General features: G+C 41.1%; 13 protein-coding genes across 16 annotated transcripts in view; 6 read left to right on the top strand and 7 right to left on the bottom strand.

The window, feature by feature from the left end:
- Positions 1–4,155: 4,155 nt before the first annotated feature.
- On the bottom strand, positions 4,156–30,913 carry LOC310958209 (unconventional myosin-VIIb-like; the record flags this gene model as incomplete). The annotated part of the gene is made up of 48 exons (XM_083929057.1): positions 30,818–30,913; positions 30,546–30,698; positions 28,563–28,631; positions 28,366–28,481; positions 28,134–28,261; positions 26,809–26,951; positions 26,427–26,540; positions 26,166–26,319; positions 24,680–24,756; positions 24,470–24,589; positions 23,991–24,133; positions 23,249–23,459; positions 22,976–23,111; positions 22,728–22,894; positions 22,461–22,601; positions 20,612–20,770; positions 20,313–20,405; positions 18,924–19,018; positions 18,661–18,745; positions 18,446–18,547; positions 18,054–18,170; positions 17,746–17,937; positions 17,381–17,650; positions 16,515–16,670; positions 16,343–16,408; positions 16,110–16,234; positions 14,519–14,645; positions 13,795–13,914; positions 13,489–13,662; positions 13,066–13,293; positions 12,028–12,195; positions 11,710–11,827; positions 11,239–11,362; positions 10,963–11,123; positions 10,684–10,865; positions 9,942–10,051; positions 9,686–9,840; positions 8,760–8,913; positions 8,513–8,668; positions 6,464–6,569; positions 5,728–5,841; positions 5,544–5,634; positions 5,359–5,465; positions 5,078–5,263; positions 4,835–4,951; positions 4,658–4,741; positions 4,385–4,504; positions 4,156–4,248 (listed from the first exon to the last, which is right to left on the bottom strand). Exons 2-48 carry the CDS (start codon positions 30,654–30,656, stop codon positions 4,156–4,158), a joined length of 6,285 nt encoding a protein of 2,094 aa, XP_083785183.1. The 5' UTR covers positions 30,657–30,698; positions 30,818–30,913.
- A 3,164-nt stretch (positions 30,914–34,077) lies between these two features.
- Positions 34,078–45,520, bottom strand: dis3l2 (DIS3 like 3'-5' exoribonuclease 2). The gene is made up of 21 exons (XM_083928842.1): positions 45,451–45,520; positions 42,998–43,731; positions 42,414–42,544; positions 42,263–42,316; positions 41,932–42,033; positions 41,609–41,768; positions 41,369–41,433; positions 40,795–41,024; positions 40,526–40,699; positions 40,296–40,375; positions 40,074–40,186; positions 39,853–39,960; positions 39,484–39,717; positions 39,191–39,270; positions 38,840–39,023; positions 38,488–38,574; positions 38,119–38,266; positions 37,654–37,784; positions 37,200–37,304; positions 36,846–36,950; positions 34,078–36,505 (listed from the first exon to the last, which is right to left on the bottom strand). The coding sequence occupies exons 2-21, from the start codon at positions 43,704–43,706 to the stop codon at positions 36,407–36,409; spliced, it is 3,099 nt and encodes a 1,032-aa protein (XP_083784968.1). The 5' UTR covers positions 43,707–43,731; positions 45,451–45,520; the 3' UTR covers positions 34,078–36,406.
- A 9,645-nt stretch (positions 45,521–55,165) lies between these two features.
- On the top strand, positions 55,166–116,877 carry gpr158b (G protein-coupled receptor 158b; the record flags this gene model as incomplete). Its single annotated transcript, XM_083928945.1, has 13 exons — positions 55,166–56,022; positions 62,914–63,019; positions 85,569–85,671; positions 89,775–89,986; positions 91,511–91,579; positions 97,552–97,661; positions 100,445–100,683; positions 106,481–106,619; positions 111,300–111,405; positions 114,175–114,321; positions 114,466–114,709; positions 115,258–115,814; positions 115,918–116,877. The coding sequence occupies 13 exons, from the start codon at positions 55,166–55,168 to the stop codon at positions 116,875–116,877; spliced, it is 3,849 nt and encodes a 1,282-aa protein (XP_083785071.1).
- A 4,978-nt stretch (positions 116,878–121,855) lies between these two features.
- On the top strand, positions 121,856–132,293 carry LOC310958267 (annexin A13-like). Of its 2 annotated transcripts, none has more exons than XM_083929122.1 (11): positions 121,856–121,978; positions 123,584–123,659; positions 124,244–124,338; positions 124,474–124,641; positions 126,139–126,172; positions 126,493–126,572; positions 128,341–128,409; positions 130,102–130,203; positions 130,317–130,392; positions 130,710–130,822; positions 131,017–132,293. In XM_083929122.1, exons 1-11 carry the CDS (start codon positions 121,964–121,966, stop codon positions 131,134–131,136), a joined length of 948 nt encoding a protein of 315 aa, XP_083785248.1. In that variant the 5' UTR covers positions 121,856–121,963; the 3' UTR covers positions 131,137–132,293. The 2 variants fall into 2 exon arrangements, with proteins under 2 accessions (XP_083785248.1, XP_083785247.1); XM_083929121.1 differs by having other exon boundaries at positions 124,471–124,641.
- A 4,716-nt stretch (positions 132,294–137,009) lies between these two features.
- On the bottom strand, positions 137,010–143,174 carry LOC310957377 (uncharacterized protein). The gene is made up of 6 exons (XM_083927919.1): positions 142,325–143,174; positions 141,998–142,203; positions 141,477–141,647; positions 141,021–141,173; positions 140,012–140,078; positions 137,010–139,733 (listed from the first exon to the last, which is right to left on the bottom strand). The coding sequence occupies exons 1-6, from the start codon at positions 142,992–142,994 to the stop codon at positions 138,130–138,132; spliced, it is 2,871 nt and encodes a 956-aa protein (XP_083784045.1). The 5' UTR covers positions 142,995–143,174; the 3' UTR covers positions 137,010–138,129.
- A 7,008-nt stretch (positions 143,175–150,182) lies between these two features.
- Positions 150,183–161,777, top strand: LOC310958208 (amyloid beta A4 precursor protein-binding family B member 1-interacting protein-like; the record flags this gene model as incomplete). The annotated part of the gene is made up of 12 exons (XM_083929056.1): positions 150,183–150,242; positions 151,932–152,007; positions 152,663–152,841; positions 152,936–153,007; positions 153,094–153,253; positions 153,375–153,496; positions 153,591–153,665; positions 154,605–154,748; positions 156,420–156,530; positions 159,776–159,874; positions 160,142–160,226; positions 161,635–161,777. 12 exons carry the CDS (start codon positions 150,183–150,185, stop codon positions 161,775–161,777), a joined length of 1,326 nt encoding a protein of 441 aa, XP_083785182.1.
- A 2,019-nt stretch (positions 161,778–163,796) lies between these two features.
- LOC310958286 (abl interactor 1-like) lies at positions 163,797–187,278 on the bottom strand. 2 transcript variants are annotated; one of them, XM_083929166.1, is made up of 10 exons: positions 187,148–187,278; positions 181,237–181,404; positions 176,977–177,153; positions 172,662–172,765; positions 172,227–172,367; positions 171,128–171,234; positions 169,831–170,046; positions 168,068–168,157; positions 164,712–164,897; positions 163,797–164,632 (listed from the first exon to the last, which is right to left on the bottom strand). In XM_083929166.1, exons 1-10 carry the CDS (start codon positions 187,262–187,264, stop codon positions 164,457–164,459), a joined length of 1,482 nt encoding a protein of 493 aa, XP_083785292.1. In that variant the 5' UTR covers positions 187,265–187,278; the 3' UTR covers positions 163,797–164,456. The 2 variants fall into 2 exon arrangements, with proteins under 2 accessions (XP_083785292.1, XP_083785291.1); XM_083929165.1 differs by lacking the exon at positions 168,068–168,157.
- A 1,418-nt stretch (positions 187,279–188,696) lies between these two features.
- Positions 188,697–194,556, top strand: LOC310957946 (acyl-CoA-binding domain-containing protein 5-B-like; the record flags this gene model as incomplete). Its single annotated transcript, XM_083928711.1, has 11 exons — positions 188,697–188,778; positions 189,076–189,199; positions 189,597–189,669; positions 190,364–190,523; positions 190,992–191,240; positions 192,649–192,858; positions 193,085–193,179; positions 193,681–193,867; positions 193,977–194,185; positions 194,293–194,343; positions 194,437–194,556. 11 exons carry the CDS (start codon positions 188,697–188,699, stop codon positions 194,554–194,556), a joined length of 1,560 nt encoding a protein of 519 aa, XP_083784837.1.
- A 3,140-nt stretch (positions 194,557–197,696) lies between these two features.
- On the top strand, positions 197,697–206,469 carry LOC310957983 (ATP-dependent zinc metalloprotease YME1L1-like). 2 transcript variants are annotated; one of them, XM_083928754.1, is made up of 18 exons: positions 197,697–197,859; positions 199,012–199,173; positions 199,314–199,491; positions 200,363–200,452; positions 200,752–200,861; positions 201,023–201,173; positions 201,272–201,355; positions 201,715–201,867; positions 201,988–202,140; positions 202,320–202,452; positions 202,747–202,809; positions 203,017–203,129; positions 203,370–203,525; positions 203,755–203,906; positions 204,003–204,129; positions 204,266–204,339; positions 204,462–204,548; positions 204,660–206,469. In XM_083928754.1, the coding sequence occupies exons 1-18, from the start codon at positions 197,827–197,829 to the stop codon at positions 204,801–204,803; spliced, it is 2,163 nt and encodes a 720-aa protein (XP_083784880.1). In that variant the 5' UTR covers positions 197,697–197,826; the 3' UTR covers positions 204,804–206,469. The 2 variants fall into 2 exon arrangements, with proteins under 2 accessions (XP_083784880.1, XP_083784879.1); XM_083928753.1 differs by having other exon boundaries at positions 201,694–201,867.
- Positions 206,470–207,384: 915 nt separating this feature from the next.
- On the bottom strand, positions 207,385–210,417 carry ptchd3b (patched domain containing 3b; the record flags this gene model as incomplete). The annotated part of the gene is made up of 4 exons (XM_083929055.1): positions 207,385–208,904; positions 209,052–209,197; positions 209,277–209,398; positions 209,698–210,417. 4 exons carry the CDS (start codon positions 210,415–210,417, stop codon positions 207,385–207,387), a joined length of 2,508 nt encoding a protein of 835 aa, XP_083785181.1.
- A 1,290-nt stretch (positions 210,418–211,707) lies between these two features.
- Positions 211,708–216,859, top strand: LOC310957609 (ras-related protein Rab-18-B-like). The gene is made up of 7 exons (XM_083928249.1): positions 211,708–211,887; positions 212,491–212,546; positions 212,870–212,931; positions 213,701–213,773; positions 213,992–214,110; positions 214,453–214,519; positions 215,388–216,859. Exons 1-7 carry the CDS (start codon positions 211,820–211,822, stop codon positions 215,558–215,560), a joined length of 618 nt encoding a protein of 205 aa, XP_083784375.1. The 5' UTR covers positions 211,708–211,819; the 3' UTR covers positions 215,561–216,859.
- A 2,570-nt stretch (positions 216,860–219,429) lies between these two features.
- Positions 219,430–227,383, bottom strand: LOC310957658 (homeobox protein Mohawk-like; the record flags this gene model as incomplete). Its single annotated transcript, XM_083928331.1, has 6 exons — positions 227,072–227,383; positions 226,625–226,784; positions 226,353–226,506; positions 225,361–225,699; positions 220,039–220,072; positions 219,430–219,769 (listed from the first exon to the last, which is right to left on the bottom strand). The coding sequence occupies exons 1-6, from the start codon at positions 227,326–227,328 to the stop codon at positions 219,430–219,432; spliced, it is 1,284 nt and encodes a 427-aa protein (XP_083784457.1). The 5' UTR covers positions 227,329–227,383.
- A 4,320-nt stretch (positions 227,384–231,703) lies between these two features.
- LOC310957976 (MAGUK p55 subfamily member 7-like) overlaps positions 231,704–244,175 on the bottom strand; it is a gene marked incomplete at both ends in the record, with an annotated part of 20,851 nt that continues 8,379 nt past the window's right edge. Inside the window, 12 exons of the mRNA XM_083928744.1 lie at positions 231,704–231,934; positions 233,077–233,220; positions 234,167–234,275; positions 234,452–234,545; positions 234,651–234,731; positions 237,055–237,228; positions 240,416–240,460; positions 241,128–241,186; positions 241,309–241,505; positions 242,145–242,219; positions 243,282–243,367; positions 243,506–243,587. Coding sequence (XP_083784870.1) covers positions 231,704–231,934; positions 233,077–233,220; positions 234,167–234,275; positions 234,452–234,545; positions 234,651–234,731; positions 237,055–237,228; positions 240,416–240,460; positions 241,128–241,186; positions 241,309–241,505; positions 242,145–242,219; positions 243,282–243,367; positions 243,506–243,587 — 1,377 coding nt within the window. The remainder of the gene's footprint in view (positions 231,935–233,076; positions 233,221–234,166; positions 234,276–234,451; positions 234,546–234,650; positions 234,732–237,054; positions 237,229–240,415; positions 240,461–241,127; positions 241,187–241,308; positions 241,506–242,144; positions 242,220–243,281; positions 243,368–243,505; positions 243,588–244,175) is intronic.

Below are 244,175 nucleotides of genomic sequence, written 5' to 3'. Positions count from 1 at the left end.
TGTAATTTGATACATTCATATTTTCAAAGTGATTCAAGTAGTTAAATTACATTTTTGGCATTTGTTTTGTTAACTACTTAAACTACCATTGGTTCATAAAAGGTCTCATCTCATCTTCAGCCGCTTATCCGAGGTCGGGTCGCGGGGGCAGCAGCTCTAGCAGGGGACCCCAAACTGCCCTTTCCCGGGCCACATTAACCAGCTCTAACTGGGGGATCCCGAAGCGTTCCCAGGCCAGTGTGGAGATCTAATCTCTCCACCTAGTCCTGGGTCTTCCCCGAGGCCTCCTCCCAGCTGGACGTGCCTGGAACAGCTCCCTAGGGAGGGAGACCACCTCAACTGGCTTCTTTCAACGCAACGAAGCAGCGGCTCAACTCCGAGTTCCTCACGGATGCTGAACTTCTCACCCTCTCTCTAAGGGAGACTCCAGCCACCCTCCTGAGAAAACCCATTTCAGCCGCTTGTACCCGCGACCTCGTTCTTTCGGTCACGACCCAGCTTTCATGACCATAGGTGAGGGTAGGAACGAAGATTGACCAGTAGATCGAAGCTTTGCCTTCCGGCTCTCATAAAAGGTTCCCCTCAAAATTAGAAGTTACCTGGCTAACAAAGTGCTCCTGTTTGGATGATGACATTCCTGGCACTTTCCCATGAATAGTGAGGTATTTCATCTTACTGGTTCATGTATAACCTGTGAAAAAGTCGGCCTGTTTTGTTGTAAATTAAGTGCCATTTTTTGCACGTATTTGACTTATTTCTTATTCAATTCAATTTCAATTAAATTTTATTTCTAGTGCCAAATCATAACAAAAGTGATCTCTGGACACTTTACAAACTAGGTATAGACCACACTCTATGACTTATTAATGATAAACATAGACCCAACAATTCCCCCGTAGAGTACAGTGGCAACGAAAACCTTCCCTATAACAGGCAGGAACGTCTGACAGACCCAGCTCTGTGGAGGACGGACATCTGTCTGCACCGGTTAGGGAGGAAGAAAAGGAGAGAGAGAGAGAAAAGACAGACAGATGGACAGAGAGAGACAAAGACAGACACAAAGACAGAGACAGACACACTTCCAGTAACTATAATAATATCTATAGTAATGTGAATATGACTTATATGTTATGGCAGTTAATACAGCAGAAAAGTAGAAACAAGCACAGCTAAGGTGATAGAATATGACAATGATAATAATTATGGTGGCAAACATGATCAATGATGAGCAGCGGCAACAGCAGCTCAACACAGCGATACATACCACTGATGGTGTTTTTATGGCTACAAATACAAAGACTAGTGATAGTATATATGACTCATATCTAAATAGTAGCAGGAAGCGTCATGCAGGACCACGGCAGCAGGCAGCACCACTTATATATTTTGTCATTTTGCATCACATGTACATTGTCAGTTTGATCTTTTTTTTAAATTTACAAAGTTACCCAAACTATATTTGTCCCATTGGTAGCTTTGCTGTAGCATAACTTCTTCCAGTGTGATGTAATTTGCTTTCATAGTAGTGTCCCCACAACACTGAAGACATGTAAACATTAATTTGTACTATTTTGACACCATTTGATAAGTAATAGACCCTCTCCACAGCAAACAGCTTGATGTGTCATAGCAAGCAAAGCACAGCTGCAATTAATCACATTAATTACATCTCTGTTCCATTTAGATGTCCCAGTAAACCGTACGAGCAGGCCCAGATCCAGAGCAAGGCAGCCTGGACGTGGCACAGCTGAATGGATTGCAGCCATAATCCATGTTATCAGTAACACCTGTGTGTTTCTTCAGCATGCCAAAATGTCTGCTGTGAAAAGGACGTATGCTCCACCTGACTCCTTTCTTTGTTTGCCGTCGACTGCTCCATTTTCCTGAACGGATTAACTGGAGAGGAAAACACTCCACTTTTAAAATAGATATTAAAATTCAGTTTGGCACATCTCACTTCACAGGGACTGGGACAGAATCCACATTCACTGGCAGACTCTCAATACAAACCATATTCTCTTCTGCCCTAGCATCCACGGCTCAACAGCACAAGTTAGAGAATCCAAATGTGTTAAAGAACCAAAGCAGTTGGTTCATATTTATGTATTTATCAGTGTATTTGTCAGGGACAATTAAAAAAACACTAACAGGGGACAATAACATGATACAGATGTGTTGCATATAGAAACTCTTAAAGGTTAATTTGCGCCCCCTGTCTCTGGTTAGGCTTTTCTGCTTATAAATGATATAACATATTATTACTACCAAAAGTTCATTAGTTAAATTGTGCACATTATAAATAGAAAATCTCATACATGATCATATAAAAATGACTTTATTTACATCACATTACAATCGTTTTATGCCTGTATGTGTTGTATGTGTGCATTCATGGCAGTATGTGTGTGTGTGCATCATTGGTGTGTCTGTGTTCATGCATGCACATAGTCTTTATGAGAGAGAGAGTGTGTGTGTGTGTGTGTGTGTGTGTGTGTCTGTGTTTATGCAGGCACGTAGTCTTTATGAGAGAGTGTGTGTGTGTGTGTGTGTGTGTGTGTGTGTGTCTGTGTTTATGCATGCACGTAGTCTTTATGAGTGTGTGTGTGTGGATGTGTGTGTGTGTTCATGCATGCACGTAGTCTTTATGAGTGGGTTTATCTGATTGTATCTGTTCCTCCATCTGTGTGTACGTGTGTTTGTGTGTGTGTGTGTGTGTGTGTGCATGGACATGGTCTTGATTTCAGCCAGCATTTCATCTTTTCATTAAACCTTTTCAGTTTATTTTTATTTCTGCTCGTCGTTCTAAAAAATGTTTTTTTACTGAAAAACATGTCTGAGCGAAAGTGCGCTGCTACACTTCAGTTGTCATTTGCCGATTGGCGTTTGCTTTGGGGGAAATATGGACAGAGTACATCTGGGACAAAATCTGTCACTAACTGGCATCACAACTGACACTCACTGTATTTTTGTAAATAATATACTGTGTAGACACCAAATACAGCACGCCTATTATTTTGTTTTCAAAACATGCATGTGTGAAAATTTGTCCATTATTTTTTTCAATTTCCTTTGAGGACATTAAGATAAGCACAATAGGTATTAATTATAGATAGTATAAACATTCAGGAGTGAATTGCGACTCGTCTTTTAGTATTGCAGGCTAACTTTCTCAGTGAAACATAATAACATTTTGTTGTAGAGGTGTAGTTGTGGAGCTGGATGAACATTTTTCTTTCAAATGATGACTGAACATGCATGTATTTTGACTAAATTAAAGCATGTTAAGAAAATGGTCCATTAACATGAATTTCATGTCTCTGAATACAATTATAAAAGGAGGACTCATATTTCTAGAAGAAAAAAAGAGTAAAAATGTAAATGAATGCAGTGTAAAGGGCACTATGGGACTAAATTCATGCATTTATGTCTTGAAAACACTGCAAAAATATAAGTATCATTGCGAGTGAGTGAGTGGTTTAAATGCAAACCAGTCAAATTAAGAAGAAACAGCAGCTTAACCTACTGTAGCTAAATGCAGGATCTGGAAAATGTATCAGCTCCTCTGGGACTGAGATATTCATCATTCATTCATCTTCAACCGCTTGTCCCTGTCGAGGTGGCGTGGGGCTAGAGTCGATCCCAGCTGACACCTCATCGGCGTGAGGCGGGGTCCACCCTGGACAGGACGCCAGTCTATCGCAGGGCACAACCATTCACACCTACGGGCAATTTAGAGTCATCAATTAACCTAACACAGGCATGTCTTTGGACTGTGGGAGGAAAGCAGAGAACCCGGAGAAAACCCACGCAGACACAGGGAGAACATGCAAACTCCACACAGAAGATTTGAATCAGGAACCCTCTTGCTGTGAGGCGACATTGCTAACCACCACACCACTGTGTTGATAAATCACTGTTTAATATATTAAGATAAATTACATTAATCTCAATTCATGTTTTTTTCACATGTAGGAACTGCAGTCAAGACATAAAAAGACGACAACATGACATTTTAAACTTTAATATTACTATCTTGTTTAGTTGAACTAGTCTGTATTCGGGACAATTTTGCTATTTAAAGTACACAAATACATGTATTGATCAAGAGTTCATGGGAATCACAGCAGCTCCGTCTATTCTTTCGCCCTCCAAGCTTCAGGAAAACATGAGGTTCTTTGGTCGAAAGGCCATTATCTGCCTCTCGTACATGGTGACGTACGATCTGAGAAGGTCCTCAATTGTGTCGGCCTAAAAAAAAAGAAGAGGAAATTCATTTCAAAATCTTTTCTCACACACGAACTCGTTTATAGAATAATAACGTGTATTGGCTCGCTCTGCAAGAAACATAAGAACAGCATGACATTTTAAAAAGGCAGCCGCTCACCTGTGTGGTTTCAAAGACAAAGGTGTAGCCCTTCACCAGGGTGCCGATGGTCATTTCGAAGTAGCCGTCTTCGCCCTGGTACTCTCCGATGCGGCTGAACGGGTGCATGACCAGCAGCTCCTAATTAAGATTGATCAAGATGCATTGACATGGGATGGTTTGATACCAGAAAACACAAACCCCGATCATAAAAACATCATAAACAGACTGAACATATACTGACACTAATAAGGAAGGGGTTACGTGTAACAATATACATCATATAAAACTCACCTTTGTTTCTGGGTCTATAAAGCTGACGCCTTGCTTGCTGATGGCGATCAAAAGTGCATACGGGTAGCTAGATTCGCACGTTTGCTGCAAAGTCAAATGCAAATGAAATCATTATGTGTCAAAACAGTTTTTCCCTCAAATTGCCAACGGTGCCGTCACTTCGTCCTGATGACTCACTTTAACGTCAAAGAAGGCGCAGCCGAAGGTTGGCCAACTGGCAATGGCTCTCAGGAAGGCGATTTTGGCCTCCTCCAGTGTGATGCCACTCTGCTTGTTGTAGGCGGAGATGATGTGCTGCAAGTGGAGCAAAGAGTGGGCACAGCTGTATAAAAGCTCCTGGTACCCCGCCCAAAGATCTATTCTTTTTTAAAGGATTGATATGTCATAATGTGCCCTGTTTCTGCACATTCCTTCCTTTACCTTCTTCCATTCCTCAGGGGACATGATTTTTAACTGGTCCGCAGGAACCAGCTCCTTCAGCATTCTGGGGATCATGACAAACTGCGACCTGTCTGAATCCACGTTGGCTCTGAAGAGCAGCCCGCCCAGGTTGATCATGTCCTCTTTCGTGCAGTTGTGGTATCCACGCAGGTACCTCGGCAGCTCCTGTATGAAAGCAAAAAAGAAAAAGGGGTCATGTGTCGTGATAACTGTGCGTGTTGAAAAAAACACCCTGCTGAATAAAGAGTATGAGTGAGTACCTGTGGGAAATGGAAAGTGAGGTCTGCAACCAGGTCTTTCCCCGGGCTCACGTTGAACCAAAGCTTCCTCTTAAAGATCACCAGATAGGGCACGTTGGCCGGGTTGCCTGGGAAACAAAACCCCCAGTTATAAATATGGAGAATCACAGACTATAAAACCTAAAGGAGGCAGTATGAAGCATTACCTTCTTTCGCTTTTTTCCCTTTCTTCTGAGGAATCTCTGAAGTCTGTCTTAAACTGTCAAAAAAATATTTCTGCTCCTCCAAACTTATGACCTATAATTAAAAACAGTGTAACATCAGTGTGTTAAACAGGGGCAGAAACACAGCCTTGGTTATTTCAGTCAGTGGAATATTACCCGGCCCCACCTTGTTTGGTATTTTCAGGTAAAGGCCGTATCCATCAGCTGAGCTCAGTTTGAGCTGAGAGGCAATACTGCAGCACAGGTCTTCGATTGTGGTCGTCGATTTCACCTCAAATATCTGTAAGTATATAAAACTAAATCTAAATTAACTGTAATGATCTCATCTCATCTCATCTTCAACCGTTTATCCGGGGTCGGGTCGCGGGGGCAGCAGCTTTAGCAGGGGACCCCAAACTTCCCTTTCCCTTTCCACATTAACCAGCTCTAACTGGGGGATCCCGAGGCGTTCCCAGGCCAATGTGGAGATATAATCTCTCCACCTAGTCCTGGGTCTTTCCCGAGGCCTCCTCCCAGCTGGACGTGCCAGGAACAGCTCCCTAGGGAGGCGCCCAGGGTTCATCCTTACAAGATGCCCGTACCACCTCAACTGGCTCCTTTCAACGCAAAGGAGCAGCGGCTCTACTCTTCTCACCCTATCTCTAAGGGAGACTTGTACCCGTGTAAATCTAAATAAACTGTTATGATATATTAACTAATTTCATATTAAAAATGCACATAGGTTTCCTTATATACCAAAGATGGACACCCTTAATAATAAAATAACCCATAACAGACAGAAATAGAGGAACGTTCAAACTTCCTTCCATTAGAAAAACAGTTAATATCATCATGACCAATGGACACGGTGGACTCTAATGGACGCTTCATCGAGGTGTTTAGGGGGAAGTGTTGTGTCTTACCCCACTTGTGTCATTTGGGAAGTGGACTTTATGGAAGATCTGGGTGCTGTTCTGTTGGATGGCGTCCACTTCTGCCATGTGGGGAGGAAGCTTCCTGGGCTCCTTACTGAGGGCACAAAAGCACTCTGATGAATGTATCGCACACGCACAAATAAACATGGTCAGAATACTTGAAATGAATCGTGCAACAATATCATAGCTGAGTCCTATTCCGTTTTACAGAAAAGACAGATTTCTGTTTTTAAAGTGGTGAACACGCTTGTGAAAATGTGATTTACTGCAGTGCACTGGTGATTTCTATTACTTATCATGACTAATACAGTAATGAACTGACATGAAGGAACTTTACAGCAAGTCTCTTTAATCCCTACTCATCCACTTTCTTTTCTTTTATTTCTATGGAAGAAAATAATTGACTCAGTGACCGAATACCAAATTTCAAATGTAGGTATTCTGTAAATAATTATGGCAGTTGTTTCCTTTAATATACACACTTTGAGGTTGAGAAATATCATGTTATTCCACCCTATCCATCAGAATATACTGCATTATATTGTATAGCAACATGTTTGTACTATCCGTTAAAGCTGCGATGTGAATGAAATGTTCAAACCCGGGGCTTCGTGTTTTTACGGCAGCACTATTCCATCAAATGTGGCTTTGAAATGACTGATTCAACAATGTCAGGGTGCTGGTTGTTAAAGGGAAAGCAATATGATGTACTGAGATGCACTGTAAACACTATAAATTGCAGGCAAAATTGCTTTGATAACTGCAGTTTGCACACATAAAGTGTAGTTTACTAGCCATAAGAAATACGACTCACCCTGTGAAAAAAAGACGGATAATATCTTCTGGTTTTACCCTGAAAGACACCCTGAAGCTGCATTATGTTAACTGTAGAATCCAGCATTTTTGCAGTTTGACCAAGCAGCAATTTCTGGGGCTGAAAAATGAAGCTAATACAAAACGTGCCAAAAAAATGCAGCTCCTTGAATGGCCACTTGAGGCTTGCTCCCAAAGCGAGTCGAACCCCATAGACCCCCGTGTTAAAAAGTCAAACTTTACAGCAGAAATTAACATATTTGCAGCTGCTGAGTTTGGTCTTTAGAGGCAATTTCCTCGTTCATGGCTACTGTACTGGGTGAATTCTTTTATACAACTCAACCGTTTAAATTATATTAAAGTGGTATTCCGGGTATTTTGGGCACGTACATACATCAAATAAGCCCTCGGAGAAAACAGCCGGACAGTTGGTAAGTCTCTAAAACACTCTTTTAATAAACTCTGGGTTCACTAACTACGTTGTTCATCCTTTTTTCTGTGTAGGGACTCTTCTCATGCTGCAGCAGAGGTTTGGTGTTATTTTGAGCAGTATTAGTGGTTAAAAAAGACGTTTGAATGCCTTCACCTCGCTGCCCCGAGCTAATCAGTGGTAGCCACATCCGGTTGTTAGCGACTCTCCCAGATTTCTCCGTTAATAGTTCATACAAGAAAAAAACTGTCTCGATGACTTATTTGATGTATGTGAGTGCCAAAAAAGACCATGAGATGATTTTGCACTGGAATTACACTTAAAGGCTTAAAGTTCTGCATAATTAAAGGAATGACGCTTTGAGGTACGTGTGACTAGTAGTAGGCGTCATTCGGCCCACATCAGGTCCATCCCCGCTCAGTCAGGCACTTCCAAGATGGCTGAAGCCGCACGCACTGATCTTCACAACCGCTCCTCAGTAACCTACGGATGAATTCACGGAGACTACGTCCATGTTTTATACCATCTATGAGTAAAAGTTAGGCTATTTCTACATCTGCTTTATCAATTTCAACCATTGTTTTTTAAAACATCACTTGTGAGTCCAAAACTAAATATCAATATATATATAATATAAAGACTAAATATATACATTTGAAGCTTCACATGGTGATTATACATTCTGGATTCTCAACCCAATACGAGTAACCGACCCTTTGTCCAGGATGTTGCTTTGTTATCTTGTTACATGTGATCATATTATTTCTCATTTCCGTTTCAAACTCCAGGCTGACCTGCGCATCCCCTTCACCCTCTGCAGACAGCCAGCAGCCAGCTGGTCTCTGGTCCGCGTCTGCAGGAAGCGCTGAGTGTGTCTCATCAAATTCGGACTGGGCGGGAACAAGCCTGAACAAAGCCACATGAGCTGCCAGCCACGCTCCATGCTCAACCTGAGAGGGAGAAAAAAAGGGAGAAAAAAGTATTGGATACGTTGGCTCTGGATTGCGTGTGAATGCTTTAACATGCACACCGAGGGAGCACCTGTTTGTGTTGTTGGTCATTTGTCTCATAATCTGGCAGTAGATCTCGTCCTGCAGAGCTTCATGCTGGGTGGCTGGACCGAAGATCTGGTTAGTCAGCTCCATAGGACTGCGAGCGTGCTTGATGGGGTAGTCGCCCATGTACTTGAGGATAGGTAGCAGCCGAGGTTAAGGATTGACACGGACTGTGATGAAACTAGACAATGGTCTGATCACATATAGTCCCTTTATGTGTTCAATACAGAGGGGATCTTAAGATACAAGGTACAGATTACAGACAGTTCATTGTGTGGGATCAATAATAAGTGGGTAAATATAACATTATTATCCGATTAAGAATCTGTGCTTTTCACATGGTTAAAGTGAAATTCTGGCGCAAAATCATCCTATGGTCTTTTTCATCACTTACATACATCAAATAAGCCATACACATAAAACGAAGCATCAGTGGGCTCCTTCCTTTTGGATTGCATTTGGTAATCGACTTGAATGGACTTTACTATGAGAGGAGCTGGTACCTGGGCCAGTTGGTAAGTCTTTCAAAACACTCTTTTAATAAACTCCGGGTTCACTAACTACATTTTTGGTGCTTTGTTTTCTGTGTCAGGACTCTTCTCATGCTACTGCAGAGGTTTGGTGTTATTTTGATCAGTATTGGTGGTTAAAAAAGACGTTTGAATGCCTTCACCGCACTGCCCCGAGCTAATCAGTGTTAGCCACGTCCAGCTGTTAGCGACTCTCCCGTATTTCTCCGTCAATAGTTGTTACAGAACTGTCTCGATGGCTTATTTGATGTATGTAAGTGCCGAAAAAGACCATGGGATGATTTTGCGCTAGAGTAAGTATCAGCGTTTTCCAACTTGAGTAAACTGTTACTGAAACAGGGATGCCCAAACTTGCGCTCATCTCCATCAGTTTCAAGGATATCAATGAAGGCGTTGCAGGCCTGGTGGCTGAGGTCAGTGTTGCCGACGAGGCTCCTCATCAGCGGCTGTTTGAGGGGTTCTCTGGAACTGGCCCACAGCCTCTCCCTGCTGACCCCTTTGGACGCCCCGTGTCGGCCAACATCTTTACCTGCAGGCCTGCGACAGGGAGGAAACAGCGCAAGTGCATCAGTGATATTGTCCTGTTTGCTACAACCTGACACTCATATAAAAGTTTAAAAAAGTGACTCGTGTGATACCTGAAGTGCTCAAATGCAAACTCCTTTAAAGAGACAGGAGCCACTGTTTCGTCTCGTTGTGTGGTATTTTGTGTTAATGAAATTTTCCTCTGCTGTGGACTGAGCAGTTCCTGATGGGTCAGAAGCAGATCATTAGTTACACCACAAGGGGGGCATGTACAAAACATCACTGCTGCAATCATAGACCTGTATTATTGTGAAATTGCCTCATTAGTTTTTGAAACATTGTTATTTAAAGGCTATATTATATATGGCTCACATATGGACTACCTAACATATTTATGTAAACTAATTTAAAAATGTTTTATACTCACTCTCTTTCTTATTGTATAGGAGGGCTCAACACTAACTTTTAAAAGTGGTTTTCAGGTTTCAGGTAACCAGGCATCAGACTTTTGGTTGCCAAAACTGGAAATATGGTTTCCATTTTTAGTCATTTTTAAAATTACAAATGTGTTTTTTGTTCAGGTTCAGCTGGTTCTTTGTCAGCTGAATCAATTTGCACATTTGTTTGTGATGTTAACCTCGCCATTGTCTCTAAAACTGACGTCTATTTAAATATCACTAACACCACAAATCTTAAAAATGTATTGATTTTGGGGTGCACTTTCTGCACTTTGCTGGTGGTTGCCAATTTCTAGAAACAACTTATACTGTTTATGTTTAAGTTTAATTCTACTGAAACATATTAATTATGCAACAAAAGATAACTAAAAGGTATGACATGTAAAGGTAACCCTACCAGCATGTCCTCGGTGGGCTTTTCAAGAGTGGGCAGAAACTGCATTACATCCTTATAGACCGCACCGCTGGCGCCCGTCCGCTGGTTTGTTGCTTTAATCCAGTTCTTATCAGGAGAACTCTCTTCATTGTTCTCCAGCAGCAGCAGGTCCCCTCGTTTAAGAACCAGGAACATGGGGTCATCTGCAGAAGGAACGAGAGAATCAGAGAGGCATGCGTTTTTTTATGTGCAGGAGATAAAAAAGACTTCATATGTGCAAGTGTGTTAGAATCTTCTTACCTGGTTTACTGGCATCCTGCTGAGCCAGTGCGTACACTGAGCGCTGTCTCAGCCCTTCCAGGTTTTTCTCTATATGCGCGGCCATGTCCGTAGCTTCCGCAGACTTCAGGACAAACTCTCCTCTGACTGTGGCCAAACTCATTGACTGAGAATGGGTGTCACTAGACAGGTTATAAACATAGTTTTTTATTAATTTGATACTTTCCAAAACGCACCTGAAAATGTTTTGCAAAGGGATTAGATTAAAACAAAGATAATTTACGAAGTTATTCATACATCATGTGTACATCCTTTACTTCTAGGTAAGGAATATCAAGGAGTCTCTTGTCCCTTCCTTCCATGAAGACGATGCCGCTCCAGTTTACAGCCACAACAAACCTGCTTATGGGCAAAGGAGGTCCTGTGGACAGATATGAGATTGCAAATGTTTCAGAAGGGTTGTAAGTAGGGATGCACCCTAAATGAGTAATTTACAGGAATATAGAAGAGTGTGATTGGCAAAACATACATATTTCACAGATACATGACATTAAATGGTGACATTGGTCTGCAGTAAGCCCAGGAATAAGATCTTTACCCTTTTAAAAATGTTGAAATTGTTTTTTATAAACAATAAATCCAAAGCATTTTAGGTCATACCAGCACACAGACATCGAATTATATCGAGACCTCCGTGGGTGTTGAGGAGCACCTGTACAGTATTGCATGTTAAATAGTGCGTGTAATATAAGCTTCATGTTGACTGACCTGACATCATTGAAACTTCATAAAACTTGGAGAAGTTCAGGGGCCATTGGTGTTGGGAGTCGCTGACCAGTTCTCCTTTAACAGCGTCTGTCTCCTGCTTCCCGTTGACATACGGACCCTGCAGGTTCAGAATGGAAGAATTATCCTAAGGTCACTTAATCTTATTTTGCCCATGTGACAAATTAAAAGAAATAAAAAAGTAAAGAAATAAAATAAAATAAAGATAATCTAGAACATATCAAATGCCAAACACACATTAGTTTCAGGCTCCAGTACAGTATCTCCTCTTGTCCGTTTGTCGGACTGCGTGCACTTTACCTGTAAGTGTGCTGCGCTGATGAGTTGGACCCATTTTGTCATTGATTTGTTCTCGATGAGTGTGGTGGCGATGCACTCCTCGACCACTTTCTGGACGTTGTCTTTGTTGTATGAAGAGCCAAACTTGATGTAATAATGCTTCGTTGCCATCTGGACGTACTCATCCTCCTGAGAGATGCAATACATTTTTTTACACAAACGGGTTTATTTGTATTTGTTGCTTACTTTGGACTAGACATTGATATAATTGATTATGCAAATCATGCTGCAATAGGAAAGATGCTGAGTAAAGCAAACATATCATAGTGGATGGCAACTCTGCTCTCTTTAAGATAATAAGTACCACTGGTATTTATGATTGCACATACTCTTTTCCTTAAAGCCCCTTTATTTTTAGGTTCATACTTGTATTTTGGGTTTCTACTAAAACATATGCTTTAACATAAAAAAAAATGTATTCTTTCTAATATTGCCTCTCTGTATTTGTATTCCCCCTCTGTCTGAAACGCTTTGTTTAACACCTGTCTCTTTAAGGCCTTTACTGGAAATTCACTGCCCTATTTAGTTAGCATTACCAGGTCTTCTGCATCTGCGCTTTGGCGTCCCCGCACCATCATTGCAGCTGGAGACAACTTTAACATTAATTTGGAGTCTGGTTTCAGGCTACATGACAAATGTTAGTTTAATATTCATTCTCCTTTTAGCTCTGTTTCGGTCTCCACCAACCCCCCGGGGAAACATCTGTCTCTTTAGCTACTAAAATGCTCCACTATGTTCACCAATGAGTTGCTAACGCTTACTTAACTTAACTGCCGTTTAGTGCTGGGAAGGTAGCGAACAGTTGGCTGCCTGCCACTGCTGTAAACAATGCTGATAAGAGCAGTCAGTGACATTAAACCAAAAAAAGGGCTGAAAAAGGCTAATACACGTGGAAGAGCTGACGGTGATAATGCTCTATGGGTTTGTCACTACGAGTGACTCATTTCATATTACACTTTTTACCCATTGTTAAACGTCCTCTCACTCACTGAGCCTCACCTTGTCACTGGTGTACTCTCCCGACTTGATTCCCATGATGACCTGTCTGTAGATTAGATCTGTGCTGATCGGGTCCACTGAGGAGTCATGCCAGGGTCTGAACAGTTCCTTACGAATGGACAGCGTCCAGGGGGCGTCCTTCTCCGCCTGGCCCTGCCTCCTCGCCTCTTGCTCGCACTGAGAGACTGCATCCAACACATGCTTCCCACAGCTGCCCAGGGACCACATCTGGAGACGAAAGACCAACAAGACATGAGTGAGTGTGGTTCCTGCCCAATCTTTGTGCTGTAAATTTAGCACTGATTAAAAACAAACATCCGGAAACTGGATTCACTCTAAGGGATAACCAAAGACATGTGCACATTTGTGTGGGGAAGGTGTGAAGGGATATGACGAGAGGAGAGAAAAGGAAGAAGAGCTCACCTTGTCATAGAGACTCATGTACAGGGAGAATCCATATGTGTCCTGAAGACCGATCTTGTCAGCCACAGCTTGACAGACTTCAGCAGAGGTGGAGGCCGAGTCCAGTTGTAGACTGACAGTTTGGTCATCCAGTAGAGTCACAGACACATTTACGGGCTCCTTGGACTTAGCAGCCTGACGGTGGGGAGAAGGAAGATGAGAAACCATCCAGCAATATGAAGAAAAGAAAATACGGTCAAGAGATGATGCAGATAAAAAAATTTAAAAAATCACAATAAGACCAAAATGTGATTCAGTGTTTTTTACCTGCTGCTCTATCCAACAGGGCAACTCTTTTCTTTCTCCGTTGGCTATTATACGACGCAGGCGCTCAGAACAGTATTCTCCGTAACCATTTGGCCCTCTGCAGACAAAACTCTCCAAATACTGTGGAACAGAGTAGTATATAACAGGTTAAATTAAACACACTGCTAAATGAAGAATGATAACAATGTTGGGATGGGATCACACCAGACACAACGCCAAATTGGGCCAAGGGCGTACCGGCCCCTTCCCTCTTTCCTCCCCCTCTACTTCTGGCACCCTCGCTCGGACCGCACCCATATTCAAACTTGGCCTTTCTTTTGATCGCAACAGCACAACTGTAAATATTTATGACTGTAGCTTGCACAGCTGTGACACTATTGCAATGACAAATTCTGGCCACAGACAGACACACGTATAAACACCTGGCAAAATATTCAAAACCAATTCTGATGAAGTTCCCGCCACATAATTAACTTGAGCTTTTATTCCATAATTGACTCTTTTACATTTTACAATATTCATCCAGTGCTTTTGATGTTGTATTATTTGACTTCTTTGATCATATCAACACAGCGGGAGAGTGTGAACTTCAAAGAGATAGTTACAATTATTAGCGAAGAAATCCTTGACCACGACAGTTAATAATAAAAGAGTTACCAGAGGGGAATACCCTTAAAATGCACAGGAAGCTGCTGCATTACTGAATGACCTGCTGCAGACTGACCTTCATGAAGAGGTCTGTCGGGGGGAAGATGCCAAGACAGATGGAGAGAAGGTTCCAGCCTTGCATACAGCTCCTCCTGTTCTTATTGTTCACCAGCTGCTTACAGATCTGGCAGTAAATCTCATCCCTGCACAGGCAGAAAACATGCATGTAACAGCGGTGCACAGATACAGATACAGTAGAGGAACTGAACAACGAGAGCAACAAGTTTCAGGAGTACGGTCTGACAGAAATGGGTTTTTTGAGACAATTTTAGAGCAGAAAAGTTTGAAAAAGGCGGCTGATTCATTGAATTTTTGAGCTGGCATGAAAATAAACCTTTTTTACACAGGTAGATCAAAGGTAGCCTTCTTTTCTAAACAAATAATTGAATTGAATATTTAAAATGTTTATACATTATACATATAAATGCATTTCTTTGTCAACCAATTCTAGAAATGAACTCTGAGAAAATAAAGAATAAATGAATAAAATAAACTGCTAAATAAACATGATGGTCAGTATTAGTCACTTGCTGACAATTTGAATTAAGAAATGAATTAATAAATACATTTAATAGCTAAATAGCACTGTATATTCAGTATCAGTCAATTTCCAAACATTTAATTGAAGACAATCAAAATAAAATGAATAACTGGGGTGGCTCGTGGCAAAGTGGTTAGAGCAGTCGCCCCATGTAAAGAGGATGAACAACGTGGTCTCATGGGAGGGCGTATAAATAGCACGCCACTTTTCATAACTTGCATGACTTTTCGCGTGCATGTCTACGCATATTAAGCTTTTCGCGTGTCATTTAACGCCCGTAGTTCCCCAGGGTTAGGGTTAGGGTTAGGGTCAGGGTTAGGGTAAGGGTTAGGGTTAGGGTTAGGGTTAGGGCATTTCACGCCCGTTATTTCAGCCATCCTTCACATGAAATATTGATTTAAAAACAACCCTCTGACAGAAAGCTCCACCGCTTCGTATTTCTCCGGAAAGTAGCAGAGAAATACGAACACATGGGTTTTCCCTCAATGACATTTGTGCGTGAAATGACAACGCCATCTCTGCACTATACAAGTCAATTGAGACTACATGGCGTGAAATGACACGCAAAAAACATGACATGCGTTGTAATTATACGCGAGATGGCTTGAGAGATATAGCGTGTCATTCACACGCCTTTTGGTGAGACCAGGCTGGGATGAAGGTCTGGCAGCGGCCGTGAGTTCAACTCCGACCCGAGTCCTTTGCTGCATGTCTCCCCCCCCACTCCATTTCCTGTCCGTCTATCTAATAAAAGGCTTGAAATAACTGCCAAAAAATGATCTTTAAAAAATATAATCAATAACTATATGTCCTAATTTCTAAAGCACCCCAAGTATTATTTACTGCATTAAATGTTTAGTAAAAAAAGGTTTTCATATCGGCACATATCGCAAAAAATATAGGCCGATACTAATAAATACTGATATGTCTTTGAAAGGCCAATATCAGCCAATAATATCAGCTGACTGATACATTGGTCTGGTTAAAAAGTTAATGACGAAAAACTAAACAGATGTGTATCTATGTTTGTTTTCCCCTATCATGTGAACAATCATCCCATTTTCACCTTATGTCTCGTCTCGACAGAGCGTATCCGATGATGATGTGTAGTTTTTCCACAGATGTAAGTGGCCTATCCAGTGCCGGACCCTCTCCGATCATAATGTCCTCGTCCTCTGTCAAGTTCTCTGGCTGGTAAAGACGACAACATCAAGAAGAACAGTTTAGCCCAGATGCACGTAATGAGCCCGTGCAGGAATAATGCATGACTGAGTGATGAATATCATCGACAGTGCTGACCTCCTCAGGGATAACAGAAGCTTTTCTGTTTCCACCAAACTTTTTCTTGTTCTTCCTCAGGATTTTCTATTCAGAAAACACGTGATAATTAGAGACAAGACGAATGACTGACAGTGAAGCTGATCTTTTATATCATACAGTTGCAGAAAAGAAGCTGTTTGTGATGTGTCACCTGGTCCAGTCCCACTAGGCTACTCAGCCTCCTGCCCTGCCTATGAGGCAGGTGACGCGAGATGGTGCTGGACGCTTGAGACAACGCGTCCGCAGGTTTTGGTTCTGGCATGTCCCCCATGTAACGCAATATAATCCACCACACAGTCAGACACGCCTGGAGGAAAAAGTTAGAAAACAGAGAAAACTTTGTACTTTATCCTTTATCCCTTATTTGGATCCCCATCAGCTTTCACAAAGTGGTCTTCCAGGGGTCTAAAATAAAATCACACTATATCAATGAAACAAAAACAAAAACAAGGTAGCTATATTCACAAAACTAAAACAAACAACAAAACAAAAAAACAAAACAAACTCAGCCTAATAAATAAACATTTTAGTTTAGTTTATTAGGATCCCCATTAGCTGCAGCAAATGCTTTGAATACTATACTATACTATTCTTCCTGGGGTCCGACACATGCATACAATTATAATACTGCATTATCAACAAGCACAATTACTGTAGATCTAAAAGTGATTAATTCATTTATGTTTAAGTAACTTTTTAAAAGAGGGTCTGTGTTTCCTGTGTCTAACGCTGACGGGGAGCTTATTCTACGCAGAAGATGCTCTACAAAGAACGGTTCTCATCATTAAAGTTGCCCGTGCACCAGATGACCAGTACTCACTTGACGTGTGATTTGTTCATGACAAAAACCTGCGTAAATAAGCTCTTCACAAAGAAAATGTGGTGAAGTGTTCAAAATAACATTATGCATAAATAACAGGAGACATATATGTAATTTATCCTCAGCCACGATAATCGTTTATGCATCGCGCACACGTTAGCACATTTGTTGCCCCTCTCTCCTCTCTGTCCACTCACCAGCACGTCGCCCTCGTCGTCGTGGGGCAGGAGAGGCTGCTTGAGTCTCTGGTTGAAGTGTGTGTGGCCGATGTTGCTCTGGAAGTTGAGGATGCTGAACTTGAAGAATGAAAACTCGTCGCTGCCGTCGTCAAACTCGTCGTCTTCCTCCTCCTCCAGCGACGGCGTCGGGGTTGTTGAGACCGAAGCTGGAGCTGTGATTTCCACCTCTGGTGTCTCGACTGAGGTTTCCTCCACCGGCTCTGGCATGTTCCTCCTCATCTTTAAAGTCTACATTAAATCAGCCAATACATGAGTTATAAATGAGAAAAAGTCAAAGGAGAAACATTTATTAATTAGATTACGCATCTGACATATTGGCTGACCACAAACGTATCCGATTCTGGTGCTTTCTGTTCCACCACTTCCACAGGAGGCGTTGGCTGGAGATCATAGGTGTTCTCCTCTGACTCCTTTTCAGCGACTGGCTCAGGCTCCTCCTCAGCTGGCTGCGACATGGCGATAACTTTAAGCCGCTGACGAAGCTCTGAAGCAATCCGCTCTTGGTTCTCTTTCTCCTGGCGTAAAAGGGAAGCCTTTGAGGGGGTTGGTGGTGGGAGGAGAGAAGATATGGAAAATCTGAATTCAACACACTTCTTTCTTGATATTCATTCTGTTATTTCTGATTTCTTACCTCCTCCCTCATATTTTGAGCTATTCTTCTGGCCAGGGCTCCTCTGCTGTGAGCCTGCAGCAGTATGACGGCCTCTCTCTTCTTCTTCCAGTCCTTCCTCACCCAGTAGCCTCGAACCTAGAGTTCATCAGAAACTATTAATCATCTTGTTTAATAACTCATTAATATTCTTATCAATACTAATATGGTTTTGTGTTGCAAATGGACCTAATGAGGAGTAGGCTTTACTTCTCTGCAATCATAATAAGAATAGCAGTACAATTTAAAAAGCATTTCAAATATAAAAAAGAAGTGAAAAATGTCTCCCAAAAAACATAAAAAAAAATGCATTTGAAGCATGTTAAAAAAATAAAAATCTATACATTTAAATATATATACTTTAGAGTACATGCCTGGCTTTGTATGGTGAGGGCCGCATCGCGTTGTTTTTTGTACTGACACTGAAGCTTTCGACCACGGATCTTTGATATCAGACGTTCAAATCCCTGCTGGATCTGTACGGAGCGAAATTAGAACAAAGGACGAGGTCACCGGACGTGAGATGAGTTATGGCAAACATCCAGGAGAGAGGATGATGCCAGCTGTCAAAGGATATTGAGCATCAGACCTTTCTTCGCAGTTTCTCCTGTCTGTAAGCTCTCCAGTGTTTCTGCAGCACCACAGCTGCCCTCCGCTTCTTCAGGAAAGACTTTCTGCAAAAAGAAACACAATCCTTAATCACCCACTGTCACAACATAACATCTCGTAATGGACTTTTTATGACACTCAATGTATTAATAAAAGTATAGAAATAAACAGACAAATATTGTACCCATGACCTTATTCAGTTCTGAGGGTGATTTCCCCTTTTACTCTTCTAAGAATCTGCACCTGTCTTTGTGTCCCAGCATGACCCTCTGGATCACCAGAGCTATGGTGCTGAGGCTTTGTTCCCTCAGTCGTTCCAGGACGGCGTCGTGAGCGTCCTGAAATAAAGTGAAAAAGACAAATTTCTTCTTTCTGATATCTCTAGAAATTCCTTGCAATTAGGGCGCAAAATGAACCTTTTTGTCCACCACCCACATGGCTAATTATTTTGATTGATTTATATAATATAAATCCAGCGCAAATTCATCCCATGGTCCTTGTCAGCACTTACATACATCAAATAAGCCATCGAGACAGCTTTTTTGGTGTAACAACTATTAGCACCATCCGCTAGTCATACGCGGGTAAAATATGCAAGTGGCTATTAGATTTGCTTCTCTCATTGAGTGGCTGGTCAAATTTGAACATCAAAGTGTAATTCCCGCGTAATATCCTCCCATGGTCTTTTTCGGCACTTACATATATTAATGAGTCAATTCAGCCAAATCAGACAGGTTTTTTTTGTGTATGAACTATTAACGGATAAATCTAGCAGAGTCGCTAACAGTTGGACGTGGCTATCACTGATTAGCTCGGGGCAGTGCGGTGAAGGCATTAAACGTCTTTTTTAACCACTAATACTGCTCAAAATAACACCAAACCTCTGCAGCAGCATGAGAAGAGTCCTTACACATAAAACAAAGCACCAACAACGTAGTATGTGAACCCAGAGTTTATTAAAAGAGTGTTTGAAAGACTTACCTTCTGGCTCCTGTACCTGCTCCTCTCATAGTAAAGTCCATTCAAGTCGATTACCAAAGTAAATCCAAAAGGAAGGAGCCCATTGGTGCTTTGTTTTATGTGTAAGGACTCTTCTCATGCTACTCTACTGGATTTCTCTGTTAATAGTTCATACACAAAAAAACCCTGTCTGATTTGGCTGAATTGGCTCATTAATGTATGTAAGTGCCGAAAAAGACCATGGGATGATATTGCGTGGGACTCACACTTTGATGTTCAAATTTGAACAGCCACTCAATCGATTACCATGTTTTTTTTGGGCTGGTGAGAGAAGCAAATCGAATAGCCACTTGCATATTTTACCCGCATGTGACTAGCGGATGGTGCTAATTTTGTACCGACCTTGCAATCAGATTCAATAATGATCCAAGATTAAGTCAAACGTTATGAAAAGCAACTAAATCAAGTCAACTGCAGCTTACAGTAATGATTGAATAGTGCACAAATGACCTAAGAAAGAACATAACATCAACGGCAGATGCTATTTCATATTACTGATGCTACTTTACGAGTTAATACTGTTACTGTTAAAACTGCAGTAATGTTCTGCTGTGTCAGAGAAATTGAGAAAAGCTGTGGTACAATATGGTTTGAGTTATAAGTTTTCCTCACCCTCAGGAAGATCTTGGTCCGGCCTATTTTCCACTCGTCCTCTCCTTCGATCATTGTCTTGCAGATGGCTTCACAACAGGCAGCAGCTGTCTCCTGGAGAGACAATAAAGACGCTGACGAGAAACTGATGACAGCCCAGAAATTCCTCCGGAGGGGAAAGACGATGAGGTGAGTAAACCATCTTTGTGTGCAGTTTTATCTTCACTGACATTTAGCAAGAACATTTTTGGATTTCAACAAATATGACACTGATTTGATGAAATCAACACTGTAAAGTGTAAGACTATATGGTGACTGACAGTTTTGGGGTCACAGACGGTCGTCTTCAGGAGCACCCTGTAGCGCTTCAGGAATTCATCAAAGGTGTGGCGGATTGGGTATCCCAGCTTCCGGATGCGGATGGTGTCCATCATGCCGGAGTATCTCAGCTGACGCATACACAGCTCTCTGTCAAACGCCTGGAGGGGAACACATTCAAGTGGTTGTGAATATTCTGCCTACGAGGGCCTAAGCAGCATGTCTGTCTCCTTCACAGCAAACAAGTCCACTGTTTGTCTTACATTAATATTATTGTTATAATATTACAGGCAACCTGCTTCAGGCAATCAATCAGGCAATTATTTCAGGCAAATTACATATACATGCAACAAGCTGGCGTTTAACAGGCTCTGTATAATGTTTACCATGTTCGCCATTGTATTCTAGTGTGTTAGCATGCTATCATCTTGTCTTTAACACTAAATTAGTACAGCGGAGGCTCGACATATCCTTGGTTTTGCAGGTATTAAACCAAACAACTGCACAAATAGATAAGTGATTACAAATTAATTTGAGGGGAACATTGACGTGTTTACCAAATTTCATTGCAATCCATGTAAAAATAGTTGTTTTACTGAAAACAATTGTTGTGACATTTTACTGAAAATGACAAGTTTCAACCTCATGGTGGTGGTAGAGGAAAAGTCAGAGGACCACCAAATTGATTTGGATTCATCATCCAGGGACGAATATTTTAGAAAGAAAAAAGATGTTGAAAAATGTCGCTGCACAAGTGAAAACGTTGACCTGCTAGTGGCACAATAAGAAATTTGTCCTCTGGGGATCATGAATGTTTGCACAGAACTGCTTGGTAAATGTAGTGGAAATATTCCTGTCTGAACCAAAGAGGTGGACCGACACATTGACACTTACACGGCTGAAAAAGTAATGGTGAAGGAACCTGAACTGTACTAAAAAACGTTTCCAGTTAGTACTTTATGTTTATTAGCAGGTTATATTTTACGGTAAAACAGGAAGAGATTGTTTATCCAGTGCAAGGGCAGATGGAAAAATGAATTTGATCCTCATTAGGGGCGACACTACAGGTGAACAGGGCAATAGATAATAATAGATATCCCCATGAATCATTCCCAGTTAATTATTTGCATTAAGGTAAATATTTTTCTGTGATTGTATTTTTAAATACACCAATGAGTCATTATTTTATTTTACAGAGGGGATTTTGGACATGTCTTTTTATCACTCTATAAATCAGATAATACTGACAACAGCAATAAAATAAAATACAATACATAATCCAGTTTCATCATGTTTTCAGGAATTAAATGTTCTATAAATCAGGCTATAACTGATAAATGAGCAAACTCTTGTGCAAAAAACTGGAGCGTGTGGTGTACGTAAGTGCTGCTGAAGTGAAGAAAAAAAACTAATTTTGAGAAAATTACCTGAAGAGATACATAATGTAAAATCCCAAATATTACACTGCAGGTGAAAAGGCTAAAAAAAAATATACCATGCAACTTCCCCCAGATGAATACTTACATTAAGACAATCAAGCAAATAAATCCTAATCTAGTACATTATGGTGAATTTAGGAAAAATCGACTCAATCAGTAGTAAACTAAACACCTAAATGTGTATTTTTGATGTTTTCTTCCCACTAGTCTGAAAGAAGACGTGCCCTTTATCTCAAAATTGACCTGTACCTCACGCCAAAGGCGAAAGAAACAAATGCAGACGGGGAAAGTCGACTCACCGCGTCAGCTTTGCTATGTCAAGACACAACGGGTTTGAGCGGAAATGTCTTAATTTTGCACAAACACCACTAACATCCATCTATACAGCAATAGTTGCTCTTGTGTCGTTCACCTCAGACTGCTTCTCATTGTTGGGTTTGAAGCAGCGAATGAAGAAAGGCTGGCAGGCAGACAGAGCCTTCATGAGGGAGTCCAGAGACTGACGGAACTGACCGCTCAGCGTCACCACTTGTTTCCGGTTGTCAGCCTGGGCCTGCACGGGTCGCAGAGAGGAGACCAAAATCAGAAATACCGTGGTAACATTCACACCAATGTCAGAGTTTAACTATGTACGGACAAGTAGATCATATATGCAGCACAATGGAAGTAAATGACATACCCGCAGAGAGCTCTTAGGTGTCATGATAACCTTCTTGTTGTTACTGATCTTCACTCCATTGGTCGAAAGTTCACTCTCAAATATCTGACGGAGCAGCTTATTGGTGGTCATTTCAACCATCTTGATTATGTCGAAACTTACGGCATCTCTGTTCTTTTCCAGAAACCCTTAACGAAAAGATGAATAAAACATTAGTGACCTCACGGCGGACCTTTAGTCTTAACTTTTTTTGCATTTTGCTTTTGTACCTTTGGAGTCGTAGTAAACCACGCCAGCATAGTGGCGAATCCCAAAGTCTGTGTCGCGTTCACTTTTGGAGGCGATGTAGGTCTTGTTCCCTTGGTGTTGCGCGTTCATCTTGTTCAGCATGGTGACGTCTGTGCCCTGTGTCGCACCGAACAATACTTTGAATTAGACATGAGCAGAAATATTCGACCGAACCGGCAGATTTTACAGTAAAGGCTTAAATAATGTTTTGAGGGTAAATGGATTAAAAAAGCAACACAGTTTAGCACCATCACCTTTGGAAAATGGCTTTCTTCGTCGATCAGAGCCAGCAGGTTACAGGGTTTCACAGCCAGGACGTCCAGTATGTTTTGATTGTCACTGAATTTGATGTTATTCCACACAATGTCCTCTTTCAGGTACTCCTTCTGCTCCAGCTTGAAGATGTGGCCCACGAAGAACTGCTGCAGCTTCTCATTGGCAAAATTAATGCACAGCTGCTCGAAGCTGTGAAAAGACATAATGGCATGAATTTTTAAAGGTCCCATTTTTCCAGGTTTTTTTTGGATTATAAGGCAGGTTCAGGTGAAATATACATACTGTGGAAGTATCAAAACCCTCCACAGAGAAATGCACACAGCCTGTATTCAGAAACTGTCTTTAAACGAACTGTCAAGACTCCTGTACGATTGTGATGTCATAACTACACTATACTATATATAGGTGCTGCTACAGTGCCGTTACAGTCATTCCCCGACTGCAATGACAGTGCAAAGAAATCTGAGAGTGCAGATGTGGAAGACCTGGAAACATGGACCTGGTAGAAACATAAAATACAAGTATGAACCTGACAATTATCATAATGTTGCTTTTAAGCAACCGTAGAGTTGTGCTAATCTCTGAAGTGTGTGTGTGCGTGCGTGCTTGCGTTCGTGCGTGAAGGCGTGCGTGCGTGCGTGCATGCGTGTGTGTGTGTGTGAGTGCGTGTGTGCGTTCGTGCATGTGCGTGTGTGTGTGTGAGAGAAGAAATGTCCTGACCTGTTTGTGTAGAAGTTCTCAAAGCCAAAGATATCGAGCAGGCCGACAGACAAGTAGGAGGATTTGGAGCTTTTGGTCAACCTCTTATAGATGATGCCGTTGATTTTCTTGACGATCCATATGAACAGCTTATTGTAGATTGCCTGAAAGATCGGCCACAAAAATAACAGTTAAATTTGATCTTCTAAGCATGAACAATCGCTCCAACTATACCCAGAATATTAAGCACTGAAGTGTATTTGTGAGTGGATAGTTGCTTGTCCCGCACCCTCCCAACATTGGCTGTATCTGAAAGCTCTCCTCGTTCATTATCTCTCTGCAGTCAAAAGGTAAAACCACCTCATGCTGTTTAATTAGGGCACTTCCTTATAACATGTAGTACGTAACATTTATAATGTGATATCCTTTCATCCAGGGTCAGGATCCAATAAGGAAGAAGGGGGCATTCAGGTTTACTGTCACTGGGTCAGCTTCATTACCTTGACAAAGGCATCTCTACAGTCAGAGGCCTGTTCGCAGCTGAGGGGTTTGGTTACCCTCTCTCTGTTGGTCATAAAGGACCGATGGGTCAAACTCGCCGCCAGGGCAGACTTATGGACCTGAGGAAAACAGACAAGAACTCCATCGTTTTATTGCTGAGGAATGACGATCTGTTAAAGGCAGGTTCGCGTGTTGTGGCGACTGCTCACCTCCAGCATTGACGCTGCGATGCTGAAATGTTCTGACCTGCTGATATCACTGGTTTCCAAGTTGTTGTGTGTGTTGGCTGTTGGGAAAATCAAATGTTAGACCAACAACTAAAAAAACAGCAGCTCATAGTGCTGCAAAGGCAGACGAGGTCACATCTAGTGTCATTAAAGTGTAAAGTGTAAGCATTAAAGTGTAAAGTGTAAGCATTAAAGTATAATTCTGCCTCAAAATTATCCCATGGTCTTTTTCAGCACTTATAAATCAAATAAGCGTAGTAACAACTATTAACGGAAAAATCCGGGAGAGTGGCTAACACTGACACTAACACACTAACACTAGGCCAATAGCCAATTTAATTACATTTTAAGATAGGCCCCTACGGTTTCTGTGGTAACAAAATCACGCAAATATACAAATATTATAACGCAGACTCCATGGGGCCCTACATTTAGTCAGCCACCCAACTGTAGTTTAAAAAAAGTGTTATAAATACATTGAAAACCCTGATGCTTAGGCCCAGTGGGACTTCTACTGCATCACCTATCAGATTTTATTTTATTTTTATTATGAATTTAAAAGCGCAATAATTCAGTTGAGTATTATGTGACAATAATCCCAGAGGAGAGCACTTAAAAGCATTATTAAAAACACTTATTTCCACAGTCGTCCTCGATGGAAACAAGCAAATCACAACAAATCAGAACATAAACTGGCTAGTCCCCTTTGTAACTCCACCCCCGTATTTTCAGTCTTAAAGGTGAACCATCAACTTTCCCCACAGAGCCACCTTAACTTTTGTTTTAAATGGAGCTAGAGTCGTACTTTAACTATGCTACATTAATTTAACAGCTATAATTACTTTGCAGATAAAGTTATCATCTCCAAGCTTATGCAATACAATGCATTGGTTTATTAGTGTTGTTGCTTAATCCACCGAACACTATATAAATTAAAATGAGTTTAACCTCAACCAGCTCAAGAAAATGCTGTTTGCACCAGAATAAATAAGATGTAGATGATAAAAACTGACAGTAGCGCTTTTTCATATTACATTATTTTTCATTTTTGTGCTTTTGATACTTTAAGAAGCTTTTATTGCAATTCAATTCAATTAAATTTTATTTATAGTGCCAAATCATAACAAAAGTTATCTCAGGGCACTTTACAGAGTAGTTATAGACCACATTGACCTATTTATGATTTACATAGACCCAACAATTCCCCCGTAGAGTACGGTGGCAACGGCAGGAACGTGGAGCAGACCCAGCTCTGTGGACCTTTACTCCTATTGTGGTCCTGCTTCTTTGCATTGTGCACTTTTTACTGTGTTTTTATTTGCTTTTGATATTGGATCATGATTTAGCACACAATAAAGTCAGGATTAGAGTGTAGCTGTTATCCTGCTGAACGTATGCTCCCTCTGTTTTATGTTTGTTGAGACAAACCTGACACCAAATATAACTAAACTAATATGTTTGAGCTCACCTTGGAAGCAGACATTTCCCAGGTGTAATATGGCTGCCAGCAGCTTGAGGATTTCCTGAAACTGGCTTTCTGAGAAAGTCAGGATTTTCATCGCAGAACGAATACACTTGTAGTCTCTAGCATCATCCCTGCCCTCACACACGGTAAGGCTGCCCTGCAGATCAATGAGAGGGGAGGATGAAATTATTTGCTGTAGGTACATAATGTGTCATCAGTTTGGGTTAAGGTGACGGGATGAGCTGCAGGTAGCTGTTGTAATACCTTAGAAAGGAATCTGTACTCCCTGGCATCTCCAAGGCTCAAAGTTTTCTTCTCCTCGGCTGTGACTCCTGCCAGCATGCAGTAAAACATGTGGTAGTTTCTCTCCCCCAGAGCCTGAGGCATTGGAGCAGAAACAACACATTTCATTATAACTAAAAGATCTACTAAATATGTTTGAAAGGTGTCACTTGCACTTGGCTTCAAGGTTTTTCCTTTCAGTACAGTGAGTGAGAGCGATGACAGGCAGCATGGAAATAACTACTTACTCTACAGAGAGCTTGTTGCCCATGATAACGACATGTTTATCCAACCAGCCCTGCTTTTATAGGTCATAAATCCGCACCCTGACAGATAAGAAGTGCTTTAGACTGAGCTACCTCACCTGATGGCAGACACGAGACTTTTCCAAAAGATACTGCTCCACGCGAGCACCTTCAATCACTCCCTTTTCGTTGAAGAAGATCTCCAAATATTTCCCAAAGCGACTGGAATTGTCATTGCGGATTGTTTTTGCATTTCCAAACGCTGTATGGGGCAGAAGAGAGACGTTTGAGCACTGATTGTTTCTTAACTTATCCCTAAACAGACTCAGTCATTGGTACATCTTTATTTCATCTCATCTCATCTCATCTTCAGCCTCTTATCCGGGGTCTGGTCACGGGGGCAGCAGCTTTAGCAGGGGACCCCAAACTTTCCTTTACCGGGGCACATTAACCAGCTCTAACTGGGGGATCCTGAGGCGTTCCCAGGCCAGTGTGGAGATATAAATATATAAATATATAAATAGATATTAATCTAGATATAGATAAATATCTTTATCTATCCGGAAATTCTCAATTCTGCTCCAATACAACCTATGTGTACAACCTTCAAACCCCTTTTAAGACCCTTATCAGGTATTTTAAGACCTCATCACCACTTCAAGTTCTAACGGGTTACATCAAGGACACACTTTAATTTAAAATGTATTATATATTGGTGTAAAGGGACCTTTGTGTAACTTTATCAAGCAGCCGTCAGTCGGTGGGGTCAGTGAGCGAGCCTGCTAATGGTTGTCCTTTTCAGACGACGTCATATCCAGCAGATTTCCATAAATAAATTACACAGAATCCCTGTACACGGCCACGCAATGATGAAATCCATGCAAACTTTGGCGTACAACCTCTCTGCAGAAATATACATATTGGAGCCTCAAAATGGGGTTTAATTCTTTTTAATAATAATTTAAGGGTGTCAATTATTGCTCAATTGATTTGTCAGCTTTTATGCATCATTCTTTCATGCAGTAAAGTGCTAGACAACACCCTGTGTGTTTCCGGGACTTGTTTTTATGCTTTCTGTCCCAAATACCCGTACACAAATTGGAAAAGGGAATTTGTGTACTGGACTTGATACTCAGGATAGATGTTTTTAAGTCCAAAATGAAAGATGTGGAGAGCAGTTTCATTGTGTCTGGTATTGTGACTGATTCTTTTACTTCTCTGATGTAAGTTCCCTTGGCTTAATCATTTGCTTCCAATGGATTGTGTCTCTTTTTGTGTTTTCTGGCAATAACTGTGTGTTTGTATTTTTGCTGCTGCCCGTCGTCTTGGCCAGCTGTCCCTTGAAAAATATATTCTTAATCTCAATGGGACTGTCTCCATTCAATAAAGGCTAAACAGAAATTGAATAAATAAACAGTAAAGTCCAGTTGTGCTGATGTATTACCTTCTAGTATTGGATTAGACTCCAGGATCTGATGTTCAATCTGCTGTTCCGAGAGCTCACCACTGACCGCCGCCAAGTACTGCAAGATCAGCTTAGTGCTCTCTGTCTTCCCTGCCCCTGACTCCCCACTGAGGAAAAGATAGAAGAAACTAAGGAGTGATCAAAAACATTTACTGTCTTCAAGATTGCTTATCGACGACAGTGCCCAGGTGAGAGATTTTGAGATTCTGACCTGATGATGCAGCACTGGTTCCTGCGGTGGCGCATCATGTTACAGTAGCAGGCTTCAGCGATGGCGAAGATGTGCGGAGGGAGTTCCCCCAGCTTTCGACCATGGTACAACTTCACCTGAAGGACAACAGGATGCACGCATGAAACACTGTAATCTGTGATAAAAGGGAAACTGATCTAATACCTCACCGGCCTCACCTGGTCAACTGAATATAGAGGAAAATCCTTGTATGGGTTCACCGCCACCAGCACAGAGCCTGTGTAGGTCTGCAGTCAGAAAAAAAAATCAGCTGAGTAAGACATGTAGGATATAGGGCTGTTCACTTAGTGTTGATTTCCCCAGATCATGAGATCCAAGCGTCTTTTTGCCATCACCCCAATACATTAATGGAGGTGATCGATAGGAAGATGCAGAAATGTTATTATGAGTTTTATGTGTGAACTCTGGCTGTGTTCATTGTTTTGTGTTCCACTGTTTTCACACAGTGCATTCTGAGGAGACGGCAGATTGCTATGGGAAAAGCCAAGATAAGTTACTATGTTTTTCTAAATATGTCACCAGGACAACTGTTAAATGACTTGATTCAGGAGGACATGTTTGAGACACTGATGTTTAAGTGTACTATGTATTCTCTTCTTGTACAAGAATACATTTAATCTTTATTATAACTCCAGTCTGATTCCGAACTGGTCCTTATGTTAACAGTTTTTCATACAGTTATGGGCTTTTTTTAGATGCTCAAGCATTGAAAAAATGATAAATTTGACAGAATCATCAGCAACACGTCTTCCATTTCTATCCTCCAACGTATGGTGGAATTGTCTCTATTTGTGCAAGGGAAAACACACAAATGACAATTTAAAATAGCACCTAAATTATGGAACGCTCTGCCTGTGTTGTTAAAATCTGCGGATTTTTTGGATTATTTTAAAAGTCAGGTTGGTATAGACCAGGGGTCTGCAACCTTTACTATCAAAAGAGCCATTTTGCCCCCTCTTCACCAAGTAAAATTTGTCTGGGGCCGCAAAACACATTTGTTCTCACACCTAATAAAGTTGTATATATAGTTATATATACAAAAAAAACTACAGTTTGTTGCATTTAGGAAATTATAGAACAAAAACTGAAAACTGTTGACCTATTATTCCTATTCCTATTATGATTATTATTACCTGTTATAAAAATAAATTGTTGTTCGTTAATTTCTCACCACATATGAAGCATACAGGTAAGCCATCAATGAAGTGAAAGCAAATGTATCTCTCCACGCAACACTCTCTTCTCCTCCGATCATTTTTTTTGGGGGGGGATTTATCCACGGTTAGCGTACTGACAGTGCAGGTCAGAAACTCAAGATTAGCAGGGAAAGGTGCTGAGCTATAGCCATAGCATGTGACGCATATTTTAGTTTCACATAATATTTTTTTTAAATCACCTTGAACTCCAAGATTACAGGTGTTTCCTTTGAAAGATTGTCCACTGTGCAAAAAACACAATATTTATTTCCATGTTATTTTTTAGCAAAGCTAAAGGGAGCCACTGAAAAGGGGCTAAAGAGCTGCATTAGGCCCAAGAGCCGCGGGTTGCAGACCCCTGGTACAGACTAATCTGTGTTGACAGGCATTTATGTATGCACCTGGTCAATTAGATGCCTACACTGTAAGTCTTAATTATATTATACTAAATAAATACTGTAATATGTCTCAAAACAACCTTTTTTGTTATGACTTAATACTCAATATCTTAGATTATTTTATTCGTGTCCCTAATACTCTGTTGTTGACTAGAATTTCGGCCTTTTAGTTATTATCCTCGCTCTAATTTTCAGATGTATTTCAGCAGCATTGGCGTGTTTATTTAGCCTCAACATCGCTTCTTATTCATTCTGTTTCATGGAAGAATAGAGAGAGACTATCAGCATGGCAAAATAAATAGGATACCAACAAGGGCAAGTAGGGTAAACCTGCTATTTTGTCATTTATGTAAACCAGCCCTTTAATAATTAATGTAATAAATAGCCTGAGATCATTTAGCTTTTGTAGTTCAATTCAAGACTCATGTCAGCAAAACATTTAAGAGGGAAAGTGGACTTGCAAAAGTCAAATGTATTCACCCGAGTGGCAGGTTGATCACTTTTGAACCAAGACACAGTTTGTGTGTTACGCGTGCGCCTTACGTACGTAGATGATGCCTTGTTTGTGTCGGAGCAGCAGGTTCCTGAGGAGGCAGGCCTCGGTCATGTCTCCCAGCTTGATCATGTCATCCACGCCCTCCACTGATGTCGGGTGCATGATCCTGAGAGAGGCCTCCTGCTCCTGGGACAGACTCTGCTCCTTAGGGGGGTCAAAGCAAGGAATAAAAATGACACTTTTAAGGTCTGGTAATGTTTTTATGACACTTGGTGTGAACAGACACACATTACTGTTTATCTAAGCCAGCTAAGGGTGTTTACCTTTCCCTCATCGTCCACCAGTAACCGCTGACCAGATGGTGTTACTTTGACCCTTGCTCCGATGGGTACCCCGATGTTAGAGTCCACCCAGACCCACTCCCCCTGAAAATACACAGCACAATAAACATGTTATAGTTGTGTTTTACTGCCCTTTGGAATATTATGCTGGGACTACCTTTTATTGGTTTACAGTATTTCCTTGAATGACTGACTGCAGAGAATTGTGACGTTACATCCAGGAAGAACTGACACATAGTGCTTTCTGGTAAGCGGTATCCTTAATCATAAAATCCGTACTCATAACTTAATGTTTCAGCCTCACCTTTCTCAGCATCACCAGTTTGAAGCGTTCCTACGACCTACAAAAAGAAATCCATATGATGTGTTGCAGTTTCAAACAAAAAAGGCAAAATCGATCCCATCAAATCAAAACTTCATCTGAAGGTCGGGTTAAACAGTGTTCATTACAAAGCCCACTGTTGTGCTGAAGGTGTACACAGGTAACAGAACAACAAAGCATTTACTTTAACCCCGTGAATGTTCTCATTTGTCCAGGTCATCGTTATCCTCAAAGCAATTTCAGTTAAAAGCAACTGGACAAATAACCAAGTCCAGTTGCTTTTGACTGAAATTGCTTTGAGGATTTACTTTAACATACACGAAACAAGTAAGAGGTCTACCTAACAGTCCTTTTTATCCGTGATCTTCATTAATCCCAACTCTTTCGGCCTGCTGTGGAGCCTCTTCAATCCGTCTCAGTATGAAGGAGGAAAAGCAGCTGTCCTTCGACTGGCAGATTGATTTTTATGGCACTTTGACTTTGAACTTGCTGTGACGTAAAAGGAAGAGGTAAAGAAACTGATATTACACGGAGGTTCATGTGTGTCACATTGATCCTCGTTTATTTATTCTTTTCTGAGGGGGAAAGCTGAAATTCAATCGTCTGGAGAAGTCTGATCTGATTAATCATGTCATATGTTCAAATACAATTCTGATGCTATTTTAGAGCAACAGTTCTGTGTTGATATTAATCAACACTTTACATGAATGGCCTTTACGTAGAGGGAGTGTTGTAATGAATTTATGTGCAGCCTTTGGACTCTCAGAGGAGAGACACTGCTGGGCTTCTCACAGACTGTCACTGCAATAAAGATGTAAATAGGAGATTAAACTAACTATCTTTCGGATTGAAGGAGGATCAGCTTTAGTTATCTGTGGTGGTCATATTCTACCTTACATACTGTAGGGACGCCGTGGTTGTGGATAAGTCATTGTCTCCTGATTTCCGCCAAATTGAATTTCTATAAACTTCACATTTCCCTGCCAGCTATCGGTCTGTGTCAGGTTAGAAGTTGGACTTTAAGGGAAACATCCCTCTAACAAACAAAGTTAAGCTGCACTTCTATAAGATTAATGTGAGTTTCATGAGATGGGAGTCAGGGTGGGGGAGTCGCTGGCGTCAGTGCGCTCAACTCTGATAAGGAATTCTCCGCAGGGTAGTCAGAGAGGAAAATAAAAACCTGTAAATGACACCGCTATAACACGTGCTACTGTTCCAAAGGTACTCCACCACTCGTAGTGACCGAATGTGGCGGTGGTAAAATGTTCTTTATACACGACTGTTTGTTTATGATAAAAAGATTAGCTTTCTGTTTTCAACTCATCAGCAGGATCTTTTACTGACGTTTGACTTATGGCGCCTGAAGATAACAGCAGGGGACACTGAGCAGCGTTTGACAAACAAAAAAAACCAACACTTTTTCCTACAGAAAAAAAAAAACACAGAAAAAAGCTGAATTTGCAACCAAAAAAAATAACCTTTGCTTGAGAGTGTGGTCTATACCTACTCTGTAAAGGGTCCTGAGATAACCTTTGTTATGATTTGGCACTGTAAATAACATTGAATTGAATTGAATTGAATTGATTGACAATTCGGGGGCGGCAGGAGCTCAGTCCATAGGTGACTCGGCTGGGAACCTGAGGGTCGCCAGTTCGACTCGGCTGGGAACCGGAAGGTCGCCAGTTCAAGTCCCTGTGTGGACCATGAATGGAGCGTGGACTGGTGGCTGGAGAAGTATCAGTTCATCTCCTGGGTACTGCCGAGGTGCTGTTGAGCAAGGCACCGAACGCCCAACTGCTGGGGGCGCTGATCCCCCTCACTCTTACATCTCTCCTGTTTGTGCATGTGTGTATTTCGGGCCTGTGTGTGTGTAACATGAATAACATAACAGAGTAAAAAACTGAATTTCCCTTGCGGGGTAAATAAAGGAATTCTTCAGTATTTTTACTGCTAAACACACAAACATGAAAACAATTTCCACCTAAAAGAAATGATTTTTTTGGCCGCTTGGGGTCAGCAGAAACAAGCTGTGAATGCAACACTGACATATTATCACTGGACATGTTAGCAAAGAGTTGCGTCGGGCCATTAGAAGAAACACAGTCATTTTTGTGTCTTTTAGCTCTATCCTACCGGAAAGCCCTGATTTTTCAGCAGCTAATTAAATGCTTCACTTGTTCACTAGCTAGTAGCTAACTGTGCTTGCAGTTTGACAGGTAGCGTACGTCAAGTTTAATCAGAGCTTTTCAGTTGTCAACAGTGACAAAAAGTAGGCTACAAAAGCAGTGGCGCTGAAGCAAAATTGTTGAGCTGCGGGCTGTTTGAGTAAAAAGATGCTTTAAATCAGTCATCACCTGTTTCTCAATACAAATTCGACCCTTTCATACAAAAGAAGTCATGCGATCCATTGTTATGATAATAAAAAAAGATTATAGCAGCTTTAAGTAGGCTTCAAATTTCAAAGACAATATGAAAAAGTCATCTAGTAATAAACTAAAAAGTAAATTGTATGTAATATTATTATATTAAATGTAAATTTGATGTATTATTAAAATCTTTCCTGTAAAAAACAAAAATGCTTTCATTTCACGGGGCATTAAAGGCACGGCCATTACCTGTCTCCTCTCTATCTCCTTTACGCTGGTTCAGTGAGTAAAACTCAGATTATCAGTGTTTATTCACAATATAATGTAAACAGAAAAGGGTAGTAACAACGTTGTAGTTGATTCGGGGTCATCGGTGTGTCACTGGCAGCACACGAAACTACTTTAAGTTTGAGCCAAAGTTTTTCCTCCTCATCTTCAGTGATTCTACAATCACCACTAAAATGTAGTTATGTTACTTCTCTGAAGAAAAAGATCAAACGAACACAGTTTGAGTCATTCATGTATATATTTATTCCCCTAGAGACAAGGAGGACTACCATCTACTGGTGTATCATGGTAGAAATAAGAACACTTTGAACAGATGCAAAAGACAGAAATTGTACTTTTTGAATTTTCTTTTGACTTAACTGCATTCTTTTCAAATGTTAGCAAGTTTTATCATTACTTCTCTACTCATCCAATAGTTGTTTTGCATGAACACCTTCGAGGAGCAGTGTGTAGGATTAAGGGTGGATCTACTGGAAAAACAATATATTTTAATGTTTTCATTAGTGTATAATAATAACAACCTGAAACTAAGAATCATTGTGTTTCTGATAGTGAGGGTTAGGGCCCCCCTCCCACAGAGCCTGTCATGTTTCTACAGTAGCCCAGAAGGGACAAACCAAACTTGGCTCTAGAGAGGGCCTTTACCGTTTTCATGTAACCAGAAGTTCTGCTACATGCTCTGAAAGGGAGGGATGACGTCTGTTAAGCTATAATAACTGTTGAAGTTTGTCGCGAACCGGTTAGAAATTAAAGCAGCCTTAAAAAGTCTGCAAATTTATTACATTTAACTTCAGAGTAAAAGAAAGGATGGGGAATTCTGTTGGTTGCAATCTACATCCTCACCACTAGATGTCACTAAGTCTCACACACTACTCCTTTAAGTGTCTGGTTTAAAATACATTTAAAGCTCACATCACAAACTGTCAGTCCAAAATAACTTAAAAAACATTAGCTAAAGGTCTTCCCAAAATCTGACAAAAGCCTAATAAGGCAACCTGTCAGATAAGAGACTGATAACCCAAAAGGTAGCAGCTGTTTTACATGACACTATATGGCAGAGATCTACATAGAGGCACATTGTTAAAACAAAAAGGGAAACCCACAACCATTTTAAAATGTGCAGCTTCAGTAAAAACTTGTTTTATCTTTGCTTGAATAAATTAAGGCTGGATTTCACAGTTGATATCAATGAGGTCCATAAACTATTTGTACTGCACAAATCAAATCTGACCCCCAAAAAATCCCACAAACAGCAGTTGGAAGCACACGAGCGAACGTAAAATTCATTAAGATCTCAAGGCCCCCGAACACTTTCAGCAGCAACTCTCATTCAAGTCATTATCATGTTTTGTATTAAAAACAAGAACAATGAGTTTAGAAATGATTACAGGGATACTTCCCTGATTTAAAGCCAGCTATGTGATGGCAATGTGGGGGGAAACCAACCACCGGTCATCTGCACACAACTGGATTTAAATCAGCAAAATATCTCTTCAAGTGTTTGCCCGTCTTGCTCTCTACATGCAGACAACGTTCCTTGGTTTAGACTACAACAACATGTTCGATCTATGAGACCCTCCTTTAAGAATATAAATAAGTGTAAAGTCCTATGAGCTGTACCCCATGACTGTGGCCTTCAGCCCCTTCATTCCCACCCCAGAAGAATATGAAAACTCTTCCTGTATAAAACACTATAAATACATACGACAACGTAAAAACACCAGGATGGCATGTGGTAGCTGTTATTTTGTCTCTATGCAAACGTTAATACACCTGGTCTGTCAATCTGATGTAGTCAAAAGGTTTTTTTTTTTTTTTTGCTATAACTGCTACATTTTGACTTTTTGATCCATGTAGCTTCACTCAGGACACAACAGGTTAAATCACAGACGCCATAGCCCGTCAAAGACAGCTAAATACATAAACTTGAGTAGTGTGGTGTACTCTATTACTACTACTATATTGCTTTGCAAACACAAATATGGGTCTCTCCTCAATCTAAAATCGGGAAACCGATCATTAATATTAAACTAAAAAATCAGCTTTCACACATTAGACTGTGTACAACAGTTATATCACATCGATAATGGTCCTCATAAAGGTCAATAAATCAACAGCAAAATAAAAGTCATTGCTGCTTTGGTTCTTTCACTGTCAGACCAGAGTTCCAGTTCAATTTGAAATCCGTCTATTGAACAGTGCCTTTTACACCTTATATATGGGATGGGTACATGTTGCATGTTTAGAAATGTGGACTTCCATGTACTACGGAATTGGATGGAAACCAAAGAAACGTTGGGAGAAAAGTTCCTTTCCCAGCAAATTAAAAAATAATCTTGGAAAAGGGCAGCAATCATGTACGCGTGTGGGTTATTTACAGTATGTGGACCAACATAAAACACACTGGAATCCTAAAGGTTAAAATTGAAACTTAAATTTTTTTGAATTTCAATTGAAATCGGACTCTGACCTGATCAGTGATTTCCCTGCTTACAGTAATACTGGTTCTTAAACTACTTCTACCAATCAACCAAAGAGAATGTGAAATTCCAAATGTCCATACAAGTGTCGGTGTGCGCCACAGCACATGTTTAATTATTCGCTCTCCTCTGGCCCCTTGAGCACTGCACTGTATTTCATGGGTGCACTGTCCGCTTTGAGCTGTACCTCCACTAATGTGAAGATTGAAATTACCTGCAAAGTGGAAAGAAATATATATTTATTTTCACAGTTTATATTCTGTCAACGTGCGTAGGTAGACACTTTCTAACATCTTAAGCTAACTGGTCCCTCTCTTCAGGGAACGAGTGAGTTATTTTGTTTAATGTTTGTTTAATATTGATATTGTACTCAAGTCATTAGTAGTTTGGCATTTCTTTGTCTCATCACTGTCACTGCTGAAGTTCCTTCAAACATACGATCACACAGTAAAGGACTATAAAGCCTAAAATAAATTTCTCCATTTGTATGTATACTAACTAATATTTCTATTTTCTTACCGACTATACCAGGACAAAAGCATTTTCAGTCTCACCTGCTCCACTGGAGCTTTCTTTGGGTCCTCTGGTGTCCAAACCAGAGTCAGCTCTGATTTCTTCCCCACCTTACGATGGTGGAATGTGTCCAGGCCCGCAATAGACTGAAGGTGGAAACAAATGGTTTCAAATGGTTTTAGATGAAACTGACACTTAATCTACTACCGTGGCATGGACCATTTGAACGGTTTTATTTTGAATTGTCACACCATCGGTCTCTGGACTGTCTAATGTCTCTCTCCTGAATTAACCTAAGTTTGGGGGTAAATACAGTAATAGGGAATAACAAATGGGCAATATCAGTATATTTAGTCTGAAACTGTCCCCTGTGAATGGAGTGTATTGGAGCTGACCTTGCAGTAGATGCGTTTCTGCACTCCGTAACGGAGAACCAGCACATCAAAGGACTGATCCAGCACCCCCATCACCATGGCCTCAGAGTCCAGAGGGCCACACTCCTGTGGAGCACACACCAAGAAAATACATCAGTAAACCGACCTGACATTGAAGAACTGATTTAAGCCCTTGCTAATTTTGCATTTTAGGTATTTCGATGAATGGCTGAGCACTTTTTGTTTTGAAAGGATACCATATCCATAGAGGGTTGTCCCCGACAATATGAACCATAACTGAAATCATAACTGGAATAAATGTATAATGCCAAAGAAAAAAAAACATCTAAAAAGGTTAGTTATTAAATGCATGTGAAGCTACATTTCATGTTAGGTTGACCAAGTATTTAAAGTAAAAGCAAAAGACAAAAATAAACATACAGCTTTGACAGAAGATGAAAAGTATGCATCCCACCTTCACAAACACTCCAAAGAAGAGTTCAGAGCTGAGCTCCTGGACTCTCTTGGACAAAGTCTTCTTGTCATTACAGTGTGATGCCTGTTTTTGCACTTCTTCTGTCGACAGCCCCAACTTAGGCCCACAATCTGCACGCAAACATTCAATGTAGAGACACGAACAAAATGAGTATGAGGGAGAAAAAAAATGATCATACATTAAACTGACTTATAGAGTGGGAGCAGAGGGAATCCGGGACAGCCGAAACAATGACAAAGGAGAAGCACAAACAATGCATCAACTCAATGTGAGATCTGAGGCTGCTTTGTTTTTTTTTTTGTTGCATTTTTCATCATTGACCAGACACGTCCAGCAATACAACCGCAGCACTGTATGAAGCAAACAGCACATTTTATCATTTGTTTAAATGTTTGCGTTTGTATATCTATGTCCAAAGGAGACTTTTGTAGAGAGGGTACGTACTCAGTGAAGAAGCCAACAGCCGGTGGACAATGATGTCCGCGTAGCGCCTGATGGGTGATGTGAAGTGAGTGTACAGAGGAACATTGAGGGCGTAGTGCTTAAATAACTGCTCATCCTTGAGAACACCTGTACAGAAGTACAACGCCATCTGGGAAACACCAATAACCCAATAATTCAGTTTCAATCGCACAAAACAAAATGTTTCTGTAATATGTTAGGATGACATGTTTGTCAATGTAACAGTCTGCATCTCATTTTCCTCAAGACACTGAGGACACACTTGAAAACACTGTCATTCTACGGTTTACAAAAGCAGATGTATTCCACACATACTTAAGAAATGGAAGGTAGAAAAAAGGCAGCTCTGACCTGCATGGGTCTGGAGCACATGTGGGTGAGGACTTCTTTTCTGGCAGCGGTATACTCGTCGTTACCAAGAGTAGTATTGAGACTTTTCTGCATGTTTGAAAAACAAAAAAGAGATTTCAATCATTAATAATGAATTATGAAACTTTTACATCATTTTCAGTAAATCAAAATGACTCAAAGGCATCAGATCCCCTGCGAGAGGGAAATGTCCACATACATCACATTCTTTTATTTGATCACTTCTAAACCGTATCTAAACCTTGTGCCAATGTTGATTATGGCCAAAAAATAATGTCCAGTTTTTCTGAGATGTATGAAACTGGGCTTCATCTGCTGCATTGTGAGTACTGACATGCAACGCTCCTGCAGAGGAGAAATCAAGCTCGATTCCCAACTGGTCGCAAAGCTCCTGCAGCTCATCCACCATTTTGGTCTTGGGTGGAGGGTGGCGTCTGAGCAGGGCCAGCTCAGGGAATCTGCGGTGTAAGTGGTGGGCTGTGGCAATGTTAGCCAGTAACATGAACTCCTCCACCAACCTAGAGAACACAGTTATGGGTGATAGTGTTGTTAAAACCCTCAAACAACAAAAGGAGAAATTATATTTTAAGCACTCCAGACTGATTCACATCAAATAAGGGTTATTTTGGTAAAGAAACAGAAGACATACTGACACGGATGCATCTGAGGTGTGTTTGTTACTCACTTGTTACTGTCTCTGTACTGGTAAACATAGCAGCCTTGAGGCATCATGGTCTCTTTGTCCAGGGTGAAAGACAGTTTCAACTGGAACAAAAACACAAGGCTTGTAAATGAAAGTAATGTCAGAAAGCTGACAAAATGAATAATCATGCTCAAATAATCATCAAAAAATAAAATAAACATGGGTGTAGTGCCAGACCCCTGGCCAGAAGCAACACAGACTTGCCATATTTCCTAATTATGAAGAGAACCCCTACCATAGAGACCAGAGTCAAACACAAGGCAACTAGGACTAACCTGGTCCAGTCTGAGGGCTCCCCCTGAGAAGCGTTGAGACCGGAGGTTCTTGGCAATGGAGTGCAGGTTGAGCACAGCCTGATGGATCTCATCAATGGGGTGCTCAGGATCTGAAGGTGGCAGCTCCTCGGCAGAGAACATCTTATCGGGGGCCTCGATCATGCTCTGAGCATGGTCATAACTCAGCTTCACGCAGGAGCGGATGACTGAGCGACCAAACCACTCACTCAGGATCTGGGGGAAAAATGTCATCTCAATTTCAGCCTCATCAATCAGCCGTCAGACCCTTACCTCCTCATCTCCTGTGAACTTCACATCTCATTGTTTGAGTGCAGCTATGACAGGTCCATGAATTTTAAATGGTCATACCTTCCCCTCCGGTGTGATTTTCCAAATGACAGAGAATGTGAGTCTGTCGGTGAGAGGATTCAGACTGCAAAGCTCCTCACACAGCAGCCTGGGCAACATGGGGATCACCTGGACCAGACACAAGTATAAAAAGGTATGTTTATGAAGCTACAACTGAGAAATTAACAGTCGTGTGAAGTAGCTAATTATATATAGATTGAAAAGTGTCAAGGAGCACTCACCTTTTGAACCATGTACACACTAGTTGCTCTTTGGCTTGCAATCGCATCCAGAGCATTGTCCTCCGCCACAAAATAACTCACATCAGCAATGTGTACTCCCACCTCAAAGTTACCTGTTAAAAACAACATTCTATGACACAACCTTTCCATCCCACAGGAAAAACAGTGTCTATAATAAGAATGCATCACCATCATCATCACTCTGCAGTTAAGTTAGTTTACCATCGGGGAGTTGTTTACAGGACAGAGCATCGTCCAGGTCTCTGGCGGTAGCGGGATCGATGGTGAAGATACACTCCTTCCTACATATGACAAAACAGTGCTTTGTGAGTGACATAAATATTAGGGTTTGGCGATATGGCCAACATCGTATATCCCTATATAGGTCATATTAAGAAAGCAGAAACAAATCAAAAAGCCTACATAAGCATGTAAAGGCTTCACAGTCGTACCTAAGGTCTCTCCTCTTTCCCATCTCCTCAGGTGGGATGGTCCAGGGCAGGTTCTTGGGCAGGCAGTCCAACACCTCATCTGAGAACTCAGAAATATCGACATCGTACTCTATCAGGATGCCCTCTGTCTCCGGCTCGATTTCTCCAGCCTGACCCAGTGTCTTAGCAAGTTGGCTGGAGGAAACATTGGGAGAGAGTCAGGTTGGTTGTTACACTGTTAAAATGGATCCCTGCACTGAACTCTGCTTATAACAGACACACACACACACCCTTCTGCAAAGTTGCTGTCGGCTGCCCAGTTGGTGATCCGACATATGAACAAGGTGTTGGTGTAGTCGCCCGGGCGGGTGGTAAAGTCTTCGGGACAGCCGGGGAGGAAAACGTTAATTCGTGGCACCCGGTGGTCGACGGGGGAGAACATGGCGAAAGGCTTATCTGGTAGAAATTTCAGGAAGCCCGTCACAGCCCTTGAGTGTTTCTTTTCAACAATGTACACCACCTGCCAGAAAAATGAAAATGATTTTGTTTAATATCTTGAGAACAAGTGACATATTTCGGCTGAGGAACAAGTGAAAGACCAAGCAGACCTTTTGTGATCTTAGGATATTGTTAATGCAAAACGTTCTTCTCATGTTGTTGTGGCAACTTAGCATAACTCATTTGGTTTATGATGCAAATAAATCTGCATTTAGTAAAACTGTTTCACTTCAAGGTCAGTGCGTCAGTTTTACATAAAGTTTTTCTTAGGTAAAGGGTTCGGCCTTCAGTGGAGTTTAGATGGATATTAAACTTCCAGGACACACAGTCACATACAGATGTGTGTGTGTGTGTGTGTGCGCTCACTTTAGCCGTCTTCTGGAGTATTTCCCCATTGGGCCGTAGGGTTGAGGTGTCTTCCAGAGGTCCCCCTATATCCATCAGATGAAGGAAAAACTTAGATGTTATAGCTGAACTATTGTTTTTATACGCTCTTCAGGCCAGTAATTAAACATCCAAACACACAGTTTACTGACAACTACTAAATACAAACTATATACTATAATAATAATCATGATTTACAACATCACCACCCCAATACAGTACCTGTGTCCATGAGGGATGCATCCTGGTCACTACACTGGTCTTCCACAGCAGCATCAGGCCTGGGGATGCGCATCGTCTTCTTCTGCGCTGTTTTCACCATGTTTTCTTTCTGGGTCTCTGACTCACTGGTGCCCTCACAGTCAGTATCTGACCTCACAACCTAAACAGACACACACATTCACTACTTGCTGTCCCGTGGAGCTAAAATGGAGGCTGTTATAATAATCAAACTTTGAAAAGAGGATTGTAAAGTTTTAGATCTTGGGCTTGCAAAATTATACTATACACCACATATAAGAAAGGGAAATGTACTTGTAGTCTACCTTCCACTGCTCCCGAGGGAGGATTTGCACCACCACTATGTCTCCGTTCAACGCTCTGTTGCGAGCTACAATCCCATCCAGAAATATATCCCGTGCGTCGACCTGTGAAAATAAAGAGATTGCTCGTTTCCTGCCTTTTCTGTTACTCTGTAAACCTTGACAGATGTTAATCTAATAGCAACCTGACACAACAAACCACATGCTAAGGTATATCAGTTAGTCATACATCATCCCTTAGACAATAGTTTAGCTATAAGAATATTTTCTAAAATCCATTGAACAAGTTGGTGAGGAAGCAAAACCTGTCAAATTATTTCTGGGTTGAACTTACAGGAGATGGGACGAACGCTTCGTGGTATTTCTTTGGGTTGATTCGTAACTGTCCCTGCAGACAAAGCATGTAGAAATGAATCCATCAGTTTATTGCGTTATCCATACTCAGTATAGATTTTTGCTTGGGACCAGTCACGCTGGGTTTGTACCTGTAGGAGCTCTCCTCTTTTAAGGCCATGGGAAACCTCCTCAAATGTCATGTAGGATTCAAACACCTGTTTCTTCGATCCTCTCCCTCCTCTGTTCTTACTCTTGTCAGCAGGAGAATTGGCACTTGAATCTGAAAAGATTTAACTCATTGATTTAAAGGGAAAATTGACCCATTGTAACCCAGGTCTGTGACATGGCAATGTGGGCATTGTGTTCAGATGAATGGTGTCTCGGTGGCGGAAGTCGGAGATTCGTCAAAACCGGTGTTCGGCAGAGCGCGATGAAACAATAAGTTTTGCAGCATTCTGCGGATTTTGACAGATCTCCGATGCTCCGTTCTGCAGGGACTTCTGCAACTGTGACTGCAACTCCAACGCTGTTCATCTGAACACAATGGCCACATTGGCATGAGACAGACCTGGACTAAAATCAGCAAAAAGATTATTCAATTAATAAAATAAAAATATGAATTAATAATAAACTGTCAAATGTGTACAACTACATTATTATACCAAATAAAACAGGTGTACACCTGCTGAGAATTACCATCTTGAAAAATAACCTACAATCACCTACAACCTACCTCTGTGCCTTGACATTTGAGTATCAACCCCAGATTTTAATGTCCCTTTGTGAATTTTCTCCTCCTCTGGGTGCTTAGGCAGATTTTTTTTCTTTGACTTCTTCATCTTCTCTTGCTCCTGTTCACTTGTACTGGCACATCCAACACATGAGTCAGTCTCTTTTGAGGCGACATCTCTGTTAGTGTCCTTGTTTTTCTTCTGCTGCTTCTGGTGTTTCTTTGAGTCGTTCGGTGTTAAAGACCCCAGTTCCTCACCAGACTCCACGTCTCCATCTTGGCTGGTGGCGGTGTCCCTCCTCTGTCCCCATCGTTGCCTGTCAGACACACCCTGCTTCCTTTCACAGTCCTGCTGAGCACTACGGGTGCTTAGTTTCTCCATGTACAGAGACAGTGAACTCTCCTCTCCTCTACTTTTCATGGAGGAGGGGGAGAAGTCACTCGAATCAGAGAAATCATTGGGCACTTGGTCCCTTTTTCGCTGTGGTATGTTCTGCCTGTCACTCTGGGCTTTGAGCTGTGTGCTCGGCCCATTTCCTTCCCTTTGAAATGCTGTGTCCTTTGCATATTGCTCTAGATACAGGCTGAACTTGCTGCTGCAGTGCTGGCTGAGAAGCCTGGCATAGGCATCTTTCTGAGGAGGCGTGCCTGAATGATTCTGGCTGCGCTTCGGCTCTCTATTGTGGTTCTTCGATTGCCGAGGAGGATCCATTAGGCAACCTTTAAAGATGCTGTCTCTGAAAAGGCAAAAAGCATACACTATGAATGCTGCCATTCATGCATGAGTCAGTACACATAACTTTAAAGACAAGATAGCTTAGCAAGGCAACAAAGTTTATAACTCAGTGCACTCAAAATATGCAAAAAAAAATATAGTAGACAATTAATTTGAAAAAATGAAAGCAACTCTTTGCTAGCATTAGCTCATGGCAAGGGGTTTTTACATTTAATAGCTAGACTGTGATATGTATCGCGGATATCTGTAATTCAATTCTTTCTGGTCAAAAACAGCAACTCAGATATCCATAATGACATTCATACTACTCCTAATTACATCACTTTGCCATTCATGTGTATTGGGCTTTCAATTCTAGATATACACTTTAACATTTTAGATATCTAGAATGAAAATTTTGGATATCTAAAACGTACTTCTTACTAGTGAAAAAACTCCCATTTTAGATATATGCAATCTAATTGTTACTAGTCAGAATTTTAATTTTAGATATCCCAAATGAAAAACCATTCCAGATATCCATAATGTAATTTTGACTATCCAAAATACACTCTGACTAGTAAAAATGTCATTTCGGATTTGAACAACTGCAATTTTACTAGTAAGAATTACATTACAGATATGCAAAATGTTTATTCTAGATACCTAAAATGTAATTGTGGATATCTAGAGTTGAATGCTGAATACACATGAATGGTAAAAGTGATGGTATTTGTATTTCTAGTAAGATGTTGTGAATATCTGAAATTATCACTCTGAAGACAGAATTCAATTTTACCTGGAAGAAATGGTATCATGGATATCTAAAATGAAATTACAGATAGGAGGCTGATTTTGTTAAATGTTAAAACTGTTGCAATAACTGTTTTTTCCCCCCAATAGAAATCTACAATCCACAGATAAAGGAATAAAGTATATAAAAATATAATAAATTACAAATATATGAAAATTAAAAAAAATTTAAGGCACTTATTTTTTCTGGGGTAAGTGGAACTGAGTAGCTCAAGTATAAAAGTGTGCATTCACTTGTCTATGACAGGGTTTTTATATAAACATTAAACTCTTCTGTGAAGACATTAAAATTAGGAAGGACTGGGAAAATGTCTTCTTGTGGATGGGTAATTTTCCTATTACTATAAGGAGGTTTATTATAAAGCAAACTGTTTTGTCATGTCGAAATTTTGAAATAATATCTTTGGGTCTAATTGTTATGTATTGTTTAGTTTTGTTGTAGACAACGTTTTCCATGTCTCTCGAAAAAGCAGATGACAATAGTCAAATACAAAACAAATGTAAAATTACTGTTACTAGCTGACTTGTTGCTGGGCGACGTCCACTCATCTTACGTCATACATTAGTTTAGCCATAATTTCAAATGTAAACACAACTGGACGTTAACGTATTTAATTTATTAAAATTACCTAAAATTATATTGGGATGATGACTTCTATGGTCTCAAGACTCCGTATCATCCCATTGTCTTCGGTTTTAACGTCTCGACGAACTCAAATCTCTGCTTAAAAAAATGACCTAAGCTAACGGCTAATTTACCCGTTAACCAACGTTAACTAACAGTTATTAGCATCAGCTAAGCTAACTGCAACAGCAGGTGAAGGTTTAACGTTTACTAGCTACTTGTAATGTCAGACAGAGCCTCACTTCGAAAAAAGACTTTAAACATGGACGGAAAGATTGTCAAACTTCAAATCTTAAACATTACCTTATTGACTGCGTGTAAGTTATATAACTTAGCCGTCGTTTCAAGCAAAATGCTAGCTGATGTATGCACTTCCGTTGTCGTCATGAATGGTAACAGTCATGCTGCCGTTGAGTGCAGTCGGAAATATTAGCATTAGCCGAACGTACAGAAACAAGTAGACTATTATGTTTGTAATTTTGTGTTTTTATGTCTTTTTAATTTTATTTGCAGTGGTTTTTATTTTTACCTGCTCATTTTACTGTTTGGATATTATTTTAATACTTTTATCATGTAAGGTAATTTTGGATTTTGTTTGTAAAAGGTGCTATATCAGATAAACATTAATTCAATTCAATTCAATTTTATTCATAGTGCCAAATCATAACAAAAGTTATCTCAGGACACTTTACAAACTAGGTATAGACCACACTCTATGACTTATTTATGATAAACATAGACCCAACAATTCCCCCGTAGAGTACGGTGGCAACAAAAACCTTCCCTATAACAGACAGGAACGTCAGACAGACCCAGCTCTGTGGAGGACGGACATCTGTCTGCACCGGTTGGGGAGGAAGAAAAGGAGAGAGAGAGAGAAAAGACGGACAGATGGACAGAGAGAGACAAAGACAGACACAAAGACAGAGACAGACACACTTCCGTTTACTATAATAATATCTATAGTAATGTGAATATGACTCATGTGGTGTTATGGCAGTTAATACAGCAGAATAGTAGAAACAAGCACAGCTAAGGTGATAGATTATTACAGTAGCAGGAAGCGTCATGCAGGGCCACAGCAGCAGGCACCACCACCATCAGCAGAGACCTGCGAGACGACAAAACACAAACAACTCCGGGGAAGAAGTTGAATTAGTAACATGCACTGCATTAATATTATTATTATTATTATTATTATTATTATTATTATTATTATTATTACAGAATGGGGAAAGTCACGTTTTCGTGGAAGAAAAATATTATCTGTGATAATATACTAATAACATACGATATAAATGTAGCCCATTTTGCGGTGTCGTCTTATCAAATATTAGTCAAGGACAATGATATTATATAGGTTTTGGATATTTGACTTATTTATCCCTGAAATAGGTTTATAATTAATTTTTTTTTTTTTAAATGGTCCATTCATGAGTCACTCATATTTCTGTGTGTGAATCATCACACCAAAATGAATCAGTATCCTTGTAAATTACCACGAGCCCTGTCATTATTGCAGTATTTACTGAGCAGCTCCAAGACCACAGAATGGGCCTGAAGGGAAACAAAAGAAGGACATAAGCAAGCGACCTCCAGAGGGCAGCAAACACTAAATATTCAACTTATTAGACTGTACAGTGACATATTGCTGTGTGTGTCAGGTGTACAAACAACTTATCCTGTCTGATGACAACGATAGGAAGAAAGTAAACCTAACATTCAGTCAGATGGAAGTGTCAGTGTAACATCTGGGTGTGAGTGTGTGAAGGCAAGGCATGTGTTATTTTACAGTATCACCAGTATATGCAAGGGATTATTTTCTTTCACCTGACAAGCTGATTTCACACCTGTCTGTTCATGCTTGCTTCACTTGCATGGTACAAGACAAGAAGTACACACAAATACACACACGCGTTCTTCAGTATAAGTCCCTGGGGATTGCATGGGTGTGATTTTTGTACAGTCAGATGGTGCTTTCAGACTTCTGAGGATATAATGTAGATGAGGTTGTCGCGTCGCACTTTGAGAGAATCACAGACTTTCTTGCAAAACTCATGCAGAGACACTGACGGATACACGCCTTCATTCGTGGCTGTGATAAAGTTATTTACAGTAGGAGCTTTGCATAATTGAGGAGGATACATATTTGTTTATCTTACCTGTTGCTCATAATCGTCATATGTCACTGAAGTTCACAACAGCGTAAGACTGAATTCGCTTAGCCAGAGGGGTGTAAATGACATTTGGCGAAGTTTACAGGAGAGCCAAAACAAACAAAAAATGACCAGTATTAGCTCTGACTTTTCTGACGTTTATTAAATTATATATTTAATACTTAAACATCAGAAATATCACCCTTATGGTGACAATGGGAAGTCTTTCTTTGAGTGGTGTGTAATCGATTAGGTAACTCTCAAATCAAAATGATTCCTTGTTTCTGTAGTAACGTTAGACAAACCTGGCAACCCGCAATGACCAACGCTATTGGCTGCTACAATGGAAACAGAACATGACAGAAAGTCCTTGTCAAATCCATAAATGAAACCTTTAAAATATTAATTCAGACTAAATTTATGGAAAAGCCATACTTTCATTCTGTACCCCTCAAAACGCCCCCGTGGGTGTATTATTACTTTTAATGTATTATTGTATTCAGTGTCAGGGCTTTTGGTTTTTGATTAATAACTCTGGATTGGTTTTGAATTCACACGTACACTTTTGGTAACAGAGAGATCTCATCAAGAGCTGTAATTTGATAGATATATATAAATAACTGGCAACATCACTAGGCACATATTTTCTGACACCACTCCTCGTCTGTGGAAACTAGTTATAACCCACCTGTGCACAAACACAATTAAGGCTGTAATTGGAATGATTGCATGATTGAATTAAGTCTCAGATGATGTTGTACTATTAAAGATAGAGTAATTGTGTTAAGTGTCATCAGTATATTGGTTGGAAACAGTACTGAAGAAATACTGAATCCAACTTATATGACTATAGGGGGATCATATACTGGTACTGAGGCCAGGAGATATTTCTCTCATATGTTCTCGATGTTGTTTTCTCTCCTCTTTGCAGTGCGTCTTAGTAACTAGTACTGTAGCTGCACATAAGTGGGACCAGTGTAGGTTCTTTCTGTAACTGAGTTTTCCTCCTAACGCTTAAACAACTTAACAAAGTGACACGAACACTGAGCTGTCCACTGGAGTGAATTCCTGGATGAATGTTTTTGTCTATTTGCTGTTTGGCTCGTGATAAACAAACTATCCAACGTTTACACAGGGTCTTGCCAAGTGTGTGCTGGGATAGGCTTCAATTTATTTTGCTTACCATCATCAAGGGGAAAATATGTCTATAGATAAAGAACTATATATTTTTGCCAACAGTTGATAAGATACTGCAACAATACAAATTCAGGCCATTCATTTGGAACATTGTGCTGATATTTGCAGATGAAATAGACTTTCTTTCATCTTCTTTTCTTTTTCATTTGATTGAACTTTCCTTCCGTTGGCAGACTGTATCTAGGGAAATTAACATAGTTACAGTTTTCAGCAGGCTCTGCAGGTAATCTGGCAACAAGAACATTGGTATTTAACATTTAATCATTATTTTGAATCTTGTACTGTTTCCTTACTTTGGATGTTGATACCACCACAAAACTGGTTGATTTGAATCTACGGGCAATTTAGAGTCATCAATTAACCTAACACGTGCATGTCTTTTGGATTGTGGGAGGAAACCGGAGAACCCGGAGAAAACCCACGCATACATGGGGAGAACATGCAAACTCCACACAGAAGGGCCCCAGCCGGATTGCGGACCTGGAACCTTCTCGCTGTGAGGCGACAGTGATAACCACTAAGGGAAAGTTGGAACCAAAATTCAAAAATCCATATTTCTCATCTTACCTGTAGTGCGATTTAGCAATCTAGATTGCACCCTTGATAGATAATACCCATTAAAATCACTAATGAACTGAGATGTTCCAGACCAATAAGCAGCCAGCCCATCAGCCCTTCTCCCCCCACCACCACAATAGAGACTGTAAACCTCCTACCACCACAGGTGCCCCTCCCCAACCCCCTCCACCGACACCTCTGTCTGTCCTTGAGAGAGACGTTAACAGGCTCTTCAATAGACAGAACCCCCACAAAGCTGCTGGACCAGATTCTGTGTCGCCATCCTGCCTGAAGCACTGTGCAGACCAGCTGTCTCCTCTGTTCACGGACATCTTCAACACCTCACTGGAGACATGCCGTGTGCCAGCTTCCTTCAAGGCCTCCACCATCATACCAGTCACCAAAAAACCAGGACCCACCGGATTAAACGATTACAGACCTGTCGCCCTCCTTTGAGCGCCTGGTTTTGTCCCACCTCAAATCAATCACAGACTCACTCCTGGACCCCCTGCAGTTTGCCTACAGAGCCAACAGGTCTGTAGACGATGCTGTTAACATGGCTACACACTTCATCCTCCAGCATCTGGACTCTGCCGGATCCTACGTCAGGATCCTGTTTGTGGACTTCAGCTCTGCATTTAACACAATTATCCCGGCTCGTCTGCAGGACAAGCTGTCTCAACTCAACGTGCCAGACTCCACCTGCAGGTGGATCACTGACTTCCTGACTGACAGGAAGCAGCACGTGAGGCTGGGAAGCCTCACCTCGGACTCCAGGACGATCAGCACCGGCTCTCCGCAGGGCTGTGTTCTTTCTCCCCTGCTCTTCTCCCTGTACACTAACAACTGCACCTCCAGTCACCAGTCCGTCAAGCTCCTTAAGTTCGCGGATGACACCACCCTCATTGGACTCATCTCTGGTGGGGATGAGTCTGCCTACAGATGGGAGATCGACCAACTGGTGACTTGGTGCAGGGAGAACAACCTGGAGCTAAATGCTTCAAAAACAGTGGAGATGACTATAGACTTCAGGAAGAGCACAGCCCCACCCTCCCCCATCATCCTGTGTGACTCTCCAGTGGACACTGTGGAGTCCTTCCGCTTCCTGGGAACCATCATCTCCCAGGACCTCAGGTGGGAGCCAAACATCAGCTCCATCATCAAGAAGGCTCAGCAGAGGATGTACTTCCTGAGGCAGCTGAAGAAGTTCAATCTACCGCGGACAATGCTGGTCCACTTCTATACCGCCATCATCGAGTCCATCCGCACCTCCTCCATCACCGTCTGGCACGCTGCCGCCTCTGCCAAGGACAGGTGAAGACTGCAGCGTATCATACGTTCTGCAGAAAAGGTGATTGGCTGCAACCTCCCTTCTCTCCCAGAAATCTACTCTTCCAGGACCCTGAGGAGAGCAGGGAGGATAGCTGCTGATCCCTCCCACCCTGGACACTACCTGTTTGAACCTCTCCCCTCTGGCCGGAGGCTGCGGTCCATCAGGACCAAAACCTCCCGCCACAAGAACAGTTTCTTCCCCTCTGCCATCAGGCTTTGGAATTCTGCTTAAGACACTTAACGGTCATTCGTTATATTAACGACATCTGGAACTCATACGTTATATTAACGTACCCAAATCACAGGTGTTATATTAACACCCCCCCCCCCCCTTTTTTTTTTTCACTGGACACTTTAACTTGCACATTACCACCTGCACTGGTCATACAAATACAGTCACTTATATTTCATGTATATAATTCAATGCAATATGTTTAGTTTGCTTGTGTTCATGTTTATATTTATGTAGGCACTGTCAAATCAAGTCAAATTCCTTGCAATGAAAATTGTCTGGCAATAAACCTGATTCTGATTCTGATTCTGATTCTGATTTGTGGATTAGTATGGTGATGGCATGCTACCAACAACCATGTCTGTGGATTATCTTGAGTAATCAGGTCATGATTTCTGGAGAGAGATTGTATTACTTGGTGCTTTTAGCACCACGAGCCGAGTGCCATCAAGTCCTGTTATACTCCAGAAAAGGCAGATATCTCTACAGCTGATATTTCCGACTCTGGGTAACTCACACTAAATCAATCTAGATCGATAAATAGCACTACAGGTGAGAGGAAAAATATGTATTTGTAAATTTGGGGGTGAATTGTCCCTTTAAAATGTCTTGTCGTTTTTATTTTATAGTTTCCCCATCATTCTTCTTCATCATTTTCTGTTACTTTCATGATACCCTATTGGCAAGTCTACAGTGGCTATAAAAGGAAAAGTTACAAGGAGCCACATCCATCACTATCAAACTTACTGTATGTTAAACAAAGTCAGTAGGTCTTAATGCACTTCCTTCAGCTGCCCGGCAACTAAAGTGTAAAAATATTTCCCACTTATGGAGCTTTGATGTAATTGACGTCTTCTGTGAGCGCAGATGGAGAGCTGTGGCTGAAAATGAAGCTTTCAACATCAGAAGACGCTGTTATGACAGTAAACTGCTTCACATAAAACACCAAAATTCATACTGAGTGAGTGAAGAGAGATGACTGGAATTTGGAAGTTCTTTTAAGCCTCTGAAAATATGCTTATTTTCTGTCAACTCAAGATTGAAGTCATAAAACACATATCCACACACTTAGAGAACGCTTATGGAAGTCCTACTCAACAAACATATTTTTTGTAAACTTTTCTGTTGAGCCCCGGTCGCCTTCCTATGACAGCAACTTTACTTTACTATACTCAAATATACCTCCATGCATGGGCCGGGTAGATGTAGCAAAAAAAGAAAGAAAGAAAGAAAGAAAAGGCATCAGAGAAAATGTTGCCTATGAGCCCTTTTTTCCTCTCCTTGGTATTTTCTGAAGAAATCTAAAGGAACCTCTGGGAGAACACAGCGTGGGTGAAAGAGCGGCTGGTACAGCAGCCTCTCTACCACTGTTGCGGTTGTACGGACTTGAGTTGTAAAGCATGCAGATGAAGCAGCAAATGCCTATCAAATATTCATTGGGCCAGGGGAGGCAGTGCAGCGTGTAAAAGAAAAGAAAATAGAGGGGGCAGGAGCAGTCGCTTCGTATGGTTTCTCAACTCTTTCCCTCTGATGCTCTCTGTACCTCTGCCTGGTACTGTCTCTATTCCTCCACCGAATTCACCATGTCCACCACGCACACACACCTCTTTTTCACTTACGCAATGAATAAAAGAGTTGCTAATTTAATGTGATTAAAGTACTTTCCATCTCCAGTTATCCATCTGCCTATGAATATCTAATATCCTCACTGTGTCTGAATATAAAGCAGATTTGGCACAGATGGATCGGTATGTGAGTGTGAATGTGCGTGAGAGGTGAATACTGCAGGTCTTATGCTGCAGGGCCAGACAGGCTAGACTTCCTCACCACTGGCTGCAGCGGGCAGCACGGGGAGATCTCTGCGGTCGTCACCTTCCACTGCCATGGCAACGGCCTGCGAGTCACCCCGGGCGGGCTGCACACTGCAACGCCCATTTACAGTCCAGGGCTGTCTCCTGATGAGCCCTGGAGAATGTCAGAGCAGACCGAGATTAAGCAAAGAGCCACTTGAGGTCGTGGTTTACAGGGATTTTAGAACAGCTAAGGGGCATTATTAGGGCACGGTGCGGAGCTAAACACAAACATTTAAAAACGATGCTTTCATGGCTTTTAAAAAATAATTAACGACAGACTCTTCAGGTAAACGCAGACAGGTGGCACAGAGTGGGGTGTCTAACCTCACTCATCAGTGTGAATGAGTAAGAGTAACACGCAAATGTTCATCTCCCTGGTTTTCCCTATTTACATTTTCCTAGATTTGTTTATTTATATCCGTTAACTGTATATAATATATACACTGGATGGGCATCCTTTTGTGTACTTACTTGCGTCCTAGTTCCATCAAAGAAGGGCTTCATTCTACAGCGGGATATTTTAGTTTTGGGAAAGCCTCAAGTCAAAGTTTCATACAAATCCTGTTGGTTTGTAGTATTCAGTTGTATGAAATGTATATTATGGAGCTTCACTCTGTATCTCTGTCTTCTAACTCTCATCCTCGGTCCGTCAGTTTAGGTCTTCATAATGCAATAGAAGCTACAGAGGAGAATTCACACATTCTTCACCTGTAATATGATGCAATATCAACAGCAGCAGCAGCAGCAGCTAGGTTTCTGATCCTGGACATCTCTATCAAACTCCTCCACATCCTGTCACTGTCTTCTCCGCACCAACTAAGCTGAAGGTGACTGCACTTTGTTTGTTTGCCTGAACATTGGTACATTTACAATATCGCCCACTGCTGTGTCTACAAAAGCGTCTCCATCTGATCCCCAGTAATGGAGGACTACATGGCAATACAGTTTATCCTCTGTGCTGCGGACTGAATGAGTGTCTCAGAAGAAGGGTCTGCTATTCTCATAAGCAGCAACATAGACTTCGGTGTATGTCTGCAATATGCACGCTATGGAAGGTGTAGGAGACTTACCAAGAGGGTTTCCCCATCTGTATTCTACTGCCATTTGTATTTTCTACATATTTAAAGGCCCCATACTGTAAATATAGTTTTTTTAAATTATACAACGGGACGAGATGCTATATGAATACTATGAAAGTATCAGCACACTCAATCCACAGAGAAATGCACACAGCCCGTATTCAGAAACTGTGTCTTTAAACGAGCCGTCAGAACTTCAGTACAGTTGTGATGTCACAAATACACAATATAAATGTAGAAAGCTGCAGTGACGCGGCAGAGATGCCGAGAGTGCAGATGTGGAAGACCCGGAAATGCTGACCCATCAGAGCAGACTGGTCTTAAAGAGACAGGTGGGCAAGAGTTTGAAAACTGGTATATTCAGATTTCTTTTTTTTACATTTAAGCATGTAAACATGTTCTAGTGTGAACCTAAAACCTAAAATAAAAGTCTGAACCTTAAAATGAGCAGAATTTGTGCACTTAAAATTTCAAAATGCACATGTTGCTGACTTCAATCGACCAAAAAGTGTGTGTGTGTGTGTGTGCGTGCGTGCGTGCGTGTGCGTGCGTGTGTGCGTGTGTGTGTGTTAGTGCGTGTGTGTGTGTGTTTGTGCGTGTGTGTACAAATGTGCATCTACATTCTGTACAACATAAGACACCCCCTCTATTTGGATAGATTTTGGATTTGGGTAAGCAAAAACTCCCCGAAAGACCCCTTTAACTTGGGGTTCACAGTGACATTACAATATGGGCGATGAGAATAACAGAATGATTGATACTGTAATAAAACCAGAGTTTCATTTTGGTGGGAAAACGTGAGGTTTAGTAAAGTGAGTCTATAGTTTTAGGAAGCAGTTGGTAACTTTGGGTTCATTTCTAGAAATGTGGGGGAAAACTGCACATCCTGGGTTTATTTATCATACACATATGGGCGTAATGTCTAGCTATCCACATACTTTTCGACATAAACTGTACACAGAAGAGTATTTTGTATATTCAGGCTGCTCCTCCATCCTGACACTTATTCATCACCTCCACCACCACCCTCGCTTTCCTTCCTACGGGTGCTACTTTCAGCACCGGACAGCTCCAGTCCGTCCCACGCTCCGCCCACCTCCGACAGACTGACAGCGAGAAACAACCACACGCACCGGTGGGCGACAGTTTGGGTGGCCTATTAGGATTTTACTGGGAGGGACGGAACTTCAAGAACAATTTACTCCGTCCCTCGTCATCCTACTCCTCTGTCTCACATGGATTTCTCGGGAAGGAGTTAAAAAAAAGAGAGACGCTCGGATATAACGTCGCTTCATGTGAATGGATTGCGCACTGATGGGGAGTCAGTGTTGTTTCCTTATGAGTCAAGAGGCTAGAGGTGTTTTTTTTTGGCGACTGTCGATACTGTAAAAACGGAGAAGAAGAGAGGGAAAGTCTGCTCTGCACAGGATGAGAAGTGGAAAGGCTCCGTTTTGATCATGGGGAGGAGATTCGGAACATTCCCTGGTGTGTGCTTCTTAAAGTGTTTCTGATCCCCCGCAGCGGCAGAAGAAAGAGAGTGGCTTTGGTTATGCTCGCCACAGTTTGCCAAGTGCCCACGGTTCCTTCTCTGCGCCTGTAAAACGGAACGACATGGCTCTGCTGGTCGTCCCGCTGCTTCTGCAAACTGGGCTCGTTTTGGGATCAAACTACGGTTATGTGGAGTGGTCTGATAACGAGCGGGAAGAGAAGAACCCCGCGGTTTTCAGCACCCAAAACATCAACAGGGAGCCGCCCCACCACCCGACCTACTACTCGCTACCGTCCACCGAGCGCGCGGTGGTGGCGCACAAAATTGAGGAGGACCTGCCCAGGGTGGTGACGGCGTTCCTGCACACGGGAGACTCCACGGCGCTGAGGCATGTCAACTGTTCGCGGAGGTACGAGCTGAGCAGCCTGCGAGGCGGCCTGCACGTCGCTTCCCACTACTCCCTGCACAGCATCTTGGACACTGTAGCGCACGCCACAAACTTCCTGAACATGATCCTGCAGGCCAACAGGTCCCGGGAGCAAACCCCGCGGAGGGACATCCACTGGTACCACGCGCTGGTCCAGAGCATCCTCGAGGGGGACCCCAAAATCCACAGGGCGGTGGTGATCTTCCACGCGGACGCGCCGACGCAGGGGCCCCACGTTTTCCTCCAGGCGACCAGAACCGAGAAGGAGGTGTTGCTGCAGGACCTGTCCGGCTCTGCGCACCGTCACCTGAGGAGCAGGAGCCCGGAGTCCGACTGGTTTAATGAGTTTAGGGACGGGAGGAGACCACACATGCACAGAAGAGTCCCGGAGGCGTCGGGCACCCAGAGTGGAAGTTACCTTCTGGACAAAAACCAGATTAAGTGGTCGGCACCGTACCTGGAGTGTGAGCACGGGGCGTTTGTGCCATATTGGCTGCTCACTTTGTCTGCTGGCTTCTATGGACTGAAGAGCAACTCTGCGCCAGAGTTCAGGTGAGAGGAAGTGTGTGTGTGTGTGTGTGTGTGTGTGTGTGTGTGTGTGTGTATGTGTGTGTGTAAGAGAGAAAGAGGGTGAATGAAAGCGAAAAAGAAATAACATGTATGTTGTTTGATACGTTTTGTGCACTTTTTGTTCTCAAAATGCATTAAATGTGTATTAAATTACATTTACAATTACATTAAAGGTCATAATGCTCATTTTCAGGTTCATACTTGTATTGTGTGTTTCTAGAACATTATTTTTCTAATACTGTCTGAACACACATATTTATTCACCCTCTGTCCAAACGCTTAGTACCTGCCCCCCTCCAGTCTGCTCTGATCGGTCAGACATGTGACTCAAGTCATTTGGTCCAAGTCTCAACAAGTCCCAAGTCCCAAGTTCAATACCCAACCCTAAACCATCCTAACGGCTTGTTTAAAGGCCCAGATTTTGAATACAGACTGTGTTCATTTCTCTGTGGATTGAGCTACTTTCACTCATCATAATAGCACCTCCACCTGCTTTTATTATCAAAAAATTACATTGAAAACAATTTCTTTTACAATGGGATTTTTTAAAGGTATTCAAGACTTTTTAGGCTACAAATATGCAGCATGTTTATCACTCAGCATCTGGAACTAAACATCCCACATTTGATTGACAATAATGTTCGGAGACTGAGGTAAATATGGATCCTGATTATCTGCAGCCTTGATGCAAGGCGCAGATGGTGTAAAAGAGGCCTCGCATACACAGGTAGACCTTTCTCATTTGATATGCTCGCCTGTCAAAGCACAGCTGTGCGTCTCTACTGCTGCAGCCTACCATTTAATGAACAAGCTTTACACAGTGTGATTGTGAGTGAAGGGATCTATACATGCTGGCATTCGTGCTTTTGTTAAGGGCATAAAATCACCCAAGGATCTCATATTTCAAGGCTCTGGTCCAAGAGTGTCCTTAAAAAAAAAAATCAATGAATTCATGAATAAACAATGAAACAATAAAAACTGCAATATGAAGCCACTCTCAATTTCAGGTGCACTTCATCTTTCTTCCATCCCATTGAGAAAACAATTTTTGGAGCCAATATTCCACCACAAACACACATAAAATCGACCTTTACTGAGACTGGAGAATAAAGTGAGCCATGTACTGTATGAGTGAAACACTTCACTGCAGTTTAGAGTCTTCTACAGTTTCAATTTGCTGTAACAGCTCACATATTTCTGCCCGTTTGTCTCCAAAAATGACTCATTGCCTGTGTGAAACAAAAAAGAGCTGAAAGATCTGCTTGTGTCAGTTGCCCTTAGTGTCAGTCAGTGTTAAGTTTCATTCAATTAATTCAGGAAATTCATTCATAATTAATCAATCGACTATTCAAGCTGAGCCGAGGGTTTTTGAGTGAGCATTGAAATGATTGATGTTTTACCAGTGTAGCTAGTGCATTTAAGTTAGACTTGTCAATTGTAAGTGTCTTTAAATATTTATCAATTACCTTTGGAAATCACATGAACCACCTTGACACCCACCACCACAAGAACAACAACCGGTTTCTTGTTACAAGTAATGTAACATTTAAAAGGTTATTTTTTAAATGGTGTCCCATTGTCAGATGCAGTACTCCGCTGAAAACCCACTGTGACTACATGGCATCACTTAAAGCAAACTTCAAGGTGAACAATGAGAGCAAAACGACATCTATGATCTGTTTTAACTAAATATTCTCTGGATTATTTAGCTGAAAACACAAAAACACAGATCGAACACTACCGAGGCTGTGTGTAACTGGGAGGCTTAAGTTATTTTCACTGACACAGACTTTAGCACTTCAGATAACAGACACAAACATGTGAAGTAACCACAGAGACCTCTGCATCTCTGCAATGAGCCTCTGCAGAATGAAACACTGATTCATTTACTTATTAATTGAAGGTCCCAGGATCGTTCCGGCCCACTTTTACCCCTGTTGATATGCAAATGAACGTATATTATTTTTTTCCAGGGCTCTCATCGGTCTTCATCAGTGGTCTCTGTCACTTTTTAGACTTTTTCTCCAGAGCATTCATGCCTCATTTAAAGTCGAATTGGAAGACAAAGTTCGAAAATGCTACGGATGATATCATAACTGCTACTGAGCTCGCTTGTCAACAGATCGATCTGTCCGACAGCTGACTGAACTGAGCAAATAGGATCTGCTGAAGAAGACTGTGTCATACAGTTGAAAGCTACTGAGTAATGTAAGAAGTGAAGTCAGCAACAGTTGATGTCAGCAGAGGGATCTGAGTCCGAGGGGAACATGAGCGCTTGTTTAAGACCAGAGTGTGTTTCGTGCAAAGGTACAATCCCCAATGGGCTGCTGCAACTACACAACTGGGAGCATGTGGTTGTCCTCCTCACTGTTCTTCTTGTAATGTGAGTGGTGACCAGCAGCTTTTCTGCGTCTTTGTGCACTCAGTCCTGTGACGACATTTCTAAAAATAGAGAATTGGTTGTCTCTGAACAGAAGAGCATCATGGTGCAGATAATGGTTCCAACATGTCTGCTACCTTCTTCCTCAAGGCAACCTCTTTGTCATCTTTCTCCCCTTTTTCCCTTTTCTCACTGTCCTTCACAGACCACATTTAAAGCTCAGTCTGTGGTCAGTGTAGATAGTTCTGGTGATAGCTTTATTACTACAGGACAGAGGCCAAAATGCACGTAACGCAGATTTGAATCAGAACCAAGAGGTAGGGAGGGAGAGCGAGAATGACTAGTTTACATTCAGTACAACTGGTCGAGCAAGTCAAGCTAGGATTTGCAGGTTGCTTTAAACATGCAAAAAGTAACATTTTCTGTAAATTGAAAAAAAAAAAGACAATTTCTATGAATATTCAGCCTCTACCAGCCTCACCTTGAGTTACACAGGAACAGCACAAAACAGAGCACATAAAGCTGATGTTGAAGCTTTCTTTTTTCAATTTATAATAAAAAACAATAAGTCTCCCTTGTTGTTCCTACACTGACCCACAGGGGTGTTTCCTTAACCAGTGTCAGCGAATAAACACATACTCATAATTAAACATATGGCTCACAGTTTTAAATGTGTGGTTAAAGTTGTGAAATGGTTGCAATTTGGTTAGGTTTAGAAAAAAGATCGATGTTTGGGTTAAAATCAGTATGTTTGTTATGTTACTTAACTTACGCACATGATAAAGTTACCTACATGACGTAGAATGTGACCACATATGTAACTTGACTTACAAGTTCACTTATGTACGTCATTTTAAAATAGTTAACGTTGAGAACAAGCAGCTTTGTTACTCTGAGCTATGATATACTGCTCGCAGCAATACTTATTCTTTTCTGTGGCTGGGGGGCGTGTTCATTTGTTTAAAGTGGTAAAAATAGGTCAATATGTCACAGGCATCTTATTGATTGTTTTCGGGTATTATCTGACTGCACTTCGTTGCTAAAAGTAAAACTATTCCCAACTTTTAGTTTGGCCACATGCGAACAGACATCACACGGCAGCTCACCCGTGGCCGCACTTCGCCGCTGCTTGGTTTATTTCCCTGTTAAACTATGTCACATAGAGTGCTTTCAGCTCTGACAAAATGTAGCAGTAATAACAGTTGTGCGTTAAACACCCTGTTGTGTACGCAAGTGCATTGCCTTTTTAATACCTCTTGTTCAAATACATGTTGCTGCTGATTGGGTAACACGTCTGACACATCCACCAAACGGGAGAAAACGTACCTCAAAGCCTATTGCACACTGTTGCACACCGTTTCAAGGCAACACGTCATTCAAACCAGTAGTAAACTGTAATGAACTGTGCACACTGTTCTGAGATTAAATGACTGACTTCCTCCTTTGCTCCCATCATAATAACTATGGGTGCTGCCACTATAAAAGTAAATATGGGTCATAATAAGCTGCCTTTGCTCTCAAAAACTGATACATTTTGATATGATCTTAAAGATTATCAACAACAGCCCCGGATTAAAAATACCATTATTGAGCCTGTCTTCACTCTAGTTTTGCTTTGTGACGCTCAAAAGTTTTGTCTTGTGTTACTTTGCATGGGTCCACGGATGGTTCTCAGATCCGTCATCTATCGCAACTCTCTGCTGTTTCTACTGCTTTAGCATCTATAGAGCCTTAACCTGTAAACAACCTGGAATCTGCACACACACTCACTGTATTTACACATTTCCTCTCTCTCTTTCTGGTTGTGTGCTTGAGGAGAGCTGCCGTCCAAAGCCTCTCTCCATGCTTGTTTGATCCACTCCAGCAGGCAGATGGAAGTGACGAGAGTTAGACCCATCCACCAAACCACAGAAGAGAGAGAGAGAAAGAGAGAGAGAGAGAGAGAGAGAGAGAGAGAGAAAGAGAGAGAGAGAAAGAGAGAGAGAGAGAATTTGAATGTTCAGCCTGTACGATACATGGCAACAGCCGAAATGAACTCCATTGGTTTAAGTCTCAGGTAGTTTTGGTCTAATGCTGTATTGCAGTCACATCCCTGACCAGTATTTAAACCCATTCACTTCACAGTGTGGCTCTGTGACGGCTCACTGCTGCATAGCCCAGCAGTCTCCATGTATTGAACTGCACCAACGTCCTGCAGAGATGTTTGATTCTACGAGCGAAGAGAAAGCATGAAACCCAAAGGCAGATAACACACCGCATGTGCAATTACTATCTTTAAAGGTTAAACACAAAACAAGGAAAGCTTTTTCCAGAACTATTGCACTGGCTGCAGATAACTAAAACAACTAAATCAATGCCTTCAGGGTATGTCTGGTATATATACATCTGAATTATTGTTAACATACAAACATTCTGGGTTATCTTATCTTAATGGATTGTATAGGATAGGCAATAGTAACCCTCTGGCTTCAGCTTAATTTCTTTTTTTCAGCTTATACATTTTTTTATTGAGTTTTTTGACTGAAATAAAACCATTCATTCATTCATTCAACGTCACGAAAACTGACAACTCAACAATCATCATACACACCCTGATAAATCTTTTTCTTCAGTGCGATGGAGCTCCACTGTTTTCCAAAAAACTATCAAGTCACACTGTTTGACTGTGTTACATGTTCCTTCATTATGATGAACGATGAGGGAACACATCTCATCACAGACTGAATGTGTATTAATCCTTAGCTGAAAAAAATCCCCATAGCTGCACTATTTCCTTTGTGTTTAAACACAAAAATGTGCAGTAAACAACAGTGCTCTGCTGGTTTAGGAAATTCTTATTGTTTCTATCATTTTGTCCAACCCATCTACAGTTCATCACTGAGTATCAAGAAGTAAAATATGACTCGTTAGCAGCTAAATGGTAGTTTATCACATTCTGTTTTACATCGATTCAGCCGCCACCATTACGCCGGCCTTGCTGTGTCACACTGAAGCAAACAACACTTGCATAAGGCTGCCCTAGTGTGAGATTTTAGATAGCATGCTGGCATTCCTGCATCAACAAAAGACATAACATGTAACCCTGAGTCTAGCCCACAGACGTCTCAGAAGTGTATTTCACGCGCCCGTCTCACGCGACAGACACACTCTCATTTACTTCAGTTCATCTGTCTGCACCAGCTCCGACAGGCTTGCGTCTCGGCTGCCTCTCACGACCATAAACCTGAAGCGTTTATTTACGCTTCTGAAAAATGTGAGGTTGATGCCCAGTAAAAAGGCTGAATAAATTATTTAGATTTTGCAACGTGGGTGGAGCGGAGCGTGCTGGGGCTTGAGCCAGAGTCAGGGAGCAGCACACTCTGCTCTGGTTTAATACCACACTCTCTCCCTTGACTCTGAGGATCTGACGTACATATTCACAGAGAAAAAGTAACCTACACTGTGCATTTAATGACAGTTTCACTGTCTTTCATTGTCTGCCCTGCTGCTGGACACATTTGTGGAACAGTCAGAGCCAATACAGACCCTCGCTTCAGTGTGGGATAAACACTGTGCCTGCTGTCCCTTTTTACACAGACGAACATTCGACCCATTCGCTGCCTCCCCCCCATTAGGTGTCCGTACCTTTTATACAGAATGGTGAGGCCAGCGTTCCCACCTTGAACAGGCTGTATGAAAGAAACCGCATCCAAATATTGTGCAGTGAGGACTTGATTAATCATCTTGTGTTAGAGAATGAGGATAGAATAATAAAAAAACTCCTTCATATGAGAGTAAACTTTTGTTTCATTAAAAAAGCAAAGTGGGAAGCTTGAGACGTGATGTATTAATGCCCTTTTTAAAAAAAAAAACAATACAATCTTTATACATCTCTTTGAATCTCTAACATCCGACAAGTAGCATAACCTTGTTGTCCAAGTATTTATTGAAAGATCTTTACTTTCATCGCCTCATCTCTCCCTCCCTTCATGTTTCACTTCTATCACGTGAAATTTCTTTCCCACTTTCGATCTATTTCATTCATTCCTCTCCCTTACCACCTTAACTTTCTTCGCTTCGTCCACCATTGGCGCTTACTTCCCCTGAGCATGGCTCTTTCTGTTCTTTCCCTCATCTCCCTCACACCAATTTGCACAACCTTACAATTTTGTCACCTTGACCCTTTCTTTCCCTTTCTCCCATGTCTCATTTCTATATTTCTCAAATTTAATCATCCTTCAATTTCAACTTTTCATTGCATGGAATGTATTTCTTTCTTTTAATTTTTTTCTTCTGCCAATCTACTAAATCTGCATCCTCCATTTTTACTTTGTTTAATTATTTGCCCCCCTTCGTTCTAATTTAATTTTGCCTCTTTATCATGTCCATCCTTCTTTACCTCTTCACTTTCTCTGATTCCTTTCTATATCTATCTCTTTCCTTGCCTTCATTATTTCCTGTAACTCTACTGATCATTCCTTCCCTTTCTCCTGTCCCCTCTTTCTCTGTCGCAGGGGTGTGGTCCGTGTGGATGTGAACCTGCAGGACGTGGACATCAACCAGTGCTCCAACAGTGGCTGGTTCGCTGGGACTCATCGCTGTAATGTCACCAGTATGGAAGTGAGTCTGCTCTACAGTACACTTGTCTTTCAATCAGCAATGACAGAAAATGCTCTTGTTTCACTTCACTTTGTCTATTATGTCGCTCTGTACAGAAGAGGATTAGGGCCACATGTGAAACATTTATTTGAGTTCAGAATGTCTCTCTTGACTGTCAGTTAGAATGAAACACTGTTGTGGTTAAATGTGTTATCTTTAACAGGTTGGTATGATATCTTATGGAAAGTTATGCATCTCTTACGAAGCCATGAAACAGATTGAAACAGATTCTAATGAAATCTTATGTATGACATACTTTGTAAGCTGTGAAACTTCACGGTGTCCGGAAGTGGACTGCAACGATTACATTTAGGCAACAAAAGGTGGCAGTTAGGCATCAAAACAACCTGATTAGGGTTAGAAACAATGTTGTGGTACAGCTTAGTACTTATTAAAGTCCTGTGTTTTGGGACAAATAAGTTGGGATAAATACATGGATTACACACAAATTAAAGTACATCACTTTTTGTAGTTATATATATATAAACAGTGAATAAAAAAATCAACCTGCATGGATGTGTTCCTCGTGGTCTGACATTGCTAGCTTGTGGAGATAAGCTAATAGGTAACTGATGCTAACATTACAGCTCAGCCGAGGAGGATGCCATCAATGTTTACATGAGTGTGTCCACAGTTTGGTAGAAAGAAAATAATTCCCACATGATTCCTATGCTTGATTTATGGAAAGAGACATAGTTTTTAAATGCTGCTTTTGCGCTTTGAGCACTACAAGATACTTTAGTGCCATCTAGTTCCTTTATATTCTAGAGGAGGCCGACATCTCTACGGACAAAATCACGAACACTTGGCAACTCGCGCAAAAACAGTCCAGAGTGATAAATAGTGCTAAAGGAAAGAGAGAAAAAAATATATATATTTATGATTTTCAGGTGAACTGTCACTTTAAATAAGGGGGCATCAGGTGAACTCAATCAGGTAAATATGAGATTACAAGGGTGAAAACAATTGAGCCAGTAAGTGAGGAGGAAAGGAAGTGAGGTAGGCGAGGAAATGTGGAGGAAAAATGAAAATACATAGTTTTTTTACTACAGCCATACACAATGTCAAGCCTTTCAGCAGTTGAAGAGACATCTAGACCAAAGTGGTGGACCAAAAGAGAATGGCCCTTCATGGCTAAAAGGTCACAGGGATTGTTCTTATCATTTCATGGTAAATGGTCCAAAGAGACAAAACCCCAGACAGCAGCCCAGTGTGTGCAGCCATCAGTGAGTGCGCCGCAGCGTGCTCCTCTGTGATGATGAGGGTTGGCGCTGGTGATATGTGTGTGTAAGTGTCTTCTCTGTGGTGTAGTGCTTTTACCTGTGTGACCGCTGTGAAGCAACTGGCAGCAGTCATACATCATGTTTGTATCTATTAGAGCTTCAATGTGCTGTTTGCGTTCGTGCGCGTGTTTGCGTGCGCGTGCCTTTGTCAGCGTGTGGGCTCGCCTGTGCATTTGCTGCCTCGCTCATGTCAGTGCCAATGCGTGAGTTTTATCTGATGTATTGCAGAGCGCCTCTCTCACTCCGGCAGGGGAGAGTAGCTGCTCAGGCTTGCGTGGCATGTCGCTGGCCATACGATGTATAATAAATGCAGTTTAATGGATTGGTGCAAGATGTGGTGAATAATTGACTGTGCTCTTTGTCTGCGTGCCTCCCCCCTTTTCGGTGTGTCTACAGAGGAAACATGTTCGTCTCTGTGTTCATCTTGATCTGTTGTTTCCCCAGTCTGTTGTTTCTCTCATGGTTGCTGTCTGGTTAAAATCTGAATGGTGCTGATTATAGCACTGTAGTTCTTCTCTTCAGATATACTGTATGTGTGTGTGTAGTGTCTCTCTATTATCATCGCAGCTGTGGGCAGAGACGGCCTTTTAGTTACCAAGGCAGCCTGTCCATCTAAGACCACTTTTATGGAAATGCTTTGAACTCTCTGAGGTGTCTCCTGTGTGTGTTTTGATTCCAATTAGGTGCATTAATGTGTATGTGTTCCTTATACCTCTGTGCAAATGTCCGCTTTAAAGCTGCTTATGTTCTGTAAATATAATGAAACCTGAACACAAAGCACAGAGATTTTCAGAGGATCATTACAGAGCTTATCACTCATTACCCTCCTCCTGATGATTCTCCTTTCACACAAACCATATCTGGCCAAGCCGCAGTCAATGATTCAGTGCCATCTTGAATACGGGTTGTGTTATTTGTTTCAAATGTAGGAATGTTAGAAGCAAGAATGAAGAAAACAGCCAAATTAAAACTATAAATTCTATTCATTCATTTGAAATGTTTTGTTTGAGGAGTATTGACCATGAAAATCAGTCATCAGTTTTGCATTTCTATGGATGATTTAATTTAGTAATGTACCAGTTGAAATTCACTCGAATGGGAAAGCGTGTCCAAACTTTTGCCTGGAGCTTTTGCATTTTAAACGCCAAAGCGTGATATAAATCGATGGTCCACATTGCAAAGCGTGCGATTGTCACGTTTTCTTCCACCCATCTAAATGAATGGAGGAATAGCACCAACAGAGGGCGAGCCGTGCTCCCAGCTTTTTGTGAAATGGGAATGCACGAGACGTAGTATAAGACAGCAAGCTGCCGCGAAACACAGGATTTTAAGCCATGGGAGCGAGGTCCAATTCCTGTTCGTACTAAACCAATCCACTGCCTTTTTTCCAATCCTAACCAAGTGTTTTTCATGCCTAACCCTAACTGTCACCTTGTGTTGGCTAAAGCCGTTGTTTGTTGGCTAAAATGGTTGTTTTTTGTGTGTTGTTGCACTTCCGGGTTGGCGATTATTCGCAACCGACTCAGGTCAGTTACGGCTTTTTTTTCTAATCCTAACCGAGTTTTTTTCATGTCTAACCCTAACTGTCATCTTTTGTCGGCTAAAAACGTTGTTTTGTTTGCTAAAATCGTTGTTTTGTTTGCTAAAATAACTAGCAAGGAATATATAAAATGTGACACTCTCACGGTGGGTAGGTGGACCAATGTATTTATTTCAAGCACTGGCGTGATACTGGGTTGGTACAGCTGATGGTCACCCAGCATGCATGTTTAGCGTCTGCGTGATAGGAAATTATGGAAAACTTTCCATACCAGCAGGCGGCGGTAGCCTGTATTTTTAATTCAAAAACTGAAACTGGAAAACCTTCAGGACGGCTTAAGACATTAGTTAGCCAGTTAGTACATTAACAACACCACCACCGGATGTTGAAAGAGATATACGGTCATCTTACCTAATATAACAAGTTTGTTTCTATAGGTGCGTTACCGTTGAATGAGGCGGGTTTATCTCGCCGAAACGCCCCTAATTAGATAAATAGATAGATTTCTTCATTTGTACCTGCAGGTAAATTTGGCTCGCAGTGAGAGATATTCATACAAAACAATAAATAAATAAATAAAAATAAAAAAACAGTAAAATAGTAAAAGCTACGCAATTCGTCATCATCTCCATCACTAATTTGCATGTGAGTCGCTCTAGCTGCTGTTTGTTGTTCCTGTGGGAGAGCAGGGCCGTTTTTCCTGGTTGCGGGATGTGACGTGTGGTAGAACAGACGCCACAACAACACGGCAAAGTAGACACTTTTATCCAGTGGTGTAGTAGAACGCAGCGCAGAAAATGATCTGTTTTACCCTAATGGAAACGCACCTCATCTCACCGCCTTTTGACTTTAGCTGGTTGTTTACTTTCCTCAGTTTCGTTTCTGCAGCTGTGCTTGGTGTGAAAGGGTAACATCAGAGTACTAACATGTTCACAATAACAATGCTAAAATGCTCATGTTTAGCAGTTGTTTGCACATGTATTGCTATTTTGTTTGTTATTTGTTTATCATCATCCTGCTTTGCTTAACGCCATCATGATCGAATATAAAAGTATAATAATAATTCTCAGTTACTTCAAGTGGATCAGCTACCTTAACATTATGTAAGGTGTTTTTTTTGTGTGTGTGTTTTTGTTTATTTACATTTATTTGCATAAATTCAGGAAGTGACAACACACATTCTGTTTAAGACACTTGATGAGAAAAAGGGGTGGGGTATACATAAGATTTGTTCTTCTTCCCGCTCCCATTCAGGCACAAATTTGCATTCAAATGTTGCTGTTTTCTGTGCAAATGCTATTGTAATGAAATGTATGAATAAATGAATGAATGAATGAATGTCTGTACCAAATTCCATGGCAATCAATTGAATAGATGTCCAGACATTTCAGTCTGAAACAAAGTGGTGGCCAACTGACAGGCCGACGCTACCATCCATAGAGCCATGCTTAAAAACACATGAGATAAAGAGCTGAAATAATCTTCACACAAGTGAATCTATGGTCAATTTAATTAAACAACAACACAGTGCTGTATGAAATTTAGATTTTCTTTTAATTTAGGATGTAAAATGTGCAGTGTCTTGTTTCCCCCCCCCCATTATTTGTTGTTGTGTGCTATTTCCATCTCAATAATGCACTCTTTGCATTTCTTTCCCCTGCTTGTTTGTACTGAAATCAACTGCTTATTGCTGTAGTTGAGCCAGCCCATTGCCGGCACTTTGGTGTAGTACTTTTGGGACTTTATCTCAATTTTCTTGTTCAAATCAAAGTCTGAAAACAGTGCAGTCACAGGCTGCCTTAACAGTATCCCAGCGCACCACAAATGCACAATACTACATTTAGGTAAAACTTTACGAAAAAGAAAAGAGAGGCTTGTTATCGCAGAAATATAGAGGAATTGCCTTTTGTCCCAATGTCCCCATTAAAGAACAGTCATTTCTAAATCTCGCTAAATACATTTTTTGGGAAATGGGCTGTGGAGAGTCAGTGAGAGGCTCATTGCTTTCCCCATTGAGAACAAACGCTCCCTAAGGCTCTGTCTCAGAGAAAAAGATAATAACGAGACAGACTCTAGTAATGTGACAGAGCGGAGTATTTCCACATTTTTCTCATTGTTATTATTATGATGTAATGGCTTAGTTTGTGTCTGAACAACTTTTACGTTGACATTCAGTTTTTCACCTATGTTTATTCTGCGATAACAGCTTGTTTTCTCCTCGGCAGTTTAGTGAAACCTGAGGAGGTCAAACTGTATTTCTCACTATAATGAAATATGTTTTATTCACATGCTTATGAGACAGCAATGGTAATTTTTGGCCACCTAGGGGTGACACAACAAGTTGTAAATGGTAAATGGACTTGTACTTATATAGCGCCTTTCTAGTCTTCTCACTACTCAAGGCGCTTCACAGTGTTTGTCACATTCACCCATTCACACTGACATTCACTTTAATGGCAATGGACATCTACATATCATCTAATCTAATCTAACAATTCACACCACATTTACACACCCATGCACAGCACGAGGAGCAATTCTGTGTTCAGTGTCTTGCCCAAGGACACTTCAACATGCGGACCAGGGGAACTGGGGATCGAACCGCCGATCTCTCGAATGGAGGAGGACCCACTCCACTGAGCTACTGTCGCCCCTAAAAGTTGTAAGCTATTCACAACATCAGCATTCATTTGGAGTCATGTCCACCAACTCCTGAGGATAGTATCTGTCTCTTTAGCGTGCTTATAGCTATTTTATATTCACCAGCTAGCATGTTGCTAACTCTGCCTGTCTTTGGGTGCCGGGCAGGTACAGAGTACAATGAGCTTTCCTTCTGCATCTGGAGACTGGTTTCTGTGGGCTGAAAAACCAAAACAATGAGCTATACGTTTATGTTATGTTGTCTAGACTGTCCACACAAACGCCTCCCTCTTGTTGTATTAAATCCTGTTATGGGACAATTTCTGTTGGATGATGTTTTCAGAAATGGTGGGCATTTTGCAAAATTATTTTTATATGTCTGAGGAAAAATTTGATATTCCCAACAGCCTCATCTTTTTCCTCTGTAATGATGACTTAGAACTGATTCAGATGATTGATAAAAGGAACTGTTTGTATCTTGTTTTACTGAAAACGCTACAAATATGTAACTCCACCAAAGCATCTAATTTGGGCTATTCAACGATAACGTGTGAACACTCCCATTCAGAATAACAGGAGGTTTTCCCGTTGTTACAGTAATGCCGATATTGTACAAATGTACTGCAGCTACAGAGCTGAGGAGACATGTAGAGTTGGGTGATAATTCGCTTTGGACCCCTTTCACTGTACAGATTGACATTGGATCAAGTATTGATTAGTGAATCTTTAAGTTGTTATTTTAACTGAAAATATAGGTTGGCATTAAAACCACATTAGGGGGTTTCAGTAAGGAATGCTCCCACACCAATGTATCCATTTAATTATCATGAGTTGTGCTTCAAATTTGCTGTACATGAATAAGCATCCTTTTGCTCAGCTACTTGAGCTCCTTCTTCTTCTACTTCCTCTTTTCTTGGCCTTTTTTCTGGTCTACCCAGATACAGCGAGGCTGTGGAGGAAGGTGAGATGTGTCACCATGAGCCAAATACAAGACTTCATGCATTATGGATAGTCAGTCGTAAGGGAAGTAGCTTACATAAGGAGCCACTGCTTATATAATTAGACGAGGACTTGACAATGATTAGTGTGGGTGATTTGTGACTGATGCATTTGAGTAGGTTTTAATGTTGTTTTTTTTCTTTGCGTGTGCTTTTTAAATGGAAGAAAGCATCAATATGTGTGCAGTGTGTTTGCATATGCATGTGTGTGTGTGTACAGTGTGTGTGTGTGTGTGTGTGTGTGTGTGTGTGTTTTTCTCTCCTCCCTTCCTGTGAAACGTGCCGCTGGAGATAAAGGGCTTCAAAGGCAGAGCTCTGCTAATGAGTGTAAACTGCTGTGACAGCCAAGGAGGGTTACCCTTCAGTCTCTCCCCTCGCTCTCTCTCCTCAATCAGCTACAGTTCCTCTTCCTGCTCTTTTCCACACTCTCTGTTTCCATGGCTATTCACGCTCCTGAATCTCTCTCTCTCTATCTTTGGCTATCACTCCCTCGTCATCTCTCTTTTGCTCTCTTGATTTCCATTTTGCCTTCCTCATCATCCGTACTCCTGTCCCTGCGTCTCCATTTCCTCGAAGCCAATTAACTCATCTGAGGAGGGCAGAAAGATAAGCCAGTAACTATCCCTCCATCTGTCCACACGTCCAGCTCTGCTTTTGCCAGCCTTACACATTCAATCATTATTTGAACTGACCAAGTTATAATTAAAAAATACTCTTCACCTTCTTTTGCTACTTTAAAAGCCGCATTGAGATTCTCGTCACAAATTAGTGAACTCAGTTGTTATCATTGCAGCGTTTTCTTTTTAAAATGTGTGGATTTATCTTAATGTAGACACTGAAACACAGTTTGACAAAGAAAAAAGCAGCAACACTATTATTATTATTTTCTCACTGCAGCTCAGATAGTGTTTATAGTAATTTGTGAGTGTCTCTATCCTGAAAATGAATTACCTGGACACATGTGACCCTTCCCTGCCCTGCTGCAACAAACTAGGCTATGCAGTCTCAGGCTGTACGGGGTGAAATAAGGGACATAAATTAAATATCTATTTCGGCCTCACTGTGTCTTTTTTGCCATCCTTATCGTCTCTGGCACATTGCGGAGAAAGAAGAGGATTTAAGCTTCAAAAGTCTTAAAGTCAGTATAAATACGGCATGTTAGGAAAGGGATATCCAACTGAATGAGACACTACAAAAGCCTGTGCAGAACGTTAGCAGTAATGGATGTTTAGGTTGAAGGAATCTGCTGGATTTGGGTTTTTTTTCTCAGATACGTCATTCTGCATTTGTCAGGAGAGCAGACACTCGATAGACCTGTCTTTTTTACCTGCTTTATCTCTGGTAGATATAAAAGGTGACTTGAGGAGCAGAGGAGACAGAAAATAACCTGTTCTTTTCTGTCTTTTCCTGTTTCACTCACCTCTTTCTGTTTTGTTCTGCCAGAGGCTCTCTGTCTCTCCTCAGGGAGTTGGAAGCTCTCCAGCTGGGGTGACGTGTTTCAAGACTTACTGCATCTGTAACTGGCAATGCATGTGTGTGCTTAAAGTCCTGCTCCGGACATGTTTTAAAGTACTACTCTGCTATGATTTTAGTTTCATTTCCTACATAGAAAGTAAAATAAACTCAGACATGGAGCAGGAAGCACATCTATGGTTTCTCCCTTATTGAGAATTTCTGCATTTGGCCTCGCCCCGCACACCGCTACTGGCACTCGCACTCCTGCGCGTACTTGCGGTAGGTCGAGACTCTTCAGTTACTACTGTAGCTTTTTACCGGTTCTTGACGAGAGTAGCGCGCAAATGGCTTAAGGCTCATTTATGCTCCCATTTTGTGCGCAAATAGAGATGTGCGTTATCACTGCCCTCATGCTTTTATGAATCCTTTATGTTGGAATGGATGTTGAGCAAAACATCCTCTAGAGAGAGTCGCTCAGATTCAAAAGTTACTCCAATAAAGTTTGAAAAAAAAAAGGTTTGTGACAACTACAAGCATGGCGACGACGGAGGAGATAACGATCCTGCGTATATTGAGAAGGAGGCAAAATGGCAGGCAGCAAACTTGCAGCATACATAAGGAAATACGGACGAAATGTACGCAAACTATGGACAGAAGGCTCTGCCCGTATGCGTATCTAGTGTAGAGGATAAATGAGCCTTTATCAAGATGACTAAACACAGCTGGCCTCAGACAGGATGTGTCGGGGGAGCGGAGCCCTGTGGGGGGATCACCGACTCTTGGTGAGTCGGTAACAACTCAAAGGGACCCGAGGGTGGATGGACTGACACAGAGTTCATGCTGCCTGCCCAACTAAGTTATAGTTTCTATAGTTTCGGCGTCAGACCCAAACTCAGATGAGGAATATGTTGTCACTAAATTCGGCAACTAGCCGACATGAATGGTAAGTGTAGTTAGTAGGGGTGGGAATGTTTGCGTGTCTCACGATTCGATATTGATTCTCGATTCAAAATCTAGGTCCAGGTGTGAATGTGAGTGTGAATGGTTGTCTGTCTCTGTTCGTCTCTATGTGCCCTGGGATAGACTGGCGTCCTGTCCAGGGTGTACCCTGCCTCACGCCCGATGTCAGTTGGGATCGGCTCCAGCCCCCCGCGACCCCGATAGGGACAAGCGGTTGAAGATGAATGAATGAATGAATTGTAGTGGAGTAGAAGTATAAAGTAGCATGGAAACAAAAAAAGTAAAGTAAAGTACAAGAGCCTCAAACTTGTACAGCAATTGAGTAAATGTAGTTGGTTACATTTCACCTCTCCTTAACAAGTAATTAAATAAAGATTGGTTTTTGAAAAGGTTGTTGCACTTTGAGTAGGCATTTTACTACTATTTACCTTAGTTAAATAAAGCCAATATATGCACTCCTATGATGTTGTAGTGTTTTACCGTATCTGTAGCTATTAATGTGATGCCCATATTTCATCCCTCATTCCAAACTAGTTTGATTGCCCTGGTTTATGGATTAGTGATGTACCAACTAAAGCTTGACCAGCATACGTTGGACTCTCCTATTGCAGATAAGTGCACAGACACAATGTGAAAACACCTCTTGTGACAAAATTGGTCACATACAAGACGGCAGAGCCAATGTCAGACATTATAGAGGCCATAAGCATAAGAAAAACAATTTTTTTGAGTAGTGGGGCACTTTAAGTACTTATATTTCATTTCTAATCATCAAAGAGATCATTAGTGTTTTTTAAATTCCAAGCTGAATTTTAATTAAAAAGGCCAAACAAAGGTAAACACACTAAAAATAAATGAAGCAAGATTTTTCTGTACAGCTGTGAAGATATGAATATATTCACACATACTTTTCTCTTCTGGGGACTGCAGGGAACAAACAAAATCACATTGTGACATACAGTACCATATCCCTCAAAGTCCATTGCCATCTGGAGAGATCCTATACACTGCCATGACTGTGACACGAGGGGTTTCTTTCCAAATGGGCCCACTCATGCAAAACATGCATGCCACTGCAAGGTGTTTGGAAAGCACCCAACAAAAGGTGAATGTTATAGTTCAGGTCCGTTGGTTGATTTCTTCTTGTACTGCACTTTTACATGTTACAAGACAAATTGAACACACAGTCCAGTTGAAACCTGAGAATGCAACACTATACCCAACCCTGACTCCTAGACAATTATGTTCCCGTTCAACGAAACTGCATTTTCAATTATATTTAGACGGAAGTGTATTTTCCAGAGATTGGCTCCTCACATTGTGAAACAGACGTTTTTAACAATAGGGTTAATGATGTGAATTGAAACTAAACCTCTTGGTTAGGTTTCGGCATGCTTTGAACAAGTCAACCTTGATTTTAATTTCACATAGGACACAAGCAAGAGCCTCTTGGTGAAAGTCCTGTGTTGGTTTGACCCATCCGTTCACCCCGAACTCCTTTTCTGGATGGACTTTTGCTGACTTTGATTAGAAAATTATTTTTGAGACATCAGAGACAAATGTAACCCAACCAAATACATTTCCCTCCAACTGAGAATCCAGTGTTGTTGTTTGGAATTACATTTTATAGGAGACGGTGCAGATTTACCTTGAGAAATGTATTTCTGAGCTTAATATGAAAACCACATCAATAATACAAGACCACATAAGGTTTGGCTTTAAGGTCCGTATGTTGTTCTCAGTACTGGTGCACTGACTATAAACACTTTTTTATTAAAAAGGGAATTTTGCAATATCTTTCCATTCCTTAATAAAACACTGGAAATACACCACAGGCAAATGCATAAACTTTCTTAGCGTCAGTCAATAACTCAAAGTTTACAGACTTGTCTTTGGCGATGACAGTACCGTAATTTCTCTTGTTATCCTATAATATTAAATATTCATTAACTTTTATAAGTTACAAGTTATTGATTGATTGAGACTGTTGCTAGGAAAAAAACACGAATCAATTTTGGACAACTGAAATTCAAATTACTGTAAGAAAACTTTGAAGGGAAATGAACTCATTTACTACATGAATATCAGTTAACTAGTCGTGGGCAGTGCTGCAAACTGCAGTAAAATGCCCTTTGTGTCACCGGAGGTTGTGTGACATTACCAGGGTTATCTCTATTTAAACTTGGAGCCTCATATTTTCCTCAGAAGGCCAGGGATACAAACTGGGGGCATTAAGTAAGAAAGAAACGACAGTGCGATCAGGAGGCATTTTGGGAGATAAAGCCACAGTGACATCCCTCCATATTTACCTGGAGTCCACTCAGTGCAAATTTTGGGATGCAATCTTCCTCAGATCAAAGCACAAGCACATTTCTACCTTATTTCTGTGTTGATGTTCTTACTTTTGATGTACTGTATAATTCTAAGGCTGTGCTCCTGTTAACTCATAAGATACCACATAGCCTTCTCAGGCATTTATTGTGGAATGCCTCAATCCTTTTCACATCAGCTTTCATGTTTTGACGGCATTCAGAATCGTACTGCTGCTGTTTAACAGTAGGCCATATGGACCGTTGTGTTTACGCTGTATTGCTTGCTGCATCCAGATGTTTCAGAGTTGGTAAAACACACACCTGAAACCTGTCTGGAAACTGAAAAGTTACTCTCATAAACTTTCTAAGCTCATTATTTATTAAAACTGGTCCTGGAGGCGGTCTTTTAATGCAGTTTGATTTTCTCTTTCTTTCTTGACAAACCAGGAACTAAAACAACAACAAAACCTCTTTTGCTCCAGTTTCAGTTTCTCGCCTCTTCCGAGTCCCCCCCAACTTCCAAGTTACTAAGTAATGCTGCAGTTTTTCCACTGAATGGTACGACTCTACTCGACTTGCTCTTTTTTGGTTTTCCATTAACAGAAGCAGTTGTGAACAGTACCTGGTACTTTTTTTGGTGCCACCTCAGGTGATACTAAATGTTGCATACCGCTGATTGGTCAGAGAGAATGAGAATCAACTCTAGTGCGACACAAACCACCCAACTGTCAACGTGACTGAATTTTTTTGTCCACCTGAGACAGTTTCTAAAAAATGGCAGCCTGCAAAACTACGGCATACACTGTATCTAACACTAGGGCGTGCACTTGACGAGGTGCAGACGTTCCTCTGCTGCTGGTGAAAGGATTTAGTGGGTGTCACGTTGAAGATGATGTGACGGCAGTTTCACATGGCGATGATATGGGGGTCAGCCACTAAGGGGGTACTATCTGCAGTGGAATGCCAAAATACATAGAAGTAGTGGTATCAAAAAAGTGAGTTACGTTGAGCTGATTATAGGTAGCAAGTGCATGTGCTCTGCAGTATTATCTTGCAAATATGTAATATTTCTCCTTTGATTTTTAAATAGGCTGATGCATGCGTTGTAGCATGAAGTGGGAAAGGAGAGCGGAAGGACAAAGATGCAAATATGGAGAGCAGGGTGGGAGGGATGAGGAGTGACAGCAGAGAGGGGCAGTCGTCTGGGAGGATGCATCGTCCACAGAGAAACACTATTCACTCTCTAATCTGTTGCCTGCAGCTCAGCAGCTGCCACGGCCAAATGTAAGAGCCTGTCGAGTCGGCAGCAGCAGTTGGATCTTAATTGAGTGAGGCTTCCCAGTTGTGTCCACGTAGGGAGCTGGGGACCAACCACCCAGATGTCTGTGTGGGAAAACTGAGGGTTCATCTCATATTTAAAATGCCGTGTGAGACTTGGACATATTTCCTAAGGCTGCACAGCCAATCAGTGGTAACATTTTGAAAATTTCTCCTCTTTAGCTAACTGAAATATAGATCACAGCCCTGAATTTCTGTATTTAAAATCCCATTACCTTTATTCCCCCACCTAATGTCCGTTTAGCATGCAGAGAGACCGGCACCGGCAGCAGCAGCAGCGGCATCACTCAGCTCAGTCCTCCTGGTGACACTATCTCTAGTCCCAGCACTGTAACCTCGACTAGCCACCAATCAATAAGAGGCTATATATCGCATGTTTTTGCCTCTTAACCTGATGGAGAAATTCCAGACAGGCTTAAGCCCAAGGTCTCCTCTCCTCAGACATCCACCATTTCAGTAGTTGGTAGGCTTTTGAAACAGCAGCAGGCAGATTCCATACCCAGGGGACAGAGTGATTGTAATGCTTTTAGGGTTTAATGCTTTCAGTGTATTTATAGATCTCTGAGGGACGCAGAGTGCTCTCTCTTTTTCTCTCCCTGTTTTTTTTCTCTTGCCAACTCCCATCTTGGTGTCGTGTTCACAGCTTTTTATCAAACTGTATGGTGAGAAACCCGAAACGGGGACCCCAGACTGTTGAAACGTGAGGGGCTTAATAGGGAAAGTTACAGGTAATTCATCTTTAGGTTTCACGCTACTGTTCAGTGTGTTTTACACTCTGCGTGATAGTATCAAGAGAGATTATGTTGTGTGTTTGCAGCTCATACACCTGTGGTTTTGTACTCAGTTCGACAGGTAAGCGGGTGCTAACTGTGTTTTGTGGAGCTGTTATGTTGTGATTGTGATTCAATATTTAAGTATTTGTATAGTTTCAGTTTGAAGATTAATTCCTAAACCTTTTCAAGGAGAAAGTCCTCCTCTTTAAAAGCAGTTGGGTCTAATTTGTTGTATTTATTTATTTTGAGTAAAGAGGAGATATGTCCTGCTAATCCACAATAGACTTGCAGAATAATTTAAAAATACACATTATAACTACTCCGTCTCTTTAGAATCAAAGAGCAACCGCTTCTTTCCAGACTCATCAGTCACATTCACTGAGAAAAACGAAGATAAGATGAGAAGTCCGTCCTAGAAAAGCACCCTCATGAGATCATAATGCAACGCAGCCACTACTTTTGTGCTGTGCAAATACAGTAATGCAATTCTGGCTAGATTCTACACCTTTGAATCACTTTCCCAATTTGTTCAGCGACTCAAAAACGTTTCTTCGTGCTGCTGGAGAAAAGATGGGGATGTAATCTTTGTACATCTAGCTGGCTATCTAGTTAATTCAATGAAGAATAGGGACAGAATAGGGCAATACAAATGGCCACAATCACGGATGAGATTGCCATTGTACAGGTTGTTTGTAAGTTCACTTTAAGAACAACTTTTAAATCAGAGTATTTCCTTGATCGTCATGAAAATCGTTGTGAACAACCTCAAAAATTGTCTAATGAATGCAATGTCAGGCTAATTGAATGAAAGAGGGGTGGCAGTAGCTCAGTCTATAGGTGACTTGTCTGGGAACCGGAGGGTTGCTGGTTTGAGTCCCTGTGTGGACTGGTGGCTGGAGAGGTGCCAGTTCATCTCCTGGGCACGAGTTGCTGTTGAGCAAGGCACCGAACCCCCAACTTCCTCTTCTTCGAAAACAAAATGTCAATTCTCTCTGGTTTTCACTGAGCATTTTTCTTTTTGTATGTGCTTGCACCTATTCCAAAGAAAATAGGGCTTATACTTATGTACGTGCAAGCTATATATCATGAGACGACTGCTGTTATACATACATCCTCTTCATTTACAACCACATTATTAAAGTATGCCAGGGTATCTTTCCCTCAAAATGGGCATGTAATGATAAAGTGCTATTTCTAAACTACACAAGGCATGAGAAAATGCAAAGATCAGTTCTCGGCTCTGTAATAAAACCTCCTCTCAGGCCGTCCTCCTTCAAAGATAAGTCTTTTGCACTTTCTCTGATTGACAATGTAACCTTGAACCCTGTCAGCCAAGTACTGAATTGGAAGCCCACACTGCATTCAAAGTAAGGTTCAATTATAAAATACTTTCTCACTTTCAGCCTGCAGTCTGATGAAGGTGATCCATCAAACTGAGACACGTCAAACGACCGTTTCAAAGCCCTTTCATGGTGGCTGAGAAAAAGCGAGGCTGGCCTTGGCATTGCTAAACCCCCTGCCTGTGTGTGTGTGTGTGTGTGTGTGTAAGTAATTTTTCTGGAGAAAGCAGCACTGGTGATAGACGACATATGGACACCATGCTATGAGGCAGTTCAGTTGACTGTGTGACATTGATCTAGTTTTAATGGTGCTTGTCAATCTCTTGTGACAGATACGTGTTTCCTGATCATCAAATCTGAACTTGAACTAGTTCAGAGAGGCGTATGGACTTAATGTAGGTAGGTTAGTATCAACAGTCTTACCTCGCTGGTACGAGGATGAAATTAGTGACACATGCACTTCTTTATTTTATAATTGCTGTGCTTTAAAATGCAATTGGGGACCAAACACTGCTTCCACTATAATACCTCTGACCGGTTTAATAAATGCAGTGATTTGGATGCACTAACGGGCCAATAACGGTCTAAAATAAGCATCATATTTCTTCCTTATACACCTCAGTGTCCCTGGGTATGTCTTATCATAATGAGACTGCACTTCCTTTGGAGTAAGCAGAAAATAATTCATAACGAATACTGGTGGTGTATCTTTTTGTCTGCGTAAATGTGTTTAGTAGGGCAGTTCATCTATCTATCCATCCATCCTGCTCAGCAGATGATGAAAGTTTCAAAGTTGGACTCCAACTGTGTTTGTGTCCCTCGGGGAGGTTGAGTCCTCGGCTCCCTGCCTGCTCCTCCACTCAGAGAGCTAGAAACATCCTGGCCCAGACCCAGATATGTTTGTTGACTTTAATTTCGCAGGTATGTTTATCTCCTGAGAGAGAAGCACACAAGTACACATGCACAGATTTAGTCTAGTCGGTTTCATTTTTTTATTTGAAATGCCAGCTGGGTGCCAGTTCAGGTTTTATATGCAAATTGGGATTCACCTAATAGATAGTTTGCATGGAAATTGCACATTTTATCCGGAGCAGCATCCTATACTGTAATTGTTTAGACACTGGAACTCAGAAACTCAAAAACCATGAAACATGACTCATCTACCGGAGAACAGTAGCATTTATCAAGATGGCAACGAGCAGCAAAGCACCGACCGTTGTATGCGTGCCCAGCTTTCTTCACACTGCTCTCACTACTGTTTTTGAGGCAGTTTGAATTTTTGCTCTATAATTTCTATTCATGACTAATTTCTATTCATGACTTGGCCTTCTGTGGAGAGAGAAGTCATCATACACAATGTGAGAATTTACTTTATTTGCATAAACATAGTGAATCTTCTTTGCTTTGTTAGGGAGGTGAGATACTCCAATCTATCGTAGGTCTATTTTTAGCCACAGCGGTGTGGATAAAAACGTTAGTCTGTTGATCCAGACTGAAATATTTCAACAACTATTGGATGAATTGTGTCCATCTGAATTTGGTGATACCCTGACTTTTCCTTTTGCACCACCAGGAGAAGCTTTACTTTGTTAGTGGTGCTAAAAGAGACAGACATGTTTAATATTACAGTAGCATTGTCATGTGAGCATGTTTGCATGATGATCCATGATGATTACTTTAGCTTTGTCTTTACAAGAGTCATCAAAAGGACGCTAACACTGGTGAATTAGCCGTGCGCTGACCTTGTCCCTGCTCGGACACCCCCATCTCCTTGCTGTAAACACTGGACGCTGCTGGTCATCAACGCTGTCAACACATCCTGGACCGTACTTCAGTCCTTCACAATAAAATGACATGCTTCAGCAACTCCAAAATATGGAGTCAAAACTCTGTAATTTTCATTTTGAGTGAATACATCCACCTGAGCCAAAACGTTCATACTGCTTCCTCTCATCAAAGTCACTTCCTTATACTAATTAGACATGTAAATACCCATGCACGAATACGAAATTTGTGTGCACATTAATTCTACCTGCACTTCGGTGGCAATCACCTAGGAAAAGCACTGCGAAAGACACCGCGGCTATAGACTTAGTCCTGTTTCATTATTGCTCATGAGATGGGTTTATCGTACATTAAACCGCTGATTTAAAATCATGGTTATTAATGGGATGGAAATAATTATGCCACTGTCGTCCAAAGAAGCCTACAGTGCTGTAATGGTTCATATTGGGTGCTTTTACAGTCATTAAAATGCAACAAGTATTTAAAAATTCTCTCACATATCTACTCTCTCTGTGGTTGATTATGGTGCGAAGAATCAGTTTTTTATAAATAGGCATACTGTACAGTAGCGTCACGATGGCTGATTATAAATGTAGAACGTTATACACAGTATCAGCGACCTTATGAAGGTTAAAAAATACAAAACAGATGAAAGACACAAAAAAGTCAGATAGTTTGTACAATGTTCTCCGTTTTTTTTTTGGCCATTTCCTTTTTCTTTTACAGCTAAAACCAAAACACTTTTAAGGATTCCCATCTGACAGTGTTCACAATTCCCATTACTCATAAAAACATGCACGAAAAAAAAAGTCTCCAAGGTGTAAAGCTCACATTCTTTCTTCCAAAAAAGTGGTAACATGCATCATAACTCCCAGACCTGCTTGTCTTCACCGGTGCAACCCTGGAGCACTGATTTACTGTGTCTGCTTTTTCTGCCAACCATTTGCACTTCACTTCAGACATTTATACTCTCTATAGCTCATCCCTCCTGCCGCCGCTTCCCAGTTAAGAGATTTGGGGTTGTTTATCAACTTTGAAAAACAACTGATCCGTGCTCAAGTTCAGTGGGAAGCTACAGCATGAACTCTTCCACTTGAGAAAAATAAAGACATGACAAGACCTGTTTTGTGAAAAGAAATATTTTTTTAAACTATGACATAGAGTTTTCCTTGTGTTACACTGCTGTTAAGCTGCAATTTCCCAGCTTGCGATCAATACAGTATTTCTATTCTATTCTATTTTAAAGCAGAGTATCACTGAAATACCAAACTCAAATATGTTTTACGTTGGATTTATGTTTTAATGTTCACAACTTCTGTCTCCTTTACATGTAAATAGTTTATTCTAGGGTACATCCTGACCTGGAACGGTGTGGAGCTGCCGTGGTGTCTGAGAAGTGTCCTTGTGCGACATGCACTTGGTGTTGCTGCCCACACCTGCTGCACTCTGGCAGTGATCTCTTTACAACCTCGACCATCCCTCAATGAAAACCAGCCCCTAAAGAAAAGTAAAGAACGAAGAAAACAGAGCTAACGATTAGGAATCTCTACAGGAATTGAATTGCAAACTATCATTTTTATAAATTACGCTGACGTTGCTTCCTCAAGCAGACATGACCTTGTCTCATCCATTTGGCAACTTTTATTCACCTCAGTCCTTAGTTATCGTGGTTTTACACCAAGAAAGAAAACTGGCCCTCACCTCAGCACAAAACCAGGGCTGTAAAACACAACGTGACTCCACTGTTGTTTTCCTACGCTCCACCGCGCACATTAATGACATCACTTCTGAACTCTGACCTCTACTAAGTGACATTAATCAGGATTATATTTGGTATATGAACAAAATCAAACTATGGCGAAAAACAAAGAATAGCTTCTGTTTAAACAGATGAACTCTATTTCAGCGTACTGTAATTTAAATAATTAATACGCCAATTCCCAAATAATTCAATCTCGCAACACTGACGGCACAAATGGAGATGTGTTGAGTCTGCTCTGGTTGATAAAGTTTTGGCTCAAAAAAAAAGTTTTGCTAGTTTGGAATGATGTTCTCAATACGGTTCGACTCAGACTGAGGACCTTTATCGGATCTCTCTCTCTGTCTCTGTCATTTCCTGTCATCGCTCTAGTGGCGCTAGAGGCATAAAATGCTCCCAAATATAATAACTTAAATAAAAGTAATCACTTAAGTTAAATTTGTATTTGCAGCAGAGCGTGTCTTTTTGTACTACACAAATGGAAATCCCAAAAAAGCAATCTCCTTTCTGTGTATTTTTGACTTTTTGAGAACTTATTCGCTTTCTTGCCGCAAGGTAAATTAAGGTCGATCAATACCACGCTCATGTCTGTGCGCTGTCATATTGTTCAGAACACGAGCACCCAGTTTGGAAAAGTTTCTGACAGCAAAATCTCACACTTGATGTGACCAAATGACTGCACTTACATCCAACTTACTTAAATAAAATATTTACACTTATAACATCAATTCAGTGCATTTTAAATTACCTGCACATTGTTTTCTTGTATCTGAATTTCACTCTAAATACGTAAACACAGCAAAAGTAGCTAAGATAGGCAAAATAAATGGCTCATAAAAAGATGGACAATGTGTCTCCACTTCCTCCCATGTACAAAAGTGAAGCCCAAATATACCAGATATGGACGTCGCCATGTTGTCATTTTGAAGCCAGAGTCTGCATAGTAGACATCAGGGGTATCGAAGTCCTGCGTGTACACCTGCCTGACCAATCATAGCTGTCAATCAGGATGTTTCACCGTTTTTAGTATCAAAAAACTGATCTAAATCAAACTTATCAGTACTTTGATTTTTGAGTTTGGCCCATGCCCTTCCCCTAACATGGAGGGAACTTATAACCTATACAGCCAGCCCCCAGGGGGCGATCCAGATGTTTTGCCTTCACATTGAGGGAACTGTCCATCATTATATACAGTAAAGCGTGAGCTCTTCGTGTTCTTTTCATTCTGAAGACATTGCATGAATGTAACATAGAACAGTTGGAGGCTGGAACATATTAGCTTAGTGTAGCATAAAGACGGGACAGTGCTAAGCAGCAGTGTCTTTTGAATTGTTTCATACATTTGCAAATAAAGTGTAAAAATAACAAGTTGTTAATTAATAAGCTTTAGAGGTAATTGGGGTAACCCGAGGGCAGTAATGCACGCACACTTTCAATATAGTTCTGTGTACTTTACTGAACCTTGGTACAGCCAGCCATGCCATGCGTTCAGGTGGGGAGCAACCACAAAACCAGTCCCACAGGGTGCAAAACCCGACACAAAGGTGCTGGGTGCAAACCTCTAATAAAGTACTGTCACACAGTTAAGACTATAACAGTGATGATCTTTGAGGAGAGCGGGGTAAGCTGTTTCCCCTGCCTCCAGTCTTCGAGAGTGGTTGAAAATAAACTCTCAGAAAGAAAGCTAAGTGTATTTGCCAACATGTCACGCTATTCTTTCAACATGGGCTCTGTTTTGAATATTAGAAAAATAAAAAGACTCCACAGCAGCTGTCCCGGAGGATATACACAGTTTTTACTGTAAGCATGCATGTAATGCACTATTTATGAACATTCATGTCATATTTATTGCAGCTTTATTTTAGTGCAGTCACACGAGTGCACAGAATCCACACTGGTGCCTGTGTGAGAGTGTCACTGAGTGTGTTTTCGCTCCAGATGGTGTGTAAGCCCATGTAGCTCCCCCAGTTATCAATGCAAACTGGAATTATGCAGACGTGCTTAAATTCTGCAAACAACCCTTAATTCTTAATTTAGATATTAATTAGTTTCCCTGTTACTTGGCAAAGCCTCGTGATTTCCCCTGACACCACGCGTGTTTATAACCGGGGCGTCTCCTGCTTCACGCTGCAGAGGAGCATGTAGACGATGTAGGAGACTCAATAACATGATTGAAGCTGAAATTCATTAACTGAGGTAACCGCGGTGGGCCCGAGGAGGAGCACAATCATCAGCCGGCAGTGAAAACACATAGGAACTGTATTTTATTCAACAGATGATACACTGCATTATATCCAGATTCTTTGATTTCAGTGAAATATGAGTCGTATGTAAAACACTTTACTGTAGGCTTTGTTTAGTCTTTGACGTTATAAATGTTACATCATTCTCCATTAGTAAACTGTTCTGATCTCACTGTTGGGTCCCATGAATCAACAAAACATTACCTGCAAATGCAAATTATATTTACTCAAGAGGCATATTGAAGCATACTGTGGAGCCAGAAAGGCTGTGAATAATAATTTATGAATCCTTTTTATGTCTTTGCAGCAAATATAATTTCTACCTCACATTTACTTGATGTCCGTTGTGGTTAATTTTCATTACTGGATGATGTAATTGGCTGTCCTTATTACTGTAGGGCTGCAACCAACCATTATTTTTGATTAATTCACAGTAATTTCTCGAAGTTGGCCTGTAAAATATCACAAAAAGAATGAACCTCTCCGTAAAAGGTGACTTAGATCAGATCAATTTACAATAATAAACAATCAAATCCTACTTTTTAAAAAATATCCATACAGTGTAAAACACTTTGTTGTTGCTGTGTCCTCTGACATTTCATTCTGCTTCCTGAATAACAGAATTAATTTCACTTTACTCCCGTTTGCTTTTGGACTCAAGAAGCAAAACGAAGCTGCGTTAGCTGAGTCACACGGTGACCCTCCGTACCGTTGTTTCACACTCACATCATTTCCTCTTCAGAGTCTCACTTTTGCCCCCATGAAACATACTCCTGTCGCATTTCATCTTTGTCGAGACACGCTTCATGAAACACTCTTCATCCTCACTTTCTACGCACAGCCGAAGTGTTTCCATTAGTTTATTGGATTAACTGTGTTGAACAAAAGGAAAACATCTATGCACAACTGATAGAAATGACTTTGATTATTATAAATCTCTAATTTTTATGTGTGAAACTCCAACAGATGGGCTAAATGTGAAGTTGTGATTATTTCACTTTGTTTCATACATGTTTCTACTCATATGCTTTCTTTGGTCGCTCGTATGTTTGTTTTAATTTACAGTGTTCTGCATTTCCAAGTTTGAAAAGAAAAGAAACAAGACTCTAGGTCAAATCCAATCCAAAGTACAATAAGAAAATACATTTTTTTAAGTCTGGGTAAAATTCTTTATTGGTTCTTGGGTGAAGAAAGGATGCAGTACAAAAGCCGAGCATAACGAAGGTCTGAATGCTTACTGTCGGTCTTTGATGTCGACAATGTTCATGGGCAGAGAAAGACCTGCACACAAGAAGAACATTAAAAAATGTCTCGCTTATTTCTTTTTTTACAGTATTTCAACAGGGCATTGTGAAGAAAAAAAGTACATATGCAGGGTTCAGCAGGGTTTCTCATTTCATCTTTGCCTTTTTTGGCACAAACTGTAACTAAAGCAGTAAAGCATCAAAAACACAGACATATGGCTTTAACTAAGGCTGATCTGGTTCATATTAATAGCAGTGTAACGTGAGGGTTGGATATGTGGTGGTTGGATCACTCTTTAGGAGAAGAAACAGCAGGATGGAGACGGATAACTTTCTTAAGCAACACTTTACTCTTTTTCCCGTACACAAGTCAACAACAACCCCACTTCCTACTTCCTTGATCACACGTCACTGAACTAACCAATCAGAGTCTAGAAAGGCTTTACCTTAAGTAACTGTGAGGAAAATCACAGAGGCAGATTCAGGAGACTAACATAACTGTCTTGTAGGTTCTAAGGTAAATGTTTAAACCTGTAAATATAAAAATAATAATTGTAAAGATGAATGTGTAAATAGTTACTGTGTACACATACTGTTAAAGCTTACAGCAGTATGTTGTATTGAGTTGTCCATTGTGTAATAATTGAAAGAATATATTGATTGCGCAGAAGTTGTGTTGTTTGATGGAAATATTGGCCATGGATGGATATATGTGTCATTTTGGACTTCCAGTTTAGGTCCGTGTGTGAACTTTTTTAGAAGTGGACCATTGTGTTCATGCAAATGAGGAAAAATCTGTAACGTCCACCTGTCTGTCTCTTCATCTTTTTTCTCTCTCAGTGCACCCCCATCGTCGGCCATGGATTTGTGTTGGACAAGTACAAGTGCCAGTGCCGGAGAGGATTCTACCATCCGAGCCGAGTGGCGCTCAATGGCTTTAAAAGTAGGTTACAAATCCCTCTGTCATATAAAAATACACATTGCAGTGAGCTGTCAGATCAAAACTGTGTCTATTTTCAAAGCAAGCTTTATAGATTTAGGCAAAAAAAAAACAAGAAAACAATTTTTTTTGCAGCTGACAGTAACACATTTAGTTTGAAATCCTTCTTATAACTTTGAACGGGGGTCCTGGGGCCTGTGAGGCATTGAAACCTCAAGCTTCAGATAAAGGATTTCAACTGTTCTTATTGTGGAAATGTCAGCTGTTTCTGTTCTGAGCTCTGGCTGGAGCCACAGGTGGCTTCTGAATCACAGACCTGTTGGATTATAAGGTGGCTGTGTAGACAGAGAACACACTGGTGGAATAGCCTTGAACAAAGGATTAGTCACACTTTAATTGTATGTTCACTAAGCCTCGCAACCCTTAGTTACTGTTGCTATGCCTGCCAAGCTTTGTGTTCTCACGCAGCACATAATACCATTTCAAATTCTTAGTAATTTTTCCATAAAAGGCCAGAACAATCACCTGATCATGGACCAAAGGCTACATCTGACATTTTACAGTTTTTCTCAATCACTTTGGCTCATTTTTGGAAAGTTTTATTCTCAGTGCAGTTGTCACAACTGTTGGCGTGTCTGCAAAAAGGTATAACTCACTCAAAACATTTCATTCATTCTTCAAAAACTAGTCATCGTGTCAGTAAATTGGCCAATGCCCCCAAAATGTTTTTTCCACATTGTAAATGTTTCGTACACTCTAATCTCTGTTTTGTTCTTCCTCGTGTTGACACTAACTGCTCACTGTACTATACAAGAATGTATAGTTAGTTCCACACCAGTTAGTTGGACCAGTCCCAGCCTGGTCAGATGCGTACATGAACTGATGAAGCCTCTTGGATGAGAGGTGAAACGTCTTCCTAGACAAATAACCAAGCATTTGACTGAAATTGCTTTGAGGATACAAGAATGTCAGTTTTGTGTAGCTGAATGCTTTCGAGTATGCTTTTTAGATTCTAATTTCAACAGTAAGTAAAAGTTCACTGGAAAAGTTGCACACTGTAGTACACAGAAAGAAAGATATGCACATTTGTACGTATACAGCAAATGTATTCCTGTAGAAATGTTACGTGTATGGTAAAAAACACAAAATTCACTTTTATCTTTTATGTAAAGAACACAACATTTAGCACAAAAGGACTTTAATGTTAAAAAACATACAAACCTGCAGTAGTTCAGAAAAAAAATCTAGATATTTATGGATTATACATTTATATCTGACATATTCCGATCATCATATGGATCAGTTCTGATCAGCAGCATGTGCAGGTGGTAATTGTAGACAAGTTTAGACAAAAACAACAAAACAACTTGGCTTTGGACCTTTCCTCCATTGATGTTTCTCACTTCAACCTTGCAGTTTTCAAGTCCTGTATATCCTAAACTTTACCTCCCCGCTCGTGCTTTGGATGTGAATGCCTGTAGTCTGACCTCTGAGCTCTGAGCGCCGCAGTGTCCTCGGGCAGAAAGCTTGGCCCTGATGAGCGAAATAATCAAGCAACTGCGGTGGTTTTCATCCCTGACTCCAACAATACAGCGCCCCTAGGGGGGATGATATTCTAAGCTGGAGCTTTATTATAATGCAGCGTGATGAGGCCTGTAGTCAAACAGCTCAGTCTGTGAAGAGACTCATCTTCCAAATCCCATGCAGACCCCGTCATTAAAAATCACTGCAGAGTAGCTGGCGACCCTGATTTCCCCCTCTGGAACCTGTCTGTTATTCTTTGTGCATCCCCGAAAACAGACCGAACTGAAAACTGATTTTTATTGTTCCCTAGCAACGGGCCAAAAGGACCGATATCAAAGGGGAGAAAGGATGGAGGGAGAAAAACGTAGCATGCAATAACAAATTAATTGTTATTGTTCATACGCGGCAGAACCTCATTAAACATGACTTGATTTGAGTGTCACAACCACAGTTTTTGCTGCTAATCTCTGCTTGACAGTTACTAGATGGATAGATTATCTAAATTTGGATAATACACCAACATTTATTTGGTAGCGTTTTCCATCCAAATCCATCAGTGTGCACCTCTATCAGCAGTCAGGAGGGAGGTTTCCTTCTTGAGATGATTCATTCTTCACTTTTACTTTTGTGATTTATGCCGTTTAATGTACAAGCACAACATTTCATGGCCATCTCCACCTCCCCAGTCATTTTGGTGTCCTTGCTACCTCCCGTCTCACTGATGACGTTGCTCGGAAATGTGTCAGGTACAGATATTGAAAACAACCACATTTTTGCAGTTGTTGGCTACGACATGGTACTCAATATCTATACAGAATCATCCGTCTCAAAAGTGCATGCAAAATGGGCCAAGGGAGCTATTCAGATTTTTGTCAAGAGCTTCTGTTTCTCTTTATAAGAGCTGATTTACATCCAGACCTTTGATGGATACACAGCGTTTTACTAAGACTCAGTTTAGACTTTTTTTAAATTGCTTTTAGAACGTGAGGTTCCGGTGAATCACGTTTATTATTTCATTTATTCAGGAACGGTTAAAATATGTTATTTTGTCAGCGGATAAACTTACGTAAGTACTCAAATGAGTATACAATGAAGCACACTGACTGATCTCAAACAGCTTCCAGTGTGAATCACATTTGTTATAATATCACACTAGGTCAGGCGCTGCGGTGTGGTAGTGTCAACAGATTACTTCTCTGTCTTAACGTAGGATTGAGAAGTAAAGGTTGAATGCACAATGTAATGGCTATATAAAAAAATGACACCACTGGCGTTTCCTATAAGTTTCATTGTCACTATGCACTTCCATGATGCCTATTTGTGTGACCTCATGTTTTGAAAGGTAGCAGAGATGCACCTGCAGCTTCCATTACACCACTAAAGAGAAGAAAAAGAACTTTGACCTCCCTTTCCTCCATTTCTGAAATCTGAATACAGATATTTTAGTGTGATAACAGATGCAGATGGTAGCTTTTTTGTGTCACAATCACAAATAGCTAACAACATCCTGGCAACAGTGACTCTCACATTGTGAATGTCGGTGAATGCAGAGAAGACAAACAGCTTAACTGGGATTTACAGCAAAAGAAAAAGTTCAAATACAGTGAGAGGGTAGATCATGAGTCCGTTTGTTTCAGTCACCTCCTTCCCTTCTTTCCTAAATACTTAAACACAGGGAGGCTAACTGGCCAAACAAAAACCACTTTGTGTGATTTCTTGCACCAGTGAGTGTATGATTGCTTGATAAATTGTCCATAATGTCTATTATCATGTCTATAAATGTTCCAGTCAACTCCTAATTAACTTGTTTAATCATTACTTATTGCACATCCTCTTGCAATCAAGCTTTACTGAAGCGCTGTGCAGCTTTAGCACATTGTTTGCATACCGTATGAGCTCTGGGATTTATAGAGGAATTTCTTTCCAGCATCATTTTTTAAGAAGAGCTGCATGCATGTGTGTGTGTGGTGAAAATGGAGGATTTGGTCTAAAGATTGACTACAAATCCTTCCACAGTAGAAACATCTCTGAATGAAGAAATTAGATTTTTGGCACCGCCTGTGCTTTTTTTTTTTTTTTTTACTTGTAATTGATTAAATTTGAGTTTGAAAGGCGCTTTACAGAACACATCCAGTCACGCTTATGTGAACACTCTCAAATGAGGTGGTCAGACTTGATAAACCACATCCAAGTGTGCCGCATGCTGGTATATCAACAATTATGTAGACCGAAGTGATGAAGGGAGCGGTGTCACAGTATTTTATCCTCCTCTCCTTCATTATTCCCTCATCTGCCTAATTAAAGGCTGTATTGTTGTAATTATCACCCCAAGGCCCTGTGATTTATTGGACTGATGATTTCTACTCCTTCAAATTGATTAACTGAGCATTTAATGAGAAGTCAGTGTGTGACAGCTAAAGCAAATGAATTACACTGATAATCCTTGAAAACACTAAATCAGACCCACGTTCGGAGCTGTGATGAAGAGTAAAAATACTTGAGAAAGGCAGGAACATACACGGTGCACATATACCCAACATTTAAAGTTCTGACTGTCAGCTAAAGTGTTCTCACGTCCGCAGGTAAAGAGCAGGGATCGAACAGAGACGAGACTTCGGACGTTTCCAGTAAATGCCTGCCGTGTCGCGATGGCTGTCCCTACTGTCGGGATGACACGCCCTGCCTGGTGCAGGAGGACGGTGCTCTGCGGCTCGCTGTGGCCTCCTTCCAGGGTCTGTGCATGGTGCTGGACCTGGCCAGCATGGTGGTCGTCTACCACTTCAGGAGGAAGAAGGTGAGTGGACACAGAGGTCGAGCGTTTTTGGATCTGGGGTGTGTAGACATTGTCACATTACATGGATGGATTTAATCATGCGTTTAGTGTTTTGGAGCGCTGTCCTGGCTGCTCTGGTGGAATCACAGTGCACCTTTGTTTAACTTTGACCTTCCTTAGGTGCACGGTCTGCCAACAGAAACAATTATGAGCTGTGTTCCCATTAGGACAATATTACATTACCAGACTGCAGTTTTGTGATAGCTCTGCTCAATTCTTTTTATTCTATAACCATAACTTCTGTTTCGAGGCTGAGTACAGGACAATTTCATGCATTCTGCATTATACAGTATGAATTGTAGGAATCTCATCTCATCCTTTGCTGTTTGGATTCTGGAACATTTTTCTCTGTCATTCTTGATTCCCAAACTTCATGAGAATGCAATACTAAATCCCCAGAGTGCTCAGTAGCTGGATATATCTGTGTCTTGCTGCAAATGATTCGCACAAATTTACCTTGTAGAAGATGAAGGGCCTTGGCCACAGGTGAACACAATGACGACCATTGTGCAGTGGCTCACTTGCTAAAATGATCGATAAGTGCCAAAAGCTGTTGAAGACAATGCAACATATTGTACCAGAATTAATTAGAGATGAAAGGCAAACAATCCCGGAGTGCATTGGCTCACACAGTATACGGTTGTAAAAGTTAAGCAGTTCTATTTCACACAGCGGTTCCCAAAAACAAATGAAAACACAAATGATTTCATACCACATGCATTTTACTTCATTAATTTAAGCCAAATTAAAGACAATCCATCTAATCATTTGTTTTTTTCTTAATGAATGACACATTTGACACCACATATTTACCTGAGCTGTTGATTCGAATCCACACAGATTTGTAGCAAAGCTGTTACATAATATTCACTAAAGGGAAATAAATATGAGACCCTCGCGGTGTTGGATAATTACAACCCATCCTCAGGCAAAGTTGAGTTGAATCTTCCCCGGTGTGTTATTTATAGACATGTCTGTTGTTGCCTCAGAATCTTCCATTTCTTCAGTTCACAAGAAATGACTCTGGAGCCCTTTGAATTTACATAAAAACATAGAAAATCCTCTGAGGAAATGTGGGTAATTAAATCCAACCCAGAAAAGGTACAGTCGTCACTTTCATCGCGTCACATTATTTCAGTGAAAGGCAAACCTTTAACAAATACATATGTATTCAATTCCACTTGGTGTTTGTTTGCTTTGAGATAGGCGATGATTTATTATTTGCATTTCTCTGTAATGGCAAAAAAGCTGGAGCTACAGTAGTTCACAATACTCTGTCTAAACAAACCGCAATGTCAGGTTCACTGTAACAGGATTATTTTTATTTGTGTGTGTATGTTGTTGCATTTCACAACATGGTGCCCATTCCCAGCTGAGCAAAGACCTTTAACTGATAACATGAGACACACCAACTCATGTTTTCCATGTCAGTGATTGATTGATTGATGTTTTTTTTCCTGTTGTTTCTCTTTCCCCCATTAACAGAGCATCCGAACATCTGGTCTCATTCTACTGGAAGCCATCTTGTTTGGGGCTTTACTGCTCTACTTCCCAGTAAGTCTGCCTTCTCATCATAAATGTCCCCCACAGTTTACTCAGTCAGACTGTTACTCCTGCTGTTTTGACTTTGCTCACATTAAAGTTTTAATCCTTAAGATTTCGGTCCTGATTACGAATTCAGTCCAGCGATTCCTGGTGGTAACAGCGAGTGTGGTTTGATACTACATGGCCCAGAATCCTGGGGGTGCCAAGCCTCAGCAGCTACGTCTGCAGAAACACAACATCCAAAAACCCGACCAATTGCAGGAAATTAAGTGATGCTCTAAACACTCTAATACAGCTGTTAGAGGGATACAGTGAAAGAAATGCTGGATTATATATGCATTGTTTTTTTTGTCAATCCCTTCTGCATGCAAAGCACCCCGCCACTAACAACAAAAACTACTACATAGAGAGGTAATTACAGAATGAGAATAGAGTGAATGGCTGTTGCAAAAATTAAAAAAATGCTATTGTAAAAGCAGTATGAAAATGGGCTTTGAGTTCATAAAAATCTGAAGAATTATAACTTTAAAATGAGGGAGAGGTCAAGGTCTACATTCCTGTTCGTTATACTGTAGAATACATTACTTTGTGAAGAAAGGAGTAAACCCTGCCTCTGACTTCTTCAGCAGCAGCTAGATGATGTGAGGAGTTATGTTCTTCTGATCACTGTCTGCACAAAAACAAAGCGTTGGACATCACAGTGAGTGTGCATGTACAGTATGAGTGTGTCTTTTTGTGCGTTTGCTTTTGCCAGCCTTTCTGTTGTCGGTATGTGTGAGGAGGTCCAGGTGGAAAGGTGCCAGCGTGCATTGTATAGCACTGCACACAGCCCACAGTGCACCTGGAGTGCTGCGTCAGAAACCCATCTTTAGCATGGAAACAGATGGAAGAAACCTGAGCGCCATGTAACAGGGAGATCAGATGTAACCGGGGAATTTGCTCCCTTCAAATACTTGCACAGGATGCCAACAGTGAGCCAATGCTCTCCTCAAACACGAGGCCCGATGACTGGATGTCAGCCATTTTTAGGAAGGGAAAAAAAAAAATCTGTTGCGAAGAAAATGCTTGAGAGCGCTCGGCTGACTCTTGGGATAAAGGTTTTTGTTCTCCTTCTAAAGTTATTGGAGTGTTACCGTGCGAAATGAATTTGCATTACAATAGAAGGCCTTGTAGTTTTGCTGGAGAAGATAAAGGGCTGCAGGTGTTGTCCTTATGCGACCACTTATTGCGTTTATTCCTGCTGTGCTGCTCAAAATGGAGTTGATTATGCATCTATCCATCCACCCTCTCCACCCTTTCACCCTAAGGATAACTCAAGTACCGAAAAAAGCTTCACAAAAATATCCTGCCACTCTCTTATGTTCACACACACTTGGATACACTCAACGGTCTCCTCCTCCCTCGCCAGTCTTTTTCCTCCCGCATTTCATAGCAACTCGCCTGCCTGTCTCTACCTTTTCCCTGTACCCCCTTCTTCCATGTCTTCCTTTCATTACCCCTCTGCGTGTTCTCTCACCATCTCACCTTTCTGTCTGTCTCCTCTCCCGCAGTCTTTAACGTTTGTTGCTGCTGCTGTTTCTTTGTTGCTGCCACCGCAAGCCTGCTCAGCTAAGCTCGGTGCAGCTGCTCCACTCTGGTGCTTGATGCATTTTTAAACAGTCCATCAAGTTCTAGCACAACTTGTTTTAAAAATACATCCGCTGATTAATTGATGGAGGAGGCATGGGAGGTTGGATCCAAACCAGGAGCGCCACCTTCTCTGCTGGGCGATATAAAAATGTGGCTTTTTATTGTGCACTCCCCTGTGACTTTGTAGTCCACATGGGTAGCACTGCAGAAAGGGTGTGTTTCTGCCTATCTGTGTGTGTGTGTGAGTTTGTGTATGAATGCTGTATATGGGCATGATGGAGTGGCTTTAAATCTTTACATTTCCCTGTGATTATGTGCATTGGCATTTGTGCATGGATTTGCATTTCTGTATTTATATATGTGGGTGTAAGAAACAGCGTGGCCTACTTTTACCACGCATTTGTGGAGGTGATTTATCATTTTTGGTCCGTCATATACCGTAGAGCAGAGAGCTGGAAGGCTGGATGTTTGCTCAGGAAACAAAGATGAAGGGGCCAGAGTGGATGCTAGCATGACAGTGAGACACAGAAAGGCAGAGGAGGAGAGGACACTGAAAGAGTATACAAGTTTAAATGTCTGGTCAATTATTGCACTCTTAAGGGGGGAAACATCTGGTCTGTTTATTGTTATCTCTGTTTTTTCTTCACACTTTTATTTCTTTGTTTGCTTTATTATTTGATTCAGCACCAGCAGTTGCATGATTCAAGCACTATGTTACTTCACCGATGTAATTGTATATTAACAATGGCTTAAATGTGATGTGACAAACACACAGAGACAGACAAAGTTAGTTTCTAGCTGGTGGTGAAGTATTAAAGAGTTGGTGAAGCCAAAACAGAGGTAAAAGGAGTCATGTCAATGCTGTCTTTCACAAAACCCCTCTTGTCTTTGTCTGAAATATGGGGGGGATTCATTTTTTGGTAGAGATTTATTTTCAAAACTGATACAGAGAATGATAGTCTTTAGTACCATCTTAAAACTAACTGATCAGATCCTGAGCCGCAACAGTGACTCACAGATGGTATCGGAGCATTCAAGAGGAACAGCTATAATTCCTGTTCTTGGGTGGACTTGGTTCTCCGCTCCCTTGTGACCAGCATACCAATGACGGACTTTGGCGTTTGAAGCTTTTGATGAGGACTGTGCATAGAAGGAAACTGTTGCTTCTGCGACACGTTTTTAATCAGGAGGTGAGAGAAATGTGTGTTACCCAGAACTTAGAGTAGACAGAAAATAGGGATGACAGTTTAACTGCACACTGATCCACATTCTGGTAGATTAGGGGAGACCGATCTTGTCAATTTTGTATTCAATAATAAAACCAAATATGGCACAATATTGATGATAAAAGCAAGAAAGTACTGCTCATTTTCCTGTGACACTTCACTGTGTGTCATCTTGAGAATCTACTTGAATTGTAACTTCCTGAATAGCTGTTGTCATTTAATCTTTTGGTATTTGTACCATACTATTTACTCTGCTTTTCTATTGGAGGGCACATGGAGGATATGCTATTATCCATATTCCCAAATAAACAATAGTTTCACTTTTCTTTTAAAGACATCTTACAGCCAGACTGCAAATGCCTCAGCGTTAGCTGGTTTCTCAGCTGATATTGCCACAGATGTTTTGCTTCCATGCTGAGGAAAAAAAGGTTACAGGTGCTGGTGTTGCTTAAATTTAATTACCCTGGATAGCTGCTGTCTCCTGAAATGCCAAGGCATCCTAAGAGTTCAAATGAATCACTGGCTGTACTCCACTGGGATGCAGGGATGTGCACAAGGATGGGCTAAAATTGCCTAAGCAACAGCCCATTTGCCCTCTTTGGCTGAGCTGCCTCTGTGGAGGAAATAATAGTTTTTACTTTCTTACCAGGAGTGGCCAACTTCTACTCACAGAAATACAGAATGGTTGCTGATAGATAATGTATATTACTGTAATAGTAATTCATGTTTTATTGGTGAGGGGCAGATTAAACCTGTTTTCAGTTTAACTTCCAAGTTGAGTCTCAAGTCTTTTATTTTGTGTCAAGTCAAGTTGCAAGTCAGCAAAACAGTTACTTGTGGGCCAGTCAGGGCTGCAGCGGCCCTGGTTGGACTCCGACCTGCGGCCCTTTGCTGCATGCCATCCCGCTCTGTCTCTTCCCCCCATTTCCTGTCAGCTAAACTGACTAATAAAGGCATAAAAGATCAAAAAAATTATCTTAAAAAAAACAAAAAAACAGTTGAGTCAACTCAAGACCAAGTCACCAAGTCTCAAGTCCACACCTTTGAAAGAAAGTCTTCCAGATTTATGCTGTGCCTTCATTAAGAGAAAATAAAATAAATAAGAAAAGAAAAGAAAAGTACTGCAAAAGTCAAGACACATGCATAGATTAAAAAAGTGTTCACTAAAAAAACCTACATAATTCTAATACATATAAAAATATATCTGTTTTAAAAAATGAATTGCTTTAAGTGAAGAATGATACAGAGATAATAGTCAAGGTAAGTGGAATAACATGATGTATGATGCGACAGTGATCCAACATGTCTCTCAGTAAAGACGACTATACTTAATTCAGAGGAAATGAAAAAGAATCGAATTGTTTCAACCTGGAACTCTGGCTTTACGAATATTTGAGATCCTGTCAACCGGGAGCTTAAACATCTCTATATAGGTTTCACCTGTAGAATCCATACAGAAAAGTTTTGTTTGGTGCCTCGCTTATCTTCTTGAAATATATATCTTGCTTGTGGCACAGTGATCCCAGCCTGATACAATTATGCAAAGGATTTAGACGTCATAGCCATTTTATGTGTTTGTTATATCAGTCAGATTGCTTGAACACGAACGGATAGTGGAGAACGGGAACTATAACAAAAGAGACAAAGAAAAGATCAACACAAAACAAAACAACATGGAAAGGTAACACCATCATCAAATAGGTAGCCAACCAAACGAGAGACACAAACCAAATAATAGCAATAACGGTCTGGTGCCGGACTTGAGTCACATCCGGCTAGTTATCCAGGCGTTGACAAGGAGACGAGCCACAGCTGGGCGGAACCACGCCTACCAGCTCCAACAGAACAAACACACAGGGAAAGACATAAGCAGGGAGAAACAGACAGAGGGAGACAAACTCATACAAAAGGAAGAGGGAAGGGACCGACAAGACCGGAGTCCTGACATACCTCTCATAATACCCATAATTCACCACGTGACTTACATTTAAACGGCAACACTAGGCTGATTTTGGAAGGAGTCACGCGTTAACATCCTGGATGGTGTGTACTGTATGCATCCACCAGGTGAGTGATGCAGGTTCTCTTTGCTTCAGTGGAAACGAGCAGAGAGTCACTGCACCAGATCTTCAGCTTCATTCGGGTCACAGGAGATTTGACATGTGGCGTCCCGCTGAGTCACACACTAATGAAATGAAACGCAGCTGTAATAGAAGTGCAAATGGAAACTGTGCTCTTCGGCATGTGCGACTCTGGTGCAGCCTCGTCTTAAATAGTAGTTTACCCTTGATAGGTGTGAATAAACCTCACACCAAGCAGGAAATGAAAGGCTGACATTTTATGAGCCACTGGCAAATGACCTGTTTTGTTGCAAATCATACAGAGACAACAATGATAACCGTGTGCTGCACATACAGTACAGTCTCCAAGCAACTTACATACTGTATCTTTTCACTGCAACTTATATTTATGTTTTGTATATGTTTACTTTGCACTAAAATTAGACCGTTTATTTATATTTTTTTGTGTATCTTTTTAGACTGCATTTTATTTTCCTGTTTTGATGTGTCTGTGTGATGTTACTGTGTCTAATGCTGCTGCTACACTGTTATTCCTCAGCTTGGGATCAATAAAGTATATCTATCCATCTATCTTTCTATCTATCTTTGTGCACACACATAGACTTGTGACTGTAAAGACACATGAACATGCAAATATTCAGACTTAGACGTTAAATATCACCAGTGAGATAAGAGCTAACCCTTCAAACGGTCAAATCAAAGTGTTCCTGCTGCTGACATATGAACAACATCCAGTTAAGAGATGTCAGCGGGAGCTCTGGAGGCGGTGGATATCTGTGAGGCCCAATCTGCCTCAATCATTTCTGATTCCTCCTGTGTGAATATATAAGGAGTGTGGAAGTGCAATTTGAGTGGGCTTGTTAGTAAGATATCATTTCCCCCAGAAGTATTCAGCCTACTGTTGTCTCACCCTCTTCTCAGAGTGTTAAAGGTGTTCCTGTGCAATTCACTGCTTGCTTAAAAAAGAAAAAAAATCACAGGAACCTTTATATATAAGCTGTGTAATATTAAGTGTGAACACTGACATTTCTGTACCACTCTGCAGGTGATGATCTTGTACTTCCACCCCAGTGTGTTTCGCTGTATCCTCCTGAGGTGGGTTCGCCTCCTGGGGTTCGCTGTCATGTATGGCACTGTCATCCTCAAGCTATACAGGTACTGTAAACTAAAATCACTTTGAGCAAAAGAGTGGTAATCATCATATGACATGTTCTGCGTGTTCTATACACTATGCATTATTGTTGGGTCTTTTTTCTCGCTCCTTTATGTAGCTATCATTCTGTTTGGGTACTCGAGATGTTTGATATCACATACCATATTATTTCACACATGTATATGTTTATATAATATTATTTATCATTGTGTAATTGTTTTTCTGATTTATTTAAATTGATTTTCTATAAATAGTTAATAAAGTCATGTGTCAGTGTTGGCCTTACAGAAACTCTGGTTAAGCAACAACTGTGTTAGCCAGACAGTTGGCGTGTCCTTGATAAGTTGCTATAAGCCATTGCCATTAATATCTCAAATGGCTGTTCACTCGCCGTCTGTCCATTATCAAAAAATCAGTGTTAGAGCAGCGCATTCTTCCTCAAGAGAAATACAGAATAGTTGCAGTTTGATTTAAAAGGGCTCGTATGATTCACAACGTCAACTTATGTACAAGTAACACAAAAGAAAACACTCCAGCAAAACATTCTGGGCGCTGTAAAAGACAGACAGGCTGTCACCCCGCCTGCAGGACTCTGTGTGTGTGTGTGTGTGTGTGTGTGTGTGTGTGTGTGTGTGTGTGTGTGTGTGTGTGTACGTGCGTGTGCGTGTGTTTGTGCGTGTGTGTGTGTGTGAGAGAGAGAGTGGGAGCATGCAGCAAAGGATGAATTCAACCCGGCACTCATTTAGCAAGCCCGTGCAAAGATGCGCATGCACAGATCATTTTCTGCGCTGCATTGTTCTACACCACTGGATAAAACTGTCTACTCTACTTTGCCATGTTGTTGTGGCATCTGTACTACCACACATCACATCCCGCTGAGAGTTTCATCCAATCAGCAACCGGGCTTCTCTCAGGGGAGAGAAACGGCCCTGCACGAGCGACTCACGTGCAAATTAAGGGTGTACATAGACCCGACTTATTCCGGATATTGGACCCTAATGGAAACACACCTATAGTGACTGAGCTTGAACTGGGTTGTATGAAAATGAGTCTGACTAACTGAGACAAGCCTGGCTTATTTGGTAAGCTCACTTTATTGGAACAATCCCTCTGTCTTGGTGTTTAATCTCAACGTGACTTCCTAGTTTAATAAAGTTCATATATAAATAAAAATAGAAAGAACGTGGATGTCAGTAATAAGTCATGCACTGTATGTCTGTATGACATTTTCACATACTAATTCTGGATAATGTCAGGAGAATAGGGTCCTTAGATAGTCCAGAGCTTCTCTTCACACATGTAGCACACAGCAGGAGATACTCTGTGTCAGATGTGTTCTCACTTTCACCTCCCTCCCTCACTCACACTGGAAATACTTATAAAGCATGTGCATGTGGGAGGACATGACACGGATTACAGGGCGCCTTCAGTCTTTTGCCGTTCCTCGAATTTTGCCTGAAGTTCTTGAATCTCATCGTCTCTCCAGTTAGACATTTTCTTTGCAGTCTTTATGTAAATCACCCTTCTTTTTCCCAAAGGGAGGTTTATTTTGCTATATGTTTGGAGCTTTAGCCGACTGAATTATATATTTGCATTTACGGTTTATGTCTAGATAATTTCAGGTTTGTAGTGTATGTGTGAAAGGGGCACTAGTGGAGTGGAGGGGTTGCAAAAGCAAGAAAAAAGCTTTGTTCCACCTCCTTCTCTCCTCTCCTCTCCTCCTGTTTCCTCTCATCTCCTCTCTTCTCCTCTCATATTAACTTGCCCTATGAGTTTGACTTTCTCAGTTTCAATAATTCAGCTCCCTCTCAGTCTGCTCACACACACACACACACACACACACACACACACACACACACACACACACACACACACACACACACACACACACACACACACACACGCACACACACACACACACACACACACACACACACACACACACACACACGCACGCATGAGTCAATAAGCACATTTGAATTTCACATCAGGTCTGGTCTATCTGCGTCTGCCTGCTGAAGTATCTATTCAGACACACGCACTCACTTCCTGCTCTTCAGCTCCAGTGTTGCCGAGATGGTATAAGGAGGTCAAAGGCCGGCCAGAGTGTTCCCTTGGCAAAATTACCAATTAGATTTTTTCCTGAGCTTGCTGGGTGTGAAGTCTGCCCCGGGGCCAAGCTCTTACGGCCCGGTCGCCATTGAATATAGCAGAGATAAGATAGATTTGTCACAGTCTGGTCCGAAGGGAAGCAGACGAGCACAGTGCGGAGATGATTGTAAACAGAGAAGTGATTGTTTGTGTGACTGGATGGGGATATTTATATAACTCCATGCTATCTTTGTCCCCATATAGCTCTCCTTTCCCAGCATTAGATCACTCTAAAACTATTCGGGCTGATGTGTTGCATTTTTAATTCCCTTCACAGAGGCGGTATTGTCTTGTGGGCATGCCCTGGAAGATACTGTGCAACTTATAAATAAACCGCCTCTGCATGTATTTGGTAATGTCAGTTCTTGTAGCATTTGTTGAACCATCTCCAAGCTGGAGAAACTGACATTCAGTTAAAAAGAAAACACAGAAAATGGTAACCTTTTTTTCCACTCAGACATATCCCTGCCCTCCGTTTATTTCTCCTGTCAGCTTGTGAGAAATTACAACATGAATTAAAAGATTTTCCTTCTGATCCTTTGAATTCAAGTGGGCATGTTAGAAAGATACATTTTCCCCCAGTAGTTCCAAGAGTTCCGGCTACTGTTGTCTCTCTCTCTCCCTCTCTTCCCAGGGTGTTAAAGGTGTTCCTGTCCCGCACGGCCCAGAGGACGCCTTACATGACCAGCTGGCGGGTCCTGTGGCTTCTGGTGGTGATCCTTCTGGTGGTGCTGTGGTTCCTGGTGGCGTGGACCTCCGCCGTGTGCCAGAACCCCGAGCTGAGTCGGGCCCTCATCGCCGCAGGCCTCACCCCCGAGGGTCTGCAATTCAGCATGTGCCTGCTGGACCGATGGGACTACATGATGGCTGTTGGTAAGCGTGTGTTGTTCTGTATTTCTGTACTTACATGTACCCGATTTGTAGTGATGTCTTTACAGGAGTGAGAAAGTTTTGGTCCTACTTACTACTTAACTTTAAGGAGCTTTTGGGCTTATACCTTAGGCTTCATGGGTAATGCTAAAGATGAAGTTTAGTTAGAAATCTTTAGAAAAAGCTGCAGGCAGGGTCAGGTGCCCGGTACCTTGAGTGTCGTTATTAATTTTCCAACATAGTTTTTCTAAACTTTTGTTTGGCTTTGCATTGAATATTCTGTAGATACACACTCATGAAAGATGCTTCAAATACTAGGCTGCTATCTTGAGAGTAAGTCTCTCATTAAAAGAGTAACTTGGAGGCACCCTGGGAGTAACATTTTTGTGAGTGGTTTTAAAGTCTTGAGTCTCCAATACTAGCGTGGATTAAAAACTAAACAGCAACTGATGGACACAGGAAGACAAAATCTGATATAAGACCATATCTGACTCTTTTATTTAGGACGGTAAAGTCCTCTCCTAGGCTTAATAAAAGCTGATGGTACCGACAGCAGAGGGATTGCACACAAATAGAGGGGGCTGTCGGAACATGTAATATGGCATCGAGAAGTCTTAAAGCCCCTGAACACCCACACAGGTGTTTTCAGTTAACTAGTTGATTAGACCTCTTCTCAGAACTGTGTGGGTGTGACTACTGTGATTAATTGACATCTTCCTATGTTAGCTTTGTTTGTTTCACCTGTCAAGGCGGGACAAAGTACACCTCTATCATTCTTGTTGGTAGACGGACATTTATGACCTCATAGGTTCCCATCAAATTCTCATCAAAGCCCAACCCACCAACCCAAGCAGAGGCCGAATCAGCAGAATAACTGAAAACACCTGTGTGGGTGTTCAGTGGCTTTAAGCACAGTGCACCTATTGTAGTTCAAGCGGCAAATCATGTCAGGTAGAAATAAACAGGGGATCTTGCATGAAAGTGATTTCTTGTTGAAGATAAAGAAGAGCCACCTCTTTAATGGAGGCATAAAATGCTCCCAAACATGCTGCCTGCTCGCCAGAAGACATCATCGGGCTGTAATAGGCTTGTTTGTGCACTGCCCTGCCGTCGAAGCACCATTTAAAAAAAAAAAAAAAAAAAAAAAACATCTGCTCGGAACTTGAGGTTAAATAGATGCAGCTGTGAATTCTGATGATAGTGTCCATTTTTTGATTCACCTTTTTCTTGATGGGTTTGCTCCACAAACAGTTTAATGGATGATGCTGTGTATTCAGTCAATGACAGGATGCTCTGATAAACAAGATGGAGTACGCTGTCCCCTCTCTTACAGTGTCTTGGGCTGTCACAAACATTAAAGCAGGGCACCTCCGTCTTGGGGGAAAGACATACCCCCAAGTCCCTCTTTTATTCCTACAGCCCGTCACCACAACCATGTCTCTTAAGGACTTTCCAGAGGACAAGCCTGTCTAGTTTTAACTAGACAATAATCCATCACAGAATAAAATGGTATTATGTATTATGGGATATGATAAAACATATGAAAGCACATCTTAGAATGACAAACTACTCGCCACATTATAGGCTTAATTATCTAAATTGAAGCTAAAGTGTATCTGTCATGTTGTTGCAAATGCAACTTCACCTTGAGAATACAGTGTTAGAAGCCTTTTGCTCACACCACTTTGAGTTCTTTTGATTTACATTTATAGATCATGAATTATATACCTACCTCACCAAGCCATACATAAAACTACAAGTTCTGACCTGCAATACTGTACAGAAAATGATTTGGTGAGCCTTATTTTTGGCTCAGAAAAAACAATCCATTTGTTTTGTACCCTCCGCTTGACTGCGAAATAAATTGCAACACCCCTTTCCCCTAATATCCGAACTCAAGCCTGATTTCAAGCTGAAAATGAAGGAAATTGCACATTAGGAGTGGAATGAGCAATTGCCAAAATTATGGAAAACATGTTGTGTTTACTGAGCATTCAGGAGTGTCGGCATGTTTGTTTATTTAGGATCCTCATTAGCTCCTGCAAAGCACGTGGAGAGTTTTTTCCTCGGGACTAGGTTGCCATGGGAGACATAAAAGGACATAACTATTTTGATGAGAACTATTTAATAACTTTTTTAAATTAATTTGATGTTTTACAGTAATTCTCACTCGAAGAGAATGCAATACATTTTACATATTGTGCGACCCTTACCCTGACAAACGATTTTCTTACAGTCCCTGAAATGACCAGAATCTATAACACTGACAAGCTAACAAGCATTAAGAGTGATTGTACTGGTGCAAAGCTGCAGGTTTTATCCCTCATGTATCCTGGTGAGTACCCAGAGGGCCTCGTGTGTGCATTACAGTAGCTTCCTAATGACAGACTTTTGAAGCAGGAGGCAGTGATGGGCACCTCACTGAAGCTAGTCTGACAGCAGGGGAGACTAATCCTCTTTGGAAAGAGGCAAAGGATGGATCCCTGAGAGAAGCTGGGTCTGCCTCTGAAAACTGATAGACAGGCAGACAGAGAGAGAGAGAGAGAGAGAGAGAGAGAGAGAGAGAGAGAGAGAGAGAGAGAGAGAGAGAGAAAGAAAAAGAAGAGTTGAGTCTGTGAAGTATGAAGCTGGGAGGGATGTGTGAAATGATGCAGAGAGAGTTTTCCACCAGCTTGGGAGGGGGTGGAGGCGAATTTGAGAAGAAGAGATGAAGAATAAGAAGATGGATCTGGGAAAGGGAGGACAGCTAAGGACACTCTGAAGAGGCGACAGCAGCCTCTTCAGAGGAAGTGACGATGTGTTTGTGCTGTGACAAGCCTCCCAACAAGCAACAGAACTTTCAATGGAATAAAACACGTAGAGCACAACAATCCCCCCCATTTGGGTGTTAACATCGGTGTGTGTGTGTCCGTGTGTATTTGTGTGTATTTCCTATCAAGACAAGATAGGAAATGACTGAGGGATCCCTGCCGTTCGCTGAGACAGCCAGTGAGAACTGCTCTGAAGGATTTCAACAATGCAATCATGCTTGTAAAGAATATTCTAAGTGCTTTTTTGGGTGTGTTTTCACTTGTTCTGTTAGAATGCTGACAGGGGAACACGTGTCTGTCTAGAAAAGAATAAATCATCCTATTTTCTCTTGAGATGCGGAGCAAAACGGAGCTGAAGCATAACGGTATTGATTATGCCAACAATAAGCAACTCATTTGAATCTGCAATTAATCCGCATTAGTTGGAATTGTTGTCCTTTCCCTCTTGCAAGCAGCTCTCCGCGCATCCTGATTCAGAGGCTAAGTACCAAGTAATTAGTGATGATTTATAGACTAGGCATATTCATGAATATTAATGGACTGTAATCACTGTAAAGACTTCATGGACTCATATGCCAACAAAGTCTTTGGCACAGTTCTTGGTGCTCTTTGCTCTTTGCAAGCAAAACAACGCGCTGACTTGGTGATGATCATTTGGAATTTGTATTTGCAGTGTACTGACAATATTTGTTATTCGAAAGCATGTTGTTTTTTTCCCAGCTGCAGTAAAACAAGCACCATCTTTTCTGTTCTACACCAGAGAGCAGCAAATACTGTGCAAGATGTATTAGACTGCTCCGAGACATCATTTCATAGCTCCAAAATGCAGCAACCCTAAAGCAATCCTCTTCATCACATTCCAAATAATTAATATTGATTTTTTTTTTTTGCAGTTGCCTGTTATTTAAAATTTCATTACACCGACAAGATGATATGAGCCATCAGTGCAGATTTACTGCAGCGTATTCCTAAATACTGTATGTTGATAACTGGAAATGCAGCTAGCTTTTTAAAATTCCTCTTACCTGTAAATTTGCAGGGGGGCTGTGTGACCTCGGTGAGATTAGACGACAGCAGGAAAATGTCAACACGTTGTCGAGAAGCAGCTGCAAAAACAAGGGGAACTCTTGCTAAATGAGGAGCTGCTAAATTTGAAAGAACATTCCTGCCGTGAACGCGTCAAGTGTCAAACTCTGAGTCAGAGAAACGGTGCTGCTTTTATTTTACATGCAACTAAAACAGAGGCTGCTTCAATGCTTAAAGGAATAGTTCAACATTTTGATACATTTTGTGAATCTTCTTCCTGAGAGCGAGATGAGCAGAGCGATACCAATTTCATGACTATGTGCAGAGCTTGATGCCGTCGGTGTGCTTAGCTTAGCATAGCTTAGCATAAAGACTGGAAACAGGAAAACAACTAGCCTGGCTCTGTCCAGAAGTAAATAAAAAAATCTGCCTTTAAAGCTCATTATACTATCAAAACATGTTAATGGGCACCTGTAGTTACAGTGAAGCTGTCTGTTCACCGTTCAAAATGACATGTTTCCATTTACAACAAACTGCAAGATGTTAACAAGCTAACATCTCATTTATTATACATCTCATTTAAAATAGTGTAGTTCAGTGTCCTCTGAACACCACGAAATGGTGACTGTAACACAAAATGCAAGAACTAAGTTACACTGCTCCTCTGGACTTTGTATCAGTGATCATCTCACATCCCGCTCACTGTTTATCTCGCTACGTCAGGCTATGGCCGACACAGCACATGGCGTACAAATTGTTCGGGAAAATCTTATGGCAGTTATTTTTGCTGTTAAACATACTGTCAAATGATATTTATTTTAACTGTAGACACTGTTATTGACTTTGAATCTTGGGGAGCGTACCTATGTTCCCCAGGTCCTCAAAAGTTTGATGTTCCCCGCTTTTCACAGAAAGGGTCCTAGGGTCCCCGGTCTGTTACTTTTTCGACAATCAGTGCCAATTTCCACGGCAAATGTGCCTACGTAGACTGTAACACTACCCCCAAACCGTAACCTCTAACCCTAACAAAATTCTGAGTTAAATCCGCGAAGGCAGAAGCTTATGCAACCGGGGAACATAGGACCTTTTTCGGGGAAAAGGGTACGATGGGGAACATAGGGATGACCTCTTCCACAGCTGGGGTTCTATGAGCTGAGTTGATTAAAAATATCTCCCATTGCCAGTGTTTTTCCAGTGCATAAGAACCTCATTGTATGTTCCAAGTATATGTAAAACCCTCAGCTGTTACCAGGGAGTTATGGCTTGTGAGATTTTAATTGCAAATGCATGAATATATAAATGAATGTTCTTTGTTTTTTTGTTTTTCTTTGGCAAGTGACTGTGTGCCTGAAAGTTTCTGGCCTCCCCAATAATACCTAATAATAATAATTCCTTACCCACTGAACATATTGTGTCTAATTTGTAAAAATTCTTTCTATATGTGTTTACCTTTATTACTTACTTATATCATTCTAATTTCTTTTTTAAATGTCTGTTTGTGTATGGATTATACAAAGGAGATACCAATTGTTTTTATTAGCGGGCTTTAGTGGTGCTGGTGGGCATGTTTTGTAAGTTTGAGAGAGAGAGCCAGGCCTGTTGCTTCTCATCTTTACACTGAGCCTAGCTGATCGCTTCCCAGTTCCAGTTTTGTATTTAATTCTGAGACATGATCTTCTCATCTTATCCTCAAAAAGAAAGCAAGTTAGTGGGTTTCCCAAAAAGTTGAACTATTACTTTTAAGCTTTAGAGTTGAGTTTGGTATTTTGAAAAGAGACAAAAGGCATTTATACTTAAAAAAAAGAAAAGAAAAGAGGCTTATCCCGGCTTGCAGGGTGTAAAGACTTACTTGAAGCCGACATACCTAATTAGAAAAATAATGAAATTAAAAACAACAAAGACTTTAAATATGTCCTCTAACCATCCTTATGACCTGTTTGTTGTTTGTTTCTTTTGTTTCCAAGCTGAGTTTCTGTTCCTGCTGTGGGGGGTTTACCTCTGCTACGCAGTCCGCACCATACCCTCGGCTTTCCACGAGCCTCGTTACATGGCTGTGGCCATCTACAATGAGCTCCTCATATCAGCCATCTTCCACATCATCAGGTGGGTAAGGAAAATTAGGTAGAACAAACGAAAGAGGGCGTGAACATTAAGTGGGACGAAGTGAAGTGAACGGCTAAATTATGTCCTCACAGAAAAAGAGAAAAGAAGAAGATCAATTCTTCGACTTCTCTTGATGAACGTCTCATTGGCAGTAATGAGGAAATCAACATGAACAATGGCAAGGGGCTTAGACAACGTTACCCCGTTCTTGCAGCTGTTGTTAAATCATAATCATGGAGATATTTGCGTGTTAGAGCGAGCATTACAAGTGCTGAACATGTCAGATGAAAGGCAGAGAGTTCACCCGCCCCCTTCATCAGGGAAATGAACAGTGACAGCAGAGTAAGCCACTTGAAGGAGGTGAATGAAAAATGTCTTCCCCCACCCAGGCAGAGACAGCATGAATCTTCTGTGCCAGAACCCAGAAGAAAACTCTCTGTGCCCAGAAAGTGTCTGTCTGTCTGCCTGTCACAGGTGGCTTATGGTCGTTTGAAAATGCCCTGAATAAGCTAAATGTCACCCAAACGATCCTAATGAATTATCTTTTGAACTCTGTCTAAAGCTGCACAAGTAGAAAATGTATATTATCTGATATTAACTAATAAAATCCCTTCATTTGGAACAACCTGCAACGTCACCAACACAGACATCCCTTCCCTCATGGGTTACAGGCTTTTCAGTTGGTATGCAACATTACGCCTGCATACTTGCTTGAACCCCTGCGCTACACGTCCACACTCCCTGCACAAGCTAAGTTAGCATCCTAACTTAATAGCCTAGCTTTAGTTAACACGTAATGTTACCTGATAGATCCAGTCTTGCCCTGATGTTCTGCGCTCCTGTTTATGTCCTAATAACTGTTCTAAAAACAGTTCTGTGTTTCAGAGAACTCACAAACAGCAGAGATCGGTCGCTAAACCATTGGTTCCCGTGGGGTAGAATATTTTTGAACACAATTCAACTCTGGCGGCGGACGGGTGTGTACGTGAGACAGGTCTCTCATAGGGGATAAACCGCTCCCCGTCTAACTTAAACCTCAGATACATTTCTCCTACTGTGGAAATGTTACGCAACTGAAATGAAATATTGAATATCCTGTGAATGGATGTGATTTGATTCATTTACAAGATGTACGCCGGCATTCCAGCGAGGTGCAATGACTGATGGGAGATATGTCTTTGTCAGCCTCCAGTAAACTGATGAACCAGCATTCGGTTCTTCCCTACACAGGTCACAGTTCCCTTCGAACTGAGCATTTGTTGCTCACTACAATCTGGAATCTCACTTACTCATGTCTGCATACCTTTGACAGTCACTTCACAGGCAACAATAGGCAAAAAATCAGAACGTTCCCCTCAATATACACTATCTAGCTTATGATTTGGTGGAGACCAAAACAGAGCTAAAAGGATATTGTATATTGGACTTCCATTCTTCAGGTGGACAAAAACACAACTCTAAATGAATTCTAATGATGCTGCATGTCAGCTGGGTGTGTAGTTATGCAACTGTTAGCCATTACAACTTTAAAAGATAAAAATGTTGTGTTTTCAGCTTGTTGTGAGGACCATAAATGATTGGAATCATCTGTTGAGTTGTCAAAGTTGTTTTTCTTTTTCATTCCTTCTGTGTCATAAAACAAAGCTCAGCAACCGCTCCGGCCACAAAGTTTTACGAGCCTAGTTTGTCTCGAGACTAAACGTCTCATCATTTTCGGCTGCGAACGCACTTATTTTATCACACATTTGAGAACAGCTTGTGTCGAATGCTTTGAAAAGAAGACTGGAGGCTGGTTTGATGAATGTTATTTTCCTCCCTTCAAGCAACCATTTCATTTTTGCATGGAAAAACATGAAAATCAGCCTGCACACTTGAAATTTGATTGAGATGCACAATAGACATTTTCATCCGTCTGCCAGCATAAGTACATCTCACAATTGCGTGGAGGTGTTAACACAGTTGCATGTAGGGACTGTTTTGAAAAAGACATTCTCTTCTTTGTGTGGTATTAAATGCATGTGGGAGGTTTGTAAAATGCATTACTGCTCCACCTGTAAGTGGCAGTGTAAATTATTCAACCATCGTTTTGAACTGTAAAATACGATTTGACTTCTTCAGCTCACTTACAACTGAGCTGAAAATAAAAAACAGGACTGTTCCTATTTTTACAAGACTCCTAAAGCCAAGACTACTTTGTTCATCCTATTGCAGTGGGAGTTAAACTGCTCAGGTGTTTTTAGTGCACCTTCAGGAGCCCGGAGCAAAACAAATTCCATTAGTCACACTTTTTCCGATAAAACTGCAGGTGATTGAATATTCTCTCATTTAGGATTTGGCCTATTGTGTTCAGTTGGACAAAAAGGAAAAGATCACATCCTTTGAATGTGTTGAAAAACTGAAAAATCCAATGGGTGAACCTCCATCAGCGGTGTGGGACTGTTAGAAATCAAGCGGTTCTTGCTCGCTTGCTGGGGAATAAAACACAAGTGGTGTTTCTTTGGTGAGCTACAGAGTGAGTCTGTCACTGCGGCCCAGAGATAAGGCTTGTTGTGTGTGTGTGTGTGTGTGTGTGTGTGTGTGTGTGTGTGTGTGTGTGTGTGTGTGTGTGTGTGTGTGTGTGTGCGTGCAAGGAAAACAAACACACACATACGCTGTGCTTTTGAATATCGAATGTGAATTATAAATGTGACTAAAAAGGACAAACAACCTCTGAGCCACCTTGGTTAATATCGGACAAACAACACACATGCACACTCTCGCGCACGCACGCACACGCACACACACACACACACACACACACACACAGGAGCACTTTGGCACGGAGTAATTTTTACAGACTTTGGATAAAACACAAAACCCTCAGCATGACACTGTCTAATAATTGCATTGCTGTATGCTTCATGGATTTCACTGGCTGTGGAAAATTGGTGCCAAAATGCTGCCACTTGTTTGATTCTTTTGTGCATTTTTTACATTCTCCAGCAATAGTTGGAGCAATTACCCGTGCTGGTGCTCATGAATACAATACAAGAAACAATCATTCATGACTGCTACAACAATGGGAATGCGGTGTTGAAAGAAAACCACAAACTCCCAAGGTTGCTGTGAGCTTTGACACAGATTCTGCACGTCTGGATGGAGTCGGCGGTGACAGAAATGGGACGCAATTCCTTCCTTCAGTCTCCGTTCAGCCCTATAAACTTTTTTAGATTTCACTTTTTTAAAGCAATGTGACAAATTGCCATACAGAGATAACAACAGCAGCAGCAGGTGGTTTAAATGAAATGGAATAATTAATAAGGTGAAACAGCAAACAGATGATTAATGATTAAATAATGATTGGGAGAATGCTATAAAAAGAGGGAACACTTTATCCTCTGCCTACCAGAGGATTTCAATCAGCTATCAGGCTCATAGGGGGTAAAAATAAAAATACAAAAATAAGCAGCAGCCTTACCATGGCAGGCTTTGAAATAAAAGCATTACATTCTACATAAATTTGAGTGTAGATGGTTACAGTCAAGGCTGCAGTAGGTATGTTAGTTGATTATATCCATATTTCCACTGTACAGGGTCCAGGTAGCAGGCAGACAGACAGGCAAAGAGTTTGTCTGAGAAATGACAGTTTAACATTTTCTATCACTGTTGAAGAAACCGCACAAAAATTTAGAAAACAAGACAAAATCGTCCACAGCCGAGCTAGCAGCTCTGTGAGGCTAAATATCCACACTGCAAGCTTAAGTGCACATGGAAATATGCAAAAAAACTTTCTTCTCTCGATGATTGAATGGGTGTTTTTCAGTTGCATATCACCACAGGTATGACCCTACTCTACCTCCTAGTTAGTAGACCAGTATCATCTATTGTATTGGTAAGCTGGGTCGCGTGTTGCTTTTCAACTACTTTAGTATTTTAACCAAAACCACAATCTTTTCCTCAACCTAAACATGTAACATCTGTTTGTTTGAATTCACAACTGGACTCCCAGACTGTTAAAAAGTGAAGGGGTCTTAACGGTGACCGCTATCATGTGAGCCGTCTGAAGCTACTGGTAGGTGAAGCAGGCACCTTCTAACACAGGGGTAGGCAATTCCGCTCCTGGAGAGCCACTGTCCTGCATGTTTTAGGTTTCTCCCTACCCTAACACACCTGAGTCTAACAATAATCAAACTGTGACAAGCTTCAGCTGCTTGATAACGAGCAAATCATTAGAATCAGGTGTGTTAGAGCAGAGAGAAACCTAAAACATGCAGGACAGTGGCCCTCCAGGACCAGAATTGCCCACCCCCGTTCTAACCCATATGTATGAGGCTGACGATCAACTACAGTACTGAGTATGGCCGTTTAATATGGAGTGATAACCCAGATCTGAGTCACTTATGTGCAACAATTAATAATCAATCGCCTGCAGTGTGAATATAGTCGCCTAAATGCCCAAGTCTTTCAAACACTTTTTGGATTGCCTCTTAAAAGGAGGTGGTTCATTCCAATAAACTGCCACTTCTATAATTTCCCCTCAGTTTTGCTTTTATGTCTCTGTTTACAGTTTTTGAAGTGGAGTTTGCCTCGGGGGTTGTAGCAGCCTACATTTTTTTTTTAGTCCTCCTCGTCCAGATACACCAAGTACTGGTATATTAACTCTGATGAAGAGAATCTCTCCTGTTGATGTTTTTTCTGCAGGTTCTCTCTGGTGCCGGGGCTGCACCCTGACTGGATGCTCATGTTGTTCTTTGCTCACACTCATCTGACTGTGACTGTGACTCTGGGTCTGCTGCTCGTTCCAAAGGTAACACTCCATGAACAGTGTCCATTATTAGTTTACTGGGCTGTCAGTCAGCGGTTGAATGTAACTAAGTATGTTTATTCAAGAACTGTAAAATTGAGGTACTTTACTGTATACATTTCAAAGTTACTTTGGACTCCAACCCATCCACATTTCAAAGGAAAATATTGCTACTATTGTTAATGTATAGATCCACATAAAAAAAAACTTGATTAAAATATATACAACGGCCTATTAGGGCCATTGTAGGTCATTTTCCAGAGCTGGGGAAGGGGGGGGGGTTGCTTATCCAAAATTAAAGTTGTACATTAACAAGAAAAAAACTTGATTATTCTCTGACATTATAAAATCTGTTATCCTGCTAAAATCACACGTTTACAAGAATGAAACAATTAGCACACTGTGAGTAAATAAGTGCATGTGCTTGAAAGTGCAGAGAGCTGTGTCCAGATGCCCTCAGAGTTTTAGTGAAGACTGGATTGGGTTTTGGGTTTCCTATTTGCAGTGTTTTTCCTCCTGTGTTCCTGGGCAGCCTTTTCCTCCTTTGCCCATCTCCACACCTGCTCTGAGTCAGCCTCGTTAGTCCTATCAGCTCCATGCCTGTTCTCCTCACCTCGTTCCCCTCACCTGTGCTTCTCAGCTCATTACCCTACCTTCACTTCCCCCACCGTCAGTCTGCTGTGTTTGGATCCACCTGCTCCACTCTTCGTCACAGCATTCACCACAACACAGAGTTTAGTTTGCTCAAATTAAATTAATTTTTGCACAATCATTTCTCACCGAAATCTAATTTATGCGCTTACAAAGCATCTTTTGTAAGATGTCACTGCTTGCTCAGAATTCAGGAATAATTTAATCCCATAAAGTGCAGCTATTTACACTCCTCAATTGGGAAAACTAATCTGTAGAGGAGAAGCAGCTCCCATAGAAAGCGCTGCACGAATGTGATCAGTGCACAAGCCCTACTTTTCTTTCTTTACTGTATAAAACTGTTATTTTTTTGGAAACTCCTGCAATTGCAATGGAGGTTACACTGGTTACAGATAGATTTCCATAATGGATGCTGCTGTACTGTAGCTTCTGTATTCAACAGTCCATTAATCATCTTAAGTTCATTTGATATTAGCGATCTAGAACACGCAGATGCACACAAGCACATTTTCTACCATTACCTTAAACTCGTTCGAACTGCGTTAGTGGTTACTGTAATTTAGCTAAGCACTCCCGCGGGTGTCTTTATGTGCAGTCTCTCAAGTCTGAGGGAAAACATTTAATTCTCCTGCTGTGTGAGAATTGCAATACACCATCAGCGCTCTCTGTTCCTTCATTCCTTCTTAATTAGGCACCTCAGAAGTGCAAGTTAGTCGAGTACACATAATGAAGCACAATGGGAGGAAGTTAATCTAACACAGCGTCTGTTTTCGAATCTGGGCTGAATATTTGGTTTCCCAGATTTGTTATTTAAGTAAAGATGAGTGCTTCAGCAATTCCTCAAACTCATACCACATAGGTCGTTTGTGCCTAGCCTCTAATACGAACCACAGGGGCGCTTCCTAAATTAGCGCCCCTAATGAAGATGATCAACATCCTCATTCCCGCTGGAAATCTGTCTGAATGTGATGCAAATGAAACATTAGCCCAGCAGATTTGTCTGGTTCCAAGGCTAACTTGTTTAATTACTGACATGTGATGACATGGCAGTCGCAGTTTTAAAGACATGGTGGACATTGTTAAACCATTGCAGTTCAGTTTCTGCAACAAAACTACTTGGTTAGGTACTTGCATACGTAACGTAGCGCAACCTAGCTGCATATTCGACTTACAACTTAACTTAGGTGTGAAAGTCCTGTGTTTAATCCACTACGACCTCCTCTCTAAGCTACTTGGATCACGCCAAGATGAGTTGCTAGAAATGCATCACCTCCAAAAAATATTTTCCCCATGGTATGGTGCACCTGGCGTGAGTTCTGCCATGCATCGTGTTTTACTTTTTTAAGACACGCATAAAAGATTTCCTCAACCTTCCCTGACCCACTTAGCCAAGGCATTTCCGTGTGTAATCAAGCGCTTTCCCGCTCTCGTCATGATTACTGCCCCCACTAGAGGTCATCACAACAAATTAAGTTGCATATCATCACAGATCATTCTCTCTTCTCGATAAAATGTGCATCTGTAATAACATAACTTCATCACATCCGTTGTTCCTTGACTTAATACAGGATATTAGTGCCTGTGATTAATGAGCTGCATACATTTGATTTAATCTGTTATACACAATTTGCATAGTTGCATTGGAGTGAATAATAAAAAACAGTTGCAAGAATTATTTGAAGTAAGCAGAGTAACGTGTTAACTCTGTTTAAACCTGTTGCTAATGCTTTGACCTTAGTGCTCCAACAGTCAACAGACGGAGATCAATTTGAGTTAATAAAACTTGAAATTGGAGTTACACATGTATTTAATGGTATTGAATGCAGCAATCCATCATACATAAATAAGTTATATAGAAAAAATATAAATCTCCTATAGTGTGCATTAAATAAAAATCAGTAAATATTTTACTGCAGGTAAATGTTTTTCACCTGCAGCCCACCTTTAATGATCCCTTTAGTCAACATGTTTACTCCGTCTTACAATAAATCTAATCAGAGGCGTCATGTAGGCTGGAGTTATATTGTTTGAGAAACTACATTTCCAATTTTACATCTTTGTCTTACCCTTCCAACAGGCTCAGTGATGCCAGTCTTTAACCTCGCTCTGCTTCTGTCTTAGTTCCTGTCCACAGGGACTCAGGCCAGGGACGATATTGCCACCGAGGCCTATGAGGAGGAGCTTGACATGGGGAGGTCTGGCTCTTACCTTAACAACAGCATTACCTCGGCCTGGAGTGAGCACAGCTTGGACCCTGAGGATATACGGGTAAAGTGTTATTTGGAATCATTGCGAGAAGTTTTGAAACATTTTTTATTTATACCTGGAAGTTCATTGTGCAAACATCAATCAAGCAGTAGCAATGTAATTATTCAAAAGCTGCAACATTTACAGTCTGGTGCCTTTTTTTAGGATGAGTTGAAGAAGCTGTACGCCCAGCTGGAAGTCTACAAACGCAAGAAGATGCTCGCCAACAACCCTCACCTCCAAAAGAAGCGCAACTCCAAGAAAGGCCTGGGTCGCTCCCTGATGAAACGTATCACAGAGATCCCAGAGACCATGCACATACACCGGCAGTGCAGTCGTGAGGACGGCAGCGAACATGGCAGCAACCGCAGCACGTTGAGGAGAAACCCATTTGAACCGAGTCACCACGGTAAGATCACGGCTCCACCTGTGTAATGGTTATACAGTCCATGGTTTAATCTGGACCCTGAAACTGAAGCAGCAATTGATTTTATCACTTACACCTGCACCTTCTTACTGTGACCGGTCAAAATGTCTTCTGTTAAAAAGGCCTCTTAGCATTATAAGCTTGTTTGCCATGTTCAGCATGTACCATTGTTTAGCTTATTAGCATGCTAATTAGCACTAAATGCAAAGTGCAGCTAGGACGGATGGGAATTTTTTTGCAGGCATTTGGCCATAAACCAAAATGTTGGACAAACATGTGACCTTAGTGACCATAAATGTCTGCACAAGATTTAATGGCAAACAATTAGTTGTTGAGATATTCACCCGGGACCAAAGTGTCAGGATGACTGACTGATGGGCTGGCAGGGTCATCCCTAGAGCCACACCACTAACATAGTATCTGACAGTGAATAAACTTAAATAATATGTCATTTTATGATGTGAGGAAATAAGTCACATCAGAAAAGTTATCCCACATTGATGCCATATTATTGTTTAATCTTCCTTTAGGCAAACCTCGTGATGACTCCCTGAAGAACAAAGTCATGGGCTTGAAGAAGTCACTCAGCTATGACCATGTTTGTGACCAGGATGAGGAAACTGGAAGCCAAACTGGCTCTACTGCAGAAGACAAAATGACTCCCATAGGAGGCGTTGGAGAAGGATCTCTTCTGGGTTCACTGATTGGTCGTAAACACACTAAGAAGCAGCTGGAACCAGCTGTGACTCCCCCGAGACTGGAACCAGCTGAGTCCACCGAATCCGTTCCACTATTCTGGAAATCAGCTAGCGCTCACAACTTAACGCATGAGAAGAAACCGGTCCACCTGCGGACCTCCATCATGCAGAAGTCTCTGAGTGTGATTGCGAGCGCCAAGGAGAAGATGCCGGGGCTGACCAACAAGACGCAGAGCGTGGAGGACGCCAGTAAAAAGGGTTTGAAGGGACAGGAGGAGAGGATGCTGTCTGAGGTGGATGAGACCCCTGAGCATTACCCCAAGATGATCATCAGTCAGTCAGTGGAGTACTCGAAGACACCCCTGAAGATGGGCATCATGAAACAACAGGTACCTTTTACATATTATAATCCAAATCCAAATCGATCGATGTATTGATGTGTTATTGTCAGTTGACTTACTAAGTGGATATTTTATTGCTTAATTTTAACAGGTTAGTGGAAGCCAGCCGTCCATTTGCTCCGAGACTGGAAGAAACCTTTATGATGTGTCCGAGGTTTGTCCCTGGGAGCTGGAAGAAGCTCAGACTCCCACTGAAGCAAAGACCCAGAAGCACGTTTCCATTGCTCCCGGAGAAACCACCACAGGCAGGAGAGGCAGCAGCAGCTCTGGAATCAGCAAAGGTGGTCGGTCCCAGCAGAGGCAGAAAGCGGGGCAGTCGCCCTCCAACAGACGCCGCTCCAAAGATAAAGGAGGAGAAAGGGATGAAGGCAGGGACACACGGAAATCTCGTCCACCCAGGTCACCTCTTCCTCTTAAGCCGGACGTCTGTCCCTGGGAGTTCGATGAGCAGCCCATGATGGAAGGAGATTCCGATTCCATCTCCCCAGACAGGATCAGGCGTAAGAAAAGTGTAACACCCACTGATGGGAAACCCAAGGGGCTCCACTCAGACCACTCCAAGTCCACAGGGAGCCTGTTGCAGCCTCCCTCCCTGATGGTAGAGATCTGCCCGTGGGATTACAACAGCCCACCTTCACCTAAGCAGGAGAAGACCTGCAACAGTCCCACCACACACAAGAAGAAACGGAAAGGCTCCTGCTCGTCTAACCACAAAGCAGAAAGGGAGAAAGCCAGAGAAAAAAGCAGAGAAAGGCGAAGCTCCTCCAGTAAGCCCGCGTCGGAGAGGAGACGCGTCAGCCAGTCGTCGGAGTGCAGCGGGCCGGTTTCTGAGCGGCGGAGGAGCTCCAGCAGAGACCCGGAGGTGATGGAGATCAGGAGGGCAGAGGTTTTCTCCCGGGAGACGGAGCCCCCACACACCAGCTTTGCTCAGACTAAAAAATCCCCAGAGAAGAAGAAAGAGAGCTCTTTGAGTACTAGTTACAAACCTGCAAAGGTGGCTGATGTCTGCCCCTGGGACTTTCAGGATCAAGACTCTGGGGAGAGGGCATGATGACCGGTGTGATGATTGTATCTTTTTTGTATTCACAGAGGACAAAGCAACCGAACGAGAAAGATGCAACACTGCATTTAATAAGAAGGTTTTTCTGAAGGTGACCTAAGTGAAAAAAAGAGAAGAACATTTATTTTGCTGATGCAATTCAAACAAAATGTTTGCTATATGTTAAATAGCAAACATCTTGTTGCCACATTGCAATGAATGCAACCTTGAAGTCACTTTTTTGGTCTGCACTTTTGCTTGCACATTCGTCAAACTGACATGTATGTTTGTATGTTTTATCACATTGAGTACATCAAGGTCATTTCAAAATGAGTCATACCTGTATTTTACCAGCAGGTCAGACAATCATTAGTCACAAGGCTTGAGCTAACGAGCTTATTGAATATCGATGTATGTTTCCTCAGTTACGCTGATGGTACTCTATGTTACGCAGTGAAGTCAGTGGAGACTTACTGCATTGGATGTTGATGATGAAAACAAGCAGGCGGCAGGAAAAAAAAACTAAGCTCTGAGAAGCAGGACCAAAACCCCAGACACAGTTTTGATGCCTTAGCTTTAGGCCAAATACAAAATTCAAGGCACAAAAATGATCTGTTTTATTAGCGAAACGTGGGAATAACGAAGGATTAAAGTACAGCTTCATTTCCGTATGAAAAGTATGTTCAGAAAAGTCATTGCATGTGGCAAACTATCAAGCATCCAATAACTAAATGTCCAATTGATGAACTTGTACTCAACTATGACAGGGGAACTTTTGATGTTGTTGCTTATGGTATCTGTCTCCTTATGTACCCCCATGCTGCTTTTGAAACAATGTGCATTGCTATCAATAATGTACACACATATTTCATACGGCTTGCAGTTACAGTTGCGCAGTACTAAAATATCCATGAGGCTCTTCCTTCTGTTGATATTTACGTTTCTGTCTACTGGATATTCATAGTCCTGGATGTCCCTTCTCAAAAGAGGCTGTAGTATTTCCACATGTTTCAAATAATGCGATGAAGTCTTTTAGGAACCAAAAACCGAGCCTGAAGAGGGCTGGATGATGTGAATAATGCATTTTTCTACCCACTTTACGTCTGCTTGAATGCACCTTCCTTCAAATATTTGCACATATTAAAAAAAAACAACCCACGACCATGCATGACCAAAGCTTTTTTTGCCACTTTCTGTCCTGTGATCCCACCGATGTGATGTCACCTAATGCAGAAATGCAGTCACACACACGGTAGTCCGTTCATCTTCATTACGCCCGTGTGCATGACAGTGAAATCACACTGGGATTAACCAGAAGGCATAAAAAATGCATACATTGTGAAAAACCCAAAGAGGGATTTTCACATATAGGTTTCAGATGTTGTCATGTATTGATCGAGACCTCCCTGTCTAAGACCTATCTTTGCTCATCAGGCATTCATAAAGTCAAAGGCTTGATGGATGAACATGGCCCAGCACTCTTAACTTTCACAAGGTTTTTGCTCTCCGATGGTTTAAGGCTGTGTGCGATGGAATGTGTAAACTTAATGCCCACTAAATGTATTTTATGCTTGTTTTAAGTGTCGCTCCAAAAAGTTACAAACTCTTGTAGCACCCACATGGGAGTATTTATATTGTACATTCATATTGTGTTGCATGTACATACAGTAAATACCCTGTTCTCAGTTCTGGATTAAATCTTTCTATAAAACTCCAGTTTGCTTCCCTGACTTGTGTTTATATACAGTTTATATTTTTGGTCTCTTTGTTTGTTCGAGGTTTACAATAATAATCGATCTATCTTAAGCATGGATTATGGGCCAATGGGCCCCAGGTAGACCCAAATTCAAAGAGTCTACTTGCAGTCATTGTGGGTCTCTTTGTGGTAATCTTACATCCGTGTTTAGTTGTTTTGCATCTCTGTGATTGTTTTGCAACTTTTTTTGGTGGTTTTGCATCTATTTTTAGACATTTTACATTTCTATGTCATCATTTTGTTTCTCTCTGTGGTCACTTTACATCGTTACATTGTTTTTTGTCTCCCTTTAAAGACACTTTGCATCTCTTTGTCTGGGTTTTTTGCATCTTTTTTAGACTTATATTTCTATGACATTGTTTTGTTTCTCCCTGTGGTCAGTTTACATCTATTGTTTTATCATTTTGCGTCTTTTTCACCTTTGTTTATCTCTATGTGGTTGTTCTGTCTCTATTTTAAGACATTTTGCATCATTTTGTGGTGGTTTTGCATCTATTTTTAGACATTTTAGATTTCTATGTCATTTTGTTTCTCTCTGTGGTCATTTTACATCTACTTTTAATCATTTTGCGTGTCTTTGCCATTGTTTTTTGTCTCCCTTTTAAGAAATTTTGCATCTTTTTGGTGGTTTTGCATCTATTTTTAGATATTTTACATTTCTATGTCATTGTTTTGTTTCTCTCTGTTGTCATTTTACATCTGCTTTTAATCATTTTGTGTGTCTTTGCCATTGTTTTTTGTCCTTGTGGTCGTTTTGTGTCTATTTTCAGTCATTTAGCAATTCTTTGTGGTGTTTTTGCATCTCTGTAGTCATTTTTTGTCTCTTTGTGGGATTTTTCATTGTTTTGTGTATACTTGTGGGCATTTGGCATCTCTTTGTGTTAATTTTGTGTTTTGTTTTCAGAAACATTTTATGAGTCAGGGCCCTTGGGCCTGTGCCCGGTAGGCCCGTTCAGTAATCCATCCATGATCTTGACCATCTGTCAGTGTCTTTTGAAATGAAAACACAACTCTTCTCCTGAACAGCACGGTTAAATCACCTCGCCAAACATCTTTCTTGCGTTTTGAGGGGAGGTGTCTTAGGCTGTTTGTGGTTTCCTTATATTCAGTCCATTGATGAGTCATAGCTAGATCCCCATAGATACTAAGTATACAAAACATTATCGTTTCTTTTACAAAATACCATATTAACTCTTGGTAGATAATGTACAAGATACCCTTAAATTAGGTTGCAGTATCATAAAACCGAAACATGAGACTTTAGAGCCAACTTTTGAAAATATTCCCATAATAGTCTATCAATAGGTTAAAAAAAGGTTTTTTAAAATAAAAAGCAACACATTCTGTCAACCTTAAAACATTTGCCTGTCTATGTTTGCCACATTCTTAATGCAACTAAAGTAATTCTCGTTCTTTGTGAATTGTGTTGCAGCACATATTCAGCCGCCTGTGCAACACTGCCACCATGTGGAGGCTCTTGTAGTCTAGATAAGACCATAGCATTAGACTTGTGGAAGGTAAACGAGTACTTGTACTTTGGTTGAGTATTTTCATTTTAAGTAACTTTTTACTTCCACCACATTCCAGAGGGAAATATTGCACTTTTCACTACACTTGATGCCTTTTTCAGCTCTTAACTAGTTTGACTTTTAGGATTTTTAAACATACACATAGATCATTTTACAGCTTTAACCACTCATCACTTCTTGTAAAAAATGTTACATTTACCTCCACCTTGACTAACTGTAACATTAAAATGTTTCCTTATGCACCAGTAATAATAATAATGACAATGTGCCGTATTCTGCTGCATAATTTATGTTTTTGGTAGGCTACATGTTTCTGATGATACTTTTATTTGAGTAAAACTCTGACTTATTTGATTGTTATTGTCTGATAAAGTGATCATGAACAGCCTTAAGATATTATATAAAGTGAGAGAGACAAAATGGGACTTCAACAAAAGGACTTTCACTTACAAATTAGAAACAATGTAATGATGTAAAAAAAATGAGACGATTGCGTCTGAGACGCACGGTCCTCTGGGAGAATCCCTCTTCGATAAACACACTCTTTAAAGGTCACACCAGTACAGTGAAATAAGCTCTACGTTTTAAAAAGATACATGGAGTCACACTGCTTTCTTCTCTGTTAAGAAAACTCCTTGCACCTGAGACTGAAGGCAAACCATTGTGTGAATGTAATTTATATAATCATTATTTGGTGTAGAATGAAGTATACAGTAGAAAGTACACTGGGACATTTTACCACACTTTAAAAATACTTAAATCATTATTTTTTATAACTTTTTATAACTTTACTTAAGTATGCCGTAGACTGCATATAAGAGATATATCTCTATATATTTTACTATAGTATTTACTAATAATAATTATTAGTGACATATTATGGTCAAAGCAGCATTTGAGACTGAGCTAATCATAAAATCCTAACTTCCTTTGGTTACTGTTGGGAACTTTAATCGATAACAAAGCATCATATTTCATAAGATGCTCAATTTGTGTGTAAACTTTAGACTTTTCTATAGTTACAAGTAACTGAAAACAAGAAGTAATTGAGGTGAAAAGTAAAATTTGCACCTGAAATGAAGTGTAGGTCTGAAGGCAAGGCACGTTTATTTACGGCACAAATCAACAACAAGATGATTCCAAGTGCTTTACACAAAACATTAAAAGCTTTGGAAAGAAACGCGTATAAAACATGACAACAAATGACATTTAGAAGCATTTGAAAAGACATTCAAGTAAAAATATAAAGTAAAAGAAGTAAAAGATCAGTGAAAGCATTCATAGTCAATTAAATATCATTTTCAAGACATGTAATGGAAGTTAGGCAAGGCAAGGCAAGGCAACTTTATTTGTATAGCACTTTTCATACACAAGGCAGGCTCAAAGTGCTTCACAGCACAACATGTCATGAATCAAAATGCATTACAAAAAGACAAGGGAATAAAAACATAGACAAGTTACAGTGCAGTCCAGACAGCAAAGCATGAAGCAGCATTACATGGAATAAATCAACAGAATAAATACTTACATACTTTTGAGAAACAATAAATGATGTATCTGAACCAGATGATGTTTGTAAACTATCATCACCACCACCGCCCAACTCCACCATCCAGCTCCACCCTGCTAAATAAATAAGCGGCAGTGACGTCACCCCTGCAGCACCGGACAGGGCTGCGTCCTTTTCAGGAACACCCGAGCGGATTTGACACGCATCACATCCCATCCACAACAGAGAGAGCAGCAGCAGCAGCACAACAACCCTCAGCCTTTTATTCACCCATTTAAAGTGCACAGGCCGCTCTGGACTAACATGGGCAACGTGCAGGTAAGAAAAGAACTGAGTTTACTTAACTTTATAATAAAACACCAGCTCAAAACTAAAAAGTGTAATGGACGGATTCACTGAATGATGAGACGCTCGTACAGCTTTGAAGGGTCGAGTTTCCGGTGTTGCAGTGAGATGGATGTCAAATATTTAAAGTCACTAAAGTATCACTGTACAAAGAAGAGTATTCGAGGTTTATCGTTTTCCTCAGGAGGTGAAAACGTGACTTGTTGACTGTAAACAGTCCGTGAGAGGCAGAAGTTGCGCAGTTAAGTTGAGCAGAGAGGCCGGTGAGGAGGCTGCAGGGAGGAATTTCCCAGAAGCGCTGATCAATAAGGCCGCATTGTATGAAGCGGAGGGTGGGTGAGGAGAGGAGACTGCACACTGTACACTGCTGCTGCTGCTGCTGCTGCTGCCCCTGCTGCTGCCGCCCCGTGACTCAGCGATCACACTCAGGCTGCGCCCTTTTCCTGCGGGAGAAACTGGCCTACATGTGCTGCTTTGAATAAATATATGCTGCACAAATTCACTCTCAGTCTGTTTGAGTGGAGATCATTAGATTTACAGAATATAGTAGTTCTTTAAAACATATATAATTACATATTTTACACAGGTTTTATTCTGAATTCTACCATTTTGCAAACTGTTGAATGTAAGATACAGTTTCAGTGTGTGGCCTTTAAAGTATGTTAGATTGTGTGTGTCTTTGTGTGTGTGTGTATAGTCCTATATACACACACACACATATATATATACATATATATATAGAGGGCTGGATGATATGGCCAAAATATTCCATCCTGATATATATATATATATATATATATAACTACATCCAGTGTGGGTCCATGGGCAAGACCCTTAATGCTATACTGCCCACCTCATACCATGATGAGAAACAACAAACGCAATGAGATGCCGGCTCAGACGTTGACGTCGCCCATCAGGTGCAGAGGAACCAGGGCCACTGAATGAGAAATGGGATACTGTAACACGGCCAAAATGGGCGATATGCGAGAACAAGGCTGTGTGTGCTACTACTCAAGTAACCCTGGGCAGAAAGGGTACATGAAGAAAATGTGCGTAGAGCACCTGAAACGATCCAGCACATAACCGCAGGGTGCAAGATGGTGGCAGGGGAAAGCATACATGGAACGGCATAATCAAGTGGCTGGCATAGTGTACAGAAACATCTGTGCAGAGTATGGGCTGGAAACCCCAAGATCCAAGTGGGAAACTCCTCCAAAGGTGGTGGAGAATGAGCGAACGAAGATCCTGTGGGACTTCCAGATACAGACTGGTGGTGGATAAAGGACAGAGGAAAGCCGTGGTGGTGGATGTGGCAATACCAAGCGATGGGAACATCCGCCATATATGGTTTGCCAAATATCGGCTCAAGAAAATTGGCAGTCCGTATCAGTCATCGGCTAAGGCTGATGAAAAAAAACTGGCATCGGCCCTAAAAAATCCATACCGGTCGATCCCTAGTTCACGTCAGATTTTCTGAACAATTTTGGTTAGCATGTGCTTTTTATTATTGATTTAGGATATATATGTATACAGTATATGTGTGTGTGTATTTACATTTAACTTTTTATTCTCCAGCCCACCCTCGTCCCATATGAGGACTTCGATGTCACAGCTGATATCAAAGCGATCAGAAAAGCATGTAAAGGTTTTGGTAAGTGAACAACAGTATAAGAGGTGGAGCTCGTTCCTCTCCTCCAGAACTGTGTGTAATGTGTTGTTTTTACAATGATTCATCATATTTAGTCACATTATCACATATAAAGTTAATTTCTAATGGATCTTTTTATAACTATATCTGTCCTAAATCAGAAATGAACCATTTTAACTGATATTAAACATGCTGTTTGTTAATGTTAACAAAAATCTTCAAAGACACAGGTTTGCAGACTGACACCACTCCCCACTGGGAGATTATTTACCTCCAGCGTTGTGTTATCAATATATCCGCGATACTTCCTCCTTGTTCGATCAGTTCTGTTGTAGTACATGTATCAAATTAAATAGGCGAAAATGGGAAAATTATGCAAATAAACAAGTTAATTATGACATGATTTCTATGTTGTATGGCAGCCATTTTGATTGAAGGCCAGTCCAGGTCCAAGGACAAGATTTCTTGACTGCCTTCAGTCTTAAAAATGCTTTTAGATGTTTAGTAATAGTGAAATATTGTTATGATGGTGAAGCACTTCTACTGTATTTGAAGGACCCTGAAGTCAACCTCTGTATATTCTCTAGGCACGGATGAAGAGGCCATTATTCAGATTCTGGCCAATCGCTCTGCTGCTCAGCGTGTGGAGATCAAGCAGGCCTTCTTTGAGAAGTATGATGATGTAAGAGCCTGCCTTCCCCTCTCTCTTTCTCTTACACACACACACACACACACATACACACACACACACACACACACACACACACACACACACACACGTACAGCACGTGCAGTTAATTCCCTGTTTGTTCAGGAGTTAGAGGAGGTCCTGAAGAAGGAGCTGACTGGTAGTTTTGAGAACGCCACCTTGGCCATGTTGGAGCCTCCTAATGTTTACTTCGCCAAGGAGCTGAGGAAGGCCATGAAGGGGGCGGGCACAGACGAAGCCGTGCTGGTTGAGATCCTGTGCACTGCCACCAATGAGGTCTGTCAATATGTGATGCTACTTTTTCATACTACATGCTTATATTTTCAATCATTGCTTAACTTCAAGTTAACTATAAGAATCCATTACATGCTTTATTTACTGTGGAGTGTCCTCGGTGCCTGTTGATTTTCTAATTTTCTATTTAAAGAACAAACTGCTCATGATATGGGCTATGTATTGGCTGCTAATAAGGAATTTTTGTGGATGGGTTGATCAAACAACCACAGGACTTTCACCCAGGAGGCCGCTGTTCAAGTCTCACGCAAAACGTAAAGCCCCCATTGATGGAGTTTTACCTAGATTACATACGTATCCTACATATTGTAAGTTACGTTATGCATGTCACATACTTTAAGTTGTAGTCCGAAAAAGCTCATCTAGTTGATTGTCTGTGAAGTTATTATGTATCAAAGGTGATTGATCATATGAGCCACTAATGAAAGCACTCGTTTTTGCTTCTTTGCCGAGAAATAAGATCTGAGCGTCTTTGGCAACTTTCCCACACTAATATCAAATGCGCCGCACAGTTAGTGATGCTTTTTATGTCGTCCCCCTTCTGTCTTTGGACCTCCTGTCAGTGTGGAGCATGTGAAGGCATCACGCCGCATTGCACAGGTGGGAGCTGCCCATCTACTGACGTCATACAGTCGACAAACAGTTCGGACTCCAAAGGAACTCTGGGAGATAAAGTCCCAGAGGACGGCCTACAGTTACAGCTTAGCACCAAAGCGGCAGCTCGAAACGACGTATCGCAATTCTTACAGATTACAACTTTAAATTCAAAGTAAGCAGAAAAACAGTGAAGGTTACTGGCCATTTTGGGATCCATGACAATGAGGAACAGTATTGTCACACTTTTAATGCTCAGAGCATGGTACTGTACACAAGACCGTTACTCGATGGCAAGTTGTTCTCTCTCCCTGTATATTTTGGCTTGGTCCTCCTCTGGTCGAGGTCGCTGCTTTCAGCCTTTGTTCTCAAGATAAAGGGATCAAAGGTCAGGGTCTTCAGATAACAACCAGCTGAGCAACAATGCCTTGGTCTATTCAATCATGTCAAGATTAAGTCAGTCGACGGTTACATTGAACCATGGCTGTATGAAGAGGTTCATTGTACAGGATTCAGCATGATCAAACATAAGGGAAGTTTACATGATTACATTTGCAAGATCAAACGTAATTTACCTCACAATTACTCTATTTCCCTTTTCTAAGTTCTGTAAAACCACAGCCGATTGTCTGTTTACGGATGTTAAATCTGTATTCATTGCTCTTTCTGGCCTCTTGAGAGTGCATAACAACCATAATGTTGTGGCCTAACGTTAAACTCAAAGCCATTAAAACATTCCAAATGTAAAGTCAGGCGAATAACTCTCTGTGGCTTCTGTTTCATGTCACAGTTGATCCATTTCAGATATGTAAAAAAAAATTGATACGAGCAGCAGCTTTGATATCAGCAGCTGACTGAATCTCATCTTTCTTTAACTTCTAACAGGACATCTTGAGCTACAAGGAGACATACGCTGCGGGTGAGTTTCTTCTTCCATGCTGAGTCATGCATAAAAGCTACCAATCTGATGTTCCTCTCATACTGGAAAGTGTGATTATTTAACCAGCCCAGAGGAACAGGCTCATACCACGTTTATATTTGTCATAATGTCGTGGGTGTGTTCAGTTTTAGGAGTGAATAATCGTGGTGTAATGAGCCATGTTTTCCTCGTTCGCTGTCAACAAATACAGTCTGACTGTACCCTGACTGTCTCACTTAGTGCTAAACACTGTTCTGTCTTCAATACGGATACTGCACATTAGTTGGGAATACTTATTATGCCTTCCTCTTGACTTACAGTGCATGAGCGTGACTTAGAGGCAGACATTGAGGACGACACCAGTGGAGACGTGAGGAACCTGCTGATTTCACTGCTGCAGGTAAAGTCTCGTTATTTTAGCTTTATTTAAACATGAAAAAAATACAAGAGAGTCTCAAAACACAAAGAAAAAAAAGAGTCAGCAAGGTATGTTTTAGAGATGTGCTGATCCAGTTTTTATACGATCCAATCTGATACCTGATACCGATCCCATTCTGCTGTTGAATGAATGAACCGTGTACCTGTCCATGTGAGTGAAGGCATCAGGCTTGACAAAATTTTTTATTTCATCTCACCTCCTCTTCAACCGCTTATCCGGGGTCGGGTCACGGGGGCAGCAGCTCTAGCAGTGGACCCCAAACTTCCCTTTCCCGGGCCACATTAACCAGCTCTAACTGGGGGATCCTGAGGCGTTCCCAGGCCAGTGTGGAGATATAATCTCTCCACCTAGTCCTCGGTCTTCCCCGAGGCCTCCTCCCAGCTGGACGTGCCTGGAACACCTCCCTAGGGAGACGCCCAGGGTTCATCCTTACTAGATGCCCGAACCACCTCAACTGGCTCCTTTCAACGCAAAGGAGCAGCGGCTCTACTCCGAGTTCCTCACGGATGGCTGAACTTCTCCCCCTCTCTCTAAGGGAGACTCCAGCCACCCTCCTGAGAAAACACATTTCGGCCGCTTGTACCTTCTTTCGGTCATGAATAAACATTTAGCCTTGTTAAAAAAGGTAACAAATTAACACAGATATAAATGTACTTTATCATTCATTCATTCATTCATCTTCAACCGCTTATCCCGGGGTCGGGGTCGCGGGGATGCTGGAGCCGATCCCAGCTGACATCGGGCGTGAGGCGGGGTACACCCTGGACAGGACGCCAGTCTATCACAGGGCACATAGAGACGTACAGAGACAGACAACCATTCACACCTACGGGCAATTTTAGACTCAACAATTAACCTACACATGCATGTCTTTGGACTGTGGGAGGAAACCGGAGTACCCGGAGGAAACCCACGCCGACACGGGGAGAACACGCAAACTCCACACAGAAAGGCCGAGGCCGGGATGCGAACCACATTAGCGACAAAATAAATAAATAACACTTCCATGTAAAGTGCACTGCAGACAGATATTTTAAAATGTAATATAAAATACAGCAGCTCCCTGAAACCCAACAAACAATGGCTTAATTAACTTGCTGTGTATGATTTTAATAAAAAAAGAAATGTCTGGACCAGCCTCATTTATATTCGATCCAGCTAATTAGTCAATATCGGAGCCGATATCCTATCCGGGTATTGTATCGGTGCATCTCTGGTGTATTAAGGGGGAATTCTTGCATCTGGATGAAAGCCACAAAAGAGAAGGAGAATACTACTTCTCCTCCTCTGATAATGGCTTGCAGAATTGTTTTCCACGCTGTGATTAGCCCACTGAGACATTTGTCACACATGCCATCATCGGCATGCTCCAGCCTCTGTGCCAGCATTTTTCAGCCCTCCCACCCATTTCTGCTTCCCCTCTCTTTTCCTTCCCCCCCAGACAGAAAAGGACAAACAGTGTGACTCATGTTCTACAGCGACATTTATCCAAAGAGGCCTTCACATATTTCCCATTGATGTGTAGCAGATGATTGTTATCCTGTTAAAACGCCTGAGATCATTTTTGCAATCCATCTTTTTGACATTTCCTCAGCTCACTAACTCTTTTCCGTCACTCTCTTCTATATCCGTCAACTCTCTTATCCATCCTCTTAAACCTGTCGTCCCCCTTTTTCTCCCCTCCGTATCTCTGTATTCCGCCTCTTCTCTCTGATATCTTTCTCTACAGGCGACCAGAGACGAGGGCTATGAAGTGGATGAGGATTTAGCCGAACAGGATGCCACATCTTTGTTTGAGGTACGTTCCCAGATGCTGCGTAATTCCTTCAAATTAGAGGCCTTATTCATACTTTGCCCGTTAAATAACACCAGTGTTTGCAAAGTAACGTGATCCCAGATTTAGATGTTTAAGCATGTGAGCCCCCGGGGTGACTGGCAAATATCACAAGTACAGATGTGATCAAATCGAAGCTCGTTTTTCTTGTGGTAATGCTGCACTGTGGTTTTTATTACAGTAAGGGATTGTGGGATCTTTGTGGAAATTCACAAGGTCTGAAGTTTCATACTTAAAGGTTCAAACTAATACTGTGCAAATATAAATGTGTGCAGAGACAGTAATACGGCACATGAGGTTTTATAGTCTTTATATACTTAAGAATGAGTCCGTTCTTTTAGCCAGGGCTCCAGGGACCACTATGGTCCAGACTGAAATATCTTAACAACTATTGAATGGATTGCTTGGAATTTTATAAAGACATTCATGAATCCTACTGACTTTGGTGATGTTTGGTGACTGTTCATTTAATGCCATCATCAGGTCAGAATTTTGTTTTGCCAATACTTTGGTTTATGACCAAATACCTATCAAAAGAATCACATTCCCATCAGCAGTTGTACTTAAAATGCAAATTAGCTAATATTAGCACGCTAACTTCCGAAAAAGGTGACCGTGTAAACATGAGACCTGCTAAGAAACAGCATGTTAGCATCGTGAACGCGTTAGCATGCTGACGTTAGCATTTAGCTCACTGTGTCTAAGACATAGACAGTATAAAATATCGATGCAGCCTCCATGACGTCCCCCAAAAAGAGACAAAAAGTTCTAACTTTAACACAGGGTTTTATGGGGATTGACTCACTTTTTGACTCACTTTTGGGACCAGACAAAAAACTGCAGTTCCTCAAGTGTGGCCACTTGAGGAACTGCAGTTTTTTGGCACTTCTGCATTGGCTTCATTTTTCAGCCGGGGAGGTTGCCTCTGTGTCTAAGAGCTGCTAGCATGGTTGTAGACACTGTCTTTTTACCATAATCATAATGAGATTTGATTGTCATTCTTATTTTATTGTATTTTTTATTATATGAGGTGTTTTTCTCTTTAAGAGAGACGTGATACACATTGGTATCTTTTTATCTATAAGGCCCTTTCTGGAAAACTACCATATTACCTTTCAGAAGTGCTTCTCACTCAGATGGACCTTATCAGACTTGCTCTACTGAATTTGGAAAACTGCTTTATTTTAGTGCAACTGACTCCTTGAACAAAATACAGCACCTCCTTAAAATTGACTCACTTCTACCTTTTGGACCTAATCTGATCTTAAACCTCCCAACCTCTACTTGTAATGGTTTTCCAAATTATTTCACAAATCAGGACGTTTTAATGTCTTTCTATAATTTTTACGATGGTATTGGCTCTTCACTTTCTTGTTCATCTGCTTTTCTTTTCTTTTTTATCTGTCTTTGTAACTCATTATCAATGGGCGTCTCCCCTCAGGGATTTCTTGAGTAGAAATAAAATTATATGCCTCTTCATATGGGGTTGACCCAGAGTAATACCTTCTTTAAGTTGATCATGGTAACAAACATGTTTGCAGGTCACAGCAGTCAACTTCAATCGAAGATGAACCTGTGAACGTATAAAAATAAGACGCAGGTTGTACTAAAACAGCAATTATTATTATTGATATTTCCTCCTTTTGTACCTGTCAGGCAGGAGAAGGCAGATTTGGCACAGATGAGTCGACCTTCACCTTCATCCTGACGCACAGAAACTACCTGCAGCTTCAGGCCACCTTTAAGATGTATGAGTCGGTAAGAACTGCACTCACTCCTGTAAAAATAAACACACAAAAAAAGCTGTTTTAACAAGATGATTTCCTATTGACCTCGCATCAAAGTTCTCATGTTAACTCATCGTGTTTCAGCTTTCAGGAACAGACATTTTAGACACTATTGACTCTGAAGCAACAGGAACTCTCAAGGACTGCTACGTTACTCTGGGTGGGTTTTACTGGAACAGGATTGTTCATATAGTCAAGAAATATCACATTAAACACCAGTTCTTATTATAAGATCGTGTGTGTGTGTGTGTGTGTGTGTGTGTGTGTGTGTGTGTGTGTGTGTGTGTGTGTGTGTGTGTGTGTGTGTGTGTGTGTGTGTGTGTGTGTGTGTGTGTGTGTGTGTGTGTGTGTGTGTGTGTGTGTGTGTGTGTGTGTGTGTGTGTGTGTGTGTGTGTGTGTGTGTGTGTGTGTGTGTGTGTGTGTGTGTGTGTGTGTGTGTGTGTGTGTGTGTGTGTGTGTGTGTGTGTGTGTTTATAGTCAGGTGTGCCAAGAACCCGCAGCTGTATTTTGCCCGACGTCTTAATGCCGCCATGAAGGGACTTGGCACTGATGAAGGGACACTCATTCGAATCATTGTAGGCCGCTCTGAGGCAAGTCTGTGTGTGTGTAACCGCATAACACTCATGATGTCATGATGAATTTATTCCCAGATAGATTCCAGATTCCCCAAAACAAATGTTGCTCTTAAAATTTGCTCTAAAAGTAATTTAGGGCCGTGTAAACGTTCAATTTAAAGACAAGAATAAGCAATGAAAAGGCATTTTGTTTGATTTTAACGCCACAGATCGACCTGGAGACAGTGAAGGACATGTACCTGGAGAAATACGATGTCACCCTGAAAGACGCTCTGGATTCAGAATGTGGCGGGGACTTCAAACGCCTCCTCATCGAGATCCTGCACTAAAACTTTTCACCGTCTTCTTACAGGCCTTATTTAAGCTCCGTGACATGGCCTCTGTACCCATTCCTCTTCTTTATACTTCAGTAACTCTGTGGACGTCTTTCTGATAGTCACTCATCGTTGCAGCATGGACCAAAAAACAACTCATTATATATGAAAGGGTGTTTTACCCATGATTAACTTACATTTATAGTTTTTAAAGACACAGTTTTTACTGTTTAAGTCAAACATAAACAGAGGTGCTTTGAATGTTTGTTATCCTTTTGACAGCATTATGGAACTTGTGCAGCTGAGCATCATGTTAACGTATTCATCTAAAATAAACAGTGTTAGTCCAGTTCTTTATTCACACTCAGCAGCTTTATAGTCTTTCATTTCAGCTGTAGTTCACCATTTCAAGCGTATCGCAAAGCTGTAAACATTAAGAGGCTGCTGCTGCTGCAACATAAACATCGATGTGGTGTCCTATATGTGTCACCTTATTCTCATCATAAACATACATTAACTTCACTGCTACTTGCCTAAAAGATGCCTTTCATAAGATTATAGCAATGCAATCTTTCTTTTTGCTGCAACACTCAACACTCAAGTGCCGAATTATGAAGTTTGATCTCAGATTTGTCTGAATACACTAAAGGGTTAATTTATACATAAAGATATTATTGTCTTATATAAGTCTTTAAGTGCGCAATATTGGGTTTTTGTAGTCACGTCCCGAAATGTTATGTGGGATTTTTAACTCAAGCTAACATGCTGCCTCTCACATTTTCACACATTATTAGACTCCTTTTCTGTCTTTATCCTGTTCCTGTTCTCATTAAATGTACTACAGTTACAGTCCTACATCATTATTGTGTAAAACTTTGAGGTAATTGTGCATTGAAGATCATTAGATTATGATGATAATAATATTTAAAAAAAGAAATACATGTTTTGCTCTGTAACAATACAATTACTCATAATGGACTTCATGTATGGAATTATATCTCATCTCATTTTATTTATACCCATGATTACGATGTATGTGTCTAAGATGTGCTATTGTCATATAGCAAAATTAATACAGTAACATTATATGAAAGAAGTAACCTGTTGTAATGGCATAAAGAAATGTAGCAAACATATGCAGTGAAATTAAATTTGAACTCCACAGAAAAAAAGAGTTTTATTCTCTTTATGTCCTGTAGGGTGCACTGTTGCACCACAAGGATTATGGTACGTGGGGCATTACAGAAAGAGATCACTTGACAGTTGATTAAATCATGATCATATAATATTCTGTATAACCTATAAAACCTTAACACGCTGTATAAGGAACACGGTGTTATTAAACATCATTTTGCTCTGATGTTAAATATGAAGATTTATTGGGCTGCTTACCATTTCATAATATTTGTGGTAGTGCCATATGATCCATATAAAAGTTGTTTTTAACAACATTTAGCAAAACATTCTGACTTAGCGCAGAGCGCAGAAACAGTGGGACACCTCCGGGCGACTTAAAAGCGGATAAAGAAGGGGAAAAACAAGTGAGAACTGCTTCCAGATGCACTGGAGCAGCTTTTCACTTTCTTTCCCACGGCTTTCTCCTTCTCTTTCTCCCATTCCTCCCAAGGTATCTTTCTTTCCCTTATATACGTTGATGCAATGGTTGTTTCTGTATCAAGGGCAAAGTTTGGAGGACACTTGCTTTCTGCACATTCTTGCTACCTGTGTCCAGAGTCTGTGCACCATATGTAACCACGTATGCCTGATTTTATAAGACAAAGGTGGGGAGTGTTGAGTCCATGCAGCGCATACACACGAATATGATGTTCAGACTGCCTTTGAGAAACCTTTGTCTCAATATGTTGTAGGTTTTGGAGGTAAATCAAACCCCATTACAACATTTTCCTGATTCATTTCTTAATAAAAACAAATAAATGATTGTAGGAAAATCAGGGGAGGAGGGTTGAAACAAAAGCAAGACCCTCCACAGTTATTCAAATCTTGACCCTCCCCTTTGCAACAAATGCAATACCCTCCTCCTATCAACAAAAAACACTGTAATACCCGTAGAAAAGAAATGCATGAAAGTATGAGTACAACTTGATTCAACATTAATAACTGAAATATATAATGATATGTCGGAGGGAAAAAAATCCATTAACCGTTATTTCATTTTTCTTTAATTTTGCAAAAATTCTGAAAGGGAAACCTGAAATTAAACATGAGTCTAAACTTTAAAATATTTTCCAGTTCTCTCTAAAAAAACCAAAAAAAAACCCAGACTGCTCTCCCTTCCCTTCCAAAAAAAGATAAATTACTGCACTTTTCTGACCCTCCTCATTCCCTAAAAATGTCCATACAGTCCCTAAATTAACACCATGCACGTCTTCACTGATCAACTTGCATTCTTCTATATCAAATGGCATAAATTACTTTTTTTTTGTATTTTGGGGGCTCTGAACTAAACTTAAAACTAAAAGCCATGTAGAAATGTCTCTACAATATATATAGCACAATCTGGAAGATCTCCACTTTGTTCTCTTTGGCGGCACCTATGGTGAGACGTGGTCATTTCCAGTGTATTTTTGACCCTAACTTTCACTTTCACTTGTTTTTTCAATGTCTGTATAGTCAGCTCTCTTCTTTGTTCGGCCATAGTAACTGTTTACTTTCAACACTAGCGACAAACAGCACGCACTGCACATGGTGAAGTGAGTTGAAGAGTGAATCTGGATTGTGTCTAGAGGGTAACTCTGGATTTGCAAAAACTTGTAAAACTCATGAGACTTGTTTCCTGACCACCTATAACTTAACTATTATATTTAATGCTTTATCATCTAAGGCAGGGTGTCAAACTCCAATTCACAGTGGGCCAAATTTAAAAACTGAGACAAAGTTGCAGGCCAAACTTAATATTTACACATTTTTTTTAAAAAAGACTGCAAATGTGCATGTTTTCCCTTCTCTACAGATGTGTAATGCTGAACCTTTTCAGTGCAGTTCCTTGTACTTGTCGTGGTGTTTCTTCTGTTTGATTCTTTGGTTACAGCCACGGTGGCTCTGCAGACGAGACAAACAGCTCTTTACCTTCAGACACAGATCATCTGCAAAGATCCTGTTCTCCATCTTTCTTTTGGTCGTTTTTGGGGAGGGGTGGATTAAGTTTGTCCGAAAAGACTGGTAGCATGGATGCTCATGTTTGTTAACAGAAAAGTAGCGATGTATGTGCTCGCGGGCCAGCTCTCAGAGAATCTTGATATGATCTTGAAGGCCAAATATAATTACACCGCAGGCCAGATTTGGCCTGACCTGACCTCCCTAAGGGGACCCCACCTGACTCCAGCCACTCCCAATGCAAGTTTCTTTTAATTTCAATATTTTTTATGATGGTGATGAACGCTGGTTAGAGGGGGCCCCTATGAATTTTTGCCTACAGGGCCCCAAAAGACTCCAGACTCGCCTCTGCACCTAACCTCAACCATCTCAATTTTTGTCCGCAAAGCAATTTCAGTCAAAAACAACTGGACTGGTTGTTTGTCTAGGAAGACGTTTCACCTCTCATCCAAGAGGCTTCATCCGTTCATGTACGCATCTGACCAGGTCGGACCAGTCCCAGCCTGGTCAGATGCGTACATGAACTGATGAAGCCTCTTGGATGAGAGGTGAAACGTCTTCCTAGACAAACAACCAGTCCAGTTGTTTTTGACTGAAATTGCTTTGCGGATAACGATACCTGGACAAATAAGAACATTCACAGGCTTATCTCAATTTTTGCAAATCCTGGGTTACCATCGTGACACGACCATGAGTCTGTTGCATTACCTCCGCCTACCCTCTCTGACAGACCAACCACAGCTGAGCGATGAAAAATGCGGCATTATTTTTCCTGGGAAAGTTGACAAAGAAACCCAGTTTGTAATACTGCCATAGGTTCCATGACCATTGTGTTACCTCGTGGAGATAGATAGTGAAGTGCATCATTACTTTAATATCTGTTTTTCCAACACACATGCATACAAACCTATGCAGTGTCTGGGACACACCCATACCAACTCAACACACTCATACATGTGTCTTTCCCTCCATCTGTACTCTATTATCCAGAGTGATAATGTGTAAGGGCAACTAGTCCTGCCAGATGCAGCTCCACCTTCTATACTGTGGGGCTCTGACCTTGTTCCTTAAACGTTTATTTTTGTCGGACCACCATAACTCATCCAGCCAGTCATCCATCAGCCTGGAGGCGGTTTCCATTCGTCTCAATATATTCTTTCTTTCTGTTCTTTTAGTATACTCAGGTCTGCTTGTTTTTCTCTGTCTTAGTTTCTGACAAAGGTTGTGCACAAGAATTGGGATTAGTTCATAAACTGTTGCTCATACTTTATTCAAAGAAACTGGTCAAGCAACCTTGAACTAGAGAGACTTAGACAACTGAAGTGGGAAATGGTTGCGTCTAACGCGCTTTAGAGCCGAGAGACTCCAGCACCTCCAAGACGCAACCCTGCATATTAATGGCACTAATCCCCTAAAAGTCATGATTTATTAAATAATCTATATCACACACTAACCTGGGGGTCATAACTTCAAAGGCTGAAATAATAACATAAACCGGTCTACTGGACTTTATAGAACATACGCCCTGGGTCGTAATGTGCTTTTTGATCTTGAGCCGAAGCAGAGCAGCCCACTAGGAATGAGAGGGGCTGTCGGTGGACGTGCGTAGGAAGGCCATTAGGAGGTTAACTACCCAGCTAATATAATTTCAACTGTTTAAATTCATGATAAAGGACCTCTGTTCTTTGATGTGTAATAGGAAACACCTGGCAGCTTCTGCCAAGAGCAAATATGTTCAACTCTGTCTCCTCATTTCTAACTGCGGCACATTGGGAAAAGCTCATGATAGGTTACATGTAAGATTATTGGTCTCTACATGGGAGTTTTGGGATGAAACAAGAGCATCCCCCTGTCATTACAAAAATACACACGTGTGATATAAGGTATATGCAATGTTGAAATACCTTTCTTTAAGTCAGAAGTTTACAAAATATTCTTTCGATTGTCAACTAGTGTGGATAATAACTAGCTACTATTATGAAAGCACAGTTATAGCACCTTTGTCCTAACTTTAAATGTTAAAACATGCTAATAATGGTAAATGCTAGAATGTAATAGCAGTAGCATTAGCACAAGTAAATAAGAGTCATATCAACTTAGCCTACTCAGAGACAAAGTCCCTTCCCTTAGTCGACCCCCCATGGGACCTCATTTCAGAGAAAATATGTTGTGTGTAAAGTTTTTATCCAGTTAAATTATGTTTGTCAGTTTAAAAGATAATTTTGCAAGTCATGAAAGTTGCAGCAAGTAATTGCGTCATCACTTGTAATTATTTGGAGTTCTCACATCCCATTTAATAAGGATTTTCCAATTTGTCACTGGAATAAATGTTAACAGTTTGACGTCATTCCCAGTTCCAACCTCTGACTACAGAGGTAAATGTCACACAGCACTGAGTTCAGCTGTTGAGGTAAAATTTAAGTGTACACGTCAAATACATTTCTCCCAAAGATGGTTTCTATCGTTCTTGTTATTTCTGATCGCGTTTGTTCAATTGTCATTTTCTTATGAGTTTGGTTTTAATTTGTTTTTTGATGCTATAAAACACGTCATGATTGACAGCTGTGATTGACTCGTGATTAGTCAGGTGGGTGTATTGGCAGGACTCTGGTTGCAAAATTACAAGATGGCAGCGCCTCATCTGTGATATTTTGGCTTCACTTTTCTACACTGAGTGGAAGTGGAGACACGGCATGTATCTGTATATATCTATACATTAAACCTCTATCTATGGTCCTTACAGATAGGCAGCAGCAGAACATCTGGCAAAACAATTGTGTCTTTATTGAATTTAATATAAAACATCAAATATACACTTTATTACAGTTTGAGTAAACAGAAATCTAAATCTTAAGGTGTTAATGTTTAAGATAGCATGCTGTCTCTCCAGTTTAATGGCAACAGGGCCACAGTATAACACACGACTCTCTTTAAGTCCGTGCAGAAAGTGGTCATTAAACAAGGCATGCAGTAGATATTCACATTAGAAAATGGCGGCTAACATGAAACACATGCTCTTAAAAAAAAAAACTCCTGAATGAAACCAGCACCAGCGAACCGCTTTTGGTGGTAGCAGAAAATGCTGTAGTCACAGCGGGAATGAGCTGAAGGTCCTTTGGCGTCAACAGAGTAACTGAATTATATAAATAAAAGACAGAGCAGCACATGGAACAAAAAAAGGCAGTAATTCAAGCGTGAGAAAATAGTTTAGAGCCATCATTTACTTCTGTGGAAATCATTACACAATACTATTACTTGCATTGATATAAATAGGCTACGATGATGGATAATGCTACGTTTTTTTTAAATAAAAGCCATATTTGAGCTTTTTTTTCATTTTTTAACAAAATATTTTTAAAAAGTCAAATAAGCGGAAGGCAACTTACTATACAATCAAGCAGCTTAAAGCAATAGTTCGATGTTTGGGAAATATACTTATTGACTTTCTTTATGAAGGTAACTTTTTTGTTACTTGTCCTTTAAACATAAAGCTACAGCTGGGGAGACCGTTAGCCAAGCTTAGCACAAAGGCTGGGGGCAAGAGGTAGCAGCTAGCCGGGCATTAAACCATAATTTATTGCTTTTACATTTTTCTTTTTGTACAAACCTGTTAGTTAGTGAGTTTTAAATGGGCTTAAAAACATAGTTTGTTACTTTTCAACAGAGCCAAAAGCGGTTTTATGCTAATATAAGCTAACAGGCTGCTAGCTTCATATTTCACGGACAGCTATGAGAGAGCTATCAATAATCTCCTCTAACTCCTAGCAAGAAAACAAAAAGCGTCTTTCTATTCCTCTAAATTCAAACCAATGAATCTACTTCCCCTTATAAATGTCTTAACATCTGGTCAAATAAACTGGGAACCATATAAAAATAACAAAGGTTTTGTTTTTCTTATGCTGCCACCCAGAGGATTGACACTCCACTTCCTGTTTGGTAGCTGATCTGGTTGACCCGTCCACGTACACAGTCCAGTGTGAAGAACACCGCGGTGCCGTTATGAACCTGGAAGGATGCCCGCAGGCTCACACTGGCCCAGTGGCTTCCCTCGGGCATCTGACCACCCACTTGCTGAGCCAGAGGGACGGGACGCGCTCCTTCTGCCTCCCGGCCTCCTCCTGCCCCCTCTGGATTACTTCGCTTTAGAAGAGTCACCTTGACTAGGTTGCAGGAGTGGATGAGTTTGAGATCCAGAGCCACACTGGCTGTGCCGCTCTCCCTGAAGATAAAATCTCGTCTCTGATCCGTGGATCCCTTCCCCAGCAGCCCCATCTGGGACACCTGAGGGCTGGTCTGGCGGAAGAACAGTGGCTTGTTTCGAACTGCTCCTGAGGGTAGGCCGTTGTGAGACACGGAGGCAGACAGTGAGGAAGACAGAGCAGCAGGGACCCAAACCAAGCTGAGGATACTGATGCCTGTCTCGTCACCAAAGAAGCGCACGTTGCACTGAGCAGGAGAGAGGATCTCAAAGCCTAGGGTGTCCCCAGAGCCAACATTGGCCGCTCCAGACAAAGATAAGGATGTGTCTCGATAGTGGACACCTGGTTTAAAGGTACGGCACAGCTCCATGCCGGTTCCATTACGATTGAGGTACGCCAACAGTTGGAAACCCTCGCTCACACACGCCTGGCCCATGGAGTACACCGCTTGCTGGAATACAAAGCGCACGGTGCCACTTTCTGCAAAACGGATCCCACGGCCATCATGAGTAAGCCCAACTACGTAAGGGTCAGAGGTGGAGGTGGTGCGGAAGACTGGCCGATAGTTTGTGTGGTAGTGTGCGGACACCATGGCCTGTGCTGTCATGGCAACAGCCCCGGTGTCATGGGAGAGCCAGAGGAGACTGAGCGGAGCTGCTGAAGAGTCGTACAGCTGCAGGCCTTCACTGCTTTGGTTACAGTGGTGGCTGGCGCTTCGGAGGAAGAGGGAGATCATGTGACCGGGGGCGACTTCCGCTACCCCACTGATGCTGACGCTCTGGAGCGACCTGCCCTCCTGCTGCTCGACCCTAATGCCACTGAGGTCGCGACCTTCAGAGCCGTCTGTGTTGTTCATACGCAGACACAACTGGACGAAGCTACGACAGCCGTGTCTCACAGAAAGATTGTCATCCAGCCAGACTAGGCCGTGCTGTTTGAGCACCAGGCGTCCGTCATCAGCGGACAGCAGCCCCGCGTCACCTCTTCCCTGGATGCTAAGCTGCACGCTAGGGAAGGCATGAGCCAGGGTGTGGCTTTTTGCGCCAGGGGGACTCACATCTCCAGCCCAGGACATAGAGAGGGCGCTGTCACCATCAGCAGCAGCAGCAGCAGCAGCAGCAGCAGCAGCAGGGCCAGAGCAGAGGGTGTCTGTGGTGAAGGTACAAGGTGAAGCCACGGGCTCTCCATCACACTCATTACAGGCCTGACACTCATCCATGTCCGAGTGGTAGAAGTAACCGTGGCCGCACATTCCTGACTTGGCTTCTCGCTCTGTCATGCCCTGGCACCTGAACCCACCTGAAGATAGGGAAACAACAGGCTGAGAGTTCAAAAAGGATTTCAAAAAGGAAGGCACAGAATGCTAGACTGCAGCTCTTACCACAACCTGCTGTTGAAAGATGTTATGTCAAAGGACATAAGAGAAAAATAGTATAACGAAGATATTGTATTCTGTGGGTAACGGGGGCGGGACTAGATAAGCTTTTCCTTCTCCCGCTTTCACTTTCGGTCATGTGAATTGTAAACCAAGATAATGTGTGATGATGATTTATCTAACTGACAGTAATTCACGTTACCTGGAGTGTTGAGGCACTTCTGTCGATCTCCACACAGATCACCTATTTCAAGGCATTCGTCTCTGTCCTGAAATGACGAATGAAATGACACTTTGAATCCATTTTAAAGCAGCTATAGTTAATATTTAATTCATTGTGAACCCACAAAATACTCCCATCAGCTCTGCAGAGCTTTATAGCATCTTTCGGCTCATTGTTTTTTCCCCCAGCTACAGATCATAACTAGTAACGTTGGTAAATATGGAAAGTTTCTTCTTTCCTAGAAAAGTTATAGTGGGACACAAATTGTTTCAGGATGTATTTTTTTGCTGTTTTTAAGTCTGCCACAAAATGTATCCCCTCTCTAAAATGCATAGATGATGTCCCACCATCGAGTGTTTGATTTTCCACATATTTCAGATCATAAATAGTAGAGTTGGTGAATATGGAGAAGTTTCTTCTTTCTTTTCAAGTTATAGGGGGACACATTTTTTTCAGGCAGTATTTTTTGCAGTTTTTAGTCTGTCAGTTTTGTGCAGACTTTGGCCAGCTCCCCAGATGCACGCCAGGTGCGAGGGCCCTTTCATTGCTGCTTTCAGCTCTAATTATCATATTCCATTTCTGCCAATAGATCCCCCCTGATGCTGCGTTTCAGTTAAACTCGAAAGGTCGGAAATTCCAAGTTCCTAGTCGGTGATCTCTCTGAGCCCTGGCAGTAGTTAAAGCTGTTTGAATACACAGTTTATTCTCACTTTTGTCTTATTTGTGTCTCATTTAATAATTGTACAGTACTTTCCATCTTTCATCTTTTACCAGTGTTTGTTGGCACAATACACATAATGCATTGTTATCAGCTGGTATTGCGAACAATGTCTAACCTGGCTAACCTGTTAAGCATAATGTTTTTCTGGCTTTGTAACTGGAACGTGGTCAACTCGGATGTGACGTCATTTCCAGTTCTGACTTCTGAATTAAACGAAACGCACAATAAATCCACAGTAAAAAAAAGTATAATGAAGGCAGTGCTAACCTGGCAGATTCTGTCTGCATGGACTGAACACTGTGCAACTAGGAAGAAGCCGGCAGGACAGATGGTACATTTCTCGCAGAGAGGGTGACCGCTGCTGAAGCCACAGTACTCCTCGGGACCACAGCTCCCACAGGCCAACAGGGGGCGCCCCACCTGGTGGCAACAAACACGACATTCAACATCACAGTCAGGTCTGTACATCATATAAATAAAGCTTATAGAGTAGCTAACCAGATGTCAGATATTCAAATAAGTAGGACAAGATAAAGTTTATTACTTTACTCAATTACTCCGGATGCTTCTATTGTTTAGTAGTGCTTGCTTTTGCACATTGTTTTTTGTACATTTCTCTAGTTACAAATTACTTTTATCACAGTTCTTTTACGAGTCTGGAGCATATTGTTGTTTTATATACACTATATTTTGGACACACCCTTCATTCAACTTGCAGCTCACCTCCATCACACTGGCCTCCATGTCCACCTTGTGCAGAGAGAGAGCCTGCTGTGCTTGGTGGGTTCGGACCTGTCCACTCATGGTCTCCATGTGACTGTCCAGCTCCCCCTGGAGGTTCTGGAAAGATGTTTGTTTGATGCTGTCCATCATTATGTTGTACTGGGCTTTAACCTGGAAGTAGAAAAATGAAACATGAAGATTAAGTGTGATCATAACTAAAATCATCATGACTTATGATATGAATCCACACATTATACAACACAATGTGTGATTATTCTATGCAGCCCCTATTAGTCTGCTGAATGTGTAAATTCCTAATTCCTAAAGTCTTAATTTCAACTGGACTGTAGGTTGTGCACATCCTCTTCCAGCATTTGGAAAAGATCCTCTACAGGGAGGTCAGAGGTCAGTTTCATGTAACAAAATAAACTTCTGTAGGTCAGGTGTTTTTTTTATCCACCTAATCTAATTAAATGCTTCATACTGTACTACCAACATTTCCCAACAGTCAGCAGCCTTACTTGCTCCATCTGGTCATACATCCTCCTCTGTTGCTCCAGTATTTCTCTCTGCTGGTTGACCAGCGTCCCCTGCTGCTCGCTGAGGAGCCTCTGCAGCTCCCTGACCTCGTCCTGCTGGCCCCTGAGGGCCTCAACCAGCTTCTCCTGGCTATTTGACAACTGCAGCTGCAGCACAAGAGCATCCTCTGAGGGAAGCTCATTGTTCCCTGTGGCAAAGAAAGAAAACTATTACATAGCCATTTAAGTGATAGTTTTTGACTGAGAAGGCTGATTTAAATTAAGTTTGTTTATTTATCTTTCAATTTGAAGTCACAGGCTCTTACTGACCTGGTTTCATGTCACATGTCAGCTGTATCCAAGCACCACGTTCTGACCCAAAGTCTGGAAGCTCATCCAGAAACTGTGCCGCTCTGTCTGTCACATGAACCGGTGAAGCGTGTCCTCTCCCGTCGTCTCCTCCATGCGTACTGCAACCGTCTCCGACGCAAGGCTTGGGCTTCTGGCGCATCCGGAGGGGAAGTTTACACCCAATCCCTTTGCACTCCCGCGTTGCACTGTCATCACTCGTCGGGCGATGAGAGACAGTGGTCGGGCAGGTCCCACCGGCGCAGCCAGGATGGAACACCTCCGCCGTAATGGTTCTCGGGTTCGTCCTCCTGGTGCCATCCGTTCCTGCTGGTTGCGCAAAGCCTCCCTGCTGCTGAGGTTGGATGACGGTGTACGGTGCTAAGGGCGCGCTCTGGGCTTGGTGGTGACTGAAATGAGCATCCTGTTGGTAACTCGGATAGACTGGTCCTTGTCTTGATTGTGCAGAGTGGTGAAACTGTCGTCGGGACGCAGCTGCCTCCGTGCGCTCCTGACAGTGCGCTCCGACGCACGGTCTGCTCCAGTCTTGGCCAGAGAAGCAACGCGTCCCCCGGCACATCTCAGATACGCTGTCAGCTCCACTGAGTAAACATGTTACACAGAGTAAAAATATGGTACAGATACGTGCCATGTTGCAACGCTGAAAGGTAAAAACGGAATCAGGCCACGAGTGAGTGATGGCCCCTTTTTGCGCACCAATCCTTCAGTCCTCTAGATCTTGTTTGATCATCTCTTTAAGAGAAGAAAACCCTCAAATTAGTAACAATTATCCATACATGGAGGTGCCAAGTGATCTTGAATAAGTGATTGCACAGACATTCAGCTTGTCTCCATTGCGCGCAAGGCGGTTTCTGCCCCCTTTGCCCCTTCTGGAGATAGCTACGTCTAGCCCACATGTGGCGCTCACTGCTCCTAATTGGCAACAGGCTTTGCTCCTAGTCTTAAATCAACCCGTAGCTTTCCCGGACATACCACTCTGCAGAGTCACTCTGTTCTTATTGAAGCTGTGCATGTGGTAGATATTTGGAGTATTCTAATGTTATTTTTATTCTGACACTCAGGTGGGTCATCATGGGCAGTTTGTATGCATAGTTACCAGAACTTAGTGCTCCAAATGGTGCACTGGAATTCCAGATATTTACTTCATAGTTTTTTTTCCACATGTAAGAGAAACATAGCTCTTTCTTATAACTTTTGTCATTTTTATTTTTCTATTCCTCTTCTGATAACAGGATCAGCCATGTGGGTTTTAACGAGCCCTGTCAGAATTAAAATCTCTGCTTCACATGGCATCAAAGCTTTCATGTCTTCTGTAGTACTAGATTATGGTGCAATGCAATGGAAGCCAAACCGGCCTCTGCTGTAAAATAAAAAGTTTATTACTGTGTATTGGCACTCTCATTTCCCCTCCCTGACCAAACATGGCTTTGATTAAAGCTTTAACCCACATTAGAAACACTTAAATGTTTCCCACTCCTCTCATTTTCAGGACAGTTTCTCTCTCTCCCTCTCTCTCTCTCTCTCTCTCTCTCTCTCTCTCTCTCTCTCTCTCTCTCTCTCTCTCTCTCTCTCTCTCTCTCTCTCTCTCTCTCTCTCTCTCTCTCTCTCTCTCTCTCACACACACACACACACACACACACACACACACACACATAAACACAAGTCACACACTGCTGGACATATGAAGTCACATCAGAAGCAGTTTGTTTTTTAAATCATCTGCTTGGAAACAGTCACATGATGAACACATCAAGTGAGAAACTTTTCTTGAAAGGTTTTCTTAAATGACATCTGCACATCTGCAGCAGGTGATAACAGGGTCACACTTACACACAGTTACTAATTTACTCACTAAGGCTAAAGTGAGACCACACATGATTCTGAGTGTAGCTACTGACGTCAACTCTGTGCGTAAGAATAGACCAGAGAAACTGACAGACAGTCCACTCCGACTATAAGACAGTAAGAGCTTAAGGTCCTTAATATCCGGTACAACAGCTCAATTGTTTTCCCACGGTGGGACTTCACACTTCTCTTTTCACTGTCTGCCCTATTCAAAGTGGTGCTATTATCATCATCAATGTCTTGCTCCGCCTGCTGCCACATCAACTGCGTTATTATTTTCTACACACAGTTGCCAATCCTCCCTTCATGAAGGTTATATTAACCATCAGAGAGTTGTTAGTTCAACTGTTTTATCATCATGTAGGCTGCAGTTTGGGGTGCATTATATAGAGAGGCTGTTTTTGTTATTCAGCATCACTGCAGCCTCCAAAATGATCACGCAGTTAAATCCATTTCCCTGCAGCGTGTCAACAAAGTTTCAATATTTAAACAACTTTAGATGTTTTAATGTTGTTTTCTTTCATTAAACCCTATGAGTCATTCATGCGGTTAAATGCTGCATTACTCTCACAGGTGTTTCCACTCAGGCTGATTACATTCCCCTCGTTAAGGCAAGGCTTGTTGATAAGTATAGCATATCTTAAAGCCCCTAAACACCCCCACAGGTGTTTTCAGTTATTCTGGCTGCTTGGGTTGAAGTTGGGCGGGGCTTTGATGAGAATTCAATGGCGATTTATGAGGTCATACATGTCCGTCTACCACTAAGAATGATATAGGTGTCCTTTGTCCCGTCTTAACAGGTGAAACAAAGCTAACAGGAGACTCGGGAAAATGTCAATCAATCACAGTAGACACACCCACACAGTTCTGAGAAGAGGTTTTAACAACCGGATTAAATCAAAACACCTGTGTTTGTGTTCAGGGGCTTTAACAACATGATAAAGTTCTGTGCATAGAAAGCATAAAAGACACAGGATTAAAACAAGAAGTCAAGTAAAGCATAAGATGAAAATAAGCCTCAATTGATCAAAACTTATTAAAAAAACAGGAGAATAAGAATTTCACTGAAGTTACAATACAGTGAAATTCTTATTCTCCTGTTTTTTTAATAAGTTTGGATCAATTGAGGCTTATTTCAAAATATTAATAAATAGTTTTGGATACAATTTTCTTTAATTAAAAAAAAAAAGCACTGGCAAAGAGAAACGTTTAAAAGAACTGAGAATTAGAGCGTGCAGGAAGTTATCTGCAACAAAACTAACAGAAAAGTAAAAGAAATGTTCGATGACTACACATGCCGACAAAGTCCTGAGGACCAGCGTCATCAGATACAATACACAGAGACACCCGCGTGGCTCTACCCTGAGGGCTGTGAGAAATGAGAAGAGGCAAGTACATCGTGGTCCGTGGCTGCTGCCGATATACAACATAATTAGAAAAGTAAACCTCACTCTGCTTTACAAGAATTGAAGTTTAATCTACTTCCTGATTTCACAGGAAGTGCAGCTAATATCTGCAGAGACAGTGCAAAGTCACGTGTGCAATTGCTTATAAATAAGACTGACCTTCCTGAGAGTTTTAGCACTTACACACAATTTATGATGCCCCCACATGTCAAAGAGACAGGAAACGGTAAGAGCTGTTGAATTGTCGACACATTTTAAACGCTAATGATTTTTTTGTTTAGTTGTTTATGAGTGATAGGTGTGTATTATGGACACTGTAAATGTATGTATACATATATGTTTCTCCTCTCTGTTCGTACCTTTAGGAGTTAAATACTTGAGCAGCTACATCAGCTTTGTTTAGGACAAACACATGTCCTCTCACAGACGCCAATGGATGGTTGTGCAACAACTAATTAGAAAACAGTAAGGCGCTCTCGACCACAAGAAAATAGAAAACATGTTGGTTTACTGTCAGCAGGCAATACTTTCTGACTCCTTTCATGCATATAAGTCTCAATAAATCGCTTTTTGTGCTCAGGCTTTGGCCAGCCCGCCTGGTTTCCTGCCTGACTGCCTGTCTCTCCTTCTGTTGATGTGTGAGACCACAGTGGGAGACGGCAGGAACAATCTGACATGCCCGATGAGAGCATGGAATTTATAAACAAATGAGGTTTTACAATGCTCGCTTTGATGAGAACATGCCTGGGATCACTGACAAGTAATTGAATAGATATACCTATGTATGAGAGAGAAGTTACAGAAACAGAAGTTAGGATTGGCCTTCACATATGTGAAGCATACGTCCTGAGAAGCCACAAAGGTAAAGTTCACTTTCAGAGATTAGCCAAAGTCACTTTCATATGGAAGCAATACTCAGACCACTACCATCCTCTCCACTTCCTCTTCTACCTCAGTAGAGTTTAATGGATGGTCTGTTTACCGTTCAGCGTAAACACAGAATGAGACTGTGCAGCACAGGCAGTAAACTGTATGTGTCTCTGTTTGTATGTATGCACATTAGGCTGCGTGTGTGTATACAGATAGTGTAAATGTGTACGAAGAAGAAAAAGTGGTACAGAGAGCAATAAAGAGGCCAGAGGCTCTTAATGCATGAATGTCACAAACACCACGGATGCATTTCGGTATACAGGACAGAATATGGACTTTGCTTGCCTCGAGCCGCAGCTTTAATGTGTAAAATATATCAACGTAGAGTTAAACAAAGCCAAACAGATGTCGACTGCGCTCAACACATATTTAGACTCACGCTGATTTTCACTTCTGAGAATCCGTTCACTCTTTCTGAGATGATACATCACGATGTGATCCAACTCTGTCTTTGTAAGTATTAAGAAAAAAATATATATATATTAAAGGAGTCGCTCATAGTGATGAACCCGCTGAGAATTATCCCCTAACTATGCAGCTTTACAGTTTTGGTTTTACTCTCACCGCTATCAAAGCACAGCGTCTGCTGCAGGAAAAAGGCTTAGATCACACAGATATATATAACCACCTATTAAAACGGCTTCCTAGGTGAAACGTCTTCCAAGTCCAGTTGCTTTTGACTGAAATTGCTTTGGGGATAAGGATGACCTGGACGAATGAGAATATTCACAGGCCCACCTATTAAAACGGCTTTATCTGGTGCCGGTACAGAAATGGTTTAGGCAGCAAATCTACTCAGGTCTAGGAAAATATCATTGTTTGGATTAAAATAAGGTACGTACATAAGTGCAGTATGTTACGTACGTGACGTAAGTTAAATCATATCATTTGGGGATCCTGATTGACTTTCCATTGGGATTGTTGGGGGTGGCACATCATCTTGACACATTAAGTGCCAACACCATGTAAAGCGATGTTAAGAGGTCTTGGTCATTTCACTTATCTGTGAGATCAGGCAGTTCTGAGTAAATGACTGTACCTGACCTGCACCAAACAGCAGACACACACTGTTAGTAAATATTGGACTTACACTCATTGGTTGGCCAGAAACGACACTCTGAATGGATGATAATGTTTCTCTGTTGCCATATCAACGCAAAGAGTATCCACAGATGGTTGCAATTGCCCCTAAATGGCTCCCCTAAAAACAGTAACTACAATGGCTATGTATATGAAAGGTGTCATGTGGGGCTTAACCCACATAATTATCATCTAACCCTGTGGTTTCCCTCAACTCCACAAGGTATATTACAGTAGCATCTTAAAGCCAACTGTTTTATTTATTTAATGCTACAACTTGACCGTTTTGTTTCAAGCTTGCTAGTTTTACCACTGAAAGTTACCTGGCCACCACCAAACAGTAGACAGGCACTGCTAGCAACTAGCTGGTGAACACAGCGAAGCAGTTATCAGCTAAAGAGGCCGACGTTTCACTCAGGAGTTGGTGGAGACCAAAACCTGAGCAAAAGAAGAGTGAAAATTTGACTGGATTTGCCAGGTGGTCAGAAAAACATCTCTCTCATCTCATCTTCATCCGCTTATCCGGGGTCGGGTTTCGGGGGCAGCAGCTTTAGCAGGGGACCCCAAACTTCCCTTCCCCGGGCCACATTAACCAGCTCTGACTGGGGGATCCCGAGGCGTTCCCAGGCCAGTGTGGAGATCTAATCTCTCCACCTAGTCCTGGGTCTTCCCCGAGGCCTCCTCCCAGCTGGACGTGCCCGGAACACCTCCCTAGGGAGGCGCCCAGGGTTCATCCTTACTAGATGATCCTGGACCACCTCAACTGGCTCCTTTCAATGCAAAGGAGCAGCGGCTCTACTCCGAGTTCCTCACAAAGGGCTGAACTTCTCACCCTCTCTCTAAGGGAGACTCCAGCCACCCTCCTGAGAAAACCCATTTCGGCCGCTTGTACCCGCTTCATGCTAATGTTGCCTCATATCTTCTGTATGTGTAGAAAAAAAAGCCTGACAGAGGTGAATAGTTCATACAGGTCTAGCAATTTTGTAATATTTAGGCAGATGTCCGTGTGCTTCCAAGTATTTTGCAGAAAACTTGTAAAATTTGTTAAAAACGTGTAAAGTAAACATGCAGACAAGGAGCAGGTTACAATCCTTGCTGTTGTTAATTTCTCCACCAATACTTTCTCTACATTTGTTGTCAATGCATGCTGCTGTTTATGAGTACTGCTGTGGCTTTTACTTTGTTTATTTTTACTGATAACCACACATAGCAACGGTCTCAGAGAGTTGGCTAGAAGCACAGATATCATCCTTCAGTTGGCTTTTTAAGCCGCTCCACATGCAAGATGGATTTTGAAACCTAAAGCTGGCAAGGTGCCGCTTCCATATGGACAAATCCAGAGGCTGTGTTCCACAAAGTTTTGCCTGATGAAAATCTTTGATCTCAATGAAGTCCTTTTGTTTTGTTACAGAAATGATCAATTATTATTGCAAAGAATGTGATGTACTTCGGTTTGAGCTGTCACCCATAATTGTGTGCATAAATGTGATGGATGTGTTTTTGATTTTTAGTTAACAGATCTAAAGTGAGGAGTGTCTTTCAGCAAAATGAGACACAGGAAAAAACAATAAAGTTTTAAGGTTGCAGTTTATGTGATAGTATTTCTGAACTGTATGTCCTGAAAGTGGAATGTGAACCCAAACGATGCAGAGGAGGTTTTAAAGGGGACATATTCTGCTTATTTTGAAGTTCATACTTGTATTTTGGGTTTCTAGAACATGTTTACATGCTTTAATATTCAAAAAAACACTTTATTTTCCTCGGACCGTCTGCCTGAATACACCTGTATTTTCCTCTGTCTGAAATGCTCTGTTGTATCTGTTGTAAGACCAGTCTGCTCTGATTGGTTACCGTACAGAAGTCGTGACGGCTCGTTTGCAGGGCTGAGTCCTGGGAATACGGGCTGCGTGCATTTCTGACTGAGCATTTTGATACTTTCACAGTATTTATATAGCACCTTGACCTGCTTTATAATTTAAAGAAGACATGTAAATCACGTCACTTTTGTTATGATACGGGGCCTTTGAATCATGTTCAGTGACATATTTAACAGAGATGGGTGAATTAAGCTCTGAATTCTCCATCCACCTCGCTCTGGCTGTGGTGTGTGACATCACAGCCAGAGCGGCATGGAAACCATTTTAATCAGCCGCACATGTTGCTTTGTCACTTTGTGGAGAAAAGCAATGACACTGCATTGCGGTGCTTGTGACTCTGAAACATATTTAGAAATAGATATCACATTTCAGGTTTTTTTTCTGTGGATTCAGCCCTTTTTGCATCAAATATGTATCTGTTTTTACAACCGTGACAGAGATTTCCAAAGTGTGTATGTGCATGGGCATGCATCGGTCCTAGTGTTTGTATCTCCATACCGCAGAAATGTTGTGGTGGCTTTATTCAGAAGAGTTTATATCACAACTTGTCTACTTGCTGCATAGAAACTGAATTTAAACTGAAGTGAAATTATTTCGTTTTTCAGTTCCTGCTGCTGCTGCGGTCTCCTATGATCTACTCTCCCTGTATTGCTGTTTAAATGTTTTTTTCTACCCTCTCAGATGGACGACATAGATGCCATGTTCAGTCACCTGCTCGGAGAGATGGATGATCTCTCTCAGGTGAGTCATACAGCGGTGTTGTGTAGCAACGTCAACATGCTAACATGCTCACAGTGCCTAATTTTAGCATGCTAACATTTGCTAATTATCCCTAAACAAAAAATGTGTGAATGGTTTCTCAGGTCTTTGGTCACAACCCAAATAATTACAATTCATCCTGAAGGAGAAAAGAGACATAAATGATGAATGAAAATACCTTTGAGTTTTTGAGATATTTTACTCAAACCTTCTGGCGCTAGAAGAAAAGTCAAGGAATCATTAGAATTCATCTTCTGAGAACCAAGAATGTCTGAAATGACATAATGTTCCAATATTTCAAACATTATTGAGATATTTCAGTCTGGGCCAAACTGGTGGACCAACGGACTGCCATTGCCGTGCTTATTGGACAACATATCCCATTATGCATCAGTATTCATCTGGAATTGTGAGAAACGACAATGTGACATCAAATATCTTCGGTCACATTCTTTCTCAAAACACGACCAGATGAGCTGAGACTCTTAAACGCGACCAACTATTCCCATCAGGGCTTTTGAAGTAGGAACAGGTTACAAGAAGTGATTCAGACAAATCACTCGATGTTTACCTCGCTAATCTGGCCATTATCTGATTACACATGGCAGTCTTTGTTTTGAAACCGAAGCATCAGTCAGAAAAATGTATGGCGACACTGAGATGTGAGGTCATCGCATCTGGATCGGACCGTGGGCCATCACTGCAGATTCCCCTTAAGCACACATAAGCTGCTCATCATATAACTGCGGCTCGCCAAGAAAAACATTACACACTTCTAACTGATGCAACCTCAGCCTGAGGCGGGATTCATTACTGTCCATTTCAGATCTCTTTATGTAAGCTAAATGCGTGCAGCCCTGAGAATCAATGGGATCAATCTGGAAGATTGCATCAGCCATCCCAAAAAAAAGGCTCTATATGTCACTTTGGCATGCATCCTCTTGGAAAGCCTAACAGTGACAAACACAACTCACAGACTATTACCAGAGTTAGCAAAAGAAGCATTTTGATTAAGGCACTGATCCTCTCAGAGTCTCAGAAACAGAAGGGTTTAAAGTGACTCCACTCATCGCCCTTGATTGGGTCCATTCTCTGCTGCACTGCCTTGGAGCCAGAAGATAAGATAGAGTGTTTTTTAATCCCTCACTTAAGGTGCTTGGAGGTGTCATTTAAGCAGCAGCTCCAGCGTGACGACATGTGTTTTCATGCACTCATCAGGGTTGAAGTGCATGCTGGCGGGAGTCATTTTTGTGTACAGGTTGGCTTGTTTATAGAAAACGATTGAGCCTGTGGAGACTTATGTTAATAATTAAGACATTGACCTGATATTTGATTTATTGTTGAGTGCAGTATGTTCGCTATTAAGGATACAGCTTGAAAAACAGAACGTGATAAAGTGCAGGGATACAGAGTCATGGAACTATTTAAACGACACTTCAGAGAAGTTCAAGGACTCATATGGCCCAATTTAATGTTTGGGCTGCTCTTTGATTGCAAGTGTTTTCTGCAACAAAGACAAGCTTATGTCAAACACTACTCTGTGTAAAATGTACTTTAAAACAGCTGATTGAAATTATATTTAATTTTTTCACAATTTTCAACTGTGGGCGAGACAGTGGGACCCGGTGTTGTCAGAAGATGTTAAAATATCGTCTCATTTCTTCATTGCAGAGTTTAACGCCTGCAGAAGTGAACCCCACCTCACAGTCAGAGAGCACCTTCTCCATTGGCTTCACAGACCTGAATGGTAAGTGCTCGTTCATCCAAAGCAAGAAGGGTAGATAAAGCCTCAATTTTCCAGATCAGCAAATGTACAACCAAGAGTCAAAGAATGCGAGTGGGGGAGATGTGAGACATTCAAGTCATTCAAGAGACAAGGTTTGTGTTTGGAGATGTGGGGAGTAACTCTTTTCTCTTGCGCCAGAGGGTCATGGCAACCTCTAAGAACCAGGAGGGATAAAAGCTTAGGAAAGGAATGACAAGGGGATGCTTATGGCACAAATGTAAAATAGAAAAGAGAAAGGCACATGCATAAAAAAGGATTACAAGCTGTAGGGGCTATGAAAACATTAGATAAATTGATACATTTAATTAAATTGCAAAGGAAAAAATGATGCAGGGCAAACAAACTTGCTGTGATTCAATACAAAGTGAGAAAGTTGTGTCAAATAAATAGTTTGACATTCGGGTAAATACACTTATTCACTCATGTTAGTCTGTAAAATATGAAGCTACAGCCAGGATACGGCTTAGCTTAGCATAAAGACTGGAAGCAAGGGGAAACATCTAGCCTGGCTCCGAGGGTCTTGTTGTCAGTGTGAGGTTGCCAGGATATTGAATCTTGCTTTACAAGGCTACTTCTTTAATTTTTAGGCCACAACTGCACCCTTTTCTCCTTCCAGAGTCTCTTAATAACCTGGAGGACCATGACCTGGACGCTCTTGTGGCTGATCTGGGATCAAAATCAATCACCTCAGAACTGACACTTCCAACTGAGTCAGCCAGGTCTCAGAAACATGAACCAGCCACAGAACTTCCTCCACCTTCAAAATCCGCCGAATCCTCTGGAGGACTGCAGATGGTAATCGAGAGAATCTTTCACTGATCATAAAAACAGGAAGTTATAGTATCATGAAAAGTATACAACTGATTACCTCCTTTTATCATTCTGATAGTGCAAACCCCAGACAAAGGCAGACAAAATCCAACTGGCTCTGGAGAAGCTGAAAGAAGCCAAAGTGAGGAAGGTAAGGTGAGGGGGTTTTGGTGGTGTGTGTTTCTTCACCATGCAGTCGCACAGCTGAAGTCGAACCGAGCTTTCTGCCTCTCCTAGCTGATAGTAAAGGTGCTGATGAGCGACGGCAGCTCCAAGACACTGATGGTGGATGAGAGACAGACGGTCCGAGAGGTTTTGGACAAGCTGTTTGAGAAGACTCACTGTGACCGCAGCATCGACTGGAGCCTGTGTGAGACCAACCCCGATCTGCAGATTGGTGAGAAGTGCACATGCTATACACACACTCATCATATGTAAGAAATATAGCACATGCAACAAAAAACAAAACATCCACAGAGGGAGGAGACACTGTTGCACATATTTTCTCATAATTTCAGAACGAGGCTTTGAGGACCATGAACACTTAGTGGAGCCCCTGTCTGCGTGGAGTCGCTTTAGTGAAAACAAAATCTATTTTGTGTTAAGACCTCAGAAGTATGTGATGTTCAAAGACCCCCAAGTGAGTACGAGCAAGTGTTTTCTTTTCACCAAAGTTTTATTACACGGTTTAATGCTGAGTCAGTAAACTGAACCATGCTTTTGTCCTCCTGAAGGTATTTTACATGTGGAAAAAGAAGACAACATGTTTGTGTGGGATTAACGAGCAAGCCAAACAGCTCTTAATCAAGGTCAGTTACATGTCATGCTCCCACCTATACGTACACTTTTAACAACCTTCTGCAAGTGCTGGATATTGTTGGGCCTAGTATTTTATGAATTAATGTCCCATCTTCCTTTAAACATGCTGCCATATACCCTCTAACCTAGATCCATCTGTTTCTAATAATTACCAGCCAAACTTAAACCTCTCACTGTAATCAAACATTCTGGAAATAGTCTTTTCTTCTCAACTCATCTCCTTCCTGGACAAAGTTCAGTCAGGATTAAGGCTGCACCATTGCACAGTCCAATTTGTTCTGGTCTTTAGATTCCGGAGATCACACTTTTAAAATTATTTTAGGTCTCTCTGCTAAATTTGGCACAGTTGATCACCCCATCCTCTTGTACTGCCTTGAGCATTTTGTTAGCATTCCGGGACTGGCCCTGGCTGGTTCAGACTGGTTTGCCTCCAAACTCCTGTTAGAATCGATCGTGTGTCCTCTTCCACTGCATCAATCTCCTGTGGAGTCCCACAAGGCTCAATATTAGGCCCCATTTTATTTTCCCTATACGCTGTTACACATTGACACCCAGCTTTACCTCACACTGAAACCTGGCTGTTTTAACTCCCTGAAGCTGCATTGAGGATGTAAAATCCTGGGTGGGGAAAAGCATTCAACAGCTAAACCTATTATAAAACTGAAGTCCTATTCTTTGACCCTGCAGACTACTCCAACACCACAATCAATTCTCTTGGGCTTCTGTAGTTAAACGTAAATTCTCATATAAGAAATCTCAGTATTATATTTGACTGTGGTTTAAAATAAGTTAGTCAAATCAACTCTGTTGTTTCAATATTTGTTGTTTTAAATGTGCTCTATGAATAAAAAGTATTCATTGTTTTATAAATCAAAGGTTTTGACTTATTTTCTGTGTTAATTTCGTTTTCGTAATCTTTGACCCTGCAGGAACATTTTGGAGGTTCCACTCTGATTGTTCCTGATCTTGAGGGCACGCTGTACCTCAAGGAAGATGGGAAAAAGGTTTGGAAACCTCGCTACTTTGTGCTCAGGGCCTCGGGCATCTACTATGTACCCAAAGGAAAGACAAAGGTATGGCAGAACATATAAAACAATGAAAACCTTCTACATACATATTTAAATTTAAATGCAAGAATGTTTATGGTGCGCTGTGTACACCAATGTATTGTTGCTCTGGGAAAACAGGTGAGTGAGAGATTACATTTAGCGATTTAGCAATCTGTGTGGGTGAAATCGCCTCTCACACACTATGATTGGATATAATACAGATGGGCTGTTGCCATGACAGTGAAAGTGATTGTCAGCACCAGGCACAAAAGATAAAAATATAACCCACAATTTACATCTTACTTAGTGTTTTTAGTTCGCAGTAGCTTTCAGGTGTCTAAACTTACAACCGTACCTTTATATATATATAGAAAGAGAAGTTGTTTAACAAAGTTGTTAACAAGATCAGAGATGGGAGTACATTTACATAAACTGCATATAAACAACCACATATTCCATTAGACTTTTTGCTTAAAGAAATGTTTGAAAGTCTGGGAAATGTGGTTTTGTTGTCTTGCAGAGATCTTCTTATCTAACTCACAGTAAGAAAACAACCAAATGTCAAACATTGCTTTTAAGGAAGCATTTGTGCATATCTATACTTTTGCAATGTTGGCTAATGGTGTCAGGGTTTCATGCAGACTATTCACAACTGTCTTATAAGAGAGATAAAAAAAAGTCTAGGAAAGTATGGCAGCAGTCCTTAAACAGAGAGGTTTGCATCCCTGTGTGATGATGACTCACATCTGAATGATCAGGCACAGCAGAGGCAGAAAGGCAAGAGAAAGGGCTGAAGAAATGAAGATGGACAGTGTAAATTGAGGCCTCGCCACTGTTAAAGAGCAACATGTCATTCTGCCACTGAGACAGAGCAGGAAAAACACCGCCCATGCAGGCTAACTCCAACAAAATCATCCAAGAGATAGATGAAGGAGGAACTGTGCGAGGCAGATGTGCAAATCGCAAACATAAGAGAGCTGCAGGAATCATCTGAGGCCAAAGGACACATGGATGAGACAGAGGGAGATCTGGAAAGGATAGTTCATTAGGCAGGGAGAAGAGACATGGCCAAATTAGACAGGAGCATAACTGAGGTTCTACAGCAGTCTGAAGTGGACCTGACAAGACAAAACTTACAGAGAAAAGCTACTGTTTTATATGAAGTAGAGATAATAATGACACCATCAGGCAGGCAGCGTTAGATATGAGGTAATGCAGAAGTAAAGTGGACAAAGACATGAGATCAAGTCAGAAAGAAACCAGAGAGCGAAAAAAGAAAGATAACTGAGGGTCACCTCCACGTCCAAAGAGTTACACTTGGTAATTTACTGTGAACAACAGCACCGGGCCTATTTGTCAGTGTGGTTTCACGTGCGAACGCGATGTGTTTCTGCTTAAAATAAAAAATGGAAGGAATGTTGAAACGCTGTAGAAAGAAAAACAAAATCTTGAAGACAAATGGCCCTGCACTCTATTGTTTTCTTTGAAGTGTCACTTTTAAAACCTAGCGTACAATGACTCTGACGACATTTATTTCTTCTACACAACATGCTAACAAGACACAATAAAGGAGCAGGATTTAGACTCTGCTGTGCACCACACACTTGCAGAGGCTCATATTACATTTGGTCCAAAGTTCCACATTATAAGATTGATACGGCCAGCGTGATTATTTTCTTTTTCTCTGCCCTTCAGTCCTCCAGTGATCTCACCTGCTTTGTCCACTTTGAAAAAGTCAACATCTACACCACCAACAACTTCAAACACAGATACAGAGCTCCAACCAACTCCTGCTTTGTGCTGAAGGTAAACTCAACAATAATCATCGACATCGTGAGGAAATTATAAACTTGGAAAGGGTTATCCGGAAGTTGTAATCAATCACAAAGACACTTGAAGGAATTACTGACACGAGATTTATTATTTCTTTCTGACAAACAACATGGTCAGAGTCGTCTCAGTTCATGAGTAAAGCTGTTCTGAGAAGTGAAGGAACTCACGCAGTATGTCCACACTACGTGTACTTGGAGCCCCATGCGGTTTAAATTGGCGATGCATTTTTAGAAGAGAGAGAGAGAAAGACGGTATGGAGGAGAGTGGTACAAAGTGTAGGCCGGTGGTGGTGGTGTATGCATGTGTGGTATTGTTCCATTTGCAGCGTGTGCAGGGTCGTAACTCTTCACTGCACAGATCAGCAGGGATCCAAGAAGCTCCCTGGAGTAACTAGACTTTGTGTTTTAAAAAGTCCAGAGTTGTAGCTGCTAATTAGATATCACGTCAATAAAAACGATGCCCATAGGCGTTATTAGATGATACTGAATCCACTTATTGTGTGGTACTTTACATACTTCGCAACCGTTTGTTTGCATCAAACATGAGCATTAAGTGAGAAGAAGGCTGAAATCTACTCCTGCACTGTCTGCAACAGGTGGTGTTGTAAAGTTGTTGCAGTGACAGCTAAGTCATATTGAGGGGAAGTGACTGAAGACGAAAAAAACCTGACGAACCTCAACTGGTTTTACTTGTTTGATTTGTGCAGTGTGTATTTCTAACGGCCTGTCGTCACGTCAACAAGTGCTTCTCAACCGTGAGAACATGGCCAGAGCAAGAGATGAATATAGTCTTTGCAATGACTGTGCTATTTTTTTCCTAAGCAAACAAATATAGTCACATCTAGGATTTGGGCAGCACTGTTAACTCACAGCAAGAGGGTTCCTGGTTCGAATCCCCGCTGTGGCCCTTCTGTGTGGAGTTTGCGTGTACTCCCCGTGTCTGCGTGGGTTTTCTCTGGGTTCTCCGGCTTCTTCCCAGACGTGCATGTGTTAGCTTAATTGATGACTCTAATTTGCCCGTAGGTGTGAATGGTTGTCTGTCTCTGTTTGTCTCTATGTGCCCTCTGTGTGTCCTGTCCAGGGTGTACCCCGCCTCACGCCCGATGTCAGCTGGAATCGGCTGCGACCCTGATAGGGACGAGCGGTTGAAGATGGATGGATCTAGGATTTCCCTTTACAATCTGTTGAAAATCCGACTTTTGGTCCTGTTTTAACAGTTGGAATCTTCATGGTCCACAATGCAGTGACAGCTTGGTATCAGCTGCCCTCTGCTGGCTCTTATATGTACTAAAAAAAATACCAAAGCCGGCATTATGGCAGTAGAGATATTGTATTTGTATTTAAAGGAGTATGTGAGAAAATAACCCCAATGATGTCATAGTAATGTCATCAGGGCTACCTCAGCTTGAGTTTCAGAGACTACATGTTTATAACAGGAAGCCTGTGTTATAAACTGGGGCTGGGGAGTTTGGAACAGAGACCGGGTTGTGACCCAAACGTGGGTAGCAGATTTTATTTGAGTTGCCAAATAAATTTGTAGAATTTAAATCTTCTGTTGTTGTGGCTGATAAATACACAGTGATGTTAATTGTACAGACACTTTCACTTTCATTGATTGATTTGAACTGTTACTTACGGGCTGTGGTCAAATAAATGTTAAACGTTATTTCATCAACAGGTTCGCAGGATATTGTACAAAAAGTAATGCACAAAAATGTGTACGATATCTTGTGTCAAATATGGCGACGTGTCTGGAAGTGGGTCGTGATGGTGACATTTCGTTATGCTAAGGGAACAAAAAAGAGGGTTAGGTTCGGGCAACAGAACAACCTAATGACGATTAGGGTTAGGCATCAAAACGACCTAATGACGATTAGGGTTAGGCATCAAAACGACCTAATGACGATTAGGGTTAGGCATCAAAACGACCTAATGACGATTAGGGTTAGGCATCAAAACGACCTAATGACGATTAGGGTTAGGCATCAAAACGACTTAATGACGATTAGGGTTAGGCATCAAAACGACCTAATGACGATTAGGGTTAGGCATCAAAACGACCTAATGACGATTAGGGTTAGGCATCAAAACGACCTAATGATGATTAGGGTTAGGCATCAAAACGACCTAATGATGATTAGGGTTAGGCATCAAAACGACCTAATGATGATTAGGGTTAGGCATCAAAACGACCTAATGACGATTAGGGTTAGGCATCAAAACGACCTAATGACGATTAGGGTTAGGCATCAAAACGACCTAATGACGATTAGGGTTAGGCATCAAAACGACCTAATGACGATTAGGGTTAGGCATCAAAACGACTTAATGACGATTAGGGTTAGGCATCAAAACGACCTAATGACGATTAGGGTTAGGCATCAAAACGACTTAATGAGGATTAGGGTTAGGCATCAAAACGACTTCATGACGATTAGGGTTAGGCATCAAAACGACTTGGTTAGGATTGGGGAAAGGTCATGGTTTAGTACTAGTGCCAGTCCACCAGGTGAAAGTCCTGTTTTTTTTGGGACCCATCCACAGACTCGTCCTTCCACCATACACTCAGGTCTGTTTTCAATACCAAAGTCGTGATTTATCAAACGCGTATCCTTTCCAAAGTGGCTGATTAACCTATTCGAGAGCATATAAGGAAATGGCCTTAAAAAATGTTGAGGAATGTTCATTTATTAGTCCCGTTAGATAAGTTATCTTTTTGTTTTCCCTCATGTTTGTTATTTCGGTCACTCACGTATTGTCCCGTGTCAGGTTCCTTCACTTCCTGTCCTCCTCTGTAATTGCCATTCCCACCCCAGTGTGTTACACCTGTGTCTCATCGTGTCGCCCTCTGTGTTCTTTTCCCTGTGTCAGTTCGTCTTGTTCTGTCTTGAGAGCGTTCTTGTTATTCCCTTCATGTGAGTTTTTGTCCAGAGAGTTTTGTTTTTGACCTGCCTTGTCTGCCCCTTTGTACCTCTGTATTTTCTGCTTGATTAAATGAACTGCATGTGTGTGCTGGGTTTGCATTTGAGACCTCCTCCAGGTTCAGTGTCTTATGTTATTGTGATTTGGGTTGCAGTGGTTTCTCTTTTTGTCAGTGTAGGCTGCAGTGTTTCTTGAAGTCGACCCACACTGGGGTGTGGAAGTCAGGGTACCTCGGCCTGTCCTTTTCTTGTGCTAATGTGCTCTAAATCACTGTTCCCTCTGCATGTTATTTCCCAGCATCCCTGCATCCAGAAAGAGTCACGCTACATGAAGTCCCTGTGCTGTGACAATGAGCACACGCTGTCGCTTTGGGTCAACTCCATCAGAATAGCCAAGGTCAGTTTTAACACGCTCTGTAACAAAAATAACTTTAATTTGAGCACTTAAATTATAATTCGGCTTCAAATGTGAGAATTTCATGGACAGAAATGGCAAATATAGACATTTCATTACTGACAAAGACTTAATTGAGCCTGTGTGTGTGTGTGTGTGTGTGTGTGTGTGTGTGTGTGTGTGTGTGTGTGTGTGTGTGTGTGTGTGTGTGTGTGTGTGTGTGTGTGTGTGTGTGCGTGCGTGTGTGTGTGTGTGTGTGTGTGTGTTCAGTATGGGACTGTCCTGTATAAGAACTACCAGGCTGCAATGAAGAGGGGCTCCAGTGTGCAAACGCTCCACTCTGCTGCACACAAAGGTGAGTCTACGCATCAAAACGTGACGGGCACATGCTGTTTGAGGAGTTATTCATAAACATCTTAAACAAGTTAAAGAAGGAAATAGTGGCCACTTGAAGTTATCTATCTGGCAAGGATGTATAAAACATTTGTTGTTCAAATCTATACGGAGGCCCTGAGAGGTCAACGAGAGATTTCTTTTTTTTTTTTTTGTAATCTGATGCGGGTGAAAAACTGATTTTGCTTTAATAAAATGTAAGAGGGTTGTGAATATGTGAAACATGTAAAGTGAGAACCAATATAAAATACAGATGTGTTTCAGTTTTGGGAGTCAAACTGTGAGATGAATTTAAATGATGTTGCTCTCTGTAGAGTTTTTAAAAAACTTTTAAATGTTTAATAACCAAGCACTATAATTTAGAGTAATATTTGTTTTCTTAATTTTCTCTTTTGTATTGCTGATAGTCTGGGTTATTTATGGATTTATAAGTGACAAAAATAAGCTGTTGCTTGTTTGGTTAGTTTGATGTGAAATGGATCGGTGTAAACATTTATGATTTTTGTCTGTTGCATATTAACACAAATTTGTGCTTTGTTCTTTTATAATGTATAACCAAATTACTTCATAATATCTGTCACTTAATTAGTTCTGTGAAACAGGAGGGAAAAAGTTTTGCCTGATGCGGGTTTTTTTAAATTTTTGGGTCAGTATCAGTTTTCCTTTGTTCAAAAGGCTGAAGAGCAACACTTCATGTTCCAAATAGGACTAAAAACATTCATGTTTTCTTCCAGGTGAGTTTTTAATTTGGCACAGAAACAATTATGATTGATCAACGGTGGGCAGATTCATATCCTGATTACATCTGAAGGTGGACACCAGGTTTTTGGGATGCACGGAAAAATCAAAACTCACCTGGAACAAAAAAATAGTATTTTTAGTACTATTTAGAACAGGGCTGCCCAATCCTGCTCCTGGAGGGCCACTGCCCTGCATGTTTTAGGTTTCTCCCTGCTCTGACACACTTGAGTCTAACGGTTATCAAACCTGGGACGAGCTTCAGCTGCTTGATAACGAGCACATAATTAGATTCAGGTGTGTTAGAGTAGAGAGAAACCTAAAACATGCAGGACAGTGGCCCTCCAGGAGCAGGGTTGGGCAACCTGGATTTAGAATATAGAGGAATGTTGCACTTCAGCCTCGTGTGGCTGAATTGAGTATTACAGCAAGTTTTACAGATAATAAAAAAAAGCATCATCTGAAATTAAGACCGTATTTCTTTTACTTTAAGTGATATTATACATACCGGCCCAGGTCAGCATACTGCAACATTTGTACAACAGCAGCTTGGAAAGCAGGAATTTTCAACAGAAATACAGAATAGGAATACCACTACTAAAACGCACATCTCTGTAATTGATTCTTCACAGACAGATATAACAGTCATGCCCCTCAGATCAGCTCAGAGCCGGGTCCAGCTCCATCAAAGACCACAACTGTTGAAGACTATCCACAGGAGCCACCGCCTGACTTCATCCCTCCTCCTCCTGCTCCTCCTGGACACACACTTTGAGACGAATCTTTGTCTCCTCCAGCTAGCCTGGATTTAGCTGGTTTAGCTTCCTTTATGCACATGTCTGGACAAATGTCTAACCTGGAGCCAATAACATGTGGTTTTAGTAATGCACACATGTAGTAGTAAAAAAAAGAAGTAATATTTGTTTGGTTTGATTATTTCTGCAACGTATAAAAGTGTTTGCACCTGTTCCTGCAGCTTTAACAAACAAAATAGACAGTTTTGTCCATTGTTTCAATGAGCTGTTTATTACAAAAAGACTGTACATAAATTTCAATGATCACATTCTATATACAAACTGAGAGGAGAAGACAAATATCGGATTCTGTTCCCATGAACATTTAAGTTACTGATGTCCCCCCCCCCCTTACATTTTATCATTAAGAAAACACACATCAAAGAAAGGCGTCTTGACCTGTGATGCCCTGAAATGCTAGACGTTAAGTGGTAAACATTACAAAGTTCTGCACGTCAGTGGTTGTCTCATGAGTTCTCTATGAAAAAAGTATAAATTAATCCTTTACATACAAACTGCTAGCGCACCTTCCTCAGCAGTCTCCGACACAAAAACAAGTTGAATGCAAAGCTAGAAATACATTAGGTAGAAAAAGTTGTTTTCTCAGAAAAAATTACTTCCATGATGGAAAAAATACAATCAAGAATGGGATGTAGTGGCAAATCATTCACCGTAATAATTAGATATCTTCATGCACAGACACTGAATGAATACTGTTCATCTGACTGAGTCAATGTCTTTTGCTAGCCTACGTGGAAACTTGAAAATGTTACCTCTGGATAATATTCCCCTCACAACACAAGGAAGTCTGTATCCATTTCAAAATAAAAGTTTGTGTTCAATGCCTGTTCTTCCCAATGTACATGTGGCTTGTTACAAACATAAAACATGAGATAACTGAGCTTCAGTGGTGTTTGACGGCCGATCGTACTTGGATCAACAATCACTTTGTAAAAGCAGGCATTGTTTGTTTGTTTTTTGTTGAAAAAGTAGTAGAAATCAGAACATAAGTCTTCATATCGGCACTGTTTTTTAAGACCTTGGGATTGCAATTCATCCCTTCACCGCAGAGCGCAGGTGTCATTCATGTGTGGCACAGACTTTTCTCTGTATCTGTGTGTAGATTGACATAACATACTGTAAGTGGCAGAGGATCCAGCTCAAGTACATCACTGCCAGGTTCACATTCACTAAAATACGGATGTTCACCCTCTGGAACAAAGTGATGAGACTTTAATCCCTTGTTATGTTTCTACAGTTTGTGAAGCAGTCCTGCTTTGAGGTTGTTTGGGTTGGTGATTATGGTTATTGAGCACCAATGTAAAGCACCACACCAGCAACCACTGAACAAGAACAGACGAGCGTAAAGGTTAGTTGATACTTGTGGATAGCAAGTCTCGTCTAAGACAGAAATCATTAAGTCATCAGTTGTCGATGACTAATCAGTGCAGCTATTCCAACACAATAGAAAACGACGTGAAAACAAAACGGGTTAGTCCTTCCTCTGCTTCACGCTTTGAAGCAAACTCCTCTGCTACAGTAGCTGGACAGCATCACCGGAAAATAGTGACAATGATCAAAACGATATAGTTGTGACTGAACATAGAAAAATAAATGTTTATACATGGTCACTTTGCCCCGATAAAGTTAAAAATGGCACTGTGAGTGATGAATAAAATTAATATTCAAGTACAAATAAACAAAAAAGAACAATTGAAAACGACATCCAATCTTGGCATCACCTCCACTGACGCTGATGGAAACTCACAGGTGAAACACACTAACTTACAAATGTACTGTACTGGCAGCTTCTCACGTTACAGTTTATATACAAGTTAGAGCACAGAAAGAAACCCCACCAGAAAGAAGAATCTTGTCTATTTTTTCGTAAATGCATTCTATACACTCAGTTCACCCTTTTTGACAGCATCCCCACCGACATAGAGCATAGTAAATACACAACTCAAGGTTGCTTTTGTTCCCTTAAACAACGTGTGATTGGACATTGACGGCATTGAACATTCAGTCGTGTCCTAATGCACTTGATGTCTGTCCTTTTCGGTCTGTTTTTTTTTTTTCTGATTGGTATGATGGATGTTTTTGAAAGGAGGAAAGGGCTGGTCTGCTGGTCTACAGTGCAAATAAAGGGGTAGGAGCATCCGCGTAGCATTTAATCCTATGAATGCTACGCTGCCTCATCTGTTAACGAAATCCTAATAACACTTCACTGTCTGGATCTACTGCGTACTGTAAATACTGTAAATGTTAGTTGCACAAACACAACTTAACGCTAAAGCTAGATGTACTTGGCATCGTTCAAAACCAATCTGTAATTTCTTGTGAGGCAAAATGTGACTGATGTAACAGCGGTAGCGTGGAGGCCTTTATCTCCTCCCTTTCGTCCACAGTGTAAACTAACAGACCCCGGCCCGAAGCTTCAGCACCCTCCTTTCTTGTGCGACACTTTTTTTTTTTGGGAGCGTAACGAAACCCGTGCAAGCACAAGCCCCCCCCAAAAGATAAAACCATTTGAAAATCCACCATGGCACTTCATTCAAAATGGGAGCATTATGCAGCCACTGGACTACAGTCATCTGTACATCTTCACGGTGTAGCCTCTGTTCAAAACTGCGGTGCCATTCTGGATGTTCTTTTTCTTTCTAGTCGGCATAGTGCATGATCGACTCGACGTAGTTTCCTGGGAAGAGTCCGGTGACGCCGTTACACACACCTTCGAACCAGCCGTCGTCATTTTTCTTTATTATGTAGATGATGGCTCCTTCCATGAAGGACAGCTCATCCTCCTTGTCTTTGCTGTAGTCATAGATGGCCACAACTGGGAGGAAAGAAAAAAAGATCATTAAGCTGAGTCTTTGTTCAATAGTAAGAACAAGAAAAGTGTGACTGCCACTAACCTTTCTCTAGATAAATCTTGGGGGCCCACTGGGGGTCTCCGTCAGCGTAGGGGTCGCTGTAATGAACCACTGCACCATCCTCTTCCTCATAGTCCACAGGTGGGGGAGGAGGAGGGGGGGAGGGCTCCTCAAACACACCCATGTCCTCTGGGGGAGGTGGAGGAGGCGGGGCAGGGCTATCCGTTACTGAGAGAGGACAGACAGTGGAGGAGTTGGAGAATCAAATGAGAAAAAAGCAAAATGGGGAGCGAGCATAAAAAGCGTGTTTCCTCTCCGGAACTCATCTGTCACTGCAATTCCATCACAAAATTTAATATTTTTCTTAAACTCTTTTGTTTATTTGTTTTCTTTTGCTTGATTTGGTCCAACATGACAAAGGAATCTATAACAATATGGCAAAAACGTTGTCACTGTGTAGAGGGACAATGCGACGATATTTCAAGAGGGAATATGTAACATTTTCTAGACTTTAAACGAGCATACATATGGTAAATATATTTTTTCCAATATTAGCAACCATCATCTAACAGAAACGTTTATAAGCCTTGTTACAGTGGAGACTTCTGTGTTTAAATGTTCACTAGAGGGCAGCACAGGAACCTTTCTACTCTCGTGAGGCAGTCATCCTCCAGCATCTCCATCTACTGCTACTATTGTTACTTACTTTGATGCAGAGGAATGAGTCCAACACTCATATTTCATTTAATCAGTTATATTTTCTAGTACATTCTAGTTCTTCGTATGAAGTTAAACATGGTGTTTTAAAGTCTTACGCCTTTCTCAGCTTGAGGAGAGTTTTACAAATGAAAAACCTCCACGGATCAAGAATTCAGAATATAAAGAGGTCATAATTGACATGGTTTGCAGTTCGAGGTAACCTATCAACAGCTGAACCGTCGTCTTTTTTAATCTGTAGGAAAAAGGCTTTTATGGACCGCAAGAGTCATGCAAAAGCACGAGTGGCCACTGGGCAAAGCTGAGCACCGACGCTGTATCCATCTTAATGTTCATCCAGGGTCTGAATGCTAAAGGTTTAAGCAGAAAAGAACCCATCATCTCTATCTGCATGTTTACACAAGTATGAGGTGGCATAATGGGTGGGTCATTGTTTTACTGGAAGTGTGATTTGAAAAGCTGGACTTGGTCCTCTTCCACTGGTGCTAGTCTTTACGTTTGTGCTTAAGCATCCTCTTGGAGCAAGTCCGGTGAAAAAGGAAAAAAACACACCTCTTTACTAATTCATAAGCCTGCTCTTGAATTAAACAAACTGCAATAATGCACCAGAGGACTGAATTTATTACAGCCCTTCAATTCCAAACTGCTTACATACCTTTTTCCCCACTGGTCTAACAACCGACTTTAAATCTGTTTATGCATTAAGAGCTGAAAGGGCTTCACTACATTACAATAGCTGTCTTGGATTTTATCAGTCCAATCCATTACCCCTTTTAAGGTCCGTGTAAACAAAGCATACATAACATTTAGTCACAGCTGAAGTACGCTATGTAGTTGGCAAGGACTGTATCTCTATTATAACATTGGAGAAGCATGTGTGGTTACCTGTTTGTAAGTTTTATACAGTATTAATATATGAGATCAGCATTTCTCAGTTGTTTTTGCATGGGAGATCACTTGTTCGACTTTACTGTGTTCAATGCCGTGACCTCATTTTGTCTGTTGCACTCTTTGTCTGTTCAGTCAGGGCAACTATTGCTGGTCATACCAACTAACTAGTTCTTCAATTTACATATTAATCCCCTTTTTCTGGTGCGTAAAATGTCAAATGCATCACTCCCTGTGTTCCAGAGGGCATCTATTGAGAAAAACTTTCCATAAACTGGCTGTATTAAAGAATTAAGATAAAAGCTTGATGAATATAGGCTTACAATCCTTTATATAAAAATGTGCTGATTACTGGTTTAAGACCTCAAACCTGGTGAAGAGTTTAAGGCGTAATCTTATTAATTTGACTGTGTAATATAATATGTGTAGTTGTGTGGCAGCCTGCACTGTGCAGACAGATCGCTACAGAGCGGCATTTCTCCAGACAGGCGGATGGGAAATCAGGACATGGCATCAGGTCGCATTTTCTCTCCTCAGTGGACAGATAGAACAGGACGCACGCTTTCAGTGATCTGTCACCATGGCAACAGTCATCCGAGGGGCTTGTGCTCCCCCTCGAAAGCCCAAATACAGTTCAAGAAAAGGTGTGCCGAGTGTAGCAAGCCACAGAGAAGAGTGAGAGGCAGTGTGTGGACAGATCAGAGCATTGATTAAAGATGTGATGAAAGGTTTCTCTATGTATGTACGCATGCATATACAGTCCTAAAATCAATATCAAGAGAGATTTCACCTATCTGATGATTAATGTGCACTCACTTCATTTATACGTCAGCGCATGTATTTCCTTGAATGTTGTGGTTGTTTTCACTTTGTGGACATTCTGTGAAAATTGTAATTCAAGTAAATGTATATATATATATATATATATATATATATATATATATATATATATATGAGACCCGATATGAGAGCCATCCCACAAATAGAATTGTTAGTCAACCACCTGACCCGCAATAATTCAATTTGTTTTCAAACACACACCTTCAGATTTTAACAGTAGACGGGATGATTGGAAGCGGAGGACACCCCTTTAAAAGTGCACCACCTCTCTGAAGACACGAAAATTCACTATAACTGCATGTGGCTGTTAGTGCTGAGCTTTGTGAATTGGACTGTGTTTGCAATGAGGCTCATTTCCATAGAAACGGGACTATTTGGCACCAAATGTATGCAAAATCCCCTCATTTAAATATGTGCAAATAGCACAGAAGCACCAAGACACTATTTTAGTGGTCACCAACCCTGTTCATGGAGAGCTACTGCCCTACTCCAACACACCTGATTCTAATTATCTGCTCATTATCAAGCAGCTGAAGCTTGTCACGGTGTGTTAGGGCAAGGTAGTAGCTCTACAGGGGGAGGGTGGGAGACCCCTGTGCTATTGCCTGGTAGCGTAATTCGGGGTGCATTTCACCCTTTCACCCTGCATGCTCTGAGAATTTGTGCAGGTTTAGCAGCCGTAAAAGCTGCACAAACCCTTTGTGAAATTGCCTGAAGTTTTTTGCCCAGCCCCTACTGCGTGTAAAAGTGTTTTGTGCAATCGTGGTGGGAGTGAATGTGTTTCTGAGTAGGTGTTTGTTAAGTGTCAACTTTATAAGTATGTGATTTTTGGAAATTATATGGTATTTGCACGAGTGTCTACATGTGTGTAGATAATGGGTCTAATTGAATTCATGCATGTATAGCTGCTTAGCTAAGTGCATGCACATGTTGTCGTATGGATTTCTACTTACTGCTCTCCTGCATTCTGGCCACAAAGCCGGTCAGAGGGATCTGTGGGGTCAGCTGGACCATTGGAGGAGGAGGCGGAGGAGCCACAGACACTGGAGCAGCAACACACAGAGAGGCAGACAAAGCAGCAGAGAGACAGAGTGTGATGAAGGTTGTGGACAGGGAGACGGACAATGACAAGGGAAGATCAAAAAGACATAATAGAGGAGATAAAGTCCAAACACAATGGCGAAAGATACGAGAATAAAAGGAAACAAAAAGCTTGTGAGTGAGCGAAATAGCGCCGGAAGCATTGGTGAACAACTCATTTACACATTTCCAATCAGTGTTCTTTTGTGCTTTTGTTTTTTCAAGCTGGGCTAAAGAGGCATCTACCTCATCAGCACAGTGGTAAGCAGCAGGTTTCTGCTACAGTGAAAGAGCTGCAAAAGCACTACGTAGACGTGGCAAGGTGGCAGCTCAGTAGCTGTGATAGGAATAATGAAGCAAAGATGTTTTCTTTAAAAAAAACATTTACAGGTAGAGCTTCTGTATCTGATCTGACTGATAATTTCATTTAATACTAAATTAGTGTGGCATTTCTGGATCAAGTGCGACATTTAGTTCGATTACACCCTTTACCGAATGACCTAGCATTCATATAATCTCCATCTTCTGCATTGTATTAAGAAAGGAGGTAAATGAATAGACAAAGACAACCACAGCTGTCCTCGTTCAAAGACATGATGTCACACACACACTCGGCAGTTCTGACTCATAAATCACATGTAATGGAAGGGCGTCGGTAATCTCACTGCTCTCACCACAGCTACGTCCCGTGAGATCAATGAGCCCCCCTGTGTATTGTAACTACCTTGTTTGTGCTAGCTGTTTGTGCTCTAATACAGTCACCAGGATTCCAAATGCATCGTTCGATTTAATTAAACGAGTAGACATCATGGAGATCATATGCTGTCCCGGTTTAAGTCTCCTGGCTGTTGCAGCTCTGCATCATTGTCTCTCTCCTCCCAGACAAGACAGACAGACAGCCTCCTCCTTTTGTGCCAAGGAAGATGCTTGTCCTTTGAGACAGATGTGCCATTAGAGGAAAATGGCTCAGAGTGATGCCTGCCAAAATAAATTCTTCTCTTCTGACAGAATATGCATGTCCTGGGTTCCCCCTTGTCTAACAGCTATTTATGTGTATTCTGCCCTAAAATGCCTCCTGCTTGTCTATCTCCCCTGAACAAGAAGCCTTCTCCAGCTGACTAAAATGATAATGTCATAACTCAACTCAAACCTCTGCACTGCAGTGATGAGGTGGTAAGGTTTCGACAACCCTGACTTCAGTAATTACTGTTCATTATTCATTTTAATAAGCTTCTGGAAGAGCTAGCCTGCCCATCTTTTAGATCAAGAGGACAGGGTGTAGCTGTTTCACATAATTAGAGATTGTGGAGTGAAACACTGACAACTGCCAAGAATGGATGGTACAATAATACAAGCTCTTTATACATATCTCCTATCAGGTTAGATAACACAGTCCCTACACACCAACCATTTAGTAAAGCAGACCATTTATAAAATGGAGCGAAGGCATAACCGTGTCTGATTTGGTTGATCGATCAGTTGGTGAGGTTTAGGCATGAGGATGGAGATTGGTTAAGTTAAGGTCAGAATATCGGGCAGAATAGGACAGGTCATGCCTTCGCCTGTCCCTCCAGGCCATCTATTGTAGCATCAACATTTATAGCATGCATACGTTATTGATGAAAACATGTATTACCCGAGTTCTGTGAGTAGGCAGGGCCCCCGTTGATGTGGGGCTGCTGAGAGGAGACGGAGGGTGCGCGGCGGTAGGTGCCAGTGGCCGACACCATGGAGGCCGAGGAGGTGGTGGAGGAGTTGTGACGGGAGATCTGGCGAGAGATGGTGCCGAACTGAGACATGGGTATTGGACCCAAGCCGGGGCCCTGAGGCACTGAGGCAGAGGAGGTCACCACTGCAGGGGAAGACAGGAGAGGAGAGATATGGGTACACGGTATTAAAACCTCAAGCTGATAAGTCACTTAGTATGCATTCCTTCTCCGTGGATTTCCATGCAGAATGTAAGCAAAGTAGTCATAATAAGCTGCTGCTGCTGGTATGATGAAAGCATTTAAGTTCAATTTAATTACACTACAGGTCTAGAGAGATTATAAATAAACACCAAGAACAGTACAAGGAAAAGGCTTTTATGCTTAAACACTCAGCTTATATTTTATTTTCTTCCTTTGCTTCCTGCAAGATGCAAATATTTGTCTGCACAGTAAAAACATGGTTATGTTTATCATCATCCTGCTTTGCTAAACGCCATTATGATCAAATATAAAAGTATAATAATAATTCAATTACTTCAAGTGGATCAGATACCTAAACATTATGTAAGGTGTTGTTTTTTTGTGTGTGTTTTTGTTTATTTACATTTATTTGCATAAATTCAGGAAGTGACAACGCACATTCTGTTTAAGACACTTGATGAGAAAAAGGGCTGGGGTATAAATAATATTTGTTCTTCTTCCCACTCCTTTTCAGGCACAAATTGCATTCAAATGTTGCCGTTTTCTGTGCAAATGCTATTGTAATGAATGCTGCCTGAAATAAATTAATAAATGAAATGAATGAAATGTTATGTAATATACCTTTACAATATTGCTGTACCTGCAATATCTTTTCTGTAGGTTAATATACAGTACATTCTAAGACACTAAAATAAGGCTTGAATAAAGCTTGATGCTAACAATTTTTGTAGGATTTACATAAATTTCTTCAATATTAAATTGAATTTTACAAACCTATCTTTACTTTTGTAAGAAATAATGTATTATTCATCGTATTATCTATCAGCCCTTCTGTTTGAACTAATAAATGTCCATTTCAGTGAATGAGATAAGCAGTGAAAGACAGAAAATACTTAAGAACGGACCAGTGATGACCAGTAAGCACAAGTGACACACAGGGACAAATCTCCATTACTGTAAACAGCAGTGAGTCCAAACTGTGCACCTGTGATGAGCAGTAAGGCCACAGCTGCTGAGACTCACCTTGCCCCATACTGATACTGGGAGGAGAGGGGGTGGGAACTGCTAGAGGCATACCAACTCCACTGCCTCCACTGTTCTCCCTGCCGCCACTACCACCACTGCTGCCACTGCAGAGAGAGAGAGAGAGAGAGAGAGAGACCGTTGGAAGAGTCTTATGGTGATCGTTGGAGGATGTATGTGTGAGACAAACTTAATTAGATGACTGACAAATCATTACTCTCTCATGTGACATTCTGTCATCATAGCAATATTCTCGTCACTGTGGCAACAGACTCACAGTTCTGTGAATATGCTGTGTGCACCGTTTGGCACCTTCACACATGAATACTGGGCACAGAACTGGGAGCACACAGTCACATTTGCAGTTACACAGTGTAACAAAAACAACACGAGAGCCGAGGCTGGTTTGGAATGCACAAAGAACCACGTTCAGATCTCAGAGCTCAGACCAAAGGAGAAAGTACGTTTTGCCTTTTAAAGCCAGATTGTAATTTTGAAATGTACAGGACAGATAAGAGTTTAAAGATAAATCCCTTGCTTGGAGACAATTCATTTTAAAGTCACCCTAAATTCTAAATATTTACCAGGTAAATACAAGAAAATATAAGGTAAGAATACACAGTTATCCAGCAATTACAGCTATAAATAAGAAGTTGAAGGTACAAAGTTAAAATTTAAAGGATAAGCACACCAACACAAGTATTTGCACTTATCGAGATGTTTTGAATGATTGAAACCTTTATTTACACAGGTCGAGCCAATGAGAGGAAGCTCTCATTTTCAAGGATGCCCTGATTAACGTACATATGAAATCAAATTAAAAGCTACACATTACAGTTGTCCTGTATAACAGATGCGACAAGACAAAGAGATGAGTGAAGACCATAAGAGATGTCAATCAATTAAGCGCAGTCTGTACACACCCACACAGTGTTGGGAAGAGGTCTAATTAGCATTATGGAAAAACACCTGTGGAAGGAAGTGTGGTGTGTGGGGCCTTTTGTGAAATAAAGGGGCGATTATTCCCCGATATTCATTTTTGCATCAGCGGCCTTATCATATGTTAATCTCAGGTACAAGAACAGAGGGTGTATGCTACCTGTGAGTCCTGGGCCTCTGGTTGAGGGAGGCTGTGCGTGCCGGGCTGTGCTGGCTGCCCAGTCGGGCCGGGCTCGTCATGTAGTCATTGGGCACCACTGGGGGCTTCACTGGCTCCAGGGTCTTGTAGGGAGTGTTACGCCTGGATACAGATAAACATAGCCAACGAGGACACAGTTAATTCTCAATGTTTTCATGAAGTGAGAAGAGGTGCTTTGGGCTTTTAGGGACACTGTTTATGGAACCATGGTCAAGTGCTCCTGGTGTTATAAACATTTTGAAATGTTGTCTCAAACTGACTTATTAAAAAGGTACAATGGTGTAATGGTACAGAGCTACTGCCTATACTAAAGAACTTGTTTTTCTTTTTGTGCTTATGCAGAATAAGTTTTAAAAGTATTTTTAAAATCACACAACTGAGTTGTTATGTTCTTACCCCAGGGTACCACGACCAGCCATGGGGGGGCTTGGGGGTTTCTGTGTGGGTGGGGTAGTCCTGGAGAGCGTCCCTCCTCGTCCTGCTGCATTGTTCCCATGTTGCTAGAGGAGCAAAGACAAACGTTAAAATATTGCTTTTGTATAAATCCAAGTAGCTGACACCAGTGTTTCCTCTGCCAATGAATATGTAGGCTGACGAGTCACTTAAGCCTATAATGACTAAGCCAAACTTGAATCAGTTTCAAATGAGCATTTCATCTTAAATTTCAACGGAGCATAATATTGGGAGAAACACTGGCACAAAGGCTTTCCTGTCCAGACAAATATAAAGACACGGAAGTGGAGACAAAGAGAGATATGAAGGGACGAAGAGAACAAAAGGCAGCACTAAGTAGGTAACTGGCTGCCTTTGTTGAGTACTTGTGCATGTAAAATGGGATGTCACTCAGTATATGGATGAAGTTAAATTTGTTAAGAGAAATTACTCTAAATATTAAATACAATGTCTCATAACATAATATACACAGAGTTAAACTTATTGTATATCCACAGTAGAGTTTCCCACCAGGTTTAGACGCATAATAGGTCAATTTAAGTTGGCTTAATGACACCTGGTGGTGTTGTGAATGAACTAGGAACACAAGATATACATCAGTCTGTGTAATGGTTCTGCTTTGCTGCATCATGATAAATCAGCTTTTTCATGGTATCACATTTGTTCCATACTAAACTAAATTCCATGTCATCAGAATGTAAAGTTATTACATATGTTTTTACAAATGAAAGACAGTAATGGGTGTATGGACACCTTGGCTGGTTGGAGTTTCATCGTGACAAAAACAAGAGAAAGACAACCATCTCTTACCTTGGCCTTAAGCCACTGAGTGCAAGCAGTTGAAAAGGGAAGACAGAAAACAAGACATGCTCATTGGTTAATGGTTAAAAACGAGTTTAGTGAGAGCCTGTGTGAATTTTAAGCAGTATGCATGAACCCCATCTCTCTTCATTAATACATTTTTATAAACAGCATGTAAAGTTGAAAAAGAATCATGAAGAACAAAGTTAAGCAGTAGAGAAAAGGAGAAGGATATCTAGGAGACTAATATGAGGAATCATTGTGTAAAAATAAGTCTATGAGTCAAAGAGGCCCATGTTGCCCCTTACACACAACCAGACTCAAGTGGTTTGAATTGACCGGCCGGCCGAGTGACGAACACACTGAAAACATGAGGGGCTGAAAATCTGTGTTAGATTAGAAGGTCCATTCCTTTCTTATGTGTTATGTGTGTGTTAGTCTGTCAGTTGCAAGTGTGTGTGTGTGTGTGTGTGTGTGTGTGTGTGTGTGTGTCTGTTTGCGTGTGTGTGTGTGTGTGTGTGTGTGTGTGTGTGTGTGTGTGTGTGTGTGTGTGTGTGTGTGTGTGTGTGTGTGTGTGTGTGCGTGTGTGTGTGTGTGCGTGTGTGTGTGCAGCTCCACAAGCTACAAATGTCATTATACTGGGCAAAGCTGAATTACAGCAATTAGTAATAATTATTTCAGACCGTTTTCTTCTGATGATAATAATACTGAATTATATTTGTTAACGATACACTTCATTTGTAAGCAGCCATGTTGTCATCGTCTCGACAAAGTAAAGAAATGCCTTTTACCATTAACAGGTTTTATCACATTTAGGGCTGAATCGTTTGGTGATTTTCATTAGTGTTTATAGTTTATAAAATGTCATAAAAGAAATCCCTGAGTCCGTAATGGCATATTCAGATTGCTTGTTTTTTCCATCCAACAAGCAACAAATTGTTATATTTGAGGAGCTGACACCTGATCATAATGATTAACTGATTATAAAAATGGTTAGTAATTCATTTTCATTTGATTGAATGATCGTGTAATTATTTCAGCAATAATCACATTCTCAACTCGTCTGTGACATTGATTTATTACAATATTTGGCATATTATTTGCTAAAATAAGCCATGTCTGGGCTCATCAGCACAAGAAATATTTTCCTATAATGTCAGTCACTCGTATTTACATTCACACACACCTGCCTGCCAGAAATGAAACCTGCACCAAACAACCCAATTTAGGCTTTCCACCACAAAGAGGAAGAAATAACTTCCTTTTGTTCCACTTTGTGAACAAAATTTCAAAAAGGAGCAGGAAAAAGGTGAAACCACCACTGCACCGCTGTAGATCAAATACACACAGTCAAACTACTCACCAACCCTGCTTGTGTGTACGAGTCTATTCTGCATGTGTCAGTGTCTAGACTTGCAGACTGTAATCAGAATGAGGATGACTTAAATCGCTAGACGCACTAGAAATAATGAGCAGTGCCTAAGCTACATGCGGCTGTGCTGAGAAAAAAAAACCTGCAACTGAAGCACAGCGAGGTCATAAATAACAGCAGTGAGGTGTTCAGACTGTCGGAGTGGCTGTAATGTGGCTGAAACGATGTCACCCTGGTAACTGCTAGTAATGCCAATAAAGGGATAGGAGGTGGAGGGGATGAGCACAGTAGTCCGTAAATGTGTGACTGGATCTTTCTGTGCTCAAGTCTGACTTCTCATCTATCCATAGATGAGTTCCCCTGGTTATGAGGATGATGAGAGGGGTGATGATCACGCCTTGACTGCTCCAAGGGAATCCACCACATCCAGGAGGAAACGGGCTGTAATGATGGCGTGCAAATAAGCTGCCATTTCCCCACATGATGTGACCATACCATGAAAATGTATTGTGCAAAAAAGCAAATACACAAACAAACATACCCAGACACACGCGTTAATATACTTCTCATAGTGCTGTACATTTCTATGTAGTTTCTGGTGCAGTAGGGAGTATAAAATTCTATCAATCCTTCTGAATTATTCACAGACACGTGCGAGAGAAGGTAATCTGGGGGAAATATATGGATTGTGATATGTATTTTTTTCTGCAGCGAGCCTCACAAATGCACGCCCATGACCAAAAATGCAACAGATAGACAGACAGACACACATGAACACACACACACACAAGGCAGATAGAGAAATCTGAGAGAATTTAAGATGCAGTAGCCAGGTAATCTTCTGTCCTTTTCTTCCATCCTTAAATGATGATCTGACCCTCTTCAACATAACTCAAACTTAAATTATTAAAGGTGCTAATTAAATTAAAGGTGCTCCCCAAATGTAGACTCCCAAAATGAGTCATTCAACAGATGTCTGAGTCATTAAGTGCTGGCAGCATGAATTGTGCTTTCCCTATGCAGGTATATTTGCAAAGGAAAAAAAGCTTACACATGTTCTAGCATCTGTACTGATCTGCACTGATTTCTGCAGAGATCCTTCATTTGCAGCATCCATGAATGATGCTTAATTAGCATAGTGGGTCATGCCAAATGTGTCTCAGTATGAGCCAGCTCTCAGAGGAGGAAACTCTGGCTTTTGAATTTGAATCAGAAGATGTTTGAAAATCAGTGGACAGCCACTATCTCAACAGAGACAGACAGGCTGGGGAGGGATGAGGAGGACGACTCAAACAAGCGGCGGACGTGTGTGACGCCAGCAATCAATGTGCATCACTGTGCGCACACACTCACACACAAGTAAAAACACACACACACACACACACAATGTTATATAGAAGAAGAAGAAGAGGGGAGATGAAAAGACTGATGGATCATGGGGAGAGAGAATAAAAAATGAAGAATGAGCAGGAAACGGGTTGAAATATTTCCCACACTTCAATAGGAGATGTGATGGTGTGAGTGGTAGCACTTGGCTTTGGCACTCAAACACACACTTTTTCATCAACTTCCAGCTTAGGAAGTTGTTACTGGGCATGAACAAAACCTCTGACAAACACAGCTTTCTTAGCCACAGTCACCTACCAACACTGCAGCTCATTCTTGAGTGAGTGTTTGATACATTTCTAGGTGTTTCTGTACTTAATTAACTAAAAGGCCAGTGCATTGATCGGCTTGCAGTGTGAGTGAATTATGAAGGGAGACAGTCAGCTTGTTCACATGAAAGTGCCAAGTGTGAACACGACTAAGTATGTGTGTTCCTGTCGTGCAAAATTGATTAACAGTGGAAATTAATACGCTATATCAAAGTAATGACTGTGGGATTTAGCTGCAACACTGGTTGTGGTGAAGCAAGAAGAATGTGGAAATGCTTTTTGAAAACCTGTATATAAAACGTGAACGGAAACAAGGGTGCTCTTGTCTTGATATACAGTAAGTAGATTTAGTCTACTATGAGGGATTTATTTTGACATAATGACAAGATAATATATAATATAAATGAATAAATAGTAATAAATGTCTTACTTTGACGCCGTGTCCCACATCATCGAGCAGTGTGTAGTCAATTGGCTTTCGAATGTAGCGCACCGGCCGCTCCATGTTGCCCGGGGCGATGATCTTGTGGGTGCGAGCGGTGTTTTTATTTGTGGTCAGGATGCCGATCTCTCGACGTGCCACCTTCTCCTTATGGATATCCACTGTCTGCAGAAGAGAGCAATGAAAGGGGGGGATTTTTGTTGGGACAGACTTTCAGGGTTAACCACTCATATTGCAAATACACAAAATTCTTCAAAGGTATTTATTTTAGACAAGCATGATTGAGAACTTCCTCTGTTTTGTAGAGGGATTGGATCATTTTTTACTAAAAGGCATCCCAGTGCCTGTTACACTTATTTACTTTTAATGCAAACCCAATACTTCCTCCATCTGTTTCACATTAAAAACGCCTCCCAGGAGCTCATGGGGCATAATCACTTCCCTCCCCTTCCCTGTGAGATCTTATTATAAAATACCTGCAAGGAATATTTAATTTCATAACAGCAGCTAAACATTGCAAAAGCACAACAAAATTGTTGGCAGCTATAAAAAATGGTGGCAGCAGAAACAACATGGACACGTTTGAAATAAAAACACCTGTGGGGTCCCTCAGGGCTCCATTTGAGGCCTCTTGTTATGGTTCCCACCATGTTCCTACTCTGTTTGTAAGACATACTGTATGTATTATTTTTATTATATTTATTATTTTTAAGGATATTTACTATTAAAACATTTAATCTTTAAATAAGTATATTTACTTTTTAAAAACCACAGGAACAATTACTGCAATCACGACAACATTTGGTGGGCCTGTGCATAACAAATCTATATTAAATACCTGCTACACTCATTTAAAGTTAAGCATTTTATTGCTTGACCCTTTCAGTCCATGTTGTGTGATATCAATAAACAACAGCAGTAAAATTAACATGAATTTGATGATATGATTTAAATTCCACCCTGTTTAGTCCTCTTTGGTTTTAAAATCCCCAGGCCTCCCACTGCTTGGACAGACACGCTCTGGGTTTCATCGTTTAAACTCCTACTGACCCACTATTCTGCTCTATTGGCCTACACCCTGGGGCCCAATTCACGAAGCTCCCCTCTAACCCCTTGCACCAGGAGCAATTGAAAAATACCAGTGACCTCCATTTCCACTGTGATTACAGTCATTATCTCTCACAGCACCCATTCGCAGCAGCCTTCAATTTATGAATGATAGATGAAACTGGAAGGAGAGATGGATTAAAAGGGGGGAGTTTGAGGGAGGATGGATGGCTTCATGTCTGGAATATCAGGTCACACTTTGGAGAAGAGTGCTGACGAGGTGGAAGTGTTATAAAGGCTTGTGTGAGAACTTACATGAATCCATAACTGGTGATCATACTGTACATACTCTACCTCCCCCTGTATTGGTGTATATATGTGTGTGTGTGTGTTTGTGTGTGTGTGTGTGTGTGTGTGTGTATGCATGACTATGTGATTGATGGATGTGTAAGTAGATGTTCATATGTGTGTGCGAGACACATATAGTGAGGTCACAGCAATCACGACTCAGACACCTCATCCAGGTGACCAAATAGTCCCTCTGCCTCTCTCTGGGGGCTAGAGATGTGGAATCCAACTGAGAGAGATTGAAAGTCTGATAGGTGTTGTGAAGTTGACCCGCGGACGCCGCTCTCTGCTACCGTGCAGAACTCTCTCTGTGTCTGATGTGAAGTCTGTGTGCTGCATGTGAGATATATATAGAGAACATGTGGGGCTCTTTTTTTAGGAGAGGAAACTGAAGCGACACGCCCAGCTTCGGCTGGGAAATAAGAAAAGAGACCCGCCTATTTCCTGCCGGTGATAGGCAAGAAGAAGTGGATTGCAGATTAAAGAAGGCGAGAATAAAATAAACTTCTAAGGACAGAAAGGCACAGAGAGTTTGAGAAAGACAAGAAGAAGCTGCTTATGGTGGGTTGTCATGATGAGGAATCGCTGACATCATTTAAAATGCTGTCCATCCGGTATTTACATTATAATACCATTAAAGTACCATCAAGATTTACTGTGGATGAGAAAAAATTGGAGCAGGGGAGCAGCAAACGTGGGACACATCTGTAGTTAATGACTGGACCCTGTCAGCTTTACTTCCACAAGTAATCTTTATGAAACATCTAGACATAATAACTGTAACTTAATCATTGATGACAGACCTGCTTGTCTTGTGTAATGTCTTTATTCTAATAAACATCTGGCTGTTTCTCTGCTCAACCTCTGCAGTTTTTTGCTTAAAGCAGATGGTACAGCTGTAATTTCCACTGTTGGATCTATATAGTAGTTTAGCCTAATTAATCGTGTTTTAGCAGAGAATCTTTTTTCACTCATGTTGAAGTGTTATTGGCAAATGGAAAATATGATGCAGTCTGTATTGAGACTGAGGTTTGTCAGCAGATGTGTGATTTAATAAATCAATGATCTCATATATGGCGTATTAACAAGTCTAAAATTGCAGCCAATTCCACATTACGCTATTCTGGAGTCATGAATGAAATTAAAAGTGTGTGTCGTTGTCATTTTTTGAATTTAGACTCACATTTAATTCTAAAAACATTCTGCACTTGAGACGGTATGGCAAATTGATATGGAGCAGAAAGAGGCACAAGTGGGTAATTGAGCTTATGAATGACGACGTCTGAGAAATAAGGAACTGATGAATCAGAAAGCAAAGTGGCAAGCAGCAGGGCTCAGGGAAATGGAAAAGAGGAGTAAAGAGACTCATGGGAAGGTACTCATGTTTTGCGTCGCAACAGAATCCCTAGCACTGCTTTGGGTTATGGGCACATATTTAGGCACAACACCATTCAATTGAACTGATGCACAGAGCTGTTGCACTTGAAATGGGCTGCTACAGCTCTGCTTTTATTAAACATGCTGTAGTTTTGCATTTAGCTGCATTTCTTGTAGATCGCTGTGACAGCCAACTCTGCTGCGAGCTTTTAAATCCTACAGAGATGGGGCTTGGATTTGGCAGCAATGTTTGGCTACCTTCACTTTCTAATCTTATTTTAACTCTTTCAAGTCAAGACAATTTGCACTGCCTTTCTTGGACACATCACTACTAAAATAATTAATCAAAGCCCAGGGGTTTACCTGTATGAGACGCATGTTCAAGTAAATTAACTTTTCTCTAGATTCAAACCCTTGGAGGGGATTTCAACCCGTCTGTGTGAGATATCTTCTTTAAGACAGCCACTTTCAAGGATATAGATCTCCATATAATGGTACCTTTTTTATATTTTCATGCACCCATGTCTATTGGATTGCCTTTCATGAATAATTAACTCGCTACAGCCAGTCAGCTGCTCCTGTTCTAGGGTACTGGTATTGCACATATTAGCTCTTTGGCTTCACCGGTACATTCATATGGATGGAGGCATCGTTAATGTGTTAGTTCCACCTGTGCTATTACTGCTATGTCACGTCAAAATGGCTGCTGTGAAAAATAACTATTTTAACATGATGAATAGACATCCCTCCCTTGATAGACAAGTGACAAATGCTCTTAGTACAGTTAAGTGACCATACTGACTTAACAGTTTCTGTAGTGCGGTGGTGTCAAGTGTTCATATCAGTGTGGTTACAAGGCCCTATAGTGCTATTGTTTCTGAAGCAGAAATATCAACCATCAAGAAAAGACTTTCACTGTTCTTCATTAGACTGCCCCTAACTGTACTCCATCCTGCAGCCTGTGGAGTAAAGCGGGGGCTGAAAATGCTAACCAAGCAGAGAGCTGCTGTCCGGATTTCACTTCATCCCTGACAGGCTTAATGAAGCACAGAGGGAGGGGACAAGGGACATTCAATGGCTGACAGGCAGTGTGGCAGTACACAGAGGGAGAGAGTGAGATAGAGAGGACTGCTGATGAAGCAAGAGGGACTGAAGAGGGGCTGTGGAGGTTTGGCAGCTCCAGCATGATCCATGCCCCCGTCATGTCTGTCTGTCCTTATAAAGTGTGAATATGTCATTGTGCACTTCGGTGTTATGACACAGAATAATAACAGCAGTGTTGTGCTTTTATTGTACTCGAATAGGTTTAATCTCCAGATGATAATTCTCAAAGACCACACCTTGTTCCACCAATATTACAAATCATTTGTGAATAAAACCAGCATTCTGTTAAGTGACTGTGACACAACTTTGCTTTAACATCAAACAGCATTAAACACATTCAGTATGTGTATCTTCCAGGACTATGGTGTGTACCTGGGAGATGTGGTTGATGGAAGACTCCATGCGTCGTAGTTGCGAGGCCTGGATGTCCAGCAGCTGCAGCACATTGTTAGCTAAGGCATTGATCTGGTAGGCCACGCTGGCCAGAGACTGGGTGGTGTAGGCCTTTGTCTCCTCCAGGGCCTTCTTCTTGTCTTGAGCCTGGGAGAGAGAGGAAATACGGACAGAGAGGAAGAGAAAAGACAAGTCAGAAAAATCAGTGGAAGGATGTGTGGGTGGATAAAAAATGGAGAAGTTCGGTGAAGTAAGGTGTAAAGTCAAGAGGAAATGCTGCCCTCTCATTGTTACTCCAATCAGTTGTGTGAGCGGGGAGCGAGGAACTGTATTTGACAGGATCGTGCATTCTTTAAACCTTTTTAAACTGCAAAGCCCTGTTGAGATCGGAAAGGAAGTGAACAAGATTTCATGATACTCAGAGGGAATGACTTTGTGGATGCAAAGCAGCCTTGGATTGGACAACAATAACTTCAAAATAACTCAGATGGACAACATGGGACAGGTGCATGGTGGGAGTTGAGCCCAGTGAGCAGGAATGCCAAGACATTTCCTAGCATCCCAAATCTCCGCCCGGCTGCGCAAACCATCTGTTTCTGGATGCCTTTTAAATAGCGAAGGGACTGAATTGACATATTTATAGTTTGGAAAGAAAACAAGGCTAATGCAGCCACACAGGCAGACAACTACTCCAACAGGGGACTGCCAGTCTTTTGCAGGAAGCTGAAAACAGGATTACAATTTAGCAATTATTTAAGTATGAAGCTAAAGGCCAGAAAACGTAGAAAGAACATCTTAGCATAAAACTGGAAGTAGGGTAAAACAGCAAGCGTAGCTCTCTGGAAGGTTACAAATATAAAGGTCCATCGACATATCAGCACCTCTGAAGCTCATGTTATTGTAATTTGTTTGTTTAATCTGTACACAAAGATAAATTTCATAAACAGGTTGCGGTTTGACAGGAAGTAACATATTGAAACACACTACCCGTTTCCCCATTTCCTGTGTTAATGCTAAGATGAGCAAATGATCTTGTGGCTCCACTTTCATACCTAATGGACCGATATGAGAGCGGTATTAATCTTCTCATCTCAGCATAAAAAGTGTGTTTTTTATAATTCAAACTATTCCTTTAAAAAGACTACTATCTTTGATATGTTGCTGTATCATAAGCCGTTCAGTCACTATGATTATTTTGTTCCTACTTTTAAAGCTCTCTAATCTAGAATCCCATAAATGCAATGCCACAAAGACATCAGCTATGATTTTCCAGCTTATGCCGAGCAACATTTTGGTTTGTGTGTGTGTTAGCAGGAGTCTAAAAGCCTGCACCATGACACCGCTCTACAACAGGACCGCCTGCTACCTTACAAACCACTCGCAGCAAAAATATCTGTTGCAGATGTCTGGTGGGACCCATCCTGTGCAGATCTGACTGCCAGTTTGTAAAACCCAGAATCAGAAGAGGAAACACTGCTGGCTTACTCAGCTTTATCACAGAGACTGGAACAGGTCCTCACACCTGAGCCTGGAAAACACTGATTAATGTTTCTGACGGCGTCCAAGGATGTACAGACTACTGAAACACCTTACATTTTACTGTTCTTATGAGTCTCTTACACACAAACATTTAAAGAAATACAAAAAACATACATAATCAATAACTTACACACTGCTATGTTTAACAAAGTGCAATGCATGCATAAGAGGGAGATAAAAGTAGATAACATGTAGGATTTAAGAAGAGGTTAAAACTTTGCAATCAAACTAATTTAAAAAAACAAACAAAAGTCTGAAAATATCCTGCACAGAAAGCCAGTGGGAATAATAGCCTACACCTCCCTAACACACATTATTCATCCTGGATCTCTCTCTCTCTCTTACTCACTTTCTCCTTCTCTGAGATATTATGTTTCATATTAAGCAGACAAAAAGCCATTGTAAGGGCTCCACTTGGAATTTCTTTTTTTGTTAAGCACCAAACTCAATCTTATCAATCCACTAAATTAAAGCAATTTCTTATGAGTGCCATATCATACCGTACACCAGGTCTGACACTGGAATATCATGAACCTCATGAGTCATGAACGACACAGCTGTGAGTCAGAGGGGTATCATGTGAGCTGACAGGGGAATTTTTCAGGGTCGACATCAGGGAAATATTAAGTCGATACATGGGATTTCATCTAACATCCCTTTCTCCATACGTACGAAAACCTGGAAACCAAAACTGGTACTGATTGGTCCATTCAAAAAAGTTTAACTGAAAGATATTGATTTGCATTTTGTGGTTTAGATATTTAGAGATGTAAACCACACACTGGAACAACATGAAGAAAGTAGTGTGTTTTTTTAAGATAGCATTTTCTAAGCTAAAATGTTAAGGCCGTAGAAATATATAATTATACTACACACAAATAGCAGCGACGGACCATCCAAAAATAGCATTGTTCACTGTTACAACAGATGAATCCGAAAAGTTGCTATTTTAGTATACAAAGGCCTTCAGAAAGGTGCTAACAAAGCCGAGCTCAGATTTATGTCACCAATCATTTTGTAGGTGGCAACTTTTCAAATGGCTAATATCTCCTCTAAGAATAACACTCTTATTTATTTTTCTCTCCAGCTTCACAGTGGATTTACATATCAGGGCATGCACTGCCAGTGTGGGCTTTTAAGCAACTTTGCTATTCTGCTTTACAATGTGAACGCATATAACTGCATTTATGAAGTGTTAAATTAAGAACTGTATTCAGAACACAGAAAAAGACTCCATGTCAAATATAACCACTTACAATCGGAGCATAAGCTATAATGGCCTGTACAGCCTCCTGAATCTTAATACCCTGCTGTTTGTCAAGTGTGTTCGTGTATGCAGGGTGCAAGAAAATGTTTTTGATGTCCCCTAAGTAATCATTATTCAGAAGAAGACTCGCACATGCATCTTCATATTCCAGGCAATATTCTAGGAATTGTACAGGGCTCTAAAAATTCAGCAGAGAAGGAGCGGAAAAGCATCATGCATCCACTTCTTATAAATGTATTAAGCAAGGACCGAAGCATTTATAAATAGTATGAGATACTGTCTATTAAGTCCCTTAATTATACATTTATTTTAATAATTTGATTCTTTCTGACACTTAAAACTGACCAATCTTCTAAGTTAGAGTTAGAGAATTTGTTATTGTCTTTGTCTCATTCACATACATGCAGGTGTAATTACTAGTTCCATTATGTGTTGGGTTACAGACAGAGGTAACATGATGCCATGAGAATTATATTGTACTTTCTCATTGTCCACTACAAATACACATCCGTTTTGTCAGTTTTGCTCATTTCCAACCTCGCTTCATGTTGTACGGTACATTTCCATGACATGTCAGGGTTGTCTCTCTCGAATTGACAAGTGTATGTGAAGGGAACATCAATCAAGCACGCGTCAAAATCAGACTTGAGCATATCTGCTGTCAATCTGTAACACCTCACATCCCTGGCTTTTCATCTCCTTTAGACTTGTTTCACTACATCATAGCTTAAAGCAAATTCAAAGTTGATGATCTGTGAGCATCATCAATCAGTAAAAAAATGTAGTTGAGGTGCATGATTCTTATGTTTTCTAGGTTTTATCCACACATTTATGAATGAAACCATACATTTCTCCCTAGTAGTGACCCAAAATGGTCAAGCTAACAACATGGTGTTCCTAACTAGATGTAGTCAGCCAAAATCAGCATTAAATATATACTTCATAATTACTGAAATGTAAAACATCCCTAAGGGTACATGTATAAATCAATATATCAGCCAACTGCTTCCACTTCGAACCCACTGTTTCTAATAATAGATAGTTTACCGACAGAAGCAAGCCGTTTCCTCTCAAACTTCATAATATTGGGGTGGGCACACACTGTGAGCTGTGTATGCTTGTCAGTATCTAAGCATGCATTCAAGCATTGCATTTCTGATGCAAACTGTAGGCTTTCTCAGCACTACAGTCATAAAAATGACCATGCTGAAGCACAGTGGGGTTTCGGGTTTGTGTTGTTCTGTCAACAGATGCTGCTGTTCACCCCACCACCCAACCTTGAGATGGTCTGTGATGTAATCTCACACTCTGGCCCACATAAACTGAATACATGGACTTGTACTTATATAGCGCATTTCTAGTCTTCTGACTACTCAAGGCTCTTTCACAGTGTTTGTCACATTCACCCATTCACACCGATGGCAGTGGAGGTCTACATACCATCTAATCTAATCATTTACACCACATTAACACACCCATGCACACCACGATTGTGGTTCAATGACTTGCCCAAGGACACTTCGACATGTGGACCGGGTGGGGATCGAACCATACAGTTTTAGAAAATTGTCAAATTAACAAGAGATGAGAAGTATTATGAGGAAATCTTGAACATATAATACCACAAAAATATAAATCCCTCCAAATCTGAGGAACATTTTACTATAAAAAGTGTACAGAACTGATTTATAATTCACAGTATTGGGTGAGGAAATAACACTAGCCAGTAATAATGAGTCTCAGTTACTCCCAATTAAATGAATGTGTATGGTATACTTTTCCTGACACTGATTTAACATTCAGTCTGCATATGCAAAAAAACAGCCGAAACAGCAATCATTAACCTGCTCCATTCATTTGATTACAAGCAAATCTGATCCATGGGCATGCTGTGGAGCCATGATCATCTGCACCATGATGAGTAGCTTGACTACACATCGAGAGTCTTCAATGACTTGTGTTTTTTTCTCTACAAGTCTTTAAGGACTTGACCTACATAATGATATCCACTAATAAGCTTTCTCTGGAAATACTAAATCGTTATTACAGTCCTGGTGAACACGGCAGGGTGCCTTTTCTCAATATGCTACAGTCATCATCCATCCTATTTATATCCATAACCGTGCGCAATATGTATAGTGACATTAAAATCTGTATCATTGGTTGTGTGTGCGTATCTATAGTGTAAATATGTAAACTCTTACTCGTTGTTGTTATCTATTCTGTACTGTGCATACTTTTATTGTATTTTTTCTAATCTACCTTTGTATATATTATATATGAATTTATTTATATATTCATATTTCTTTAAAATATACTTAACACTATACTATTCATGTAACCTGACCTGCTGTAACACCTGAATTGCCCCTTTAGGATCAATAAAGTTCCCTCTATTCTCTTCTATTCAGTAACAGTGAGTTAATAGTGACAAAGCGATAAATGTTTGTTTTTTCTGGTGTAATAGCATCCTCGAAATATTATTAAGTAATTACAGCTTTGCTAATGTTAGCATAAATAGTACGATTGCCGTTTTAAGATTTAATAGTGCTATTTTTCCGTTTTAACGCTGTTATATAGCCCTCATTAGTGACGCATGTTTGGTTTAAATCATGTATTTAATTAACGCTTATGGTAAATTTGATTTTAAATTAAAAAAAATATATATATATGATATTCTGTCACCGGTTAACGTTACCTATCAGAGAATGCAGTCAGTGACAAAACCGCTTGGTCATAACAACGACACACCCTCTGTAAGCCCCCAGCAGCTTTCAACACATCCCGAGTATACCCTTTAAATGTGAACACGGCTCCGGTGAACCGGGCCGACGAGCCCAAAAACGAGAAAATAACGTCATACACATACAGCCCATGGTTTACACAGCACCGAGCCGCGAATGAATTATTATACCGGGGGAAAAGAGCCACTACTGTACGTGTAGCTAGCGGTTTGAGGATCCCTTTCCTTACGACCAGCGTTTCCTGTGCCTGTGGTTTCACTCACTTCTACTACAGCACCGCAGACACGACGGAGATAGCGGAGGAATTAACCGTTATTTTCGGCCGTTGGTCGTCTCTTACCTGAACATAATTGTTTTCACAGTATTCCGCCACCCGGGACAGGTTCTGGTAGCTTTCCACAAGCGCTCTTTTACCGGCAGGGATTTCCTCCTCTAATAGCATTTGTAGCTCTGCCATCTTACATCCCTTTGCATTTCTCTCCTCTCTGTCCGTTTTTTTCAGTGAGGCGAGGCGGTGATGCTGTGGTGTGTAGCTGAGAGAGGGGCTCCCCCGCCTGGCATTGTGGGGCCGCTGGCCTCCGATTCACAACAGCCTGTGACAAATGGCAGCTAACGTTATAAACGGTGGCCGCTGATTGGCTGAGAGGCCGAGTGAGAAGAGCAGTTGGCCAATGAGATTTCACTGTGATGACGTACTAGTCCATTAAAAAAAGGAAGATGAGATAATTGTAAAATAATAAATCCAATAATATTAGTAACAATAATGATCACAAATTATTAAAACAATTATATTAAATATAAATTAAAAAAATAATATCATAATGATTGATGGATTATAATTATTACATAAAATATTAAAAAATCAGCGACATATTTTGATATATTTTAGATGAAATGGTAAATGTATATGTTGTTTATGCTTAAGTTATATATATGTTATTTATGCAGGAATTATATTTGCATATCATGTATCACATTCAACCTTTTTAGTCTCTCCCCTCCCAAAAAAATTAAATCAAATCATGAAAAAATGGCACAGACGACAGGCAGAAAAGCATTCATCTGTGCAGGTAACAATAAAAAATCAGCATTATATTATGCAAGCATTGATAATGTAGTAACAGAAAGAAGGAAGTCTACGAAACTACTACTACTTTATTATTCTTTTATACAAATAACTATCTTAACTATATTAGTTCTATGATTGTCAGAATGATCCATAAAATATAACAATAAAACTTAACACTACAGATCATAAACTCGCGGACAGTACACAGTAAGACATACAATAATAGTAATTTAGATTCGTTTATTATTATATCTGCCTCATAAAGAATAACAGGACACTACATCTCCCATGCATCTCCGCGGTTTAAATCCCGGCTGAGAGGGGATTGTGGGACTTGAAGGCATAAACGTAGCATTTTAAAACACTAATCGCCGGAGTTTTGCTCAGTAAAAACTACATTTCCCAGATATATCGAGAAGTCAGACGCTGACTGTTTGGCTCATCCTTGACCGGAGTCAAAATTGTCTTTCTGCTGCATATTGCAGACAAACACCGGCTAATGAAATAATCATTGCATTGGCGAATATGAACTTTGGGGTGAGTTTCAAACAAATCAGCCATGATTTGCCATCATTCCTGTTAATGGATATAGTCTATTGGCGCTAAACCGAGAAGGCCTTATTAAATAGACCATAATAATCCTAGAATCTCCTAGATTAGAGTCTGCCTCCTGAGGGAAGACAAGTGGCAATAGCTGCAGTGATGACCAAATTGTGTTCAGAAAGTGTCTGAACTGCCTTGAATTTTTCCCCATTAATTGCTTCATTTGTATTATTCAAGGTGTGAGGGCTGCTTCATTTCTTCCTGGTTGAGACTCAGCATGGCGCAGGAGGAGGACAAACACAGCCTGGAGGCGAAATTTGTTGCTGCAGTTAAAGTGATCCGGAGTTTGCCCGAAGAAGGTGATGACTTACTATATTCTGCTCTATCATTATCTATGAATGAAAGAGATTTCCCTGGTGTTCACTTATGATGTGCTTGCTTGTGTGTGTGTGAGGAGGTGACTGACCTACATGCAGAGTTTAAGAGCTGTCTCTATAAAGCTGCTATGAGGATGAGAGCTGATTAACAGAATCAATCACATCTCAAGTCTAACAACAACTCCTGTAGCTCACATGCATCTCACCATAACAGTTTTTTTACGCTATCCTGCACATGTATGTTTTTCCTTTTTATAATCTGCTTCCTGAATTGCTCAGGTCCTTTCCAGCCGTCTGATGATATGATGCTGATGCTCTATAGTTACTACAAGCAGGCCACCTTGGGGCCCTGCGACGTCCCCAGGCCTAACGGCTTCTGGGACACTCGTGGAAAAGCTAAGTGGTGGGTACTTGCAGTATATTACGTTGGCTTAATGCAGACACGAGTGTCGTATTCCTCAACTCAATTCAGAGGCATCGCTAATGGCAACAGAGGAGACAGACAGCTGATGCATTTGCATGTTTTACACTTACTTATAGCCATAAGATCTATACTCATACTGTACTATCAGAGTTTGAATCCCTGTCCATTCAGAGCCTAGGTCAAAGGTACAGTCACTTCACATGCTGTTGCAAATCCATAACTTATTTTAATAATGTCTAAATATTACTGCACAATACTGTACGGAAATTAAGTGAGATTTAATTTAATACCAGTTTATCTACACATTTTCAGTTCTTCAGGGTTAACTTTCTATTTAGTGTTAACTTTGACTGCTGCCATGACTTTCTGTTACCAGGGATGCATGGAGCGTCTTAGGAAATATGACAAAGGAAGAAGCCATGAAGAACTATGTTGAAGACATCCAGCTGGTAAGTCTTTTCAAGAGAAATTAAAGCAGAATAGAAGCAGCATGCATGATAATCAAAAGTGGATAAACTTGGAGTACATGTCGTTTCATGTTGAATTTCTTCAGGTGGTATGAAAAGTGTGTGTCTCTAACAAGCACAGAAACTATATTTATATTTAGACTGTGTGCTTATGGTGGCTGATCATTTTTCTAATACAAATTGGTTAAAGTCTTTAAATACACTTTGTGTAAAGACAATTTATTTGACTATGTTTCAGCTTATTTACCAGGTATTTATTTTCCAGCCAGAAGGGTGCTGCTAACAGTTAGTCCACCAACTATTTGATGGATTGCCATGGAAGTTTGTACAGATATTCCTGGTCCCCAGTGGACATATCATGCAGACTTTGGTGATCCCCTGACATTTTCATCGAGCACCATCAACAGGTCCAAAATTGACCCATCGGCCTCCGCTGTATTGTATTATTTTTTTATCATTGTGACTGCGTTTGCAAATTTTGTTATTCAGCTCCTCCAGATACCAACTGTTTTTTAATCAGCTTAAATTAATTGGTCCAAAAGATACATTGAGGTCCTGGGCGATGATGGAGCCCAGTAAGCAGAAGGACTCCACATTGTCGACTGGGGAAAAAGAAAGTGTTTTAATTTTTTACAATATGCATATATATATAACGTTATTATTTATGTGTCATCAGATTTTGGAGACCATTCCGATCTCAGATGAAGTGTCTGAACTGGTGCAGAAGCTTGGCAACTTCTACACAGAGATAGACGGAGAGGAGGAAGAAGCTGAAGAAGCTGAAGAAAATAAGGTGGAAAGGAGACCCTTCAGCAGGCCTTTTGCACACCATGCAGGTATTGTAAGCCTACGCGATCATAATAACTCTCCATCAAACGAAAAGCAGAATGCAATTGCTGCTCAAGTGGGATGTGAAGATGACATTTTCTGGAATACTGAGCCTGTCTTACTTGTGTTTTCATCACTAGATGAGCTGGTCAGACAATTAAACAAGCCAACAATGGAAGGCAAGTCTTTTGTGTTTGTGGTAGGTGTAGTGTTGGTAGCTTGGTCCCACGGTGTATAAGCTTATTATAACCTAATTAAGTTGCTTTCATTGCTTGATTTGACCAAAAACTGATAAGTGTGCATTGATCTTGGCTTACGCTGCAGGAACTGTAAGAAATTAGAACGTTATATGGATGCAATGTTCTACTCTGTTGTTTGTTGTAGTTAGTGTGTGGGTTGTTGTACTATATGGTATAGATGTAGTGTGTAGAAGCTGTGTGAATGTCTTTGCTTTGCATTGTGCAACGAATACTTAGCTGAAGAGTTAATCCAGAGTGTTTCCCCTCACCGCTCAGGCTATGGGGATCTGTGGGCTGATATTCAAAACCTCCACGAAAATGACAGCAGTGTTCATGGCACGAGTGTCGTTAGCGAGGAGGAGGCAGAGGGAAGCAAAGACAATAGTGAAAAAGAGGAAAGTAGTGATTTTGGGAGAAGTGAGGAAGAGGAGAATGGGGATGAAGAAGACAATACAGACAATGAAGACGAGGAGGAGGAGGAAAAAGGTAACATGTAGCTGTTTTGTGCTGTGAAATTTGCTGAGTTGTACAGGTGTGGCTACCTTGTGATAGAAAAGAATAGAATAAAATTACTTTAATGATCCCAGACTGGGAAATAATTTTGTAACAGCAGTAGTGGGTCAGCAAATAAAACACTTTGTACATAACATGCATAGAATCCAATATATACATAGTGTATATATACAGTGCACAGTGTGCTATAAACAATAAACAATAATAATATATACAACAAAATATGCAAAATATACTATAACAATAATAATAAATACAACAAAACAGTAGAGAGACCAGAGTTCTCTGTCAGGCAGAGATGAGAGAGTAATTATAAAGAGTGATGGAAAGATTTCCTGTATCTGTTGCCACGACAGCGAAGCTGAAGCAGCCTTCTGGAGAAGGTGCTCGTAAGTTGCTTCCATGGTGTTTGGTTTGGGTATTGTAGTGTTTTCATCTTAGAACTTTAACTCTTTTACAGAATGTTTTCAGTTCATGAAAAGTTAATTGTAACATTTTGGTCCCCCCCAAAGTGTCTTGTTCAGTGTTCAGTTGTACTAAAAGACATTCTAAGCCGGGCTGTTCATTTTTGCACCTTGCTAACCTAGCTAGCGCTAACGACCATGCATAAGTTAGCTCCATCCTTCCATCCCAGTACGGTCACTTCTGTTTCCAAAAAAACAAGATGGCAAACTGCTCAAACAGCAGTACACAAACCAATTTGTGATGTCACGTTGGCTACATCCACGTTAGTTTAGACAGTCAAACCCACATAAATCACCCTACTGCTGTAAATACACGCTAGTGTGTGGCAGTCTGCAGCTGAAAGTAGTCCCTAACAAATCTAATTTACTCCCGTGTGAGTAACAGTTGTTAAAAACTCCAATGCCCAGGTGATTTAGGAAGTCTTTAAATAAATAAATTGATATATGTGTGACCTTTTTGTGACCTTAAACACAGATCAATAATTTACTCTATGCACGCTTGCATTTTTTATGTATACACTACTTTCTTTAAATGTTCCTAGGTTTTGCCTCTCTATTCTTAAAAGGGAAGAGCAACTGTGTTCCTTGGTTGGTAATAAACTCACAGAATATTAGATAAGGGACTAGCGACCAGCCAGCATACATTTATTGGTTTCCTTTAAGAATAACATTTTCACTACACTGTGACACCCATGGGTTAATTTTAAGGGTGCAAGATCGACATAGTTTCCATTGAAAGTAAATGAATGTGATGTGTTTTTCCGCTGAATAAGAAATTAGAACAGTGAAATAAAGAAAAAAGTCATTTTCACATCCATGGTGAGATATGACTAGACAAAGGGCACATACAAAAGGACTGCACTCTTTTTTGTAATGCTTTTTTACACACACTCTCTTTCACTTTTGTACCGTCTCAGACTGGAGGCCGGACCCAAGGCTGCTCAGGGTGGACAAGAGGTCTAGGTCCGACACCAGGGGGTCTACCAGCAGCATGGAGCCGAGCGTGTCCTCCTTCACCAATGGGACACACAGCTCTCTCAACAGCGAGGTGGAGGAGGAGGAGCTGGCATGCTCTAGAGAGCCCAGTGTGCAGTATAACTGCATGCACTTTAATGGACACCTGGTTGGTAAGATCACACATGCAATGCAAACATATGTTTGTATAACCCCATATGTAAAAATAGTTCATGATAATTATAATAAGAATAAGATAAGGTGAAAAAGTAATTGTCACTGTGGTAAAAATGTTGTTGTGGCAGCAGAAAAATAGCACACAAAAGATTTTAATTTAACAAACTAAATGTTTAGAATGCAGATGCACATTGAAGAACAATATCATTCATCCGTGTTCAGGTCATAGTGATGCAGCTCCTGAGAAGAACCACCGAACCACAGACTCGGATAATGAGGAATTCTGCGACTCAATGGAGCATCTGGCCATGGAAGAGGTGTGGTGTCCCTCCTCCGTAGAGTGCACCACATAAAAAGGGGAATTTCTGTGTTTTCCTACGTGGACCCTATTTTCCCATGTTACTGTGTCTAAGTGTACCTAATGCGGACAGTGTTCATTCGGTTCCTGGCTGCCAGTTACAGCGCTCTCGCTCTATACTGGACCAGTTACATGGGACAATAATGTTGCAAAATACAGAAATTCCCCTGTACAGGATTAGTTTTGATATTATGAGAAATACCCTCGTTCACTTTCTGTCTTAGAGCTAGATGAGAAGATCGATCCCCAGTTTTTATGCTAAGCTAAGCTTCTTTTATCACATAACCCAAGGCAAGAAAGAAAAAAAGATATCCCAAAATGTCAAACAATTGCTTTAATCATATCAGTATTATACAAAGAAAGTCCCAAAGAGTTACTAAATAAATACACATTAAGTTTAACATGTTCTGACCTTATTAAGGCTATTCAAAATGGTTTACTCTCTGCTATTCCTACCAAGGGGCTGTCTACATTAAAAATGGTGTCACATGGATCGGGAGCTGCCTCAGTGAGGCAAAGGGATCTGTGGTTTGAGAGCACCACTACCATGAATGGTGGAGAGGATCAAGTACTCATGGACAATTCTTACCTTAAAGAAGGGATTAGTGCAAGCCAGCACAGCAGCTCCTTGTCAAGAAGAGGGAGAGGTGAGACTCGACTGATTTGTACTGACAATGTATCCCTAATTTACCTTTCTCCTAAGATGTGCACTTAACGTTAGAGCATTAACATGTCACACACTCACTCCTGTTTCAGGTTCACAATCACCAAGGGCTACCTGCTGCTCTCAGCGGTGTGCCAGTGTAGATGCTGCCCGCTGCTGTGTGTCACAGAGCAGACATCCTGGCAGTGCCGCCGGGGCCAACGTCAATGAGCAAATAGCCACAGCTCTGCTGAGGCTGCAGCATGACATGGCCACCGTGTTGCACAGGCTGCACACTCTGGAGACGCTAACGATGTCACAGGTGAAAGTGTTGGCCACAGTGTTCGTACTGAAATGTAACATCGTTGAGTACAGTCGCCTTGACAATTTATTCTATATTTATCTATATTTTCTTCATGAATTTTTCAGTCAAGATCGTCTTCTCCAAGGCAGGAGGACTCTCTACCTGTAGCACAAAAGGTCTCAAAAGTTTTTTAAATTTGTAATAATTTTATGACCAAGTTGCATCCAATTAGAAAATGGCGGCTTTATTGCAAGTTTGTGTTTGTATAGTTCCTGAGACCGTCTTGGTGGCCTTTTGACTTCGCTCCACTCACAGTGGTGTTGACTGCGCTCTGGCCTCTGGTTGCACATTGGCTTGCCCAGATTTACTTACAACGGCGGAGAAGGTGAGCAAAATACTGAGCAAAAAACTTCCATTATCATGAATTACCTTTGCTACTACAGATTACCTCAGTTTCACCTTTTTCCCTCACAGGAAAATCCCCTGAACTGTCTGACAACCGTCTTCATCAGTCAAGAAACACGAAGCCGGGATGAAATTGTTGCACTTTTGTTGCTTTGTGGCTTTTTCTGACCCCACAGACAACAAGGCACAATACAAATGGAAAGGCTACTTTTGGCAAATAATTGCTCAGAAGGGGTTTTAAATGGAGAGGGGAGACTCTACAGTATATAGTAGTGTAGCATTTTGACTTCATGGATACTTTTAGGTATTTAAGAAAGGGAAGATTAGTGCATTATTAATGCTGGCACATTTTCTGAGCCAAGCATTAGGTGGTGATCTTATTTATGACACGTCTCAGATCACTCATAACTCATTATACACATAAGTTCACATAACTGAGTCAACTTTAACTGAATTGAATTCAGGATCATACAGTAGCTGTGTTAAGTGATGCCCCATTTTATTTACTGTAGGCTACATTTCACGGATTATGTAAGTTTCTTCATGATTATATTTATGATTATAATTATTATAATTATATATATTTTTTCTGATTACTAAGGACTTTTATAACTGTTGTGTGAAATATAGATATATTTGAGGTGCATTTCATTTTAGACCAAATAGACATGGTGACCAATATTGTTACATGTGTGTAAAATGATATATTTATTTAATGGCTTCAGTGCAATAGTATCAAAGATTGCACTTTAGCAAAAGAGTAAAGACAATCCATATATGAATTATTGTTTCTTGTTAGTTGTACAGTGAACATTAAGATTTCTCTGTTAAAGCAAGGGTGTGGTGCTTTCAAATATACAGTTGTTAAACAAATGTATAGGAAGCAAATTCTGACATGCAATAAACACATTCTTGGAACAAGCACATTTATTGAATTGGATCTTTGATTTTGATGTTCAAAATCGAGATCAATGGCTAAAAAGCTGTGACTGCCTGTAAAAGGGAATGTAAACTGGCTTTAACCATGAGGTGAAAAATATAAGCAATAATTATAATCACTTAATTTATATAACGGAAGATATATACACGTCAACAAGGCAAGATAAACAATAGGACACTTTTAAAGACCAGTAAAAGATGACAAGTGAATTATGGCAAAAGGAAAGTGAAGATGATAAGGTAAAAATACAATGAAAAATAAAATATACAAATGAAATCAATAAATACAAATAAAATTAGAGAGACAACATTGCATAAAAGCAAGTCTATAAAAATGTGTTTGACGAAGTGTTTTAAAAGGAGTCACTGATTGAGCATGCCTTAGCTCCTTCTCAGTGGAAGGTTTATAGAGACAATATCACATTTATCACATTTTAGACTTCTGTTAAAAAAAAAAACGATATTTAAAGAATGTACATTAACTGAAGCAGAGGCTACGCTTAAGGCAAGCAGTTTGAACCTTTAATCGAATCACACTCATATCTGTAATTACATTTAGATATCCATACCCTTTCTCCTAGTCAAAATTGACTTCTTACTAGCCAGAATGATAATTTCAGATAGTAACATATTCATTCATTCATTCATCTTCAACCGCTTGTCCCTGTCGGGGTCGCGGGGGGCTGGAGTCGATCCCAGCTGACTGAAATGTAATTCTTACTCGTAAAATTGCAGTTGTACATATCTGTAATGACATTTTTACTAGTCAAGAGTGTATTTTGGATAGTCAAGATTTTATTATGGATATCTGGAATGTTTTTTTTTTATTTGGATATCTGAAATTAAAATTATGACTAGTAACAATTAGATTGTAGAGATCTGAAATGGGAGTTTTTCTAAGTAAGAATTAAGTTACAGATATGCAGAATGTTTATTCTAGATATCATAATGTAATTGTGTATATCTAGAATTGAAATCCCAATACACATGAATGGCAAAAGTGATATCTTTTGTACGAGGATGAATGTCATTGTGGATATCTGAAATGTTTTTTTTGACCAGGAAGAATGTAATTACATTATTATATGCAATACATATCCAGTCTAGTTGTTAAATGTTAAAACCACAGACGGTAAAACTGCTTAAAACTGCTTGACATACTGTGCTGCATAACCTGAATTTACCGTTAGGCCAGAAACAGAAAAGGGAGGACAGATTTCAACAGGGATTTTTAATTAATTTATTTTTATTTGCATATTTTCGCAAATATAATACAAACATAGTAGAACAATTTGGCATCGTACTCGACAAAGACAAGAATGTATACATAAGGCAGTCAAATATCCTTTCAATAAACATTACAGTTGTAAAGTATAATGACATATCATAAGCAAGAGTACTTAGATACACAATAGAATTAAAAGGCATACAATAAAACAATAAATAAAGCAAATATAAACACATGCAAAGAAATTGAATTAAAAAAGGGGCTATATTGTTACATTTCTTTAAAAAAAGTATTGTAATATATCAATGGTATAAGTATATTTCTTACTATTAATAATTTGGATGGACTCAAATTTTGAAGGGATTAAAGTTTGGCCGAGATTTCATGGGTATGACATGTTCCCTGTGTGGACCATGAATGGAGCGTGGACTAGTGGCTGGAGAGGTGCCAGTTCATCTCCTGGGCAGTGCCGAGGTGCTGTTGAGCAAGGCACCGAACCCCCAACTGCTCGGGGCGCCGAGCCATTTGGCAGCCCCCTCGCTCTGACATCTTTCCATTAATTGCATGTAGATAGGTCCTGTTTGTGCATGTGTGTAGTTCGGGCCTGTGTGTGTGTCTTCTTCTTCTTCTTCTTCTTCTTCTTCTGTAGAATTAAGTAAGTAATAAGTTGTTGTGTAAGTGTTTTTGTTTACATAGCAGGTCTTTTGCTTCCAGTTTAATTAATTAATTTTACTGAATGTTAAATAAAAAAAATCTCCATTTTTTTCCAGAACTCCAAAGAATATTGAAACTCCCAGAATAAATGCATCATATTTTTTTTGTTGGATTTTCCACATCTGCAAACCTTGAAACAAATGTATAAGTGGGATAAATATTGTGCATGAGATTCTAGATCCAAAGCTCATCACAACAACACAGACGTCATATCCGGTTTATTGTCAGCTGTCAAGACTTCCGCCGAAGTTCGCAGTTTGACTCATTGCTATGCATGCTACAGAAAGAAAGTGAAAGAAATCCGTACCTTTACCGCAGTGGTATATAACTTGTGTAGTTTAACGACCGTTTTTGTACCGGTGAGGACTTAAAAATGTTTTCCTTGTCAACGACTGTCCAACCACAGGTAAAGGCCAAGCTAACATTAACGTTAGCATCGCTGTTGTTTTGGTTAGCCTAACTTAACCTTAGCTTGATCTCCTCTCTCCAGGCTGCTGTGTACCTTTCGTTATAGTTTGATTAAGTTGATAGACATTTACGTTCATGTCAGTGGGAATTGTGTCAGTTAATGTTATCTTTACATTTACCCGTTATTGAACTGAAATAAATAATGTTAAGACCGTTGAGTTACAGCTAACGACACTGTTGTTGATTAGCGTCCAGTGTGTTCTTACCTGCAGGATGGAAACTGCGTCAATGAGTGATATCTTACTGGTGATTTTCATATTCTAATAACTTAGCTGATCAACTAACTTTTCTTCTGATACATGATAGTCACCTCAGAGGTCTTACGGCTGCTGGAAGTCCTTGAAAACACTTGAATTGTAGTGTGGTGTTTTCAAGGTTTATAAAGTGCATGGATTTTGAATAAAGTGCTTGAAATGTAGTTCATGTGGGCTAAAATAAGATTTTTGAGGGACTGAAAACAGCATTTTCTGACATTTCTGCATTAAAAAATTACTTTTGACGATTAACACATGATCAAAATAATTGGTGATTATATTTATGTCAATCTATTAGTCGACAAATCAATGCAGCTCTAACGGAAGCATTCATTTGTCTATTAGCATTCATTTGTCTAGTAGCATTCATTTGTCACCCTTCTGTAGAAAGCTGTCTCACGTTGGTTGTTTGATGCTTAATAACATCTAATTTAATGTGATGAACAAGTGAAATAATCAGTATACTGCATATATTTTATTTGCTGTATGCAAATATGTAGTTTACCACATCTGTAGGGTGCTGGAAAATCATGAAAATGCACCTTGAAATGGTTGAAAAGTGCTTGAATTTGACTTTGCAAAAGGTGTAGGAACCCTGTCTCATGGATGTTAACTAACTGGCTTGATTTACATCATATTGTTGACATTGTAACACCAGCTGACGTCAGCTGATGTACTTTACCTGTGTGACTGCTAGCAACAGCCTCTGTAAGCTGCCTTCGGGCTACCTAATAAATAGGGTTTCTGATGATAACGTTAATCGTAGCATATATGACAGTGATAATTATTTGATTTTCGTACATCATTCATTCACTCTTCTCTACATGCAAACACAGGTGACTGTACCTCTCAGCCACCTCATCAATGTCCTCCACTCTATGAAGAGCTCAGTGGGGAGCAGCACCAGCACCACCAGCAGCAGCAGCAGCAGCGGTGTCACCTGCAAATCAAGAAAACACAAGAAGCATGCTTCAGACTCAGAAATGCACCATACAGAGGTATACTAGAGCACAACATAATCTGTAATTGCTGTTTCAAGAGACAGTGTGATACTGTCCCACTTGTTTAACAAAAACCTGTTCCAGAATAACTTTGTACGGGCTTTAAATCTCATACACAAAATGGTATGTGTGTGCAGCCCACGTGGAACCTGCGTGAGCTTGGCTTTTCAGACCTGGGAGTACAGCAGCTGGATGGGCTGGTGAACAGTGTGTTCCCACGCTCGAGTCCACAGGAGTCCCCGCTTCAATTGGGTGGTCAGACATCCTGGAGAACCTCCCATCTTTCTTCACACTCCTTTTATTACAATAAGCATGGTGAGAATGTACATATTTGTTATAAACTGGCCTGCTGTACTGTAACCGTTGCTTGCACAACTTACATGAGAGTGCACTCACACTGTCCATCCTTACCGTGCCCCGTGCTTTAGGGTACTTGTCCCCCCCCTCCCTCTCCACCCGCGGCCCAGGCCCATTTGTACTCACACTACCTGGGCCTCGGCAAATGCTTCTTGCTGCCTATACGTCATCACGCCGTAACACGTCAAACGCATTGACTGGCTTTGTTTACAAATCTTTCCATAGACCTCAGAGTTTTTGTGCGTCTTGTCCGACTGTTTTTGAATATTTTCATCAACCAAATCTGCAGTAAACACTCCACCTCCGCATCACACCAACGTGAACCTTTCGCCGCAATTGTTTTAAATGTCCGTGCATGGTCCCTCCTTCTTTTTTCTATAGCCGAACAGGCGCACATAAACTCTCCCAAACGGGCCGTGACCGGCAAGCGTACCCGCCTAGACGCGGTACGGTTGCACTCACACTGGTCAAATGAACTAGACTTTACCGGTGGAGCGTGCTTGGGCACGGTACGGATAGGCAGTGTGAGTGCGCCCTGAGTGTCCCTGTGGCTGGTTCTCTTCCCCGACTCCTCATCAGCACACCTGAATGAATGCGACATGCCAAGACTTCACCATCTGCAAGACGTTTAAATATGGTGTTACACTTAATGTTAAGAATTACAGAGTTTATAATCAGTGGAGGTGGTCAGCATCCATCTCGACATTCTCTGAATCTCCTCTTTTTCATCAGTTTAGTTACCAGTTAACTGTGCAACGAGGGTCTCTGCTACCACTTTGTCCTAAAGGTATCTCAGGGTTAACAGTTGAATCTTCTCCTTTGTTCCCAGGCTTCTCATGTGGTGCAATGCCCATGTCTTATTCCAGACAGCACCCTTCACCGCTTCAGTCTGTCTGCACAGACCTACAACACTGGCCAGGTAACTATGAATTACTATGTTATAGTTTATAACTAATCCAAAGCTTTGTATTCAGTTGTTACTAATGAATTACTAAAGTTGGGCTGTGTGTTATTTGACCACAATATAAATAACATTACTGTGAGAACAACACATATTCCAGTTAATTATCAATATTATCTGTGGTCCTATTTTTCCATGTACATTGTAAATTTACCAGAAACAATATGTATGTATATTTGCAATGCATGTGCTAAATCAGTGAAGTCGGTTAAGTTTTGAATCTATTCAAACGTCACATGGTTACTGTTTATTTCAAGTGTTGGTCCAGAGCAGAGGCTTTAAAACTTTAAAGAGCAAAACCAGACGACTGCAGTTAGCCTCTGATCGCCCCCTGGAGTCTGAAGGATTCACACCATCTTTTATGAAGGTAAGTACTTGGAGATGTTTGCATGGTTAAGAATATCCTTAAGCATGTTATGGATATGTTAAATGTGCTTATTATAGTTCTTATCACAACCACTGAGAATGAAAGGTGTGATAAAAGTGAAGGCATATTCTGGCTTTGATCAATCTTACCTTGTACTGCAGGGTTTCCTGACACGTGACAAGGGGATTGAAGTTGAAAGTCTAGACAACCTGGCTAAGAACAAGAACATACCTGATGGACAGCAGGATGCGTTTAAGAGGGGCTTCGCTGAGGGTTTCCTGAAAGCTCAAGCCTTGAAACAACGCACACAAGGCCAGTTTCAAATTGCTCAAATTGAATCACACAGCCGTTTTTCCATTATTAAGCATTTTACAGTACTGATTTCTAGTTTTCCTGCTCCAACTGTTCAGACTCTTTTAGGAGGACTCGCCTAATCCTGCTGGTGTTGCTTCTTGTTGGACTCTATGGTATCTCCAAGACCCCCTTCATATCGGGTAAAGGCTCCTTTTCTACTCTAAAGCTGCTTTTTAATTTCTTGCCATACATGAAATCAATATGTTCACATTTTAATATATTAAAACATGAATGTTAATAATAAAGCTTAGCATCTGCCTGCTAAACTAATCTATGTATACTGAACATGATTTAGCTTATAAAAGTATAGAACTAACCTCTTCTACTAATTCTGACCTTCGATATTGAAGCACTAATATAATATACAATCAGACGTTTTTAAATAATCCTCAGATACAGGCTGTGTGCGTGTGTGCGTGCATTCATTAACCGTGCCATGCAGTGTGATTTCGAACTTTAATCTAACCATTTTGGATAGTACGGTTCCGGACCACATCAGGCCTGGATTCTGCAGTGGACCCTGTCCAGATGAAAAATGTGACATTTGAGCATGTCAAAGGCGTAGAAGAAGCTAAGAACGAGCTGCAGGAAGTGGTGGAGTTCCTGAAAAACCCAAAGAAGTTCACTGTCCTGGGAGGAAAGCTGCCAAAAGGTAGGACTATCTTTCTGCACTTGCAGGTGTAAAGAGTATGATGATTTTTCAGCTGAGATGGTGATTGCACAATTTCTTTCAGGGGTCTGTTTCTCATTCTTTCTTATCTCTCTACTTTAGGTGTTCTGCTGGTTGGCCCTCCAGGCACTGGAAAGACTCTACTGGCCAGAGCGGTGGCTGGGGAGGCAGATGTGCCATTCTACTACGCCTCCGGGTCCGAATTTGACGAGATGTTTGTCGGAGTGGGAGCCAGCCGCATCAGGAACCTTTTCAGTTGGATATTTTATTATTATTATTATTTTCATATCAAAATCAACCTTTTCTTTTCCCTTTTCCATCCTTAGAAACCCCTTGAGAGTGTAGAGTTGACTTCCCCTGGTACAAGGGCTGCACTGTGGCAAAAACAGTATAATTTTTGTGCTGAATATTGTGGTACATATGTTTATTTCTAGGGGAGGCTAAAGCCAATGCTCCCTGTGTGATCTTCATTGATGAACTGGACAGTGTGGGCGGGAAAAGGATTGAGTCTCCCATGCACCCTTACTCCAGACAGACTATAAACCAACTCCTTGCTGAGATGGATGGGTAATCTCTAAAGTTGTGTATTGTTACAGTTTAGGAATGCACTGAGTGAGGAGTTGTTGTAATTCTTATTTCAAATTTGGCAATGTGGTGGGTTTGCAACGATGTATATCATTTTCTATTGCGATAGTGATATATTGTGATATGGTATGTGTAAAAAAATGTAATTAAGAAGCCATTAATATGTATTTTTATTCATGTCTGAGTGCTGTGGTGCGAAAACGCAACAGAAAGCAAGAGGATAGCTTCTGCGTTGAAGACACTGACTTGCATGTACCTTGTGATATTATTTTGTAGGTTTAAACCAAATGAAGGGGTTATCATCATTGGAGCAACCAACTTCCCAGAGGCTTTGGATAAGTATGTTTACCTCTTTGTCTCTTGCTATAGCCTTTGGAAATGTGAGAGCTTATAGTGCACATTTATGTCATGGTTTAAAACCCTCAGAGTGGCTGCTTTACTTGTCGGTAACAAAGAATGGACTGCAACCATGAGACCATTTTTGATGCAGTGACGGTAATGCTGACAGTGTCATCATTTCACCAACCAGCTGATCTTCTCTTTTAGCGCCCTGATCCGCCCAGGACGTTTTGACATGCAGGTGACTGTCCCTAAACCAGATGTGAAAGGGCGCACAGAGATCCTCAACTGGTATCTGAAGAAGATTAAAGTGGATCCAGGTGTGAGATCAGCATCTGCTAATCCTGAATAATTCTAACAAACCACTAAGACAGAACCCACAGTTGTTTGTTTTCCTTGGTTGGGTGCTCCTGACACAATGACACATCACAGAGCACTGGTACTTTGTAAGATGACATCATATACTGTATTTCTATTTACCTCGCCTAAACAGTAGCCTAGAATGACTGTTTCTGATAACCGTGACACCGTTGTTGATATGTTGCATGTCATCTCTGCAGCTATTGAGGCCAATATTATTGCCCGGGGCACAGTGGGCTTCTCTGGCGCTGACCTGGAAAATCTGGTCAACCAGGCCGCCCTGAAGGCAGCAGTTGATGGCAAAGACATGGTGACTCTGAAGGAGCTGGAGTTTGCTAAAGACAAAATCCTCATGGGTGAGTAATGAGGAAGCTTTGGTAGTCGGTAAAGAAAGACCACTACATTGTTTCCCTGCAATTTTTATACTATACTTAGACTTTCCGGTTAAGGTTTAGTAGAAAGTTTATGTTCCATCCAACGTGACAAAAGCTTAATTATTATTACTAAGATCACTCGCATCAAAGTCATCCTGAAAATGTGGCAGTAAAATAATTTAATCTAAACTTCCTTAATTTTTTCTTCAAGGCCCTGAGAGGAGGAGTGCGGAAATAGACAAGAAGAACAAGACCATCACAGCGTACCATGAATCAGGCCATGCAATTGTAGCTTACTACACCAAAGATGCCATGCCCATTAACAAGGCTACCATAATGCCCAGAGGCCCCAGTCTGGGACATGTAAGGAAGCAAAGAGCTTGTAAACTAAATGGTTTTCTTTAAAGTTTCTACATCCTCTCATTCTTCCTCTCAATCTTCTTCAACGTCTCTTGCCAGGTGTCCATGCTCCCTGAGAACGATCGCTGGAGTGAAACTCGCTCTCAGCTTCTGGCCCAGATGGACGTCAGTATGGGCGGCCGCGTAGCAGAGGAGATTATATTTGGCAATGAGAACATCACAACCGGTAAGAAGGAGTTCCAAAAAGTGTTTTAACGCAAAAGAAAATATTTACTAACTACTAAAAAAAAACTAACACGAGGAAAGGTGGTTGAGAGGGTGAAATTTTTTAAATGCAACATGTACCATTTCTTCTTCTCCAGGAGCATCAAGCGACTTTGATAGTGCCACAAAGATCGCTAAGATGATGGTGACCAGATTTGGAATGTGTGAAAAGGTAGGCTAACTTAAAAAGAGAAGGCTGGTCATAGTATTTGTAGCACACATGCATCACAGTCTACAGGTTTTACTCTAACCTTATTTGCATTTATGCATTTGTTTCCCTGTCTTGTCTCCCAGTTGGGAGTGATGACCTATACTGACATGACAGCCCAGAGCCCAGAGACACAGGCAGCTGTGGAGCATGAAGTCAGGGTGTTGTTAAAGGTCTGTGTGATCATTTTTCAGGACTGCTAACCAAAAAAAAAACAACTTAGCCATCCATCCAGCTCTTGTAAAACCTTTCTTCTTACCATCTCTTCTCTTGCTTGTCTCCAGGAGTCTTATGAGCGCGCCAAAGCCCTGCTGAAGTCTCACACCAAAGAGCACAAAAACCTTGCAGATGCTCTGCTCATGTATGAGACACTGGATGCTAAAGACATCCGGCTGATCCTGGAGGGCAAGGCCCTGGAGGACAGATGAAACTAGCGAGGACGGCAACAATCGGGGGTAGCAACGGGGGGAGGGGTCTGATTTTATGAGCACAGGGGTCATGGAAGGAGGGATGGACTCAGTGTAATTAACAGTGAATCATAGGAGTAAGGAGTCCCCTGACAAGGGCTTGTGTTGTCCCCTTTGTGTAATTTCATCAGTGTGCCCACATAGGTAGTTCTGTAATGTGCCACTTAAACATGACTTTCTGTGTTCATGGTAAGCAGCTGTATGTTGCACAGGTTAAATGCCTGATGTTAAGGATGTTGCTCAGGTCACTTTATCAGTTGGTGAGAGGAAATAATACATGAATGTAATTATGCACCTCAAACACAAAATCAGCAGCTGCTGTAGGTAAGAACAATCCCTTTTTATAATGTTAATTGTTGAAATAGGAGTTGACATTTGGTCAAAATCTGTTCAGCCTGGTCGGATTCGTATTAATCAATGGGAAATGCTGAGTGGCATTTATCTTTAACCCTGCAGCTGGACTTTAACTAAATCTCAACTCCTGTATGTCAGTTGTCTTCCAGGGTTTGTTCATATCTGTCATTCGTTAGTATATCTTCACATCAGGCTACACTCTGTCTTTGTGTCTTTGAATGTGGTGTGTCGCAAAAGGGTGCTGCACTTTCTCTTTCCATCTGATTCTTTGTATCTATATACATATACTCCTGTCCCCCTCTGTTACTTATTTTTAAAGGTGGCCTTTTGGGGGAATGAACTGTAAGTGTATTTTTCCCCTTTTGAAGGAGGAAGTGTATAAAGTTAAACTATAATGTCTCAGCACTTTGAGTAAGTGTACTTGTGTACTCTTCATGTAATTTATTAAATGTATGCTGTGTACAAATGGATGAAAATACTGCTGCTCAGCCTCAAAAAGCATGCAAAAAATACAAGAAGCTGTATTTATATAGTGATAAAGCATTGGGATCTTTAGTTAACGTAATGTCGGCTTAAATTTTTTAAATAGTCAGAGTTCAGCATCCAAAGAGCCTCAGCAAAATATTAGTTTTCTTGTAATTGGAAATTTGATTAAGTTGATTAAAGACTCTTAATCTTTAGATGATTCAGACAAACTCCTTTGTCCTTAAAGCAGAGGTTTCTCACACCCATACCTTTCTGTTTCTACACATTTTGCACAATGCTGTGAAAGAAAGATGGCACTGTTCTGTGTATAAAGGAAGTTAAGCTGTAACAAGTCTAATTGTAAAGTGACGTCCTTGGCTCTTTATATGACATTTCTTCAAAACTGATTTTAGGTAGAAACTTTCTGAGTTATGCCTCTGTTCAAAATGTTGAATGTCCCAACTTTAAAGCAAATTAAAGTACAGAAGCAGCAGTAGTGTATGTAATCTGTTTTGTTTTGGCTTTTTTGAACAATAATTGAAAGTACAGCTCTTGTGAAGATTACCATCAGCATATGTATTCATAGTGTTACCCTTTTCATTCTTTTTTGCCTCAAATCGAGACACTGTTCTTTTCAGTTTATTGGCCTTTTATCCCTGTTTAGCCGTACATATGATTCAGAAGTAATGGGAACATTGTATATAGATAGTACTTTTATGCTGAGAACACATTGAATGCCTCTGCTGTTGATTGACAACATCTCCCAACAATGTGATGGCAGTGAATAATGAATGTTAGTACAGCTGAGATAAATAAAAAGAAACACAAATAAAAATGTGTAAGTGTGTGTGTGACAAAAATGTAATCTTTTGTAAGAAAGTGGAATATATATCTACCTAGTTTGTGTTTTGACTTGTGTAGCCTATTTATGTGATCCAGAATGTAATTTCTTGAAAGAATAAACTTTAGTTTCATATTTTATTTGTAGAGTGCCCTCTACATTAGCTTTTTACAGAGCCCCTTAAGTCCCTGAAATATATATAAAATATCTAGTTTCAGGACTTTATGGGCGCCGTAGCTTTTTACTTAGTGACGATGTCAGTTTCATTTGAATGGTTCAATATCCATGTAGGCGGGGTCTAAAAGTTGTTCATAATATAGCTACAGGCAACTAGATGTAGCTAGCTACCTCTGCAGCCTACATTGGTGTTACTCCACCTGGATGTCATGCGTTAGTTCCTCCATGTGGTGGAGTGATATGCTAACATTATAGGACTATGCTACCTGCTGATGACTTTTCACAGTCTGGTTAGTTGCCGCTAGTTAGCCTAGCCTGCCAATTGTCCTCCAAGTTGTAATGGGACACATGACAGACAGTACGTCTGCAGCACGGAAATTGACAGTGCATCTCCTAGCAGCAGCTGGTGTTTCTCTTCTATTATAATGAGGGTTTCTGTGGCTCCTTCCCTCTGCTGGTGGAGTTTGGGTTTATAGGTTATGGTTAGGCGTAGCAGCGATAACTGGTATTAGCATTGATAAAGTTAGGTAAAGGTAAGGGGTGAAACACATTATTGAGTTCCACAGCCCAACAGAGTCTGAACACTAAAAACAGTTTTAACAAATATGGAAAATGATTCACAATAGCTGCAGTATCACTTTGAGATTACATCTCTTTACACAAAAATTGTGACAGATTAAAATGTGGAAACTGGACATTTCAACTTTAACTCCACTTTCCACAGGCCACAAACAGAGTCAGAAACACTGGAATGAACACTAAGCCATGGAGCAACCCAAATGTAATCACAAGAAACACAATCTTGAAGAATGTCCTGAAGATGTAACTCCCAGACATAGACAGCACCACCACTCCTAAAATAGTGGACAGTGCTCCTTGCAGTATTGGATAGCCTAAATGGGCCAATGCATCCGTTGCTTTCTCATTGACATCGCTCTTGGGGCTGGAGACGAAAGAATAAGAAATATGCGCTGAGAAGTCTACAGAAAAACCAATGCACATGAGCAGGTGTATCATGGAGATGGAGTCCAGGCTTACACCCCACAGTGCCATGAACCCTGTCACACCAACAATGACCGAACAAATTGCAAAAGCCACCCACAGGGAACACAGAGGATTGGGTATCAGGATGAGAGAGACAACCAGCATCACGATCACAGCCACTGCAATGGTTTGAATGGTGTTGTCCATAATGACAGTGTACTGGTCAAAGTAGATGAAAGCAGGGTGGTATACCAGTAGATCTACTGGACATTTGTCTGCTGTTTTCCTGAGTCCAGTCATCATATCCTTCCCTGTTGCGTTGTTGAGTGTCTGAATGAAAAAACGCGAGGCCTGAATCTTGTTGTCTGCAGTGAAGTTGATGTCTTGTTTAAACGCGAAGTTGAGTTCTAAGAATAGTGGCAGATGTGTTTTGAAAACCTCGGGAGAACTTATATCGCGATTGGTCACATTTGCATACTGTTGAAACGAAAGAAACCAAGCAGAAGTGCCACTGACAAAGTTCAAAGTTTCAAACTTTGAAATGCACGAACGCAGCGGCTTCTGTTCATCCTCATCCCAGTATGGGAAGAGCTGCTTCACTGCTACCATCACATTACAGCTATATCCAGAGAAGTGTTGCCTTTGATTGTTGTAGTAATTGATGATGTAGGAATCATCCAACGCCAGATTCCTGATGTCGAGTCCCTCCTTTAAGATACAACAACCATAAATACTAACAGCCAGATAGCCTGCGTAAATGACAAATACACAAACTTTCATCAACTTATGGGTCAAAAATGGGCCATAGAACTGCTCAAACATGTGACTCATGGGCTCAGTTTCCTCCGTCTCAGTGATTCGATCGTAGCTCCCCCCAACACAGCACACACTAAAGGCTTTTGAATTCCTTGATGGTAAATCTTCTGGTATTTTGGCACAGGTGAACCAGTGCTTGTTCTCTGCCTCCCTCTGTCCATTCAAAGCCATACACGCCCCCAGGAAAGTGATGCTGTACAGATAGCAGAAGCAAACAGAAATCCCAGCGTACAGGCAGAAGGACCGGACTGAACCGAAAGGCGAGCTGTAGCCCAGGAAGAGAGCCAGAGTGTCGGTCAGGGTGGTGATGGAGATGGAGACGGCAGCATCCTTGTAGGTGTCAGCCAGCCGGTTGGGGACGCTGTCCAGAACACGTGTCCTCTGCCAGCAGGAGATCATGATGAACATATCATCCAGTCCAATACCTTAAGGTTGAAAGTCAGAGGAGAAAGAATGGCACATCATATCAACACATGTTTTACTACATGCAGTTATGCTTTGAGTGCTCTCTAACCTTGATTCAGCCTAGGACAATGGGACCTCATGGACCTGGATGTTCAATAAAAACCTACCTAATATCATGAAAGGACAGGAAGCAACTGTCATGACAAAGGGTTGATCCAGCAACAACAGCGCACCAAAACCGCTCAGGACTGCCAGACCTGTGGAGACCACCCCGCAGGAAGCCACCCACACCTTCGTCCTCACATTATCCAACCTAAAAGAAAATCAGTGATCAAAAAGAGCCATGCATGCAAACATCATTGCATAACATAATCAGCAGATGTTTTACCAACCTCCAACACGATACGATTGAAAATGTGATGGCAATGGCATAGGTGATGGAGAATAAGTAGATGACGGAAGCTGGAGATTTTTTAAATTCCCACTGCATTGACATGGAGGTGGAGTACGACACCTGCAAAGATTATAAATACACTTAACAGACATTCATTCATTCATTCATCTTCAACCACTTGTCCCTGTCGGGGTCGCGGTTGCTGACATCGGGCGTGAGTGCAAAGACATGCCTGTGTTAGGTTAATTGATGACTCTGAAATTGCCCGTAGGTGTGAATGGTTGTCTGTCTCTGTTCGTCTCTATGTGCCCTGCGATAAACATGCGTCCTGTCCAGGATGTACCCCGCCTCACTTAACAGACATGATGAAACAAAAGCTCATTACTCAAAACACTAGAATGTGTTAAAGTTATGATTACCTGAATGGAAGTTGATGATATATTTGAGACCAAATGAATGAAGCTCTCCAACCACAGGTCAGTCTTTGTTTTGTTGTCCTCACGTAAATAGTAATGTAGCTGTATGGCTTTAGCACTGTCAACTACTGAGCTCTCCTCATACAATTTGACACTCCCCAGACTTAAATATAAAGGAATACTCCCTAAATCAGCGTAATACCATGGAAATGTCAGATTGACTGTGTCGATATTGTTTGCATTGTACTCAATAATATCTAAAATGTCATTAGAGGTGCAGGATCCCATCACCTCAGCACAAACATCCACATATTCAAATGACTGCTTGTCAAACTGCACTACCATACTCCTAACTTTAAAGTCCAAGTCTAGGATGTCCCGGAGTGACCCCACCGTCAGAATATTCCGGTCACTTGTAGCTATGAGAGTGGCATAATTCCCATCCGTGCTCAGTCTTAAACGTGAAAACATTGAGTCATTTCCTGGAAAAGTTTCTTGGATGTATTTCCTCTCCAGCTTGGCTTGGCCATCGACAGGCGTGAACTGCTCTTCGATATCGTTTGACATTCTGCGCTCCAGAAGATAAAATCCGCTCCCCAGACTTGCTGAGAGAATAAGGGGGGCCATCAAGAACCACCAGGGATGAGAGCCGATAAAATGACCCATCATCTCGAAACACATGCGTAGGGGTCTCTCTATGCAATCGGTGTGGAATCTGGCCATAACTGTAAAATACTTGCTCCCTTAAAATCTGGATTTCTGGTTAGAATTTGCTACAGAAACTACTTATAACCGAGCTGCTGCTTTTCTCAGACACTTCATACATTAGAGAGAGCTGTGAGTATTCACAACCGGCTGTATTTATTGTGCCGCAGCTCCTTCGTGAAATGGGATTTGCATAATAATGGGGTTGGCCCACTCTATAATGAACAGAGACTGATGAAGTTTGAGGGAAGGCTCAGTGAAAGAGCCTATTGAAGAGCAGTAGGTGTAGTATGGCTCGTTGAAGCTCACTGTACGGCTCACTGGTTCCATTTCAGTTCTTACTGTCAGTGGTTTTTGTGCTGAACCCCCAGGTGGTTCCTTCTCACGGCTGAGGTAACATTTAACTTTGGGCCTTTGATGATTAATGAAATGTAGCAAACGCACAGAACAAAGGCGTATTATAATGTGGTTCTTTAGTTACTTTGTTTTCTACCTGTCAATTGACAATTATTTTCTATGGTAGACTTCCCACTAATCGCTCATCTGTTTCTGCTTCAGAAAATGGGACAAACCAAGCTCTACTCCAGTTTGTATCATTGAAGAGGGAGTTCACATAAGTCCTTCCATGAGTGGTTATTTTCCTTTTGCTATAAAAGCATCTTCTAATATGTTTATTGATTCATTTGTAACTAATAAATGGGATACGATCTAATTCTTTTTAAATTTTATTTTATTTTTTTATTTTTTTTCTAAAATGTTCTTCTTTATTTCACAATTGGAGAGTACAGAGCATCAGTGTTCAAACAATCAGAATGTTTATAGAAACAGAAACAAACAGATAAAGGACAGTATTAAGGAATCAAATACACACAAAAATATATAAATAAAATAGATTAAATTATATTTTTTAAAATAAATAAAATATATGTATATATATATCAAAATACATAAGGTACTTCTTATTTTGGGGTAAATGAAAATAGGTTCAAGTACAATAGTGTGCGTTCACTTTTCTTGTTTAGCATCAGTGACAAGGTTTTTATATAAACATTAAACTCTTCTGTGAAATAACATGATAAATAACTTGATAACATTAAAGTTAGGAAGGATGATTAAATTCATGAGGTTTATTATGAAAAACAAACTGTTTTTCATCATGATCAAATTTTAAAATAACATCATTGGGTCTAATTATTATGTATTATTTTTATTTTATTTTATTTTATTTTAATTTATTTTATTTTCAAATCTCGCGAACCCGTGACGTCACGCCTCGGAGGTTGGGCGGAAGTTGCGTCATCGGCAGGCTGTCAACGGAGCTGCTGTCTGCTAGCTGCTAGCTGCCCTAAAAAAAACAACAAGTGAAATTCACCGTTAAAAGTGTTGCCAAGTGCTTTTCAAACTAGCTCCCCTTAACATTATGGACGACGACGTGCTGGCCACTCTGAAGCTGTTGATAATTGGCGAAAGTGGAGTCGGGAAGTCCAGGTTTGTGCCTGTGCTTTAGCGAAGTACCTGCTAGCCTGTTGTGAATGTTGATATTCTGCTTGTTATGTAAGATAATTACACACTGCTCAGCAGATGTTGCTACAGCGAGCTGGTAGTGCTGTTGTCCTTTTCTCTGCCAATTTAGACCAAATCCTTGCTGTTAATGAGGCAAATAGGTGAGAGATCACGTAAAACACTGGGGTTTGGAAGACCTTGAGAACACCTGAATGTTAGTGTGGTGTTTCCAAGGTTTGAAAAGTGCTTTGATTGTGAATAAAGTGCTTAAAACGGCCTGAAATGTATGTTATATTGAATGGCGTATATGAACTAACACAGAGAACGAAGATCTCCATATTTGAGAGACTGAAAACAGCATTTTCTTTGGCATTTTTGCATGAAAAAATACATGATGATTAACAGATTATCATTTTAGTTGGTGATAATATTTGTATGGATCTCTTAGTCGAGTTAGTTTTCCTGTTATTTGAGATCTTCCTGTCACTGACAGAGGAAAGGCTGATACAGCTTGTAGTGAACTCACAAAATGTCTCTTGTACTCTATGCCTTGCTTATTTCCATGTTATCTTTAATGTCTCCTAACAGTCTCCTCCTGAGGTTCACAGAAGATACGTTTGACCCAGATCAGTCAGCGACAATAGGTTTAAAGTTACACACAGATGCACATAAACACACTGAACATACACTGAACTAGGTTTATACTTACGCACAGATGCACATAAACACACTGAACTACACACTGAACATACACTGAACTAGGTTTCTACTTACACACAGATGCACATAAACACACTGAACATACACTGAACTACACACTGAAAATACACTGAACTAGGTTTTCTACTTACACACAGATGCACATAAACACACTGAAAATACACTGAACTATGGAAAGTATTGATCGATAAAAACAGACAATTCCTAAGCCCTTTGTCTCTACTCTCTTTCTCCCGTGACTGACTAGGTGTGGATTTCAAAGTAAAGACTCTTGCAATAGATGGGAACACAACAAAGCTCGCCATATGGGTAAGACTGAGGTCATTAAGCCATTGTCTATAGTTGGTCTTTGTTATCAGGAAAAACATGATGGACTACAGCGTTTCTCCACACGGTGGCGACATTGCACAGCCAGAATAACGGAAAGACACTGAAAAACAACATCTTATTTCCTTTTCATGAGGCATAAAGTCCCAATCTCCAACGAAAACCCACCAAACACAGTGAGGCCATAACCTAAGCCCAAAACACTGAATGCCTTTAGACTTTATTTGTTTTTCCAGAGCTCAAAATACTTTATGAGAAAGAGGACAGCACTTAGTGAAGAAACAGGTGCAAGACTCATCTTACATGCAGGTTAACACAACTAAGCATTGCTCATTTTTAAACACAATTACAGCATTTATTTTATAATGTTCTGTCTAATTTGATGATAACAAATCAATAAATTCATAATTTCATAGGAAATAGGAATGCCCAATTACCTGTTAATTAGATTTTGCTGGTTGTTTCAGTGCTCTGTTTTTGTGTTTGTTGTTTAGTGGGTTTGCACCCCTGTTTTTAACATTAGAACTGGGGATGATTCTCCGAAAAAGGTTTATGGATTGCAAAAAGTTCAGTAAGGAGTTCTGAAGCGATGGCCAATTTCACAGCGGGATAATCCTGAGACCTTGCCGACTTATCAGGAGCACGTCAGAGTCTGTGAATGCGGACGCTGGCTAGTGAACCTGTTGGTGTCAAAAGTTTGTTGCAGAGGAGTCTTTGCTGCCGTTGATCTTAAGTGTCCTCTCTCCTGCAGGACACCGCTGGACAGGAAAGGTTTCGCACCCTGACACCCAGCTACTACCGCGGTGCACAGGGAGTCATACTTGGTAAACAGTGATGCTTAAAGCCGCATAACAATGTTCAACACCAGACCTAGAGACAGTTTTCTTTTGCCAGTCAAATAATCTATCCGCTCTCCATTTTTTTGTGTCACACGATCCTTTAAGTCACTTTCAGTCGTCAGATAACTGCAGTGCCCTGTCTTAATACTATTATTAAAAGAAAGATGCTCTAATTGCTTTTCTTTGCTGCATGGTTTTGACAGTATATGACGTCACAAAACGCGAGACTTTTACGAAGCTTGAAAACTGGCTGAATGAACTGGAAACCTACACAACACGCAATGACATCGTAAAGATGCTCGTTGGGAACAAAATTGATCGGGTAAGTCTGTCACTTGTGCCGGTTTGACACATTTTAAGTACAGGTTTAAACAGTCACAGTTGTCACTGTCTCTCCTTTACAGATCTTAGGTTTATGTTAATTTTTCAGGATGTGCAGTAGAAAGGCTCAACACTTGACCTTAATGTTAACCTTTGCTTTACGCCTACCTCTTAAATTATTGATATTAAAAAGTAAATATCATGCAACACCAGGAGATAAAGTGTTTTATGAATGTGCTCACCAGCCATGGGTCTATCTTCACTTGTACATGATGTTTAATCCTTTACCATGTGTATTCCACATTTTCCACGAAAATGACACAGGATGTCTATTTCCTTTCAGGACGACCATGAAGTGGACAGAAATGAGGGGTTGAAATTCGCGAGGAAACACTCTATGCTTTTTATTGGTAAGTATCCACGTTAGTGTAAAAATCAGACGCGCTCAGACATGGTCATTTAAACTAATAGAGCCATAAAATGTATCTTACTGTACAGCCATTAAAACTTACCGTACTGTACTTAAAAGTCAGAACTGTAATTTTGTAGTTGGAGCAAGTCAAGACATCACTTAGTATGTCATGCATTTACTTTAGGGTTTGTTGCATTGTTTATACTGCTTTGGCATTTCTTCGTCTCCCGCGCTGAAAGATGCGGCCACTCCAGAAGAACTGCATTATGATTAAAATCTAGCGGGCTTTCATTTATCAGATCCATGACTACACGTGTTCCCGATTCTCATCTCCAATCTGCCCCTCTCTAGGAAATTACGTTAACATTTCTGTGGAGTTTCCATTTTAGAACGACTAAATTAAGGGGTTTGGAAAAGGGTTGGGCAAGAAGATGTCGTGGATTTAATCCGCTGTCAGGATGTCTTCGTCCCACTGGTTGTCTCCTGCTTCTTAAATTAAGTCAAATCGTACTTTATATGTCATGTGTGTCGACACATGGATATTTTTAACTTTGTTATAATTAGTTTTATTATATTGCGGAAAGAAAGAAAGATGTTTCGCTCTGGTTTTTCCTGCCTGTTAAAGGGAAGGCTTTTGTCGCCACTTTGTCGCAGTTACTGTTGCTGCTGCTCATGGAGGAATTGTCAGGTCTTTGTAAATCATAAATGAGTCATAGTGTGATCTAGAGCCGCTCTATATGTAAAGTGTCTTGAAATAACTGTTGGTATGATGTGGCACTGTAAATAGAACTGAATTGGATTTGATTTCAAAGCTGGTGCGTCATTTTTGGGGGCTAAATCTCAGTAACTCTATTTCCTTTGTACAGAGGCCAGTGCAAAGACCAAAGATGGCGTCCAGTGTGCCTTTGAGGAGCTTGTGGAGAAGATCCTCCAGACTCCTGGGCTTTGGGAGAGTGAAAACCAGGGTCAAAGGGTCCGTCTTGGGGACCAGGAGCAGAGCAGTGGAGGGGCGTGTGGAGGATACTGTTCCATACCCTGAATCTGGACAGAAGTGGGGGAAAAAAAGCACCAAACTGATAAGAATGACTACGGACCAGAATCTGAGAAAAGGAGCAGGAGGAGGAGGTGGAACTAGATGAGTACTTTATACTGTTGGAGTTCTGGTCGAAAGGACTTTGCTGTTTGCACACTCCCTTTTTCAACCATCATCTGTCACTACTTTCTCTTTAAAACATGAATGAAAGGATCATGCGAAAATAGCCTCTTGCCTGAGGAAGTATAGTGTTTTAAATTGAGAGAACCACGCCAAGTGTACGTCATACGAGTACATGTCTGGTTTGAATTTAGCTTTTTGGCAGCAGTGATTCTGTTGTGCATTAAGGCATCAGGTTAATAGCATAGTGCCTATTACGTGTAACAATTTGTAGGTCACGGGGCACAGCTTGTCAAATTCTTCCCAAAATAATCAATACAGAAGTCCCCTCAAGTTCCCTGCTCGTGCTTTGTGAGCTGTAAATGTTAACTTCTGCGTAGCTGCGAAGTTTAAGTGCAAAATGTCCTACAAGACATATTTGCAAGCTATATTTCATATATAACACATCGCATGGATTGAGGACAGTGGTGGACGAGGCTTGTTGTTATCTGTCATTATGCACCACAACACTGTGAATGCTCCCAAATAAGACATTTCACAACAAACCCCAGTTACTGACACCAGTCTGTTTCTTTTACTGTTAATCTAAGTATTATTTAACAGTGATTTCCGTCAAATTATATTCTTCAGAACATATAGAGGCTGAACACATGAACTGATTTCCTATTTCCCCTCTCTCTACATGGAAATATGCAACCCCAAGTTTGTCTTTTAGGGTTTCCTGCAACCAAACCTGTCTTTGCATGTCTGTTCTGGACCATAACCTCCACAGCTACAAGTGTAAGGTTTACAGTCGTAAGAGCTAACGCGCTCTTTTACTTCACAGCTTCTTTTGCTTCTTGTTTTCTCCCCATTTACTTAGCCATGTATCTGTGTGGTGCTGTGGTCCATCATGTCCCATGGACTCATTGAAGGCATTTCTCACACATTATAGTATGAGAGCATTCCTAAGACTTTTGTTCTATTGTTGCTATTAGTTCAAATTTCTTTTTCTTGTTTAAAATTCATCATGTTGACCTTTCACCCTTTATGTTTTCCTGTTGCGTTTGCTGTGCATTTATTTGAATCTGACAGTCAACGATAAGATAAATTTACATCTGCCTTAACATTGAATAACATGTGCTAGAGTTATTGTCCAGTAACGTTTGTACTGTTTCAAACTGAAATAAACGACGACCTCAAGATGTCATCACTCAGTACTAATTATTGTTTAATTGCCATTTGAGAACCGCCATTACGTGTGCCGTCTAATCAAAAGCAGGTTTTCAGTGGAAACAGGAGTGAGGTGCTCTTTCCATAATACTTTGTTGATGACGAGTCTGTCATACATGCAAGACTGAAAACATTCTTTGCACAAAATGTCAAAAAAAAAAAAAAAAACCCAGACCAAGTGGAAAAATCCTGTTAATCATGTTTTGTAAAAAAAAAAAAAGTCCCAGAGGACTGAGTGTGATTACAAGCTTATGTTTGGTGTCAGGATGTCCCGAGATGGGGGACGCTCCCCACAAGTCCAGACGTCCCCCCGAGGCTTGTCGTGTTCTCTATATTTCCAATAAGGTTTTTGGCTGTTGACCCCATGTTGAGGTCAGAAAATTCCTCAGCTTTCATTTGGCATTTGATGTAATGTTTTAACATTAAAAACAGATGACAGTTGTGTGTCTCACCTATCATAGCGATATTTGCTGTTAAAAGAAATTACAGAGCATATTGCTCCTCACACAGACATCCCATTGTACTTGTGATCAACTTGCTCTATTGCTTCACTACAAGTACATCCACAATTTCATCAGGAATTCTTCCAAAAACCTGAATCTGCATTGACTGACTTTTAAGCCACTTGATGGCAGGAAACTAGACTTGTCTGCAGAATCTGTCTATTGAGTTTATACCCACGAGAACAGATGGGCGTAAATGTGTTATTTTACAAAACACTCATTTCGACTTTTTGACATGCCTACAAATCTACCAACATCCTTTGTTGTTGTTTTTATTTTTAACCGTTAGGCCCTCAGCTGCAAAATAGCAACATCATTCTAAACCTCAAAGTGTACAACATCTGTAAATCTTTTTTGTGGAAAGACTGCATTTACGTACATTTCAATGGTACTACGGTCATTTAAGTATGACAGCAGTCAAGCCAGACAGTATTGTGTGAATCTAGTGGAATTTGTAAATTGGATTAGGAAATCTCCTGGGCTCTTGAGGGTTTTAAGCAAGCTGACGCAGCTATGATGAGTAGAAGGGGGTTTTTGTCCATTAAGCCATCAGTCTGACAGTTTTTGTAATATCCTACTAAACTGAATTACAGGAGAGCACAAATGGCAACTTGTTTATATTCTGCATGAAAACAGTTAATTCCAAGCTAATCAGATAAATAAGCAAAGCAAAGTTCAAGCTCCACCTTTGATTTGCCGCCTGTTTCTGACGTAGGTGCAGGATTCATATATTTCTATATAAATCATATTGGGAGTAAAGTGACGGTCTAACTATTACATTAGATTGCATTCCATTTAGTTGACGCTTTTGTCCAAAGTGCATTCAACCATTAGGGTACAAACCAGAAGAGCAAGTTATTAAGTCCGTGCGGTAGCTTCAAATAAGCCGATCTATCGGACTGTTCAGTCTGACGTAACACCCTTATAAAATACGATTTCTGGGTCCAAACGCTCTGTTGAAACAAAACAGACACAACGGCCGAACATGTGAACAATAACGATCACCTCTTTGGTCAGTTAGACACCTTTTTCATCCATGAGAAAGAGGTAAAATGACAATTCCGTTGTTTTTAAAAAAACTCAGATCTGTTCGAACACGGGACTGCCGCGTTGTAGAAATATGAGGATCAGAACGGCTCGGACCTGGAAATCATATTTTGAAAGGGTGATACGTCACGTCTTAACAGCCGGATAGAGTGCTACATATAAGTGTTTTGCTTTTCTTTTTTTAAAACATCATGTCCTTAGCCAAGGTGCAGTTGAAAGATATGCATTTTTAGCCTGCGGCAGAAGATGTATAGACTTTCTGCTGTCTTAATGTCGATGGGGAGCTCGTTCCACCATTTGGGAGCCGGACAGCAAACAGTCGTGACTTAGTCGAGTGACTCAGTGTTCCTCTCAGTGAGGGAGCAGCCAGCCGATATGCCGATATGCCGATATGCCGATGTGCCGATGTGCAACTATCAGTGTGAATCCTTCTTTAGTTGGATCGATGCTCATCAGAAGAGCTCTAACCACAGCACTTCGCTTGAAGAACTGTCTCTCTGCTCAGTCCACTGTGCCACCCTTCTGCCCGCATTACCTTTTAAAAAGCAATTTGAAAGTTTATAATGAAACTGCGAGACCAGCAATTACACACATGAAAACTACCACTAAATACAGTTCAGTAAAACATAAGTATGCAGCTTGAACCACTGCAAAGCAATGATTAAAAGCAAACGACTGGTCAAAAGATTTCACATTGGGTTTTATTCAAATAGCTGCTGTCAAACTTAGCATTGGATGATAATCCAGTCTCATGGAAGTTAATATAACTTACTGCAACAGACGGCAATAGAAAGACATTAGAAAACATTGCAAGGACAGTAGAAAACATTCAACTGCATTAGGTTAGTTTTTCCATTGTACAATATAAAGATGATTGAAGACGTCAAAGTTTATCAGCGTTAGAGAATAATAGAGGCTGGACAGATATTGCAAGGCACTTAAGCATCTGGTATTCCTATATGGAACGATAGACCAGATGCTCAAATGAAATGCCTACACACTGTTAGCCAGGGCCACGTTAACAGTCTGGACCTCTGAGATATGAGAGGACTTCTGGATGATGCGGCTGGTGAGAGTGGGCCCCGCGGTGCAGCTCTGTCTCAGAGCGGCGGTGGGTCCTGTGACACACATCCTGTCTATGATAGCCGTCCTCGTAACCGAGAAGGGCTCCCGGGTGCAGCTCTGCCCTGTGCCAGCTCTGGGCACTGTCACGCTGCTCTGGTCTGCTGTGCAGCTTTGTCCCTGGGCCAAGTTGGTCAGAGCCACGGCGGCGTGGATCTCCCTCCAGCCCTGATCGCCTCGTCTCTGCTGGCCCCGGCCCTGCTGCTGCTCCCTGCGAATATATAAAGTAGATTGTTAAATACCATCTTACCTCTTGCTCAGCTTAAGAGCAATTTTAGAAAACAAAACAGAAACTTTACATTTGCGTTCCCCTTTTGATATGAAGACAGAATAATGTGGATGAATTAGAGGTGGTGGTTCTGTTTCAAAATGGAAATTCCAAGGGGGATTATGAATAGTATTGCTTTTCAAGTTAATGAAAGTTGAAAAGTGCAAACAGCTGATTTGATTGCATATTGAGCGATAAATAATTACACTTACCTGTCACATTTATTTGAAGTATAGTCCATTGTGTCTGCAAGAGAGAAGAAAAAGACTTACCTACATGTGCCATGAATCAGTTTGCTTGATAGCAGTGAAATTGCAAAATGAGAATATATAATCAAAGTTGGATTAGGCTTTATAACTACAGGGTGATCCATGATATTAATGCATGAGGGTTTTTAAGTTGCAACATGTGTTGTGAGTTTGTGTGTATTCATGTGCATCTTTACGAGTTTAGTGTGTGTGTGTGTTTGTTCAGTTGAAAGAGCGCCGAAATGTAAGCGTGTGCATCTTGGTATACGACATTTGTGTATACAGTTACTACTCGTCCAATATGTCTCTGTGGATGTTTAATGGTGCCAGAAGGGTTTGACTGAGTGAAGTGCACCATACAGTCACTCTACACTCAGCTACTCTGGCCAAAACAAATGAAACGCAGTGTTTCTCTGGAGCTTTTGAGAGTGGAAAAAAAAATGTAATATCTGCACCGTATCACGAGGACAGGCTGTGTTTTCAGATTTCCAGAGCTCGGCTCGCACCTGTACAGTTGGTCCGATGGGTTTTATTATTTCCAAAGCTGTCCCTGCACATCTCCATCTTTTCTAACCTTTTTTAGGCCTGAGCTCAAAATGAATTCATACCAACAGACGGGGAAGTGTGTCTTATTATGAATGAATACCTGAGAAACCAGGCTACATCTGTGGAACAAGGCAGGGTCTTTCTTTCACAACGCCCTGAAATTAAACTCCAGTATCTCTGGCTGTTTCAGAAGCAGGAGCGGGATACGATACATCTTGGACGGTAGAATAATATTATTGCTTGCACAATCTCAGTTTGAGGTCTGTGCATTACATGTAGACCTTACTTTCCACTTTGTCTTGGAATATTGCCCTTTTTTTCAGTGGAGCAGATAGAAGCTGGTCAAATGTGATATTTCATTAGAGAGCAATAGACAGGGAAATTAGAGGCCCACTGTGAAACACAGTCTTTCAGTACTAACAGCCCAAAACATCCCTGTCTCTGATTCCTTTGGCCACGCTGGAGCCAAGAGCAACTACATGCTGATAGTAAATCATTTTTCTGTTTTAGACTTTGTTGCTACTGAACGTCCCTGAGCATTTCTCTCTTTAGCCATAACGTGCTTTGCCAAAAAGTACTTGAGTCCCTCTGTTGTATTTATTACCAAGAAAAAAACATTGTTTTACCTCTGGTGAGTCTCAAATTTACAGCAGGGATCAGTTACGACTACTTTTTACAAGGGGTAATGAAGCTGCTGACTGCTTTGTTGATATTAGCCTACATTGTGCTACAGTAGTCTGTGGTGGCATTTCTTCATAAGAGCTTAGGCCAAACCTTATTTATTTAAAAATAAGGAATAGTTAATAGGTATTTCTGGGGAATACTTTACTTTCTTTTCAATCTTGACACTACTCTCAAGATTGTATGCTAAATATGAAGCTACAGAAAGCAGCTGATTCACTTAGCTTAGCATAAACACTGAAAGCACAACAGCTCGTCCTTCTCCTCAACAAATTTTATCACATTTGTTTAATCTGTTCAAAAGCTAGATGTCTCCCCGTGTCCACTCTTGTGCTAAGCTAAGCTAGCCACCCCCTGGCTCCAGCCTATAATTGGATTTAGCTTCATCGTATCTGCCTCATGTAAACCACTCACAATGAAATATCTACATGAGCTGATTTAAGGATGTTCTTCTACAATATCAGATTAAATTACTTCAATCATCTCACAAGTGTGTCCTGGGATCCATGCTGGGAAACAAATGTGTATTGAGAAAATATTTGAACACCTTATTTCCTCAATGCGGATATGTCTTTGCGAACAAGAGACTCCCCTCTCAGCGTGCGTGTTTTCCTTTAAAACAAAATGGGTGGAAAACGCATTGAAGCGTTTATCCAGATACGTTTTTTTGCCACTCTTGGTCCAATAAAACATGTATCGGGTCATTTATGGCTCTCCAGCCTTTCTAGGGTAAATACTGAAGTTGATGTGAGTAGTCTGCTATACAGTGTAAACATCCTCAGATTCCTGTACAGTAAACAGTAACATCAATAATTCGACTTTTACTGCAGACTCAGACTGATGGGTGAAGTCTCCTTGTCAGGCACCGTGTAGTTCTTCACTTATTAGCCCATTGCTTGAGGTTTACTTTTAGCCTCTCCCGGGTGGACTATAGACGTGTTAATGGTGTTAGCCTGTCATGAATCTGGCAGCTTGACTTTCCACCTCGCCTCCACAGAGGAGCCTTACTGGGTCGCAAACACCCTTAATATGACCAGCAGGGATGCATTAAAAGTTTGCAAACATTTCAACAGTCCTGGCCACATAGTATGTGATGACATCAAGAAAATCACTAAATACTCCAAAAGATTAATGATTTGAAATAAGTAATAACATATTTCAAGGATTAGTGTTGCATTTTTGGGAAATACGCTTATTGGCTTTTTCGCCCTGATTTAGAACGATCTGAGACCGATAACCCTCCCCGCAGATGTTAGGTTAGCTAAGCATTAAGACAGGGGAAAATAGCTGTAGCCTGTCCAAAGGTTTAAAAACACAGCTCTAAGGCTCACAACTTAATACGTTATATCTCATTTAATATTGTTTGAGTCTGTATAAAGGAAGAAAGTTCATGCACCCAGCTAAGAAATAGTCGGCACATAGAGAAACCTCCCGTGAAACCTTCTGTTTTTAACCATGCGCTAACCTCCGGGACTGAACAGTGAAGTCACCATGGGAATGTCAAAAACTGCAGTTTCTTGAACGGCCACTTAAAGAGAAATTCCGGCGTAAAATCATCCCAGGGTCTTTTTTCGACAAATACACTCATCAAATAAGCCCTTGAGACAAATGTTTTCAACTGCTAATCAGTGTTAGCTGCATTCGGCTGTTAGAGACTCTACTGGATTTCTCCGTTAATAGTTGTTTAAAAAAAAAATTGGCTCAGGGTGGCCAGTGGCACAGTGGTTAGAGCAGTCGCCCCATGTAAAGAGACTGAAGGTCCACGAGGCAGCGGCTGCAAGTAAGACTCTGACTTGCGGCCCTTTGCTGAGTGTCTCCCCCTCTCTCTCTCTCACCCCATTTCCTGTCTGTCCTATCTAATAAAAAGGCTTGGAAAACTGCCAAAAAAAATTGTCTCGATGGCTTATTTGATGATGATGTATTTGCCAAAAAAGACCCTGGGATTATTTTATGCTGGAATTACACTTTAAATCAGTCCATACTGAGTCAATCCCCATAGACCCCTATGTTAACTGGCCATCTTTACAGCAGGAATAAACATGTTTACAGCCTGAATTTTTATATAACTCACCTGTTTCAGTTATATTAATGCTTACAGTTATGCATGATTTCAAGCATGGCCGCTTTGATTGACATGTGGGTGCCGTCACAAGTGAATAGCATAAACCGAAGGTGTTATTCACCCATCTATGCCCCATATATGCTCCAGCTCTTGGCCCATTTTTGGATTAGCTGCTGAATTAGGTGTTAACTGCCAAGATTGGCGCCCACATTGTGTTTCACAATGGCTCTTCAGAAACCTGTGGGGGGTGTTAAGGAGACTACGTCCATCTTTTATACAGTCTGTGGTTTTTCGCTTTAGTTTTTAAACAGATAAAATAGATAATATGTTAATTAGTGAACTTTAGATGCATTGGTAGGTGGATTTTGTTTTTTTTGTTTGGATTTGGACGAAGCCAAGCTAGCTGTTTGCTCCTCTTCATGCTAAGCTAACCGTACCATCTGCTGGCTGAGCCTTATATTTAACAGAAAAATATGTCAAGAGTGATATCAATCTGCTCATCTAAACCTCGGCAAGACAGTGAAAGGATGTATTTCCCAAACTGTCTAACTATTAGCAACAATAAATTAGGTAAACTACAATCCTTGAATACATGTTGTTTAATTCATAAAAACACTAATATAAATGTTTGTAAAATTATGTCATATTATTGTAATAGTTTAAGCAATATAGTACACTTTATATGATACCATTTCACTGGTTAAATAGTACAAGCCTGTTGAAATGATGAATTATCCTAATTATTCATGTTACCAATCATGGGCCAATTTGAGGGTTAAACTGAGTTTCCCGGATACAGATCAAGCCGTCTAACATGCTATAAAAACTATCCATTAGCATAATATTCATCTTTAGACTGGGACCAGGATTCAATGTTTGCCTGGAAATTGTTCTAAAATAAAAAAAATAAAGGAACTTAAAGCATGCCTTGTTTAATTGTCATAGTGAAATTGATGAGAAATGCTTAAGAACAGAATTGGTTTCATAAATCTTTTCGCAACTCTCATAATATCATGTATATTTAGATTGATTTTGAGTAGGAGAGTAACACTTGAGAGGAGACGCCTGCCAAAGCACACATGAGTCAGGGAAGCAAAGCTAACAGCGATGAGAAAGGCCAAATGGATATTAGAGATCTTGCTCTGCGTTGTCTCACGGATGAGTGGCAGCTCTGACAGTCGCTCTACGAGATGTCATCAGTGCTTTACTGACAGACTGCTCCATTTCTGCATTTGGCTTAGGCTCCCACTTCTCACCCTGGGAAGAATAAAGTCTCAGACATTCTGTAATTGTCCTTGAGACTGGACTGGACATTTCCACCATGGCAAGAAGTTGAAGCGGAACAAATGGCACATTCTAGTATATGGAAATGATATTTGCGGTTTGCAGCGGCAGCCAGCGTGAGCTCCGTCCAATTTTAAAATTAGGGATTTCAGCGTCTGCATGAGACTTTATTAGTAATGTTTGTAAAGGCTTTGGCTCCTGTACCTTTAGCGGATTTGAGGGTTGTCAGTGTGCTGCGCTCCCTATAGGTCTGAAAGGGCACCCAGGTGTCAAACTCCCTCCCAGGTTCGCTGTAACTTTATAATTGAATCTCGCAGAGCTTCTGACTTTCGGTGGATTGCCAGGATTTATTAATGTCAGGGAGCTCTGAGGAGCCATGTGGAAGTTTCTGTTCGGTCTGTTCTTATTTTACTGTACACTGCGGTGTGTTAAAAAGGAACTGAGGGGAAGCAGGGCAGTTAAAGTGCCATTTTACCTCACATTCAACATAAATCTGCAATTAACAAGGAAGATGCTTCAATGGTTTTTGTGGACAGGGGGTGCCATCATCTATTTTCCTCCCAATTTACTCACTAAGTTGCATTAATACATGTTTCCCCTGATTCTATCCACACATATACAGATATTTCATGTTAAAGCACATCATCTAGCTCATCTGATTGCTTTAATGTGTGATATTCCCCCGGGCAGTGACAAACATCGGCATTGCTCACCCATGTGGTAGACAAAGTTGGCCTCTGTTTCGTAGGACGATGCCGGAGAGACGACATCTCGATCGCCCTCATTGGAGCTGAATGACTCGGAGTGGCTTCTCCTCTTGCGGACCGAGGTGACGCCGTCGGCCTTCGCCACCATCATGTGCCGCAGGGTGTCGTTCAGATACCGATTCAGTAAACTGCTCTTGTACTTGGACGGAGGCGACGCGCTGTCGTCACTGTTGGCGGAGTCAGCCATGGCGAGGACGCTGCCCTGCTTCTCGAGCACACTCTTGTGGGAAGATGACCTGCCAAAGCCTGATTGGCTGATAGGAGGTTGTAAGGGACACTCTTCATCTACAGCAAAGGAAACAAAATTGTGGCCCCTTTTTATGTTGATGAATAACATGTTACAAAATATAAACTGTTTTTACAATGGGCAAAGTTTTAGATCTAAATCCAAAAGGTCCCATATTGTAAGAATTGAGATTCCATTATCTATGTTTTTGACTATAAAGCAGGTCCAGGTGCAGTGTAAATGCTATGAAAGTATCGAAAATGCTCAATCCACAGACAAACGCACACAGCCTGTACTCAGAAACTGTCTTTAAACGAGCCGTCAGAACCTGTACAGTTGTGATGTCACAAATATACTATATATAGGTAGAAAGTGCTGCTACAGTGACGTTATGGTGCCGTTCATTCCACGTCTGAAAAGACAGTGCACAGACACCGAGCGTACAGAAGTAGAAGACCTGGAAAAACTGATCCATCAGAGCCGACTGGGCTTTTTCTGGAGGGGGTCTTAAAGAGACAGGAGCTAAAACGGAGCATTTCAGACAAAGGTTGAATACAGGTATATTCAGACAGACAGTATGAGGAAAGTGTGTTTTGTACATTAAACCATGTAAACATGTTCTAGTAGAAAACTCAAAATACAAATATAAACCTAAAAGTGAGCATAATACAGGACCTTTAAATACACTATAAAATGATACTGTAGCTCGTACCATCAGAGTTGGTGTCATCGCTGCACACACTCAGTCTCTCAGCGTTTCCCTGGATGTATTTATTGTACAGTTTGATCCTCAGGGCCCAGCTCAGGTCTGGCTGTCTCACTGTGTTCTTCAGCCTCCGCCGGGCGTTCGCAAACCAGTTTGAAACCTACACACATGCACCTTGTTAAAGAACAGCAATTGCTTAGGCCTAACCCACAAAATTCAACATCAACATATCCCTTCCTTCCACAGTCCCTGCTTTTGTGCGCGAGCTCCTCTCTCACCTGCACTAACGTCATGTGTGAGCCCAGAGCCAGCAGGACCTTCTCGGTCTTGGTGGGGTAAGGGTTGTCCCGGTGTTTGTACAGCCAATGTTTCAGCGGTCGGGCCATGTCCTGCAGCACCTGTCTCTTGTGGCGAACTTTGACCCCACTCAGACGAGACCTGGAGGAATCACAAGTTGCCTCATAGATTCACGAAGACCACCCACATTCCTCTCTGTTCAAGCTATGGTATTTATACATGAAAGAACATCGTGCGCAATTATTTTTGTCCAGACTGCAAAGAACTATTCAACTATGCATGTAAAAAGCTGAACAAAAGCTACATTTTGCCGGGCTGGATCTGAAATACTGCATTTTACGATGCATATCACAACTCTAATGTAAAATATGACCACCCGTTTAAACCTATTCAAAACAATATTTCCAACACAGACAAAAAGGCAGTACCCATATCTTCTGTACTTGATAGGAGAGCTGTCGTCAGCGGTCTCCTGGAATTGAAGCAGGTCTGTGTTCTGTCTGTCTGTTAAACTGCTCTGTGGTAAGTCTACACAGTTCAGTCTGCTCCTCTCCTCTGCTCTCATGTCCTCGAAATGAAGCAGAGTTTCAGACTTCATCTCGGCAACTTCGTTCATTGCTAAGCGCGGAGAGTTTTCCTCGATCAACAGGTGCATCCGTAGACTTCCAGACGCAAATAGAAGCATCAGGTTCCCATCCTGGATTAGGTAATTTAAAGAAAACCAAAATACAACAAAGTGCTCCTCCCGATTTGTTCTGTGCCCAATGATGCAGTGACCGAGCAGACAGATGATGACAGACTCTTATGAGAGAATAATGTTTGAAAAGTCAGAGGATGTTGTCTGATTTAGTTGAGCTGTGTGAGGAGAGTTCAAATAACCTGCTGCTCAGCCCCTCATTGGCTCTCCTGCCGTCCAATCACTTCTCTGGAGAGCTCTGTGAGGAAAGGCTTGCAGAGCAGCAGCCTCGGTAGCACTACAGGTTATGAAAAACATTGCACATGAATATCAGCAAATGCGGTCATCAGATTTACTAGTGAGTGTTCGCCTAGTGTGACTGCAGCTAAGCACTCCGACATGCTCTCATATTTTCAACATGAGGCATATGAATGTCTCGCGGTTTTACCAGATATCGTGTCAGCAAATATTAATGCATGTTTTACCAGGGGATTCTGGAAATTTATGGGTGTAATTGCATGGTTGCTAATAACCAGCAAAACCACCAAACTGTGCCTTGTGTAGGCAGTGAATCCCGCTGAGCTGAAATGGAGTTTAGTACAAATTGGCTCACAACACAAACACTGGAAAATGAATTTGATCCTTGCCTTTTTAAATCCTCAGCCAGAGTTGTCAGTTGAGAGATTTTTGAGTCATAAAGTGTGTTAGCGTGTGCTTTTGAGTGTCAGAAATGTGCATCTTTTACGCTGTCTGCAATCTGAGCAAGACTAATCTAGCCATAATGCTCATATTTGTCAATGTTTGTCTCCATTCTGGAGCAAGGACTGCAGAAAAAAAAATACAAAGTGGGTCTGAAAAGAGCTTAGCATCATTAGTTTAACCACATGACAACATGCTGGCACTGAGCCCAGTATTCAAAGACTCTGTGGTTCAACTTTAGCTGTCATCAACGTATGTTTTTCCTCTTGACATCCAAACACTCTTATGTAAGACTGTTTGGATATGGCATAATGACTTTGCCACGCTCAATCATAACTTGATAATCTTTGTGCAAACATATGTAATAAAATGCTTTTGTTTCCTGCCTACGGTTGAAACTTTTGAAGGTTATGGCTAAAATCCACGAGCAGCACTTGTTCAACCGTTAAACATATTAAAGGGCTCCATAACTCTCGTCCCTGTTCATAATTCAGCAGTATCAGTGGGGAGGTAAAGTTTCAATGGTTTCAAAGCTGGAAAACACATGGACCAGAAGCATCCCCGTTAGGTGCAGTAAATTCCTCACTCACATTCCTCAGCAGTGGTCGGAGAATGCTACATGCTATCACACACCATTTACTCCCGTCCCTCTGTGATGTGTTCACCGGCTCAACTGTTGATATTAGCTGGGAACACACCTACATTCTGTAGCCAGGAGACCTGTAAAAACGCTGTGGAATTACATATATCTCTTCTTGTTTGGGCAGTTTGGCACTTGTGTGTGTGCGTGGGGGTTGTGTATTAATAATGTTGTGGGGACATAAATGTGTTTACAAAGTCACATTGTGGGGACTCGTTTCCCTTTTGGGAACAAAATGCAAGTCCTCATAACGTAACTCATTCCAAGTTAAAGTGAAGACTAGGTTTAAGTTTAGGGTAAGGTTTAGAATTAGAAGTGATGGTAAGGGTTTGTATAAGTCTACAGGAAAGGAATATAATATATACAGCCTATCAAAGGGGCCAAACAGCCAGTAGTCTTCTTTATCTTCATCTTAAACCGCTTGTCCCTGTCGGGGTCGCGGGGGGCTGGAGCTGATCCCAGCTGACATCGGGCGTGAGGCGGGGTACACCCTGGACAGGACGCCAGTCTATCGCAGGGCACATAAAGACGAACAGAGACAGACAACCATTCACACCTACAGGCAATTTTTAGAGTCACCAATTAACCTAACACATACATGTCTTTTGACTGTGGGAGGAAACCGGAGAACCCGGAGAAAACCCACGCAGACACTGGGAGAACAAGCAAACTCAACACAGATGGGCCCCAGCTGGGATTCGAAAAATTCATTGGGTCCTCAAGTAGATTTTGCCACATTTAGATCTTGTATTAGTTCTAATTTAGTAGATTTGAATAGCAGATTATGTATAAGCAGCTGTTTTTTAACCTGGCTTCACCCGATTGATGTATTTGCACAATTCGCATTTGCTCAGCATATTCATCTGGGAACTCTCCTAGGAGATCTTTTGGGAAGGGGCAAAACTGCTGGTTGCTGATTGGATAAATCATCTGTCTATCACCAACATATGGGCCAAATCAACCAATCAGATCAACGAAGCGTATATGGCTCAAAGCTCAGAAAGTAAACAATGACAGTAATGGATATTTGCACTTTGTGTAACGTGAATTTACGGATAAACGGCACAATTTAAGTTTCCCAGTGATAAAATGTCAATGCAGGTCATCTTTAGGTGACCTGAGTAAGAGGACCACAGGCAGAAAATAACAAACCGGTGAGTGAAATACTTCTCTAACTTGCTCACATGTTTACAAGTTAAACTACATGTTGGCGTGTAACAGACAAATGTGTCATAAGGCCGGTGAACAGTCACTAATGTGAGATCTATGACAATATTGCAAGTTTGCTAATATTAGCGACAGTAACATTAGCCACAATAACGTTCTTGGACCAAAACTTGTGTGTATTTTGTTTTTATTGCTAACAAATTCAACTTTATTTGTAAGAGGAAGGTTGTGTTATTTCCTCTTTCAAGAGTTCTCTGGCTTTAATGTTTCAATATCAGGAACTATTAATGAACTAAAACCCTTTTTCCCTTTCATGCTTTATGTTTGTAAAATGAACTCCCATATACTTTCAGCATGTGCCTTACCTAGTTGTAATTTATGAATATTTCATGCAAAGACAAAGATATTGTTTAACATCAGTCGTATTTATTTTTACATGCTCCGAATAAGACAGTTACACCATTGAGCCAAATTATCCGAGACCGATTGACATCATACTTCTGTGTAATGTTTGAAGTGGGAGCTGCAGTGAACATAAAAACGGTGGGTTTTCATTGGATCACTTCGGTGTCTTAAATGGCATCGTTATGATCTCAGAGGGTGCCTGCAGATTCTCAGCGGTGTGATGAAGTTATACTGCCACGCTTTGGCTAAGGTCGGGCTTCAGGCCTGGCAGAAATGCTGCTGTTGTGTCCCGACAGTCTTGTTTGTTTTGGTGACCGGAACACACTCATCTATTTGTGACACTGACAATAAGTCTGCCAAAGTAAAATAAACACCTGAGACAACATGGCGCGCACTATTTATCCCTGCAGGCTAACCCGCTATAGAGTCACCAAGCTTTTACAGTAAACTTTTATGTGCAGCCGTAACTTTCTCTCTGTGCATCTGCGAAGACCCGGATCCCTAGAAAGCCATTACCGTCTCCTGGCATCACGCTGCTCCCTCTTCCTCCCAAACATGACATGATAGACACATTAACACTCCTTCACACCCAATTGAGCGCAGCATGCAAAAAGGGGGAAGGAAGCACCATGAGTGTGGAGGAATGCAGCGATTAAAAATGAGTTAAATTAAGCAGCTGGTGTGAAGGAGAACAGTAGAAATCTGCACCCGACAGGCAGCTGTGATGGCCAAATATGAGTATTTGTTAATGGACTGTCACTAATGAAAACTTCTTTTACAATTAATGGTCCATAATGGAGCAGATTTTCAGTGTTTAATGCTTAAAAATACACAAATGAAACCCTTTAAAATATTTAACAAACAAGTGTATGCAGTAGAATAAATATAACTATATATAAATAAAGCATCTATACAATTCTGAAATTTGCAGCCATGAAACAGGTTTTTCTTCTTCTTCTTCCTTTACAGCCTTTTATTGATTGTTATCTCGTCTGTGTCCCTATTTTATACATCATGTTGTTGGCCAAATTCCTCCCTGACTGCTACTAATAATATTTCTCTGGTGTACATTACAGTTAATTGACGTGCGGCAGCTGTCAGAATAATTACATGCTGATGTTTGCGACTTGGCAGGGAAAGATTACACTCAGCCACAAGCTCTGGAGTTTCCTTTTATCCCTCTTCTTCTCTGCCCTGCAAGACGACGTTACTTCAGCCAAATGCCAACAGAAAGTCTGGCTCTTAGACAGACAGAGAGAGAGAGAGAGAGAGAGAGAGAGAGAGAGAGAGAGAGAGAGAGAGAGAGAGAGAGAGAGAGAGAGAGAGAGAGAGAGAGAGAGAGAGAGAGAGAGAGAGAGAGAGATGGATTGCTTAATTAAATGCACACTACGGAAAACTGTGGTAATCGAGGGACTTGTTTACAAACAGAGAAATATTTAAAATATGCCGAAAATTCTCTGTTGAGTTCAAAGTTCAAATCCAGCTGTCCAAATGACCACAACTACTCCGCATCTTTGTCGGTGAAGAGCCAATCCACTCCGCAGGAATCCAATGGACTTCTGCCTTTTCCACCTTCTCCAGCTCCGCCTTCAGCTCTCTGAACGCCACGACGATATCTCCGTTGACGATCACCTTTTCAAACAGGTGACCGTACTGGCTCTCCATGGTTTCGGCCAAGTTAATCATGTCCTCAAAATCCTCCTCCTGTGAGAAAAGAACAGCTGAGTAAATAAAATGTAGTAACACGATGCTCGTAATAGCTCTATTCGGCTCTTTTCATCGTTTGGTTTGCGTGTCCTTTGATTAACCATAGAGCAAAGAGATGAAAAGAATCTGCACTAAAAACACGGAAGATTAATGATGATTTCATTGTAAATGGGACAAATAATGTTGATGGAAACAGAGCAGCTAAGGCCTGACCATATGGTGACATCCTCTGAGAAGCCGTTTTTACAGAAATCTGCACATACTGTAACCTAACAGGACAAGGAAAGGATCCCGTGACCATCCAGCTATGCTGACCAAAGCGTAACACGTCGTTTCATGCTGGGAATAAAGGATAAGAGGCCTTTTCACACCAGCTGGAGTACAAGTTGAAAGCACAGCCCCATAAGATATGCCTGAACCCTCTAAGGGATGTGGTCCTTGGCACTGGGCAACCTCCATCTGTGCTGCAACACAGGTGTGTGACCCCACGGGTTTAATAAGGGCAACACGGGCAGCCGGGGTCAAACAGTGAAGGAGAAGCCAGATGGGGATTTATGAAAGTGACCTAGCATCTTTTTGTCATGTCTAAACCACATGTTTCATCAAACATACGTGCTGGTGTTGTGAGACAAGTGAACGCCTCATTGAGTCAATCCAACACATATACATTACACACAGACACACAGACACACACACACACACACACACACACACACACACACACACATACACACACACACACACACACACACACACACACACACACACACACACACACACACACACACACACACACACACACACACATACATACACACTATGTAACCTTTCTAAATGTACTCACCTGTACGTCAGTAATGGAACAAGAAGCCACCCACTAAGCAGCCTTTGACTCCCCTGTCTCTTAAACGTCTCTTAAATTCAAACCACAGGGTCAACCATGTGTAAGGCAAGGTGTGCACATGAGTGAGGGAGTTCAGGTGTGAGCATGTCTGCGGGGTTGGGTGGGTGCTTTGAGGCCAAGGTGTTTGACCTCACACTGCCCCTGCATGTTACAAGACATGGTACAAGCACCTGACTCCACACATGTGCCCGGCGCAATGTGTTTTAGTTTCTCGATGTGTTATAGTTTGTCTTACTGAAAAGATCCTGACTGACTTCTTGTCCTCTTCGTCGCAGATGAACTTGGCTCTCCGTCTGGTGAGGCGTAGCTCCTCTATACGCGGGGGCTTCAGGAACACCACGTATGGTTTGAATTCAGGTGTGTACACGTGCTTTATTTTCTGTGGTGACAGAGGAAAAAAAGGTCAGCTGAAGGTAGAAGTATTTATGGAACAATAAGCTGTCGAAACAATGTGGATTTCAGAAATGTTGAATAGCCTTAAATGGTCATTTTGTGTTGAACAAGGAGACTGCCAGGCACAGGCCCATGGGCCCATAAGGTCAAGGGCTCTGACTGATAAAAGGTGCTGCAAAATGACCACAGTAAAAAATGACTATAGGGATGCCAAAATGACCATGAAGAGATGCTAAATGACTGGAAATAGACACAAAAGAATTAAAAATAGATGACAAACCACCACTAAAAAAGATGCAACATGACTAAAAATAGATGTTAAACAATCAGAGAGATGCAAAACAATTACAAAAACATACAAAACAACTAAAAATGGATGTGAAATGATCAAAAAGAGAAACAACACGACTGCAAAAGTCTTTGAATTTGGGTGCCTTGTTCCTAGATTGGGGGGCCTCTTACACGTCTGCGCCCAGGGGCCCATCGTCTTAGAATCCATCCGTGCTTGTAACTGCTAAATCCACTGTTGACGTTGGGAGAGTGAAGAACGTTATGTGCTTCTTCTGATACACATGGAGTTACCGGTCGTTAATTTGGTAAATGGCAGGGCGTAAGAAGTCGAGGTTTGCCTATATCAGACCGAACTGTCAGTTCAGTACAGTCTGTTTCCATCTTCAGTCTGACATTGCCTCCACTCAAACCGATTTCCGTGGGGGAGGGGGATTAAGGTTTTTCTAAACAATCACTAGAGACCACTACGAACACTGCCAATAGTGTTTGATGGAGGACCTGACCAAGAGGGAAGCTTCACTAAGTATGAAGCACAATGATTTACTCGGAATTATTTTGGCTGAAAAAAAAAAACCCTCCTCAGACACTCATCATCCAAATGCAGTTGGCTGCGTAAACATGATTAATGGCACAATACTCACATTAGGGTGCACATCCAGGAGACACACCTTGCCCTCAGCCATCACTCTGTGCACAGAGTCTAGACTTGTTCCATAGTAGTGTCCTCTGTATCTCCCATATTCTATAAATCTAAATGCAGAAAGAAACAGGGACAAGATCAGGCAGGAAAAGACAGTAAGAGAGCATAAAATGGGGATTAGACATCCCTAGAAATGGTGGACATTACTGTGAAAAATGGTGAGGGGGTGGGACTTTTTTTAACACCATGGGAAAGGAAACGTAAAGAGTGACACCTGCTTATGTACCTATGATTGAGAATATCCTCTTCGAACATGTGAATCGACACAAAATGATAATCCACCCCTTCATTCTCCTGCCTCCTCTTCTCACGCGTGGTGTCTGAAAGAGAGCAGGACGGGAGGCTAAAGAGACGGCTCTGAGGAGATGAGAAACCATTGTGTGCGCAGGAGGATAAAGGTGAGAGTTTTGGAATGTCTGTCTTACACGGCACAGTGACACCGTAGCGGTCGGGGTCCGAGAGCAGGAGCCTCCTCTTCAGTTCGTTGACGCCAACGCCGCTGGGCCCTTGAGACAAAGAACAAAACACTGTGTTCTGTATGTGGGTATTAATTCCCAATATCACCGTGCATTCACATTTTCCTCACAGGTCCGACATCACCATAGGCTTCGTGACCTGGTGACACATCTGTCTTTATCATCATAGCAGGAGAAAGGGAGCGAGAGAGAAAGAGAGAGAGAGTCAGACAGACAGACAGACAGGGCTCTGATTTCATATTGATTTCAGTCTGAAAATTATTCTCCAACCATGCCCTGCTCTTTTTCTCCGCCGGTGTCTCTATCGAACGTTAAATGCTCCAATGCCCTCTGGAAAATCCATAGCATCACATCCAAACGTGACATCTGCGAAGCCACACGGTATCAGTGTCATATTAGTGTAGGATGCACAGGATGAAGCACACACACATAAGCATACACACACACACACACACACACACACACACACACACACACACACACACACACACACACACACACACACACACACACACACACACACACACACACTTACACATACGGGAGCATCTGGGATTTTCTTCTAAAGCAGGTTTGTGCAGCCCCAGATTGCATCAGACTCTAATGGAGTGCCGTCTGAAAGTAGGATTCCTGACATACCTGCCTTTTCCATCACAGCGTTGCATGAGCTCGATACATTACAAAATATCAAGTTTATAGACTCTCCACTCGTACACTGCTGATGTCTTTCACAGATGCTCCACGGAGCTGGAGAGGAGCATCATCAGACTCTGTGGATACTTTCTCCTTGACCTCTTTTTTTTTTTTTAAGAGTTACATGATCTATGGGGCTTAAAGTGGCTGGCAGTCGCTTTCACCAACTTTCCTGGGGCATAACGGCCTTTTGTTTCATTCGAAGTGCGTATGCAACGCAAACAAAAACGGATATATTTCCAAGCTGGTCAAACATTATCCAGCTGGTCCTGTTTTAATGATCCAGGTTTTAGTTTCCCCGTCTATAACTTGCATTGCCAATAAGCTATATATTCTTAATGATGACCTCCAGTCAATGAAGAGCCTTCGCAGCAGACAGTAAAATGTAATCCAGAGTCGGGGTAAACTCCAACTCAATTAAAGAGGTCTAAATCTAAATCCAAGATGTCTTAACTGTTCCAGTTTTAATGATGGAGCACTTGGCTGACATTATGAGGGATCTTATTCACCATCCACTCATCCCCTTCCCTCCATTCACCTATCATTTATCTGCTCTCTATCTGGTTTTGCTTTTGCACCTCTTCAGCTCGGTGTCTTTCTCTCCTCTCTGCCTTCCTTCTTCTTGCATCTCTGCCCTTCTCTTCTCTCTTCTTTGATTTCCCTCAGTCACAGACGACCTACAGTTGTTTCAAAATGTGACATTAAAAAGACCTTCAGCAGGGTTCAATGTAAAATTCCCCGGGGAGAGATATAGCTCAAAAAATACATAGAGCAGGCCTGTAGGATTGGCAGAGAAGTGAATCTGGGGTGGGCCACTTGGTAACTTAAGAGAACACAATATATTCTGACTTGGAGTTCTCTGACAGTGTTTATGTGGTTCTGATGGGAAAGGATTGTTTTTGCGCTCAACAGTGGGGACATAAATCTTCATCAATGCATTACCGTTTTCTTTTCATCAACAGCTGCTTCAATAATGCCGTACTTTTAGTAAATGGGATCATGTTGTTTTTAAAAGGCAGTAAGATGATATAAAACAGACCACAATAGACCACAATGTGCAATACTGTACATATAACCGCAGTAACTACCATGCTATAGACATTGTATACCATGTTGTGAACATGTTATGCATAGGGTACATCCATGGATGGATTACTGAAGGGGCCTACTGGGTACAGGGCTGGGGGCCCAAAGGGTCAGGGGCCCTGACTCACAAAAAAACCAACACAAAACAATCACAGAGATGCTAAATGACCAAAAACATAGACAAAGTGACTACAAATTATCCCAAACTACCATAAGGAAATGCAAAATGACTCAAATAGATTCAAAACCTCCAGAAACAAATGCAAAACAGACGCAAAATGACTAAAAAAGGACTCAAATTGACTAAAAACAGATGCAAAACAAATTAAAACAGATGCAAACAGTAGACTCAGAGACTCTTTAGTGTGTGTTGTTCCTCTGTAGACGGGGGCCTTTCACATGTCTGTGCCCAGGGGCCCAATGTTTCATAATCCGTCCATGAGTATATCACACTAATTGCTCAAAGACTAATAGGAGTGTATAATACAAGCTTTTGGCATTGTTCTTTCAAAACAAACTTTTCACGCGAGATGGGAAATTGATGGCTTTTTCTGCATGTTAAGCTCATACGTACCAACCAGAACGACCAGACGGTGTCTGTCTTTGGGGTCTCTATGGTAGGGGATCACCTTCATGTAAGTAGGGGGACGAACTGAGCCGTGTACCCCTGTGCTCCATCTCCTGGACCGAGCCGCTTCTCTGGCCCAATTGCTTTTTCTCCCGCGTCGGAAACTCCTTCTTAAACCAGCTGGAAAAGAGAAAGAGTGAACCAGGTGTATTGTTGAAAACAGGAGAACAGCATCACTGTGAAAGGCCTTAAACCTGCATTTAGTGAGCTTTTGGCCACTTGAATTCAACGCAACACAACATCTGGCATATTATCAGCTTATAAGGTTGATGTGGTGAATGTGTGAGGAAACAATCTTCTATTACTTTACACATCCAGCAGGTACAGAGCATTAGCATTAGCATTTGGAGCCACCTCTGAAATGTACGTCTATTATTCCCTCTCATTTTAGCTCTGTTTTCAAGCTAATTGCTCAAAGGCAGCAAGTTCACCAGCTATTACTAACTTTGTCTGTCTGCCATTCGGTGCTGGGCAGGATGCACACACAGGATTTTTTTTAGGTTGAAGGAAGTGGTGAAAGTGAACCAAAACAATTAGCTGAAAGAGGCCAAACCAGTTTGTAGAGCAGAGGGGAACTGTAGAGTCAGGTGACAGTTCGACATGGGTTCATTGCTATGAGTGACCCCTTTGACCTTACACAAATCATTCGATCCGTTGTTAAAAATATTATATGACATATTATTCTCTTAATTCTAAGCAACTGGACAAGAAGAATGTTAAAACTAGGCCATATTTATCCATCATGATGGTATATTTGATCAATTTTCATGGTATTTACCTTTATTTTGGTCAGATTTTTGAGATAACTTGCGTACCTTTATACGTTAATACGTGTGTGAGGCTTGGTTTATTCAAGACTTCATTTACTTCCACTATTCAGCAACACTGCTTTCCTTTGTGCACCACTTGGACATATTTTGAGAGGACCATCTAAGAAACCATCAACACTGCCACCAAAACTCTGCTGTCAACCCCCTTTCCTGAACAGCACAAATCTGAGTCAACAGACGACAACACGGTCTGTCACGCGTGGCCTGTAGACCGTCTGACAGCCAGCGTCTGCCATGCGACTATGGTCTGGCCTGGCCTGGCTTGGCAAGTCGCCGCTCTTTCATGATGTTAACTGCTGCTAAGTGATGCTGCCAGGCTTTCTTTGACGTAAGCTGCAATTTCACTTTGTAAGCATATCTGTCCATTTCCTCCCTGGGCTTCATTTTAGCAAACATGGCACTATGAGGGGAGATTTCAAACTTTTGTTTACATGGGACCTAAGTTGATGATTTCACTAAGAAATGTTAGAGGGCAATACATACTGTACAAAACCTACAGCAAAGGAGAAATCGTATTTCCTAAAAATCAAATAAGTTCTAGAGGAAAACATATCGTAATTGTCAATCTTAAGTAATCCTGGCAGTGAAGTTACCCATTTGTTACTGAAAAGGCTCTCAGCTGTAAAACCGTAGTACATTTTTGGAAGTGCTGCAACTATTTCTGCTTCACTCTATAGTATGAAATTAGGGTGAGAGTAGAGATAAGACTGAGAGGAGAGTGAATACATGCAATGCATGTCATTAACTGGGCCTGGGCCCTTCCTGTCAAGATGCTATGATATAGGCTGCAGTACACAAGAGTGGAGTGGACGCACATTCGCAGTATTAAGCAACATTTAGGGCACTTAAGTGGTATGGAATAAGTTTTTACTATTTAAAGGAATAGTTCGACATAATGGGAAATACGTCGCTTTCTTGTGTAGAATTAAACGAGAAGATCAATACAGTTGTCATGTCTGTCCGTTAAAGTCGCTGTAAAATGGAACTTAGTGCCTTTTTAGACAAGAAAATGGGAGGAGAAAATGAACTTTGTTGGAGACCCGTCTCTGTCTCAGCAACAAACTCTTGAAAGATCTGGCAACACAGCGCAGCTATCGTCAACTAACGTTCGTAAACGCCTCATGTAATTACTTTTTGTAATGTTAATATGGCTGTTAGCTGTGTAAATATCCAATGTTAGCGTAAGAAAATATATAAAATTATGCAAATTTAACTTATCTTTCATCCACATGACGCCAAATTAGGAGACTTGAAGTGTATAACATTTTATTCCACTGGCGCAGCCGAAAATGTACAGTCACTCTTTGCTTTTACCTTGCACCGTAGCTAAATTCTCTTAATATCACAAAAACATGCACGCTTGCGACTAACTTTGCTAGTCAGATGGTTCATCCAATCACCTGCCAGGTATGTTTTAAAAGTGCCTGCACTTTTTCCAAACAGTTTCAAATGACGTCTGATCTGACGAGCAAGGTTAGGTAAGGTTAGCACAGCACAGGAAAAAGACTAGTTAGCTTGGCTCAGAAAGCAGCACCATAGACAGCACCTCTAATGCTCACTAACTGTCATTTGTTTAATTAAAACAAAATAACAAGTTGGCTTTAAAAATGTTTATGTGCTTCCTCTTTATGCTAACCTAAGCTAACTAGTCCTTGGCTTTAAGCTCAATATTGAACGGACCAACATCAGAGAGGTATCTATCTTCTTACCTCATTCTCAAATAAGAAAACAAATAAACATATTTCCCTGAATTTTGTAGTTATTTGTCTGTCCTTTCAAAGAACAGACAAATAACTACAAGCAATCTACAAAAAACCTTCAACCTGTGAGCCAGTCCCCCCCTTCACCATGCTTTTACTTGTGTATCTATTTCCCTTCTCCTTGGTTGTGCAGCATCGATAAAGGTTTACATGTCAGACAAAGAGGAAACACAGAGTCTGGAGCACGTCATCAGGTGGAAGCTGGCCTGGGATGAGATGAAATGCACATTATTAAATGCACATGACTTTTGGAGCTGATATAATGCAACATCTGTAATTACCTTGCCTTGTAAAGACGTCAGGAGCCTTTTACAATCAGCAAGTGCACACCCCCATATGCACATCCTGCACTGCTCACATGCACACACGCAAACACACACAAGCACATCATATCCAATCCATGAGATCAAGACAAATGGGATAAATGGGAAGGCCATAACCACATTTGCTGTTCTAGCCCTCCCCCTCAAATCCCCCAAAACCACAAAACTACATCATCATATGAACCGGTTTGTACTGTTAATATAACCAGGGCCCTCTTTTGTTGCTGGTTTTTCTCCATCTATTTTTATTGCTAAGTTTAATATATATTCAATATATGTGTCTTGTTGTGAGCTGTCATGCCAAATTGTCCTGAGTTCTGTTGTCCTGTATCATACTGTTCCCTTTTCCAGTATGGAAAGTGGGATTTTGAGTGGAACAAGTCAAACATCTCACCAATATGGATCCCTGTTATAGCTCCGTAGTCTACATCCTCCACGACTGGAAAAACAGGAAGAGAGAAGAGGAAAGAGTGAGGAAATCGCGGACATAAACCACAAGGGGATGACACATGCATTGCTCTGAAATTTCATACTTAAAGCATTAGCATATGTTCTGACCCAAATGTACTAATATTTTGCTTTGGAAATTCTAATAATAGTTTTATTTAGAAATGATATCCACAATTTAGAAACATTAATAACTACCTTACTCTTACAAATGGATTGTTAGCAAAAACTAGTACACTGAAGAAGGCCAGATGCTATAAACCTGCTTGAAGGAACATTTAAAAGAATTCTCTCCATTTTGGAAACACAGCGTTATATTATCTTTGGATAATACACCTCTTTATATCTTTAAAAACCCCAAACCAAAACCTAAATCATACGCATGTGTTATATGATGTAAATTATGCTCAAGGTAAGTTTTCGAAAGCAAATTCAAACAGACAGTACCTTCCCCCTCATCTGTGGAGCATGTGGAGAAAACAAAAGCAGTGAGTACAACAGGAGGCCAGCAGAGCTCACCCGTGACCTCGATCTTCAGACATGACCTGTCACCTCTCAGCCTAGCGCTAAAGGAGCTCTAATGTGTTTATTGGAAAGTGTTAAAAGGTTTTTATTCTTTTCAGGTGTGGTGATTTTATGGACAAATTTCGGCTTGTCACCTGGTAGTTTGACTAGTCGAGGCTTGAACAGGGCCTTAGGTCGCTGTACTGCAACTCTCCTGCGGAAAGCAATATACACTGGGCTATATCAAAACAGTATTTAATCAAAATGTCTTATAGATATTATGGTTTCAAGTGAGTGAACATGTTGCTGTCAAGTAAACAAGCGTAAAATGAGCACCTCTCATGGAGCTGCTGCGAGGGGATCAGCCCTGCCCGAGTGTTGCTCTCCCCGAGGCGACAGGCCTGCCACCAGGTGTCATCATCCATGCTGACAATCTGGAGGACGTCGCCCCTTTTAAAGGCTATCGCTGCATCCTTGCACGGAACACTGGGATCCTCTTTAGGGTTATAGTCATAAAGAGCCCGCATAAACAACTGCGGAGAGGGACATACGTTCATGTTTTTGCCTTCAGTTAATTCCCACTCCAGCTTTGTGAACTTTTTCTGTATCCTGGCAATGGACACAACATCTTCGTCTGGTGCTTTTTTTCACATTTATTCAAAGATCATAGAAAAAATTAGTCTTAATCCATTGAAAATGCTCCTTGCTCTAACAGTTTCCAGCTTGGACATCCACTTCATGTATGAGGTGGTAGTGGCTGAGAATCCTTCCTAAACTAAAAAAAAAAAGGACATGTGGAACTTGAAATTTTCCACATAAGGTGCGCAGATTCATTGTTAGTGTTAAAGCGTTGAGCTGATGTGGCTCAATGCATGTGATGTGTGCAAAATGATAAATCAAGTGTTTAAATGACCGAAAGCTGTGAACTGTAACGGAGTAAGTGAGTGTCTTATCCTTGACTGTCTGATCTGAATTTAGTGCTTTGACAATGCACTGCTGTAGTGACAGCACCATGGCAAAAATACAAAAATATAACCAAACACACAAGATACCACTGATTTCATCTCTTTTTACTGAAACCAGCTGGGCAGCTTTCTCCATGCAGTCATAGAGTGCATGCTAACACTAACACAGCACAAACATACAGTATGTGTAGTTAATATTTACTGTACCTTCTTTTTTGATGACACTTCTTCCTTGGAGGAGGCAGGAATGATTTTGAATGTAACTTCACCCTGAGAGCGAGCCTGCGCGAGAGCAGTTACAAGAAGTACTTAGATATTTCAGGGAATTCTTATTACTTCTTACTATTCACTCCTGTTTGAGTAACTTTGCTAAAAACTACAGTGCCCAGTTGTTTTAGGAAATGACTGAGATATTTTCTTAATCAAAGCTATGAAATTTAAGTTTTACATCTTTAATCGGAACGAATACTGATTGGAGGTGATAGACAAAGACATGGTAGAGAAATTGAAAGGTATTGACACATGAACTGGGGCTTTGTTGGTTTTATTCATGTCAGACTTATTCTTAAAGTGCAATTCTGGCGCAAAATCATCCCATGGTCTTTTTTGGCACTTAGATCAAATAAGCCATCAAGAGAGTTTTTTTCCTGTATAAACTAATAATGGAGAAATCCAGGAGAGTCGCTAACAGCCGGACGTGGCTAACACTGATTAGCTCTGGGCAGTACAGTGAAGGCATTAAAAGGTCTTTTTTAACCACTAATAAAATAACACCAAACCTCTGCAGAAGCATGAGAAGAGTCCCTTCACATAAAATAAAGCACCAATGGGGCTCCTTCCTTTTGGATTGACTTTGGTAATCGACTTGAATGGACTTTACTATGAGAGGAGCTGGTACAGGGGCCAGTTGATAAGTCTTTCAAAACACTCTTTTAATAAACTCTGGGATTCACTTACTACGTTTTCTGTGCTTCCTTTTATGTATAAGTACTCTTCTCATGCTGCTGCAGAGGTTTGGTGATATTTTGAGCAGTATTAGTGGTTAAAAAAGACGTTTTAATGCCTTCACTGTACTGCCCTGATCTCATCAGTGTTAGCCACGTCCGGCTGTTAGCGACTCTCCCAGATTTTTCGGTTAACAGTTCTTACACAAAAAAAAAAAAACTTTCTTGATGGCTAAGTGCCGAAAAAGACCATGGGATGATTTTGCGCCGGAATTACACTTTAACACTGAAAAGAGGAAAGGAAAAGTTGAGAACAAGAGGAGAGAAGGAAACAGAAACATCCAATGAGGAGACATTGAATCAAACAACGTGCCCGTACAGGGGAGAAGGCGAGACTAACCAGAAGAGGAAGGATCTCCTTTGGCTTCCTGTGCTCCAGTGAGACTCCATTCACCTCTTTCAGCTCGTCTCCTTCGTGGATCAGGCCTTCAAAGTGTTGGAAATACAGTACAATGTGAAAATTTGGACCTCATGCTCTTCTCTGTAACATGCTTTTACTAAAGCACCATCATTATGCTACTATAACCTAAAATAAAGGTAGTGTGAGAGAGTTTTTCAGCTTACCACTTTTATCAGCTGCACCTCCTCTCATGATCCTGGCCACAACAATAGCCCCGGTGGATTTATCCCTCTTAATTGTTGCCCCCTTGAGGTTGGGGATCAGTGAAAGAAAGGATGATGGACAAAGCAGTCAAGCGATGGACAGTGAAAATTGTTGGATTTATTACAGTCCAGACAAGCTTCTTATTTAGAGTATTTGTATCAAGACGGCTTTGTTTATTTGGCTGACTTCATGTAACACACAAAGCGCTGGAAAAGGTTATCCAAATCAGCATCATTTTCAACAGATGTTATTGATGTGGAGCAAATCACAATGGAAAGAGCATCTTGTGTAGCTGACTACAATCACGCTCGGGTGTAACCCCGTTGTCTGGAAAAACGGGAACATGCTGGATCGATCAAAGAGGCCGTGTCAGAAAAAGGTCAGTCCCCTTCCAATCTAGTTTTGGGATCAATACAAAAGTATGTTCTCTATTATTGGTCCTAAGCACATTCTGCTCTCAAAGCTCAAACACTAACACACAAGAATATATACACACTTTAAAGAATGTGCATCATTAAGTAAATTATTGTCATATTTTACTCTCAAAGTTAACCTCTCCACCATAAGGGTTATTTTTTGCGCTGTTTTGTTGTATTTTATGAAGGGGATGTTTGAAAAAACTTGTTAACA

The sequence above is a fragment of the Echiichthys vipera genome (genome assembly GCF_963691815.1).
Source record: "Echiichthys vipera genome assembly, chromosome: 15".
Taxonomy (NCBI): Eukaryota; Metazoa; Chordata; class Actinopteri; order Perciformes; family Trachinidae; genus Echiichthys; species Echiichthys vipera.
This window is presented reverse-complemented; position numbering and strand designations above follow the sequence as displayed.

Excerpts from the sequence above, each read along its gene's own strand:
- LOC310958267 (XM_083929121.1), top strand. Across the intron at positions 124,339-124,470 it reads TCTTTGAGAAGTATGATGAT|GAGTTAGAGGAGGTCCTGAA; the intron begins GTAAGAGCCTGC and ends CTGTTTGTTCAG. Across the intron at positions 130,204-130,316 it reads CCTTTAAGATGTATGAGTCG|CTTTCAGGAACAGACATTTT; the intron begins GTAAGAACTGCA and ends ATCGTGTTTCAG.
- LOC310957377 (XM_083927919.1), bottom strand. The coding sequence starts at position 142,994 with ATGGCACGTATCTGTACCATATTTTTACTCTGTGTAACATGTTTACTC. Across the intron at positions 142,204-142,324 it reads GACATGTGACATGAAACCAG|GGAACAATGAGCTTCCCTCA; the intron begins GTCAGTAAGAGC and ends TCTTTGCCACAG. Across the intron at positions 141,648-141,997 it reads TGTATGACCAGATGGAGCAA|GTTAAAGCCCAGTACAACAT; the intron begins GTAAGGCTGCTG and ends TTCTACTTCCAG.
- dis3l2 (XM_083928842.1), bottom strand. The coding sequence starts at position 43,706 with ATGGATCCTCCTCGGCAATCGAAGAACCACAATAGAGAGCCGAAGCGC. Across the intron at positions 42,034-42,262 it reads AAGCGTTCGTCCCATCTCCT|GTCGACGCACGGGATATATT; the intron begins GTAAGTTCAACC and ends TTATTTTCACAG. Across the intron at positions 37,785-38,118 it reads GCTGTTGGCTTCTTCACTGA|ATTGTGGGCCTAAGTTGGGG; the intron begins GTACGTACCCTC and ends GTTTGCGTGCAG.
- LOC310958286 (XM_083929166.1), bottom strand. The coding sequence starts at position 187,264 with ATGGCAGAGCTACAAATGCTATTAGAGGAGGAAATCCCTGCCGGTAAA. Across the intron at positions 177,154-181,236 it reads CCATCAACCACATCTCCCAG|ACAGTGGATATCCATAAGGA; the intron begins GTACACACCATA and ends TCTCTTCTGCAG. Across the intron at positions 170,047-171,127 it reads CAGTATCAGTATGGGGCAAG|TGGTGACCTCCTCTGCCTCA; the intron begins GTGAGTCTCAGC and ends CTTCCCCTGCAG.
- LOC310957983 (XM_083928753.1), top strand. The coding sequence starts at position 197,827 with ATGTTTTCCTTGTCAACGACTGTCCAACCACAG. Across the intron at positions 203,130-203,369 it reads GAAGATTAAAGTGGATCCAG|CTATTGAGGCCAATATTATT; the intron begins GTGTGAGATCAG and ends TCATCTCTGCAG. Across the intron at positions 203,907-204,002 it reads GAGGCCCCAGTCTGGGACAT|GTGTCCATGCTCCCTGAGAA; the intron begins GTAAGGAAGCAA and ends GTCTCTTGCCAG.
- LOC310957609 (XM_083928249.1), top strand. The coding sequence starts at position 211,820 with ATGGACGACGACGTGCTGGCCACTCTGAAGCTGTTGATAATTGGCGAA. Across the intron at positions 211,888-212,490 it reads AGTGGAGTCGGGAAGTCCAG|TCTCCTCCTGAGGTTCACAG; the intron begins GTTTGTGCCTGT and ends GTCTCCTAACAG. Across the intron at positions 213,774-213,991 it reads TGCACAGGGAGTCATACTTG|TATATGACGTCACAAAACGC; the intron begins GTAAACAGTGAT and ends TGGTTTTGACAG.